The 254,120-nt window shown below is 32.8% G+C and overlaps 5 protein-coding genes and 1 long non-coding RNA gene across 6 annotated transcripts; 1 reads left to right on the top strand and 5 right to left on the bottom strand.

Annotated features, from left to right (window-relative positions):
* Nucleotides 1–72,301: 72,301 nt before the first annotated feature.
* Nucleotides 72,302–189,954, top strand: LOC123668508 (calcium/calmodulin-dependent 3',5'-cyclic nucleotide phosphodiesterase 1C-like). Its single transcript, XM_045602242.1, has 10 exons — nt 72,302–72,356; nt 72,645–72,826; nt 73,957–74,020; nt 103,974–104,170; nt 113,186–113,317; nt 123,301–123,468; nt 186,682–186,922; nt 187,802–188,770; nt 188,968–189,248; nt 189,913–189,954. The coding sequence occupies exons 1-10, from the start codon at nt 72,302–72,304 to the stop codon at nt 189,952–189,954; spliced, it is 2,331 nt and encodes a 776-aa protein (XP_045458198.1).
* Nucleotides 189,955–196,226: 6,272 nt separating this feature from the next.
* LOC123668459 (paraplegin) lies at nt 196,227–222,459 on the bottom strand. The gene is made up of 15 exons (XM_045602192.1): nt 222,180–222,459; nt 220,927–221,079; nt 219,590–219,724; nt 217,850–217,987; nt 212,749–212,842; nt 211,238–211,371; nt 210,206–210,370; nt 207,440–207,591; nt 207,052–207,274; nt 205,333–205,466; nt 203,859–203,995; nt 202,258–202,460; nt 200,759–200,878; nt 198,374–198,559; nt 196,227–196,492 (listed from the first exon to the last, which is right to left on the bottom strand). The coding sequence occupies exons 1-15, from the start codon at nt 222,342–222,344 to the stop codon at nt 196,286–196,288; spliced, it is 2,346 nt and encodes a 781-aa protein (XP_045458148.1). The 5' UTR covers nt 222,345–222,459; the 3' UTR covers nt 196,227–196,285.
* An 806-nt stretch (nt 222,460–223,265) lies between these two features.
* Nucleotides 223,266–223,935, bottom strand: LOC123668506. The gene is made up of 2 exons (XM_045602241.1): nt 223,636–223,935; nt 223,266–223,592 (listed from the first exon to the last, which is right to left on the bottom strand). Exons 1-2 carry the CDS (start codon nt 223,933–223,935, stop codon nt 223,266–223,268), a joined length of 627 nt encoding a protein of 208 aa, XP_045458197.1.
* A 4,973-nt stretch (nt 223,936–228,908) lies between these two features.
* LOC123668505 lies at nt 228,909–230,621 on the bottom strand. The gene has a single exon (XM_045602240.1). The coding sequence runs from the start codon at nt 230,619–230,621 to the stop codon at nt 228,909–228,911; it is 1,713 nt and encodes a 570-aa protein (XP_045458196.1).
* Nucleotides 230,622–241,839: 11,218 nt separating this feature from the next.
* Nucleotides 241,840–242,179, bottom strand: LOC123668949. Its single transcript, XM_045602640.1, has one exon. The coding sequence runs from the start codon at nt 242,074–242,076 to the stop codon at nt 241,903–241,905; it is 174 nt and encodes a 57-aa protein (XP_045458596.1). The 5' UTR covers nt 242,077–242,179; the 3' UTR covers nt 241,840–241,902.
* Nucleotides 242,180–246,602: 4,423 nt separating this feature from the next.
* Nucleotides 246,603–252,914, bottom strand: LOC123668624. The gene is made up of 2 exons (XR_006745607.1): nt 252,776–252,914; nt 246,603–247,052 (listed from the first exon to the last, which is right to left on the bottom strand). It is a non-coding gene; the product is annotated as an uncharacterized LOC123668624 (long non-coding RNA).
* Between the last annotated feature and the right edge of the window lie 1,206 nt (nt 252,915–254,120).

Below are 254,120 nucleotides of genomic sequence, written 5' to 3'. Positions count from 1 at the left end.
AAATATTATAAAATATCTAGATTTATTTAAAAATAAAATATATATAAACAATAATTTTAGGTATAATAATATTTCCCAGGGCTAAAGGATCAAAATTAGTAAATGAAACTAAACTAACTGCTCCAATTTCTCCAAATTTCTTTTTCATTTTGTGGGATCTCTGATTCGTTTTCTAGATTTGTTATTATCGACAACTATTGGCGAGTTATCCATAATTAACAATTGAATAGTCTACCAACAAAATACAATTATTTACTATTTCTAAAAGTTGTTTTATTGGGTACAAAAGTCACACCGTATTACTCTCTGCGTTTGCACCCGCCATACTGTTTAGGCATAACACGCCGGCCTCTCATTGGCCGAATGGACAATGCTGTTTTTGATTTAACCGCATTAGGACATTGCTGTTTTTGTTGCATTCTTCATTCTTTGACCTCTAATTTCTATTGGATAAAGCTGATGTTGCTTTGATTGGTAAGAACGAATTAGTAGGAAAAGATCTGAAGTTAGTATATGTATAAAAATGTGGCTATTCTAAAAAAATGGACTTTGCAGTTTTTGATACTATACCCCTCAATTCTTAACCTCTTTTGCGTTTTTCAATGGTGCCAAAAGATTATCTCAAGAAACCCAATAGTGTTTTATACACAGGTACAACAACAGTAGTGAGGCTATTTCGGCCTAATAGTTGCGCTTTTCTTTTCAATTTACGGCCACCAGAGGCATGGCGATCGATGGGTGTGCTGTGCAACGAAAACAGTTAACCAATTACAATGAAACGTTACTCAATATAAACAATTACAATGAAGCGTCACTCAACTGACGTGCGCAGTGCGCACTGCGCACTGCACCACGTGACCGCACACATCGATAGTAGTGACGTACAGCGGCGTTGACGCGAACAAAAAATTATGATGCTATAGTACTAATCTCGCAGCCACTTGTATAAGCTTCTTGCTCTTAGTATTGAAATTAGGCCTAGTTGCATGACCTATATATAAGACCGTGGTAACTCATTATAATGACATTGACATATTTAGTAATACATAGACAATATTGCAATTTGTATATTTTTAATTTTTTAATGTTACCTGTAATTTGACACACTAACGGACAATGTTTTTATTATAGTCATATTTACTAACAATACAAAATTAAACTAAAATCATTTGTCGAAGTAAGTAATGTAACTAAGTATATACATTTCTTTCATTTAGTTATAAATTAAATGCAAGGAGCAACACGGAGGGGAGTAGCCATAGCGTTTTTTACCGATACAAAATGGGGGGGAAATCACACACACGCACACTTTATCTAATAAAGTCGCTACGAAACTCACACATACTAAATTGAAAACACACTTACATTTTTCACACACATAAATACATTCTGTGTCATTACAGTATAATGATACTCCGCAACTACACTGACAAGTTGTTTACAGCCTTGGTTTTAACAACTGTCGATACGCATTATCGATAAATTCAAGTACTCGGTTAGGGAAATTAGGTTTTCAAAGTGATACAAAGGTAAGGCGTTATTATAAAGAAGGACTTTATTTATTATGTAGTACAATAATTATCATGTCAAAAATAAACTAAGTGTTTATATCATTTTAAAAACCAGTGACAGTTGCATCTATCACTGGTTTTTAAAATGGATTATAGTTTTCTATAAATATGACGAATACATTTTTGTGAGTTTTCTTTTTTCATTAAGAAAGAAATGCTTGTGCCGGTATATTTTTCCATTATTAATCTTGCCAGTCCCACACTTGAAAGTCAGAGGTATTAAAATTATTTGAGCAAATAACACTATTTCTTCTGCGGCTCAACTAGTTTTATTGTACGCGTATGACCATTTGGACTTATACCTTGACAGAGGGGAACGCCTGTGCATGGCTAATCCCCTCCGTGTTGCTCTATGATTAAATGTTATAAAGTATTTTTACTACGAACCTTTTTTAATACTCTAAAATAATTAATCTAAAATTCTCATATTAAATTAAAATTTAAAGTATCAAAAATTTTGTATGGTGACTTTAATTTAATGAAAAAAAATATGTAATCAAAAAAATTTAATATTTTAATTCAATTGGAATTTTACTTAAATTCATTTTTACAAATACACTTTTTTTATGTTCTTAAACTAATAAATTGATTGAAAATGAATAATTTGACAGAATAAACAATAAACGAAGTTAATACTTTTGAAGTCATAAAAAGTTTTTTTTTTTTTAGGATGTTGCAAAGATTATTTTTCTTTAAGCATCAAAATTAAGTATATGAATATATAACAGTAATTTATATAACTTTGCAACAAAATGTAACACTTCTATCTTAATTGTCTTAAGAAGTATTTAATAGGTGTTTGTTGAATTTAAATTTGAAGGTAAATGAGAAGAAAATTGTAATCTCTGTTATCTTAAACTTTTCAACTTATTTACAATTATATTGCACTGGCAACTTGGCAAGTAATTGCTACACAAAAACTAGTGTAAGTTAACTTTTATAAGAAATAGAATGGTCGATTATGGTCAGATTCAGGGTATAATACGTCTGACATTTTAAGCCTGCTGTAAAAAGTCCCTAAGTCAAAAAAAGAATATGGAATATAATATAAATAAAGTACATGATAATTATGTATATTTTTTTTTAATGTTTCAAAAGTTTAGAGAACTGAGAATTAACTAAACGTTAGATTTATTTCATAGTTGAACTTTCCCATACTCTTACCACATCCTTCACGTGAATACGTTAAAAAAAATTAATGAACTAAAATAATACGCTTAAAAATATTTTTAAATAATTCATATTAGTTTAATAAAATATTATAAAGTGGAAAACAGATACGTTGAATAGTTCATATAAATTGATGAACATTTAATTTTTTTAATTTTGATATAACATTAAACCCTTTACTGTTTTTTAGTTCACACTAATACACAGTAACTAAAAGAGAAAATATGTTATTTAACACTTATGCGAGTGTGTTTGTGCGCCGTCGCGTAGAGGAGCGCGCGCTTGTACTAGCAGTTGGCTTGCCGTGCCGTACGGCAGCTGGCTGTACACATTGGTGTAGTCGTCTGCCAGCAATCACTCCGATTGCCGCGTGCCACTACAATTATCACGATATATCTTAGCTAAACCACATATTTTTGTGAAACCATGACATACAACGGACACTGTTAATTCTTTTTCACGATGTAGTTCGGTTTTTTGTTCCAAAATGTAATGATTTTCGCAAATCCAGCACACTTTCTCGCAGTGAACGAAATAAATCTCGCTGTTGGTTTCCGCAGTTTATAACTTACTTGAATCGTTTATTTGCTTCGTACATAAAGTAGAACTATGCAACAATGTGGATTTTGTTCAATGTTTTCGGGGTTGTTGCGAAGAGCAATGTGTATAAGCAGCAGACGAGGCAGTAGCGAATCTTACTACCGAGAGCTCGGCGATCAAGACACTTTGGTATGATTTTATTTATGATATTAACATAATCGTTACCTTAGGTGGGTACATAACACATTTGTACGTGTTTCTCGTACTCGTAATGAGTTTATCGGACGGTCGCGTCGTGTAGTACACAAGCTAATCAATTTTTTTATATATATACAACTTCTAATCCTAGTACGCTACGTACGAATGACCGCACATGGTTAAAACTTAAAACACGATTCTGTCAAACGTGAACATTTCACCTTTAGCACCGCCGAGTTTTTATTTGTGTTGTCATTTTCGTATTTGTATTAATGAGACCTGTTATCATTAACTTGATATACTGGCTAAAAGTGTTGATTTTCGTGTATTGAGTGAAAGTTGGTTTTCACTTATATAATAAATAGAGATTATGTTAATGTTATATTAAATTATAGTACATATATTTTTTCTATGACTCCTAAAAATACTTCTTGATATGATAAAAATATATTAAAAGAGCCCACACGAATACAAAGAGCCAATATATAGTCCTGAACATAGATTTAATTTAGTTGAATTATTAGTAATATTTGTATAATTTTCATTGATTCAATATTAAAATGGTATTATTTATTTATCAAATATATATTGTTTTACCTAACATGTTCGTAACTGTCATATGATTTTGTATTTAAGTTTTATTGTACCTATTAACGTAGAAGGGATTACTTTTACATGTAAACATTTAATATATAGTTATACTTAATTTAAATTTGTTTAAAATATTATTTAATTCTATAAAATATAAATGTATCAAGAAGGCTATTTTATAATTAAAAAATGAAAAAAATGTTCCTTAAAAGATGTATAAATAAATGAATGCATATAAATGACAACTTACCCGTTACACTTCTACACAACCTTTATAATACAATACTTAAATAAAAACAAATGATTCAAAATTAGTAAATATATGTGTAATTATTATATAATGAAAAATAATAATTTTTGTATAAAGTATAAGTAGTTAATTAATATTTGTAAATGAGTTGAAATTCATAAGACACAAAACTACATGAAACTGGGTTTTTTTGTTAAACAGTAATCATAAAGTTATACTATATGTATATATACATACATATACTTAAAAGAAGAAAAGAAAGTTTTCAAAAATTTTGGTACTATAAGCCAAACAGAATACACATACATTTGGTAATGAAATACAATGTCAACGCTCTCTCCTCAAAGTTTTATAAAATAAATCATATTTTTCGTTATAAATCAAATTTTATCTATTGTTGAATCATTCTTTACTATTTTAGTAGGTTTTATTATTATTTTATTTTATTTATTATATTATAATTATTTTAAGCAATATTTGAAGTAAAAAATAATAATTTTACTTCAATTAAAAACATGTTTACAAATTATAATTTTTATGTTTACATGGTAAATGTATATTTATCTGATTAATGTTTATATTTTTTACATCAATTAATATTACACTATATATACTTCAAAATCCTCATATAACATTTATGCATTTTTTTCCTCTAGTTTTTGTATATATTTTTAGTATTGTTGATTGAAACTTAAGATCCATTACAACATTAATAACAAATATTGTATGTTGATTGTGGGGTATTAATTAAATAATAAATGCCTCACACTCAACGGTTCCCAGTAAGAATTTCCCCTATGTCTGTTCTCCGGAAACACTAACTTATACACAAGCACAAACGCCCAGACAATGGTAAACAAATAACATCCCACTAAATCAATAATATCCCACTGTTGGGCATAGGCCTCTTTCCCCGTATAGGAGAGGGATCAGAGATAATTCACCACGCTGCTGCAATGCGGGTTGGCGGATATATTCCCTACTATGAGTGACGGTCGCTATCAGAAATGTCTGTATAGCCGATACAAATTTCTGCAATGTGTGGGGGATCGAACCCGTGACCGCCAGCGCAACAGCTAACGAATATCATACGACCGCTGCGCCTCGACGCGTCATCAAACGTTGTTGTGTTATGGGATACAAATCAAACAAGAAATAATAATTTAAAAAAATGAACATATTTATATTTTATCTTATGCAAAGATTGAAAGATAATATTATATAAGAACTAGCGGATCCGGCAGACGTCCTACCCGGAAAACAGCTACAAAATTTGATTGCCTACATACCAATAGCAGCGCAACTTACCGGGTCCAATTGAGATAAAAACTACCCTATCTCCCAAGTTCGACCAAATTACAGATGCTTACAAGATTTGATAAAAATTGGCTCAGTAGTTTTGGAGTTTATTGCCCACATACCTACATCGTGACACAAATTTTTTTTATCATATAATTTTTTTTGTAGGTGAATTGATCTCGGAGTTAATAAACTTGTAATGTATAATTATTATATCACAAGTCTATATAGAAAGTTCCAGTTAATAACAATGATATACGCGAAATAAAAATAATTAAAAAAAAAACACACTTTTATAAATAAACCAAACTAAAATGTAGAAAATCTTATGAAATTAGTGTATTGTCATCGGTCCTCGATAAATCTACTAAGTTTAAATGAAATCTGAAGGTTTCTAGTGGGTCAAAATGAAGTCCAAAGAAGTCTGTTACAAACACAAACATAGAAACATACAGGTGAAGCTATAAAGTGGAACTGGCTATTTGATTTCTACCCGCAAAAAAAAAAAAAAAGAAGATAAAATACAATTTTGTTCATCAATTTCTTTGTTAAATAATAATTTGCTTACAAACGAAAAAAAAAAAACGATTTCTATTACATTGACCAGTAACAGTAACACAACGTAGGTAGACGGAAAAATAGTCGAGTAAATACGATATTAGAGATAATTCAAAAAGTACTTCTCTGATCTCGATTAATTAATGGACATGACGAGCAATAGTTCTCCTACATGGAGAAAGAGGCCTTACTAGTACTAGCCCACTAGTGAGATGTTATAGGCTGAATCGTGACTCGACAAGCACCACCTATCGATTAAAAAAAATCATCGAAGTCGGTCCACCTAGTAAGAGGTTATGAGGAAACACATAAAAAATACAGTCGAATTGATAAACTCCTCCTTATTTAAATTCGGTTAAAATGCTGCCTACTGGATTGACTACAAGTAAAATTTTCTTAGAGTTATAGTTTGGATATATCCTTTTTTTTTATTTACAATAAATGATCAAGTAACGCAAGGTGATGTCGAATGTCGATTTCTTTCACCTCGTCATACTTATTTAGAACGACAATTTATTCAAAATTGTATCCCCATTAATATATCCCTTTTTTTATGTATGTTAGTTACTTCAGAACTTGACTGGGTGGACCGATTTCGACAAAAAATTTTTTTAACCGAAACGCTGCGTGTTATTTGGTCCCATTTAAATTTATTTGAGAACGAACAACTACTTTTCGAGTTATATCTAATAATGCGTTGTTACTTAAATATTTTTTAGTCGACCTACTTTGTATTATACCACATAACTTTTCAGTGGGTGCACCGATTTGACACCGATCACCGGGTGATGATTTTTAATTTAATCGAAAGCTGATGTTTATCATGTGGTCACATTTAAATTTCATCGAGATCTGATTAGAAATTTTTAAGTAATCTTTGATAACGCGTATTTACTTGACTGTTTTTTCGTCTACCTACGTTGTATACTTGTCGATGTAATTGAAGTCGGTTTCTTGTCGTTTGCGAGCAAATACAATTATAAGAATCGAAGTTAAGATGTTCGAAAACGAGGCATAAAATAGACGTATTTTAGAGTCACTATTTCAGTATAACCTAGCTGAAATACAAATGATAATAATTAAAATTTTACGAGTATATAAAAAAAATTATTTAGTTGTCACGCCTTTTAAAAATATTAATACTATTTGCAAGAGAAACATCAAAGCTAAAAAAAAAACAATCATAATGACGAATTGAAATAAGCTCAAAAAAGTAAGATAAATTATTTGAAAAACTCGACTTTTTTAAATCAACTTCAATAAAATAAAGTAATACAAAAAAGAAGAGTACAATTTTTTGTTAATTAGCCTAAAAACGAACTCGATTGTCCTATCTGAAATATATTGACGCAGCGTACTGCAGTCATTCTCGATGATAACTAAATAGGTAATCTAATATTAAAATGCTAAATGCGTTTCGTGCGATTTTACTGTGTTCTAGTAAGACAACTGTTTATATTTTCATTATGCGCTGACCTACCTTAAGCGGGTATCGGATTGCTAGTATTAAATTACTTGTATACTCATTGAATACGTCTACAAATCATTGAAGATTGCGAAATTAAAGCTGATTAAGCAATGACTGACTGATATTTTATTGGTTTTATAAAATTTCGATGACAAAGCAAATGTGATTTAAATTCCTGTTATAGGCTGGACCGATTTTTATGAAAATTTGTGCTCATATCTTGTAGGTCCGAGAATCCGCCAACATTTATTTTCATACCCCTTAGTTACGATGGGAGGATTAGGGGGTGGGGTAATAATATTTATGGCAAAACAACGTTTGTTGGGTGCCAGCCAGCCAGTGATTATATAACAGTAAATAAATAATTTGAATGAAGTAGAACATTTTGATGATTTTCACGTACGTTTTCTATCTTATTTTTATCTTACGCCCCTTCTATTTTATAAATTATTAAAAATGTATAAATTTATTCGTTTAATTTTTATGTACCTACTAGCTGTGCCCGCGACTTCGAACGCGTGGAATTAAAAAAATATTGTTCAGTTCGTAGAGTTACAAAATCAATAGGTAAATTTCTAAAATAAAAGTAGCTTAAGATATATCTGCCAATGAAAGTCCCGTCATAATCGGTCCATCCGTTTCAGAAGTTAGCCAGAACAAACAAACAGACTAATAAAAATTGTAATATATGTCATTTTGGTATATGTACCGTGAATACATCATGCATATTTAGTAAAAAGCGGTTATTTTAATATTTTTTTTTTTTTTATAAATAAAGTTATGTCCACAGGCTTAAAGTGCCCATGCTTTTATTATTCCGATTTTGGTTATTTTAATATTACAAGCAGACACTCCAATTTTATTTATTTATATAGATGTACAGATTATATTCTTGAATACACACACAATACACAAAATACAATGTATTATTGTGGAAGTTACGTTAATATCAATAGCTGCGGAATCGAATTTCGCTAGGAATGGTAGGTGTATACTAATATTTGTTTCTTATGTGTCTCACAACTCTGCCTAAACACGTAAAGCCGTCGGTCCCGGTTGTTATTAAAACACCTCATCGAAATCGAAACTGCGATCCAGCATTTCTCTTTCATTATATAAGAGACACCAAATAATTTCTGTTTTCAAGCTGTTAAAGTACACTGTACTGTACGATGCTTGTTTTTCTTTTTTTTTATATTACTAGGTCGGCAAACAAGCGTACGGCTCACCTGATGGTAAAAGATTACCGTAGCTTATAGACGCCTGCAACACCAGAAGCATCGCTAGCGCGTTGCCGACCAAATCCCCAATCCCGCCAGGAGCTCTGGTCACCTTACTCACCAACAGGAACACAATACTGCTTGAAAACAGTATTATTTAGCTGTGATTTTCTGTAAGGTCGAGGTATTACCCCAGTCGGGCTGCTCCATATTTTGAGCAGGGAATTCCTGCTGTGCAATAATGCAATAATATGCAAATAATATTAGTTCTATTTACTTTTAATACTTAAATCTCGATACCTGTAATTACGCAGTAGCATCGTCGCAAATTATAAAAATGTACTTAGATACCTTTCCCTGCGAGCAACGGAGCGTTAACTTACAGTATTCTAATTAATATAATTTTTGACGTAACATCACACTGCTAGGCATAGGTCTCTTTCTCCATGTAGGAGAAATATTGAAGCTTGATCCACCACGCTGCTCTACTGCGGGTTAGCGGATATGTTCCCTAATACATACGAGTAACGATCGCTATTAGGTATTTATGATAACAACCGGGAGCAACGGTTTATCGTGCTCTCCGAGGCACGGTGGGGATAGACATCCAAACAGGAGAGAAATATTTATACAAATATACATTCCGAGCGAAAACCCGCAAACCCTTGGTGTTTTAGGCGACCCTCGCACAATCACATCAGTGATTGTTTTGACGTGTACTTGTACTTTTGTAGTGCTTATTTATTAACAGTAGAACTGTACTTCAATGAAATTTTTAGAGTGAATTGATGAGTGTAAATTGTTTCCATTCAGCTTGTGGAAGTGAACTTCATTGAAATATGATACCTATTGTGCACGGGAACTGGTGTTTATAAAGTTATACACATTATTACTTATTAGTGATCTCACTGTGGACTCAACTAAATTGTAGTTTTCGTTAATTTATTATTTTATTTCGTCGTCGAAATCTTTTAAACGTTACAATATTCGTACGTAATTCCTCGTTATGTTTCAATTAGAGATATAAAGACTAATTAGGCAAATTTCGTTAAGTAAACACCTTTCCGAAACGCAAATCTCACCATTATTGTGTTTATAAAATTGTAAGCTTAAAATCATTCAGTTCTATAAAAGATTTTAAATTATTACCTGCTCAAGCTTTGCACTGTCTTTTAGCGAAATCGCAAGAAAATGCATTTAGCTTTTATACGACGCGGCGGGGGACTTTATAACATAATGATGATCGGACTCATTTTCTGAGTAAACAAAACGTGATGACAACTAGATATATCTATTTTGTCCTTGCTCTTTAAAAAATTAGTTTAATGTTAAAGTTACCAAATATATGTGAATACTGTGACTGTTTAATGCTAACTAGACATCCTGACCGTAGTAAATGTAAATTTTAATTGTAAAACAAACCCTCAAAATTTTCTTATTTCCCTTTTCTCCTCAACTCCTAGTAACTGAGATGAATATCGTCAATATAGTTTGATAATAATAATCGATGTTACCTTATAATTGAAATTTAGGTTGCTTGTTTGAAATTCTCAGAAACTAGTCGCTTAGGGTTGTCTTTAAAATATAATATTTTAATATGGAACTGAAGAAACATGTTCAGGTGTCTTTATTGTGGATTTTTTTTTCTTATATATTGTTTAATTGACCTATGAAAGTTATGTGATTTTTTTTTTGTTCAATTTGTCAGATTCACTTATGAGTTCACGCCATTTTTGACGCGAACTTGTGGAGGCCTATGTCCAGCAGTGGACTGTATTAGGTTGAAGTGATGATGACGATGATGATGATGATGTCAGATTTAATTAAGAACATTTGTTCGTTGTCGTAATAATACATACTATTTTTGCGTACTTTAAGTAGGTATATTTTACGTTTGTGCTTATATTTTAAAAACGCAAAGTAGCGTATTATATGAATAGTACGCTTAACAATCCTTATTCTGTTAAACTGATATTCGATTCAGCTCTGCTATTTGAAGGATCTTGGTAACATACAACACAAACACACAGTGAAAGTAATTGCATATATGCTAATTTGGATAAATATGGAATAAAATATCGTTTCTTCAATGTTATTTTTCTATTGTGCGTTTGTTTTCAGTACATAGTTACCTTTCACACAGGTTAAGTAATCATTAATTAAAATACAAATGCATCTATTGAACTAATTTTACAAAGAACTAGCTGACCCAAATAACTTTGTACCGCCATTTTTTTTTTATATAAAAAATATGATGCTTCTGTATGGGGTATATGTGTTTTAGCATTTGTAGAAAATCTATCCTTAAAGGTGGAAAGTTTAAAATGTAAGTTTGTCATTTTTGTTGCTGGTAACATAAAATTTCCTGAAGTACTGATTTAAATTGAGTAAATGCATGTTTCACCAGGAAATTGTAATTTTAAGTTGGTAAAATATTGAATGAAATGTCTATTTAAATCCGTCATTTCACAAGCTTGAAATTTTTTTCCTTACAAATACATAAAAATATGTATATGAAGCGTTTTTGAAATTGAGATAAAACACCTACTACAAAATCGTTGACATTTTGTATAAAAGTGCTTCTTATTTTTGCATTAAAATTGATTTCTGAACTGAACTTGAAATTTTAAATATTAATTTACTTTAACCTTTGTTAATAGAACTGCTAGGTATTGTTTAAAATTAATTTATCTTATATATAAAATTCTCGGGTCACAATGTTAGTTATCATACTCCTCCGAAACAGCTGGACCGATTTTTATGAAATTTTGCGTACATATCGGGTAGATCTGAGAATCGGCCAACATCTATTTTTCATACTCCTAAGCCCTCCCTATAGGGAGGGGGGATTAAGAGGGTTAATAACATATATGGCAAAATAACGTTTGCGGGGTCAGCTAGTTTATTTTATAATTATTAGTCCAGTCTTAATGTAATTGTTAGGTACGCCTCAATATATCTTAAATGTTTTCCTTTTATATCGGAAGTAGAAATTTTAGAAGCGTGAAATTTCACTTTTAGCCTTTTGATTACATAGGTATAACATTTTTTCTTGCTTACGCTTCAGCCTGTAATATCCCACTGCAGGGCAAAGGCCTCTTTCCCCTTGAAGGAGAAGGATCAGAGCTTAATCCACCACGCTGCTCCAAATTACAGGCTGAATGCGAATGCTGTTCACAAAGCTTGATCGAGAGCGAGTTCTGCGAGCTAACTAGTTGTTCTAGCGCACGAAATGAAAACTGTAAATGAGGTATAATAAGAGGTCCTAAATTGTTGTAGTATAATGATCATGGACTTATTGTCCCTCTCTTTGTAAATATTATTAATTTTTACGCGAACGATACTGTGTGCATCCGCTGTGCTTATATAAAAATAATAATAGAGTACAAAGCAAGAATTGTACATTGAAAAGTTTATTTGGTAAAATATTAATTGATATATTTTGGAACAATAAAGGTGAGGAGTTTGTCTGTTTCTTTAAACGCTGTAATTTTCGGAATTAGAAAGGTTGGTTTCAAAATTTCTTAGATTTAGCTTGTTAAATGTTATTTATTTTGATGTCCCTTTGTCGCAGTTATCACAGTAACTGGCTGATGCGCAACAATCTATCATTCGTTCTCTGTACATGACATAAAAGCTGTTAATATAACCTGCAACACCAGGTACATCACAAACGCGCTGCCGAACTAACACCCACTCCCCAAAAGTTTGATTAACTCACTCACCACGGGATCGCGCTTCAGCCTGTAATATCCCACTACTGGGCATAGGCCTCTTTCCCCATGTAGGAGAAGAATCAGAGCTTAATGCACCACGCTGCTCCGATGCGGGTTGGCGAATATATTCCACGGGATCACAACACCTATTATATTTTCGTGTTCCGTATGGACGACTAATATATGATTCAACCAGCAATGAAGTGTGTGAGTGAGGAGTGTAAGTGTGTGAAGAATGTAAGGCATCAAGCTTAAAACTTTAACTCTTAACATACCTATGAGAAAAGTCTCTGATGACATTAAATGTCCTTTATAGACTGTTACAACGCAGAAAGAGTTATAAGAGAAAGTAAAATACATAAATAAATAGAATGTTGCAAAGTGTAAACTAATAAATAAAAAAAATATATTGTCGTTTTGAATATTTCGTTATCAGCGTAATAAAGTATATAAATATTGCATAATTTCATATAAATGTTTGCTTATCTAAATAAGACGATTATTAAGTACATAAACAAGTTCGCATTAAATAATTTCTTCTAAACACGAATAGAGACAACGTGTCAACAATAGCAAGATAATTATAAGTAACGGAGAGTAATAAACAGCGATAGATATTATGGATATAGTAGATGTAGATTCCATCTGTAACCAAAAATTGATATTAAATTTTAAAAGTGATAGAGTTTCTTCGAACGCGTAAATCTCAAGATATACTCTTGTGATACTTTAGAAAAACATTTTACATTATAAAACCATTCGTTTTATTCGCTTTTTATTTATCTATCTGACGGAATAAATTTTTTATTTATCTTTATCTATCTGATGGAATAAATGCAACTGAAATTGTAATGTGATTGCACGATATATAAATACATAAGAATATTTTGATTCATATCTTATAATGGCAAATGTCAGCATCAATTCCACTGGTGGAACTGCATACAAAATGGGGTTCTTAATCACAACTTCATATTATTAACATAGATTTTTATAGAAGAAATCTATCAGGTTTATTTCTGACAAGTGTTGAAACCCATCACGAGTGAGACCTAGCACTACGATATTAAAAATATCTTCTTTTTCCTTGTATTTAATATTTACTTAACCATTTAACATTTTTAAATCAAATAAATAAATGATATGAAACTCAAGGCACATCATAATAGGTATATTATAATAGGTACATAGGTAAGTACAGAGTACGGTAAAATTGTGGCAATAAGTATGACTCTCTTAGACAAAACAATTTGATACTTGATTAATGGTATCGGATGTCAGAAAATGACTTCGATAGTTATTAATCTTATACTATTAAACGAGCAATTCTTGTATATATATATATATATATATATATATATAGAATCTGAATCTCGGAAACGGCTCCAACGATTTTCATAAAATTTAGTATTTAGGGGGTTTCGGGGGAGATAAATCTATCTAGCTAGGATTCATTTTCAGGAAATGTCGTTTTATCCCTGTTTTTAGGAATTGAAAATAATATCGTTAGAATACGAAGGTAAATTTCGCATAAGTCAATGTAATTGCAATAGCTCGGTGGGAAATCTGCCGCTCGGGATCAACCGAGAAGATCATGGTTCAAATCCCAATGTCTTTGATCAATTATTTTTTCTTTTTCTTTTTCTAATTGCACTCGTTATTTTTTATTTAAATAGACTGTTCTTATTTTTTATTATTATGTCGGTAAAATCGAAAAATATTATTCATATTTTATCAATATGTAATTCGTATTTATACTTTATGATTTCCAAAAAACACGATTTACTAAAAATACCGAGCTTAGCTCGGTCACCCGGGTACTTTGGTTATAAAGAGTTGATTATTAAGGTATACTTTTAAAAATACACAAATAACATTGATTAATTAATAAGCTTTGTACTTACAGAGCGTTCTAATATTTGCTAAGTAATATAAAAACGTTTACACATACAAAATTACCTTAATTTTTTTTACGGTTGTGATGTAGTAGTACTGGGGTAGTACCTCGACCTTACAGAAGATCACAGCAAAATAATACTGTTTTCAAACAGTACTGTGTTCCTGTTGGTGAGTAAGGTGACCAGAGCTCCTGGGGGGATTGGGAATTGGGTCGGCAACGCGCTTGCGATGCTTCTGGTGTTGCAGGCGTCTATAAGCTACGGTAATCGCTTACCATCAGGTGAGCCGTACGCTTGTTTGCCGACCTAGTGATATAAAAAAAAAAGTAGAAACGACTCATTGGTTAAACCTAGTACAATTTAATATGTTGTGGGCTAAAATATGACATAAATAAATTTACTTTATTGCGGAAAAAACAGAAGTTGTTATATTGTAACATAGATTAACATGGCCAAGCAAAGCTTATAAGCGTATCGAAAGATCGGAAGTCCGGTTTTGATTAGGTGTATACACAAGTGCAGATATGAAGAGCGCATTTCAGGGAACACATGTTCAAACCATATAGCTATGACATTAGAAAGCTAAGTTACGATGATCAATAATGTCCTTATCGCTGACGTTACAATGGTATTAGTAAAAATATTCATGTAAAAATAGATAGCAATTTATGCTTTGCTATAATGTATGTCGAAAGTAGAAATTTTAAATAAAAAAAATTAAAAAAAAGACGCCTTCATCTAGGAATGAGAAAGTACGAGGAATGTTCTAGTACACAATAATCCTAAAGTGATACATATGTAGGATAGGTTTCTCTTTCTAATTGTGACTTCATATAGATCTCTTTTATTACTTTACACAGCTATGAAAATAAACTGGTCTAAATATTAAAATAATATTACATCTCTCGTGTTCGGTAAGTAGGTTCTTATTACCTCCAAATGAGCTCGTGGGTGACTAATTAGCGCTCTAGGGTAATAATGTAGCTAGAAAAGCCCTAGGGCGGTAAGTAATTAAAAAATAACTTCTTTCTTCCATAAAGTTCGCGTACATCTAACCATCATACTGGCAATAGACATCAAGCGAATGCTATTCAGCCTTGTCTTCGTGTGAGAATACAAAATAAAAGTAAAATTACCAACAAAATAACGAAAACTATTCAGCTTTTAAAAAATGAAACATCTTTTTCAAGAGATGATCCGCAACCATCAACTTTTGCTGAAGAAAGCTTCATCCCGTCAGATTTTGTCCATGACCAACAAATATCACAATCTCAAACTATTAACATACCCAAAAAACACCTGTCCTTAAAATTTGAAAATTGTTCTCATTTCACTATAAATTCCAACAAATAAAATGCTTTATTTTTATAATGCCGGTTTTTTTTCTACTTACCTTACAATCGAGATGTAAAGCAGAATAGTTAGCTCGGGTGTAAGTATCAATTGCACCCTCGCACTATAGGCGCTAATAAAAATACCTCGGGCTGCAATTAATGCCTTACAGCCCTTGGCTACTAATCTACTATTATTGTATAAAAATCTGTTATCTTCTTCGTTAGTAAAATAAGTGTCTTTTATGATCATTATTTTACAATCGCAATGTAAATCAGAAAAAAAACAGACACTGAAATTACAATAAAGTAACAAAGTATGTAGGTATGTATTTAAAAACACGATTTTACAAATTAACCAAGCTTAAAAGAAAAATCATTTAATCCTGACGATCCTAATTAGGATAGTGGAAAATTAGTGTATTGTCATCGGTCCTCGAGTCGGGTACAAACAAACAGGTAAAGCTATTAAAAAGCGTGTAAAATAGTAGCGTTGTATATAATTCCTAATATAGAAATGGTAAAGGAAAACGTCAAAATAACATTATTTCTATATTTCTGTTTTTGTTCCCTTAGGACTCGGTGTTGGGCGTTAATTTGATATTTGATGACATTCCTGATGGTTATCGCTGATAATTCAGTAAGAGTTGATTTGAAAATATCTGGAATACGGTTGTGCTAGTTGACTGTGGTTTATTTGGATTCAGCGTTCTTTTCTGCACTTAAAGTGATGAAGACGAAATAAACGAATACAGTGCATCATGGAGCCTGCGTTTAAAATCCCTTTATGAAAGACCTAACAATTCAATACCGTACTATTTTTAATCCTTATATTGTTATCGATTGCTTGAATATTAGTGAGAAATTTTAGCTGGTTCGCAGGATGGATGTAAATTTTTGTTGGAAATTTGTAGTATCGCCGTTGTCCAATTCCTTATTGAATCGTAAAAATTATCCAGTAAGTTTCTACATACACTTCTGCGCTCGAAGATTTTGCATCCGTTGAGGTGACTCGAACACACGTAGTGTTGAGTATTTCGCAAAATATGTATATTCGGGAAACAGGGTGGAATAATCTGAATTAGTATGTTTAATAGGAATAAAATGAATGTAAAGAAGTGAAAAATTTTCATTCTTTACTAAGTAAAATATTATTACATAAACTATTTTAGTCATATATTGTTAAATGCTAGTGATGTAGATTATACATTAAAGATATCGTGTACTAGCTTGTAACCCCGACTTTGTCTGCGCAGGATTCGAGTAGCTTATTATCTTTTCAATATCTATCTTTATACCAAAATTCATCAAAAGTGGTTCTTCAACATAAAAATCAATTTGTTACTACCAAATGTGCATTAGAAATATATTATCAATTTTTATTGTATTTATGGTTCACTGTTTTTGCGATAATGGCTTACTCAAAAACGATAGATATATACTTTCGCGGACTTTTTTGTAGGACTAATTAAGATAAACATTTCTCTTATACATTAGATACGTGTAAACTCTAGTTTTTGCAGCGCACGTCAGAATAACTCGCAAATGGCAATTTTTTTTTAGGCTTACTTTTATTATTATCGTTATATTTTGGACAATTCACACACTATCTTTAAAAATTATTGCCATTAATATATGTGTTATTCAAATGTATAAGCTATATTATTGTAAACTTTCATTAAAATCCATTCAGTAGTTTTTGCGTTCCATACATACAAACTTTCGCGTTTATAATATTAATAGGAAGTAGGATTTATTGGCTATGGGTACTAGGCGCAATGAGGTCGGTGTTGCTTTTAATCATCGAGGCTGTCCTCAGATTTTGCATTGTCTTAAAAACGATTAGGTAACTGTATAAAAAATATTTAAGGCGTAATTTGAAGAGAATTTAACACTTTAAAATTTAAAAATATGCCACAAATACGATAGTTTTTGCAGCAATATATTTATATATATATATATATATATATATAAATAATGTGTGTAATGAATGTTTGTTTGTATGTCATTTATAGAATCTTCAGCAAAGTGTTGCACATGAGCCCACAAAGCTTTCAGAGTTGGTACGACCGAAAAAAATAAAATAAAATAAGCATAGCAACGCGCGCAGTGTACAGAGCTATATCCCTTATAAAAAATATTATAGATTTAAAGAGTCAAAGATTGCATGGTGAAAGCCCAATGTGACTGGACTGTATGCTTTATTCTGTTGACATGTTTTACGGTCAATATAGGTAGTTTTAAAGTGAGGATGAGCGCTAGAAATAATAACGTCATTATTTAAAAAAAAATTATGGACTATTATATTTTTACGGTCACCAACCCGCCTGCCTAGCGTGATGACTATGGGCAACACACATGAGCTCACGCCATTTTGGCGCGAACTTGTGGAGGCCTATATCCAGCAGTGGACTGCAATAGGCTGAAACGATGATGATGATGATGATGGACTATTATAGTCTTTGTTTAAACTATTAAATTTACATGAAACCATTGCTTTAGATCGATTAGCAGAAATTTATTTATCAGGATTGTTATTCTGGTTATTAGATATCATTAATATAATGATGTTTGAATGTTTCATCGTAATTGCGAATTAAAAATGACCATATCTATCTATACAAATATAACTTTGTCATAATTTTGGTTACTACGCATATAGTCTGCTTTTTATTAAGATTAACTTGAATTTGAATTTAGGGTTAGCTAGTGCTATTACAGGGGAAGTAAAACTGTTTTTTAAGTTTTGAGTTCGAACTTCTATAGTGGAAACTACATCTGAGGTATTGAACCATATCTGAGTTGGCAGGCTTAACGAAATTAGAAGATTTAATAGATAATAGATTTAATAGATATATTTGTTTGGCACATATCATAATTAAAACTGTACATTAAAGGTTTTAGCAAGTTATTTGTTTTAGAACTGGTTTAAACGGTATTTGAGAGTTTAAGACTGCTTACCCTGTTCATGCGTTATCGATTATGACGAAATTGGCAATTTATGCGTAGCTTAGTCTTGGTATTGTCTTCGACAGATTGGTGACGCGTATTATATTATCACAATTAACAACTATCGTTTGTCCGCATTGGACTGGATTTAACAAGCTACGACTACGATTTGTCTGTATTTTAGATGAGGGAATTAGTGTAAATTTATTTATTATTCGCGCTGTAGGTTCTAGATCGAAATCGGTGTTTAGCACTCTGAGCAAAAGTATTGCCAAAGAGCTGCTTACCCTTTGGTTACGTCGAAGTTTAAGCCGTTAACATGATCTGGTGGAATGCTATTATTATACGATCTTTTCCGACGTTCAGAAATTATAGGTCCTATGTTTTTGCATTTTATGTGGAAATATTAGAACAAAGGTTAGACAATAACGGTGGATTATGCGTGATCATTTTTGTGGTTCTATATAACTCTTGCCTAGCCGTGTTCATTGCTCTGATTTTGTTTTCCTGCAACATTAATTTTACGCAAGACTCGTCACTGCTGTTACGTAATTTTTTACTTATCTTCTCCATGGATAACGGGCTAAAACACTTATCGGCGCTAATTATAAGTATAAATGAATAATAAGACTGTTAATCGGTTATTGGCAGCTTTATTGCTTACTATAAAATAGAAATCTAGTAGAGATACAAATAGTAGTCGAGAATATAAGTAAAAAGCTTCTACTCTCGCACTCCCATGCACGCTTTTGTCCAAACACACACGCACTCACGCACGCGCACGCGCACACACGCATGCGCACACACGCACGCGCACACACGCACACACACAACAATACTCGCAAATTTCATTGATCGATTATATTCAGAATAAATAATTAGCAATTTAAAACCAATAAAACAAGTTCGTATAGTATTCCATATGTGTGGGATAAAGAATCCATTGTTATAATCTCATGGTCGTAACTACAAATAGATTGACTGTAGTTATTTCTGGTAACCATTTTAAGATTATTTGCAGATCGCACCGTTCCCGTTAAGATGCAAAAGGTTAGGTACCTATTAATAAAGATAGTTTGCTTTTAATTAAATTTGCTTTTAATGCTTTTCTGGAGATATTGTTATTTATTGTTTTGACTTAACCCGCCTACCGACTCCGGCAATGTATGAAAAGATATTTATATAATTACACAAATAAGTTAACTTATGATGTATTGATTGAAAACATAATAATGTCGGTTGCTAATGTTATTTTTCATTTTACTAATGTAATTATTCAAATGCAAATAGTTCAAGTCATAATTCTATTTTAAAACGCAGCACATACCAATACTTATCATTGGCTACTGAGACAGTGTCACGTAACTCTAAAAGTAGTTAGTATTTATTTTTGACTTGAATAAAATTAGATTTATAGGCCATATTCTCATAAACATACTCGCTAGTATAATATATGACATATTCTATACTCCTACGTACTCACGCATATTTTATGAAATTATAAATACCGTTAGTCTCTGAAGGGATTTATCAGAATGAATTTTCGAAAATATTCTTAAAGCGTTATAATACTAAAAATAAAATAATTAAAAAACACAAATATGAAACAAATATTATGTACGAAATAAAATCAGACTAAATAGACTAAATAGCGTTATTTTTAAAGATATATTAGCTGACCCCGCAAACATTGTTTTAGCCCTATATTTTATTAACCCTCTAAACCCTTCCCCACGAAAAATAGATGTTAGCCAAAATTTCATAAAAATCGGTCCAGCCGTTTCGGAAAATTGTGACACGAGTATTTTATATATAAGATCGGGATAAAGAGGTATTGTAATTTCAATTCATTTCGGCGAGCGTTGCGTATGCATCAAATTTGTATAAACACAGATTTTTTTTGTGCTATAGATACACAGATAATGTTTTTGTATTTAAAAAAGACCGACACTCAAGTGACTTTTTTTTAATAATGCTCTGCATTAAAATGTAACGTTATATTTAAATTCATTGTTGAGTGTGAATTGTTTATTTATTTATTTATTGTATTGTTGTGTGCGTTGATCGGACGGTTATTATCGTTTCACTGGCACACAAATTAACTGCACATTGATAAGAAAATGCAGTACACGTTTTATTTATAGCAAAACTATGCACCCGTTTTCAAATATAAAAAAATATGTACATAGAAAATTTCAGTTATTACCTATTAATGTTTATTTTTTTTTTTTTACAGAAAATCGAGGATAGAGCCTCTATTCTCTCCGATGACTCAGAAGAAACAAGTAAGTATATATATAAAAATTTCTTACTGCTATGACACTTAACACACAAAATGTGCTTTAAAAGTAATTATTATTCATTGTAAAAAAAATCTCAGAAAACCATTACTTTAACACTTTTATAGTAAATAAAAAACATTTTGTATTAAGTAAAGAAGTGAAGCTGATTATGTTATACGCTGTATTCAAAGTAGCACGCTATAAAATTGTACGTAATATCTATATATTTTATCTTTAAATACAAAACATAATGTTGACGCTCATTTACTACTTTAAATACACACACATATAGAGTTACATTTTTATAACTTGCTATTTATATCTAAATTTCTTAAACTACTTAATAGGAAGCGTTTTCTTACGTTAAAGGGGCTTAATGGTGATCTACTTTATCAATGACTAGCTTCTGAGCGCGACTTCGTCCGCGTGGAACAGAGGCGCGCGCAATACTTGATAATTATTTTTCTGCGAAGTTATTTTAAAACTGCGATATCTCCTGAGAAACTCATTGAAATCGAATTATATAAAAGGCTTTTTTATTTAAATTAAATACTTGTGATGAATAACGTATTTATTAAGATAAAAATTAATAGCATGTTTATAAAAAACATCTTCGCAAATAATGCATTATTTTAGAACAAACTTGGTTCGCATAGAAAAGGTTATAGTGAGCCAACCTTAAAAGATAGATATTTGCTGTCGCGGACTTTTTTTAGAACTATTAAAGAGCATTAATTCTGTCATACATAATTTTTGCTTTAACTGTTTTCAAAGTGCACGCAGCGGAAGCTCTCAAAAGGAAAAAAGAACGCCCGATTTTGAAACAGTATTCATTGGGGCTCCGCTCCTTTTGGTCTTAGCGTGATGATATATAGCCTATAACCTTCCTCGATAAATGGGCTATCTAACACTAAAATAATTTTTCAAATCGGACCAATAGTTTCTGAGATTAGCGCGTTCAAACAAACAAACTCTTCAGCTTTATAATATTAGTATAGATTTAAAATGATACGTGCAATGCTTAATTATTAGGAGAAAAGTGTTTTTATATATATATTTTTTTAATATGAAATAGAGATAAATAAATGTATTATTTAGTGTCAATATGTTAAATTGCATTGCACTAAAATCGTATATTATCTTAGATATCCTATATTATATTGCCAGTATTCGTAGTTTCACCCGATATGTTTTGAAAGGCACTCGATAGATTGGTTGACATTTATAGCTAGTGTTCTGCAGCTGCATCGCAGCTTGAATATTGATGAACGTGAGCGTTGAACGTGAATATGAGATGATATATAACTATAACTTCAATAAACTCATAAACAAGCTTTCTATGCATGAAGTGGGTACTTTTTTACTGTAATATATTAAATATAAAATGATACTATAAATTTTTAGTCCATAATGTATACTTACTACTACCATTCATATACTATTTATATTTCTTTATAATTAATTTTTTTTTTATGAGAACGTATTCATTTTTTTTTAATTATATAAAGTATAGACTGACTGGGAAATTATTCTATATCGTTTTCGTAAAAAATAATTATTCGTTAGGTGTCAATCTTAAGTCTGTATACAAGCTTTTAATTTCACGATTTACGTGATATTATATTAACGTTGTCTTGTCAAAGTTTTGTTATTTATTTATTTTCTGATTTTGTGTATCAGGCTATATTTAATTCCGCATCAGGCTATAAATGATTCACAGCTGGTCGCATCTATTACAGAGTCTATTAAGAAACTCCATTATGTGGAATCACTCATGAGTATTTACCTGTACTTAATTATTTAATAACTTTTCGTTATTGTTGTCATTGTAAATAGAACGAAATTGCTCTTCCTTTTAATAAAACGATTTACAAATACAAATACAATTTCTCAGTGAAGTCGTTCGGAAAAATACATCTTGTATAAAGCACGTTCTGGCATTTTATTGTCTCAAAACAAATTCTTGTTTAGTGTCTTTATCCAAGATAATTGTTTGTTACATTTTTTGAGCTACTATAATATTTTACAAAGATTGTACGGAGTTTCGAGTAAGAGAACTTTGGATAATAACAAGGAGTAATCGGAACAACAGTTTTATGAAAATAATTAAAACAAATTGTTCAAAACAAAGGGCAAACGCATTGAACTCATATAAAAGTTGTTAAACTGAATATTTTCACTAAAAGTATAGTATTTTCTGAGAATTACATCAATAGAGACCTACCATTGTTGAGATACGTTATTATTAATTATTATAATACGTTATTATTATAATATTTTTACATACAATTAAGTAAGAAGTGTTTAAAAAAGTGATCAAAATACTTTTTTATATGCTTAAAGACAAGAACTAAGTTTGCGCACCGCTTCATTCAGTACTCTTGAAATAGTCAATCATTTATGACGTATTGTTTGAAGCGAAATAACAAACATACTTATTCAAATTTAATACGTTATTATTATTAGCTTACAAGCCTAGTTACAACGAAAGAAAATCTTGGCCTGAAAAGTATACAACGACATATTAAGTAAATCTAAACATTTTAGTTTGTTATGATTGTAAAGAGGTTTTTTACTACAAAAAGGGCCCATTTTTATCATTTTTTGAAGTTAAGTCAAACGGCTTTCTTTCTTGTTTATTTTGAAGGTAATTTTTATTTTTAAGTTTTAGGTAATTTTACTGCGTTATGGCGCTTCTAAAGTTATTAGCCTCCCTTAAATTTTTCACACTCAGCGGCACATTTAACCGGCCTCCTACACTTTGTGTGAGTTTCTTCAAATTTCTATGCTAAATTAATTTCTCAGTAATTAATTTAGTATTAATTAGTTAGTAGTAGGTCATAGTTAGTAGTTAATTCACTTATAACATTGGGTTATGAAATATTATGAAAATAAATTAAATTTGTGTAAGTTGTTAAATGTTTTGATTAGAATAAAAAAATAAAAAAGGAGAATATGCAGTTTTCAAAAAATAAATAAATAAATAAAATAAGTAATTAAAAAAAGTGTACTCTAAATTATCAAATTAATAATACCCATTGCGTCCTCTGGCCTTAATGTCTTTTCGTTTTGTGGAATGTTCTGTCACTACTCAACAGCAGCAATTTTCGGCTCACTGATGGTCTTAGGAGCTAGTGTATGACCCCCGATCCATATTTTCAGGTTGTCTCATACATGTTCTATCGGGTCAGGTCAGTTCTTCAAATTGCTTGGCTGAATGTTGACTTCATCCAAGTTATCGGTAACAAATCTCGCGGTGCGTCAACGAGTCTTCTTGCCAATTAAAACAACCTTATCACCGAAATATATAATAATAGAAATAGTCGAAATGACAGGTGGTTCTACGACTTCTGCCGCATACTTGTAAGTATTGACGCTGCCTGTATTGAAGATGACCAACGTACGGGCGTCGATTCACTATCGAGCCTCTCGTAGCCCACTGTTTCAACGGATCAATCAGAGAAGGGAACTACCTTCCATTGTTTCAAAGTTAATTTTGAATATTCTCGAGAAAACCTAAGTCTCGCTTCTCTGTGAGTTGCGGTCAATTCTGTGACTCCGACTGGTCGAAATTCTCTCAGGTCTCACTCTGCTATTCTCCTTCCTAAAATTTTTAGGCTCACACTTGCATTTCGTATCATAAATAAGCTTCGAGACGTTATAACAATCGTCTCTCTCTCTGATGTAAATGTTTGTGACGTTTTTTTTTTATTTTTTAACGCCCAATAGCATATCGTATAGTGATTCGCGAAAGTAAACAAAACCCATATAGCATTGTTTTATTTATTGCAGATACACACTCTAATGAAGTTACGCCTAGCACTCAAAGCTTAAGTTAAAATAACCTAACGATATTGCATTTTAAATGGGTGCCCGGTCAAATCGATACCTACAATTTATACTACGCCAACTCGACTTTTCTATAAGTTGCTTTTAATGCGAATTGGATAAAATGTGTTTTATATGTAATAAAAAAATTGTGAAATTGCAATGAATAAATTAACTATTAAAGATACCAAATTTCAAATAAGTTTCTTTATTAATATAAAAGGTATCACGTTTTTCCCTTTTATAAGCCTCTATTGTAAAGTTCACTTTTAAGAGTTAGCTTAGTATAAATTGCTGGGTTCGAAATGTGCCTCTGCGTGGATATATAATGTAAAATAATAATCAAACGTCACAGATTATTGTTAATATCTTACGTAGTAGATCTTTTTCACAACCTCTTAAAAGCATTGAAAAACGACGATTGATATCAATATCATTTTATAAGCAAATCTAACAACTTAGAAATATTAAACAATAAATCACTTTGCTAGATAGAGGTATAGAAGTTCTTAAATTTATTAAAAGTTTTTTTTTTAAGTTATTGAAATTTGATAAGTTCAAAAGAATCTCGTTTATTAAATCAAAATATTACTTTTATACTAAACTTTTCATTATAAAAATACAAATATCCCGCATTTCAAATATATCTCTGAAAATACTGAAAATTATATTCAGCGTCATTAAAAATTTATCTTTTATACGTTTATTGGTCTTCAGTAAAATCACATTGAATTCATTGTTAAATTAACTATGTGATTAATTAATTAAATTAATAATGTGACTCATACTCTTATTGACTGATCAATAAATTACATATTATTTAGGGGAGCAGGATGTGAAAAAAAATCTTATCTTGGCTATGAGATCTATTAGTTTGGTATTTATAATATGCAACAATACTTCTCCAATGAGCCTCTGTAATTCAACTATCGATTTCAAATAAAATTTTGGTTAAACCTGTGATAAATGTTTGTAGAAACGATATGGAAATATAATTGTGTCAATTACATCGACAAGTAAATACAACGTAGGTATATAGAAAAAATTGTCATGTAAATACGCGTTATCAGAGATTACTTAAAAGTAGTCGTCAGATCTCGATAAAATTTAAATGGGACCATATGATAAGCATTAGCTTTCGATTAAAACAAGAATCATAAAAATCGATACACCCAGTGAAAAGTTATACGGTATAATACAACGTAGGTCGACGAAAAAATAGTCAAGTAAAAACGCATTATTAGATATAACTCGAAAAGTACTAGTTAATTTAAATTTAAATGGAATACAGACCACATGACACGGACCACCTTTCGATTTAAAAAAAAAGCATCAAAATCGGTCCACCCAGCCAAAATCTTTGTTCGTTGAAAATAGTGCAGTAAAGTTTTAAATAATAACACATCTGAAGGATGAATCGAAATGAAATATACATTTTATTGCATAATAAAAGTAAAGTAGTCTTCAAAATATTTTCTGTTGCTGCTGTATAATACAACAGTATCGTATATCTTGCCTGTCATTATTTTGGCGAGAAGTCGAACTGCAGTGCGTCGTAGCGTCGTACTTACCCTAGTATATTATGTTTTGATAATGCAGTCGAAATACGTATGAGAAATGGGAATTATCATATATATATTGCCCGACTTCAGAAAAGGAGGAGGTTACTCAATACGACCGTATATATAATATACATATATTTTTTTAAGTATGTTCGGGGATAACTTCGTATTTTATGAACCGATTTTGATAATTATTTTTTTGTTGGAAAGGTGATATCTCAAGTGTGGTACTATGATAAGGAAACCAGGATCTGATGATAGAATCCTAGAGAAATCGAGGGGAATCCTCGAAAATCATAGTGACGACTACTGCGTTTGTTAGTTTTTTGCGTCTACCTACGCTGTATTACTTGTCGATGTAATTGAAATCGGATTTTTTTTTCTTTTGCGAGCAAATATAATTATTATACTATATGAACTTTTATGGCACCTGTGTAGTATTATTAGGACATAGTTTTATCTTTATCACTATAATTAAAGTTATTAAGTTGTTTATTTCAATTTCCATGTCTGAAGTATTATTTTATTAGATTCTACAAGGAATACATATGACGGAGGATAAGTTTTATGAACAAAAGTGTGCGAAATGAGAAAGAGTCGTTTCCATGCATTCCGGGCATCTTAATTAGAACTCACCGATTGTATTGTTATAATATAAGAAATTATAGTATCTTTCAGTTTCGCGTTATGTAAATCATGTGTATAACATCGTTGACACAATTATAGAGTTTTTTTTTACTTTAAAAATAAACTCAGATATATCAAATTTATTTGTGTTGGCGTGATAAAAGCATATTGTATTGTTTTATTATCTTTTTGAAATAGTAAGCACTAATGCTATGACTAGTTTTATTGATTTCATTACAATGTAGTTTTACGAAGGATTATTTTTATTAAGGATCTACTATAGTAGATTGATATCAAAGTAACCCTTCCTGAGTATATTTCCGTGCTTTTAAATTAAAGTCCTTTTTGTCAGTATTGAACGTATATTAAGGTATGATAGTGATCTTTCTTTTTTAACGCTAGGTTCTAGAATTGTTTCCTTTTTCAGTCTGTTTGGTATTGTCTACTTTGAATTTGTCTGTTGATTTATTTTAATTTTAACTCATTATTATTTATTTCAACTGTTTTTTTTACATTGTCGTAAATACAATTTCTTATTTAAAAAAAAAAAAAAAAAAAAAAAAAAAATATATATATATATATATATATATATATATATATATATATATATATATATATATATACGTTTATGCAAAATCACTTTCCGATTCTAATACAATTTGAAGCGAAATACCTCGCGACACCTAATAGATAACTTTTGACGTGGTCGTTTTTAAATCTGCTTAAAACTAAATTTGTATTGTATATTGCGAATAAAGCGGCGCAGTATTGTTTTTTCTTCCGACTTGTAAATTTAGACAAAAAAGGTAAATTTTTCCGATTAATCGCTTTTTATTACGAAAATAATCTATGATACTTAAGAATAGATTTCGATTGGTGAAAGCATTTTCAAAATCAAATCTACAAATAAACTAAGGAAATGTAGTTCTCTATAACATTAGAGTTGATTGATTTATTAATTCCATTTTAAAACATTATTATCATCTTTAAATACTAGTTTACATTTTTTAAAGTTAAATATTTTTTATCTGTTTTTAATTGGATTGAATCCTGCTCATATATTGTTCTGCGAAATGATATAACTGACACCATTGATAAGGCCCGCGTTTCTCTTGGCGCGTGCCGGAATGCTGCCTAAGAAACAGCGCGTTATTAAAAATATATACGAACTCCAAGTACTCAAATTGCAGGTGGATTGGTGACGTAAATCTGTTAATATGATAATAAGGAATTAATACCTGATTTTTTCTATTTAAACTTTACGAGTTTAACTGTTTGTAAAATAGCTAACTACATAAAACTTATTCTTGTTCTCTTGTTCTGCGCTAAAATATGCTTCTTCCATTTGGAATCCACAGTATGGTAAATATATTTTATTATTGAAAACATTCAGGCTAAATTTAAAAAGCATTTGTCAGATAAAAATCAATAACGAAGGATCTACTAAAACATCTTCTTATTGGATCGCCGATAACAAAGGGATATACACAATATCTCTTAAAATATATTTATTTAAGAGTAACTGGCAAGGCTGCCTTGGTACTGAAATATTTACTTTTCGTTACATTAGCAAATTTAGCGTTACTTACGTTAAGCTAAAACAAAATATTTATCCCATTTTGGTACACTCGTTAAGAAGTTATGTGCGTACGTACGTATATTATCACTCAATCACTCACTTCAGCCTAATGCAGTCCACTGCTGAACATAGGCCTCCACGAGTTCGCTCCGAAAATGGCGTGAACTCATGTGTCTTGCCCATAGTCACCACGCTGGGCAGGCGGGTTGGTGACCGCAGGGCTGGCTTTGTCGCACCGAAGACGCTGCTTCCCGTCTTCGGCCTGTGTATTTCAAAACCAGCAGTTGAATGGTTATCCCGCCACCGGTCGGGTTTTTAAGTTCGAAGGTGGTAGTGGAACTGTGTTATCCCTTAGTCGCCTCTTACGACACCCACGGGAAGAGAGGAGTGACATATTCTTTAATGCCGTAACCACACAACATACATACGTTACGACGATTCATATTCACGTTATTTAGTGTTGTTCACATTTTCCTAAATTGATAACTAATTATTCACGTTAATACCGTTTTCTACAGCAGTCCGAAATTGCATAATGGAATATTGAAAGACTGAGATTTTTTTTTTTTCAATTTTATTTAAATAAATAAAAGAGCTTAACTATACTCAGGAGTATAATCAGAATGTTTTGTTCTTAAATCTATTGTGATTATAATAGGCTAACGTGCAAGCTAGGAATAATACCTAACGTAACAAATTCTACTTTGCGAAGACTTAAATATTGTACATATATTAAGTGCTTAGATGTTTTGTATTATGAGTAACTAGTTACTGTTAACTTTTTAAATAAGTATTTTGCAATCTATATTAATATTATAAAAATAATAATAATAATGTTTCAAATCGGGGTTTTCTTTTTTCCTTTTGAGAGCTTCCGCTGCGTGCGCTGCATAACAGTTAAAGTTTCGCAAAAATCATGTATGACAGAATTGTTTCTATTCCATTCGGACGAAGTCGCGGGCAGAAGCTAGTTGTAAATATTTTATTAATACCATCTCTAAAAATGGTATTTTAAACACAATGAAATAATTTATGCTACTTACTGTATGAGTATTGTACAACAATAACTTGAACCTATTGTGCGATTTTTTCATGAAATTTTCTAAATGCGACACGTAGATGCTGTGAACTTGTCATATTGATAGCTTTAGGTGACAATTATAGGATGTTGCCTACATACCGTAGCAGAAAAATTACGGAAATATTTACGGTTTAAATTTTGCAAGAAATAATTACGTCTTAAAATTACTTTAAATCTCAAAAAAACTCTTAACAGAATATTATTAAAAAGATCATTGTATTTAGCGGCTGTAGCTTTGCTTTCGAAACGATTCCCTGAAAGGAAGTCTGAGTCCGTCATTTTACATTATTAAATCAAAGTAATGAAAATAGCACCAGAAAAAAAAACAGGTGGTGTTTACTTCAAAAATTATATAGCAAACTTTGACCAACTACTATTCTCATATAATTATTTCGAACTCTTCGAATAATTATTTCGTTGATGTTATAAGTTAATCATTCCCCCAGCTATTAGTGTTGTGTCGTTGTTTCGAGCTTAGCAATCAATATTTGTTACAGTGGATTATAATAATAACCTATTGTTAACGGTGACCTGCGAACTATGCATGTGTGAGGAATAGGTGAATTAGCGTAGGTGATATAATAATGGAAATACTGACAAAGGAAATTGGCAAATTGATATTGTATAATAATACAAAGTCTTAGGCTATGTTCAACGTCCCCTACTAGTTTAACATAAATAAAGCCACAAATGGCTTTACTCTTCTTTCTTTTATAAAGTTTTTATTTCATTAAAGACGCGACTCTTACTAAGTAACTTTAAAGTTATTCTATAGAAAAATTTAAAAAGAGGCACTTGTTTTTATTCCATAATTGTTTAATATTCGTGTAGTGTCAATAAAATAGAAGCGATATTCTACGGTAGTCAATATTTACAATTTTATACGATATGCCAGGAACATAATAAAAATAACATTTCAATAGTACCTTGTACTCTCGTTTCTATCACTTATCATTACGCCAACATAAGCGGATAAAATGCCGCGGGCAATATTCTCCTCTTTTACAAATATAAATTTTCTTGAAAATGCGATTTATTATTATTATTTTTTTTTTTTTTTGACGAAAAAATTTCTATTATTTAATATCTATTTTGTTCCGTCTTAATCTTGTCTTTACACATAGGTACACTTTAGTTTTGTTAAAAATCGACATACTGATAACATGGCTATCGACTACCGTTTACGATAATAATTACTTGTTCGTACGAATGTTTACAATTCTCTTAACTTATTAAGAGATTATTATCAGTTCCACTAATATCACCAAATCAGCCTTCTACGCCGTTTTTTATCATTGACTATATAAGGCCACACATACACCTATCATTATGTAGCATTTAATGTCGTTTAAACACATGGTAGGTTTATATTAAAGATATTTTTCTAAGTTCATTGCAATCTCGTTTCACGTATTAATGATTTGTAATATTAGTATGAACTACAACATATATTTAATTATCTTTTGTTGTTGTGTGGTCCTATTTTGTACGCTATATTTAATAATTCATTGAAATTTTGATTACCTTTCATTCAAAGTATATAGATTGACTAATAAATTTTTTTTCTGATCGATTTTCGTTTAATATATTAGTAAGTGTCCAAATAGTATATCAATGAAATTACACTTAGAACACGATAAAAATACAACATGCTAGTTTAGACTCGTCAGTAACACAAATCTGATAATGAGATTGTAGTAGCGTTATCTGATAATGCTCACGACGCTGACCTTGCTATGCCTTTCGTTCCAGTACTTATTCCCCTACTAATTGGGAATATGCGTCAAATTTAAATTTGTCTCAAATATTTTTATATCTTTTATTTATTTATTATTTAAACCCACAAAATATTAATATAAAAAGCGAAAAAAATTAAATTAAATTCAGACGTACACAACGCGTGTCACTATTGGTCGAAATGTAACGTGACGTCATGATGTCACGAAATTGGATTTATCGGCGTCAATATTAATATTGTGTTAGTAGTGCTCGTGAGAAAAAATGTTTATACCTGTATTTGTGTGCCGATGTGAAGTGAATATATCCTCTACTTCTCTAATATGAGTAACGATCCCTATCAGGTGTACGTGATAACAACCGGGACCGACGGCTTAACGTGCTCTCCGGGGCACGGTGGGGAGATCCACAAGTACTGCACAAACACCCAGACCCCGGCAAACTTCTGTATGGCCAATACAAATGTTTGTCATGTGTGGAGATCGAACCCGCAACCGCCAGCGCAACAGCCACAAACCAGTGCTGTGATCATTGCGCCAACGCGTCGTCAGTCCTTCTTTAAGTAATAGATTGCTATACTGTTCACAGATTTGCTCAGACGGAAATAACAATAATATTAGCCCGCCCTAAACATATAGAAGACGACATCCGTATAATAGTTATCATTATTAGCGTTGTATTTCGGTTGTGAGTAAGGTCCTGAGGACGACTGTTGATTGCTACGATAGGTCAGCAACAGCGGACCATAAGTGCGTTTGTCAAACTCGAAAATACTTGTTTCACAAAAAAAAAACTAATTCAATCGCTTCTGAAACTATAAACACGACGTAAAATGTAATTAAATTCCGATCGGAAGTATCCAATCTAGAGAATGAAGCTATTCAACGAACACCAGTAAATTGCATTCGACAGATGCATGTGTTGTAAATAGTTTGCATTTCAGCGTCGATTAAGGTTCAGTTGCAATTGTTTCAAACGTGTAAATATGTGTCTTTTAATAGTAATATTTCTTTAGAGCTTTCCCGACAATACTAACATACATAGTATAATATTTTAATTAAAAATGACACGATATCGTAAAAAATTACTCAAAGATATGTTAATAAAAATGCTTAATCAGCATTAGACAGGTGTTTTTATAGTGTTGTCCTGTACGTATTCACTAGGCGAAGGCTTCTTATATGTGAGAATCAGGTGAAAATTTTATCTATTACAGACATGGATGTACCGGATGAATCGATCGTGATAATAAAAAAAAATTGAAATAGCTAATATAATATTGTACAGAAAGTTAAAGATCAAATACTTAATTTTTAATTCGTTTCAGAATAAAGTTATCAATAAACTGGTGGATTTATTGCTTAAGTACTCATATTGTGAATATTGAAAAGGATTTTCCAGATTTGGCTGGATATAGATAAGCATCATTAATAATAATTTTTATAGATGTACAACGTTAGTGTATATTAAACAATTTCAGCGAATAATGCTCTTAGATAGTTACTAATAGGCCTAAAAAAACCTAAGAGTAAAAAAATGTAATGAAAAATTATTATAACTTCTAATATGCAGTACTGAAAAAGTTACTCAATACTGAAATATTTAAATTGTCTAGCTAATTTTCTATTAAGCCTACCCTCCACCTATGAAATGTAGTTTTTGGTGGACACAATATAGATCTGGTGAAGCTGCAAATTAAAAGTATAAATGAAAATGCTAAATAAAATTTAATTTACATTTACTTTCTCGCGATATCGTCGAAAAAATACCGACATAGCAGTTTTTACGGGCACACTAAATTGTGCTTGAGTACAGTCGCGAAACCGAAATAGGTTTTTATATTTGTATCCCGAGACGTGGGCTGCTACTATGTGAATATATATTCGAAATAACCACGACGTAAGTTTTATTTACACCTTATATAATGAAGACTAAATGAGATTTCATAGTAGAGAAAAAAGTCTCAACGCAATTTACCACACATTTTTATGTCCTTCTAGCTGACCCGGGCTTTTTTGCGCCTTTTAGCGCCCGCCTTATTGTTTTTTTCTTCATGAATTTTATATATTTTTATACAAAGTTTGTGCTGACATTTACGTACTCAGGACAAAAAGAATTTACCAATCCGATGCAATCGTTCGGATGTTATGCACGTACATACATTAATTACACATAATTTCTGATATTATAATTCATAAAATTCAAACTGTAATAATTGAATGTCGTCAGAATATATTAACTTCCGTAGTCGGTTTCATCAATTATGTTCGACATCTGCCCGACTAGAAAAAAGGTCAAGCTCAACCAGATCATGTATCTGGACCGTATCAGGATAGAATGAGGCATGTCTGATCCAGCAAGCTCTATCAGGACCAGGTCTGATCCAGACAAGGATAGCCTGATGTAAAACATAATCAAGTATGGCAAAGCATACTGGATCAGGACCCGGTCCGGTCCAGATAAGGACAGCCTTGTGTAAAATATAATCAAGTATGGTCAGGCATACTGGATCAGGACCCGGACCGGTCCAGATCAGGGTAGCCTGATGTAAAATATAATCAAGTATGCTAAGGCATACTGGATCAGGACCCGGTCCAGTCCAGAACTATATAGCCTGAAAGAAATTACGCGAACTGAGCCTGAATCGCGCTATCAATGTTTTTAGGTGCACTTAGTATATATACAGTTATCAGGATAGTCTAGCAGAGAGTCCATTTCTACACAGTCACACAGGAGCAGTCGTAAGTAGTAGGAAATAGTTAATTAGTAGTTAATTATTAGAAGTTATAATCAATCAATAATAATAAGTAATTAATAATATAAAAATAAATAAAAATAATTAATATTTAAAATAAAAACATAAATAAATAATAAATTGGAAAAAATAAACAGAAATAAATATCATAATAATTATGTTAAGTAACATATTTATAATATCAATTCGCTTTTTTTTTTATTTAACATTTTTTTCAAGAATATACATTCGTGTTTTTAAAAGGACCGGACCGAACCGGCTGATCAGGATGAGATGAGATTTCCTGATCGGGTCCCAGATAAATCATCTGCGTTACATGCCTTATCTAGTACTGATCAGGCATGCCTGGGCCGGTCCTTCTAAGGAAGACGAAAAAATTTCTACTCGGGTGCTGGGCATAGACCTATCCAATTTGATCCGGAGATTTTCTGCGACCCGTTTCGGTTTGGCTTCTGCGCTTTCCTCTGTAATGTTACTAATTCATAAACAAAATAATTGTATTTGCTCGCAAACGAAAAAAAAAACCGACTGTAATTACATCGACAAGTAATACAACGTACACAAAAAAATAGTCAAGTGAATACGCGTTATCAAAGATTACTCAAAAAGTTGTTATCGGGTCTCGATGAAATTTAAATCTGACCACATGATAAACATATATCAGCTTTCGATTAAATTAAAAATCATCAAAATCGGTACACCCAGTAAAAAGTTATGCGTTATAATACAACGTAAGTCGACGAAAAAAATAGTGAAGTAAAAACGCATTATTAGATATAATTCGAAAAGTAGATGTTAGATCTCAAAAAAAAAATTAAATTGGACCAAATGACACACACCACCTTTCGATAAAAAAATAATTGTTGAAATCGGTCCACCCAGTTAAAAGTTCTGAAGTAAAATACATATAAAAAAATGAGAACGAATTTAGAACCTCCTCCTTTTTTGGAAGTCGGTTAAAAATACAATCAACACAACCTCAAAAGAAATAAATTATTTTTCAATATTGGTAGGAAACACGGACTAGACTTTATCGGTGTTAGAATCTTAATTTCATAGTACGTATACATATACGCGCTAATGTTCCGTTATCGATCTCATCAATACATATAATAAAAATGTAATTATAATACTTTTTTACAAATATATTGTGGTAATCTTCACTTAACATTTAGTGTTTGTTTCATGTCAATTGGTTCACAAATAAAAAAGTTATACCTATTTAAAGAATCACGTTGAACATGTAAATACGAAAACACCGGTGGTATAATCCAATATAAACCAAAAGATATATCCAAAAAATGTTGTTCAAAGTCACTATTCCACGCGGACGAAGTCGAGTACCAAATATAGTCGAAATATGTAATCTCGAGTGTACTTTCATTTTTTACAATTACAGATTGTCTTTGTCATATCAATATGCGCCAAGCCTATTTTGAAATATCAATCAATCCAAAATCGTTCTACAATATCGAGACCTAAATCTGACGCAATACGTAAAAGGATTTAACGAGATAATTCCCTTTCTATTACGTAAAATCACAATTTTTGAATAATTCTAAATAAATACAAACTTATTTTGATAGGATAAAAGATAAAGATTTTATTAATCACCATTCAGTACCTACTAAACAAATATTTGAACTAGTGTTTCCACGCATTGACTGAAAAATAAATATTTACATCAAAATAAAAACAGTTTAATGAGAAGTATGCTTGAATAAAGATTCAGTGTTAAAAGAATAACCTAGATTTGATACTTAAAATCGAGGTAGTTGCATCATATAGTGGGCACAAGCTTATGTCTATAAATAACACCCCTTCTGTGATAAAAATTGTCATTCAAATTATTATTCTTTTTTATTTATTTATTAAAATTTGTACTATTCCGTCTGATTTGAAAATACATATTCGGGTGACGCATCGCTTACAAAATTTCAAACGAATACTTTGACGACTTCTTACAGCGAAATATTAATATACTGTCCAGTGTATAATTAGCCTGATATTTATTAGGCGTCATGGGCACGTCATGCTTCACATTTCGGTAAAGGCCATCTGCGTAGCCAATATTAATGTAACTGATAAATGATAACAATTATTGATAATTCCACGAGTTCTTGATTAGCGAGCGTAATGAGTGAAATAAGTGATAGCGTTTTGAAAATAATTTAAAAATCGTTCATTATCTTTACGAAGAGCACTTGACGTTAAGATACTCGGATATATTAGTTCTCAATGTTAAGCCGCGTGATCGATCAGTGCGTGGGCGTCATTTGGCCAGTTGCTCGTCCTATCACCATTATGTTTTAAATCAAGAGACGATTATACAGCCGCCGAGCAATACATCAATATGGTCGCGATAAACCGTTCATTTAATGTAATTTGCAGAGGCTATTTCAATTTAATTTTGGCTACTTATTTCATGAGTTCGTATTTCAAAGTGTCGCCTACGAGGACGAAGTACCTAACATTATCACGCTCCTTAGCAGGCGAAGTGTTAAGCTCGAGTACTTGACTACTTTCGGGAAAATAATTACCGCACTCTTGGAGTCTGTAGTAGTACCTAAAGAAAACAAAAAATTCTTCATTTTACCTTCTATAAAAGTTAATCATATTACCCTCATTTTTACTTATCTCTTACAACAATTTATGTATGAAGTAATACGAGTATTATGTATTATAGTTCGTGCTATTTTTGTTTAATGTAGGTAAAAAGTGAACATGGTCCATTATTTTCAATATGTCAGACGAAAACAACGCTTATAACATGAATTGTAATATCTATTATAGCAACAAAAAGCTGTCAGTACAGATCATCCTAGTACTCGTAATTTTTGACGGTTTTAGAACTGCTGGTCTAAAGTTAAACTAATATAGAAAAAAAACGCGTGCCGAATAGGTACAAATATTTCATGTTGTAAAAATGGCATGGCCAAGTAAGAGCCCGTGGATGTTGTCAATATAATTTAAAAAAAAAAAACAAATTGCAATATTTTAGTTCCAATTTATTTTGTGCTGATTAAAAATTAGCAACTTACTACAAAAATTGAGGATTGTCGCGAAGAAAACTTTATTCCGCATCTCGAGCTTTTTCTGACGTTCTCTGTCTTATACGATTCATCAAAACAGTTTAGTTACTTGACATAAATATTTGCTGTATTTTGCTGTAAAAATAATTATTAAGTCAATTAAATTGCCGACATGTTCGCAACAACTTATCGGGAATGTATAAGCTAAAATCAAATAACGTTGGAAAAAAACATCAATGTTTTTTTTTTTTCAATCATCTTATTAAAACATAATCTAGAAAATCATTTATATTATTATTCTTTACCCAGCTTATAAACAGTAATGCATCGCGCTTACCGTCACTCGCTTAGTAGAACTTGCCGCGTGAATGTGGATTTAAAATGTGTTAACTTTTCTATGCAATAATATGAGTAATAGTATATCTTGAATAAAATTATTTTCAGTGGAAATATACACACACACACTTCAACTTGTCGCATTCCACTACTGGACATAGGCCTATACGAGTTCGCGCCAAAAATCGCGTGAACTCATGTGTGTTGCCATGATCACCACGTTCGCGCTGGGCAGGCGGGCTGGTGACCGCAGGGCTGGATTGTCGCCCCGAAGACGCTGCTTGCCCGTCTTCGACCTGTGTAAAAACAAGATAACAGAACAGATAGTGTAATACAAAATGTAATAATATTGAAAGTCATTTCCTTTAGATAATTTACAATTATGTCATAACTATTTATTCCGGTATTAACAATCTTACTTGCGCCTGAAGCTTCTAAAAATATTGATCGTTGTCAGCTTTTTGTGACCGAGACTGCTAATTCATATCTAAACATAATTATAATTCAGTCAATTTGTACTCTAAAGGGTTGCTAGTGGTAAAGTTCTGAACGTAGAACCTCGGCCAGGACCTTCTAAAAGGCAACTTTTTTGCATTGCAAGAATTTTTGCATATTATAATTTGTAATCTAATACTATTAAACGAGCAATTCTTCTACACACACACACACATACATATATATGAAGGAGATATATATATATATATATATATATATATATATGAAGGAGCGCCGAGCGAATTCTCAGAATAGTCCGGACTCTCTTCATCATGGTTATTCTTAGCGGGTGCTCAGTATTAATCAAATCAAAATTTAATTATTTCCTTTAAAATATATCACGCGCCGTTATATATATATATAATCTGAATCTCGGAAACGGCTCCAACGATTTTCATCAAATTTAGTATGCAGGGGATTTCGGGGGCGATAACTCAATATAGCTAGAAATAATATCGTTAGAATACGAAGGCAAATTTCACAATTGTCAGTAAAGTTGTAACAGCTCAGGTGAGCCGGTCAGGAGCGAGCGAGAAGATCACGGTTCAAATCCCCATGTCGCCAAATCGAATTTTTTCCTTGTTTTCTAATTGCACGCATAATTTTTTAATTAAATAACCAATTCATATTTTTTAGTATTATATCGGTAAAATCGCAAAATATTATTCATATTTTACCAATATGTAATTCGTATTTAAATATGATTTCCAAAAAACACGATTTACTATAAATACTATACGGTACTATTATTAATATACGATCATAAGTAACGATATTTTAAGTTTAATTTTGTTAGAGTCCTTATTTGATTTAATTTCAATAATTTCGATCCTTTTTTTCTTTTTAATTACTTGTGCAGACAACTCGGAGAAATTTATCAAATAACAGCATTCTAATAAAAAATAAAGTTTTGGAATGTAAAAAGTGGGTTTTGCGGAGACCGCAGTAAATTGCCAATTTTCAACTCGCATTTGTGACCGAACGGTTGATTTGAAAGAGAAAAAAACATTTTTGCGATTTTTTCAATGTTGCGTCTCGAAATTTTGTCTACAAACCTCAGATTCGTATTCACACCCCAGTAGTAAAAACACAGTTTAACGCTTTTATTAGCTGCAATCGTTTCAAACAAAGCGCTAACACACTGGTTAGTTAGTTACAGTGATCATTGTTCATGTGTGTATAGCCAGAAAATAGACTCAAACAGAAAATATGACTAATATAATATTAAAAATTCAGTTGACAGGTTCGATGGACATGATAACTTCCGAAAAAATACTCGTGTCAAACGAATGACGCACATTTACTACTATTTTAACCCCCTTCATTAATTCGTTATTTAGGACTATACGTCGGTTCATTTGACATAACTACTTAATTTTCTATTATTGACCAAATAAACATATCGTTTTATGATTTTCGTGTTAGGTTAATATTGAAAATATGTTTCATTAATATATATATATGTATAAAATATAATGGATAATATGATGGAATGAATGAATGAATGGATATAATATATAATAATGGAAAATATATATGGGTGTATAATACACACCTTATTTATAGTAATAAATGTGCTTTTGATCTATTTTTCCTAAAATACTAAATGGACATCAAAACAATAAATGAGCAAATATTAAACAGCTATTTCCAGCGTCGTAGTTAATAGTGTTAAGCTCACTGTCAATTATTTGTCGAGCCGTTTGTCAAACTTTTTCTTTTGTTTTGTAATTTGTTCACTCATTCAGTTGGATTAATAACTTTCGTGATTTGTTTAACGTGTTTTTCGAGTAGTGTACGTGTTTGGCGTTTTCGTTTGAAAACTATTTTGACGGCTTATTTTACAGCGCAGCGTCTTTGAAGGTGTACTGTGATTTTACTAACAAGATCTCAATCGAAATACAATGGCGCTATATGAAGACTATAAAATAAATTATCAATTTCGTCAAATTTTTGTCGTAACTTTTTGATAACTTTGTGATAACTTTTTAACCGACTCCCAAAAAAGGAGGAGGTTCTCAATTCGACTGTATTCTTTTTTTTTGTGTGTGTTACATCAGAACTTTTGACCGGTTGGACCGATTTCGACAATTTTTTTTTAAATCGAAAGGTGGTGAGTGTCAATTGGTCCCATTTAAATTTATTTGAGATCTAACAACTACTTTTCGAGTTATATCTAATAATGCGTTTTTACTTGACGCTTTTTTCGTCGACCTACATCTGGGGGCACGGTAGTGCCCCCGCCAAGACGAGCCAAAAAAAAAAAACGAAAAGCACTACCTATCTTTTCTCGAAGCGCTTCGTCGTTTTTTTGAACCCTCATAACTTGGGTTTGGATTATACCAGATAAACAAAATTCTCAGGATATGATGTCAATAGAGGACTTATTAAACATATAAAGTTTCAATTGCATAGCTCTTATACTTTAGATTTTATTGATATCTAAAAAACCCCGATTTCGTCACTCACTGATGATCATCAAAATTCTTAGAGTACTTCCTGAAGTCCCAGAAAGCTAAAATTTGGTATGTAAGCTAGTATTAGTACACAAACAACAAAAAAATTCTAAAACTTGGAACTTTTACCCCCCAACCCCTTAAACTAGGGGGTGGAAGTTTGTATGAGACTTCCGCAAATTTTGATGCTAGAGGTCTGAAAATTGATATAGGAACTCCTTGTTACTCCTTGTTATAAATTATAATAATAAAATACATTAAAAAAAAATCGGTTATTAGTTTATGTCGAAAATTTACATTTTGTAATTTTGGTATTTAAGTTTTGGCGGAGGTCACCGTTTGCATATCAGTTCTACATAAAATCAAAAACAGCGTGCTTAAACCGAATATGGTGAAGATTGGATGATATTTATGGTATAAAATGTGTCGGAGTTTCCCTCGATTTCTCTGGGATCCCATCAATCCTGGTTTCGTTATCATGGTAAACTAGGGATATCTCCTTTCAGATAAAAAAAAAATAGCAAAATCGGTACATCCTGTAAAAAGTTATGTGGTATAATACAATCCCACCAAAAACATTTTCATGTAAAATGTTGCCAAGACGAGATCATATGGCTGCGAGCCATCAAAAAGTTATCAGATCTCATATAGAGCCAAGCTTCTAACTCTACACGCCCTAACTCTACAAGCCCTAACTTCACAAACTCTACTCACTTCAGCCTATCGCAGTCCACTGCTGGACATAGGCCTCCCCAAGTTCGCGCCACACATCCCGGTCTTCCGCAATCCTCATCCAGCCCACACCGGCAATCTTACGTAGATCGTCGGTCCAACGGGCCGGAGGACGTCCCACACTGCGTTTGCCAAGACGCGGTCTCCACTCTAGGACCCGTCTACTCCAACGGCCATCGGTCCTGCGACACAGATGACCAGCCCACTGCCACTTCAACTTGCTAATTCTGTGGGCTATGTCGGTTACTTTCGTTCTCCCGCGGATAGTCTCATTTCTAATCCTGTCTTTGAGAGAGACCCCAATCATAGCCCGTTCCATTGCACGTTGAGCGACTTTAAACTTGTGGACCAGTCCCTTGGTCAGTGTCCACGTCTCGGCTCCGTATGTTAACACAGGCAGGACGCATTGCTCGAAAACTTTTGTCTTCAAGCATTGCGGAATCTCCGAACGCCGCCCAGCCCAACCGAATCCTCCTATCGGCCTCCTTCTCGAAGTTGTTGCGGCCTAGTTGGATAGTATGGCCTAGGTAAATATAATCCTGAACAACTTCAAGAAGGGTACCATCGACCGATACCGGTATCGGTATGACTTGGTTGTTAAACATAACTTTCGTCTTATCCAAGTTCATACAGAGACCGACACGTCGGGAGGACTCGTTTAGGCCGGCCAGCATTTGGCCTAACTCATCCAGCGTCTCCGCAAAGATGACTATATCGTCGGCGAAACGAAGGTGAGAGATGAATTCACCGTTGACGTTGATGCCCACACACAAACTCTACACCTTAGTCAAAATGTGTGGCTTGGCCGTTTCTGTAATTCTTTCTGTAATGTCTTGGCAACATTTTACATGAAAATTTTTTTGGTGGGATTGTATTATACCACATAACTTTTTACAGGATGTACCGATTTTGCTAATTTTTTTTTTTATCGGAAAGGAGATATCCCTAGTTTACCATGATAACGAAACCAGGATTGATAGGATCCCAGAGAAATCGAGGGAAACTCTCGAAAATCCGCATAACTTTTTACTGGGTGTACCGATTTTGATAATTTTTAATTTAATCAAAAGCTGATATTTATCATGTGGTCACATTTAAATTTTATCGAGATCTACTGCTTTTTGAGTAATCTTTGATAACGCGTAGTTACTTGAATATTTTTTCGTCGATCTACGTTGTATTACTTGTCGATGTAATTGAAGTCGGTTTTTTTTTCGTTTGCCTGCAAACACAATTATTCGACTTTCAAGTTCAACTGAAGTATCTTATTTTGTAGAATAAAAACATTCTTTCAATATTTACTTTTGTTTCTTTGGTAAATACGTAATTTTGAATATAAGTTTATTAATAATAATAATATAAATTTATTGTAGGCTAAAGAGATAGAGAGAGAAAGAGAGAACAATCGTAAAATGTTTAAGTTGTAACTAATAAATTATACTTTAAAAAAACTAAAAAAACCCGCTTTTATAGAGTTTATATTACAGTAGTAGAAGATCGAACAATCAATCATAATTACTTCAAAATAAAATTATAATAAAATTTAAGTTATTAAGAGAATAATTCAATTTAGAGTAAAAAACGTGTGGGGTGCATTTTACTATATTTTCATAACTTTTTACTATGTTTTTATAACTAGATACTTGCAAATAGAATAATTGTTACATTTAATATATCAAGCACCAGCTAGAAGAGAACTACAGCAGCCAAAACTCCAAGGGTTGCGTTTATCATCAAGTGGGCTGTACGCTTAATTTCCGAACTAGTCGAATACAAAAAAAATATTTATTTTATTTTATTTAGTTTTAAATATCAATATAGTGAAATGTTGTGTGCTTTAGCTAATGTCAAACAACAAATTCATAGTCTAAAGTTAACAACGTCAACCTTGATATTAGTGATACGAGGTGATTCGAGGAATAACGTTAGTTTTGAAGCTTTAGAGGAATTCTCATTTGTCACCCCCAAGGGAATGACGCACTTCTGAAACATACGCAGTTAGGAAAGTCAAATATCTAATCAAAGTATATTTTGGATATATTTACAGTTTTTGAAGTAAAATTTCTTTACGCACGCTTGAGTTGGGGAGTAAGCTGGTGAATGCGTGACGAGAGCGTTACGAAAAATGTGATCGGACGAGGCGAACGGAAGATGAGAGGGAGGTATAAGTTAGTAAAGATAAAAAGAGAGAGAGTTGTGTTTTGTAAGTTTAACTTCAGTCGTATAGTCTAATAAAGTACACTCGTTATTTTCTTATGGATGGGTTATTTAGAACCAATAGCGTGAACGATATTATTGGTTGAACGGAATAAAAAGTATTCGTGCACTTTGTAACCTTGAAGCTCATTATTCCCTGAGGGATGTATTAGTATAACAAGTACGGCAACAATGGCATCATAATATAATATGCATAATTGCATATTAATAATATCCATATATTTATAGAAACATGTGTGTACATAGGATTTAGGACGAAGAGCGATTGGCAGGCCAAACAAGCGATGAATGGATTGTGTGATTGAGGACATGAGAAAGAAAGGAGTGAGCTTTGAAGTGACGAATAATGGAAGAGCAAAACATGTTGTGCCGACCCTACATAAGTGGAATAAGGACAGGGAGATGATGATGGTGTATGTATTATTTTACGACATAATACGACAATCATAGACTTAAAAAGAAAAGGAAAGATAATCTCCAATAGTAAAACTTTCGTCTTCGAAAATTGACCATTTACAATCAAACCACAGACATATATGTATATACAAATGCCTTTTATCAAATTTGGGACTGCATTTAGGAATCTTTGTTAAGTAAAGCATATAACTCTGTGTAGGATTGTTCTGATGAAAACGATGCGTGGGTTTTGGTATGCGTTGAATTTCGTAATCCGATATTTGACTTATGTACTTATAAATGTATATATTTTGTTATTACTTATATGTTGTGTCGGTTTTCTTTGATTATAATGTTTTATAAACTTACGACTTAAAAGTATTTTAGCGAGGCTTTCCTCCGTAAATCATATATTTTTGTTCCTACTTCTTCTTCTTCTTCATCAGGTTAAAATTGCTTTCAATAGTGCCAAATGAGCACAGATGATTTCGCCAATGTCACGTAGAAGAATATTTTTGTTCCGAAAAAGAACTCAAACGATCGTAGTTTTTGTATCAAATATATTTGCGTAAATAATAAATCTGAAATACATACATTACCTGTAGCTGAGCATTAATGCTATCTTCCTCTCGATTACCGCTTCACGTTGGCCGTAATATAAATAATCTCCTTTACTTAGCTCGTTTGTTAAAATACTTCAATTTGAAATATATAATACACAGAGTAGAAAAGCTTCTTTATTAAGTGTTTAGTTAGTTAATTATTTGTAGCTAATAATAAAATTCCTAAATTCTTCATTTTAACGCCTAGAGAAGATAGAAAAACTGATACTGGATAAATCCACAACGCTGTTAATAATTACGTTCATAAACGTAGTAATATGATATTATCACGCGCTATATATTAATACTAGCTGACCTGGCGAACTTCGTATCACTTTATTTTTTTCTGAAATATAATAATAAAATAATATATCAAAATAAAACATAGCCTATCTTTTAAGTTGGATCAAACTGCACACGGTGTGCAAATTTGACTAAAATCGGTTAAGTAGTTTAGGAGTCCATTGAGGACAAACATTGTGACACGAGATTTATATATATTAAGATTATAGGCCACATTAGTTGTTATTTATCTGTATTTTTAAATCGGCAGTGCTCAGTTAACAACCACATTTCCATTAACACCACCGTATAAACGCAGAAAACATGTTTCCGTTTTGTTCCAACATTCGGATGAAAATATGTCGTACTTTTCGTGACAATTCATCGCGTGAAGCGCTCGCTATATACGCGTTAGTGGACGTTAATGTATTATGAAGTATATACGTTTTATTTGTTTACCGCTCATCATCTTAATATCAATTATTATTAGAATTGATAAATCAAGTCAAACGGATAATAACGCTATAGTAACAAGAAGATCTTCTTATAATGATACTGACGTGTCCGTCTTTTCACCACTAAATTATTCGTTGCCCTGAAACGAGCGACGAATACATCAAAGTCACAACGTCACTTAAAATCGTCATTATATCCTCGGCTGTCTTAGGTTTTCGCGTTAATTCACGTCGCCTGTAACTTTATTCGCGTTGTATAGTGTAGCGTCGCTTCACATCTCATGATAGAGTTTTAAGTCAGGTTTCCATATTCAGACAACGTCTTGTTTTGTTTACGAAACTGTGTGAATTTTTATAATAGCGTTCTACAATATACCTGTATAATTTTTTTAGATTATAGCAACTTAAGGATAATTTAGAAAAATGACTATTTAACATCCATTTCAAAGTAATCTTTTTGTAATAATAACGATATTATTTCCAGCGAACCGGTACGACACGTGAATAGCTTTGCTATCTATCGTTAACGAATATTATCAGGTAAAAGCGATAACTAGGCCTTACTATGCTTAAAAATATCAATGTTTAATATCCAAAATGTCACTACGGCGACCACATGATGAGGATATATGCGTTGTTCTTTAGCAATATGGATTTTAGATATTTTATTTCGGTTGACAATTACAATTAAATTTATAAATACTTTAATATGTTAATGTGGTAAAAGTTATACCTACTTCTACTGTATATATCTCGCTAAATAATGTGTTTCAAAGCTCATGTACGTCTCTCATAACCTTTTGAAAAAAAGGAAAGATGTTAAAGAAATCGTTGCTATGAGTCGGAAGTTTCCTTACGTGTTGTACTTATAAAACCATTAATTTTGTTGTTCAATGTACTGCAATGGGCTGCAGTAAAATACTATAAAGAGATATAAACTAAAAAAAGACTCATTTTTTAAATAATTTTACTAAGTCTATACTTTTTCGTATTTCTTATTATGTTTAATTTCTTCGTTTACCACAAATATGACCAGTGTCAAATTATATTTTATAACTATTTTGCTAAAATGTATTCTCACTGCATATAAATCTCTGCTTGTAATTTAAGAAACGTCAATTATATCCGTGTACACAACTTTTTAACTGTCTAGATATTTGTCTATTTATCGTTCGTATCGTATCGTATCGTGATATATTTTGAGTAGCGTTGCGTTTACGAGTTGCTGGGATGGCCATTAAAACGTAAATAGTTCTCCGTTTTATGTTGTATTTATACACACAAACCATTATAGTCAATCAAGAATTATTCAAATAAATCTTTTTAGCTAAATTCTATATTGCTATACCTATGTCTATACTCAAATAAAAATATTAACAAATGAAGTAGTTATTATGAAGAGATAAGCTTTCACACCGTATAAATTGTGTAATGACGGTACATTGACTGTAAAACCTTTAAAAGAAAAGTTTATTATATCCGTTTTAGCGCGCTAAAAATAAAACCTTGTTTTTAAAAAGGTTTTTACTTTCGTTTACCAATAAAACATTGCGATCACGTAACGGCTTATAAAAGCATAAGAATTATCGTAAAGGTGAAGTGTTCCTTTAAAACCACGAGAGATTCCTATTTAACTAAATATAATGTGAAAAATCGTCCTGTGTGTGTACTGAGAATACACTCTCGATGGCTAATGTGTATTTAAGTTCATTTTATGTTCATTAAGTTCGTTCATGCGTGGTTCGGTATGATGTTATATCAAACTACCTACATTTACTGTGATAATTGTGTCACTTTCGTTTCATAAAAAATCTTCTTATTAATTTTATAAAAATATATTAAAATATTGTTCTCTTTCGAAATTTAATATTTCGTTACGTAATTAGTATTGACCTTTAACAGCAAAGGTATAGAAAAACTAATATAAGCTTAAGCGACAGTAACTCATTTTAAATATATAAAAAAGATGCATATGTCGTAGGTATTGTAAAACTGGTTAATTTTATATGAATATACTTAAGAAAATGATTACAAATCTGACTCTCACTTAACTGCGTTGGCAACCAGTATCTGATGTACATAGACACCGTACACGAGAAGAATATGATACTTAAACAAAAAAAAAAATGTTTAAAATACTGATAATTATCTGGTAATAACAATAAATTACCAATTCAAAAAAGACACGTTTTTGGTTTTTCTGAAAGAATTCGGTAACAAACTATTTATACCGCAGCCTTCTTTTGTGTTTCGTGAACTGAGATAAATAAGATTAAGAAGGTTCGGTGCACAAACGAAAACGTTGTGAGTAAGCTGAATTATCGCTACATAATAAAAAAATAACTAGAAGACAAGGCAACTCATACTCGACGGTCGTTCAGTTGCTGTGACCACTGCGCAATCAATTAATAAAAAAGTCTATATTAATAAGGCATTAAATGTTGTAGGTCAACTGTTATAACCTTAATGACTATCAATATGAAGAAATAATATTAGTCAGCAACTAAGATACCTTCGTCTTTTCGTGTTTATGTGTGAACTGTTTGCTCCAAGCAAACCAATTATTCGATAATGGATTACTTTAATTGCTTGATCTGTTGATACACGGCGTATCCATAGTCAAAAGTTGTATAGGTAAGTGCTATCTAATATCACATCAAAACGTGGTTCATTTTTTTCTCCTTCGAACGTTCGTCAGACGTTTTGAGCCAAGATGGCCTAAGATAAAGACACGTGGATTTTAAAAGAAAGGTCAAATTTCAAGTTCAAATCCGGGCTGAATTTTCAATTGGTAAATTTGTTTAAAAATTCGGCTCGTGTTCAGCGGTTGAGGAAAATGTCGTGAAGAAACGTGCGTGTCTCGAGAGAAATTCTGAGACATGTAAATAGCACTAATACGTGGTGAAGGAGTAGGCAGCTAATTAAGTTCAAATTCTCCGCCTGCGCGGTGTGGTTACGGTATTGAAGAATATAGCCACCCCCTCTCTTCCCGTGGGTGTCGTAAGAAGCGACTAAGGGATAACACAGTTTCACTACCACCTTGGAACTTAAAAAGCCGACCGATGGCGGGAAAGCTATCCAACTGCTGACTTTCAAATACACAGGCCGAAGACGGGCAGAAGCGTCTTCAGTGCGACAAAGCCAGCCCTACGGTCACCAACCCGCCTGCCCAGCGTAGTGACTGTGGGCAAAACACATGAGTTCACGCCATTTTTGGCATGAACTTTTAGAGGCCTATGTCCAGCAGTAGACTTTGATAGGCTGAAATGATGATTATGATGATGATCTCCGCCTTAATTGGATACGAGACTTTTGTCCACTAATGGGAAACTTGCCTAGTCTTTTAACTTATACAAAACGTAGAAACCACAAAGATATCATCATATATCAAATAAGTTGACCTGAACTAAAATGAACTGAAATAGCCTGTCTAGCAGGAATATTTGTGCTTCTGCTGGGTCTTCTATGCAGAGAAATATGCCATTTCACTATAAAAAAGAATAGTTGGAACTTGATCTACTACTCTGCTCTACTGAGGGTTATCGGATAACTTCCCTACTACGAGACCCCAACGGACACAAACGAAGACAGGAAACAAATACTTTTTCAAATACAAATCTGGCCCGATCGGGATTCGATACTGCGACAGCCTGCACTAAAATTATTCGCATCGCTACACGAAAGTGGTTGTCGTTTTATATTTAATATGTAGTTTAAATATAAAATTTAGTATATATTTATACTCTTTATAAGGGACTTAGTATTATATACGTAGTATTTATTATAGATCCAATCAATTATTTCTCGCACCTAATTAATTGTAATACATCAAAGGACCAATCATCAAAGGATCAATACCTAATATTATGTATTGGTGTAGATATCGTCTATAATTGATTAAAAGGTACTTCACTATCATTTAACTTCACTCAAGTATTTTGCACTTATAACGTTTCTTAGCACTCAACTACTTTAGTTATATAATCTTTATTGATTGATAATTAGCTGTACCCTGCGCGCGTTGCTACGCTTTTTTTTTTTTGCTTTTTTTTTGGTCGTACAAACTCAGAAACCTTTGTTAGCTCATGTATCACTTTGCTGAAGATCATGATATGATCAAATGTATAGTTGACAATTCTATAAAGGACACACGGATAAAAATTATATTATATATACATAGATCAAGTAAATTGAAAATAGCGAAAAAATGGAAACTACTACTGACTACTAATCACCTTCTACTACTACTACTAACCCTCAAACTATATATAGCCGTAATTTTAGTTTAGTAATGTTTCCGTTCACATTATGAGTATGGAATTAATGTAATATACTATACGAGAAATAATATTTCTGTAAAATATCCATAACGTGATATAATTTAATATTTTCCAACACCTGGTGGTCTTCACACAGAGGAAGATTAAGGCGAACTTCAATATTTCGAATATTAATATCAATATTAACCACACGCTGTTAATTATCAGTAATAATAGTAATTAACGCGCTAAGGTTTCGAGAGCGTTAAGCGAAAGTAATCTGAAATTAATTATTCTAACAATCTTATTTATTCACCCTGAACTATTAAACTAGATTATCTTATATATAAAATTCTCGTGTCACAATGTTAGTTACCATACTCCTCCGAAACGGCTGGACCGATTTTTATGAAACTTTGTATGCATATTGGGTAGATCTGAAAATAGGCCAACATCTATTTTTCGTACCCCTAAATTATAAGAGGGGGGGGGGGGGTTAATAACATATATGAAAAAATAGCGTTTGCGGGGTAAGCTAGTATTATATACCATGTCTATACATATTATAAAACAATATCCTCCACCTCGTCTGTCAGTTTGTTCGCGTTAATCTAAAAATATATATATTCTAACTTATATGAAAATAGGCATTTACAATGCAGTAGATAATTCGCAAGCTAGCTTTAGACGGACACAGTACCTTTACTGATTAAATACATTAGTTACCTTGAGCATTTCATGTACATTATAATACTCTTTTACGTACTTTTAAACAAATAAAATTCCCTACTGACTCCGTTGTATATGAAATGTAATTTGTTAAAGGTTAAAAAATTAATTACTACAATTGCAAAAAAATAACAAGCATGCATAAATAATGTAACGAACAATTAGAAAATATACTCACACTTATTTTTATATATACGAGTATATGTTACACTAGCCGATACATATTCCAAATCACGAGTATGTATTCCAAATCATGTCATAATCTTAAGCTAAGTATTATGCATGAGCCCACAAAGGTTTCTCAGCTTGTGACGGCATTTTTTAGATATATCTTTTGGTTTATTTTGGATATTAAACACCGTCGTTTGGGTATTTACATATTCAACGTGACTTTTTAAATTGGCATATATTTGTTTATTTATGAACACAAAATGCTAAGTAAAGCTTCCCACAATCTATTAGTGAAAAGCACATCTTAATCGAATAAGCCGTTTCTGAGATTAGCGTGCACGAACATATTACATTTACATTTTTATTATATGTGTAGATTGATTTTAACCCAAAAAGGCATCCACTTTGGTGCACGTTCATAAGTTATGCGCGTAACTATAATTCGGCGATCGTTTTTATTTTTATTGATAGTAAAATGACTATTTATCTCCTCCATAGTTATTGTAAACAAATTAATTAGTGTAGTAATCTCGTTTTTTAGTTATTATTTGCTTCACAAACACATAATTAATTGACATATACTTCTTTTTTTGGTTACACGTGTTTTTTCGCTTGTTTATATTATCGAATAAAAAGTACGTTTTTTATATCATACACTATAAAAAGTATTAAACAAATTAAACTTTTGACTAAATTTATTTTAAAAATACAGCTGATCTGTTTGATGGTTAATAAACTTTTAATTAATAACATTTTTAGTAAAGAAGTAAATCTTTTAGTCATGCTAGTATAACAAATAGTGCTTTGCCGAACATCATGTGAAAATTTACCATTTCATTTAAAATTACCGAATGACGTTTAATTGACCGGTTTATTTTTGTTACTTTTCAATTTGCGTGTTCAGCTTTTGACAAGGTACGTCAGTTTTGCAGGAAGCGCGAAATTATCAATTTACATTTTATTATATATGTATGCGGAAAGTTTCGGTCGTGATAGCTTTTGTTAATACACGTGTTTGTGGAATCCGGTTTTTCGTTTTTCGTTTTTAATTTTAATTTTTATATTACTAGTTCGACAAACAATTATACGGCTCACCTGATTGTAAGCGATTACCGTAGCTTATAGACGTCTGTAACACCACATGTATCGCGAGCGCGTTGCCGTTCCTATATCCATTTCGGAAGCTCTGTTCACTTTACTTTACCAACCGAAATACAATACTGCTTGAAAATAGTATTATTGAGCTATGATCTTCTGTAAGGTCGAGGTACTACCTCAGTAAAAAATAATGTATAAATATGTTGTATGGAAAAAAGTGAATAACTCTTTACTTTGACTTATAAGAATTGCAGAATATTATTTTTGAAAATTGTTCAGAACATCTAAAGCATCTGAACCTTCTCCTGATGGAGGTGTTAGCGCTAACTGTTCTATTCTGCAATGTATTTTCTTTATAACCTAAATCTACTAGTATTATCATATTTTTAGGTGTATCGTAAGTGTTTCTATATCCTCAAATAGCAAAAAATATAAGAAAGATTGCAGCGATCATTCTCCAGCGCGTATTCTCCATTCTACGTGACATTGGCGAAGTTATTATTTAGCACAATTGTACTAAAATGAATGAACAATTATACGCGGCCTGTCAAACTGATTACTGACTGACAGCGGCCATTAGACACGTATTTAGACAACTTTGCCGGAACGAAAACATTGAAATTTATCTTATTCCGCTGTGTTATCCAATTTATGCAAATTTACATTCATTAATCTTTTACATGAATTAGTTAACATCTTTTCAATTAATAACATTGTGGACCTTTTTCCAACCTGATAATTATCAGAAGATTTGAAGTATTTATTTTTTTAAATTTCATCGAATAACTTTCATAGTATTGTTTGAAATTTAAATCTACGTTAAAATTTCAAACAAGTTCAGCTTAACATTTCTACTTACACGTGCTTCCTTTGATAATGACGATAAATAACATTTCGTTCATTTTTTTGTCATGTATCGGTCAAAATTAGTTAGTGTTTGTTGTTTGAATCTAATAATACATAAAATAATATTGTGTGCGATTTTCTTACACCACGTTCCAATGAATCAATACAAGCCAAGTAATGTTTCGAACGACACTATGCACGTATAACTCTATTTTCTATTATGTAATTACCTTCAAGCATCAAAGACTGTGTCTGCTATTGAAATTTGCATACATAATTATATCATTAAAACGTCAACAAACTAAAAAGGATAGACTTGCATTCTAAGAGCACAAATATACTTGAACCTATTTAAACGTATTGTGTCTGAAAATATGGAAATAACGAAGAATAACATTTTACTTCATTTAGCTTTAAAATAGCTGTTAATTAATAATAAATAAAAATGAATAGCGAAATGTGTTTCTTAGCACAAAATTCGAGAACCGATGAACCAAAATCGCTTATTTTAGCTTAGTTCACAAGACAGTATAACGTTTGTTGGATCTTTATTTGTTTCAATGTTCTTTTACCGCACAGACGAATTAATGCAACTAACTTCCCTATGTATGTAATCTACTATAATTATGTATCTCTTGACAGGTAATACATACTTTAGCGTAACCCTGATTGAACACACGTCCTGGACGCTTCGAACCGAACACTATAATCAGAGCTCTCCATTAGGCAGTATCGATGCGAGCTGGCTACATGCATTTAAAGTTATTATAATTTAGTTCATTCAATTTGATTTAGCATCGGTTATATAGCGCGTAAACGTCCTGACGTACAAATATTTGCAATAACACCTATTCGATATATAACGCTGTGAATAAATAATTAATTTACCGAGCTACATTAAAAATTAAAAGTTTCAATATAAACTAATGAAATGCATGTCTGTTTTCTTAAACCACATCTTATCTGTTTAGCTAATTCTGTATTTTTAAACACTACTAAACCTAAATATATTTTTACCATAAATATTATATTTATATGTTGTGTGGCTACGGCAATAAAGAATATTGTCGCCCCCCGCCAACTTTCTTCCCGTGGGTGTCGTAAGAGGCGGCTAAGGGATAACACAGTTCCACTACCACCTTGGAACTTATAAAGCCGATCGATGGCGGGATAACCATCCAGCTGACTTTGAAACACAAGCCGAAGACGGGCAGAAGCGTTTTCGGTGTGACAAAGCCAGCCCTGCGGTGACCAACCCGCCGTCCAGCGTGGTGACTATGGGCAACACACATGAGTTCACGCCATTTTTCGGTGCGAACTTGTGGAGGCCTATGTCCAATAGTGGACTGCGATAGGCTGAAGTGATATTATATTTATCGATAAGATTAAAACAAAAATTACTTTTTTAAAGTAGTGATCAAAAGCTCTTTTGGATCGCCATTATAAAAATAAAACTCATATATAAATTATAGTACATAATTTTGTCAAAAGTGAAGTGACCGTTATTTCGAAACTAAGAAAAAACAGTTTTTCATTATAATACTGGTGAATTGCATGAAATACAGGTCACTAAATCCACCACAACAATACCTAGTGGTATTATATTTTTTATGTATGTAACCTCTAGTTTTTAATATGTTTACGCTTGTTTGGAGTTATTCCAAGAAGTGGAGTAGTATGAAACAAGGATGCAGAGGAAGTATTATTATTACACGAGGTGTGATGGATAATTCAATAATAATCCACTTTTACTCCACTACCACTAACCTCAAGCGTTTTAGATAATATTTTATTTTTCCTAATAAAGTTTCTGTATTTTATTTCAATGATTAAAACCGTAACATAAAATTACTCGGGTTATGAACAAGAAAATATGTGTGAATAAAATCAGTCTGCTAGTTTCCTGTATTCAATTTTAAAAAAGGATGCTTATGCAAATGTGCTTTGTTTGAAATTCTATAGAAACGGTTAGTCTGGGTTTCTTTTTATGGAGTAAATAAGAACCTCTTCGTGTTTTTTTTCTTTTAATAAAAACTGTCGTACTATCTAATTCTGTTGTCTATGGTTATGCATGTTCTCAAATTAAAATGACTCAGTAAAATGTATGTAAATGTAAAACTGAAGGGCTTAAAATCATAAACTAAAAGTGCGTAAAGGAGAGGATCGAGATTTATTTTTATTTTATTTTATTTTATTTGGATAGCTTACAGCTTATTATAACTATAGCTCATACAGAATATGAATAAAAAAAAAGCTAATAACAAGCTATCACATATAGAAACTAAAAAGATCTATATAATGCCAAATAAGGATAGTTAGTTACCAGTGTGCACAGATTCCATCATAGATTTAACAATCGCCATTTTTATGGTACTGATACTCCCATGGAATAAGTCGATATCAACATTAATATTATTACATGCCCGACAAGCTCTAATAAGTACACTATTCTGTCGGTAGTTTGTACCTGAGGATGGAATAATAAACGGCTTATAAGTATTGTTACGAGATGGACGTGACGGTATCCTGAACAACACTCTATGCAGCAGATCAGGGCAGTCGATTACAGCTCTTACTATTTTGAGAAGGAAAGTAATATCTAAAACACTGCGTCTTAAGAAGAGAGGCAACAGGTGAAATTTCGAACAACGCTCGTTATATGTCATATTGGGAATGCGGAACTTGAAATTTAAAAATCGCGTAAACCTTTTCTGAATTTGTTCAATTGAATTAATATATATGTCATATCTAGGATTCCAAATGACACTTGCGTACTCAAGATGACTCCGGACATAAGCACAATAAATAACTTTTACTGTTTTCATTCTCTTGAAGGACTTAGACATACGAATTACAAAGCCCAGAGCTCTAGATGCTTTGTTTACAATATTGGTTATATGTTTGTCGAAAACCAGTTTACTATCAATGACTACGCCTAAATCACTTGTATTATAATTCAAAGTTAGCTTTTGATTACCAATAAAATAATTAGATCTAAAAGGATGGATTTTACGAGTAAAGCTAATGTAAAAGCATTTAGATACATTAAGGTGAAGTTTATTAATAAAACAGTAACTATCTAAACTCAACAAATCATCTTGAAGTTTTTTAGCATCATTCTCATTATTAACTACTCGAAAAATTTTCATATCATCTGCGAAAAGCAGGGCGTGAGAATGAGAAAAGCATTGTTCAATATCGTTGATAAATATCGTGAATAATAGTGGGCCCAACAAAGATTTGTCTGATAGTAAAAGTGTCTGTCGTGTCTGTAACGATTCAGCCTATAACATCACACTTTTGGGCATCAGCCTCTTTCACCGGGTAGGAAACAATGAAAAGAAAATACACAATTGTCGCCTTAATTTTTGCACACCTCTAATCGCTACTACTGAATCGTGTCCAGTACCCAAAGGTTATCTGGAAGAAATCGCTATTTAGCGATAAGATCGCCTTTGTACCTCTTGTATTGAATCTTTATGTGTGTCTGTATTTCGGTGTACATTAAGAATAAATAAATTGTAAATTATTTTACAACAAAAAAAAAAAACTCCGAATTTTGCCAAGACGCTATAAAAAGGTATTAACAAAAGTTTTTCCTCATTTGAATAAGGAAATGTGTATGGAATTTTTACTATTATTCGAGAGATACAGCAATTAATATTATCCGAAACTCAATCAGAGTTGAACTGAGATCTCTTACACATATGCTAAAATACGTTATTGTTACACAAAGCGAACTTTCATTTAAATTCGGCACAACACTATTGTGTTACGCTGTAAAGAATACTACCATGATTTACGAATCTCTATATCTTTTTATCTCTATTCTTCTATAAATAAAAATGAATTGCCGAAGTTTATGTACTATTGTACTCGCATAATTTCCGAACGACTTAATCAAATCGCATAATTTTCTTCGTATTTTCATGTAAAAAAAATCGATAAACGTGGCGATACGAGGTTCATGGGGTCAGCTAGCATTGAATAAAATAACTTTTAATATACGACATGTAATATATATATATATATGTGTGTGTGTGTGTGTGTGTGTGTGTGTGTGTGTGTGTTTACATTTATACTCGTTGGACCGACGATCTACGTAAGATTGCCGGTGTGGGCTGGATGAGTATTGCGGAAAACCGGGATGTCTGGCGCGAACTTGGGGAGACCTATGTGCAGCTGTGGACTGTAATAGGCTGAACTGATGATGATGATACGACATGTAATGATGTGCGAATACTCTGTTCTTGAGATCTATTCCTAGCACCTTGCGTAACGTCGATCAAGAAGCCAAATTCACATCAAACGAACCATGCAAACGTTTGAATATTATAAAACATTATTGAAGTTTACTGCAACTTAATTCTCATTAGATTTGTAAAAAGAAGAGACCGCGCTTATAAAAGATTTCAATACGCATTACTCTCATACACAAACTCGCATACTACGACAAATATCTGTGTGAAATATACAAATATTTGCCACGAGCAGGGCACATACCCGTGGTTGGTAGGTATACATAAACGTAGCCACACTGACGCGTCTTCCTTTATTTTTAATATCAGACGTCTAGACAGCAAATTCAAATTTCATAAGCTTTATACCATTTAAATTAGTCTCAGGCTTTTGATTGGTTTACACTTGATAAACGTTTACCTTAAATACTAACTTGTTACCTTAATTGCAATCATTGATCATGTTGTTTTGCACTTATTATTGGAACAAGTTAAAAATATCTTTATAGCCTGTTGGAAAAACTCCAGATAAACGATATTTTTATCTAACTGTGAATAAATAATATGACGACCGCTCTGGTCTAATAGTTCGCGTGGTGTGTTAGCGCCTACTACGCGAATATTTGTATTTGTAGAAATATTTATTTCCGGTCTGTGTGTGTCCTTGTGAGTTTCCCCACCGTGCCTCGGAGAGCACGTTAAACTTGCGGTCCCGGTTGCTATCATAGACACCTGATAGGGATCATTACTCATAGTAGGGAATATATGCACCAACTAAACGTGGAGCAGCGTGGTGGATGAAGCACCGGCCCTTTCTTCTTCATGGAGAAAAAAGAATATGCCCAGCAGTGGGATATTATAGCCTGAATCAATCGTCAACTGTAAATAAATACATTAAAATAACAAAGCTAAAACAGTGTAAAACAATCCTACATGAAATCAATATAAATCGTAATGAAAAATATAGAGCACAAAACGAAACGAAACGTTTTTTCACTTATTAAAGTTTAAAATTATAGGATATCTAATATATAAAATTCTCGTGTCGCGGTGTTTGTAGTTAAACTCCTCCGAAACGGTTTGACCGATTCTCATGAAATTTTGTGTGCATATTGGGATAGGTCTGAGAATCGAATATCATCTATTTTTCATACCCCTAAGTTATAAAGGGGGGGGGGGGGGGTTAAGGGGGTTAATAATGGAATCCCAGAGAAATTGTGGGAAATCCTCGAAAATCGTAGTGACGACTAGTGCGTCAGTTAATTTTTTTCGTCTACTTACGTTGTATTTACTTGTCGATGTAATTGAAGTCAGTTTTTTTCGTTTGCGAGCAAACACAATACAGTGTATAAATACAGTCAATCGAGGTAACTTCGACAGATCATTACTATATTTTTTTAGCTAACTTTGACTATGTTAAATATTAGACACAAGAGTTTATTTGATATGTGCTCTCAGGTTGGTTTTCATACTCTCAAGTTATTTAACATCTATAAAAATCATTATATGTATCAAAAACTGCCAATTTTGTTGTGTGTCAAAGTTATAACCCCTTTAAGGGTAACTTTGACACAGATGAGATTTTAAGATAGACATATTAAAGGTTCTTCTTATTCTTCTTTAGGGTTAATGGCTTTCAATGCCAAATGAGCACAGATGATTTCGCCAATGTAACGTAGAATATATTAAAGGTTCTATTATGTTTTTACATACCTTAATAGTAGCAAAATGTTCGAGTTATCTAAACAGTTTACCACTGAAAAAATACAAATATTGCGCGCGGAACTTTTAGCAAAGTTTTTGACATCAACTTTGTTTGAGAGCTTCTTTTTTTTCAGAGAATTCATCTAAGAAGTTTGTTAAGTAAACAAATTTTATTAAATTTATTTTTACGCACTAAATGTACATAATAAAAAATAATTTTGCGACTTACCTTATCAATCTAAGTTACCCCGAGTGACCGTAATAGTAACGAATCAATAATTCATTATTTTTGAAATCAATAGTTGTACGTTTTACTTGTAAGTAAAATCACAAGTACAAATGTACTTGCGATAATACATTTATTTAAAATCAAATGTTGTATTTATTTATCAAAACGTTATAACCTTACTTGTGTTTTAAAATAGTACACAAATATCAAACGACACACTGCTAGCCGATATTGTAAATCGCCATATTTCACAGGTAAGAAAGTAGTGGAACGTCTATTTAGAGCTTGCTGAAACACCGTATATCTTCCTGTCACTAGTTCAAAGACTATAGTGTAGCAACAGCATGAAATTGTAAAGTGTATTGACATTTTCAATGAAAGTGATTGTACGTGTTTGGAATTAAAACGATTCCGTTTTCTGTTTAAACCCCGTCTTTTATGCTAGATAACAAATATTTTAAACTTTTCGCTTAAAATGAATACTTAACGAATCTATCGTCGATACATATATATATATGTGTGTATTAATAACACTTACTATTCATATGTGTTTAAAGAAATTTAAAAATGTAAATTGTCGTATTAAAATCACAATATAAATTATTTGCATTTCAATAAGAGCGCGTCATTGCGTTATCCGAAGGCATGGCGTTGAAAAGACGATCACATTCAGTGGAGTCGAGGTGTTTCGTTCGGACGTTCACATTTCACAAACTTGTAATACCTGTGAGTGTACTCGCAACGTGAACTAAAGGTTCAGTTTATCATGTCCTTTGCACAACACACGGATCCTTCAGAAAGTTAGTTTTATTTTTTAACTTATTTTCTAGATAATTATGTGTATCAAAAAAATATTTTTTTTAAATTATTATTTTAATTTATCATCTTGATATAATAATAAACAAGATTAAAAATAATTAATAGCTATAAATAATAATTAATAAGCAATGAAAATTCGAGTCGTCACCGAAATCTAAAAACTATAGTGTGCAGGATAATAAGAGGGGAAACAGTTTTGATTGTGACTTATTAATTTTTAAGCAAGAATATTTTATATTTATTAAAAAAAAATTCAAAAGAAAGGAAATATAGGCAAATTAAGACGATATCATGAATAAATAATAAATAATATTGGTCTGAAAACTTTAGATATCATACCTCAATTCATAGGTAAACGATATCTGATGGTGGGTGGCAACTGCACTGGGCGCATAGTAGGGTAGTTGATAAGTCGCTATACAATGCGATATTCGGCTGACAAAGCAATATACGCTGTTATCAAAGCCAATCCTTTAGACCTTAAAACCATTATCTCATACACACTCACTATAGTATTAAACTTGTTCTAATATTACATGCGTGTAATGTAACAGTGAGTAGTTGTAAATATTATTACTAAACACTAGCTGCCCGGACAGACTTCGTTCTGTCAAAAGTTAATAGTTATTTTTTTAAGTATTAAAAACCGTCCGTGGGCCTTAAAGAACGGACAAAAAGAAATTGCCGAACTGGTCGAGCCATTCTCGAGCTATGCGCTTAGCAACAATCATTTTTATTTATTAGGCTACGTGTTAATTATAAATAAATAAATGATTTGAATTAAGATCTGCCTTAATTTTTTATGACTACATAGCAATATTTGACAATAAAACAGATTAGAGCAGTAGCGACTATTTGTTTATTTATTTATTTATTGTAGGTAAAGAGAAAAAGAATTGTACAAGAGAATATCGGCGATAGAATGTAATGTCATGTAAAATATCAGTGCGGCAAAAACAACAAATAATTCAATCATTACAGCCTATACAGTCCACTGCTGGACATAGGCCTCCACAAGTTTACGCCAAAAATAACGTGAACTCATGTGTTTTGCCCATAGTCACCACGCTAGGCAGGCGGGTTGGTGACCGCAGGGCTGGCTTTGTCGCACCGAAGACGCTGCTGCCCGTCTTCGGCCTGTGTATTTCAAAGCCAGCAGTTGGATGGTTATCCCGCCATCGGTCGGCTTCTTAAGTTCCAAGGTGGTTGTGGAACCTTGTTATCCCTTAGTCGCCTCTTACGACACCCACGGGAAGAGAGGGGGTGGCTAAATTCTTTAGTGCCGTAGCCACACAGCACAATAATTCAATAGTGCACTTTATTTCTCGAACAGCATCAGAATATATATTTATTTTAAATATGTAACTTGGTTACAAACAAGCAGATATTTAATACGAGTATAAAATCTCATTCACGTAGTCACCAAACTCGCATCTCAATACTATTAAGTCAATTACACATTACATCAATTACAACAATCAACTAAATCCAATGAAAATTAAGTTGCAGTAAACTTCAATGATATTTTCCGATATTCAAAAGTTTGCATGGTTCGTTTAATGAGAATTGAGTTTCCTGGTCGTCTTTGTGGATTGTGTGTGTTTACCTACCTAAGACCCTTTGAATGGATCCCTAGCGCAGCGTATCCTCACATCACTACATATTCTATACCTAAACTTATCTTTATTACATACTATATGACCCGAAAAACTTTGTACTTGTACTTATAATCGTAATAGCAACTTATACCATTTGGGGTTTTTTTTCGCCAATACATCGAAATTTTTGAAAATATATACAATCTTTATCCGGAAAATAACGACAAAAAATTCATAACCCGATTTGGGGCATTCGTTCGGAAGTACATATCGTAACGTTACATACCTTTCTTTTTTAACCGATTTCAAAAAAGGAAGAGGTTACTCAATTCGAGCATATATTTATTATTCGGGGATAACTTCGTCGTTTATGAACCGATTTTGATAATTCTTTTTTGTTGGAAAGGAGATAACCCAAGTGTGGTACCATGATAAGAAAACCAGGATCTGATGATGGAATCCCAGAAATATCGAGGAAAAACCTCAAAAAGCGTACTGCGTTTGTTAATTTTGTTCGTCTACTTACGTTGTATTACTAGTCGATGTAATTGAAATCTGTTTTTTTTCGTTTGCGAGCAAACACAGTTATTAATTATAGGTACTATAGATTTATTTCCAATATCCTAAAGATTCGTACGGATTGTACTGGGTGCTTTCATAGTAATTTTTTGATAAATTAAGTGTATTCTATTAATTCAAATGATTGATTCGTTTTACAAAATAATTTGATATATTATCGTCATACGATATTTTACTCCGCAAAAACATTTAGTTCGGATCCTATTTCTAATATCTTAATAATAAAATTAATTTGCATATCGTTATCGTTGAAAATCGCAGCGTATAATTTATATTTTATACTGTCTAAAATAATATGAAATACACAGTTCTTGTGAACGGCGTCAGAAAGGCGCGTTGTTTACATTTCTGGAGAATCGTCGTTTCGTGATCAAACTTCATAATATCAGACGTAATATTATTTTCTCTTTTCGAATATCTCTATTTTCCAATTTTTATTATTATCTAAGTACGCAGTGGTTATTTATTGAACTCAAATATTTTACTCATTTCTACTTTTAGTACTACTTAGAAATCGTATATAACAGACGAGATTTTACTGATATAAAAAATAAAATAGCCATACCAAGAATGTATACGTAGAACCTACAAAACTTTAAAATACTTTTGTGCTCATTGTATTTTACTCGAACAGAAATATTGAGCTTTTCTAAGAATGAAACATTGAAATTTCTTCGGGTAGGAAGTGTACCTCAGTTCAGTAGTTTGCCCAAAATCTCTCAATACCGACTTTTTTGCATATATATATATATATATATATATATATATTAACACGCCGTAACAAGTTATTTCGTTACAAAATACTAAGAAATAAACTTAATTGTCCTGCCCCTCTTGAGTTCGTTTGAATTGCGTGTTCACGTCGTCTGCCTCGACGCGGGCTTATAGGTAAATTCGGGTTTGTTGCATCAGCCGCTTGCCAGAACTAAACTAACAAAATTCTCTGCCATATCCCGTGTATCCAAAATATATAATAGTATATGTGAGAAGGTGGATGTTTTTGATATTGATGAGTTGATTTTTTGATTGATAAAATAAATACCTGCCTTCAAAAAAGTTGTTTTGCGATTGTTGAGGGATTAATTACTTATAAATGATTTTTGTGTTTGCTGTTTATGTTTGTTTTTAACTTTACTACATCTATTTTTAATTATACTTATGTGTATTTCAATTTTTAGATATAATATTATAATAATACTAGTGTTACATCTCTTTTTTGTGCATGTCGTGACAACTTAAAATATTGCGCATTTAAGCTTAATTGTATTACCTATAGTTTTTATGTGAAAATTGTAATGTAGCAACTACTGTTTGTCCAAATGAAATAAATAAATTTACTATTTATGTCCTTTTTATACTTGGTCGGTTAGTTAATTATACTTAATCACATTAATTAGGTGGAAACCACTCTAGCTAAATTAACCTTACAGAAAACTACCCACAGAACTTTTATAATAGTCCACTTATTGTGCATTATTATTGTTGTTCTACCACTGAACAATTATTATTATTACAGCCCTACCACTGTTTCTAATTAATCTTTGATGATTGGCACTTCGTTCGCTTGTCTATTGTTAATGAAGTTATTAAATATTTTTGTATTATAGTTTGAAAGTTATATTGATCACTAAATTAGATTAGGTCTTTTATTGAACAAATTTATCATATCAAATGCCTAAATATCAATTACCCGCGTGGCTGAAACAATGTTAAACAGTAGAAATAGACAACGCTTAGCTGGTTACCAATTTAGAATTATACTCTCATTTTTGCATAAACTTATTACCGAACGATAATAATAAAATAATAACTAACAATTAATGCGAAGCTCCAACAAATTTGTATTGTATATTATGCAAAGAAGAACCTGCAAGCAAGTCAAAACTAACTGGTTTTTAAGTAAAACTTATAAATCAGTTAGTTTTTGATTATAAGTATTTATAATTGTTAATTTAAACCGATTTCCTGCAAGTGAATCAGGTATACTAAACCCTCTTATCTTTGTTATTTGTTTGTTTTGTCATTCCATGTACTATACGTGTACGATCCACCATAAACTTATTTTTTTTATACAACATGAAAGTATATCTATAAACGCGCACATTGATGAAGCAGAATATAAAGTGAAATATTTTTTCACATCGAACCCTACGTTGACCTCGTTTTTTCACTTATTATACCACCGCTATTGATGTTCTTATGTTTAGTTACAAAATATTTACTCTACAGGATCTCATAATGAGACTCGAATAATTTAATACAGAGAAATCACTTAGGGTTGTATTTTCAACTTAAATAGAAATACAACTGCATAATTAGTAATCGTATAACCACATCTGTGTTTACTATTAATTTCTCAAACCACAACTACTATTTTGTCTAACAATGGCGCTATGACAGGTGACCACAGCCGCACGATACGTGTTAGATATTACTATATTCTAATATTTATGAAATGAACCCTATATTTTTATATAATTTTAACTGAACGTCCCTTTGATGTTCGGTACCTTAACAGAATTGATATTTATAAATAATAAAACAGATTATTAATCTCTAAGACTAGCTTCGCCTATATTAACAGATTTTAAAAGTTGTAACAGTATAATAATAATAATAATAGTAAAGCTTTATTTAATTCCATACAAAATTCATCAATCGTTATCTCAATTTATCCAAATCAAAATTTCAATATATTAAAAAAAAATACAAAGTAATAAATAATACTTATTAGCTTTTATTAGATTCGTGATAATTATTAAAACATACTATTTCATATAAAATAAATTAAATAAATGAAACAACTTTAGCAAATTTAATAAATTATCTGAATTAAATTAAACAAACTAAATAATACTATTAATAGCTGTCAACGTTGACATTTTTATATTTAATTTGATTCAAAGTATCGTGTTATTAGTATTCGTAAAAAAAGATTTATAACTATAAGTAAATCAACAATAGTTTATTAAACATTATACATATTTACAATTCACAACTGACGAACTAAATATTTACAGATAGTTTTGGTATAATATTATTATTCATATCAATAAACATCATTCAATGTAAATAAAAATCCAACGACTCCCGACTGACAGTTGATATATACTCTTAGTAGGTAACTAAGTTGGTACCTATTGGAATCCTTGAGAAAGCAACCCTCGAATCGATCATAAGTCTCCAATGTTAACCTAAAAGCTCAACCTATTTCTGTGATGTAAACTCTCGCTTAAACATATTTTGTGCACGATTTATATTCAAAGTATTTTCAACGTTAAACGTAATGTACATTTTATAAAAGCCATTTTATAATATCGTACAGCTATAAAAGAACATTTTTATACGAAAATGCGTAACTATGCACTATTTAAGTAACAAGATTGTACACTATATATTGAACAAAATCGCATAATGAAATTAGAGCTTTCTAATCTAAGAGAGTGTAGTTCTTGTGGGTCTCCCCACCGTGCCTCGGAGAGCAGCCGTCGGCCCCGGTTGTTATCATCTACGCCTGATAGCGATCGTTACTCATAGTAAGGAATATATCCGCCAACCCACATTGGAGCAGCGTGGTGGATTAAGCTCTGATCCTTCCCCTACATGGGGAAAGAGGCCTATGCCCAGTTGTGGGATATTACAGGCTGAAACGAATCTAAGAGCAAAGTAAAAAAAGGCAAGGCAGTGTTTATTTGTTTATTTTAAAATGCTAAAATATTCTTTATTTGGTGCACGTTAAATTTTATACACTACTATTTTGATTTTCGTGCTTTGACATTTTCCCACACTCTCTATTGTTTTAAATTTAATGGTATCGATATACAAAGTTGTGTATTTTATGCCAATATGTTACCTTATCAATAGTCTTGAAATAGTTCGCATAAGATCTTGGACCTCCTTGACAAAAACTTGACTCGGGCATTATTTATATTTAAATAAATTTGATGTACTCGTAATAGACTTACGTTTATAAACCGCAACATACAAATTAATTTTAACGACGATGGCGGGATAATGGCGTTCCAATCGGCTTATACGCTGAACTCAAGCTATACGGCCGTTGTATTATTGATTTAAAAAACGAAAAAAAAACCGACTTCAATTACATCGACGAGTAATACAACGTAGATCGACGAAAAAATAGTCAAGTAACTACGCGTTATCAAAGATTACTCAAAAAGTAGTTACCAGATTTCGATAAAATTTATATGTGACCACATGATAAACATCAGCTTTCGATTAAAAATTATCAAAATCGGTACACCCAGTAAAAAGTTATTGTGAATTTTCGAGAGTTTCCCTCGATTTCTCTACGATCCCATCATCAGATCCTGGTTTCCTTATCATGGTACCAAACTAGGGATATCCCCTTTCCAACAAAAAAAGAATTATCAAAATCGGTACATCCAGTAGAAAGTTATGTGGTATACAACGTAGGTCGACTAAAAAAGCGTCAAATAATAACGCATTATTAGATATAACTTGAAAAGTAGTTGTTAGATCTCAAATAAATTTAAATGGGACCAAATGACACACACCACCTTTCGATCAAAAGAAAATTTGTCGAAATCGCTCCACCCAGTCAAAAGTTCTGAAGTAACATACATTAAAAAAAATACAGTCGAATTGAGAACCTCCTCCTTTTTTGGAAGTCGGTTAATGACATAATTACATTGAATCTTCGACGATGCGTTGGCGCAGCGGTCACAGCACTGGCTGTTGCGCTGGCGGTCGCGGGTTCGATCCCCGCTCACGACAGATATTTGTATTGGCCATATAGATGTTTTTCGTGGTCTGGGCGTTCTTGCTTGTATATTGTGTGTTTCCGGACCCCCGACACAGGAGCAAATCCTGCTGAGGGCCGTTGAGTGTGAAGCGTTTATTTATTATTATTTATTATCTATGAGAAGAGTAGAGCCTTCATCATTATCATCATCATTACAGCCTATACAGTCCACTGCTGGACATAGGCCTCCACAAGTTTACGCCAAAAATAACGTGAACTCATGTGTTTTGCCCATAGTCACCACGCTGGGCAGACGGGTTGGTGACCGCAGTACTGGCTTTATCGCACCGATGACGCTGCTGCCCGTCTTCGGCCTGTGTATTTCAAAGCCAGCAGTCGGATGGTTATCCCGCCATCGGTCGGCTTCTTAAGTTCCAAGGTGGTTGTGGAACCTTGCTATCCCTTAGTCGCCTCTTACGACACCCACGGGAAGAGAGGGGGTGGCTAAATTCTTTAGTGCCGTAGCCACACAGCACAGTAGAGCCTTATGACAGTAAAATTGATTCACGGTAACAAAGATAAACATTGAACTGTAACTATTGTAACAGTGTTTTGATTGCTGATTTTTTTTCCTCTTCGGCTTTGTGTTAGTTTTGCATTAGTTTTTAATACCTAAACTTAACTTTGTCGATCTAAATAGTATGATTTGAATAACGTAATATCCGAAATTGGCTATTGTTTAGTTGTATCTTAAAGTTTCAAAAACTGAAAATGTTGCCGTGTATTGTACAAAATATAAGAAAAAAAATTAAATTAATTGTGCCCAGGTAATCTAGAACATTTATATTTCAATATTTATATCATATACGGTATTTATGAGTTACATTGTGACGAGACTTAGCTATTTAGTCAAATTTTGTGGTAAAATAGAGTAACTTCAAATACTCTGTTTTACCAAAAGTGTATTTTATAACCTACCCAGTTTCTACGTAAATGAAAAATGTTATGTATTGTATTGTATTGTTGTGGGCTCGGTTTTCCGCATTTAGACACAAAGGTGGTCCATTATGCGTGAAAAGAGGGCTGACTAGTTCAGCCAGCCCAGCTCCTTCCAGAAGCTCGGAAGTCTCCTGGGGCGTTCACAGGCTTCTTGGAGCGTCCTTATTTCCTTAAGGATGGTAGCCCTGTGTGCGGCCACTCCCTCGCATTCCAGGATTACGTGGGCGGCTGTTTCTTCAGTAGCCAGACAGCCCCTGCAAAGAGGGCTGTCTGTTGCATTCATAATGAATAGGTGGTGATTAAGTGCCATGTGGCCGGTAATCGTGCCAAAAACTATTCTGATGTCCAGGCGGTTAAGACTGAGCAGTCGACACGCGAGGTGCGGTGATACTTCCGTGAGTATCAATTTGGACTGTCTACAGCCGGTTTGGTTTGCCCAAAGGGCATTGTGATTTGCACGTGTACGTTGCCTTACCCACGAGCGCAGTTGTCCAAATGGTAGCGGCAGTAAGATGGTTGGGCCAGCAACCTTTGTATTGGACCCCTGTCTTGCAAGCTCGTCGGCAGCATCGTTTCCGTGCGATCCACTATGTCTTTTTATCCACTGGAGGATTACCTCATTATGTGAGGCTAATACTTCCAGGGTTTGATGACATTCGTAATGAAAAATGGTTATTAGTAAGTGTAGACTAAAGATCTCAATAGTATAACAAACATATTTAGATTGCCACTGCAAATTTTTGGTAACGCTAATAATATTATCTACTTAATATTGACACTATTTAACTGAGGTTAGGGCACAGCAGGAATTTCCTGCTCAAAATATGGAGCAGCCCGACTGGGGTAGTACCTCGACCTTACAGAAGATTACAGCAAAATAATACTGTTTTCAAGCAGTATTGTGTTCCTGTTGGTGAGTAAGGTGACCAGAGCTCCTGGGGGATTGGGGATTGGGTCGGCAACGCGCTTGCGATGCTTCTGGTATTGCAGGCGTCTATAAGCTACGGTAATCTCTTACCATCAGGTGAGCCGTACGCTTGTATACCGACCTAGTGACATAAAAAAAAAATTATAATTGTATACTAAGTCTTGTGTTTGTGTATTGAGAACACCCCTAATGTTTTTTTAATTTCCTCTGCCTAAGGTTGTCTGGAAGAGATTTTTTTCTTTAGCAATAAGACCGACTCTTGTACATTTATTTTGTGAATTTTGTTACTCTGTACTTGTAATATTTTTGGTGTGTAATAGGAAACACTTGTATTGTGTGCATAAACATTGTACACGTTTTGAATGTAACAAAAATAACTAAAGTTTATAAATTAAATAATCGTTACATTTTATATCATTAATTTTAATAATATAATAAATGCTCTCTCAAAGATATTAAGACGTCGTTTCAAACACGAATGGTAAAATTAATAAGTTTAAAATTTATATTCTAAATCTTATTTAATTTAAAATTAAATTTCTTACTTTACTGTCGTTCCTTTAACTATCGGTATAATTATCATTCCTTAAAGTTTCTTATACGTTGTAGGGTCGACTTGTAAATAAGCCTGTAAGACTTTATAGTGTGCCTTTTGCGCAACGAATTCTGCATAGTTGTGTAACTGTACGACAAAAGGATGTATCCAAAACAATCGTATTAACCTTACTGCTTACTGTTGTGAAGATATCCATCTCGTAAAAGAAACACATGTAAACGAAATTATTGAACACAGCACAAATTTGCAAATCGATGTCAATACTTATTCAATTATCACAACTGAGTTCAAGTGACGGACAATCAAAGTGACCCACGTCGGCCGTCAGGCCTCTGGTTATTTAGTTACCAGCATTGTAATTCCATAAAGATTGATCGCGGTCTTTGACAGTTAGAAACAACAGGAAACGTGGTTTATTCATATCTAAGTTTTGCTTAAGAAACCATACGTTAAGATTTAAACTTTTGTAATGATAGTATCACGATTCTGTCTGTAACATCCCACTGCTGGGCATAGGTCTCTTTCTCCATGTAGGAAAAGAATTGTAGTTTAATCCACCACACTGCTCTACTGCGGATTGGCTGATATGTTACCTACTAAGATACTACTAGGTAATTATCGCTGTAAGGTATTTATGATAACAACTGGTACCAACGGCTTTACGTGCTCTCCGAGACACGGTGAGGAGACCCACAATACTAATGTGGCATTGAAATTGGATCACAAAACATTAAATTTGATGTAAGTTATTTTATGTTTACGCTTTTATTCTACGTCCTCTTTATAGTTAATCATTTAGCAATATTTTTCATTTCGACTAGACTCGACACTCGACATACTTATAACTATGACTTGAGTGTTTGCGTCTAAGACGAGTCGTCTTTTTGATTTAATTTGCCAACCATAGAGATTATATTGCCTTAAAATGCTGTTCTGAAGTTTAAAAATTCCAATCTTAAATACTAAATTTTGTAACGTTTCGCAGTAAATTTTATCGAACGAATGTAAATTTTGATCATATTTCGGTTAACGAAATGAAGTTGTGTTCCGAAGCGGCGCTTTTATGACCCCGTTGGCAAATATTTATGGGCCTCTTTCATTATTGGTAAGGATACTTCACTTATCGTTCCATTGTTAGTTTAGTCGAGTGAGCAATTGGAAATAAAGCGATTTAAATACCAGACACAACACAGGGAATATTAAAAGACCCAAAACCCTTTGCACGGGAATTAAGACATAAAAGCATAACGTGGTGGAATAATGTCTCAGATCATATTTACATACTTTTTAATAGATTACGTCCATGGTCTCAATTTACTCCTGTAATGTTATTATTGTATAATTATGTAAAAAATTACAGTTGAATCTAGATAGGTATGTGAATATTTCGAGAAAATATTAAAGTATGTCTTTTGGCCCTAATAGATGGTTGGAAAGTAATAATCTCTCAGGGCCTGGAGGTAGGGCACTTCAGGACCGAACCGTGCTTATTACGATGCAACGTCTTATATATAACGCTTTGATAACTTTGAAACTAAATTGTTATCATGGCTATGAAAAGTTTAATACTAAAATATTTTATTAAAATGAAGTTACTATAACAAGTAATTACATAATTATGTATTTATATCTTCACTTTATAAATATTACCCTCAATAGTAATTTCTAATATGACGTCAATAGATGACGTCTTTCGGTCTTTCATAATTAAACCGGAGTCAGTTTCAATACTTATTAAATTGTTGAAATCTATATTTAACCTCCTAGTAAAGTCAAAGGTAAAATATAGAAATATGAAAACTTGACCAAACAAGCGAAAGGCATTATATTAGTCCAAAATATACTGCGTACAATTTCTGTCTTAGAATTATCTAAAAAGTATCCAAGAAATCAGCCGAATAGGAGCAATATTTTAAGCACAAGCGTCTTGTGCTTACAACTGAATTAACTTTTCTATTCTTATAAGTTGATAAAATTACATTTGTCACCAGTCATAAAGCCTTCAATATAGTTGTAATCGAAAAAATGTACAATTTTTTAACTATATTTTTTAGGACTTAATCTTATTCTACGACGTTTTTATATGAAGAAAAATTTATAAAAAGAAAGAAGAAAATAATTCAGCTTTGTGTTGTTAACCGCACGATATCCTCGTTATCGCTCGCAGTGTTCTATTATGTTGTTTTAAATATATAATGTACGTTTGGTATCATGTTGCCTATTTAAAACACCTCCTCGTTAATTAAATTAGATTACATGAAATCAGTTACGATAGCAACGGTTGTCATAGTAACCGTAGCTCAGAGTGGACTGGTGGGGATAATATGTAACGTTAAATGAAAAATTAATTCTGGATATGATTTGCGTAAACTTCTTTCTCAGTACGCGTCTAAATCGCGAAAGAGTGACTGTGACATATTGAGTTTAGACAAACGAGTGTATAGTATTAGATATTAAGTGATGAATCAATCAGTGAGTGGTATTAAACTTTGTATGTATATTTTTCGTAGATAAATAAGTCATCTTAACTTGTTACACAGTGTCTGATAACCGACAGTACCTCGATATATATGAAATTCGTTTGTAACAATTATATGTACTTTGTACACGCTTTTACTGGCTTTTTTATCAACGATCAGTAAACAATGCGTGATAAACAGTTATTTCATAGTACTGTAGCTATATCAACCCGGGATTATTATTACAGTGATCGCGTAAACTGATATTGTATTGATGAATAAATTATAATAAAACCGTTCAAAATGTCTAACTCTTGTCGAAAATTGTTACAATTTACAATACATAATAATTACATACCAAATCATTGTATCGTTGTATCATCCTAGAAACATTTCACCCCTAGATAAGTACATATTCAAGGTAAATAAATGGAACATATTCCGCTGTTACTTGGGACAGGCTGGTGAGAAAAATATTGAAAGGAGAGTAGTATAATTTTAAATGCTTATCAAGTAGTTAGTATGACATACAAGAAGTGCAAATAAATGTTAGAAAAATATCAAAAATTATTTTTAGTTTGAATTTTTTTTTTTTTTTTTTCGAAAGCAGATGTTCGTCGCGAGTTACCATGTGCTACGTGTTTACACTAATTAAATTTCTTAATAATCGAGGTTACTGTTCACGATTTATTTATCAAAGTATTGCTTTATGTCCTACAAGTTTCCGCATATACGGCATATTAAACGCGAAGAGAATTCTTCAAATTCTCTCGTAACAAACAAACATACGCGTCAGCTAGTGTCAGTATTTCAATACTTGTATCTTAGAGCCGTATCTCATGAGCGAATGTCTTTTGTAATTAGGATCGAAATTGGCGTCTGCGCTGTGACATTTCACTTTGAAAGCTCACATAGTGACGCGTAATCTAAGCCGAAGTTTAAGTAATACTGGAGTGATTACGCAATTTAGTTATCGTGTATGAGTGGCGCGTTACATACGAAATCTGACGTGCTAGCATTTATAATCGATTTTCTGTGAATTTTACCATTTGTTCGCCTTCTTCTGTTCAAATATTAGTCTGTTACGAATTTCAAAGTAACCAGTATTATTAACGTTTATACTTTTATGTTTCGAATCGTGCTTAAACATATGCGAATGTTGGTTCAGATTGAGTCATTTAGAGCAATATCTCGTACTATCGATTGTAAGCACTGACTGATAAATTTATGTATCGTTATCACGCTGTTGTATCGTTGAATCACTCATTGTGCTCGTCAGTTCCCGTGTTAATGATTCGAATTAATTGACACGTACAAATGTAAAGTGGAACAATCAACGACAGCCCACGTTTAAAATATGACAACGACCTCAAACACATTTCAATACGCCGTTTCATTTTTAACTCTTCACTTACAAGTAAAACTAACCTAACTATGGTGAAAGTGTAGTTGGTATGTAATTATGTATTAATGTAATTTTTTATTGTTCGCAGATCAAGAAGTTCCAGTGTTGGTCACTCGAGTTGAAGTGAATGAGATAAAACTTAAGACAAAACGGAGCTCATGCACCGGCCGGTTTTTGACGATGCACAAACGACGGAAAAAGAGCCTCATCACCAGATCGCTACGCATTGAAGCCGCACTGCTCGACGACCTGCAATTCGGACAAGTGCAGGCAAGTGGACTACTGACTGACGCATAATGCCGCTCGTATATAATTGTTAACGTAAGTCGTAAAACATCCTTTAAAATAGCAAGCAAGCTGAAGTTTAGCAACGAAACATAGCATAGCGTCATCGACTGCTGTTGTGTTTAGCTTGCGAATTTTGTGATATTACTGTTTATATTACGAACATAAAATATTATCTTAAAGTTTGGGTATTGTTTTTCGTATTGTCGAAAAGGAAAACATCATTTTGTCGTCATGGTCACAGCGTCCTTCGCGACGTAGCGTCGCTTTGACACCCGTTACACATTTAAATGTCATTTGTTCGTATTCAAGACGCATCCGCACACTATCGTTTGTATTTGTGTGCATGTGATGTTGACGATCCCACGTTCCGACCAGTCCGCGCAAGGACGCCACGCTACGAGAGAATTTAACGGTTTACGATTATTTGCTCACGTCTAACGCGCATATATAAAAATACACGGCATCACAAATATCGTATTATTCCACTTCAACAATGGAATCAGAAGCTTTACTAAGAATCTTAATAATACAATAATGAGATAACTATTTTGACTTTGTTTTGTTACGTATTGTTTTGTGAAATACAAAAGGAAAACGTAAACCCGTATGACGGATGTGTTTTTTTTTCCACCTGAAGCCAAAACTTGTTAACGATATAAATGGTTTATCTATATCAAGCGTTAAATATGGCTTATTTTCATAACAATACAATGACTACAAACACTATTAATAATAGTTTTACTGACGTTGTGTCTATTACTTAGTGAACGTTGTGTTGAAGAAGGAAAAAATTTTAATTTGTTTTTTTTTGCGACGAATTTTGCACGTTTTATTATATACATTTTATTTTCTTCTTACATTTTTTCTTCAGTAACTTTATATATTTATTCTCCTACATGGAAAAAGAGGCCCACGCCCAGCAGTGGGTGTTACAGGCTGAATCGTATTTATTATATACTCGTAACAAAAATCTGTATATTTTGTTAACATTTGTTAAATGTTTGCGAAAGATATACGGCATTGCGAATTTCTCGGTCATGTTCTTATTAATTGATTATTATTTATTCATTAACAAAATAAAAAAATATTAATAACGTATTGCTTCTTTACAGTGTATCCTCAAACAATCGGTGACGTGGAAGTTCAATGCCTTTGTGTTAGAAAACGTCTCCGGCGGTAATAAACATTTTTTTTATTATTTTTAGCATTAACTGAAAGATTATTTCTGCCATCGGCACGTGTCCATGTTTGTTCTTTGTCAATGTTAACGTAACAGAAACAGATAGGACTTTTTTGACAGTTTTTTGACTATCTGATCAAGATCTAATCAGAACTGAAAAACTCGTGTTCGTCAAATGACAGCGTATTAGTATAGTGTAAATATTAGACTTGATAGTTAAACCAGGTGCATATATTAAAGAAATGATTAAGAAGATGCAATTTAGTGTCGCATAAAATGAATTTTAGCGTAAGCAACATGTATAAGTTTTAAATAAGTTTAAATATAGCGTTTTAATAATATTGTATCAATAATATGTTTCGAGTACAAACCGCTATTAATATTTAAAGACAGCATCTAGTAAATAAATACTAAAATGAGTGCTACTGAAAATGTATATAATAATATATGTCGTTACAATATAGATAATTACATAATATATGATTACAAACCCAAAAAAAGAAAAAAGTTGAATTCATTGGCGATTGTACCATCTTATCATAAAATTTTATACACAAAACACCGAATATACACATTAGATTAATTTGGTTAATTGTAATTGAAATTGGTTTAGAAATATGAATGCAACATTTAAGTATCGCTACAGTTTCCAATTTCGAAGTGAGAGAGACAGGATAAGGCGACGGAGTCTTAATAATAAATGCAAACCATTAAATAAAACTGAATATTTTTCGTACACAACTAAATTTCATTCAAATAATACAAATACACACCCGTCGTCTTTTGCTAAAGTAGATGACTGTGTACAAGATACGACCAACTGATTTATCTACATTTTTCACTAAATATACTTATAAATAATACGTATAATACACTCAGACTCAGGAGTAAAAAGCGAGGTCACTGCGAACTGCACCAACGGACTAGTTAAATAGTAATAGTCTTTAGAAAGAACTCATAACTAGGATATTTATTACCTAAGCAAGGCAAGGCCTAGGCGTATGCTGACTGTCCTACATGTTTTTAAATTATACGCACGAGTACGCCACTAAGAAATAAAATATTCTAACTGCAAAATAAGTAGACATTCATTTTTCATGCAATTTAAAGCGTTAGAACTCGTTCTTACGTAACACGCTATCTAACGTATATTTATTGCATGGAAACAATAGATACAATACCGGACAGCAATGCAACACAGTTTTAAAATATAGTGGTACTTTTAAAGAATAAAATTGAATCAGTTTGTGTATATGTACGTATATTATTTAGGTGTGTATGGGGCACGTGTTTGTGCATCTGTTAGATCACTTTGTATTTATTGTACTTAGAAATTTAAACTAGCTTAGCCTTTCCTTAACAATTCACACCGTTGCTATCTAGACATTCTTAGAACTGCTAATCTGAAATGACATTCTTAAACACAGGCGCTTCAGCCTGTAATGTCCCACTGCTGGGCATAGCTCTTTCCCCATGTCGGAGAAGGATCAGAGCATAATCCACCGCGCTGCTCCAATGCGGGTTGGCGAATATATTCCCTAATATGAGTAACGATCACTATCAGGTTTACGTAATAACAACCTGGACCGACGGCTTACTCTCCGAGGCACGATGGGGAGACCCACAAGGACTGCACAAACACCCAGACCACGGCAAACACCTGCAAGGCCAATACAAATGTTTTTCATGTGCGGTTGTCATGATGGATGGATGATGTGCTGTGTGGCTACGGCACTAAAGAATTTAGCCACCCCCTCTCTTCCCGTGGGTGTCGTAAGAGGCGGCTAAGGGATAACAAGGTTCCACAACCACCTTGGAACTTAAGAAGCCGACCGATGGCGGGATAACCATCCAACTGCTGGCTTTGAAATACACAGGCCGAAGACGGGCAGCAGCGTCTTCGGTGCGACAAAGCCAGCCCTGCGGTCACCAACCCGCCTGCCCAGCGTGGTGACTATGGGCAAAACACATGAGTTCACGTTATTTTTTGGCGCAAACTTGTGGAGGCCTATGTCCAGCAGTGGACTGTATAGGCTGTAATGATGATGATGATGATGTCATGATGGAACCCGTAACCGCAAACGCAACAGCCACAAACCATTGCTGTGACAGTTGCGCCACCGCGTCCCCAAAACACAGACGGATAAGAAAAATTGCAAGATGTACAAAAAAAGGTACTTGCAAGCTTGCAACTAAGAGCCTGTGGATCCGTTTACAAAGAATAAATACGTCAGTAAAAACATTTTTTTTTTTAATTCTAATCAGATATAATCAATTCAATAATAATCAGATAATGTCGAGATTCTTAGAATCAAACCATATATCTCGTTTTACCAATAACGAATTTAATATTTAGGTACAACCCCGTATAGTCGGAATTCTATCAATAAAACCTTTTACAGAAATATTTGAATTAATAGTTATCGTTAAAGGATAAACGATGAAGCGACAGATATATGGTGTATTTAGAGGGTTTTTTTTTTCACAGCATCGTTTTGTTTCGGACACCTCTTTGGATTTCAGTCTCAATGATTCCTTTCGACATAATATCTGAAAAATATTCGTATTTAAGGATGATATTTAAAATAAACATCAAAAAGCACCTATTTCGAGTAGCTCTGTACATTTATTTTCCTTCTTTCAAAAAGCTCCCTGATTAAATGCTGCTAATGTAATTGGTGCTCGCCCAGTTGTCCAAATTCGACCAAAATAATAATTTAAATTATAAGTTTGAACATTATAAAGGTTCTGTTGTCAAAGACTACACTTCTATAATAATAAACAAAAGAGTATATATGCGTGTGTGTGTCAAATACAAGGTAGTGTGTGTAATGTTTTTTTTTTATTGATTTAACTTGTATTTTATTTGCGTAATTTAAAAAAAAAAACAAACATTTGTATTGGCCATACAGATGTTTACAGTGGTCTGGGTGTTTGTTCAGTCCCTGTGTCTCCCCACCGTGCTTCGGAGAACCCGTTAAGCCGATAGTGATCCTGATAGTAATCGTTACTCATATTAGGGAATATATCCGCCAACCCGCATTGGAGCAGCGCGGTGTATTAATGAGCTTTGACCCTTCTCCTACATTGGGAAAGAGGCCTATGCCCAGCAGTGGGATATTACAGGCAGTAGTTAATACACAAAAAATAATAACAATAAACTAGTAGTAATAATAATAATATATTGTGACCACTTTCGAAATTTGAGTATTTAGCTTTGATAACTCAAATACCTTGCAAATATTCACTTAACATTATTTAAGAGCAGTTTAAACCTCAATCAGTTATTTAATAATTAGATATTTTACTAACAATTTAATGTCTTTGCTAAATATTTAAATTTTAACTTAATTTACTTCGTCATACCTAAATTTTATTCAATTATTTATATACATCTACAGAATAATCAAATGTTCGTTCTTAAAAAAAAATTGTGTATCTAAGAAAGTTAAAATTACGAGAGACGCATTTATGAGGCGATATGAACCTCTTTATTTAAAAAAAAAAGTAAATAAGGAACTTATGATGAAATTTATTCGTAGTTACTAATTCGAATGAAAGATGAGTACTTCACGAGGCAATATAACTTTTTAATAGTGTATCTTCTGATAGAAATTATTTTTTTAAATTAGATCCTGTCGTCATTCCGAAGTAATATTATTCAAATGCTGGCGGAGCCGACAGACGTTCTGCGAACTGTCATAGGTTTAAAGTTTTATTGGGATAAAAATTCTGGATGAGGATCCCTAATATCTTAACGGTATGAAATATACTTTACGACTTATTATCAAACATACGAAATATACACAAATATTTCGTAAATATCGATCGAGCCGTTTCGGAGAAGTGCTGCTACCACAAGCGCCATGACTCGGAATTTTGATATATCTGTTCTTTTAAATAAGAGAATAATCATCATGTGAACTGTATTTCATCGTTCAAAATATCTAACAAGAAGATATTGTAAAGTAGTTCTGGAGATATTTGTGAAGTTTAGACGTTTGGTTTACAAGCGACTGCATACTTCATTCTGGTGTGATCTTGTGAGTAGTTACAGTAATCAACACCGGCGGATTCCAATTCTGCTCAGCGCAGATATTTGTGTGTGTACACAATTTTACTTTTTGTCTGCAGTTATCATACAACTACTAGACAGAGAGTAAAACCCGCTTTTGCTGAGCAATGGGTCGTTGTCAGCCTGATACAGTTCACCTAAAGCGATTGCTTTAATTTGTTCCTAATTTAGAATACCATAATTGTCCTTATAAGTTTTGAATATTATATTCGAAGTGTATTTCTATTTTGAAAAAAGTCGAACGATAGCGTTAAAATAAAAAATACATTTTCACTATTTATTTATTTAGAAAACCTACAACAATACCGACGTCCACCGGATGTCCAGGCATACGGTAGGTAACCGCTCTATAAATCTTACTAGACGGTGTACTTTGACTGATATATGTGACTTCTCCAAGAAGACCAGACTGGCTTCTCACACCCTAACCTAACTAATATTCTGACGTGTAATTTTAAAGTTTTCAGTAAATCATTAAATAAATAATTAAATTAAGATTATTCTAGATTTAAGAAGCTATTTAGAGTCACTTTATTTATTGAGGAAAATCAACAGAAGATACGATAAAATATAATGTCTTAATACTTAACAGTTAGGTAAAAATTATAATTGTACTTCGTTTTAAAGGCAGTCATTATATGCCGCTGCTCAGTATAAATTAAAATTAATCAGTTAAACCCCAAAAAAAAATAGATGAATTAAAATAAAAAACAACAACAACAAAGCACAGCAGCTTAGCCACAACTATATAAAATGAAATAATTTTACATTCAAATTTTCATTTTATTTAATTTTCATATATACGTTTATTGAATATAATTTGATTCCATCCGGCACTGTTATTACTATTTGTTGCTTACTGCGAATTAATAACATCCAGTAATGTTTTGATAGGCAAATCGTATTTTGGATTGTTAACAATTGCAAGCATGTTTATTATTAAAACACTCGAACTCATCTGAATTTAAATTAAAATAAGTTTATCAGCCGCGGGGACGTGTTCTTCAATTTGTTTTTGTACTGACTCATATTATTCAATAATAGCTTCTTGTAGTATTTTTCAATAATTGTTATTTTTTGTAATTCGAACTCCTCCGACCCTCCTTCATGGAGAAAGAGCCCAGCAATGAGATAGCACAATTAATTAGTTTGCATTGTAATAGAGCTTTACCTTTTTTTCAATATGTACAACTCATAACTATAAAATAATATATTTATGATTTATTAACATTAATTGACTACTTACGTAACACAAACATAGCCTCGTGACAATAACAACAAACTCGAACGAAATCAGTCAGAAACCAATTTACTTAATTCGCCACATATCTCTAATTCTACGTCCTAACTTAACGTTCCTCATAAATTGATCAAATTAATCAATATGATCAGTCGCCATCCTAATTAAGACCACTTACAAATAATCGAAGCTAATTGGTAAGGCATTGGATAATAAAAGAGATATTCATGTACTTGTTATGAGTTACGATAGATTCACTTAGTGCGTATTACTCAAAATATTATGATTAAAGTTTTAACATAAGAGGTAAAGCATATATAGGATACTTATCATCACTCTATGCTCGTCTCATAGGTATAATGTCTAAGCTACTTATTTGAAATAATACTACCTCCATGTAGTATTGTGTCCCTGTGGTGAATAGGTGACCAGAGCTCCAGGGGTAGGGTCGGAAACGCGCTTGCGATGCTTTGCGCTTGGTAACTGTAGCTACTGTGACCGCTTACCATCACGTAGATCGTACGCTAGTTTTCCGACCTAATCGTATAAAAAATATCAATCGGTTTATTGTTGTATAGTATTAATATTCATTCAGAGAAAGAAAAAATAATTCAATGAATAGATACACCATAACATACATACAAAACAAATAATGTTAGAGACATACGCCCGGTTAGTATATAGTTTAAGTAAGTACAACTGTACCTAAACGAATCGAAGTGTCATATCATCATAGTCGCGATTAATAATTACAAAGGATATTTAAAATAATTCTATATTCGCTGACCTGGCGGACTTTGTGACGTTATTTTTTTTTTTTCGTTTGTATTTATTTTTAGTTTTCTCTAATACAAACCTAGCTCTGATAATAAAGAACAATTTAATTTTGTGCAGTCGTTCTCAAGCTATAAGAGTAAATACATTTCTAATAATATCAAGCGATTAATATAAGAAGAAAAATCTCATTATCTTCAAAAAAAGGTATGTTTAATTATTACAATTTTGGTAATGTTGAGATTACGTCCCCTTTTTTATAATATTTCATATTGAATATTTTTTTGATTATAAGTTTCAAAGTTAATTTTTATTTTAGGCAATGTTAATATTTGAAAGAAACAATTTCCGTGAACAATATAATTAGGTACGCAAGTATTCGAAATTGAAACTATTTCTATCGCGATGACATCTTCATCTCCAGTAATTTAAATGAAAACATGTGCTAGTGGTACCAATATCAGTGTATCGATATCAGTCACACTGGTTCTTTAAAAAAACAGGCAATCCAATACTGCCTTAGTAGCGGACCGTGTATGTAGTTCAAACATATTATTTACTAACTTCTGCCCGCGACTTCGTCCGCGTGGAACAGGTTTTTTGGGCTAACTTGGAAAACTCTCAAAAGAAAAAAAAACCTGATTTTGAAACACTCTTGGTGCTCCGCTCCTATTGGTATTAGCGTGATGATACATAGCCTATAGCCTTCCTCGATAAATGAGCTATCTATTACTGAAAGAATTTTTCAAATCAAAGAAGTAGTTCCTGATAGTAGCGCGTTCAAACTAACAAACAAACTCTTCAGCTTTATAATATTACTATAGATTTATCACAACTGAGTTTCTTAATTTTTTATTGCGTAATAACCTTCTTTATAGTATTAAAATTTTTTGAAATAAGAATTAATCGAATTGGTCTAACCAATGTTGGGTTCTTAAGCCGCTTAGCAGCACATTTAGCGATTAAGAACAATGAATTGTTTAGGAATTCTTTTTACTTGAGACCTGATACACTTTTGAAAATGAGATTGAACGAAATATCAGTTCCCAAGAGCTCAATGTGATCGCTAATCGGAACGAAATACACTTTGGAAAGTGAGAGCCTAGGTCTTGAAGAGGCCTTTAGCAGTGAATGAACACGCTTGCGTCCTGCATTGTACATATAAGTATCTTACAAAAAACACCTAAAATAAATCACGAATACACTCAACATATTGTTTGTATTATAAGTAACAGTAGTTTTAAACTACTAGACGAGTTTGTGATTTTTAGTGGATTTTATTTGTTTGTCGGTTGTATATACACAGGATATCATAACGTCATTATAACAGTTTCCAAACGTACGTAATAGGCAATATTATTGGTAAGCAAAAAGTTATTATTTAAATTTGTTCGTATTCTATTGTTTGTCCTGGTAGAGACGCCCTACAACATTGAGGACTAATACAAATCCGCGGAAACTCAAACAGATGACTTGATTTAGCAATCCTATTGAAAAATATTTATTTAATTCTTCAAATTTTAATGAAAATAAACACTTAATAAAAGTAGAAAACTTTCGATCTTTCTTGTAAAGTTGTAAGAAGATTTTGTTTCAGAATAAATAATAAAGATGAAACATAAAGTTTCAATACAAACAAACGTTAAGTAATAGATTTAAGCAAAAAAATCATTAAAGAACTCATCACTAATTCCAGTCTGTATTTCTATATCATACTTTGGTAAATTATTAAAAGTATATAAATAAATCGAGAAACGTCGAAATATATAATATAATAATAATAGCTAAATCGACAGACGCTGCCCTGTTCTATAAACTGTCAAACCTGTCAAGTTGTAAAATTCGTTAAATTTTCTGAAATATTCCAATTTTTTGCGCATTTTTCTTTAATTTACATTCTTAAAAAACATGAGATAACCTTAAAAAAACATAAGCTAGAATTTTCTAGCCTTTCTCGAATTTAGCGCTTGGCAAAACATTTAGTATTTTTATTTAAATATCGTCTTAAGAAAATTTACTTTCTTATTCGCCGACAGGATAAAATAAAAAAATTAAAAGAAAATGAAAAATAACAGGTCTTCAAAATCAGCCGTCTCGTTGATAATATCCTCAAGACTACTTTAAACATTATGTTTAGTTTTAGGCCCAATCTGCAATTATCTTTTGAATGTTTCTTCGCAAAGAAAAAATCTTTATAATTTTCACTATGATGTTCATCTGAATGACGATACATAAGAATTTCAGTTGTTGAGAATCTCGGCATTATAGAATTCAAGAACCTATATCACATGAATGAACAGGTGCCTGTAATACGTATCAGCCGTCATCCTTGTAGTTAAACCGATGTAGTCGGGATTTACAAAAGGAATTCGAGGAAGTTTATACATTTATACTAGCTGTGCCCGCGACTTTGTCTGCGTGGAATTTAACAATATAGTTATTGTTCAGTTTGCAGAGTAAAAAATAAAAATAAAAAATCTAAAATAAAAGTAGTCTAAGTCTAAGTTAACTCCTTATTACCTCAGCTATCTGCCAGTGAAAGTCTATTCAAATCGGTCCAACCGTTTCAGAGATTAGCCAGAACAAACAAACAGGCAGACAGACCAAAATTGTAAAAAATGTTATTTTGGTAAATATACCGTGTATACATCCATATGCATTTAGTAACAAGCGGTTTTTAAATATTACAAACAGACACTCTAATTTTATATATTTGTATACCTAGATTTTAAACGATCTTAAATTTTTTACCCCTAAAAATACATTACGAGTATATCACCTTAATGAATTATTTTGTAATGCAAATATAAAATTGTTAATAATCATTGTGTTTTCTCGCAAACGGAAAAAACCGACTTCAATTACATCTACAAGTAATACAACGTTAATAGACGAAAAAAAAAATTAACAAACGCACTAGTCGTCACTACGATTTTCGAAGGTTCCCCTCGATTTCTCTGGGATGCCATCATCAGATCCTTGTTTCCTTATCCTGGTACCACCCTTGGGAATATCTCCTTTTCAACAAAAAATAATTATCAAAATCGGTTCATAAATAATGAAGTTATCCACGCACCTACATAAATAAATATATATATAATAGGTACAGTCGAATTGAGAAACCTGCTCCTTTTTTGAAGTCGGTTAACATTGAATTTCGCTGTGTGGTTACGGCAGTAAGAATATAGCCTCACTTCCCGTGGGTGTTGTAAGAGGCGACAAAGGGATGGCACAGTTTCACTGCCACCTTGGAACTTAAAAAGCCGAGCTCTGGCGAGATAACCATCCAACTGCTGGCTTTGAAATACACAGGTTGAATACGGGCAGCAGCGTCTTCGGTGCGACAAAGCCAGCCATTTTTGGCGTGAACTTGTAGAGGCCTATGTCCAACAATTGACTGTATTAGGCTGCAGTGAACAATGAATTTCATGTCTAGACTATAACCATTGTCTACAAAATTAAACTTATAAGCAACATTTTAAACTAAAATTGGTCTCTTGCGATTGGAAATGATAATTCCAGACATCAAGATCACTAAGAAAAAATTATTAGTTTATAGAAAAACTAACTGGCTTACGCCGAGTTGCACGAAGCAAAATTAAAATTTAAGTAGAGTTTAAACTAATTTAATTACAAGAATTTCATACAATTCTTGCGATTAAATTAGTTTAATCACTACTTAAGTTTTAATTTCTTTTCTTGCAACTCAGCGTTAGTTTCACCGTGGACCTTTCCGTTAAGGGGAAAAATCATACGCACGTTACATCCTTCCGCTACTGTATTAAATTATATTTTTGTTATGATATATTTTATGTTTCATTTATTTTAGTAATGCTTATTTTTCAATAAAATCTAGTAATATGCCTTTGTACATATTTCGTCTTTTATTATATGCTATATCTTATATATGTATATAGTGCTGTCACCAACAGTATAAATGGATAGAGCGTTGTGTTCATACTAATTTCATAAATTAAGTTTTTAAGATATATCTAAAGTATTAATTCATAAAACATCTACGTGTCAGATTAGGAAATCTGTAATTATGACCAATTATGGTTACATTGACTTTCATTGCTAGGTCCAAATTGAACCTAAGTACACAAGCTTAGACTATTTTTTTGTTTTTTCGCTTTACCTTGGTAATGCAATGAAAAGGCGATAATTTAAAAAGTATTCTATGTACGATTCCATAGCTCCAGTTCATAAAGCTATATAAAAAAGTTTCTGTCGCATCTGCTTTTAATAAGTTTTATATGAATAGTAATACACTTCTATTCATCTCTACATCTACCTTACAAACTTCTGTAACGCTATAGCTATGTAGCAAATTTTCAACGTTAAGTTACTTGGTTAATATTCAAAATGAAAAACAGTGTATGATACAAATGATATCTAAAATGAACTTTTTATATATAGCACTATCTGATCCCGCAAACGTTGTTTTCCGATATATGTTATTAACCCCATTAATTCCCCCACTTACCCGTTGGCCGATCCTCAGATCTGACATGCACACAAAATTTCATAAACATCAGTCCAGCCGGTTCGGATTAGTATGGTTACTGACATTGTAACACGAGAATTTTGTATATAATAAGATTATAAAATTTGATATATCTAACTGCATCTTTTCATTATCTAAGTGAACTGACATTTTAACAAAAAGCAAGCATTTGTTTGATTGTAATCTAATTGCGAATGTAAGCATAACGTGACTGTGTGTACCATCTGTCCTTGGGTAAATGTTTGATGCAAAGACGGATATTTCGGAAGTTTTAACTTTTTTTTTTTCTTTTATCGACAACACAGTTACACGAACGGTAGTTCTCTTTATTTGGTCACACTGTGTCTCGTTATTATCGTTATATTAACATCCCAACACTGGCCATAGACCTCTGCCTCCATATGAAGATGAGATGGATGATGGAGAAGGGTCATAGGAGAAGGGTTTGAGCTTAATCCACCACGCTTTAAGTTGGCGGATATATTAAGATAATTAATAAAGATTGCTATCAGGTGTCTATGAACTGCCGGAACTGACAGCTTAACGTGCTTTCCGAGGCAGGTACCAGATACCCAGACTTTAAAGAATCATTTGTATCGTATATGGATATTTATCCATCCCGAGCGAGAATCGAACCCGGAATCGTCGATCTTTGAGCGCATACACGGCACACGCACCACTATACAAAAGCGATGTAATGATGCTTAATTACTTAGGAAATACTAAAATATTTTCAAATTTTATTCTAATCTAACAATAAGTACATTAATTTTTATTAAGCTCCTTGAAACAAAAGTTGATCTTGAAGTCGCAAGTCAATGCAATTCAATTTGTTCTCACGGAGACGACTGCGCTTAAGGTTAGCCCTTCGTTTACTTCAATTGTTTTGTGTTTCAATTTAACTTTTAAACTCTTGAGTATTCCTTGATTTAATATTATATTTTTTCTTTTAAATGTGTTGCATGCTTATTGCGTGGTCATGATGAATATAATTTACAAAGTGTAATATTATTCCTATATATAAGCAATATTAGCTTACTTGTGTCAAAAAAGCTGAAATGGTACTCATATATCCTAAAAATGTTTTTTTATTTTCTTCCACTGTTTGTTAATGAAAGTTTTTGCTTCAATAAAGTACAGGAATTATTGTTTTATTGAGCAATTATTTCGTTGTAATATGAATATTCACAATCACAGCCTTTTTTCAAATATATGGATGGATCTTATACATGTAGGAATACGCGACAATTTTTTATTTTCAGTATTTATTGCGTTGATATTACAGTCGATTTTGATAGCAAAAGAAATCATTTCATGGTCTTCATGTCTTTTCCCTTCTTGTATATTACTTATCTTATTTTTATTATTATTTATTAAATACGAAAATAATAATTTTAATAAATAATAATAATAAATTTTATAAATATAATCCACCATAAACTTTCATAATAATCGCATATTAAGCGATTACTAAGTTTCTTATAACACAAATAAAAAAATTATTTTGTATTATGTCAATACACTTGATACTTATTTCCAAAAGTAATAAAAACCGAATTAGTTAATCATACGTGATCCGAAGTTGGTTTTACTATTTTTAATCCGTATTAAATGTTATACAAGAATATACATTTCAAAAGCTCCGAAACATAAATTTAACTATAAATTAATTTGAACTGTTTACTTGATATTATTTGATGCAATAAGCTTCCTACTCTCATCGTAATACCTTTTGTATTGTATTCTATACCTAGATATCTGAAACACTTGATCCAAGTATTAAGTACTAATAACGTAATCTCGATTGTAAGACGTAACGCCTACCTAGCTCCCACGCAAGTTTTAAGTGGTGCTTGTCATGCATATTGTATTAAGTCGTTCGCGAAATTAATATTCTCATATGTATCACAAACAAACACAATCATTGAGATGATATCTTGTTGTCATCATAATTGTAATACTTAACCATTTCAGTATCATGTGGTATTTTCACACCGTACTAAATGATATTTATAATGTAAAACTTCTCAAATGAAAGGATGATAACTTATCCGTTAACTCGGAAGCACGAGGCCGCATTTCATTAAATTTTTACATTATATTATTTATACCTAATCTTAGTTTTTTACTTACTTCGAACGAGTGTACCGAATCGAATTACTTTGTTTTGCGGTTGAAAAATAAAATATATATATATATATAATATAAAAATGAGTCGCCGAATGTGTTGCTAAGCGCAAAACTCGAGAACGGTTGGACCGATTTCGCTAATTCTTTTTTTTTAAATATTCCTTGAAGTACGAGGATGGTTCTTACGGAGAGAAAAATTCAAAAAAAAAAAAATTTAAATTTTCTGAAAAGGTCTAAAAACAACACTTTTCTATACTCCCATACAAAAGATTTGTGATAATACTTAAAAGTCACTGTTAGGCGATACGAAGTTCGCCGGGTCAGCTAGTATATATATATATATATATATATATATATATCCACTAAAAGTAAATATACAATAGTAGGTACGAAGTTCGACGGGTTAGATAGTTAAGGTTTCTTACCGCAGCAAGGTTTTGACAGCCTAAGTAATATCAAATCTATTACTGTACCCGGCAATAAATGATGCACATCGACCTTTGGAAAGAGATAATCGGCTAATTTCAACTTCGTAGAGCGTTGTCTGTGACGCACATGGTCTATGTGACGTAACGGGCTGTCAGTATTTTGTATGATAGATCTAATAGTGTACGATGTCAGGAATGAAGTGACCTTTCTTATTTTTTGATGGACGAAATATATACAATAAAGTATTAGTGTATACAATAAACGTATTATATAAGCTGCTATATGTACGAAACTATGGTATTAACTAGCTAATCTACATTACTATTATAATAATAGAATATTGTAAAAAAATATGAAACTGACACTGCCATATACCTTTTGTCGACAGTGCTTATTACCAGACAATAATAAGATTGTATTTTAAAGTCCGTACAAAATTTTTGGCAACTCTTTATTGTATATATTCTGTCAATCAGAAAATTAAAACGGTCTGGAATCTACTACCATAATGCGCTACGAAGTCGAAATTAACCGATTATCTCTTTCCAATGGTCGATGTGCATTTGTGGTTACTTTTTAAAGTCGATTGTCTATAACGGAATCACTTGTGGTTAGTCCTAAGCTGGGTTAAAAGACGTAAACATCTAAATTCGTTAGCGCAGTTTTAGTGACCCTGCTTTCTGCTCCGCGGCGCAAGTTGCGAGTTTGATTACTTCCTGAGTCTGGATGTAATATTTGTATTTATTCATATACTCGTATATATCATTTCTTTGTATGTTTATCAAAAAAAAAAAAAGAATAGTTATAATTGTTGGCTGTTATGTATAACACAAGCATTGAGTTGCTTACTTTAGGAGCAGACATATAGCGCTGCGATAGGTTTGTATGGATTTCAATGACACTGTAATGCACCGTGATAGTTGCTCGAGCACGCACAGCTGGTAAGAGAAAATAATCCGCATATTTTCCACAAGACCACTAGAATTAAGTATGGATATATCTACAGTTTTACAATAACTTATTCTGATTGAATGGCTAATTGATTAACGCCGAGCTTAACTATTTAAACGGCAACATAAATAAATTTTGCCACACAGTTTTTTTAATACCTCACAACTCTTAGAAATGATTCTGGGCTTTTATATATATATATATATATTAAATTAATTGCTGTTCGTTTGTCTCAAACTCGATAATGGCTGGATCGATTTGTTCTATTTTAATCTTGAAATATTTGTTTGAAGTTCAGGGAAGGTTTAAATGGTGAGAAACAAAAGGTAACGGAAAATACTAAAAACGACAACTTAATTTTCCAATACAAAATGTTCCTAGCTGTGACACATCTAATGTCTTTCGTCGAAAAAATTGTCACTTGGTTTTCAAATATTTATAGGTGCGTTCAGGAAGTGTTTTGTCCATATTTTTCACAAATATCTGTGGGTTATACGAAGTTCACCGAGTCATCTAGTAAATAATAGTAAATTAGTTATCACTTATGTGAATTAATAAATACAAAATTGCGTGCGAAAATTTTGCAAATTTTGAAAATAAGGATAGATTTTTGCAATTTTGCTCCATTTTAAACTGCTTTGTAACCGTGTTAAAGTTTATTTTACAGCGACAGGTGTTAATAATTTGGAAACTAATTGGACATTTCGATTAATTAAACAAATGAAGTAATAATCAAGTGCATGCTTGCATAGTCGTATACATCCAATCAACTCTTTAATTATATCCGCTGACTGATTTTATCGTTTCAAATATTCAATATAAATATATTTAAAATAAGAAAATATTGTTAATATTTCTTATTTTTTGAGTTTATCATAATTATAAGAAGTTTCTGCAAGTCTTTAAAAACTTTTTTCCTAGCAGATATATGTATCTATTAAAAGGCTCCAATAAAACTCGCTTTTATCCATATTTATGTAAATTATAACATAGTTTGTTTTTTTAGTTTATTTGACCAATCAATGCAACCAAAGCGGAATAATTTCTTTAATTGATTACAACCCGCTATAATATACTCAAAACTGAAACTTATTTACACAGGACTCAATTCAGGATGTCCCTAAATGGCGTTGGAAATAAAATACTTTTAGAGAATTCTAAATGGTTAATTCGTTAGTCGGATTGTAGCCTGATACATTTTAGTATACTGCGGTTCAATCTCACCTATATCGTGCTTTCATATGAAATGCATTTCACCTACAACGGCATTTGCATTGATTTTGTGAATAATTAAAGTCTTATGTAAGGTCATGTAGTTGAATTAGAAGCACTTATTCAATCATGCGATGTCATAGTAAAATTATGACTAGTATATGCTTTAGTATGTAAAATTAATAAATAAAAAATTCCTCACATATTTCTGAGAATTTAAAAATTAGAGTCGAAATATCTATGCAATGGAACGGTTATCGAACTTAGAAATATTACACTAAATAAGCAAACGACCAATAAACTTAGATTGGAACACTAATATTGTAAGTAACATTACTAGTAAACAACTACTTCTGTTGTACTTCTATATAGTAATCACTAAAAATAATTTTAATTAAATTCCAAACAATTAATTGTTAATCGAAATATTTTCCCACGTTTTATTTATTATTTAACATACATATAAGTTATCCAGCAATCCGGGAGCTAATAATATTTTTTGCATCGCAAATATTGTTTTATCGCAAGAAGGACGGGTGGTTAGAATATTATTATCGATGAGAATTAATTGGCACCATTGGTGGACAACACGCAGGAAACGAATGAGCTTACCGGGAAATAAGAAGCTATGCAAGTGGGAAAACAGGAAAACGTAAAATGACTATTATCGCGTTACTTTTACAACACATGCTAACCTAGGTAACTAGATAAACCGACTTGTAATGACGTACGTTAACCCCTTTTAATACCAGTCATGATATGTAGAATTCGTTTCATTCCCAATACTCGAGAACATAATTATATGAACTGTTAATACTCGAGTCTCGAACACCCGCACAGACTGACTAATATATATCCTTATAATTTGCACAGTCTGTAACATACTGCTTCGTGTACTTTGTAACGTGTTTATAAAACATTTAAATGTTATATCCTTGAAATAGTTATATTGCATTTGTTTTATAAATATATTAAAATATTCGTTTGGAGAACGAAGTGATGTTGTACTATTTAAACTCAATGTTGCTATTGAAATATTGACTGTGGCAAAATTTCAATTTTTTAACGAGTCGTGAATCTCGACATCGTCTAATTAAAATTATTCACTAAATTAGTCCATGATCCGAATTAGAGGCGTCCTTCACCTTTCATCTGCTTTCCGGATGAAAAGTATTCCTTATCAAATATAATTAAATGTCATATTCCAAAACATTATTAATTACCTTAAAATTGTGTTCAATGTTATAAATCATACACATACAAAATAATACTATGTCGGTCTATATAAACTGACGAACATATTTTGTGTAAAAATCATGACTATGCTATGTGAGGCACAGGCAGGATTTATAACCAAATAAATTAATAATATAATTCGAGTTTTGGTTAGCTAAAATTAGACTTTAAATATCGTGCCATATATGCCATCGTAAATATGTATCGTTCTTGAACTTGGAAATTTAAAGATAAAAAAAAAAAATTGACGTATGATGTAGTGATGCGAGAGTTCCAATTAACGCGGACGATGTATGGATGTGTTTATACAAATATTTGTCTCCGGTCCGGGTGTTTGTTCTTGTAGGTCTCCCCCGCGTCTCAGAGAGTACGTAAAGCCAGTCTCTGTTGTTACCATAAACATTTGATAACGATCCGTTACTATTAATTGTTACTAAGCTTAATTTAATTTTGACATTTTAATTTTCACTGTCCAGATAAAGTTAAAGTAATTTACTATTAACTAGCTCATGTCTCACATCTGCGGTTGTTAGCTTCATGCTACCATTGGACAAATGTTCACAATTATGGCCATCAAGATATTTGTTATAAAAATTGGCGACTGGTGTCACTACGCATAAACACACGTGTAGCATACTAATTGATAAACAAGCTTAATCGTACTCTTGCAGAAAAATTCCACTCCTAATATTAATCGTATAAATGAGTTAGGTATAGACTTTCACAGCAAGCGGTAGATTAGGTAATTAGGACTTGTTTATCCTCAATTAATAAACTACAACTATTAAATTAATGTGGGCGACAAGAAATTTCTCAGAAATATAGTTGAATTCGATGGTAAAAAAATAATATACCAAATTCTTTTGTCTTTTGAATACCGTCATCCTTCAAATAGCGTTATCTATAACAGGTGAATCATGCTTTAAGTGTGTACAAAGTTATCAAATAAACTCACTGATCAAAGGGAAACTATAAAAACTGGCGCTATAAATCAAAGATTAAAAATGTATGTCTTTAGCATATTACGAAGTGTCTCGTTTAAGTTATGAAAAGTATTCCATTATAAGGCTGACCGCATAGTAACAGATATTTTTATTTAAAAACTCACAGTGACGTCACATCACAACACTGGGTCGACGTCAGAAATTTCCAAAGGAAATTTCAAGTCTCGTACAAAGTGTATGCACGAAGTTCCTTCCTATGCGTGTTAGAATTTTAAAACAGTCATACTATCTGAGCTTGTAATAAATCTCTTACAATTTTGTAACTTGAGACGGTCTTTATTATTCTTCTCGTTGTCAATGTTTAATGTGATTTTTGGCTAAGGTACTGTGTATCTGCCCTTGTTTCGTTTCGAGGTTTAAGTTAATTTTTCCGCGCTTGTCGGGGTCAACGGTGCTTTTCTTTTATGTCAATAACATAAAATGTACTCATTCATTGTTAAAATCTACAGAAGTAACGTTAACGTTATATATATATATATATATATATATGACGATAGAATAATTTAAAATCGTGATGCAATTACATGTCACTAAAACATCATCATTAAACCAAACTACTACACCATTTGAACTTTGCCATGACTTGTAAAGTTCGATTACGGCATTTATAGAGAAGATGTAAGTGTTAAGTACTTTACAACGGACTACTTGCAAAATGAAAATTGCAGATTGTAATACACCCTTACTCAACTCACAAGAAACTTAAATAATTATTCCATAGTAGTTAGATAATTATTCCATTTATACAAAAATAATCATGTAATATGAAGAGCCTGTAGCATATTATGTACAAATAACACGGAGTTACATAAGACTCTTATTATCAAATATTTATTTCAAATCATCGGCTAAGTGCTTTTTTTTTCTTTTTTACAATCGATGCAGCGTAATCAGCTCTTTTATATACTCCAAATTTATGGAAAGTTGGACAAGTAGTTATACTTTACATACATCTCTTTAGATTTTATTGTATATGTTATATTTTAGTGGGGTTACGTGAATAAATAAAATATTATTATTTTCAAAAGCGTTTTGAAAGCTTTTGTTGAACATGCATGATATAAACTGAGAAGTTATATAAAGAGATATAATTTCGCGAAGCAATTCAAAGACGTTAGACGCTAGTTTTCGTTTAAAGTTTACCATATCTAATACCTTTAAACGAGCAATTCTTGTATATTTATATATAAGCTGTATCACGGAAACGTACGCAAAACAAATAAGTCACGGCTTTATATTTAAATCATTTCTTTGTTCCAAACTTTAAAATAATTTAACTAACTTTGTTCGTCAATTTATTAAAATATTGCTTACAAACGATAAGTTTTCTCCGCAGCTTTTATAAATTGAATTTTCATAACTTACAAAAAATACTAAGACTTTATAATATTAATTATAATATTTACAACCTATAACAATTCCCGGGTCATATTCAGTAGACTTCAGTAGGATATTAATCCTGTGTAAGGGATCCGGAAACACATAACTCAGTCACAAACGCAGCCCGTGACAATTTTGCAGGGATCGAACCCACGACTAGCTAGCGCCTTTTTTTTACGTGAGGAAAATCCATCATGGAGTGCATCCGGCGCGGAGGTGCCAGAGAGTTATGTCAGATTCCTACTGACTAAAAACCACCACGTATGAGCAGTCGTCCGCTTGGGTGGGGCGAGATGGGGTCGTGCTAGCATTCGCCATCTCACCCCGGACGACTAGCTACCTACTTATCACCTAGGCTAGCGCACCTTTCTAATACCTAGTCTTTGTTAATCGAATCGGTCACAATACTTATATAAATTAGCAAAATATATATAATTAAATCATCGTTTTCCATTTAAGTATTAAACTAAACACACAAACATAACAATATCGAAATATATATATAATTTTGATTGACTATATTAATGAAAGTGGGCTTAGTCGTATGTAGTGTAGGTATATATATCTCTTATATCTCTCTCTCTATCTTTTTAATTAATTAAAACTTAAATTTATTGTTGCTGTCGGGCGATACTATTCGAACCTATTATATTTTAGTGATTTACATTACGCTTCAATCAACACTTTCTGTTTTACATTTAATTAGCTGCTACAATGCATTGTATGTCAATTTAGATCGTATTACATATGAAAACAAATATATTATTTGTCATCAACTATTCAAAAATACATAACCTAAAATACACCAGCAAAAATGAAATAAAGATTAAAAAATAGCTGGCATTCTCATGTACATTGTAAAAGTCAAAGTCAAAGTGTAGCAGAACTAAAATAAGCTTAAACCCAATTTCTTGTATTAAAAAAGTATTCGTTTTGCTTACGATGCTACGAAATAGAACTGTTCGTGAGCAGAACGAATCGGTTTTTGAATACAGGAACTGAGGTTTAACGGGGATTTATAAAAGAGCGTACCGCAGTATATTCTCGGTATAACCGCAAACGCACCGCGTGGTTACCCGTCGCGTGCCATGAACTGAGCGTATAGGTTAATGGTTAGGGAATACCTGCCAGACATCCGCATTGTGATTTCGTTGCAGTACTTTTCAACGGATGCTTAGTGCTGATCGGTTACAGAACAATAAATATTAGCATTCAAAATATTTCCGTTATTATCTTACACTTACATTTCTTACAGTGTCATTATATAGAACGGTAGTGACCGGTCCTTAGAAAGAGCGAAATAGTGAGATTTTTTTAGCTTAAACATCAGTTCGTACAGCACATAATTCATAATAAGATTTATATAATAAGATTTATTTATTTTCTCACCACAATATTGCTAACAGATCATTAGATAGGTACATAATAACATGAGCACTAATATTGTGGGAGACTGGTGCCTAAGATAGGCTCGAGGCCTGTGTTTCAGGACACCAGGTCTCCACCCCTTAAAAAAGTACATTTCAATTATCATCATACGGGCATTAACAATTTTGTTGTAAACAATATTATATGAGATAGTAACTTTATATCTAAGGTTTAGTATATTTAATTCAAATTTAAAAACGTAATTAATAATAATAAACAATATATATAAATGAGATGTATATGTTATATAATGTTTTTATTCGTAAATTTAAAAAACTTTTCTAACCTAAGTCATAACGTAAACCTATTTCACCTGCTAACTAATTTATACCATCGGTAAACTCAATCACTGGATTCAGTTTTACACCTAATCAAATAAAAGGTAAGCGGGTCGTTTAGCGTCGGAGCAATCGTATTAACTGGGAAACTGAGTATATTTATCTATGTAATCTAGTTTCTAGTTATCATTTAGACTTTTTAAAATGTTTATTTACACTTTCAGTCGTATAATATAATAACTATGTTGCATCAGTTGCAATATATGGCCTTCTATCGTTAACACAGCGATTTCTTCTAAACCAAACTTTAATAATAATAATAATAAATAAATAAATTTATTTGTGAAAACACACTGCATCAGGTTAAAATTATATAAAAAGAACACACATAGTACATAATTTACAACAAGGACTAAATACAAAGAGGATGCAAACGTAAAACAAAACAAAAAAGAGATACAACATAAACTTATCGATTAAAAGTATTTAACTAAGACATTATTTATATAAGTTCGCAGCATGCCTCACATAAAGGTGTGACCTCAGTTTAAGTTAGGACTAGTCCTAACACTGGTCTTCAGGACCACCCTAAGTTTTGTAATTCATTTTCATTTTGGCGGCATTCTGATAGAAATACATACTTTAGCCCGATTCTTGTTATAGGAAATGTAGGAACATAAAATAATAGAAATATAGTCACCTATTATAATACATACATGGTATTTATAAAAAAACACAATATTGCAACACAAAACACGTAATAAACAACTAGATAAATAAGAAGGAATACCAGTGTGACTCATAAATTTAAAATTGTCGTCAAACGTCTCTCCTAGGGCAGATTTCTCTCCATATTTTGTCATACCACCATGAATATTTGCTCCACATTGCTTCGATCTTTTTCTTCTATATATAATAACATTCTAATTAATAGCCTGTATTAGGTACTGTTTTAGAGTCACATGTGTATAATATTAAGTTCCCGCTATACACCTGTAAATTTCGTTCAAAAAGCGATAAGATTTCGCGGCAAATATAATGTATAATAAATCGATCGAACAGTTTCGGGTTCCAGAACGTTTATAAAATATTCAAATCATTTTCAATAAGAATAATAAACGAACGGAAACTATTTAATGCACTGATCGAATTGTAGCTGGACAGGACGTAACCTCATTTTGCAATCTAGCTGACAGATGAATGCCAGCCTTCATTTCGCTTGACTTATTTAAGCAATTTATAAATTTTGAGCGGAATTCATACAACACACGCACACTCACACGCACACATATCCACACACACACACACACACACACACACACACACACACACACACACACACACACACACACATATATTCAATCACAACTAAACACAGACTAATGATTTTTTTTTCCCATACTTTAATAATTGTCAACCTTTTTCGTTTTCAAATTCTGTGTTTATAATTTTAAATTTTAATTTTTGTTATATTATTGTGTTATTGTCATCCTTGTCTACAGTTTCAATTATGTTTTCGCTATCTAAACGCAAAGTCTGATTATGTAACAATAAACAAATATTTGGGGAAGACACTGTGGCCTGTAACACAGCTTCTCTTAAGCTAGCACAGGTCGCAAGGCTTCTAGATAATGTAAACCACATAATTTGAGCAAATAAAACTATTTTATTATTATTATTATTATTAATTTCTCTTGCAAATACTCCTAAAGATTAATTTATTTTTAAAGCACCTAAGTTTTCAATAAATGTTTATTAATTATTAAGTTGATATTTTATAATTATGTTTCAAATTTGTAATTACGAATATTATATACTTTATTTTAGTTTAAAAGATGTTTCACAGAATATGCATTAATTTTTCGAAATAATTCGTTACTATCAATGAAAAACCTTAACTGATTATCCTTTAATATTAATTGGTTTCATACGTCAAGCTTTTAAAGGTGTGGTAGGGGTGTGTACATTTCCCCATATAATAAAACTAACGTCCTTAATAGTCTATACCTATTTTACGTCTTAACAATAACACTCTACGATAGTGTTACACGAAGAACCTAAAGCGCACTAAAAACGACATCTACATATATATTAATACGTGAAGCAAGAACTTTTTACCCTTTTTACGAAAATTGCGCGGACGGAGGAGTATGAAATTTCGCACACTCATAGTTTATATTGAGAAACGGTGGAGAATGCTATTATTTTGCATAAAATACATTAAATCAATAAAATAAACATTATACATACTACCATGTATTTGACACAGACACGCATATATATTCTTTTGCTTATTATTATAGAAGTATAGTCTTTGACAGTAGAACCTTAATAGTGTTCAAACATATAGTTTAAATTAATTATGGTCGAATCTCGACCACTTTACCATGTTACGAAATAACCTTTCATGTCAATATTGAATGGAGTATACAGAGCTTATGACAAAAATTGACGTACTTTACGTTTGAAAAAAGTGTTTTTTATGAAAAAGTTTGTTAAAGTTGTTGTTTTAAACACAAAACCCTGTGTATTATATATTCAATTTCTAAACGTATTATGATGTTTTAGCCTAAAATACATTTTTTTTTCGAACGTTTATCTATTCAACCTATTAATTAGTGTTACAATTCAGATTTACTATAACAAGAAACAAAATAAAATACTATTTCAATTAAGGTAAATTTACTATTATTATCCCGGGGAAAGTGTATTTGACTTCCAACGCCTATGTGGTATTTATTCGACAGTAGTGATGAGACATAATGTTAGAATTTATAAGATATGGAATTTTCATAAACATAAATATTATATTAAATACCAAGTTATTGAATAAAAAAAAGAACATTATGTAATTGTTATTTAATAACGTTGTTTTTGCCCTGTGTAAATCTATATTTTGTAAGAAATTAGCGATTTAGTTATTTTGTGCGGACAACTATAAATGCTAATTTCCATTCCTAGACTGAGTCCTTTTCGCCAGCATAGCCAGAACATAGCCAGCGCCTGCGTCGGATAAATACGTCCGTTCGTAGTATGTTTAAAAACTGATTAACGTAAGTTTGAAGATTAATTTATGTGCAGTACTATACTTAATAAAGAAATTAAATCTTTGATTAAAATTCTGTAATTTTCATTTATTTCATTACTTTGTTTATCGATAACTATACTATACAACACTATGCAAAATTGTACCTAAAGGTTGCTGGCGCTACAGGCACTTCACGCGAATTATGACATGGCGGTTAAAGGGTTAAGTTCCCGCAAATGACGCTTATTCCGCGTGGAATTTAACAATATAGTTATTGTTCAGTTTGCAGAGTAAAAAATAAATTATTATTTGTAACGCAAATATAAAATTGTTAATAATAATTGTATTTGTTCGCAAACGAAAAAAGCCGACTTCAGTTAGATCAACAAGTAATACAACGTAGGTAGACGAAAAAATAGTCAAGAAAATATGCGTTATCAAACTCAAACTAAAAGTTGTAATCAGATCTCTATGAAATTTAATAACGACCACATGATAACATCAGCTTTCGATTAAATTAAAAATCATGAAAATCGGTACACCCAGTAAAAAGTTGTACGGTATAATACAACGTAGGTCGACGAAAAAATAGTCAAGTAAAAACGATATTAACGATTATTAGATATAACTCGAAACGTAGTTGTCGAATTTCAAATAAATTTAAATGGGACCAAATGACACACACCACCTTTCGATTAAATTTTTTTTTGCCGAAATCGGTCCACCCAGTCAAAAGTTCTGAATACATAATAGAATATATATAATAGAACCTCCTTCTTTTTTGAAAGTCGGTTGAAAATTATGATGCTAATGCAAAGTTATCAATATGATAGGGCTATGTTGTTCTTAAATGAGAAACCTTTAAAGCCGGTTATCATCTGAATATTCTAACGTAAGCCTCGTACCGCGCCTTTTCTCTTGAAATGGAAACTGATTTGTACTCCTGTATGGAACTTTCAAAACTTTTGAAAATACATTGTTTTTTTTTTCAAGTCGTATGATGTGTAAAATATACAAGCACATTTTTTTTTGTGTCACTAGGTCGGCAAACAAGCGTACGGCTCACCTGATGGTAAGTGATTACCGTAGCTTATAGAAACCTGCAACACCAGAAGCATCGCAAGCGCGTTGCCGACCCAATCTCCAATCCCCGAGGAGCTCTGGTCACCTTATTCACCAACAGGAATACAATACTGCTTGAAAACAGTATTATTTTGCTGTGATCTTCTTACATATGCGTTATGAATGTTAATTGGTCTACACATTATGCTCTTAGTCAGAAACATCAAAAGCAAACAAAACAAATGTTACGTGAATTTTATAATAAAACGTTAAATAGTGATAGCAAAGACGTATACACCTGTTGAATAACTTTTCAAATCAACAAATTATTTTTACATTAACTTTTTATATATAAATTACAGCACACTATATATATAAATTACAGCTATAAAGAATTATATAATAAGCATATAAATTATAGCATATAAATTACAGCTAATTACAGCTATATAAATTACAGCTGTTATATATAAATTACAGCTGTCCATAAATTTTTATGGACAGCTGTACTCGTCGAGCGCACGCAAGCCTGCGACTTGGGACACCGAAGATCCACGGGCACCATTGTTGCGCCATTATTCGGAGTGTATCCCGGACTTCGAAGAGGATGAGATTAGTGCAGCGCTCGGGCAGCTTAAAAACGGAAGGGCCCCGGGGGATGACGGAGTTACCACTGAACTCCTTAAAGCCGCAGGGCGACCTGTCCTGAAAGCCTTGGCAAGACTATTTAACGCCGTCATCCACCGAGGTACCACGCCGAAGGCGTGGTCCAGGAGTGTGGTGGTGCTGTTCTTTAAGAGAGGCGATAAGTCTCTGTTAAAGAATTACAGACCGATCTCACTTCTGAGCCACGTCTATAAGCTGTTTTCGAGGGTTGTTACGAATCGTCTCGCCAGAAGACTCGACGAATTCCAACCACCAGAGCAGGCTGGGTTTCGAAATGGCTACAGCACCGTGGACCACATCCATACTGTTCGGCAGATTATCCAAAAGACGGAAGAATATAATCAACCGCTGTGTATGGCATTTGTGGACTACGAGAAAGCCTTCGACTCCGTCGAGACCTGGGCTGTCCTGGACTCTCTGCAGAGATGTCATATCGACTGGCGATATATCGAGGTACTAAAATCTATGTACGACGCGGCGACGATGACCGTTCATGTCAATGACCAAAGAACAAGACCTATTTCCCTCCGGCGCGGGGTAAGACAGGGGGATGTAATATCACCGAAACTGTTTACCACTGCGCTAGAGGATGTTTTTAAGACCTTGGATTGGGGGGAACGGGGCATCAACGTCAACGGTGAATTCATCTCTCACCTTCGTTTCGCCGACGATATTGTCATCTTTGCGGAGACGCTGGATGAGCTAGGCCAAATGCTGGCCGGCCTAAACGAGTCCTCCCGACGTGTCGGTCTCTGTATGAACTTGGATAAGACGAAAGTTATGTTTAACAACCAAGTCATACCGATACCGGTATCGGTCGATGGCACCCTTCTCGAAATTATTTAAGATTATATTTACCTAGGCCATACTATCCAACTAGGCCGCAACAACTTCGAGAAGGACGCCGACAGGATGATTCGGTTGGGCTGGGCGGCGTTTGGCAGACTCCGTCGAGTCTTCACTTCGAAGATTCCGCAATGCTTGAAGACAAAAGTTTTCGAGCAATGCGTCCTGCCTGTGTTAACATACGGAGCCGAGACGTGGACACTGACCAAGGGACTGGTCCACAAGTTTAAAGTCGCTCAACGTGCAATGGAACGGGCTATGCTTGGGGTCCCTCTCAAAGACAGGATTAGAAATGAGACTATCCGCGAGAGAACGAAGGTAACCGACATAGCCCACAGAATTAGCAAGTTGAAGTGGCAATGGGCTGGTCATCTGTGTCGCAGGACCGATGGCCGTTGGAGTAGACGGGTCCTAGAGTGGAGACCGCGTCTTGGCAAACGCAGTGTGGGACGTCCTCCGGCCCGTTGGACCGACGATCTACGTAAGATTGCCGGTGTAGGCTGGATGAGGATTGCGGAAGACCGGGATGTGTGGCGCGAACTTGGGGAGGCCTATGTCCAGCAGTGGACTGCGATGGGCTGAAGTGAAGTGATATAAATTGATGGGTTTGTTATATATTATAGTCAACGTACAACAGATTTTTTGAGATAAATAAAGGCCTACAAACATTGTGTACGATTCAACAGTGTAACCGTATCAACAATAAATGAGGCCTGTAAAACCGCATCGATCAGTTAGTAAAAATTTTAAAAGTGTCAGAAGGTCACGTATAAAGAATTAAAAAATAGCAATCCTTTTATTTATTAAACATTTGTATCGACAAGAATATTTTCAGTGTATAAATAATTGTGTATTTTAAGTAAGTACACAATTTACATTAAACATTTGGTATGCTCTGCTATATTATTATGCTCGTATTTTCCTGAAGCTATGTGAGTATAAATTATTTGAAACATAAACAACTAGATCACTTCATGGAATTAAGTAACTAAGTGTTTTACGTGATCTTGCCTTCATAAATTTTAATATCTAACTGAAGCTTCCAATAAATAATAATTATAATACCTATATTCAAATTTATTCAGAACGTAATAACAACGGAAATAACGGGTAAACAGCTTTACTATATTATATTATATACCGACCGTTGTATGTACAACAAAATATTTATTTGTATCCTTATTTTATAATATAAAAAAGGAAATTTAAATAAAGTTATTTAAAATTTCGACCAATGGCGACCACTAGTAATTATAAATAGAAGTACTACGAAAAAGTAACCCAATATTCGTTTTAATAAACCATAAAAATGATTTACTGTCAACATGCTTAAAACCTTTTTTTGTACCAATGAAATTGACTTATCTTATTATCTTAGAATTAAAACCTTATTCGACTTCGTCTCAAGTTTCCGACTTGTTACGAGTACCTCATTAATTTTGACTACATTTCATGTGACACTCGACGCCGCACAAGGTCGGAGGAGATGAAAACGGTTCTAGGAACTATACAGATAAAAGGCAGTGTTTATACTTATTAATGATATAAATATTTTATTATTTACAATATACAACTCCAGGACTTTTACCGCTTTTTTATTTACCGCTAAATGAATTAAAAATATTTGTATAAGTATTTGTCACTAGTTGATCAGAAGAAGTACAATGAATAATGTGATACGCTTCGCTGAGGTAGGAAATATCCTGCTCTGGGGTCGCCGGCCGGCCGGGCGACTCAACCCTACATATCTGAGGGGTGGCCTTGTTGTCGGGCCTGGATGGGAACCCGGTCCTGCTAGACATGGCGTCGTCGGGATTGTTCAGAGGTGAGCCGGACAGTCCCATGGAGGAGAAGTCTGGTCTTTTCGCTGAGGCCAGCCTGTCGCTGGAGGGATCCTGTTGCCTGCAGATCCGGGACCCTCCAATTAAAGCGGCTGAAGGCTCCCGCAGGGGTTTTGGTCGGTAGTGCACCCCCAAGTGCTAAGCCGACATACGGTCTAGGAATGCCTACCCGGGCATCCTGGATATCACCCGTAAATGGGTTACCCTGCGATACCAAAAAAAAAGGGGTGGCCTTGTCGTGAGCCACCCCACCATTGTTCCGGGGCTAGGAGTTTTCGTCCGGGCCTACCGTCGAGACGAAGTGGCGAATGCTAGCGCGATCCCATCTCGTCCCACCCAGGCGGACGACTGGTGGTGGTTTTTTAGTCAGTGGGAGTCTGACATAACCCTTTGGCCACCCTGAGCCAGAGGGTATCCATGATGGATTTTCCCCACGTAAAAAAAAAAGGAAATATCCTGCTCAAAATCTGGAGCAGCCCGACTGGAGAAGTACCGCGACCTTGCAGAAGATTTACGTCTGCAGAAGAAAATAATACTGACCAGAGCTCCTGCGGAGATAAGGAGTAGGGTCGGCAAGACACTTGCGTTGCTTCTAGTGTTGCAGGTGTCTAAGATAAGCTACTTTAATCGCTTACCATTAAGTGAGTCGTACGCTTGTTTGCCGACCCAGTTGTATATCAAAAAATATAAAACGATATCATGTTGCCCGTGTACACTCTTAAGCCCTAGCAAATGCAAGTGTTGTTTCTTCCTCTATTCACATCGCCAATACACGCAGCGATAGTTTTCTTATCTACGTACATAATACTTTTGTAATTAATAAAATTAGTGCCTAGTTGACCGAGCTTAGCTTGGTTTCATTTTCGGAAAATCGTGTTGTTCGGAAATTACATAATGATGAAATATGAATAATATTTTTTTAACCTTACCGACATAATAATGAATGTACTGGTTATTTAAATAAAAAATCTCTAGTGCAATTTAAAATAAGGGGGGGGGGAATAATTGATTTGGAGACAAGTGGATTTGAACCGTGTTCTTCTGGTTTCGGGGCCGCCCGATTACCCACCTGAGCTTATACGAGGTTGCGATATTTACCTTCTTATTCTAATGATATTCGAACCATTGTTAAGCAAGTGAAAACACGCGTAAAACGACGTTTTCTAAAAATAAATCCTAGCTAGATCAATTTACATTTGTTTATAATACAAGAATTGCTCGTTTAAAGGTATTTAGATAAAGTTAACGCGTTGGCATATTATTGACGACTCAAAGCAACTGCCGCCTCATATTCAACAGACAATAACACACGCAAGTAAAGACGTCAGGTCACCACAAGCATCTGTATGGCTTATACAATATTTGCAGGACGCAACCACTGATCAACCTCAACAAATTACTGTGACCACAGTCCCGCGTTGTACGTTAGTTATGCTCATTAACACTGAAACAGGATAACATCCAATTTATATCTTTTAATTTCATATGTAAAAATCACATTAAATTTTAGATTCTAAATTCTACCAAACTTATGTTGACTAGTCTACAATAACACAATGTAAAAACAACTTTGCTTATACAGAAAATATTAATATAAACTTTTATAGGTTAGCGAGATTTAACAAATATTATCAAAGAAAATGAAAGGGAAATATTTTATTGATACAATAATATTTAGTTTATTCAAATTTTTATTTAGTTTGTATGTTATCTGTTGCTTATTATAAGTTAAAATAAAAGATAACGTACTGATTTATTTCAGTGGCCTGTTTTGCCACGCCATAATACTCTTTAAAAATTTGTTTTACACCTTTGTTCAACAATAAGCTATATGATATTTGCATAATTATTTCTCTGTTCAGGACGATGCTTATCAGTGCTATGCGTGCACTTGTTCCACATGTACGGTCTGATCTCGCACTTCAAACTGGATGCGGCGAAGGTTTGGAAGCTCTTCAGCTTGATCGAAGAGGGGTACCACAGCACCAACCCCTACCATAACTCGATACATGCCGCTGACGTCACGCAGGCTATGCATTGCTTCTTGCAGCAAAAACAGGTATGATTTTTTATGTGTATTAAATTTTATTAGCTAGAATGTAAGATGAATAGGTAGTCTTCAAATACACTTGTTGTCTGTACATTTTAGTACATATTGTTATCTATTTGTGCTTGTAGTAATGAAGTCATGTCGTATATTTAAAAACAACATTTATTTCTTAATTTATTTGCAACCAATAAGATGTTAAATTTATAAGTAAGCCTCGTACCTTTTCTACATTTTTTAAAAGTAACAGAATTTCCAATCTTCAGATCTGATTTCGTTTCTAATAATGTAGAATTGGTGGTGCGATAAACGTTAAAAAACATTTTTATCTAATTTGAAATTAAATTTTCACACTTTTCTCTTTGTAAACAACACTTACAAACAATCTTATAAGTTCAGCCTCCGTAATATCTCACTAGTAAAAAAAGAAACAATAATTATATTTTTTGTTACAAAAAAGTTCCCTAAAATTCATAATTCTATAATTAGAAAGGACAAAAAAAAAGTTCCTACACAACTCGGAAGGGCGTACTGTTTTGTACATTCATTAAGTCCAAGTTTACCAAATCTTTTCTAAGCTGTGGTTTAATAATTTTTTAAATTTATGTATCTACTATAAAGTAACTAACGGTAACATTAATAACATTCTATAAAGTCCTAATGTACGCGAAATTTATTTCACTTAAAAATTTCAAAACTGCTGCATTTTCTGTCTAGAAGTTAACGTATGTTATGCTGACGTATTTTCAAATACGTCAAACGAACAGTATGAACGCCGAACACGTCTTGATATACAAAACTGGTATTTTTTTGTAAATATATTTAAAACTGTTCACAAGTGTGATAAAATAAACGACAAAAAACCCAGTTAATATCGTAACGCTGTTTTTTTTTTTTTTTTTTTTTTTTATCGTAAATATATCGATTTTCTTTTTAATTTTCTTATTTCATATTTATGGTGCAAAGTAATAGTTCGACTGTAATGTACTAGTTGTGTAGCTTTTTTATAAAATAGAACGAAAATATTTCGATTTTCTATTTAACACATAATTTTATGTTTTTGACTCGGCAAACTTCGTATCTATTTTTTAATACTATAATTTCGTACAAAATCTTATTCTGATTATAATGTACACAAAAAAAAAATTCTCTAGTTTGATGCATTTATTCGGTAGTTACGTACTATGCGGCGTTTTATTCCATTTTTTTTTTTTATATAGATTAGCATGTAAGCTAATGTAACACGTTGAGCCAGTATTAATTATGTTCCAGAAATAGAACCTCAGAACTAGATGTCCCACGAGGTCCCGTTGCTTTGAACTTTGACACCCGTCAGACCGCTTGATATTTATGATAACTACCCTGATTCTATGTATTACATTATTATATGTTGTGTTTAAGTAGAAGCTCTACTATCTACAAAATATAATTAACTAAACGTAATGAACTACTCATAACAGTCGATTGCGATTGCCTACCCGCAACTGAGCATCTTGACGAGTAAAACTACAATCTTTCTCCTACGAGGAGATTTAAACTCAACCAGAATAAATTAATTCTACAGATTTTTTTTTTTTTTTATTTCATTTATACAGAAAAAAGTGTTGAAGCAAAAATATGTTTCGCGTGCAAATTTCTTCGTAAAACCTGTTGATAACTGAAAATATTGCAGTATTTTCTTTCTCTAGAAAGGGGCCGAGTGTGTAAAAAGAAAAACTTAAGGACTTTATTTGAGTTAATTGATATTTATGAATTTCCTCTGAACTCTCATTTTAATTTTGTACAGCATTGTATTACAGACGATCACATTTCCCTCTAACGGATATCTCATTTAATGAAAGTACGTAGAAATGTGAATTTAGAATACTAAAAATGTTCTCAAACCTTGAACTCTGTCTCCCGTAAAGATACGTTTTATACAGCTTTTACGACTATCAGAATATTAAATTTTTAACTTAAGTGCTTATTATATGATCCATGTGACTTCTAGCTTTTACTAAATATTTTCTAACGCGATTTTAAAAATGCGCATTAAGGTATGATATTCATATTATTATGATATTGTTTCTAGTATTTAATCAACTATATTTCTTCTTAAGTCGTACATAAATAGGCCCCTTCTACGCAACACATCTTCTTTATAGAAGAGTTTGAGGGTAATACGAAAAGTATATTAACTACTTGAAACCCCGTATATTTATTTATATTATTTTATATTATCTAACAGAATGTTTATATTTTTCGAAAAATATGTACGTTATGAACTAGAATATATAAAAAAGCTTTATAACGTTAATTAATGTTCATTTTTCACACTATAAATTGAGAACAAAGTTCACTAATTATTATTTAATTACACGCAAAGTTACTAACGCAAAGTTGCTACGAGCTACGCGCTCTTAATGTAGCTCTTGTCCAAGATGCTACGAAGCGCGCCGAAGCGTAGCAACACTTCGTAGGACGTACCACTGCATCCTAATATGGAAGTGTAGCTATGTTATATTGTGCATATGATTAAAAAACTTTATTAACGCTAAGATATTAACACGTAAATATTTTTAGATCAATTTGTCTTATATTGTGTGCTTTATAAGGATTACATATAATAATAAATTAATATATGGCAAATTTGTTACAAGCGAAAAGTTAAAATTAAATCCTATGAATTTAACATACGCTCCGGTGGCTAAAATAAAATTCAGTAAACTGAGTTTCCTACATGACAAAACAGTTCTTTGTACCAAAAACGAAGAATATCTTAAAGCTTATCGAAATCTCTAAGACAAAAAGAAAAGGTTACCAATGTATTAAAACGATTTTTTTACTGAAAGATATAAATTAAACGTAAAATCAAAGAATTTTATTCAGCCTTAAAGAAAAAAACGAAAGCGAGATTCACTTTCCATTCTTAATTATATTATTTAATATAACAAATTCATTAGATTTCCGTCTGCGGCTTTGCCTGCGTGGAATATTATACAATTCTGGCTGTTTCGTTTTCCCCCGTTAAAATGTTACCAATCACACTGTGTGTGTCTATGTGTTAAAGTAGCATTCTCCTAATGAAATAAATATTAAAATCACTTCAACACTTATATAGTTTACAAACAAATAAAACGCTCAATTTTTCCTTTTTATAATATTAGTGTATAGATTATTTTACTGAATATCGAACGAAACAGTCTTGTATATTTTAATATAGCTTTGTTTTACAATAAAAGTATAAAAATGTAATTTATGCGATGTTCGAGATTGTAACTTTTAATGAAAGCGTATGTCTTTAAATTTTAAGGATATTTTAATATCCTTGCTTGCTTTGACTTATATGATATGTCTTGTTACTTAGCTCATGTCGTTCTGACTAAAGTGCACCGACCTTACATTACAAAGCAGAGCCAAATAACTTGTGTATATAAAGTTTTACAACTTAAAAAAGAACATTATATTTCTATGTAAAATTTAAAATAGAACAATCAAAGCATATAAAAGTTAAATAATTGTGTTCGCTCGCAAATGAAAAAAACCGACTTCAATGATATCGACAAATTCGCATTTTTAGGAATAACTCAAAAAGTACTCATCAGATCTTTGATCACATTTCTATGGGACCGCATGATAAGCGGTAAACCAGTAAACAGCTATACAGTAACACACATAAAAACACTCAGTGGATTTGAGAACCTCCTTCTATTTTGATGTCGTTTAGTTAAGTATTGATAAATTTATAAATACAATAATGAATATTATGCGAATTGTTAGATTATTCGACAGTAAGCAATGACAAGAATTCATATACGAGTATATATCTATTAACGAAACAATACATAGCGTAGTGGTTGTTTGTATAGGTACTAGTCTAGTTAAACTATTGTCATTGAGAAGGGACCAATTGCATCAAGAATTCCAAATGTTTAATTTATGCTGATTTAAAGCTTGCTAAAGAAATTACGAATAAGCATGACGTTAAATATTTACAAGAAGATATCAATAGAGTGTTCGAGTGGTGTAAGTTAAATGGAATGGAGCTTAACCCTTCCAAATGTTCATATATTACCTTCACACGTAAACGATTTTTTGTTGAGCGAATATATTTTATTGGTATGCACCAATTACAGAAATTGGAGTACGTTCGCGATTTAGTTATCACTATTGATGCCAAGTTACGTTATAATGTACACATTGACAACATATGCAGGTCGGCACGCAAGATATTGGGGTTCATTTTTAGAAATTATAAACAATTTAAAAAACTTATAACCAAAAAAAAATATTTACTACATTTGGAAGGAGTAAGCTAGAATATGGAACGCCCATTTGGAACCCAAACTACCAGACCCATAAAGATAAATTGGAAAGTATACAGAGACGGTTTACGCAATTTTATTCTATTGGACAGGACAAAAGAATATACTGCTCGCGGCTTAATAAGTTTCGGTTAAAATCACTCTCAAACCGGCGCAAGCTACTTGATATGGTTTTCTTACACAAACTAGTGAATGGAACTGTGGATAGTTCAGAAGTCCTAAGCAAAATTTCATTAACGTTCCCTCTCGTATACCACGATATCCGATTTCACTATTTGCTTATAAAACCCAAAGAACAAACCTCGGTTAATATTCACTCATCCCTAGACTGAGTACTGACTCTACAGAGAATTTACAGTTAAAAACGAGTCATTAGACATGTTTGCAGATAACCTAGCTATATTTAAGAAGAAACTATTAAAGTCATTTGATTCCTCAATTCAAAAGCTATGTAGCACTAATATTAATATCTATTAATTTATGATAGTAACAGTTATTTAGTTCTTTATTTTGTATGTATTTTTTTGTTTAAATCCTGAATGTTCAACATCTTTTGAATAGGCAGAGAAATGCTGTAACTACCTATAAGAGGAATTCTATGTGTATATTTAATACCTTGGCATATAACTGATTGTAATTTTTTTTTATATATGTAATTCTATTTGTGGTACTTACTAAATAAATAAATAAAGGACTGTAGTCGGCTTAGAAGTCACAGAGAATCTTTGAGATGAGCTTGAGGATCTTAACTGTAAATAACTTATTGAATAAAAAAGCGAATAATAATAACGTCCATAAATTTAATTTCTAAAGACAAGCCGGCCAGTGTGTTTTTCCCGCTACGACTTGTTATCGCCTAACCCCGGCTTAGTGTTGATGATATGAGTGAAAGAAAAATCTTTATTTTTAAACATTTAAATATGGTATTTTGGGTATTAAAATTTATATTAAATCTTATATTATCAAATTATATAAATAAATAAAAATGACGAAGTAGACCGGAACGTATAACGTGTATGTGGCGTATAATTTTATATAAAAAATGATATTATAAAATAAAATTAAATTTTGCTTTAAAAAGTTTTTTTAGAAATATGAATGTGATTTTGTAATAAATTTTCAGTAAGTTTAACTTTCCGTAAAGTTTATATTTGAAAGAGAAATGAGAACCTAAAATAATAAAGTTAGTACAAAACTTTACGAATTGTTATTGTACTCAACTTTCTTTTTGCTGTACTCAAACCTTTTGACTAAGCCGTTCTTTAATATTTATTTATTTTACTAATGTACTCCAATGACTGATTCACCAATTATAAGATACATTGCAATACAAGCACTTACATAAAAGAACTTTGTTTTTTCGTTGCATATAATAAAAAATTTAATTATAGTAACGAATATATAATTAACTTAAAGAAAGGAGAAACAATAAAGGTATATCCCGTTAACGATAACATATAAAAATAAAAATTAAAAATACTATAAAAATAAATATAATATTATTTAATAACCGACTTCGGGATCATATTTCTTTGAATGTTTCGTAACTCGAAGTTTTCAATAGAGCGAATAAGTTACTGACTTTAATAGAACTTGTTAAAAAAAGAATTATTTTATACAAAACCTTTCATAATACTTATATTGAATAACTTTTACGTTTTTTATGTTGTGATAACTGTATTATTAATAATGAAATGTCTATTTAATATCGAATGGCATAAATCTTTCGACAATCTTTAAGAATTGGTAAGAATTACATTGATTGATATAACAATGTCAATTGTTGTATCAATCAGTGTGTACAGATGTGTGCAAAACATTTGTGCATTTTGTAAAGAAGTATCACGATACACCTAATTTATTGAACGTAACCCGCTGAGGTGAAACAGTTAAGGTTTTGTTGCGAAATAAATATCACAGAATTATATCTTTAATTTGAAAAATAAGCCAGACTTTGATCTCTACAATTATGAACCACGTTTTTTAATGATGAAAATCGTCCAGCTCCAACTTGTTGCATGCTCTATGTTGACAGTAGGAAAAGTGTTGGCAACGCGCATGCAATGCTTTGGTGTTACGATATATATTGGCTATGATAACGGCTTATCATAATGCGGTACCATATAATCATACGCTTGTTTGCCACACTTAATGTTACAAAAATAAAATATTTCAGTTAATCATCTGATTGAATTTTCGAAAAAGTGTTATTTCAATAAATATTACAACTATAACTATTTCCATTTAATAAATTGTAATTGTGGCGGCTTAATATAAGACAACGTAACAACAACCCCGCTGGCTGTATACGTGAATACGAAATATATTTTGTACAACACACAATTTAATATATTCAAAATGTTACAGTTACGGGATAATTGTTATTCCTCGAATTCATGAAATTTCAAATATTATAAAGATTAACTAGCTGACCCGGCAAACGTTGTCTTGCCGCTATTTAAAAATAGGGGTTGATGGTAGAGGGTTGAAAATTTAGGGTTGTATGTATTTTTTAATGTTGTATCATAAAAAAATAGAAATTAAAAATTTTGTCTAAAAAAAAAAAAAAATTTAGGGGTGGACTACCCCTAACATGAAAAATAGATGTTGGCCGATTCTCATAGATACCGGATAAGCACAAAAAATTTCATCAAAATCGGTCAAGCCGTTTCGGAGGAGTATGGCAACGAAAACTGTGACACGAGAATTTTATATATTAGATAAGATTTAATTAAGCAAACGCATTTGTTTTTACGAGGAAATAGAAATATTAAAAGGAATAATGGTTTTATAGAATGATGTGTAAAAAGAGCCAGAGCAATAGAACGCTGGCTTTCATTCGGGCTGAAACGGTACGTTCCGGAAACTACCTGTAACTTGATCGATTGCATTGATGAGCGATATTGTGAATTGTTTTTGTTTCAATTTATCAAGTATATTATTAGTAGATTGAATAGAAATTTCAAATTTATTCTGTCTTATATGTTAAATAAACCTAACATATAATTTATGAAGGAGCAGGATCGGGGCTTAATATTTCTCCTACATGGAGATATAGACTACACCCAGCAGTGGGATGTGAAAGGCTGAATCATATATATACTCGTAGATATATAACTGATGAATTTTATTTGCCGGCGTGTGTCGTAGCCGGCATGTAGGATCGTCGTGATATATTAGACCTGAATCTTTTACCTATACTTTCCCCTAGTAGAAATTATTGTACACCTGTATCATGTCATGTAATGTCATGTAACACTACACTGGTTGTTATCATGTACACCTGATAGCGATCGTTACTCGTAGTAGGGAATATATCCGCCAACCCGCATTGGAGCAGCGTGGTTGATTACGCTCTGATCCTTCTCCTACATGGGGAAAGAAGCCTATGCCCAGTAGTGGGATATTACAGGCTGAAGCGTAACACAGGTATTTCTACATACCACAATGAAGGTAACAATAAAAGTTATCATAAAAAAAGTTTTTATTTTATTTATAGAAAATATTTTTTTTTTTTTAAGAAACCTACTTTACAAAAACGATTTGTTTAAAGTCTAATCTGTCGCTTAAAAATTATTCTAACGCCCGCTGTAAGTACAAAGTGGATAAGATTTTTTTTTCTAATTCATTAAAATGAAGTACGTATGATACTTTGAATTACGCAGTAAAAAATTTGTAGTGAAACTTTTAATTTTGTCATTATTTGAGTGCAAAATAGATGACTCAAAAATAAATTCTATTTCATTGTCTGTTATATATGTATTAATACGTAAAACGAAAACTTTGACCCCCAGTTTTAACGAAAACTGTGCGGACAAAGGAGACAGAAATTTCGCACACTTATGGTTTATATGCAGAAGGAGTGCAGAAAAGAATAGAAAATTATGCATAAAAAAAAAAAAAAAAATTAAATCAGTGAAAAAATCATTATTTGCATATAATTATATCCTCTTTTGTTTATTATTATAGAAGTATAGTCTTAGACAACAGAACCTTAATAATATTCAAACTGATAATTTAAATTCATTATGGTCGAATTTCGACAACTGGGCAACAGCCTATGGACCTAAAAGACGGAATTACAGACAAAAAGCTCTGTATCATACACTTCTTACTCTACCATTTTTAACAACACATTGCATGATAAATTTATTACATGTGTCTCGTACCTCATCGCGGCGACGAAACATTGACTCGCCTTTACTACGTTCATAAATTACATACCAGGAACTACTTCGTTCCTTTGAAATTTATTGAAACTTCTCGTAAATATAACTTTTCAACAATCACCCTTTTGAACATTGTTACATTATTATTTTAAATGCATAATAATAGAAAATGTATCGATATTATAAAAATGATCGCTGGAAATGTAAAAAGTTAGAAAAGGGAAAACGGAAACCATTCACACAATAATATAACTTCTTAGAATTAAAAATGTATATAAGATATCCGAAATTAGGGCTTATTTTATTTTCTCTCAATGGTTCCGTATTGTATGCGCATAACTTCCACACGGTATCCGATATATCAAATCAGATAGTTTCTTTTCTTTTCTATTCGTTATAGCAAGGACATAGTTTTGTATTAAATAAAAAAAATATTACTGACCAATAAAATATGGAGGTACAAAGTTCACGCGTCAGAACATTTACTATAAAATACGTATAAAATAAATGTTTCAGATACTTTATACCATATCAATAGTAAATATCCATTCCAGATTCTTGATCACTTGGAACCGATCGAAATCATGGCTTCGCTGCTGGCTGCCATCGCCCACGACATGGACCATCCCGGGGTGAACCAGCCCTTCTTGATCGCGACCTCCAACCATCTCGCGGCTCTTTACGAGGTCAGTATACTATCGGCTTTTTTAATTTTAATATCATTTGTTACACAAATTACTTTGTTACAGTTTATTTTTATATTTTTATTACATTAGATGTTTCATGGTTAATGATGACAGACTATGCGTACTCTTTTTGCATCAAGAAAGTAGTTACTCAGTGTTGTCACTTACCTTAGCTGTTTAAATTAACCACGTAACGTAAGTAAGCCATTCAGACAGGCGTTCTTATTTACTTTGCTTCAACAAAGTAAATTAGAACTATTGATCAAGGGGCATGGTTAAGCTAAGTGACAGTGATAAGTTACTATTTTCTTAATATGATAGAGATGAGACTAGCGATGTTACTCTCGCCGCTCGCTTCCGTACATATATGTTTTGATTATCTTAATATTCACTAGTCATTTTTGGAATACTATCGTATATTCGAATTTTCAGTTTTTTTTTGTATTTTTTTGTGTAATAATTAAATACATATAAATCGTTATATAAATATTAATTTGACGCTTTCATAACATAATCATGCACACGCCAGTTTATCATTGAAATCCACAATAACATTTATAATAAACGCTTGACTGTCTCGTTTCCTGAAATCAATCAAAACACTTTACTGAACTAATACAACGTCTATTATATAAGCTAATATCGAATTACCATACTGAATTAAATAGCAAATTATTTTACAGATATTTTAATTAAATTCTCGAGTTAAATCCGCACGTCAGGTTCATTTCAACATCTGTTATCCAATACTAATGCAGCTTAAAACTTTGAAGGTAATATACAATTTGAACGCAACTAACTGAGAGCGCTTTGACAAAAAGCGTCAACTTTACTCAAACCTCGAGGTTTTTGTTTAAAGAGAATTGTGGACCAATCTAGTTAATGTATAACATGACCATATTTAATATAGCGCGATAGTTGCGTTAGTTGCGCGTAGTGTTGTGTTCTTGTAGTGAGTAAGGTAATGTAAAGCTCCTGTGGAGTGTCGAGGGTAGGATCGGGGAAGCGCTTGAGATTTTTCCGTGGTTTTGCAGGCGTCCATTTTCGACGGGAATTGCTTGCCATGATTTGATGGGACGTACCTTTGTTTACCACCCTAGTCACGTAAAATTTCCTTAAGAAGCGTATAAAATGAAGTAATGAGCGAATACTAAAAAGTCTAAGCTACTTACAGTACTGAAACCAGGTGTGTAAATATCTGACATAATCTTAAAGAAACGAGTGGTTTACTGTCAAAAATGCATTCCCGATACGAAGTAGCGAGATAAGAAGGACTTGGAAAGGGATCGGGAGACTTTAAGATTTAGATTCTACAAAATACTATACCTACGGACTTCCTTAACTCGAACCCCATATTCCTTTTCGTCGATCTCGTCGTTGTTGTGTACAGGCTTTAATCTGTTACTCATACATAGGTTCTGATTGATTAATTTAGTATGTAACCTTCCGCTGTTGGTAGCTCTTTCTCCACAAGGTGAAGGGTTGGAGCTTAGGGTCAAGAAAGTTACAATAAATATAATAATAATAATAATAATAGTCCCTGTATGTTACGGAATAGAGGAGTGTGTTGTTTTTACTCATATTCGATTGTTTTTAAATTTTCTTTTTTACAAACCTTGTCTTGACATTAACAAATATTTAAAAAATGGTCCAGCTTAGTACAGTCATTCGAAAGCCGTGCGCGTACACACATTTTGGCGAATTATTTTTATTTAAATAGATTAACTAGCGGACCTTCAAACAGCACACGTTGTCGTTCCCGGCATAACAGCTACAAAATTTGAACCAAATCCAAACGCCAAATGAAAACGCGTATAAAAGAATTACATATATTAGTTCTTCCAATGTACATGTTCCGTCTTTTAACACAGTCGTAGCGTTCGCGATGATATAATACAGAAATTTTCGCCGCTCACCACAAGCCACGCCAGCGACACGATAACAAGCGGTTTAAGCATTTCAACTTCGGACTTGATGGTGAGACCTGAAATATATAATAGAACTTCTTAAAATAAAACGATCATTTGTTTTGAAATTTGAAGACGTGTCTAAAATTATATAACTTACATTAGCTAACCATCAATAAATAATGCGTATTAAATGTTTGCCTATGTAGAAACTTCAAAGGGAAATTTTAAAAAAAATGGATTCATGTAGCTTCAATAAATTATATAAATATTACCTCAGTTTTGAAATTAGGATTACTTAGGTACACATCAGTAGTCTGTGTAGATACTTTTATTTACACACTGGATTACAGAGATTTTTATTACGCTTACACTTTATCCTGTTGATATAAATGGTGTTCTATTGCCAAACTTTTCCTTGTGTCACTAATAAAAATTTGTTTATTTTAGTAAATGGTTGACTTTCATAATATTAATGATTTTATAAGTGACTAGCTGCTGGCCGCAGCTTTACTCGCGTAAAAATGCATTTTATTTCCAAAGATGTACTAAAGTAGTACTGAATTCTTATAATAACAATAATTTAACACCTTTTTGTATAACACATTTATATTACTTTTGTGCGCTAGAACTACCAAACTGTTCACAGCGCAGAGCTATCGCGCGAACAACACAGATTAACAGTTGTGTAAAATACAGTATCTCGTTAGGTCTTCTAGTTAATTTCAGTAAAACGAACTAATATCCTATTTCACCATCCAGAATTCTCGCAAACGATGAAATATGTTTTTACTCATTTTTAGTTAATAGCCTTTAAACAAAATTTCGTCCCCTTGACATACAAACGGAAGAACATACAAAACCCTGTTTTATCACTCTAAGGGTAGAATTTCTACAAACGCTGAAATCGGTTTTCACTCATTTTTAATCAGTAGACTAATAATTGTATTTGCATGCAAACGAAGAAAAACCGACTTCAATTATATCGACAAGTAATACAACGTAGGTAGACGAAAAAAAAGTCAAGTAAATACGCATTATAAAGATTACTCCAAAAGTTGTAACCAGACCTTGATAAAATTTAAATGTGACCACACGATAAACATCGGCTTTCGATTTAATTAAAAATCATCAAAATTGGTACACCCAGTAAAAAAATATGCGGATTTTCTGGGATCCCATCATCAGATCCTGGTTACCTTATCATGGTACCAAACTAGGGATATCTCCTTTCCAACAAAAAAGAATTATCAAAATATTACTATATATATATATCCGCCAACCCGCATTGGAGCAGCGTGGTGGATTAAGCTCTGATCCTTCTCCTACATGGGGAAAGAGGCCTATGCCCAGTAGTGAGATATTACAGGCTGAAGATATATATATATGAGTAACCTCTTCCTTTTTTTGAAGTCGGTTAAAAATATATTTTAATATTTCTTACTTCGGAAACGACGGACTCTCTGTACAAACTGTCAACCCCCATTTCGCTTCATAAAACTACTAAAAGACTTTCGTGAAAACTTGCCAAAGCTCAGACTATTTTATGCAGCTCTTTCGCAATATTCATGGACAAAAACATTAGATGTTAACTACCTTCCTGCCAAATTTCAAGTTAGTAGCACAAGAAAATTAAGGACTTTTATAAAGTCTTTCGAAAGTGCTGAGACCACCTTAATGCGGTCGCTAAAATCCATTCTTAACGGACTTCTGCTGACTATAAACTACTTCCTTGCCAAATTTTATATTTACACGTTCAGCGGTTTTCGAAATTTCGTGATGAGTGAATGATCTTACGATTTTATATATAGATATAGATTGACCATTAAATAAATAAATGTTTCATATGATTCTAATACGTACTGAGCAGTGGTCATGATATCAGTGATAGTCTGATACTGCACGTTAATACGAAAATAAATATTATTATTATTATTTAACGTTCATATATAAGGTAAAAATAGCCGTCAATAAATCAGGTGTAACCCAAATTTCCTGTTATTGTAGCGGGTCGAGCGCGAGCGCGTCCTGTCTGGTCAGCGATAATTGATAGCAGCAAGGACGAAGAATCGTGCAGTACCGACATATCACCCAACTGATCACATTGACGCCAGAGTCATTTTATTGAGTACCTGACCTCCTCGTTAGGAATGGGATTTAGTTCTTTATCTATTTATATTTAATCAAAATATATATATATATATAGTTAATAAATATATATATCTATATCTATAATATATATAAAAGCGAAAGGTCATTCATCACGAAATTTCCGAAACTATAACAGCTACAAACTTGAAATTTGGCATATAGATTCCTTATAGTGCGTAGACATCCGTTAAGAATCGGATTTTACGAAACTCGACCCCTAAGGGAATAAAACGGGGGTTGGAAGTTTGTATGAAAGTCCTATGTTTTTAAAGTAAGAGACTTGAAATTTAAAATGTATGGTGAGGAGGTGTCCAAATAATGCATCGTAATCTATATATATAAAAGAAAAATCTAACCTTTACGTTACTAGAATACTTTTTATTTACCCCTGTCGTCACGGAGTCACGGAGGAGCGTGCGTTACGCTATTCCGTGGCATATATTTACGTAGAACCACATTAAAAACTAATTTGCATGCAGTATATTTTAAACATATTACTTGTAGTGTACTACAATACTATATTATTACTACATTACTTCATACCACAATTCTGACGCACTCAACGAACCATTTTGTTCGACACGACACGCGCGTCAAGCGGACGTAGTCGCGAGCAACAGTTAGTGTATTATAAAACAAAGACCCCAAAAGTGTATGTGATCGATTCCCTCAAAATCTACAGAACGGATTTTCATGCGGACACCACATCACCAAAGGAGAGAGGGCTTCAAGAGGAAGGTTTACGGAAAGGCTAAGTCGATTTTTGTGAGAGTTTCACTGGAAATTTGCCGGGAAAACTTTGTGTCACACTGATTTCAACGCGGACGAAGCCGCGGGTACAGCTAGTATATATTACTCGTAAATAGCTGAAGAGTTGGTTTGTTTGAACGTGCTAATTTTAGAATCTATTGAGTCGAACTTAAAAACTATTTAATTATTTTTTGTTAGATAGTCCATTTGCCGAGGAAGGTTACAGATTATATAATATTTTGGTACGTTTTGTCCTCAAATTAACGCTTTTTTTAGCGATGTGTAGTTTTCTGTTATTTGGCTCCGTAGTTTCGTCGTTGCTGCGCTACCAATGGTGAGTTTCAGGTCCTTTTTAAACATTATTACCAGTTCTTTGGGCCAACAAATAATGTACTTCGTGTGTTTTATAATTAATATCAATCTCATAAATTTAATGATCTCTACTTAATTTATTCAAAAACTGTTTTATACGATATTATTAGTAAGTACTTCGTGATAGCAAAAATCGTAAATAAATATCGTCAAACATATTTCTACTGCTACTGCATAGCACGAACTAAGCGACTAACTAGCAACTAACATCGTTCAAGTTTTTTAAGTTCCTGAAAAGCCTAAATATAATTGATTTTTAAACGACTACAAACTGTACTTATCGTAACATGAAGTTATTGTTTCGTATCATCAAGCTATAAATGTTTCGAACAATATTTAGGGAATAAAGTGTTTATTATTATTGAAGTATTATTACAAAAAAAAAATTAAAATATAGTGTATGAATTAATTAATTATCTTGACGACATTATGTACTAGCACTTAATGAGTTGAACTCTGAAACGGCTGTACTGATTTTGACGGGACTAACAAATAGCTGGTGTAATAAGGAGGAACTTATTATTTATTTTGTAATTCTGCAAACTGAACAATAGTTTTTTTTTTTAATTCCACGCGGACAAAGTCGCAAGAAGAATAAAGATTGTTGCTTCTTAACTTAGCAAAAAGGCAATCGATATTTTAAAATGGTACATAGTTAAAATAATGTATTCCAACTGCCTGCCTTATAATTCATCTACATACTTTCTATTTTTTTCTGTACGAATAGGAAATTAACACTCTAATATTGTATATTAATATAAGATAAAGATTAATAACAAAAGTGAATTTCACGCGCTTATATTAAATAAACAAATATCGTTCGGTTGCGAAGATGCCTTTTTTAATTAAGTTGTGAATATTTTAACACAAACGATACCTGTAACAGCTTTGTTAAAATACAATTTTTATTTAATCGAACGCGATCGTGTGAAGTATGTGGCTTTAAAAAATTAGCACCTTAACGATATTAATAATGAAATTTTACACCCGACGCGTGACAGCGGAATATTTCCTATAATCGACTCTGTAAGTAGTAGATTTAATTTTATTAGAAAATCGTTAACGTCGTACGCTTATCGTCGTCTTAGTATTATCTATTCTTCAGTATTTTTATAAATAGCTTGTTGAATAAGTAGTAGAGAAAATATAACAGGGATCTCAGTGCTATTCCTGCATTTAATGTATACGGCTTAGCTAATAAATGCAAAGCTTAATTGCGCTTACGTTCGACTGCGCTTTAGCTCTTCGAGCTTAGTAGTGTTTATATTTATTAATCATTTGTATTATTATATTTAATGCATGTATTTACATGCTTAGTGCACGCAGGTTGAATTAGCGTATTTGTTTAACATTGACCTAGAAGGTATCAGCTACTATCAATAATTGGAGGGCTTATCTAAGAAGAAAACCTAGAAAGCGTTCTTTGAAAGCTCGCGCACGCTACCGCAGACTCGAACACAACTCGTCATATTCGGATCATGAAATTGACATATGTTGTAACAAAGAATGAACCCAAGAAGAATACTTTTGAAAAACTTCAAAATTGAAACCTAATAATACTCTCGCTGTTTACAAGTTACAAGAATTGTGTGTACTTTTATTTGATACGTTTTTAAATCAGTAAATATTTGTTTTATATTTGTCTTTTTAGATATAAAAAAGTGGTTTTACAGCCTTTCTTAGTAATCAATCTATTTGTCTTTATGTGAGTGTATGTACATAATGGTATATGTTTATAGCGAATAAAGAGTGAATCCATATTATTATACTTTTCCATGGATTGCGTCCAAGAATCTTGGGAAGGTATTCGATCGATTCAATAACTGCATACACATTGCGAACGAACGGGAGATTAAAATACGTAGCATCGATTTATACTGTGCTTGCTACAATTATTAAAACTACATAGTTGTCGCTTAGAGCTCGAAAATTTCATACTTCTCCGTTCGCGTAATTTTCGTGAAATGGGGTAGTGTTTTCGTGACGTAAAGTTATTGCTTCACATAATTAATATATATAGATGTCTTCACACGCAAAATAGGCGCAAATTCGTCGAGTTGCGGAAACCATACCATATCATAGATGTCTTAACCAAAAATTTAATTTTATTGATACGGCTGAAAACGTCAACTTTCCACAACGCGAAGTGGTAATCACAATACTAGTCTGTCAAAAAGATTTTGCATGATAAATACGGGTTGAATTTCATGCCTACAGTTCGGTATTTCAAGTTATTGAGATATTGAGCACTCCTTGAGGTAACTTATTGAGACGGAAATTAAAGGCGGCACGCTGATAACTGAGTGTCCCGTCAAACTGTTTAAGGATCGATCAATATTGAACCCGTAATTTTTTCATCGCGTATCTACGAATTAATTCATTTTCAGAACAATAAAGATACTTCTTAATACTTATTTGAATGTTCTAATTTTACTATATATTAAAAGACTAGTAATTAGTTTTGTAAAATATGGTCAGCAGATACTCAATACAGTTGCGTCGGACATACGAACTACTTAACTTCGACCAGGGTGTTAAGTTAAGTAAGCTTTGAATAAATAAACTTTGTGTGGAACTTGTGAAGGTTTTCACTCGGAAAATTACAAAATAAAGTTGGCTTATATAAATCTTACTATTTTGGAGTATAAACAAGTATTATTTAATGTTGTTTGTTTCACAATATTTAAAAATAGAGAAAATAAATACAGACAGCTGCAAAATAAAATACTCTAAATAATACATGATTGTAATACGCATTCACGCACCTCGTTAAAAATTTAACAAGGCGCAGATATATTTATAAGCCCAATGCACAAGCGCATCCTAGAATACGTTTTCCCGTTATATCTACGTTTCTTGATAACGTTCGAATGAATCCAATTATTTTTAAAGTATCCGACTTAATATAAGTAGATAAGTTCCTCATGGAAATATGAAGTTAAACTCTCTTTTTAAAATTGTGCCGACGTAAAACTTTTTTATAATAAACGCTTGTTTTGATCGAAATCAGTGTTCGCTTAAAACTTTATTTTAGAATTTAAATAACATCTGTACACTGGAAATGTACATTTTTTAGCGCATGTTTTATTTTATACTTATTTTGTGAAATAAAAATAAATAAAATTTAAAAAAATATGAAGTATTTTACTAAGTTTTGTTACTAATACTCTATCTTTTTACCTCAAAGATAAGACAGAAAATCTCCCTAAATAAATATCTCGTATTTCTTGTTCTTTAGGATTTATGAGTATTTTATATTATCTGAAGTATAAGTTTTAAGTAATCTTGTCACGTATGCATGTTTGCTTTAAGGCCGTATAGCGTATTACATGAAATTATTTATTAGTATTTCATCGTTTGTGGACAAAGTTTATTTCAACCTATCGCAGTCCAGCTGGACATAGGCCTCCCCAAGATTTCAGCTTAAACAGCGGGAGGTAAAACAGGTCATTGGGATGTGTTACACCTCAAATAAGAAACTACAAATATTGTGGAATTCGATGGTAAAAAGAATAATATATCATAAACCTTTGTTCTTTGATACCGTCATTTATTAAATAGTGTTAATGACAACCGGTGGGACAGGCCCTAAAGTGTATGTATTACCTACTAAATGGCGCGTGTACACGTCAACAGGTCAAGTGCAGTTATGTAATTCACTACATAGTATAAAACAAAGTCGCTTCTCGCTGTCTGTATGCTAAGATCTTTAAAACTACACGACAGATTTTGATACGGTTTTCTTTAATAAATAGAGTGATTCCAGAGGAAGGTTTATTATGTATAATATAGTAGAGGAACACTGATAGTTTTAGAGGTGTCTAATGTGATGTCGTAAATATTTTTTTTGCGCATATATATTATATTCATCCGTAGCATTGTATCCGTGCAAATCCGGGGCGGGTTGCTAGTAGTGAATAAGTCCATAAAACACAAGTTAGGTATGTCATTTTATGTTTAAACTAATTGAAACTAGCGATATAAATTTTTATACTTTCATGGTCACAGACACTATAATTTATATGTAAAACGGTATATTTTCCATGTTTCTTGTTACTAATTTTGAGAGTATTGATTATTGTTTCCTTCGCCCACTTTGACAATTTCATAAACCTCTAACTTCGCAACCGAGAGTGAACCGTCAGGACTAATCAATGTCATAAACCTCTAACTTCGCAACCGAGAGCGAACCGTCAGGACTAATCAATGTCATAAACCTCTAACTTCGCAACCGAGAGCGAACCGCCAGGACTAATCAATGTCATAAACCTCTAACTCCGCAACCGAAAATACATTTTTTTTAATCAGTAAATAATGTATTACTAATTGTCTTATTCAAATCAAAATCCGTCATATCGTAGTTAAGTTTTATATTTTCTTGAACGTACTTAAACCACAGCTCTTGATATTCGGACAACTGTCACATACATTGTGACACAAATCAAAATTACACACTTGAATGTGTATGAAGACAAGTGCACAGCGTCTCACATCAAAACTATTTGAATGACTCATAAAATAGTTAAAGGCCAAATTGTCGAACGTTGCTAAGTCATTTTCACAGCTTAAACATGAATACAATTTGTATTTAACTAAAATTTTAACATTAGGTTTTAAATTACCACTTGTGTTATCCTATTCACATTATTATTACTAATTTCTCATACAATTGACTGTATATTTTACTGAGTAATAAATATTCTATACGAAAAACTTAAATAATCCTCTTGTCATCAATGTTAGGTTAGGTAAGTGAGATCTTCATGATTTGTTATGTACAACTTTTTTTAATAATTTTCGTAGAATACATCGGTACTGGAGAACCATCACTGGCGTGTCGCCATCAGCTGCATCATAGAGAGTGGCTTGATCGAAGCTGACGATATCCGGGTTAAAGTGGAACGCCAGATCAGCTCGCTCATCCTGGCCACCGACATCACTAGGCAGCAGGAGTTCCTGAATCAGTTCAAGGTAAGTCCTAGTGATTGTTAAAACATACCGTGCGATGTGATGAAATTCAGAGAAATCTTTTTTGATATCTGCCATATATCAAATTTATTTATTTACTTCTATTTAGCAAAATTCGTTAGTCCTTATATATTTTTTATATATTTTTAAAAACATCAGTTTTTATTTTAACCGACTTCCAAAAATGTAGGAAGTTCTCAATTCGATTGTATTTTTTTTTTAATTCATGTTACCTCAAAACTTTTGACTGTGGACCGATTTTTATACATATATTTTAATTGAAAGGTGGTTCGTGTCATGTGGCTCCATTTCAATTTAATTGAGATCTAACAGTTACTTTTTAACTTAAATCTAATAATGGGAATATACATGACTATTTTTTCAGTTCTGTAAATCGTATTGAACGTTGTATTATACCGCGAACAAACCAAAAATAAAATTAAATTGTAATGTATCATAAAATACAACGACCTCTCGCAAACCTTAATAATAATAAATAAATAAATAAATAAATAACTTTTCACGGGATATACCGATTTTGATGGTCGATAGATCTTGTTTTATTCGAAAACTGATACTTGTCTTGTAGTCCTATTATTTGATCGAGGTTTGATGACTCCTTTTTGAGCAATCTTTAATAACACGTGTTTATTTAACTATTTTTTCGTGTCCCCACCTTGTATTACTCGTCGATGTAATTGAAGTCAGCTTGTTTTTCGTTTGCGAGCAAACACAATTATTTGTGAAACATATTTGCATAAAATCAATTTTTCGACAATTTTTTACTTATATTAGCTACACGCTGTTCAAAAAAATCACTCTCTCTCGTATATCCTCTATCTCAAAAAAAATACAGACAATTCCTTCCCTACAGACAGTAGGGAATTACGGCTTCTAATAATAAGTCTACAATACATACCGTGCTATATTTTTGCGTTATTAATACTAACATTATAGACTTGTGTAAAGAGTTTGTTTGTTTGAATGCGCTCGAAACTTCTTCTTCGGTTGAATTGTTCATTTACCGAGGAAGTGCTATATAACTTTCAGTACGTTCTTCCTCAAATTAACGCAGGTCAAACCGCGAACCACAGCTAGTGAACTATAAATCGCATCGTTATGTTAAAATTAATTACAGCAAAATAATGTATCGAATAAACAGAACACTAAAACTTTTTATTAAAATCTTTTATTTTTATTTTATTTTGTCATACAGGAAGACAACAATGTTCAACGTTACAATTTTCAACATCTTTTGAATGTAGCGCTTTAGCTCGCTTATATATTATATCGCAACAGTACATGCACGCGCAAGACATTTATGAATTTAATCCGTACCTTATTTATTTTGCTATAAATAAATTTACACGTGTCTCTCAGATTACGGAAATATATTACAGACGAATTATTTCTGTGCTACGCGCCGACGTTGGATCTTTTTTTGTACTTAATTTAAAGCTTAGAAACGTATAAAGCTAAGTAACAAAGTAATTTTTAGATGATATAGAAATTCTTTCAGTTCCTAAACAAAGTCGAGGATCGAGTTTACTCATGAAACTTGTTGAAATGTTCTTTCGATTTATAACAAACTTATTTTTTTTTTTCAAGGCTTAAAGCAATACAAAGTTCTTAGTTTTCAGGGTCTATAACATCGTGTGTGTTTTACTTTTTAACCAACTTCTCAATTTGATTGTATTTTTTATGCTTGTTTACCAAATTTTTTTTCTGTATGTACCGATTTTAAAGATTCTATGTTTTATCAAAAAAAGCGCCACGCTTGTCATGTGGACTTATTTAAATTTGATCCAGTTATCGCCAACAACACGTATACGGTAAATACGCGTATATGTATGACATGATAACTTGTCGTATTAGTTACCTACTCGTTGATGTAAATTAGTCGGCTTTTTTTTGTTTGCGACCAAACACAGTTATTATACTACAATTACCTCGGCGATTATGATTCAGTCTGTACCATCCCAATGTTGGGTACCCCTGTACCCAACTTTTTCTCCATGTAGGATCGGAGCATAATAAACCATACTAATATAATAATAATAATAATAATAATAGTAACGATATGATAACAACCGGAACTACTCGGTGTGCTCTTGTGAGGGACGGTCACACATCCGAACCTGAAAAAAATATATATGTTGTTATTAAGTGCGCGTACATGGCCCACGTACCACTACACCCGAGCGGTTATTGTTAAATTACAAAAAAAAAAGTTATTAAACCCGGCATGTAATAATGTGATACCTAAAAATTACCTTTGACTCTCACCTCACTTACATAATATACATATATATTGTGACTAAACAAAAATTTGTATGAATTACACAAACATTTGTCGTGCAAGTGTAACAACTAGAAACTGATTTATGTGTACCGATTAAATAAATAAATTAAATAAAAAGAGATTTAAAACTATTGTTGTTTAGTGTACTATTTATTTTTAGTATATAGTGACTATTTAATGTGTAATTTTTCAGACTAGTAATTTACCAAAAATATTATAAAAGAAATTTCACCCTTAAATTGTTCATAATAAGTCATTTTTATTTTTGTGCCATCCTATGTGTGATACGCGACTAAAAAAGTTCGTATAAAAATTGAAGTCAATTTTTTAAAGCCAAAGCCCAAATTTAAATTAATGTTCAGACAAAGATCTAGTCTAACCGCGGATAAGAATGTTTCTTCCAATGGATTCCTCGAATTATTCTCACGTATAATTTTATTAGAAATTTAATCCGAAAAACGTTTTAAAAACATCACTATAGTATTCTGTCAACAATTTTCAGGTAGAACCTTATTCACCTACAGTGCTTATAGTAATTAAACATTTCGTTAACAGCTGGGATACGGTTAGACTGTAATGTAATCAAAAACTAAATTAACATTCCGTTCTGTAATATATTGTTCTTGTTTGTGACTTGCGTCAAGATTTTCACCTTTCGATACGGGCTATTCTATTTTGAAGGTAGAATAAAAACTTATCCTTTAATTTAAAGAAACTTCTATTATTAAAGAATAAAAATTAATTTATTTTATTACACGTTAAACTTTGATACCAATCTATTAAATTGGTAGATATGCAATAATAATCATGATTTATGGCCTACCTACCTATTCCGCCTTCTCATATTGTACTTGTTCGATTAAATACGTTCAAATAAACATACTTTCAGTTTCAAAGAACAAATCTAATCCTCTGACAATGACAGATAACCTAAACCAACGTGTCTAGAAGTGTCACATTAAGCAAAGTTCCTAACATTACATCGCTCAGCCTTTAGATAAACGTGTCCCTTGATACTTGATATTGGTAACACAAAAGCTGAACAATAAATAAATATTAAATATTTTGTGTAAAACAATACAATATTTTTGTTAAATATCGAAAGTTAAGCTGAGCTGTATAGAATCAGAACAATAGGGGAAAAAATATTTAACAATAAAATGTAAATCGGATTAAAACTATCATACGCCGGCGTATTCTAAAAGTGCAGGAAACGACTTAAATTCCAAACAATAGATCCATCCGGGACAATAGTGCACGTCAAACGGAAAATTGAATTTAAACGAAATAACTTTTATATTTTAAAGAGAATCTATTGTGTGTATTGTTTTTATTTTACAATCTTACTTATATTTTTGATACGATTATAAAATACAGACGCATAGCTTACAGACTTTAAATAGCATGAAATTTACTATAAATAATACGAAGTAATCCATTTGACCTGTACAGACACAACAACAAATTACAACAATCCGCAGTGACCAATGCGCTAACTCGTACTCCAAAACCATACAGCAAGTGTAATCATGCAGCTTAAATCAATTTAAAGCCTAAGCAACTGATCTTATGGCGGTTCATCCTTACCTAAAAAGTAACAACTTCTAGAAAACAGATTCGTAAAAACACATCTGCAGGATCAAAATAGACTAATTTCTCTGGTATGAGATTATATTTGTGTCATTGGTATAATAGCACTTATAATTGCCACTGACAAAATAGGACTAAATGCAGTGGTATTTTTTATCAAGATATTGATTTAATTACCTTAAATCTACACCCAACTTGCCTCGTAGATTACTAGTTTATGCGCGTAATTCATTCCGTTTAATATCGATACAGTCAACAAAAACATACTGCCACGAAATACCAACTCGAGCAGTCGAATAAATCGATCATTCTATGAAATTAAATAATGAAATCTGCAATGGAACGTTAAAAATTTTCTGTCAATGCGAAAAACCGGCTCAAGCATGTAAAAATGTCCTTACATAACTCGTAAGTACATAAACTCTTTGTCTTGTTGCGTAAGAAATATAGGTAATGCAAAACGATCATCCGTCACCTATTTCTGTGCCAGTTGCATGACACATGTTATCAAACGCAGTAATTTTACTTTATAATAGGCGATCTCGTATAAATTCAAAAAGAACTAGACCGATTTTAATAATTCTTTCACAAATGATACGTTATCACTGAGTGACAGCATATATGTATTTTAACTGACGAACTGAAAGTAGAACAGAAATCGTATAATGCACGCGGGTGGAAAATTTCTGATTTATATAACATTATTTTGAATCTTTTTACATAAACAGAAAATAGTGGTTTGAAAGTTGGTCACTTTATTCCAATTCAGACTGATTTTTTTTTTTTTCATCTCTTAATATGGGATTTCTTATGTCACTAATTTACATCTTTCCAGGGCATAACTTAACGTTTCACTTTGTGATATGCCTTTCATAATCATATTTTGTGTAATCTAATATATAAAATTCTCGTGTCGCGGTGTTTGTAGTTAAACTCCTCCGAAACGGCTTGACTGATTCATGAAATTTTGTGTGCATATTGGGTAGGTCTGAGAATCGAACAACATCTATTTTTCATCCCCCTGAATGTTAAGGGTTACATCCACCCCTAATTTTTTTTTTAAATTTTGGATAATTTATTTCTTCTTTATTTTATTATGATTTGGCGTTAAAAATACATACAACCCTAAATTTTCACCATTCTCCACCAACCCCTATTTTTAAATAACGTTTAGCGGCAAGACAACGTTTGCCGAGTCAGCTAGTACCTATATAAAAAATATATACTTAATGTCATCTGCACTAACTCTAACCTGATGTTATTATAATTTTACAATTATTTTTAATTACAAAGATGGGTAAATCAAAGTTAACAACTGCTTTGGTGTAGTTGTGTGAGTAGTCGCCTAAATACCGACGGTTTACGGGTTCGGTTCCTACTCGGGATGGATATTTTGTAAGTGTACTAATATTTCTTACCGGTTTGGATGCTTGACCTATTGAGTCTCCTCGGCGTGCCTCGGCGAGCACGTTAAGCCTTCGGTCTCGGTTGTTATCATAAATGCCTGATAGCCATCGTTACTCACTATATATATATATATATATATATATCATGCCTATATTTTAATATTTTAAATTAAAATCACAATGAGACTTATATTAAATATATTTATTTAAATAAACACTCCTATTAACCCTTAGCTTAAAATAAAATATTTATGGCTTAGGAAAATGTATTTTAAGTATTTTTATTTTTTTATTTTTTAATGATTTTTTTATTTTTTTATATTTTTCATAATTGTCGGAAAAAAATTATTCATATTTTATAAATATGTAATTCGTATTTAAATATGATTTCCAAAAACACGATTTACTAAAAAATACCGAGCTAAGCTCGGTCGGTCACCCAGATACTACTACTTATACGGCAAAGATATGGCTAAAATTTTCTATAAAAATCTCATACAATATATATATCTCAATACAATATATATATCATATCTCGTATCTCATATCTCATATAATCTGTATAAGTATTAGTATGTATATATTAGCGTGTAAGTTTATCATATAACTACACCACCTACCCTGTCTCGAGCTTATATTTAAATTTATACTTCCTTTAATTGGGTTGTCTTAAAGAAAAGGCTGAATAGCCATATGTCCACCCATTGTAAATCTTTAAATGTAATGTGGTGTACAATAAGTATTAATAGAAAATTATTCAATATTGATCTCGTATTATTAAGAATCTTGACTATTCAACGGTATTCCTTTAAAATTTAAAAATAGCTGTAATACCATCATAATTAGTAACTAAGTTAATAGCAACTTCGTTTCTGAATTCATCCGAACACTATTTAACAGAACAAAAAAAACTTTTTCATTCTGTAACATTCAATTTGCTCTTATTTTGTAGCCGAGCGGGCCAACCGACCTGTGACACATGCGGCTTATACCGTCGTTCAGATTATTTTAAACGGATCCTGTGCTTTGTATATATTCATTTCAAACGGTATACGCCTAGATAGATATAACAATAAACAAGAGACAACAACATTGTAATATAATTAGAACTCTGTCTGCGCACAAACCACGCGAAATTAATTAATTTTTTTAACCTAACCGTAATAAATTTAAATTTATGGTATAAAACTATAGTATAAGTCTCGCACGCGTAGATTTACCGGAGCATCTAGTAAATATCAGTTATTGCTATGACTCGTCTATTAGAGTGGAAAAGAGATATTTGTTCTTATATTTTACAGCTGACCCGACCGTCGTTGTCCTGTTTAGCTAACCATCAAAAAACGTGTATATCTTAAATAGTTCTGAGCAGTTTGTTTATTTTTTATTCTGAAAGAAATTGCTAAAAAGAATTGGAAATCTTAAAAAATAGCCCTATTACTCCAACCGTTTTCAAGTATTGTGTATAATAAGTAAAGAGGTTATTGTCTAACTCCACGGTTTTCACGGTTTTCACTTGCTATTGAACTGACCCGAATCTGCCTTTAGACGTTCCACTGCTTCAAAAAGGGCTCTTCTTCATATGGGTCTCCACATCATGACTAAAATGTGTCATTATAAAAGTACCCATCTATGTATGTCGACTTGTGTCGTGTGTGACGACTTATTTTATAACCAACAATTGCGTAATACTCCTAATACTAGGAAATAATCTAAAACTGTCTGTTTTATAATAAATTATTATCTACAAATAGCTTATTACTGAGCACGTGGATAGCGATCATTGCTCTTGATAAAAAAATGATTACATTGTGAAAAAATCAAAAATTTCGATCTAGCGGTTACCTCGTTTCATAGCTTAATTGGCTAAAGCACCGACACGGTCAGTCGGATATACAGGTTCGAACCTCGCTGGAACGGTCGATTTTTGATCTGATATTAAGAATTGTTCAGTTCATCTTTAATTTAGAAGACGGAACTCCCTATTTACGATTTTATTACTAATTAAGTTATTAATTACTTACAGATATAGTTTCTAAAAATATAGAGTAAAATAAAACAGAAAGCGCAATGAAAGGTAATTTAATTGTTTGTGCACACATATAGGTTCCATGATGGATACAAGTGAAAAGCATTATACCACGTAAACAACAAACCTTTTCTAAGCTAATACTCTAAAAAATCTATCAAATGAATGCAATTAATTAAGCACAAGATCGTTTACAACTGAACTGAAACGCTTATAGATTTTACCCGGAATAGTAGTATTCAATAAAAAAAGGTTAGTTGATAACGACGTTTAATTCGAATTATTTCACATGAACTATACTTTTTGCTATGTATGCTAAAAATAACATAGTGTAAGAAAAAATGCTTTAGACCACAATTCCCGGCTATTTTTTTTAATAGTTACGATTCGTGGCAACGCTTTTCTTGTATAAATCATTCTTCTCTCCTTATTAAATAAAATACAATATTGATATCGTATTAACATTTAAGTGATTATTATTGATTATTATTGTCATCGCTCCGCAAATATTATGACACGGGCAAATTATTGAGGTTATATTATTAACGTCATGGAAGACATGAACGTTACCAAGAAACGGCCCGAAATCAATAACTCATTTTCATACAGCCGGAAATGATGTTTTGTCCCCTCATCTGCTCCAAAACGTCAACTATTCAACAAATTCAAAACATTTGTAATAATTAGGGATGTCAGCATGGTTGGCCAAATTTAACTCTGTTCTAGGGGAGCACTACAACTTACCTAATTCGCTATATTAGATTGAGGCTAGAGTGTTACCATAACAATATAGAGAGTTATGCTGCGGGATAGGGATGCCCAAGAAAGTAATTTGTATCGATATGTAGTTTCGTAATATATCAAATACACGATATTTTCAAATCCTTTTGTATCAGTAATATACTATACATACGATATCTTCTTTATCATTACGAAATGATAAAGAAAATTAGCGTTTTGCTTAGTGATCATTTTTGTCATTAAGTTAAAAAAACCGGCCAAGTGCGAGTCGGACACGCGCACCGAGAGTTCGGGTAAAAAAATTATGATTATCGCAATTTTTCCTTTATCTGTGCTTTAAGACGTTGCTTCTTACCAAATTACAAGATTCTGAGTTCACGGTAAGTAGGTTTGATTCCTTTTAGAATGTTAAAATTTGCAGCACAAACGGCTGTATCTTTTGATTTCGTTGGCTTAAAAATTTGATTTTTTCACAACTCCAAGGGACAGTTAAGTTGAACATTCGATACAAATTTCAGTTTAATACCTCAACGCCTTCCTAAGAAAAAGGGTCTTGACAGACAACAAAGTGATCCTGATCCTGAAAATGGTTCCGTTTTTTCCCTTCTAGGTACGGAACCCTAAAAATAAACTAAGGAATTTGACTTTTAATTACCAAAAATAAAAAAGTGTAAATATTTACAAGACGAAACAAGAATTCAGTTTCACAATTATATTCTATTGAAAACATTTCTGAAATAAAATCACATCATCTATTTGAGAAGATAAAATTTTTTAAATGAATCTAAAATTGGCAGAAATGTGCAGCACAACATACTTAAAATATGGTTTTTATTTCACTAAACAGGTTATGGAATATTTCCTACAACATGAATGTTAGACTACCGAAGTGTGTATATTAAATATTCACGGGTCGTGAATTCCTTTTCTTTCTTTAATAAAAAATGTATACTTTAGATTAAGTAGCACACATTATTGATTATAAAAAAGCTTATGAAATTATCTCACGTTCCTGCCTTTATCGGAAGTTTAAAATACTATAAAAAAAAATTTACGAATACATTGCACAGTTTACACTTTCCAATGTCATCCGCTTTAATGAAATAACTCTAAATAGTTGACTCTACTGCTATTGTTATAATAAAACTCAAATCGGTATTACTCGAAAAGAACAAATAAAAGCAATGATCTTTTAATTTTAATCAAAGCTTTCGATACATATACAATCTTATAAAGATCTCAAATAAGTTAAACATACCGACAAATTGTAAATTAAAGTTGACTTGAAGAGTTCTCTACTTCATTTTAATTAAGTCACACAGTTAAGTGTGGCTATAATATCGTATTATATATATATCAATATGTATATGGTATAGTGCTGTATCGATATTTCGATATATCATATCGTATGGGGCATCTCTACTATGGGATGTTGTGCAGTTTGTGGAATGAAACGTTAATATAACTTTTCTCTTACATATATTTTTAACCCTAAAACAAAATATAACGTCGTACTTTTCTAAATATCTACGTTATTTCCTTGTTATGATTTTTGAAAGTATCATATTATTTAAAAGTATTTATGTTAACATTTCTTTTATCATCAGGTGAAATAGTGGTCAAAAGCAAGCCAATCATTGTATAAAAAAAAACAACTTAAAATTGTTCTAGTAACAGAAGTTACATAATTAGTAAACGTCTTTAATCTTCGAATAGTATTCGTCTAAAATCTTAAAAAGTTATATGAGCGCTTGGATCGCTTCTTATTTGAAGCGGTGTGAGCGTTATTGGCAATCATTTTTTGCTGACTAAGACATGCCAAGATGATCACTAACGTAAAGTTTAAAACAATTTTAGGTAACACTCAAATATGCATCGAAGATAACGCTTAAAATAGTTTAGAAAATATTCTATTTTCGGTTTCCCAATATTAATATAAAGAGCTTAATCACGGTACTAAAGTTATTCTGTCTTGTTCTACTGATTCCCTGTTATATTTAAATGTTACAAACAAAGTTTTTGTTCAAAATATTAGCTTTGTGTAGCTATTTAGTTTCATATTATTAAATATTTAGATTAACTAGCGGTCGCCCAGTGATCGAAATCCGACCTGATTAATTTAAATTATAAGTTTTTACATTATTAAGGTTCTGGTATCAAAGATGTTCTTTTTTTATTAATTTAATTTATTTTTATGCCTAATTTAAAAAAAAAATATCATTCTGCACTTTTTCTCTATATGAACTTAAAGTGTACGAAATTTCATACTGCTCTGTCCGTGCAATTTTCGTAAAAAGGGTTAAAAAGTTATTGCTTCACGTATTGATTTATAGATATATCTATATATATAATATATCTATATTAGTTACACTAATAATGCAACAGTATATTTATGTAATGAGTGTGCCTTCTAAACAGTTTCGTTGCGGTTTACCTATAATGTTAATTTCAACTGTTTAAATATGGAAGCATTTATATCAAGTACCCCATTTTTTCGTATAGTGGAGGTTAACAAAGATAGGTAAACTTATTGAACCTTTACTTTGTATATAACTAAAGCTAGGTACAAAAAATTTCCAACCCTTTCATTCCGCTTTGTCCCTCCCTAGTACAAAGGCAATCCTTGATTCAATAAAGCGGGTTAAAGTTGTTCAATCGATAATTAGGTAATGAAATAACACAACACGTTTTTTATACGCCTCTCACCTAAATTATAGTCTCTATAAAAATGAATTTAATCATATATAAAAAGATCAAATTGTTTCCACATCTTCGCTGCCAAGAATATTTTAAAATATTAAATCCCCGTCCGGGGAAGAGTACTTACGATATTAACATTTTATTTTTAAATACTGGATTAAGCGAATGCTTGTATTGAAACTTATCCAAACAGATTTTTGTTATTGACGTTTAAAATACAAATTAATGGATTTCGGTAAAACTTTATAAGTACTTTAGACATCTACTTTGGGGACATTTCACTAGAAAATTTTCTTTTTCGTTGTTTTGTTCTCTAATATGTGTAACGTACAAATAGGGTCAACGGTGTGTACAAAGTTTTATTACATTTCAATTATATGGCAACCTTTTTTATCACTAAGTTATTATCATATGACTGTATACTATCATACATTAAGTCCATCTGATGGTAAATGGTTCCTACAGCCTATGGTCCTCCCCAAGAGCTCCGATTACCTCACTTTACAACAAGAGTACAAGACAACTTGAGAGCAATATTGTTTGGCTGTGATGCTTTGTAAGGAGTACTTCCCCACTTAAATTTCTCCAGATTTTGAATAAGACATGTCTTGGTGAACCGTACCCCTAATATTACAATACTTATAATACATACGAAATGAACGGAATGGAATCATAAAAATGATTAAAACACGGCTTTAATAATCTCGCTGTTCTATATTTACACCAATGCTTCAGTAATGAACTTGATAATAACGTTAACACAAATGTGTACAACAAATTGCAGGCTTATGAAAGCTTATTGACAGCAAATGGAACACAATGATGATAATGAATAAGCAACATTAATTCAGCACGTGAGCGTAAAATTAAAAGTATAAAACCTTTCAGTTTACATTTACAATAATTTACAAATTTAAATATATTTTTTAATATATATAACTAATTTGAATGTGTATTATCATTTATTTATTTAATAAAATTATATTATATGTACAATATATGCATATTTTAAGGCACAAAGCAGTTAACAATAAAATAATAATTAAAAAAACACGCCTGCATGAAGAAAAACTAATAGAAAATCGATTAAAAGGCACAGGCACACATGATTCAATAAATACACAAAGCCAACGAAATGAATCTAAACAATATCAAACGTTATGTACTGTACACTTAAAAATATAAATAAGGTAGTCCTTCGAAATTTTATACAACATCGTACATAACATGCAGTCGGGATGCATGAAATTAAACGAAAAAAAAAGTTCTATATCAACAAAGCAATTTTATAAACTTTGTATTTTATTAGATATGGACGCATAATGTTAGAGATAATTAAAATGGAATGAAACGACGTGTCGCGTCGCGCGGTGCGCCTATTGGAGTCGCCCGAGTAGTACATTAATGGATCAAAACAGTTTAAGTATATTTTTTCATGAATTGAACGCGGATGAAATCGCGAGACAGAACTAGTATTATAATATTATAAAGCTTAAGCTAATTAATTTTATTCAACCATATAGTAACATCATTAGGTGGCTTGTATTACACTATCTTTTTTATCAAACACCCGACACTGATAATGTCCAATAAATTAAAATCGAAACTGTTTGAAAAAATATCCAGTATTTTGTCAAATATAATTTGTCTTAGGACTATTATGTTGTAAAACTAGTAATATCTTAATATTGAATATGTGTCTGTTTAGAACAATTTGAATCTACTTGTTCGATGGCACTAACACCATGGATACCTTTACATTGAAAACATGTAGTTTTACCCAAATCGAGTCAGAGAAAATTCAGTTTTTAAACGATAACCTCAGATAAAGATTTGAGATGGCAGTGCCTTCTAATATTACTAATACAAAAACCATTTTCATCTTCATTATTGATATGAGACAAAGCAGGAAATATCTTCGTCGAAATTTATAGCAATCCCACTGGAGCAATAACTCAACCTTATAGGAGGCTACGAACAAATGGTATTGCGCAGAAGTACTGTTATGTTCGTGTGGTGAGACATGTAGCTTGGGGATGTGCTGTGTACATACAGGGCATTCCACGCGAAGCGGACAGCTAAAAAATGTCGATGTTTCCGATTTTAATAATTTTCGAATATGTTAATACTCACATATACCCTCAACCCTCCATATGTGTAATATTACTGTAGTACATTGTTTAATTAACGAGTTATTAGTCAATATAGTCGTCACAAAATAAGAGGGACGTTTTGACATTTGACAAATACCTTAAAACGTAACTTGGTACGAAATTGTACGAAACAATAAAATAATTATTAATAACATAGTATTTTTAAAAAATACGTACATTTTTTTTTTTGGCGAGTTGAATAAAATGGTAGATATAGAGGTATATTGGGAGTAATCTTTTCGCGCTTCCTTCATAGTAGCATGCAATTTGTAATTTTTACGAAACGTCTCAAAAATAGTTTAAGGCTGCTAAGTCTTTTTTTTTTTAATTCTTGTGCTGTAACTAATTGATTACTGAATTTCACCAGCTACATTCGTCTCAATATAAATTTAAAGTTTTTATTTTTTAAAAAAATAGATAAAGCTTATTACTCGGTGCAGGATTACATAGTTGATAAAGATGTGTGGACTTAGTGACGCTGTATTTTATGCAACGTGTTACTAATTTTGTACTAAAACACAGTTTATATATTATTTTTCAAAAGAATAACTGCGGAATTTCTTGCTGATTCTTCTCTGCAGAATCTATATTCCGAATCGGTGATAGCTTTACTTCTACAAATATAATAATTTATTTTTGAAGTTTTAATTTATAAAATGACGTTTCGAAAGTGCTCTGGAGCTTATTTGAATAAAGCTGTTTTTGTTTTTGATTTTGATTTTATGGTTACTTTACTATTTACGTCTTGATGACAAATGTTCAAACGGGCCTATTATTTTATGACGACTATAAAGTGTTGAGTAACCAGCCCAGTAAGTATCAATATTAGGTTTTAAAAGTTATTTTAAAACAAACAAGATAAAAAACTGTTCACTTAATGAATTGAGTTTTGTAATGATAGTCCGGGGATGGAACCCGTGACCGCAGGCGCAACAGCTTATGATGCGAATGCTTCGCGGACGCGTCGTTTGATTGACATAACTAATTATATTTATGAAACTTACGTTTCGAGAACAACGCGAATAGTTTTCTGAATATACGAATTAGACATGAGACATTTTACGTGGCTAATAATCTGTTCAGATTGATTGACCAAATACAGTTTTTTTTTTTTGTCCACAATAATAAAAAGTCCTAATTTTAAAAATAATAGCCTTTACATAATTAGAGCAACACGTTAGGGGTTTTTTTAATGTATGTTCGTGGATAACTTCGTCGTTTATGAACTGATTTTGATATTTTTTGATATTGTTTTTTTTTTTGTTGGAAAGGAGATACCTCAAGTGTAGTACCATGATAAGGAGACCAGGATCTGATGGTGGGATCCCAGAGAAATCAAGGGAAACCCTCGAAAATCCGCATAACTTTTTACTGGGTGTACCGATTTTGATGATTTTTAATTTAATCGAAAGCCGATGTTTATCATGTGGTCACATTTATTTTTCATCATCCATCAAGATCTGATTACAACTTTTGAAGTAATCTTTGATACCGCGTAATTACTTGACTATTTTTTTGTCTACCTACGTTGCATTACTTATCGATGTAATTGAAGTCGGTTTTTTTCGTTTGCCAGCAAACATAATTATTTTAACTGTCCGCTTCGCGTAGAATGCCCCATACGAGAATTCTGTCCACAAAGAATTTGTGATGCTCCTGGTATTGTGTCTATTGATTACGGTAACCGGATTGTTTGTCTATTTGACACCTCAGTGGAATAAAAAATTATTTTACATATTAAAAGAATGATGAAGCTTTGATTAGCTTAATTATTAATTAAGTTTGTTAAATTTAACATCATCGCGTTTCGAGAAAAATGTGTATGGTAAATAGATATTTCATTTCTTGTTTCGAAAATGTATAGATACATTATCTCTTCCAATAGGGACGAAGCCGCGTTTAATAACTAGTATAAAACTTAATGGTAACATCAATATGTAATATACTAAGTTCTATACATTTCAATTTCAATTGATTTTTTTAACGTATACATAAAGTACCTATTAAATTGCGTTCTCGTTCAAATATAATTATAACTATTTCCACCGACGTTTATACCAAAAAAATTCCGTACTCTTATTAGTATTTACGTTCCCCGTAACAAACAACTCATTAAAATTACTGGAGTCGTGCACAAAGGTTCGTTTTCATGCGGCAGTTTTTATACACGTACAAAAGAAAAGTTTTTAAAAGTGCACAGGTGAATTGGATTAAGTCAGTATGTTATGTGTGCATAGTCCCCGACGGGCTCTCGCCCTGTCGCTGCGGACTACCGTCGAAAACTTCATGACTGAAATTAGACGGAATCTATTTATTTATTTTTTTTCTACTGAACCATACACGTATCCATCAATTTCACTAGCGTTTTTTTATTATGTTACGAAATAGAAAAATATATTTGGACACATAAAAGCGTATAACATCAACTACCGCTCTAAAATTAAAATTATAATCTTTTTTAATAAAAATAAATATCATGGTAAGTAAAATGATCAAATTGTTGCAGTCAATTTATAAAATATTTACTTTAAAATAGTACCTAGAAGGATTGTAATTATCGGAAAACTAAATCGTTTGTTCTATAAATTTCTCATTCCAGCTCGTTGCTGCAGTTGGCAGTTACTCTGATAAGTTGACTGTTACCTTAACCACATTATTTGTTTTAACATTAAGTTGCCTACTTTTGGAACAGACGACATTGTGTTTATATTGTGTGTATGAACATGTATATTTTGTACTGAATTATTATTTTGTTAACAATTGACTTACAAAGGAATCTTATCAAGTTACTGTGGATATTTTAAAGTGCGTTGTCTCTTTAATAAACTTGAACTATATTTTTAACTAATGATACCTTAAAAATAAACAGCTGAAACCAATACTAACTTGTAATTTTCTACATAAGCAAGCAGCAAGTCATATATCCCACGATTAAATTACAGTTATATTACACAGTAATTATTAACTTAGAAAATACGTCGCCTACTATTCTAAATTAAAAGTTTTATTCTTAACATAGACAATTAGTTAAGAATTTCTGTTAGTGAGAATTCTATTAATACCCATTTATATTTATGTAAGATATGAAATATATATATATATATATATATATATATATATATATATAATGTATAACATAAGTAATATAATATAAATATAGATAAAACAATTAATTTATTCATTGCAATTTGTCATAGTTTAAAAACTAAAGCTCTAGGTCTAGGCTCTGAATATAATTTTGTCCCATTCGGTGTCGAGACCCGTGGTCTGGATACCGAAGAGCTGGCAGCTACTTCGGACAAAGAATTAGTCTAGCTATTCAAAGGGGGAACGCTGCCAGTATCTTCGGAACCTTGCCTAAAGGGACTCCTTTTAATAATGTTTTTTAGTTATTATATTATATATATATAACTTAAGGTTTTTTTTTTTAGTTTAATGTAATTTTATTAAGAAATGATACATATGTAAGATATTATAAATTAAGTTAAAAGAGATTATTTTTCAATGTAAAAATAAAATATTACTGAAAACTAAAAATGTCAAATGTTATAAAGTCTGGCTAACATTACTGGTATCAATCGGACTAACACGGAGGAGCAGATGATAGAGATTGTCCAAACGTATGATCTTTAACTTCTCTTTTCTATAAGAGAGAATATGTCTGTATCACTTACATTCAATATTGTTAATACATAAATTCATTTTGACGACAAGTTGCCCTTGCCACGGATGCGATATCTGGTCAATTGACAAATGTTTGTAGTCTATACAGATGTTTGTCTTGATTTAGGTTTTTGTGCGTGCTTCACGTATTTCTGTGCTCCTGGTGATTCTCATCCTACTCAGGCTATTGACTGTGCATTTATTTATTTAATGAATAGCTAATATCGTTTCTTAAATAAAATATATTTCCTTGTATTCTACAATAAAAATTAAAGTTTCTAACTCTGCTATTGGACTATAATTGCATTTTTTTTTATAAATGTGTTCATATTGTCTGAGTCATTGCAATGCAAAGCTATGCCGTGCATACCGTGTAAACAAATCCAATGAAGTAAATAAACGACTCTTTTTAGAAGTATAATATATTTCTCAGAATCAAGGTAGATTTTCAAGTAACCTTTATAACTATAAGATAATTTAATGAGCTTTTTAAACAGAACAGGAATATGTTCTTGTGGTAAAATTTTATTTTATGCTTATTAAAAAATATTATCAAAAATGTTACTTTAAAATTAAGAGTGATTTTTTAAACCTGTCCTCTATCTGCATTACTGTTGTACGTCATAACTTCTTTTTGCTACTTATTACTACTACTATGGTTATAAACTCGTACCTATTATTATAGGCCAGAGAGGCCCAAGGACTTTGAAAAATAATTCTTATATAACTGCAATTTGTACTACACCTAGGAAACAATTCAAAAACGTTTTAATTTTAGAATATAATGTGAACTAGTGGTCGCCCAGTAGTCAAAATTCGACCGTAATAATAAATAAATATAAATGAACAAATATCTACAGCATACACATACGGTTGTCTGTTCCTAATCGAACCCATAACCCCTGGAACAGAGAGCAGTGTCACTACAAACTGCACCAACGGGCTAGTCAAATAATTATTTTTAATTATAAGTTTGAACGTTATTAAGGTTCTCTTGTCAAAGACTACTTTTATAATAATAAATAAAAGAGTAATATAAGATTTTTTTTTTAAATCATTTAATGTATTTTCATGCATAACTTTTAAAAAAATATTAGCATTCTGCACTGCTTCTCTATATAAACTGTAAGTGTGTGAAATCTCTTACGTCTGCGCAATTTTCGTGAGATGGGGGTACAAAGTTTTTGCTTCACGTATTATAAAATATATATAAAAAGGATATTCTATATAAATGTTAGTGCATGCTGTAAATTGTTAGTTTTAATAACGTTTGATTTTGTATTCACGTTTCAAAATAATCTACCGCTATTCAATAGCTATCGGGAGAGCTTAGTAATTGCTTTCATAGTTTAATTACAGAAAAGTTTTCTTCATGTTTATGGTAAAGTATGTACCTGGAAACTGATATCATAGCAAACATTTTAATATTTCATTTATATGTTTACCGTGGACTGGGATTGAAGAGCGAGGTTTGCGTAAATATGTACTTGTCCAATCCCACCATCCAAGTCATCAGAATGAATGGATACACTGGCGCGACATACCAAAACTTCAACGAGACACCTTATACTTGGGTTATATGCAAGAAGAGAAAAAAAATCGTGATAGACCAGGGAAACGGCGCCAGCGAGGGATTGCGCGTTATGACCATTCATGAAGTACATGGGCAAATCTTCGGCGAGTTCATTATCGTTCAAACAAAGACCGAGAGGCTATAAATCTACGACAGTGTGCCTCATGCGGCAGTGAAAATACACACTAACACCTGTGTCCACTACACTCACGACGGTGACGATGCAATCGGCAGGTTCATTAACCGAGCGGTGGGTGCCTCGACGAAGACCATCTTGGAGCACAACCTAAAAAGAACCATCTACAAGCGTGATATGTCGCTGGCAAGGGTACACAGTACCACCAGTGCTGTGTTTGATGTACAAAAAAAGTAAAACGACCTGTAGGTGGGGGCCAGATATATGTTTGAGTGTATGTATACGATTAAAAATAAATTAAAATGAAAAAATAAATAAAAAATATATACCTATATATGTGTAAAAAAAAAATAATAAAAAACCGTCAGCGTCGGACCACGTCCTAGCTTTACTAGGCAGTCACAGGACTGTCGCTTTGTAGTTCTAATGATAAATCGTCTATGGTATTATAATGCATGTTTAACAAAAGGCATGGGCATTTTGTTAAACATGCATTGTTTTTATTTTAACCGAAAAAATATATATATAAAAAATGTTATCAAAGAGTAAAACTATTCGACTTTATTGATTGACTATTAAAAAGTGAATAAGCCTTATATAATACGAGCATAACGCGTAGTTAAACAGTGACACTTTTGCGTTATAATTTTAAAAACCAAATTAAGTAAATTATACGTATATACAGACGGATATTACGAACAAAAGGCGATCCAAGAATAAACTCTTCTACTTTATGATATTAAAAAATAAATAAAGTATATACAAACATATGCTACGGTACACGATCAAAATCAAAGAAAACAAAAGAAATAATACCATTTATCAAACGTTGAAACATTGATAGCTCAAACGATCCAATACTAGCCGCACGGGTCTCACGTGGAATTTAATCAGGAGCTTGTAGCGGGTGTAAATATGGAAAGCGATTCGGACGGTACTAGCTTCTTTCCATAGAATCGATTTTATATTTAGTTGGATAATAATAACGCCAGCGCTAGTTTCTTTTCACAATTTTAATTTATTTGTAAATATGTCGTTTTTTACACCGGTCGTGTAATTTGTAGTTTATTTATTAAAAATATTTAAAAATTTATTTGGAAAAACCAAAGTGCATGCTTCCACGCACTCGTTTAAAACTATTGATTGCAGCTTATACTTATCAGCTGCATCGAGTAGCTTGATTAGGAACTAATGATCGACCGTATAGCGATTATAAGGTCGATTAGTTGATTAGGTTCTTGCATCGCCAAGTAAATACACATGACTCTGATACATTCACATCAAGTGATAATTTAATGTGTAAACTAAAAATATTCATTATAAATTAATATTGAAGGAGTTCTCGGCCTTCATATTCAAGAAGTTTTTAGTTTCCTGACGTAATAAAAAATAAACAGCCTATTTCGTCAAATGGTTCTCGCTTTATTTTGCTATCATCCATACATCCTAAATGTTAACGTCTAACATAATGTTTATTTAATCGATTCTATTTACTATAATAGTATTCAAATAGTTATGTTTGCTCGCAAACGAACAAAAAAAAACCTCAATCACATCGACATGCAATACAACGTAGGTAGACGAGAAATAGTCAAGTAAAAACGCGCCGTCAAAGATTATTCAAAAAGTATTCATTAGATCTGGATTAAATTTAAATGCGACCACGTGATAAAAATCAGCGTTACCATCCAGTAAAAAGTTATGAGGAATACGACGTATGTCGACGAAAAAATTGTCAAGTAAAAACGCATCATTAGATATAACTCGAAAAGGACTTGTCGAATCTCAATGAAACTTAAATGAGACCACATGTTCAATTAAAATATAATTAAAAATCGGTCCAAGTCGAAAGTTATGAGGTAACACACAAAAAATACAGTCGAATTAAGAACATCCTACTTTTTTTTTAAATCGGTTAAAAATAAATTGCCTCACAAGTCACTTAACGTTATTTTAACGTGTGAGGGATATAAATAAGTACTTGTAGGTGCTAATTAGTCGAGTTTTGAGTTTCGTTCGCGATAATTACGTTAGAAGAAAATGTCGTCAATTAATTATTAAACGTGTTTATTCAGTTAATATAAACGAAAATATTTGTTTGTATATCCAGAAAGTTCCATCAAAGAAGTAGCGAAAATTATTTTCTAAACGTACTATTGCCGCAAAACATATTTACTGATTAAGATTATTTACAAAGATTTTATCTTTAGGAAAACTTTGGCACATATTTTGGTTTCTTTATAAATGTATTTGCTTTGAATAAAGATATGATACACACTCGACAATAACAATATTTTTCTTGAATTTATTTCGGTACATAATATATTGTATAAAACAAAATTGTATATCATCATTAATGAACGTACTACTGCTTATTTAATATCTATAAATATATGTGAGATCACACGTAGTTATGAAAGCAAATATCTATATGACTCATAAAAATAAGTCGCCGTAGTATAATATAATTTCGAACAAATATAACAATAAAGACGATTAACTAGTGTTTAATGTCAGAACAAGGTACATACTCGTAATGCTATTGTATAAAATAATTTACTTTAATTATACAGCGCGGTTTTACAATATTTTATTATTATACCCATAAGATTCTTTAACGCTTATTGTAATTGCCTTGCTTCTCTTATCTATTATCCTATCTATATCTCTTATCTATTATCTATTATTTATCTTAGTAAAAAGTTTTATAGTCTAACAACAAAGTTGTATAGATGAGAGGATTCCTAAAACTGTATTACTTTGATTCCGAGTTAAACTTCTACTAACAAATAACGATTTAGTGTATAACATCCCACTGTTAGGCATAGGCCTCTTTCTCCATGTAGGGGAAGGATTGGAGCTAACTCCATCACGCTGCTCCACTGCGGGTTGGCGGATATGTTCCCGGCTATGAGTAACGATCGGTATCAGGTAGTTATGATAACAACCGGGACCGACGACTAATGTCCCCTCCGAGGCACGGTGAGGAGACCCTCAAGGACAGACATCCAAATCGGAAAGAAATATTTATACCAATACAAATATCCATCCCGAGCGGGAATCGATCCCGTGAACCGTCGCACCAGTCGGCTGTTAACAAATAAACTTTAATTACTTACTTACGCCAACATAGTGTTTGTCTTCTTACCCGCCGTGAACCCTGCGATTGGGCGCAGACTTTCAAAACGAACGTTAAAACTAGATATGAGTTTGATAAATTTACGTGTCATTTCATAAATGACAACCCTACTGATATTTTGGTGTGAATAATTAATTTCCTTAAACGGCGCGAACGCCGGGTTGATCCCGTTAGGCCTGATATTTGTTTCTGTTCTCGGTATGTATCCACGTTGGTCTCCCCACCGTGCCTCGGAGAGCACGTTAAGTTATCAATCCGTGTTTAATTTACATCTGGTTGCGATCGATATTCATAGTAAAGAATATATCCGCCAGCGCGCAGTGTAATAGCGTGGTCGATTAAGCTCCAACCTGTCTTCTACATGGACAAAAAAGCCAATGGACAGTAAGGGGAGTTGTTTCACACTATTTCACTGAAAATAATAATAAAAAATTATCTCGAATCTTTTATTTATTTATTTATTTATTTATTTAAGCATACTAACAATATACATATTTTTACATTGTTATAATAAGCACATTAGGTATACAGTAAGGTCCTTAATACATATATCAATAACTAGCATGCATAACATTCAATTTTTTTTTCAGCTTGCATAACACAAAATAAAACTATTAATTACTTAAAAAAAGGATTACAAGTAGAATATAAAAAAAGTTTACAAAAGAGAATATTAAAAAAGAAAAAAAAAAAACTATGTTATTTTATTATTTTATACGCTTTACTTGCAATGTGCGATATGTTTTCATTGCAACATCTACTATTTCGTACCGCAATCTATGATTCTTACCTTATAGTTTGTATGTTTAGTTTTAACGAAACATTATCTATCGCTCCAATAATATAGAAGTAAAAATTAAACGCTATTCATTAGTGAACTTAGAATAAGATATTGCTTTGTTACTAAGAAATTAATCTAGTTTTGGTTATTAACCTCAATACGGTTTTAATTAATCAAAACTGTTCCGAAGAACTTAAGTGTAGACGTTCCGGTCAACCAGTACCTATAATTGAAAGCATAAGATAATCCGCTATCGACTGTATTCGCTACTTCCCTCGATAAAAATCTTTGCGCTCAAGTGATTTTTCAAAGAAATTTACTCAATTATTTCTTCACTCCCAATAGCCCGCGGCTTTGATGCCTGGAGTAAGTAATTTCTCAACAGAAATGATAATATTAATACGTCAAATTCGAATATGCAAAATATTAAAAAAAATAACTTCCCTTCCCTTTCCCTTATTTAATATAAATTGAGTTAAAGAAATTTGCGGGGTTCTTTCCGGGGTGTGCCTGTGCCCATAACCGGCCACCTGGAGGTTCATGGCGTTACTTCTTATTAAAAAAAATTAAATGCGAGCGAAGCCGCGGGTAAAAGCTAGCAGCTCTATAAAATATTCGATAAACCACGATACGAGTTCAGTTGTCAGTCACAACTTTAAATCAGTCTACCGCACAATTTTAACATTAATTACATTGTATCAAAATATAATTCATAGGTAAACTTTTATATCTAACATTATAAACTGTTTGTAATACCTGAATACCCAGTTATAATTTTATTATTATTTCAATCTTAGCCAACAGTTAAGAGCAAGGGCTCAAGAGCTTAACTCGCAACGCCCACTTCGAACAGATTTCCCAGCTACCGTCTACCAAAATGTGCAAGTTTCTAACGATAATACCCCTCAGTTTTGAACAGAGATGGTTCTCAGATACATACCACAGCGTCTATAGAGTTTGTGTTCGCATTCAAAGAGATTACGGAAGTAAGAGCACGTTTCCTATCAATAATGAGGATTTAAAATTAGAGATATGAAATTTCGGATATAGATTACGAGTGTATCGGTTTCGTTTATCGTTACGGATATTAACCGCTCTGGTGTAGTGATGCGTGGAGTCGCCTAAAACGCTGGCGGTTTGTGGGTTCGATTTCCGCTAGGGATGTAATTTGTATTTGTACAAATATTTCTTTCCGGTTTAGTAGTCCGTCCTTGTGCGACACCGTGCCTCGGAGAGTACGTTAAGCCATTGGTTCCGGTTTTTATCATAAATACCTGATGGCGATCGTTACTCATAGGTAGTAGGGAACATATGCACCAACCCGTAGGGGAGCAGCGTGATGGATTAAGCTCCAATCTTCTCCCTACATGGTGAATGAGGTCTATGCCCAAAAGTGGGATGTTACAGGCTGAATCGTTTCGTTTCGTACGGATATTAAAATATTTTAGACTAGGTGTGGCTCGCGGATTTAACCGCGTTGATTTGGGGAAAAAAAAAACATGAAGTAAAGGGCCATGAAAGTCACACAAATATGAAATGAATATTTGAGTTCTTGAAAATAACACGATGCTAAGATTCGAGACCGAGACATGTGTCTAAGATTCTCGTAATCTCTGCTTTACTAACATGCTCCGAAGTGGTAATTATTGATGATTAATCACTTTTTACGTTTATTTTTTGATTTATATTTCATGTTTCTGTCTATGCAAACACTGTAAATGAAAAATTATAGTAAACATCTAAAATATAATTATCACGAAGCTGCATTTTTCAATTACATCAATTGTTGTACTCTACGAGTAGGATTACAATAACATTAATTTTTATAGTAACCAACCGGTCCCATTTATATTAGTTAAACTCAACGACTTGCAGACTTTAAGGTTAACATTTAAAAAACAATAGCAAATTTCTGTCTACTTAGCTAATTTTCGTTCGAACTAAAAGCTATTCTAATTGCGAGATTTCAATTTAGTTGTTAACTTTGAAGCAGATTATCGCCATTGCTTCTCGAACACATCGCTCGTTGCGCTGAGTTATTACTACCTATCGATTAGTTAAGTTAGTTTTTAACGATGTACATAAACCAGACACGTCATCGTCTTAATTAAAATCTTACTAAGGATTTATTTGTTTTTCATCTCGTTACTTTTCATCGCGTCGTCACCGACTTACTAAAAGTTTATGCTTAATTGTTAAAGTTTATTTGTTATTTGGTATGAACAATCTAAAGTTATTTTGTATTTAAAATATAAACAAAAAGGTTTTTAACCATTTGGTTTCATGATTTAACTATATTATTTAGATTATATAATTTTCACGTCCCACGTCACCATAACTATGAAGCACTAATCACTTAAAATACAAAGATAATTAAATGGATTAATGATATCGCGACTAAGTGACTATAAAATGAAAAATAAATATACACGTGGAATGAATAAAAATATCCTCGTGCTTTTATTATTAAACAAATATATGAATCACTTTTAATAAATCAAATACAATACACACAAAATATGCACGCGTGATGACGCTGCGGTATCCTCTCTTTGACCTTAATTAGTATAATTGAGTTAAATTAATATCAACTACGACGTTTTGACTTGTTTGCATAAATTAAATATATAAAAGTATTGTTTTCCATTTAAAAAACAATGTTAAAATATTGTGTGTTAGTAATTGATGTATGTGACAAAGGCCAAAAGGTAGATAGAGTACGAAAATAAGACATGAAACAGAGAACAGATTGAATTGTAAACACCGCGCGTGACCTCGTTTATTCGCTTTAACTATTAAACGCATAAAAATATTAACATACGAATGAATAAAAATGTTTACATTGTAAAGATTTCAATACAAGAAATTAACTATTACGATAAACGTTATAAAATCACGTAACATTTGTTCACTAAACAATATCTAATATTGGTATTGTATAAATGGAAATACCAAAAATTGGTGTATACAAAAAAAAAACATAGCAATAATGATCTACGAATGCGGTCACTGGTGAAGAATACATTAGATGGCAGATTTATAAATGAAAGTGCGATTACAATAGATCATCTGCTCTTAAGGTGTTTACATACATCGCGTTGAGAACTTTTATATATATATATATACTTTCAAGGCAACAAGCATACAGTGCTCCACTAAGCGGACACCGTAGTCAATGTAAAGGCGTAGGAACATTATAGCAAGCGTATTGCCGAACCCTTTCCCTCCCGCGCTGAGGCAAATATGAGTTTCTCATATATAAAGTCTGTGAATCAGGATAAAGAAATTTGTACGGGCATGTACAAGCGAGTATACACAAGGAAATAGAACAACAAACAAATATGAGAACAAAGGTAATCAAACTTTGAAGGGTAAAAGTTAAGATTTGAATTGAATATTCCTTGTTACGTACTTTATAAGTATAAGCTCCTTAATGTACGAACATGAATCGTATTATTTTAAATTAAATGCTTTCGTAGTAGTATATATATACCGCATCGTCACTTAACATCAGGTGAGATTGTGGTCAAATGCCTGCCTCCCTGACATAAAAAAAAAGTATTAAAATTATTTTTATTTTACGGGTTATCAAAGTGCGGCCAGTGTTATATCGCATTTAAATTAATATCGCATGATATGTGACGTCACTTATATGCTTATACAAATGTTTAGTTCGCAGTTAAATACTTATATCTTTATTAGTCCACAGTTTTATAATTTCATAACTAACTATAATACACAGTTTTACCTTTTTAAAGTTTCAGTCCTATTAGATATTAAAGATTATTTCAACTAAACACATCACGTTTCATCACAAACTATACATAACTTTTAAATGGAAATAATATTAAATAGCTATCTATTTGTCTAATTGTAAGTATTTTTGCTTTTATAATATTTGTATTGATTATATCCGTACTACTTAAGTATAACACTATTAGTGTGAAAAAACTCTCGGTTTTGACGTAGCGTTGCCCTAAAAAGAGTTGTTTGCTCCGCGCTGACCGTGTTTCAGCGTGTGATCCTGACTGGAATACAAACGATGATATGTACTATCACATACGTTCTTTATTATGTCTACTCTTCAAATTTTTTTCTGATTTATTTCTAAATATTTAAACGAAATCAAAATAACTTTATTTAAATTGGTCTCAAGAGGACTTTCGAATCGTCATTTTAAAAATTAAAATTTCAAAGTGATAATTTTTTTAAAAGTGAAGCTACCGCCGATTTGAAATGTAGATTATGCAGAATATAACCGGCAAGAAACCTCGCAGTTACTCTTTTGAAAATAATATATAAACTGTGTTTTAGTACAAAATTAGTCATATTTTGCATGAAATACAGCGTGACAAAATCCACATATCTTTATCAACTATGTAATCCAGCAAAGAATAACAAGCTTTATCTATTAATTTAAAAAAAAAATCTTTCAATTTATGTTGAGACACTTCCAAAATTGTTTGTCGGATTTTAATATAAAGCTCGACCAATTCGGCTGATTCATTTCTTTTTTTTTTTTTTGTTGGTTCTTAAGGCCCACAGAAGGTTTTAATACTAAAAAAAAATAAACAAAATTAAAAACAAAATATTTACTATCAACTTTTGACAGGACGAAGTCTGTCCGGGCAACTAGTTCTTAATATTTATGTATTTTAAAAATATATTAAGTCCATACTACTTTGACAGTACAATTGGTAAAACTAAATATTTACACATTGATAAATAAAAAAACCAATTTATTCTTTTAGTGTACTTTTAATTTATTTCTTAATGATTACAAAACATCAAATTTCACGTTGCGATTTATATGGTCGTTAACACGAGAAAAACTATTAAAATATAATCCTGTGAAATATGAAATTATTATACAGTATGTGTAGTTGTATATACTCGTAAATATATAATTTCAATTTTTTTCATACAACTATGTCGGCAAACAAGCTCGGCTTACGGCTCACTTGATGGTAAATAATTACCGTAGCTTTAAAAGACATTTGCAACACCAGAAGCATCGCAAGCGCCTTACCGACCCTACCACCATTTGCCCTAGGAGCTCTGGCCACCTTACACACAATAAAAACACAATACCGCTGAGACCAGTATTATTTAACTGTCATCTTCTGTAAGGTTGAGGTACTTCCACAGACAGGCAGCTCCAGAGTTTGAGCAGGATATTTCCTGCTGTGCCCTGAATAATTACAATAATTTATTATTTTTGTTGTGTATACAAAGTCTCTGTCTCTGTCTGTCTCGTACTGTGTGGCTACGGTACTAAAGAATATAGCCACCCCCTCTCTTCCCGTGGGTGTCGTAAGAGGTGACTAACGGATAACACAGTTCCGCTACCACCTTGGAACTTAAAAATCCGACCGGTGGCGGGATAACCATCCAACTGCTGGCTTTGAAGTACACAGCCCGAAGACGGGCAGCAGCGTCTTCGGTGCGACAAAGCCAGCCCTACGGTCACCAACCCGCCTGCCCATCGTGGTGACTTTTGGCAAAACACATGAGTTCACGTTGTTTTTGGCGTGGACTTGTGGAGGCCTATGTCCTATGTTACAGCCTTAGCAGTGGACTGTATAGGCTGTAATGATAATGATGATACACAGTCTTAATATATATTGTACGTATTACAGTGAAAATATTTTTTTATCCGTTCCCTACCTACCTCTACGGTCGCATGAAACAGAACGCTATTTTAACGGTAACATCGCCTATTGTATACTTCTTCTTTTTTGTGATTTACTATCGCTAAGTAAACCTATGATGGTGTACAATAAAAATTATATAGAAAGAAAATGCTCTATGAGGGAAATACCGCATTTATTAGCATATAAAACCTTTGACGATAAACGTTTGGTAGGTTAATTCTATTTATGATTTAATGATAAAATGCTTCCTTCATTATTTACGACGGATTTATATTATATTTTCTGCATTTTTTAATAATTTCACATTTCTGCAAAATTTCTTCGTATAAAGTTAAATAAACCTTATTGAATGCTGTACATACGAACAAAATTATATTCTGGTATCAAACGACTTTTAATAAGCAATATAAAATCAACACACGTCACTTATGAACATAATATTATACGTATACGATACTTACTCAAAAATATATATGCCAATAGTCTAAATGGAGGTCTATGTCCAGCAATAGACTTTTAAAGGCTGATGGATGGGTGGGTGGATGGACGTATCCAAGTAGATACGTAATGACTCAGAAAAGGCAATGGAAGCTAGTGACATTAAAGTTTGTTAATCAATGTCCAAAGCTTAAAATAGAGCTAAGATGAATTTGACGCCGCGTTGGCGCAACGGTTACAGCCATGGATTGTATCTGGTGCGCTGGCGGTTTCGGGTTCGATCCCCGCACATGACAAACATTTGTATTGGCCAGGCGTTTGCCGTGGTATTTGTGTTTGTGCAGTCCTTGTGGGTCTCCCCACCGTGCCTCGGAGAGCACGTTAAGCCGTTGGTCCCGGTTGTTATCATTTACACCTGATAGCGATCGTTACTCATAGCAGGGAATATATCCGCCAACCCGCAGTAGTGCAACAGTGTGGTGGATTAAGCTCTGATCCTTCTCCTACATGGGGAAAGAGGCCTATGCCCAGTAGTGGGATATTACATGCTCAAGCGAACTTTAATCATTTTTTTAGACACGTTCGTAGAATAGAGGAGCCATATCCTGCGCCGCATAAATACATACATCTATTATATTTTATATTTGTGATTATTTTTAATATAATTCAAATTGACAGCCGGATCATTGGGGCAAATATTTAAAGCTTAAATCACTCTGAAACGGTTTTTTCCTTTGTCTACGCAAAGAGAAAATAAGCGCAGTTATTTTCACGTATATAACCCAGTAGTTTTATGTTTATGTAATCTTTATAATTATCTCATACTAGACGTTCCTCTCGGGTTCATCCACATCATTCGGGTCGCAGTTCACTGCTGGACATAGGCCTCCACAAATTCGCGCCAAAAATACGTGAACTCATGTGTGTTGCCCATAGTCACCACGCTGGGCAGGCGGGTTGGCGGGTGGGCCTCTCAGGTTGGCCCGCGTCTATTTTCGATAGTGGCGTTATGGTTACTGATCATCATAATATTTTTTTCATCATAATGTTTCAGCCTAAATAACCAAATTTGTACTGGATCACACTGATTTCTTCTATGAATGTCAAGGGTTAGATCTTTTTCTAATGATTCGCATCAAGAAATGTGTCTCTAAATTTAAAACTGTGACTGTCTCCTAAAACACTTAAAAGGCTTAATTAAGCCTGATATGAACTTTTAAATTGGGCTGAGATTGTATTTTACCCTTATATAATTAGGATTTTTTTACCCCATTTTCAAATATCAGATAACATTATTACATAGTTTACTCATCTCTCAAACCATTTCTATTAAGATTTGCCATTTAGGTAAGATGTAGAAATGTATTGTGTAAATATTTATTTATTTATGTAGAAAATCTGCACTAAAAAATCTATACAAATAAATAAAATTGGAGTGTCTATTTGTAATATTAAATAACCGGTTTTTACCGGTTAATGCATATGGATATATACACGGTACATATACCAAATTAACATTTTTTACAATTTTTGTCTGTCTCTTTGTTCCGGCTAATCTCTGAAATGGCTGGACCGATTTTGACGGGACTTTCACTGGCAGATAGCTGATGTAGTAAGGAGTAACTTATGCTACTTTTATTTTAGAATTTTATTTATTTTATAACTCTGCGAACTGAACAAATTCCATGCGGATGAAGTCGCGGGCACAGCTAGTAATACTGATGAATTTGTAATAACACTTTAATTTAAAATAGACCCAAATAGAATTTACTATGTGTGTCCATTTTAAATGATTAAAATCTGTTTAAATACCTAATTATATTAATTTGTTTTGCCGACTGTTATAACTATATACCATCTATTGTTTTTTTATAAATATACATAGAAATAATACATGTATAAATATATAAATACAAATAATACACCCAGACTCAGGCGGGAATCGAACCCGCAATCCGCGGCAGAGACAGCAGAGAAATTATAAACTGCGCCAATGGGCTAGTCACAATTATGTATTAATTTTAAAATCACTAATCTGATATTTATTATTAACTTAGATTTTTTGTTTGCACTTTATATATTAAATATTAAATACAAATTTGTATTCTACATTGATATTAAATTTTGTTTTTGAAACTATGCCAATGCTATTTTTATTAAAGTTGACGTCGCCGCTCTTTATATTTTCGATCTTTGTCGCTTTTATTCATATCAATAATAAAAAAGTAAATTAAGCAACTCATACTTATCACACTCTTCCTTTTCAAGCGGGATTAGCGTTTCGCTCAGGGCAATTTTGTAATGATACGCCATGAGTGCGATAAAATCGTTATATTGTCGCAGCTCGTGTAGTCTTCGTTACGTGACCTCTTCAGTTTTGCATTAAACATTACTATAATCATGATATAACAGAAACTTTACGGCCTCTACAAAAGCAGTCAGTATCAAACTGTTCATTACTAGTCTGCGATTACACGGCTACGAGTGCCGCGTTAATTATTTTTCTGACGCAATAAAACAGTCACGTGTTTCTTTGAAACAGAAAATGAGAATATTAAAGTCCTGAAATTAAAGAAGCGGACGCCCCTTAACTTGCCATTAAATCGCCACATTGTTGTTTACTGACGACCAGTGTGTCTTGATTTTGGTGATCTAATGATGATTGGTTGTGGTTTTTTATATAAGAGATATTCTTTCTTTCTACTTTGCTGTACATTACACTAGTAGTTATGTAGTAGTAATATATTCCTTAAGGCCCACAGAAGATTTTAATACTAAAAAAATTAAAAAGAACTTAATTTTACAATTAACTTTTGACAGGAAGTCTGAAGTCTTTGGAAGTCTGTCCGGGCAACTAGTTAAAAATAAAACACACATTTATAATACTTGTATATACTAATATTATAAAGCTGAAAAGTTTGTTTGTTTGTTTGTTTGTTTGAACGCGCTAATCTCAGAAACTACTGGTCCGATTTGAAAAAATCTTTTTTGTTAGCCTCATAGCCCATTAATCGAGGAAGGTTATAAGCTATATATCATCACGCTAAGACTAAAAGGAGCGGAGCACCAATGAAGAATGTTTCGAAATCGGGGGTTCTTTTTTCCTTTTGAGAGCTTCCGCTGCGTGCGCTGTGAAAACAGTTAAAGGTTCGCAAAAATCATGTATGACAGAATTGATCCTCTTTAAAAGTTCTAAAAAAAAGTCCGCGACAACATATATCTATCTTTTAAGGTTGGCTCACTATAACCTTTTTTATGCTAACCAAGTTTGTTCTAAAATAATGCATTATTTGCGAAGATGTTTTTATAAACATAATATTAATCCTTATCTAAATAAATACGTTATTCATCACAAGTATTTAATAGCCTTTTACATAATTTGATTTCAATGAGTATCTCAGGAGATATCGCAGTTTTAAAATAACATCGCAGCAAAATAATGATCAAGTATTGTGCGCGCCTCTGTTCCACGCAAACGAAGTCCCGCGCAGAAGCTATACCTAATAAAAAAATTAGACAGGTGTTTGAAATTACTTAAAGAATACAAGTTTTTACTAGCTCCAGTATACGAACAAATTTCTTTGGGCAGGCGTGGTGCCTGTATTTCCTGGTCATTCGATGGTAAATTCAAACTTGAGGTTCTAGCTTTAGATGAAAAATTGTGTGCACCGTCAAACCCTTTAATTTGACAAGTCGCAGAGCTACGATATTATCTATTTCGAAATGTCGAGCTGTATTTAGGACCAAATCCTATATATTGCACATGTCTTGAAATGCACGTTTTGCATGCCACACTGCGACACATTCTCAGACGATCTGTTCTTTTCATTTTCGTAGTAACTATTATTATTATAATCATCATTTTACGTACCGTACCGTGGTCTCTAATTTTCGTCTGTGTGTCTATCTTTCTGCTGTCTTATCTTCGGACTTCTATCTGCACTGATTTTTATGGGATAGTCATTAGAAGACAAAAAAGGTTGGGAGGCAAAACATAGGCTCCTTTTTATACCGAAATTTCCACTAAATCGGGGTTTTACGCGGGAAAAATCATGTTTACCGTGTCCGAGTACCTAACACCCGGATAGATATAAAATACGCAAACATTTTTTATTAAATACGACAATTTTTTGCGATCAAATTCTTTTTGTTTAGATAATTGTGTTGAATTTTTATGGGACAATCATTAGAAGATATAGTGATGAAGGTTATAGACAACTACTTTCCTCAGATTAACGCGGGTGAAACCGCGCTGCACAGCTAGTACTTGGATAAAATTAAAGTGTCAACTTAAATTATATTTAAATGAAAGCAATATAAATCTCAATAAAATGTTTTACGAAATTGGACAAACAATTATTTATTTTTTATTTTATTGTTCGATGTAAATTAAACTTTAATTTTGGGCAGATATAATTATGAAATTTTGGTTATTACTTTATATCAACATCATAATTTATTTTTCTTGACAGTCAATCAAGGCATTTAATAATTGTAAACTATAATGATAAAAATTCATCATAATCGTCACATCACGTTACCTTTAGCCTTTTTTACTATTACAGCCTATACAGTCCACTGTTGGACATAGGCCTCCACAAGTTTACGCCAAAAATAACGTGAACTCATGTGTTTTGCCCATAGTCACCACGCTGGGCAGGCGGGTTGGTGACCGCAGTACTGGCTTTGTCGCACCGAAGACGCTGCTGCCCGTCTTCTGCCTCTGTATTTCAAAGCCAGCAGTTGGATGGTTATCCCGCCACCGGTCGGCTTTTTAAATTCCAAGGTGGTAGCGGAACTGTGTTATCCCTTAGTCGCCTCTTACGACACCCACGGGAAGAGAGGGGGTGGCTATATTATTTAGTAGTACCGTAGCCACACACTACAAACACTGCAAAATCTTCTAAGTGAACTCGGCGAAGCCAGCCAAATGTCGCCCAGTGCAACTGAATCCTTCTGTCGGTTCCGTAGTCGAAGCTGCTTCTACCTAGTTGTAAAATGTGGGCTTCATTTCGAAGTTTCAAAATAAGTAAAATTTAACTTAATCAAGAAATGAGCCAGGTTGCCAGAATTGATCAAAAGAAAAGGTATGGTCTTTCGCCGACCACATACGTCTTTAGCCATTCAATAAAAATTGAAAGAGTTTGACTGGGAAGTCTCAATGCATCTACTATATAATCCCGACCTTGCTCCCTCAGATTTCTATCTCTTTCGGTCTCTTCAGAATTCTTGAGGTAGTTTAAAGTTAAAATCAAAAGAGGACTGTCAAAACTAATTGTCGCGGTTTTTGATGAGAAGTCCAAAAATTTCTACAGCGCGAGTCCTTTTCCTACCTACAAGATGGCGGCAAGTCATCGAACACAATGTCGCATATATATTACACTTAGTGTAAGTAAACATTGTAAAATCCTACCTTGATTTCTATATAAAATACGAAGAAACTTTTTGCCCGATCTGATATTTATTTATTCTTGGTTTCAAACAATAAAAACCAAAAAGGAAAACAGTCTTTTTATGTTTCTAATAATTAAAATATTCTTAAGTACTTTATTTTAGTATATCTTTTCATCAAAATAAACATTCCAATTTCAGTTTAGATTTATGAATTATATTTTTCGAAAAATAAAGATTGAATTTATACTAATAAATAAAGTTGAAGTGTCTGCTTGTAATACACGGTACATATACCAAAATAACATTTTTTACAATTTTTGTCTGTCTGTCTTTGTTCCGGCTAATCTCTGAAACGGCTGGGCCGATTTTAACGGGACTTCCACTGACAGATAGCTGATGTAATAAGGAGTAACTTAGGCTTTTATTTTAAAAATTTATTTATTTTTAAACTCTGCAAACTGAAAAACAATTTTTTTGTTAAATTCCACGCAGGCGAAGTCGCGAGCACAGCTAGTACCTGTATGTATAAATTACGCCGTTACATTAATGTTTGTCCGCGATGGACTGCTAAACTACTTAACCGATTTTAATTAAATTTGCACACCGTGTGCAATTTGATCCAACTCGAAAGATATGCTATGTTTTAATAATAATAATATATTCTTTATTGTACACCAAAATATGAACAAACAGTAGTAATTAAAAAAAAAGATGTACAAAGGGGATCTTATCGCTGAAGAGCGATTTCTTCCAGATAACCTTTGAGCACAGGACATGATATAGTAGTGACGGATAGGAACTGTACAATATTCTTAAGGATGAATAAAAATAGTGTAAGATAGATTCATTAATTCATACACATACACATATAAGTACAAATATCCATACATAAATAATCAAAATAGTATTAATATACGTGTATAAATGTAAAATATATATTGATAATATAAAATATGCATGTTAAAATTCTGAATATTATTATATGTTAAGGGACATATCTTCTTTAGACGTTGCTTAAAACAGGCTGGAATAGAAGCACATCTTATTGAAACCGTAAGAGAATTACAAAGGCGGACAGCTTTAGCAGTGAAGGAATTAGAATAGAAGGAGGAATTATGGGAAGGAACTTTTAGAAGTAAATTGGAATCAGATCTAAGGGAACGTTCATGGGAATTGCAAAGATACGTGAACCGTTCTTTAAGATATTGAGAAGCCTCAGAATTGAAAAGTACACAGTAAAGTAGGGAAAGTACATGAGTATTCCTGCGAAAACGAATCGGGAGCCACTTGAGTTTCTTGCGGAAATCGGAGACGTGGTCGTATTTGCGAAGCCCAAATACGAACTTATACAAAGATTCTAGAGTCGCTCAAGCTTATTCGGTTGCTCCTCTGTAAGATCTAAGAAACATGCATCTGCATAGTCAAGAATCGGTAAAAGGAGTGATTGGGCTAGTGCAATTTTAGTAGGCAAAGGAAGAAAAAACTGAAGACGACGAAGTGACCCCACGGCTGCAAATATCTTTCTACTAAGTTCAGTTAATTGAGGTGACCAGGAGAGAAACTGATCTAGAGTTACTCCCAAATTCTTAACATTCTTGCTGTAGTTCAGAATTGTATTGTTAAATACTACAGGTGGTATAAGTGACGAGTCTATACAACTAATCAACTTTGGACTACCCACAATAATGACCTGGGACTTTGAAGGATTGACTTTTAACCCGAACGAGTTGCTCCATTTGTAAATGTTATTTAAGTCATTATTAAGTTGATTGATACCTGAGGGTAAGTCAGCCAGCTTAGAATGGGTATAAATTTGAAGATCGTCCGCATACAGGTGGTAGAGAGAAGAAATGTTTTTACTGATTGAATTAATAAATAAAAAAAATAAGAGAGGATACAACACGCCACCTTGCGGTACGCCGGCAATGACGTTAGCCCAGTCAGGGAAAGTATCTTGAACTCGCAAGCGTTGCCGGCGCCCATACAAGTAACTGTGAAACCAATCAATAACCGATGGAGATATATTAAAGGAACGCAAGACAGAAAGCAAAATATCGAAATCCACAGTGTTGAAGGCATTACTGAAGTCAAGTAATGCCAACACTGTAAGACTTCGGTTATCCATAGCATGTCTAATGTCGTCAGAAATTTTGACAGGAGCAGGAACCGTGCTATGACCCCTCCGAAAGCCGGATTCTATATATTCTATTCTATATACATATATATCCATATATGCAATTATTATATTTAAGAAAAAAATAAGGCAATACGAAGTTCGTCAGGTCAGCTAGTATGATAATAAAATACGTATTTCTATACTTCCAATAAAAATTGTTGCAAAGACAGCCAATCCAAATGAAATCATGGTTTCAATTTTTATATTTCTACTTATAGTTCTTTCTACTAGTTTCTACTAGAACTGTTCGAGTTGGAGATATCGTTTGACATTAAATGTAATATATTTTTAACTTAAAATAACGATGTCATATTGCGTTTAAAATGTTAAAATATTTTCTGAAATATATCTAAAGCGTAGGTATTACGGGGGTATTTATAACGGAGGGTAAGTTTAATATTGTGACATGAATATTAAATGTTTCTATTGCTTATGAGAAATTTCTTCGTACTAAAAGTGAACCGTAGGAAGTCTTCTCTCATTTTTCACTCATTTTGTTATATAAAGCTTGACTAAATAAATAACAAAAAAGACGATATAAAATCAAATTAAATATGCAATTTAAATAAACACTGTATATACTCGTATTTTTTAAACGAATAATTTACTGGAATATGTTTGATGTTTCACGGTTATGAAAGCAGGCTTCGTATCTTTCCTCTATTAAAGAGCTTATTAAGCCACGGTATTTGTAACTCACTACATATTGACTGATATTTACCAGAATATCGCCCAATATGTACGAGTTCCCCCAATATTTGCCTTCATTACCTGTATAAGATGAATTTTAAACACATTTTAGAATTTGAAAAGTGAAATTTATCAAGCTCAGATCACACGCATCTCAACACGCATTAATACGGAAATCCCTTAAGGTGGATTTATATTTGACTGTCGTGTCGTGTCGTGTTCTGACGCATCAGAACGATATTTTGAATCCATACAGCCGCAGCTCTAGAAAAGGTCAAACGTTTGAAATGTTCTTCTATGAGTCATCGGATTCTGATTCAGATTTTGAAGACGACAATCAATTTTTAATACTCGCAACTCCTTTAGAAAAAGAAAGAAAGAGAACGAGATTTTGGATTCATCCAATCAATAGACAAATATATTATATATTATATTGTTTATGTTTTATATTATAAATAACATTATATTGTCGTACAATTTCAATTAAGTCATCCATTTTTAAGAGCTAAATAAACTATTATTTTACAATTTAAGTAAATAAACAAGCGACGCTGATGCTTCATAACACAACACTGTTCACATTAATCTGACGTGTCGTGATGGCGCCGTTTCAGCACCCCCCGCAACCCGCTTATCTGACGCGAATCAGGATCGGATCGTTGATGCGACACATCACAATCCATCACGACACGACAAACACATAAATGCAAACGTTGTCATATAAAATATATGATATCGATTCTTTTCTGATGCGACACGACACGAGACGTCAGTCAAATATAAATCCGCCTATCGCTTCAGCCTGTAATATCCCACTACTGGGCATAGGCCTCTTTCCCCATGTCTAGTAGAAGGATCAGAGCTTAATCCACCACGCTGCTCCAATGCGGGTTGATCCGACTAGTGACATACAAATTTATTGAAACAATACACTAAATTTGAATTTTACTTTTTCAGTCCACACTCTTTGCTTACACTACATGTTGGTTCTGCGTTCAATTTATTAATCATCAATAAAATAATATTTTATTTATCCAATCGGAATCAAATATAAAATTTAATCTTGTTTATTTATTGCGTTGAATGTGTCGAAAGACGTACAATATTTTATTTTCAAACTTAACGAACTACTGGCACTGACCTTTAGTAAATATTATACAATAATAGCAGAGGCAAGTTTTAACATATAATAACGAGTAAAAGCCGTCGAACAAACAATATCCACAAGCCTCAGACTTTAAACTTGTAGAAATTAAAGAGGGTAACAAAATAGAAGCTAAACGACTAAGTTTACTGTATTGTCTGAGAGTTTCTGAGTTGATTGTGTTCATAAATATATTTGTTTGATTAAAATATAATATAATTTATTTTACTTGAAAGATAAAATAATTATACTCGTAAACCATTTCAATGTAGTCTCTTATTCTTCCCTTTACATTAAAAGCGATATGGTTTTACGTAACCGGTTGGTTTATTTTAAACTAAAAGTTCTGTGTGCAAGACAGGAGACAGATCTGACAATAACCATAGGCCAATTTTTGTGCTAAATGTTATCTTAAATATAATAGAGAAAAATATTAAATGCAAGACTTCTAAATTATTTCATCAAACCAAATGTGTTCGTGTTTTCAGACCTAAAAAAGCATTTGACACCGTATCTGCCCCAATCCTTGTACAGAGGCTAGAGAATATAGAAATACATGATGTCGCCTTGTCTCTTTTTAAAGTTATTCATCCGATAGGACTCAAATTGTTAAAATTAATAATGTTAAAAGTGATGAAGAAACCGGTATATTTGGGGTACCGCAGGAAAGTTTTCTTGGTCCGCCACTGTTCCTGGTATATTATAAATGACTTTTGTTACTTATGGAACGCCAGGGGAAAGATTATCTCCTATGCCAATGATACTTCTATCGACTTTACTGGCAAGTCGTTTAAGGAGGTTGAGGTCAGTAATAACGAATTTAATCAAGGTATATTCAAATGGCTGTGATGGTGTGATACGTGAAGCAAAAACTTTGGACCCCTTTTTACGTACAGTAGACACACACGCACGCACACGCGCGCGCGTTCTCTCACACAGACACACACACACACACACACACACGCACGCACACACCCACACACACGCACGCACACACCCACACACACGCATGCACACACGCACTCACACGCACAAAAGCGCGCGCGCGCGCTTTTGTGAATTGCTATATGTATATCACTTATATTAAGATTTTAACTATATCAATACTGTTTGTCTTCGTAATAAATCTAAGTAAATAATAAAACTGACTCAATGACCCTATTAAAAGATTTTATTATAACACTAAGAAAATTAACGCAGGCAAATAAGTAGAACATATTTTCAGCAGGATAATATTACAAATCGAAGAAATTTGATTTATTCGTATCAAATACCACTAAAGGTACGATCTGATCGAATAATTCAATATTCACGATTGAATTGAAATGAACATACGCTATAATAGTAATACGAAATTACTGTAACGTATTTCAACCATGCATTGTTTTGTAAATTTCAATGATTTGATCAACGTTGTTTAGCAAAACGTGATAGCGAATTATTGAAAACATTTGAGCTAATATCACAATTCACAATTCCTGCTGGTCTTCGGTTGGCTGGGTCTCGTTCTCCATGTAGGCGAAAGATTGGAGCTTAATCCACCACGCTGCTCCACTGCGGATTGACGGATATATTCATATGAGTAACGTAACCTTTTATAAACACAAATATCCACTCCGAGTGCAGATAGAATCAGCGACTGCCTGCATTTAGACGCCGCACGGACCATTATACGAGAGTGGCCTTTTTTTAAGAAGTTGGCAAATATTTATCAGCCATCTTACATTAGCGAAGACTTGGTGTGGTTTCAGTAAATGATTATGTGTAAAAATCTTACTAATTCAAAGCTCTATAAAAATTGATTGTCCACGTAATGCTTGAATGAGCTGCAGAACGCATGGATTTTTTTTAAACTTCATTTTTCATATACCTTAATTATTTATTTCATATCCAATGATGACTTTGTTTGTCTTGAATCTCTTGGAACTAAATCCTGCAGAAATCTTACCCTGTCCTACTAATAATATGAAAAAGTTTGTCATACTGGTTAAATGTGTGCTTGTTACACTTTCTCGCGAAAATTACGGAACTGTTTCAAATTCCTTTGTGATTCCCATGAGCACTCTTCGTTCTAACAATAACTTACTTCTTGATATTCCTTCTCACTTTTATTCCTTTTATGATAAATCTTTTACAGTTCAAGCCTCTCGCCTTTGGAAAACTGTTTATCACATAAATTGTATTCTTTTTTCTGTAAATAAATAAAATAAATAAATTATGATAGAACAATACCTGTAGACATTATACTTAACTAATAAACTACAACTTTTGGTTTCAATAGTTGCGAATAATGATATCTGACAGATAAAGTTGATTAGTAAGCTGAGGTTTGGTGATTGAAAATATGTCATTAATTAATTATCTGGAGGATATCGTTATACATCAGAAAGCTTTAACAGCAATAATTAAAATAGGCTCTATATAGTCTATATACGTAGTTTTTATCTGAGTATTTCAATTGTAAGTAAAAAATATTAACGCCAGAGAAACAAAAACCTGAAACGGGTTTCATAGAAAATAGATCTCATTGACCCACATACTTTCATAGAAAACGTGTTGTCTCCAATTAAATTCCGCTGAAATTTTTAATAACATACTTTGAAAACTATTTATTTTTCTACACTAAAAATAAATTTTATATAAGAAACATACAGTTTGCAAGTAAAATATGAAAATAGTACAAAGCTAGCAACTAACAAACAGTTAATAATAATTATGACTAGCCCAGCAGTTTCCAGAAGCCCTGATACCCCCTCACGGTCGGGTTCGACCTACGAGTAAGTTGTGTTCGACTCTCAATCCGAGTGTGGGTGCAATATTATATACATATTTATTTTATTTTATTTATTTGTGTATTTTTTTTTTTTTTTTATGTTATACAAAATATGCATCTATATTATCCGGCTGAAAACAGACGACAGTATGCTATGTATGTATGTATGTAATTTTTTTTATTATTATTACTCAAACAAAAATTAAATCGATACAATATGGCGAAGAATTTAAGATGCCCGCCTCGTAACGTCGTCTATTAATTGTAATAGTCTTCCAGAATTTAGACGAACAAGCTTGACATGCTACACCTGACAGCGTGGCAGGTTAATAATTTTCAGCGTTGATTGGCTCCTATCCCGATATTGTATATGTTATGCAGGAAATTAAATTCTTCATTACTAATATTTATCATTAATAATTTTCAAATTAGTTATATAATAATCTATATCTTATAAAGAAACATAAATTTTACTCTAAATATATGAGAATATTAAATAAAATCTGAATTAATTAAAAATAATAATTGCAATGTGTTAATGTGGCATTTAAAAAAAACAGACGAAATATAAAATAAAAAATCAGCCTCTTTATATGACATGTTGATACGTTTTATTAACACTTTTTGAGCACAATTTTCAAAGATGTGAATGGTATGTTCTCTGCATATTTTTTATGGCCCAAATTGCAATGAATTTTTACAAAGACACACTACAGGTTATGCAGATATTTGCAAACATGAGTGTAGACCTATTTTTTGCTGACCGCGACATAGTTCGTCATAATTTCTGTATATGTATGTATGTATTAATTTACCTTGTCAATAATTTTTTCGTAACATACTATCACGATGACACAGTTTTTACTTTCACGAATTAGACATAATAAAAACATGCGATCGCGACCGATTATTCTATGGGGTCCTAAAACTTGCTATTGAGTAGTTTTATCAATTTATGTTAATTTACCCGGTTTTATGTAAAACAAAAGCACGTCAACTAGATACTGACAATTTGGTATATTTATATAAGGCTCAGGCACTATCCTTTTTATAAGTAGCCGAAATATGTGAGGATGCCAGTATGTCTTCACCTTCTTGCTCTGAATTACTTTTAAGCCGACTATATTCGTTTTAATTTCGGAAATATTTTTCCCTACTATTTTATAAAAGTTTTTAAGATTTAATTTTTTCAATAAGAGGTAAATAAGACACCTTGTTAGTCTAAAACAATAAAACAAAGGTAGAATACTAATAGGTACAAAATAGTAATAGTCGCTATCGGGTAAAATAACCATGGGCGTCTAAGAGCATAAAAAAATTAAAATAGTTACTACATTCTGCACACCAAAAAGTTTGCATTGTTTTATGGTTATTTTTTATTTACATGATAAATTACAATACGTTTTTATATGTTTGTCTGTCTCATCTGTCGAAAGAACGCCTAAAATAATGAGATCACTTAGCAACATATATACTTTTTATCCCATAATTTCCACGGAATCAGGATCACGCCGTTAAAAATAATGAGTATCCAGATAGAATTTCGCTAAACGAAGTGCAGCTAACTTATACAATATAAGGTATCACTACTCTTGAATCTTTTATCTATACAAATAAATAAAATTAGAGTGGCTGTTTGTAATATTAAAATAACCGCTTGTTACTGAATGCATATGGATATATATACACGATATATATATCAAAATGACATTTTTTACAATTTTTGTCTGTCTGTTTTTTCCGACTAATCTCTGAAACGGTTGGACCGATTTTGACGTAACTGCGCAAACTAAACAATAACTTTTTTAAATTCCACGCGGTGGAAGTCACGGGCTCAGTTAGTTTCAACTGATTATGACTGTTGTTTTCTTATTTATCACATTAAGGAAACATGTTATTGGCTATATTATTAAGTGTACGTTTAAGCTGTTGGTTTTCTAAATTAATTAATTAATTAATGAAATTATTCTGTAACGAAAGAAAATGAAACATCGTATCAATAGTCTTAAAAATTAATTTGCAATCTATTGAAAATTAATTTTCCTTTTCATAGGTAATATATTATCTTTCATGGTATAAACGATTGAAATTATATTATAATTTGCATGTCAAGGTAAGCTAACTGTACTTTTACGTCATAGTAACGTAATTAGCCGATGTTAATTTCATGTAACGAAATTTTATAGCAATTTAAATCATTTACGATTCACGATTCAGCCTGCCATACCTCAGTGCTGTGCATATTATTCCTCTTTCTCCGTGTAGGAAAAGAATTAGAGCTTAAGCCACCATACTGCTTCATTGCGGGTTGGCGGATATGTTCCCTTCGTAAACGAGTAACGATCGCTATCAGGTATTTATGATAACAACCGGAACCGACGGCTTAACGTGCTCTCTGAGTCACGGTGGGGAGACCCACTCAAGGAAAAACATCCGAACCTAAAAGAAATATTTGTACAAATACAAATATCCATCCCGAGCGTGAATCGATCCCGCGAACCGTCGCGTCGGCAATTTAGACGACAACGAGTTGTTCGATTTAAACCATTATACTTTCGAAATTATTCGCTCATTTATTTTTTTCAAATGCCGTAATTCTGGATAAGAATTTAAAATTTCTTTTTACTTTTGATAATAATATAAGTGAAAATATATACATTTTCTATTAATTATATCTTGTCCTACGAGTATATTCACAAACACAAACAAAAGAATTACCTATTCAATTGGGTGCAGTCGTTCAAAAGTTATGCATGTACGTATAATTCGGTGATTTATTTAATTTATTTATATAGAATAAAGATTATATTTATTCAGTACGCTGTAGTTGCAGACTCTCAGATTCGCCGCCATCATTAAAGAGAGCAAAAAGCAAATGTTAGCGATTATCTTGTTACCGGTCCGGAAACGTACGTTAACGTTATTTCAATACATATGCAACAACTCAACCGCTTAGAATAGAATTTCCACTAATGAAAAATGGAACTGTTAATTAAGTGTGATTATAATTACTTTTACTTTGTATACAATTGCAAATTATCATCTAAATTACAATATTTAATGTTCTTTGCCCAAAGCTTATCTGGAAGAATTCGTTCTTCTAGCGATAAGATCGCTTTTATACGCTTCTTTCTTCCTCTTCTTCTTCTTTAAATGAAGAATAAATAAATAAACAAAACCACTTAAGTTTTAGAGAATGTTATATAGGTATTTTATAGGCAAGTACGCACTAACTTAGACATCGCCTTTATCATCATCCTTCGCCTTTTTTTTCCATCAGGTAGTATTGTAGTCAAGGGCTTGTCTATTTTGCATAAAATAAGAATTTACCGATTCAGTCGAAAATGTAGCCGGATAATTGCTTATTTAATTTAATCCGCCCAAATCGACTTGTTAGTTAGAGTTAGATTAGGTTTTTTGCGAATGTCCATTGCTTAACATTATTGTGTGTGATATAAAATAAAACAAAGCTGTTTTTATTTTAATTTATTATATCTTCATATTTTTTCAATAAAAATTTCATCGAGTGTTCTTCATCTGTCGAGTGTTTCGGTAGAATAAATTAAATAAATTGTTTTATGCCATTTCAGAGATTATATATCAGTAAAAAATGTACATAAAATCACTAACTAAAACACCAAATTTTCGACCTAAATATGTACTTCAAAAAGTTGTACAGGTAAGTAACTTAAAGTGTATTATAACGTATTTAAAATATATAGTTTTACAAAAATTATTCCCTCCTATGAACTCGAGATTCCTAATGTTTAACCTTAAAATATTTGCTTTTATTTTCTAATAATTATGATTGAGAAATTCCATGGCTCGTGTTATTAAAGATAAATATGAGAGACTAGATATAAGTTAATAACTACATACATGTTAAAATATATCTAGCTAAGGTTACCTATGTATCTTAAGCCATAATAGGATGCCCTAGTTGCGAACATAAAATATATTATAGCATACGACGTCTACATAATTATATATTATCGTTATTCGTACATTTGCAAGTTACTTTAAACGGCATATGACGAAGTGCATATAGAGCCTAGATTCTAGGCTTACTTTGATTTATTAATTAATATAATATTAAACTAATTCAATGCACGTGAGAACGACTCTAACGTATCGAACATATCAATATTAATTAACGACTACTCGTTAGCATGTCTACTGGAATCGCGTTAAAGATTCATTGCTTCAGTTCACATTTCAACGAGCTATTAAAATAATATGTATATTTCACTTATAGACACGGTCGTCTGTTACTAAGATAGGTAACTAATGCCCGTGTTATAGCCGGTACTATATATTGTAACCGGCTGATATGGGTACATATTTTTTAATAAATATACTTATAAATAATAATCACTTACGAATTATATATAACAGGCTCAAGCAAAAAGTAAGTAACGGCAAAGAGCGCGAACCGGCTAGTTAAAAGTATTAAAGTTTCATATAACTTTCCGATCTACATTTACCGGTGATTCGATATTTCTCGCAGTAATAATATTGTAACATGAACTTTTCAAGGCAATCTCGCAAATCATTTCTTCAATTCCTTTGAAGGATATTATTGACGTCGAAGCAACAAGTCTCGCCTCGCAGTTCTATGAAAATATTTTTATCGCATTTTAAAGGTACGCCTGCAAAAGAGATTACATCTTTATAAAATATGAGTTCGTTACTTACCGATGGCAACATTACTTCTTTTTTTTTCTGTTTGTTTAGCGATAGTGAAACTACTTTTTATTTTTATTTTCCTATATCGTTCAGACATTAAATATATATGTATGTGTTTACTATTAATGCAAAAATATATAGGTATATAGGAAGTCGAATTTCAAGACAACGTACTTGCGGAATAGCTGATTAATGGAAACAACGATACACAATAATTTTTAAGAAATCGAAAATATATAAAACTGAAATATAGTTTATGACGTCACTATTGTTAAAATTAACATTATTTTTTTTTTGTTGGAAACGTAAGTATAATTAAATAATGAAATATCTATATGTTGTGCTATGTCCATAAAAAATCGAAGCGTGTAAGATTCTCGCTTTGTTTCGCTCTCCATGACTTTTTGGGACAAAGTGTTTCGTCAAGGCGGAAATATAATTTAAGCTTTCGAGGCATACAAACGGAATCTTGATTAAAACGTCCCTTTGTCCTCCGTCATAAATTACTGTTAAAGTGTCAATAGTCATTTGCGCAGACGGGACAAAAATACCAATAACAAAAATGTAAGTTACATTTTGACCAATTATAATTTTAACAGTGTCGTATTGTGTTTTTTACGTTGTCTAATACATTACTTATACAGTATACAGGGACCCGTGAGATAAAAGGTAAACAAACCATAAAAGGGTATACTGTAAAGGTCACGAATGATCAACTGAATATATTTCATAATTTTACTTTCTGTTTTTTTTTTTATTTTTTTATTAAGTTGTCAAATATTAATATGCTTAGATCTTTAAAACTACGCTACGGATTTTGATGCGAATTTCTTATAATGCGAATTAGAGTGATTCCAGAGGAAGGTTTATATGTATAATACATGCATAATGTAGTAGAGGAACACTAATAGTTTTTGCAACCCTGCGAAGCCGGGGCGGGTCGCTAGCTTTATATATAATTGATTTATGTTATTGCTATATTTTTTTTTTTTTGAATGAGTAATAATTGTCTGTTGTCTGAATCAAAATTAAATAAAAAATAAATATAACTACGGAAGTACCTAATACGCTGATAACATAGTAATTGATATATTAGAACGATGTCTATAAAACTTTGTAATTCTTCCAAAATAATTTGAAGCCAAATGTCATAAATACCTTGAATCATATTCTTAATTTTTAATTAAATGTATAGTTTGTTTTATCACTCTTTCAGACATACAACATAAGAACGGTACAGCTGGCTACTAGATACACAAATGAGAAATCGTTCATTAAATTAATTAAAATTTGAAGAAAATTATATATGAATAGATTATAGAAGTAGTAAAAATTTAATTATACACTCCAGTGACATTTCGCTCAGCTCTGCGTTTTGTGAACCTTAATTTTCTATTAGTTTGTTTTGTTTCTTACTTATAAAACAAGAGACAATTTATTTATTCAAGAAAAGAAATTCTTCAAATGAAATAACAAATACTGATTTTAAGTTACTTCACTTTAATTCGAATGTATTCCTTCAATATTACTTTGTTTTGTCTCGAAAGCTTCATTAAAAATAATTGGATAAAGAATGCAAGTTAATTCTCTGTGCTTTGCTAAGAAAAGTATTTAATGAAATCCTTACCAATACTATAAATATATATTTATAGTATAGTTAAGGATTATATATTTATAGTATAGTTAAGGATAATATATATTTAAAAAATTCAAACTAAAAAAAAATTATAAAACAACAATAATTGTACATTATATAACACGATCGAAATTTGATTTTTAACCGACTTAAAAAAAGGAGGATGTTATCAATTTGACCAACATGTGAGTTACCTATGTTGTATTATACCTCACAACTTTTAAGTGTGCCAATTTTGTTGATTCTTTTTTTAAAAGAAATCAAGTGATTGTCGTTTTTTTTTTTAATTATTTAATTAGATCGGCAAACAAGCGTACGGCTCACCTGATGATAAGCGATTACCGTAGCTTATAGACGTCTGCAACACCAGAAGCATCGCAAGCGCGTTGCCGATCCTATACCCTATTCCCACTAAGGAGCTCTGGTCACCTTACTCACCAACAGGAACACAACTCTAGTTGAAAACAGTATTATTTAGCTGTGATCTTCTGTAACGTCGAGGTATCACCCTAGTTGGGCTGCTCCATATCTTGATCAAGACATTTCCTGCTGTGCCTTACCTCAGAACCTCTACCTGTCATTTAAATATGACCAAGATCTGATAAGTACTTTTGATACGACGAGTTATTTCTAATAATGCGTATTGACTATAAACTAGACTATTTTTTCATCTACCTGCGTTGTATTACTAATCAACTTAATTGAAGCAAACACAATTTTATTATAACAAAAGAAATCAATAATATTTCCGAGAAATTGTCACTTGTCAATATTGCTGACAACTGAGTAAAGAGCCTTAGATCAACTAATGCTATTATTATATTTTAACTGAGGTAGGGCACAGCAGGAAATTTCCTCTAAGAAGATTACAGTTAAATAATACTGTTTTCAAGCAGTATTGTGTTCCTGTTGGCGAGTAAGGTGACCAGAGCTTCTGGGGGTAATAGAGTATAGGATCAGCAACGCGCTTGCGATGCTTCTATTGTTGCACACCGAATTAAGAAATTGTCGTTTATATTTTGCTATATGTTTATAAATTGTATGTTTACGACGTTAAATTATCTTTAAATATATTTGGCGTACACACGGTCGTCTGCTCCTACGGTAGTAGTAGTTCGTAAGTATTTTTTTTTGTCGATACACTTATGCTTATTCCTATTTTTATTTAAATCTTACTTTTTGTCCTTGTGTGTGCGTGTTAAATGTATTTATGTATTATTATATAAATATATATATATATATATATATATATATATATATATATATATGCAATAAAAAGAGAAGAATAATGATGAAAAAGAAAAATATTAGATATAATCATATTTTTTTATTAGTTAAATACACTTATACTCGTACGATAGCCTTATAAATAACCGGTGAAATAGTATCTTACAATAAGTATGTGAATAATTGATCAATAAAAAATAATAGAAAGATGAATTTATTTGTCTAAAGCAATAATTTAAGATCTACCGATATCATATTAAATATTATTTTTCCGTTGAAAAGCTGCGATTCTTAACAGCGAACCAATATCCATCCATATGCGATTGAAACCACGTGTATTACATTTCACACCTCATATTTTTTGAATATCGGTAATATATTATATTTTTATTTTTAATATATAAAATTATACTGAAAATTCCAACGTACCAGTGTACTGTCACAAACACTTTAGACTTGTCACTTTGGATATCTGTTGAGTCATTTTAAAATAAAGCCAGGCTTTACTAAATATAGCTGAAAAATCCTTATCATCTATTACTCACTGTTAAAAATTTTCGTGATCAATTATCATCAAACGTAGCGCAATAGAATTAACGCAGGCGAATGGAATCAACGGCGCATTTTGTGATATTTTACAACGAACTCTCAATTCTATTTTAGTACTGTATCTGTCAGTTCGCTAATATTGTTTACGTGATTTAATGTTGAAAAAAAGAATTGACATATCACGCATACAACTAGAAATGTTAAATGACTTTATCTCTATATATAATTGAATGTTTGTCTGTATGTCTTTTATAAAATCGTAAACTATGCATTTGTTCATGTCATGATCTTCAGCAAAGTGTTGTGCATGAGCTCACAAAGGTTTCTGCGTTGGTACGATCAAAAAATTTTTAAAAAAAGCGTAGCAACGCGTGCAATGTACAGCTACTTAATAATAATTATTATTTGTTTGGCATCCGCGACACAAACTGTGTTTAGTGCAGAGACCAAGAGAGAGTAAAAGGTTTCGCTTTATTCATTATTTTCATTGCGCGAACCTGAAGGCACATTCCGCGAGAGAGAAAGCAAAACCTCTCTGCGCTCTTTTCGCGTCGAACTCAACTCTTGGCGATGAGGGGATGACACCACCGAGCATTTCTAGGTGCGAGCACACGATTCGTGATTGTACACTTTGAGCAATGTGCCGTTCGTCGTGTTATGCATTCCCTCGACGTCAAGAAGTCCAGTGGTCCTCTGGCCCTGGTACTTAAGACGTATTCTCCTGAATTGACTTCAGTTCTAACGCGTTTATTCTCACTTTCTTACACCACTAGTATAGTACCGTCTTCGTGGAAAGTAGCAATTGTGCACCCTATCCCCAAAAAGGGTGACCGCACAGATCCATCTAACTACCGGCCAATTGCGATAACCTCCTTGCTGTCTAAGGTGATGGAGCGGGTTATTAACATCAGCTCCTTGGTTACCTGGAAGATTTCTAGCTAATAAGCGACCGACAATACGGATTTCGTCGTGGTCACAGCGCTGGTGAACTTCGAGTGTACCTAACACACCGCTGGGCAACCGCCATTGAGAGCAATGGGGAAGCTATGGCAGTCAGCCTGGATATCGCGAAGGCCTTTGATCGGGTCTGGCATAAAGCTCTGTTAGCGAAGCTACCATCATACGGTCTCTCCGAGGGATTATGCAATAATTGGATAACCAGTATTCTTAATGGGCGTAGCATAATGGTCGTTGTTGACGGACTCTGCTAGGAAACCATGCCTATTAACGCTGAAGTTCCTCAAGGCTCAGTGCTCTCACCCACGCTGTTTACTCTGCATATTGACGATATGTTGCAAACCAGCAATACCCGTTGCTATGCAGATGACAGTACGTGTGATACATTCTACACTGGCTGAGCTAATATCCCTCGGGCGGAAGTGGAAGAGAGGAGATTACAACTTGTCTCTGAAATCGAGACTTCCTTGGAGCAAGTCTCCGAATGGGGTAGACGCGACTTCGTCCAATTTAACCCCTCGAAGACACAAGTTTGCGCGTTCACTGCTAAGAAGACCCCCTTTTCTGTAGCGCCATGTTTTCAGAACACAGCGCTAAATATTACTAAAAGTATTAGGATCCTGGCTGGGAAGGGCTGACCTTACGAACGAGGTCCAATTCCAGGATCATTTGGAGAGCAAAGCTAAACTGGCTGCAAAAAAGCTCGGGGTTCTGAACAAGAAGGGTCGGTACTTCACATCGGGACATCGACTACTGCTCTACAAGGCTCAGGTCCGTCCCCATGTGGAGTATTACTCGCACCTTTGGGCAGATGCCTCTCAATACCAACTCCACCCATTTGACTCCATCCAACGCCGGGCAATTCGCATTGTCGACGATCGCAACACGGACAGTTTAGAACCTTTAAGCATAAGGAGAGACGTTGGCTCTCTGTGTGTTTTTTACCGTCTGTACAACGGTGAGTGTTCTGACGAACTATTTGATATGGTACCGTCGTCAAGTTTTTAACCATCGTACCCTTCGCCGAAGGACTAAGTTCCAACCACATCATTTGGATGCATGGTTTGCGATCAATGCGCAAGCTTCACGCGCATTATTTCCACGTACATGCAGGCTGTGGAATGACCTTCTTCCTGATGTTTTCCCCGAGTGCTATAATTTGGGGGTTTTCAAGCGTCGAGTGTATAGGCGTCTTTTTCCTAAAAGCCAGCAACGCACCTACAACTCCTCTTGATTGCAGATATCCATGGGCGACGGTAGCCGTTTTTACCATCAGGTGGCTTCGCTTGCTCGTTTGCCTCCATTCTTATAAAATAATAATAATAATATCATAATAGTGTTAAAATTCTAACTACAGTAAACAAATGAAATTTTATGTAATAACAGAACAGAATTTGTTAAACGCGAATATTTAGTATAAATCTACTCCATAATATGTACACATTCAGTTTGCACGACCATTCGGTCAAAAACAACGGGTTCTGTCCACGTTAGTTATTTCAGGTCAATTAAAATAAAAATATATAATTACAATTATATAGTTCGCTGTATAAATAATACGCACAGATTTTATATTATGGTGAATATTAAATTGCACACTGTCCCGTGCGACACATGGCGTGAATCGTGAACAGTTCATTCACACGCTCTCGTTTAGGATGTTGTCTATAGATAAAGTGCGTTTCGCAAGGTGTTTCGCAACTCCGACGCATATGCCGTACTATCAACGTAAGGAACTTGTCTCACGTGGAAGCGTTAATATAGCTACTTACAGGTGAAATTATTTAGCGATGGATAATTCTTGATCTTATATTTAATATAAGAATATATATATATATATATATATATATATATATATATATATATAATTTAAATTTTCACGGCTCCTAAATAGCCTATATCTTTTATAGACATTATGTATTGTGTTTAGGCGATTTATGTAAGACTGCAGATCGAAATTAAGAATATACGTTGTCATAACGTTTATATATATATATATATATATATAAATATATATATATATATATATATATTTATATTTATATATACATCCTGCTAATAATTAGGCGTCCCACATGGGCCGAAATGCATCTAAACTGGCGTCCACCTCCTTTAGACGTCCGCATATCGGACGCCACTTTTTTAATCGATGTCCCATTAATCCTTTTGGCTCTAGCTACCTGTACAACAAAAATCGCCGGAAGCCAAAAAATCGTTGAGACATTTGCATTTGTATAACTAAAACTTCCGCGAAATTCCGTACCAACGGTGCAGCGCTAGTCTAGCGCGTATATCGACAGAGCGTATACTCTGCTAAAACTCTTCCGATACAACCGATTATTTGACGTCCTATTGCGACGTTGCCAAACTGACTGTATTTGAAGGTTTTGAAATATTCAATTAAGTCAAAACAAATCATTTAAAAACAGTTTGCCGAAGTTGCTACGCACGTGTCGCTGCTTATTTGACGCTCGGTTGCAATATACTGCAAAATAAAATAAAAGTACACTTAAAAGGAAAAAGTGAGGCTTTAACGAATTTACGAATTGAATTTACATATTAAACGGAAAAGTGACACTATTTTGTCATAAAAATAAAAATATTTCTATAAGTTAATATACATTATCTATACTTTTTTGCATGCACATGGAAGCCAGGCTGGGTAGCAATCTTTGAATTTGAAAAAATAAAGGTTCTGTTACATTTAATACATTTTTGCAATGATTTTTTATTTGGTTACTGAGCGCCCCTACTGAAAATTTGTGTTTTTTGTTTAGTGACGGTTTGGTCATGGACGTCGAATATGTAGTGGTTCGAATAGTAGGTATACAGGTTTACGACGTCCGTATATAAGGTAAGGGCTACGCAATACGTAACACATATACGGACGTAAGTTTGACGCATACTGTTATTAAGGATACGAAGTTTTTTTGCAGCTGTTCTGGCTTTTGACCCAATCCAGGCTACACGCAATGCCGTCAAAAAACTTTGGGACACTTTTAGACAATGAAAGTTTTAGAATTGCTCTCGGTCTCCGGTTGGGAGCTCCACTGTGCTTTGAACACAGATCTCCGTGCGGAAAAGAGGTCGATTCTTTCGGACTACACGGCCTTTCCTGTAACAAGAGTTCAGGTAGGTTTTCCCGCCACGGTTCTCTAAACGATACCATAAAAAAGCTCTTGCCACCATCGACGTTCCTGCTCTTATCGAGCCTACTGGAATTAGTCGCAATGATGGCAAGAGACCTGATGGATTGACGTTGGTTCCCTGGGAAAGGGGACGGGCGCTTTTGTGGGACGCAACCTGCGTTGACACACTTGCTCCTTCTCATGTCAGGGAAACAGCCTTAAAAGCGGGAGCCACAGCGGAAAAAGCTGAAACGACTAAACGGCACAAGTATTCGTCATTAATTTCAAATTACATCTTTGTGCCATTTGCAGTCGAAACACTTGGACCTTGGAGTAGCAGTGCTAATTTTTTTTTAAATGAGATAACTCCTCGCCTTATTGCCTCCACTGGTGACAAGAGGGCTGGTGCATTTTTTTGCCCAGAGAATCGGCATAGCGATTCAACGAGAAAATGCTGTCAGCATTCTTGACACGATTCCACGCGGACATGATTTATAACAAAACTATCTGTAAATATTTAGTTCTTAAGTTGTGAATTATAAATATGTATAATGTTTAATAAACTATTGTTATCCACTTAAAAAAAATTAGAAACCTACTTAAAAGATATACTTTATATTTTATAAGTAAATATTGTTTGACGACGTTTAAATTTGCCAGACGACGACTTAGGTAAATCATTCTAGTGAAATAGAGTTAAGTAGTTAGACTATTTAGTCTGTATAAAAAATATTTTAGCCATGAGACATTTTTATATTGAAAATGATAATAATATGTTGTTTGTAAAAGCAGGTGGCACAACTATTTGTGGCTATAAAACTTAATTAACCTATAAGATTCGTCAGCGAAGAAGAAAAAATAATATCCTCGTATTCTTGGATACCCAGTTACCCATGTTCTAAAATTACTTGAAATCCGTTTAGCTGTTTTGGCGTGATGAAGACACAACGACAAATACAAACATATAAAAAAAATGTTCGATTCAGTAACCTGTATTCATAGACCGTATCACTTTTTTTAAATATCTTCAATGTACACAAAGTATCCGTGGCAGGATAAGGGAACATTATTTATTATTATTCTTTGAGTCAAAGAATACTTATAACAAATGGACACAACGATAAATAATTATTTATTATATTATTATTCTGATGATGTGCTACGTCGTCAATAATTAAAATGTTAAAAGCCTAAATAAAATATATGTTGCAGCTTATTAAGAGAGCTATTATAAGATGAAAAATTGGAGGTGTTCCTATGACCGTTACATGTTAAAATTTCAACGAGCGTAATAGAATTATTTCTTAAGTTAACGATAGATGATCACACCTACTAGAAAACTGGCAACGTCGCATTTCAGCTTACTTCTCACTCATTTCATCATTACTTATATAGGACGCTAAATAATCGGTGCATTAAGTGAGGCTATATGGATATATGGAGGAAGCAATAACATAAGTATCATGAAAGGGGTTCATAAATGGTTGGGCACAACTGTAAGCAGAATATTCTCAAAAAAGAAATTTAAAGAAATTGATATAACCCACGGAATTTAAAATGAAAAAAATAAGCAACATTCGCAGAAAAAACATATAAAATGTAAGCATAACTGAGGGACGTCGTAATAACGCAGTTCGTGCTTGACGCCAAAAATGTATCTGGATGTATATATATATATATATATATATATATATATACATATATATTTGCGTCATCGGTGCAACAAAGCCAGCCCTGCGGTCACCAACCCGCTTGCCCAGCGTGGTGACACGCTGACCATAGTCATATGTCCAACACATATGAGTTAACGCCATTTTTAGCACGAACTTGTGGAGGCCTATGTCCAACTGTGGACTGCGACAGGCTGAAGCGATGTGATGTGATGTTATATATTTATTTAATTATGCATTAGAAAATTAAAATTAAAAATGTACTGTATCCGTCATAAAACTTTAAAATTAATTTTGTGCATGTGGAAATAACTCTCATTACTCATTTAATTCTTTCATAAAATTTGTCAAGACGCTAACGATAATCATGTTTAAATTATATTACGCTTTTTCTCTTTAACCCTATCAACAATTTGCGACTTTTTGGGACCTAAAGTGGTTGTAATCACATAAAATTTCGTTTATTTTAAAACAGATTTTTTAGTTTTTTGTCATTGTAGAGAGAATAATATAAACGATGATTATGGTTATGTAGATAATTTTTTTAAACTATTTAGTATGAATTGAATCGTTTATTTTATCTTTTTTTTTTCAATACTTCATACTTTCAAACGTATTTATTGAATACCATAGAATTTAACGTAGCATAGTAAGTATCCTTACCTAATGGAAGGTTGTCCTAACACTAACTTTCGCAGTATGTCCAACGTATAAATTGAATGATTGCCAATCGAATACAATGTAAGTATAATAAGTATTGCTGATTTCACTCAATAGTTCAACAATAGCTATCACTTACGAATGTAATTTAAATAGTCAGTACCTGGGTGACCGAGCTAAGCTCGGTATTTTTAGTAAATCGTAAGGATTTAGTAGTAGAAGAGAGAGTTAAAATGATTCGCTGCCGGTTTGGATGAAATTTTTTTTAACCGACTTCAAACAAGGAGGAGGTTACTCAATTCGGCTGAAAGAAACTCAATATTATATATATCGCACCTTCGGTGCAACAAAGTCACAATTCAGGACACTTTTTTCGTTATGTCTTTTATTAGGACTTTTTGATAATCTATACATATAATAAAATGGTAGGAAAGTCAAAACTGTACATTGAATATTTTTTTAAAAGAATACTTGGGGTGTGATCTACTATCGATACCGAAGCCAAAAATATAGTTTTTAGAATTTTTGTCTGTTTGTCTGTATGTATATACGGGATAAACTCAAAAAGTACTGCGTGGATTTACTTTAAATTTGCCACGAATATTATTAGGAAGTCTGGTCAACATATAGGCTACAAATTATCACGCCATCACCTACGGGGAACGAGCAGTGAACCTTTATTTCTTCAACGCATTCTGTAACAACGTGTAATCTAACGACGCATATTTGAATGTTATTATTATGTTAATAACCATGTCATAAGCTAGCTTCATACTATAAATAAAGACATTCTGTAGTATATTTAGTATCAGCATTGCACCCGTGCGAAGCCGGGGTGGGTCGCTAGTTTAATATAAGATTTTTAAACTATAGCAAAGAAAGTAAACTATTAATTTTATAAAGATTTCAAACCTACCATAAATAGTAATCCAGAAATGAGGAAGTAAAAGCGAAAAAAAAAATTAAAAGTCCTCTCCTGTAAAATTAAGAAATGAGCTGTTTTGACTTTGTTGCACCGAAGGTGCGATATATATATCACTACATGGTATAAAACAAAGTCGCTTTCTCTGTCCCTATGTCCCTATGTATGCTTAAATCTTTAAAACTACGCAACGGATTTTGATGTGGTTTTTTTTAATAGATAGAGTGATTCAAGAGGAACGTTTATATGTATAATAACATCCATTTAACAGTGGAAAAATACTGTTATTTTTGAGGTTTCTAATGTGATGTCGTAAATAATTACATTTTTTCCGCTTACATTGCAAACGCAGCCTGAACCCTACGAGATTTATCAAAATAATGTACTAAGTATTTAACACATTGAAAAGTTCTACAGAAAGCTCCGCAATGGTCTATCTCTTATGGATATCCCACAATAACATTTTTTTTTTTTGTCAAATACTTTTTACGACAAATAATGGCTAATTTTCAAAGCGATTTTAACCAATACAGCATTAATCCTTACCTAATTAAATACCTTAAATACATTGTTGATTTAATATAAATCTATATGGCATTTTACAGCATATGATTTAAATGAATATTTTTTAAGATATTATAGATTGAAAAATTGCGATACGTAACGTTTGCGGCAGTTCCGGCCGGCTTTTACTCTAAAGTTATCGCGTGCGAGCCACGGGCAGTAATGAATAAATCAAAACTACTGGATCGATTTTAATCATTTTTCAGTGAATGACATAGGCTATAATTATATTTTATACCCGTGCGAAGCCGGAGCGGGTCGCTAGTATATATATATTTTAATGTATGTTCGGGGATAACTTCGTCGTTTATGAAAAGATTTTGATAATTCTTTTTTTGGTGGAAAGGAGATATCCCTGGTGTGGTAGCATGATAAGGAAACCAGGATCTGATGATGGGATCCTAGAGAAATCAAGGGAAACTCTCGAAAATCCGCATAACTTTACATTAACTACATAATACTTAACATACTACTGGGTGTACTGATTTTGATGATTTTTAACTTAATCTAAAGCCGAAGTTTATCATGTGGTCATATTTCATCGAGATCTGATTACAACTTTTGGAGTAATCTTTGATAATGCGTATTTCTTGACTATTTTCTCGTGTACCTACATTGTATTACTTGTCGATGTAATTGAAGTCGATTTTTTTTTTTCGTTTGCCTGCAAACACAATTATTAATAATGAATTAATGCAAAATAAACATAAAAAAATAACGATAAATTAAAAATTGATACAAAATACACAATAACAACGCTTAAGCCTGTAATATCCCACTACTGGGCATATGCCTCTTTTCCCATGTAGGAGAAGAATTAGAGCTGAATCCACCACGCTGCTCCAATGTGGGTTGGCGGATATTAAGCGAGTAACGATCGCTATCAGGTGTACATGATAACAACCGGGGCCGACGGCTTAACGTGCTCTCCGAGGCACGGTGGGGAGACCCACAAGGACTGCACAAACACCCAGACCACGGCAAACACCTGTATGGCCAATACAAATGTTTGTCACGTGCGGGAATCGAACCCGCAACCGCCAACGCAACATGTACAATCCATGGCGTAACCGTTGCCCCAACGCGTGTCACACACAATTACACAATTACAAGATTGAGAGTAACTGCGTCTCAAAAACTGACAGGCGCTCCAACAAATCGTGTTTTTTTCTGAAAATCACATTTAAATACGAATTACATATTTATAAAATATGAATAATATTTTTTTTACCGACAATAATAAAAAATATAACCAAATATAAAAAATCAAAAATAAAAAATAATAATGATAAAATATGAATAATATTTTTCGATTTTACCGACATAATAATAAAAAATAAGAACAGCCTATTTAAATAAAAAAAAAACGAATGCAATTAGAAAAAGAAAAAATAATTGATCAGGGACATGGGGATTTAAACCATCATCTTCTCGGTTGATCCCGACCGACCGATTTCCCACCGAGCTATTGCAACTAAATTGACAAATGCGAAATTTACCTTCGCATTCTAACGATATTTTTTTCACTCCCTAAAAACAGGGATAAAACGACATTTTCTGAAAATGAATCCTAGCTAGATAGATTTATCTCCCCCGAAACCCCCTATATACTAAATTTTATGAAAATCGTTGGAGCCGTTTCCGAGATCCAGATTCTATATATATATACAAGAATTGCTCGTTTAATAGTATAATATAAGATATCTTCGAACATCGTTCTTAAGGGTTTCATCTTATTTTTTTATATATGCATAAAATAAATATATAAATAAATATTAACACGTCCCCACACTGTCTCCTGTTTCTAAGATAGGCAACTTAATGCCTTTTTTTGGTATCACAGGGCAACCCATTTACGGGTGATATTCAGGATGCCCGGGTAGGCATTCCTAGACCGTATGTCGGCTTCAGCATTTAGGGGTGCAATACCGACCAAAACCCCTGCGGGAGCTTTCAGCCGCTTTAATTGGAGGGTCCCGGATCTGCAGGCAACAGGATCCCTCCAGCTACAGGCTGGCCTCGGCGAAAAGGCCAGACTTCTCCTCCATGGGGACTGTCCGGCTCACTGAACAATCCCGACGACGCCGTGTCATTATCCCGGCCCGACACGGGCACAGGGGCGTTACTGGAGGCGCATTAAGTAGCGCCTCCTACGCACCCCCGCTCGTCGCCTGTGGACGGAGGCGTCGTCGGCAGCCTCCTCCCTCATCCGCTCGTCATTCTCCTTCTGGGACATTACTGTCTCGCAGAAGGAAACCATCGCCTTCCAGGACTCGTAGTCGCCGAGCATCGCGGTGATGACGCTCGGCAGTGGCGGCAACTTAATGTCTGGGTTATAGGCAACAGCCGTTTGATACAGCTACTCGTATTTAAATAAGAAAAACACAGACTCGGGGCTAGAATCGAATCCATAAACCCACGGATCAGTAAGTAAACTGTGTCAACGGACTAGTCAAAGATATAGATATTAGAGTTATATGATAAAACGCCATTTTGAAAAGACCAAGTTTTTAATCCATTTTTATTTGATAGTCTATTTGTGCCGCTACGGTCTAATTTGTAAATGAAAGTCTTAAACGAATTCTGCAGACGTATTGTAACTTTTTCTACCTATTTTTATTCTATGTAGTAATTATAATGTTTCCAGGGATTTTTCTATACATATGAGTTACGCCTTCTCATTGCTCCCATTGAATCAATGTAAATAAAAACGAATCTCTTAATGTATGCACACGCATAACTTCAGAACGGCTGTACTAATTTGGGTAAATACTTTTTGTTTGATTACTGCTGGGTCAGGGTTTGTATAAAAGAAAATTTAAAAGAAAACGATGTATTAAAAAATATATATATATTCGCCTGTTAAGCTATCAATTCGCTTCAGCCTGTAATGTCCCACTACTGAGCATAGGCCTTTCCCCACGTAGGAGAAGGATGAAGGAGTAAATTTAGCTAGTTATATATAATAATTTATGTACTCGTGTCACAAGTACATGCAAAATGTCTTATAAAAACTCTTTACATCGAATATGAGTAACAAAAAGAGAAAATTGAGCCGGTATTTTTGTGCCTTCTCTGCATCTTCTATCGATTCATCGTATCGCATTTATAATGCAGTGTACACAATGTTGTATTGCATAGTATAAAACAAAGTCGCTTCCCGCTATCTGTATGCTTAGTTCTGTAAAACTATGCAACGGATTTTGATGCGGTTTTCTTTAGTAAATAGAATGATTCCAGAGGAAGGTTTATATGTATAATAAATGCATAATATAGTAGTGGAACACTGATAGTTTTTGCAACAGTGCGAAGCCGGGGCGGGTCGCTAGTTCTACTTAAAGTATTGTTATTCAAAATAACATGGCAGTAACAGCTGCCTGAAATTTATTCTGATAAAAAGTTATAATAAATACATTTTGAACTTTAAGGCATATAAGAAAAAATTGTTTTTCTTTTGTAATCGTTTGTCTATATTTATATATTATTAGATACTAGCTTGTACACTGCGCGCGTTGCTACGATATTTTTTCTGTCGTACCAACTCAAAAACCTTTGTGGGCTCATGCACAACACTTTGCTGAAGATCATGACGTGATCAAATGCACAGTTTACGATTCTACTATAAGCTGTATAATAAATACATGAATATCTTGTATGTAACTTGTAATGTGAAATTAAATCAAGTCATTCTAAAAGAACTAACATTGGAAACTTTTTAACCCGAAATTCAGCGTTACCTGACAAGAGAGGTCGAAAGTGAAATTACTTCGTTGTAATTGTAGGTACTTATCGTTCACGTGTTGTTCGATTTTATTCATTATATCCTTGTTAGAAAAGAAACGTTACAAAAGGTACCCATAATTATTTCAATGATTTTAGTATTCTCTATAAGTCATCGACAATTTGATTAAACGAAAAAATTGAAAGCCGCTGAGTACTTACTAAACCACGATGAGATGGTGTGGGCATGTCCTTCGCATGGATGACCGCCGTCTACCCAAAGCGGTCTTTTACTCTGAGATGGCAGAGGGTAAACGAAGGCACGGCGGCCAACATCTACGGTATAAGGATGTGCTCAAAAGAAACTTGAATGCTTGTGCTATTGATCCCGAAAGCTGGGAGGAACTCGCATTAAATAGGCCATCTTGGCGATCTATATCAATCAAAATTAAATCATTTGAAGAAAATCGACTAGCGCTTGATTCAAAACGCCATGTTAATAAACAGAGACCTAAACCCTCCTATACTTACACATACAGCTTTTCGGGTCAGCTTTACTGCCGCACTTGCTCTAGGACATTTAAAACTAAATGTGGATTAGCGAGCCATATTAGGGCCCATCAGAGAAATTAGTCATGACTCCCTGGGTCGCCGTCATCGAAATCGATTAGGAGGACTACTACTACTACTAAACTTATTTTGCGCCCATATCCCCAATAACAATCAATTCTAGTCCTCTGCCCAAAGGTTGCCTGGAAGAAATCGCTGCTTTAGCGATAAGGCCGCCTGTTGCAACTAATGCAAATTTATTATTTATTTTTTTACCTAATTAAACTTATTTTACTTTTGTGTTGGTGTGCTAAAGTGTATATAAATAAATAAAATAAATAAAATAAACCATTGAAAGATAAGCTCATCATAAGCTGGAGTCATACTTTATCCTCTTACTTACTTAAAGAGATGGCAAACGCGAACGAAGCTGTAGGGGAACGACTAGTTCATTGTAAAAATCTCTTAGTAAGCAAATGAGATTCACTGACAATGGTAAAATATCATAAACGCGAAATGAAGAAACACTAACTTGGTACATATGAGTAAACATTGGTATACAAATACAAATTTTAACACTAAATATTAAATATTATAAAATTGCAAAAAGTCTATTAAATGCCTAGAATTCTGAAATTCGTCTTAATACATTTTCTCGTCACATAGACGTGTATAACTTTGTCCGCGATCTGGCACGTTCCGTCCTTACAATTGCTTGTCGCGATTAGGAGCAAACCCGATAATCTTTAAAATAGCTCGTTTCTCACGACGCCGACGTCTACGAGCTTCTATAATCTTTGTTTCGCGTTTTAAACTACGACCAAAATATTGTCCAGATTTGTCAATTAATTACATGTACATAAATTAATATCTTTATTCGAAAAGGTTTTGGCTGACACGTTAATTGTTCATTTTTCGTTTTTATGACAGGAACTTTTGGTTGGAGCATTTGAATTTTAACGGAAGACATTTAAGCTGAAGCAGCTTTGAGATTTCAAATGCTATATAACAATCGACGAAATCCCTTTAAACATCCATTCCTCTGTCCGAGAGGATCCGAGATTTAACCTGCATATTTCAATTATAAGAATAAAGATGTTAATAGTAGAAAGATTGTAATACAAAAATACATAAGTCCCAAAAATAAGATACTAGAAAATATTTATTTATTATCTAATGCAACAAAAACAAAAAATAAGTAATGAATTAATAAAATATAGACTATATTTTACTTCGATTAATGAACGTGATACTTTTATTGCAAAATTAAAAAGAATGTATTGCGGTACGAAGTTCGTTACGTCAGCTAGTTTAATATCTATACATATAATAAAATAGTAGGAAAGTCAAAACTGTATATTGAATATTTTTTTAAAAGAATACTTGGGATGTGATCAACTGTCGATGCCGAAGCCAAAAATATAGTTTTTAGAATTTTTGTCTGTTTGTCTGTATGTATATACGGGATAAACTCAAAAAGTACTGCGTGGATTTACTTTAAATTTGCCACGAATATTATTAGGAAGTCGGGTCAACATATAGGCTACAAATTATCACGCTATCACCTACGGGGAATGAGCAGTGAACCTTTGTTTCTTCAACGCATTCTGTAACAACGTGTAATCTAACGACGCATATTTGAATGTTGTTATTATGTTCATAACCATGCTATAAGCTAGCTTCATACTATAAATAAAGACATTCTGTAGTATATTTAGTATCAGCATTGCACCCGTGCGAAGCCGGGGTGGGTCGTTAGTATTTTCTATATGTATACAATTCATTATAAATTAAACAATCGAACTAATTTTATTATACTAGTTATAAATTATTATATAAAAAGAAATGATAAGTCCAATATAAAATACGTCATTCAATTGTATTTCGTTATTTAAAATATCGCACACAATCTCTTATTTGAATTAATAAAAACAAATCATTCAAATCATTTCAGTTAGCTTCCTATTATCGCATTAATCGCTTTAATTTTCGTACTAATACTTTATCTGATGATTCAAAACTGAACGAGATAACGGTATAGAGTAACCTAAAAAAAATTTAATAATGTTTATCAATCATTGCTCAAACTCGGAGTAATCCTAAATTGAGAAACTGGGTTATGCACATAAAATAAACACGGTCGCCCGCCTTCTAGTTTGTCTAGTTAGCTCTAATCTCCTAGGCTCAGTTCTTTACTTCGTTAATCACAATATATTATAATATGCTGTCAGGGTGGCCACAACATATATATATATATATATATATATATATATATATATATATATGTTGCATAATATTGAACTCGACATTTCGACGAAGTGACGTGGTCTCGGGTGTTTTAAAAATGACAATCACGATAAGTCCCGTATAAGTATTGATAGTGGCCGTGTAAGCTTAAAAAGTTTAACTTTTTTTGATAGAAATGTAAATAAAATAATAAGCTTAAATCAATTCTTTTATCAACAGACATACTTGGATAACAACACACTCGATATGAGAAACAAGGATCATCGTCACCTAGTGCTTCAAATTGCACTCAAATGCGCCGACATATCTAACCCGTGCCGACCCTGGGAGATCAGCCGGAAATGGAGCTTGAAGGTTTGCGAAGAGTTCTTCCGCCAGGGTGACTATGAACGGAAACTAAACCTACCAGTGACCTCCCTGTGCGACCGACAGTCTACATCGATACCAAAGATTCAAACAGGTGAATGATACAATATTAGTTTTACGATGATAACATACTGATACAACATACTTTTCAATCGCTTTCATCTAGCTACATTTTAATTTATTATTAATGATTTCGTTCTTATCGTAATAATCATAAATTGTATATATATGACGATCGACCCCTAATTATGTTAAAATAGTAGTTTCTGTAGGTGTAGATCACGTTCAATGTGAAAAAAATTGTAGCCCTTCTTAAAATATTACTTTACACTAGTTGCTGTGGCAAGAGATTTTTGCATAACTGTCTAAAAAGCGCGTAAGCACGACTATAATCACTACATAGTATAAAGCAAAGTCGCTTCCCGCTGTCTGTATGCTTAGGTCTTTAAAACTACGAAACGGATTTTGATGCGGTTTTCTTTAGTAAATAGAGTGATTCTAGAGGAAGATTTACTTGTATATGTAATACATGCATAATATACTAAAGAAACACTGATAGTTTTAGAGGTTTCTAATGTGATGTCGTAAATAAACACATTTTTTTGCTCTTACATTTAAACTATTTATTTTATATTTAATATAAGCATTGCATCCGTGCGAAGTCGGCGCGGGTCGCTAGTTTACAATAAGTAAAATTCTACGAGGAAAAGAATTATTTCCAATACACAGTTCTTTAGTTGCATTCGTCAGTAATAATTTTCCTCTTAAAGGCTTGTTTACGTGCTCACGAAAGGTGATACAGCTAAGTAGCAAGTTAATTTAAACAAAGTCAAATTTAATAATGGGCTAGGATTTTTTTACAAGAAAAGTCATGTATTACACCTACAGAACCCCCGAACATCTTCTACAGATATACTTAAGATGCTTTAAATTTCAGTTTGCTTACTAAAGCAATATAAATTGTAATTAACAGGTTTCTTCAAGTACGTGGTAACTCCTCTAATTACCGAATGGCATCGCTTTCTACAAAACGACCTCTCGTCGCAAATGCTGCAGAACCTTCTCTACAATCAAAACAAGTGGGAAGCACTGATGGATCAAGAAGTAGCCGAAGAGACTAAAACTGAAATATCTGACGCCGATATAGTCGAAGACGAAATAGAAACCAATACTAACATATCAGACAGTTCAGAACTTCTGTTACCGCTACGACGGTGCTCTTTCAATCCCGCTAAACCAACAAACCTAAAGGAACAACTGCGCCGCTTTTCGGTTCCACTCAACATATTCCAGGATGCTAAATACAAGATAAAGGAAAAGAGCCGCGAATCGTTGGCTGAATTGAAACTTGTAATGGGAAGTGGGCAATCGATCCACTCGCAGTTAAGTGTGGGCGCTCAATGCGAGCGCAGTGATGACGCAGAGAAAGTTTTGAGCACAGAGAAACTACTACCCGATTTATCAATTGCGTCAATTACAACGCCCGCGCAGGCCTCTCGACTGTGTGCCATTATCAAAGACGGCGGGACATGGAAACTCATTCGACAACAGACATTCCCGCCGTTGGTGAACGTCGCTCGTAGTCACACACTTCTGTCCCGCCCGATGTGCACGAGCAACGAGGAGGCTATCTACCCATCCCATCGCACAACTGACTTTACACTGACTTTGGAGGACAGATTGAACAATCTGCTTAAGGGGAAAGATGTCAAAAAAATTGATAACGATGACGCTTCTGAAACTAGTAACGTAAGTATAGTCGACGGTTCCGATACCCGTCTTAGAGATAATGTAAAGTCAGCATTGAAACAGTCTTCTGAATTCTGCGGCCAGGATACTTGGGGCAGCCAACTGCGGGACAATTTGTCATCGATACATCTCAGCTCGTCTGAACAACTGTTCCGTCGCAGAAAATCTATGCCGACTGATGTTATTGCTTTCTGTAAGTTTTCTTTATATTTTCTAAAAAAAAAATAAAAAAATAAAAAAAAAATAAAAAAATAAATAAAAAAAAAAATAAAAAAAAACCAAAGTAATCCTCCATTTTTATTAAAACAAGTTTTATATTGTGATTTTCGCCGCATTGGATATTTTATTTTAAACAAACAGCCAATTTAACATGATCTATATATTTCACAGCACCAAAAGAGAAAAAGATGCGCGAGATAATACCGCAATTGCTTCGCCGTACGCTCTCTAGCAAAGAGGGGTGGACTCGACGGAGGGGGTCTGCCCCGGCTCCCGTGGCCCCTTCTGAACTAAGGGGACTCGCTTCTTTGGGGGTCTTGTGTCACAGTGTCAATGGGGGCCGAAAGAAACCTAGTCCTATCGGCACATGCCAACAATGGCTGGCCAAGGCCAATTACAGCGTCCAGGAACGCGCTTTGCAGTTGCCACGCAGGGCTTCCTTGCCCGTTGAGGTGATTACAGGTGCTAAGTCGATGTTATACTGTTTTTTTTTTTTAGCTTTGCATGATATGCTAAAAGGTCGTTGATTCTACTTCAACTCATACGACAATTTTTGCCGCGAAGTACGTTCTCGCAATGAGACTCTTTTATGATAAATCACGTAGTTTCAGTGTCATCCGACCTGGTATATATCGAACGTAAAATAAAAAATAATTACTAATTAAATATCTGGCAGTACTTTAGCTTTTGTCGCAATAGCATGTATTTACAGTTACTTTTCATAGACTAAGGATTTTATGTGCAATGATTTTCATGCAATTTGTAATTAGTTGTATTACTTTAATTAGTTGAATCTGTCTTTTGGGCGCTATTTAACATCACAGTTTTGTGTCTGGAAAAAAATATTACGTTGGCCCAAAAAATATTATTGACAACCCAATAATTTTGTGTGCATATCGGGTAGGTCCGAGAAATGGTCAACATCTATTTTTCATACCCCTAAGCTATACGGGGGGGGGGGTTAAGGGGATTAATAACATATATAACAATACAACGTTTGCGGGGTCAGCTAGTAATAAAATAAAATTTTTGGTTCGTCCACTTGACAGATTCAAGTAATACGATTATGCAATTACCTATTTTTACAATTTCGCTAAAGCTTGCTTAATTTTTCAGGTATTTAATGAGTCTGAACCGCAAAAGAACAACAAGAAGTAAATCAAAGTTGCGCCAATGCGGCACTTAAATATTTTTGGAAGTGACGAACATGCATTTTTGCGATAACTAGAACCGGACATTACTATTCGAGACATGATAGACGGCCTTATAAATTCATGTTCGATCAACCGAAAGCAGACATCAAGTTACATTAAACTATCTATTGATTAAACTGTCTTGAGATATTCTCGTGCTGTTTCTTAATGCAACGCACTGGTACAGCACTCTATCGACAGCATAATATGAAACTAGTGCAGCGCTTTCGTATATCGTCACAATATGGTATATCGATACTAGTGCTGCCATCTCATCGTCAGTTTGTCGAGCTGGACTTCCAAACCTCGACGTATGACAAAACTACTGAAATGACAACTTTCCTAAGTTTCTTTCAACGATTTTTCTAGTACAAATTATTTCTATTCTTCAATTTTTTCTTTGTTTATTTTTTTTTTTTTTTTTCTTATTTAAGTAATCCGTAATTTAGTATCTCCCTTAAAACGTTTTATAGGTTTGTTGTCCTTGTTTGAGTTGGCTTTAGGCCACATCGAACGGATAATGACCAGACATTCGGTACGAATGCCAAATTTTTATGCAAGGAGTAGAGTCTCATATTGAATAACTTTTAGTATTTTGAAAGTTATATAGTCATAGTTTTAAGCATTTGTATTTAAGATCTTATTGTAACGCCCTTTTGGCGTTCGAGTATAAGGTATATTTATTTATTATTCCCGTTTATTACTAAATTCAGTATTAACAGTTTTTTAAATATTCGATCAGTTTACAAAAAAAATATACCTCCGTACATATAGATAAATAATTTACAAAGTGATGAAACTCGATTATTCAACTTTATCGGCTTCACATTATTGTATGCAGTACATATGATTGCCGTTCGCATTAGATATTTTCAGATCGTTTATTGTGAACTGGGGTCCTTTTCATGCTGATATTTAAACTGTGTTAAAGAATCGTTCAGTGTTAAATGTATTTGAGGATGTATTTGTGAAATGAGAAAACGTAATAAGTGTTACGCCAGTACATAAAGCTTACAACTATTCATCTACATTATTGAATTTCCTCTGAGTAGAGCATTTTGTTGTGGAGGATAAACGAGCTTGATTTAGGGTAGCTGATAATTTTTTCGGTTAGCGTCATTCGACATGACTGTTTTCGAAGTGAAAGTTAATTTCGAATGTTACGGGGAGAGAGAACGGACTGCTGCCTTGCTCAGTGGAAACTATATTTATATATTAAAGTAGTTATGATTGTCGTTATAAATTTTTTTTTCGAATAAAAAAAAATAAGAAAAACAATGTTATGTAGGTCAATCGTCGTCTATTCATTCATGGGTGTTTAATTATATGCGAGTAGTTAGAGATTCTTATGGTCTCGCGATGTATCGCAATAGGTGTATTACGAACTTAATCTTAGTACTATACTTAATATAATTCTTCTGTCTTCGGAAATTCGAAGTAATGATTTCAAAACAAACTATAAACATTTTTTGAATGTATAAATGTAATTGAAAAAGTACATATAGTAGGTATACCTGAAGTATGATGATTATTTATTTGATATAATTATGAACATAGTAGACATAAAAAAACATTAACGATCGTAGTTATATATATATATATTAAAAATACAACAGCATTTACGAAGTTACACATGACATGTTAGTATGTAAATATTTTAAGGTAATTTAAATATATAAAATATATCAAAACCGATCACCCTCACTCAGTTGCAGATCTTCGTCCTCCTGTTTTAAAATATATTTTAGCACAAATATATCAAAGTATATATGTTAGTCATAATTTAGATTTAAGTGTTAACGTGTACCGTTTTATTGTAACAATGATATATTGTTTTATTGTTAGCGTGTAAGGTGAATATTACTATTAGGCTATCGTTATCCTAATATGAAACTGACTTAAGCCCGGTTTCTATAAAGAAAAAAGTAACGGTTGGTTCTGCTTACGAACCGTTAACTTTAAAACACATTTTCGAAATCGGGCGTTAATATTCTTCAAGACTACTTTGATAAATAGATTAATCAGCGACCAATGAGTCTATACTTTGATTTTAACATCAGCTGAGTTTTATTTCGAACTTTAAGCTTTAAAATTTTTTGTACACATTTACCATTTAAATAGACTACAAAGAAGTTAATTTCAGTTGTTAACCACTGCCTGGTCGAGTTACAAAGATACTACGTAGATCTTTACTATTTTTGTATAAAATAAAAACACAAAACTAATACAAAATGCTCAATATTAATATCTATTTTCCTTTCTAACCATTCAAGCACTTGGGCTATTATTATTATCACAAATTACATATATTTTAATTTTTAAATTAACAACGAATTACAAAGGCCATTTTTAAGGTATAATGATAATTTTTATTTTTATGACACCGAATAGTTTTATTTATAGTTTTATAGGTTTAATTCGTGAATTAATTAATATGTTTTAACAAATTTTTCGTAATCTATATCACCTGCGACTTACTAAGGATCATAAGTCTTATATTCATACAATTTTCATGTTAGTATACGTTCAAAATATAATTATAATTATTAAAACTAAACCAATGAAAGTATATAATGATATTAGAATCAGGTACTAATTGGTGTTGCTTGTTCAATTACATACACTATATGTATTAACGGCAAATCATATGACCCCAGTATAAAAATAAATAAAAATCTATAGAAATGTGTTTATTGATGTTGTAGTAGTTAAATGTATCATTACGAATTGTTGTGTCTTATTTGTAAAAGTGACTCGGTTTTAGATTACAGTGGCGAGTCAGAAGCTACGAAATGTTAGTAACCTTAGACAATTGACAAGAGATTTTAAAAATATATATTTTTTTTGATTGGGTATTTACAGAAAAGTAAAGGAAGTAATTATCGCTCCGCTACTGATTCTTTTTCTCTATTACAAAGTCAAGTTGACTCTCAGAACTCACAGATTCAAAGAACGAATTTGTTTAATGGAAATACGATAGGTATCGGCAAATCGGATTTTATATTACTATATAAAGATAAAACTGGAAAACTGATTTAGCACAAACTAATTCAAGTAAGACTACATTATAATGAATCCGTAAAGTATACCAAAAGTATTAATAAAATTTGAAGCCGGTTTGAGCAAAAACGAAATATTCATGTTTATTATTTCATTTTGTGATTTTTACGTTTAGCAAATTCGTTCTTTGAAACGTCCCTCTTTAAAACGTTATCTCAAAACCAATCACAGTAAATCTAAAATCGAGTCCAAATTGAATGTTACTATTGTCAATATGTAGAAGCAGATTTCGAGGAATACGAAGCTAAATGTACTCTATTCCTAATGTTAGTATCAATGTTGAATGTAATTCCCTACTATATGCCTGTTTGTTTGAACGGAACCCTTTAAATACCAATGCATTTTCGATGTGTACTTGAAATTCTTGCAGAACTCGTAATTAAATTCGACCACTTTTTTTTTCAGGAAAAGTGTAATATTTTTAAATTTATTTGAAGGAATAATAAAATTTCGTATAAAACTATTATCTAAAGGAAAAGCACTTCTATAAATATTCGTGTTGCACCCTGCGACTATCTAAATTATTATAATTTTTTTTTGATAACTCATACGTATAGCCTTAGTGAGAGTACTTCTTGAATTTAAACGCTGTATATGAAATATCTTACTGTAAATATTAAGCCTCTTATTTGTAACTTTTCTTTTTGAATGTATACTAATCACATTTCATTTTTAAGTCTTTGAATTTTTTAATTATAATTTTAACAAGCATTTCAACTACTAACACTAGCATATCACTTAAATTTTTGTGTAAATTTTTATATGAGCACAAAGATGGTGGTATTTTTTTATATAATTTCATTTAAGGTGCACAAAGTTTTTGAGGCAATTCTAATATTATTTTTACTTAAGTTATTTTTAAGTTATTTTTTCTTCTCAAGTACAATATTCGCGCTGGTATATGTTAGTTGAATGTTGTACATCTATTTCAGAAAGTGTTTTAACAACAACTAAAACAAACGGTGTGCAGTATTACATAAGTTTATTGAGCTAGTGTAAGATATTTTAAATTCTTGGAGACGGGTTGGATAATTACATGTATAATCGCAAACACTGTTGTACAGGCAACGTGCTGTGACGATGGCGTACTTACGTTGTTTTTTTTTTTTAAATAAATGTTTATTTTCCATTATTATTTTTTTCGTTTTATTTTATTTATCGATTTTTTTTAAATGTAATCTTTTAATTTTGAAGTAACTGACTTTCCAGGACCATCTGAACGCAGGTGTACGTACTTTCATATTATATATACTCTTACGAATTTAAATTATACAGACAGCATTTTATCTATTTATAATGTTTGGAAAAAGTTATATTACGATTGACTTTAATGTTTTTACATTCGAAGACTGCTATTTGTTTGATATATACTATTCGAAGTAGCCCTGTGTCGAGGTATGTTTGATCTTTATCAATTGTACACGATTGTGTAGTCTTAGTAGTAATCTTAATGTGTACCTTCTTGATATACCCACTTATATGAAATTTTCGACAATCGGTGTTTACTCCGTGTCTTACCTTACTTGATTGTGAATAAAATTATTCCCCAATACATTGTTGTTTTATTTTAATTCGTCGAAACCTAACAAGCACATATATTATTTCATAAATTCAAATAGCAATTATGTGGTGTCAAGGGAAAAAGAAATAGGTAAGTCAATTATAGTAAGATCAATAAATTTCACTGAATAATTTAATCTTTATACACATTAATTCAAAATATAAATATGTCTCATGATAAAAAGGTGTCAAGTAATACATTGAACATTAAATAAATTAATTTCCTAACAAATCACATGAGTTGCTTTATTTATTTATTTATTTACACTTTTGCACACTAATAGAAGGTTTTAACAGCATAACAAATGATATATAAAAATAGAATTTGCATCATTTGCAACAGGCGGCCTTATCGCTAATACAGCGATCTCTTCCAGGCAACCTTTGGGCAGAGGACTAAATCGACACCAGCAATTTATACTAAGCTAACTTTTAAAAATGAACTTTACAATAGAGGCTTATAAAAGGGAAAAACGTGATACCTTTTATATTAATTAAGAAACTTATTTGAAATTAGGTATCCTTAATAGTTAATTTATTCATTGCAATTTCACATTTTTTTTATTACATATAAAAACACATTTTATCAAGTTCGCATTAAAAAAACAAACTTATCGAAAAGTCGAATTGGCGTAGTATAAATTGTTGGTGTCGAAATAAGAAGTGTGGGATGGGGCGCGAAAATGTTATGTAACATACACATGAACATATTATACTCACATACGTACATGTACACCAAATACATTTACATACATATACATACATTCAGATATACACATATACATACACATACATATACACACACAAATACATATAAATCAATAAAAATAAAATAAAAAAACTTGACAAATTTTAAATGAAAGACAAAACATCATAGCATAAATTATTCATGTAAATAAAATTGCTTGACCATACATAGACATATTAAGATGATAAATACATTTCTTTTGTGAGTTTTTTAAACGTCTCTAATGTTTGAGCATTCTTTATAGACAGTGGTAATATGTTCCAAAGACGACAAGCTTCCACAGTAAAAGATTTAGAATAAAAGGATGTAGAATGTGGAGGGATCTTCAATATCAGACTTTCTTTCGAACGGAGAGGCCGTTCGTGAGAATTACAGAGAAACCCAAATCGATTTTGCTTTCTTATTTAAATTAATTGGCCATTGTGAAATTATTTTGTTTTTTAAGTACAATTTTGTAATATAATATTGTTTATTAAGAAGTACTTAATAAAACCTTAGTCATCTTGATTTATCAATGGTTTAAGTAATCGTTTTAAAGCTAAACAGTTTATTACATATATATTTTTCGTAAGAAATTACTGTTATGTGTATTATATATATATATACGGTCGAATTGAGTAACCTCTGCCTTTTTTGAAGTCGGTTAATTAAAATACTTTGTATTGGGATCCCTAAGTCTTTTAAATTTATGAGTATTATACAGCACGTAACAACCGGGACCGACTACTTCTAAAGTTTTGTGTATTTTAATAACTAAATAAGTTCTGTTCGTAGCATTTTTTTACTAACTAATTAGGTTCTGTTCGTAGCATTTTTTAATCTATCTGTAGGTATCTAAATATGGTGAAATATTGAATAAAACGAAAGGCCAACGTGATAACTGATTGTATATTCAAAACAAGACTAGTTTTACGTCAATCTATACTATCTACAACCCCGGTTGCGGTTCAGGCTTGGCAGAGGGCGCTCCAGTCGTTCCACTGTCTTCAGATTTTGCCGCATTTTCCATACTTCGTAAGTTAGCCTCGAATTCCACTGGATCTATGAATTTCTTTTTAGGGAACGGAGGCGGCCCTAATATAGCTTCAACGTCTTTGAAGTTGAGCGTCTCCTTCTTTATTAGTTCTTCGGCAAGCTGTAAAAATTTTAGGACAATATTTATTAAGACAGAAATTTTATAAATTGAGAAAAAAAAAATAGCGACGTGAAATTTTAGTACTGAAAAATATCAAAAAAAAAAACCGCAATGTCGACGCTATAAAAGTATTGATTGATATTTAAAAGGTTTTTCTGTTGTTATAATGTCAGGTGAGAAATAGATTTTAAAACTAACTAACTACTTAGTCTGACAAACTGTTCCCGTAGAAACATAAATCAGAATCAGTTGTGGAGTTACTTAAAACTATATATATATATATATATATTTGTACTTTAAAATATAAACAAAAGTATAGTCAAATTAAGTATCCTAATTAGAATACACTTTTTAACCGACTTCCAAAAAAGGAGGAGGTTCTCAATTCGACTGTATTTTTTTTTTTTTAATGTATGTTACATCAGAACTTTTGACTGGGTGGAGCGATTTCGACAAATTTTCTTTTAATCGAAAGGTGTTGTGTGCCAATTGGTCCCATTTAAATTTATTTGAGATCTAACAACTACTTTTCGAGCTATATCTAATAATGCGTTTTTACTTGATGCTTTATTCGTCGACCTACGTTGTATTATACCGCATAACTTTCTACTGGATGTACCGATTTTAATAATTCTTTTTTTGTTAGAAAGGAGATATCCCAAGTTTAGTACCATGATAAGAAAACTAGGATCTGATGATGGGATCCTAGAGAAATCGAGGGAAACTCTTGAAAATCCGCAATAACTTTTTACTAGGTGTACCGATTTTAATAATTCTTTTTTTGAAGGAAAGAAGATATTCCTAGTTTAGTACCATGATAAGGAAACCAGGATCTGATGATGGGATCCCAGAGAAATCGAGGGAACTTCTTGAAAATCCGCAATAACTTTTTATTAGGTGTACCGATTTTAATGATTTTTAATTTAATCGAAAGCCGATGTTTATCATGTGGTCACATTTAAATTTCATCGAGATCTGATAACTACTTTTTGAGTAATCTTTGATAATGCGTTGTTACTTGACTATTTTTTCGTCGATCTACGTTGTATTACTCGTCGATGTAATTGAAGTCGGTTTTTTTTTCGTTTGCGAGCAAACACAATTATATTAAAACTATACTAGTCTCTTTGCTAAGACATTAATACTTTTGTGGTGTACTCACACATATATAAATTTTTTAAATTGTGTTTATATCAAACCTCATTCTATTTTCATACTTTTATTGAAAGATTTTTTACACATTTTAACTATTATAGTCATCACAATATTTGAGGTGAGAAATATATGCGAAGCCCTATTCTACTATAGATACATTATTAATACATGTAAATATGCATTAATAATAAAAAAATAGAAATATATATAGTTTCGTTTCGGATCTTAGACCATTTGTTTTTAGTTACCCATCAAAGACATACTTGTCAGCCCTTACTGCCGTGGTTAGGTAAAAGCCAGTCGTCATTATTACTGCTTTTGTAAAATGGCAACACTAATACACTTTATGATTGCAGTTGTAAATTATATTTCAAAAAAAAAACTTTATTTAACGTTGAACTCAATTTTCTCACATTACGATAAATAGATATATTGATAATTCGAACTTGATTGTGATCTGGACTACTCCACACAAAATTGAATACTAAAGTCAAACAATTTAGAAATATTTTATCTTTATCAATAAAAATGAATGTTGCTAACCGCATAACTCGAGAATAGCTCGAACAATTCGGTTAATTTATTTTTTGTATGTTCCTTAAGGCCCACGGAAGGTTTTAATACTAAAAAAAAATATTTAATATATTTTTTTTGATTAATTTTAATATTAACTTTTGACAGAACGAAGTCTGTCCGGGCAAGTAGTTTATAATAAATACGACTTACGCTCTTAAGTTTGCTATGATTCTCTCGCAGCAGTTCCTCTGTCCTATAATAAGCTTGCGCGATAAGTTTCTTCGACTCCATATCGATTAAATTCTTTAAAACTTTACTAAAGGGACTCTTTTCGCGGTCCTTCAAATCTGGGAACGACATCAGCCCAACAGTCGGAGACATGCCGAAGACACGAACCTGCGAAAATATAAAAAAAATATATATATTCGTTTTGTAAAACATCGCACTGTTTCATAGAGTCAGTAGTGTAACATATATAATGTTACTAATTGTTTTGGTGCGAAATTGCTCTTTTTTTTGCTAGGCGTCGTCGCTTATTAGCGCGGTCCTTGTGACGTGTGGGTTTGCGTATGGGGCCATTGATGGGGATCAGGTAAGTAGAGTTTAGCTCATGAGTATATAAGCGCTTGCGGCGAGTGGCCCCTTCTTTTCCTTCGTCTCCAGCCACGGCCAGGTTCAGGATGAGATTTCTTGGTGCCCTTGGCGAGGCGGTCACGAGCTGTGCCGAATGCTTCTGGTGTGACCACGTGGCGAGACGATTAGCCCAACGTTCCCGGTTCTAATGTTGTCGGCCCTGTGGCAGTCGGCGACGCTTGTTTACGTCGCCAGAAATCGTGGGGAGCTGCGTGAGCCTAACCACGTGGTACGAGGTGGTGGTGGTGGTGGTGGTGGTTCGGAGCATGATCGGCTAAGTGACTTTTATTAACCTCCAACCATGTGCCAGAAATAAGTCGAACCTTAAGATAGCTATTGCTACAGTTTCTTTTTTTATTTTATTAAGTGTGTTCATATTTTTTTTTAATATAAAAAATTTGTCATCTTTTATTAAACTTAGCAATAAATTAATTTCAATCTGTTATCTTTTTGATTCCATCACCCCTTTTATTGAATTATACTTAGTTATTTTATTTTATTTTTTTAGTTCGTCATGTTAAAAATTTGATTTTTCTCTAGATTAATTTTTTTTACCGCGCGAAAAAAAGTATTGGTAAATATTAAATAATATATATTAAAAATGTGACCCGTCTCCTGCGTGGTGAAAGAGCTAGCTAAGAGCTGATACTCAGTGGTGGGATCAATCCATTAATCACAGTATGATTATGTATTGATAGTATTTGATATGAATCACAGTGTGAGTTTTATTGTATAACCAAATATGCAGACTTTGAAATAATAAGAAGTTGCCTTTAGAATAAAGAAAAAAATGTGTGTGTCAGCCGCAACGCGCTTACTCTAAATTAATGAAATCATAATTAATTAAAACAACCCCTCTGATTTAGTGGTGCGTGTGCCTTGTCGCTGCCTACAAACCGGCGGTTTGCGAGTTCGATTTCCGCTCGAGATGGATATTTCTATTTACAAATATTTGTTTCCGGTATCGATGTCTGTCCTTGTGGATCTCCCCACCGTCCCTCGGAGAGCACGTCAAGCCGTGGGTCCCGGTTATTATAGTAAGAAATATATCCGCCAACACGCGTTGAAGCAGCGTGGTGGATCAAGCTCCGATCGTTCTCCTACATGGGGAGAGACAGCAGTGGGATGCTCCTGGCTGAATCGTGATCGCTTTTATCTATGTTACCTTTGTAGTGGGTGTACTGATTTTGTTGATTCTTTTTTTAATCGAAAGCTGATCAAAGCTTATCGTGTGGTCAAATTTAAATATGACCGAGACCTCATGAGTACTTTTGATACGACAAGTTATTTCTAATAATGTGTATTGACTATAAGCTAGACTATTTTTTCATCTACCTGCGTTGTATCACTAATCAACTTAATTGAAGCAAACACAATTTTATTATAACAAATGAAAAGCAATAGTATTTCCCAGAAATTGTCACTTGTCAATGTTGCTGACAACTGAGTAAACAGCCTTTGATCAACTATATTGTTATTGTATTCAATAACTCTAAAAGATACTACTTTACTAACTGAGGTAGGGCACAGCAGGAATTTCCTGCTCAAAATATGGAGCAGCCCGACTGGGGTAGTACCTCGACCTTACAGAAGATCACAGCTAAATAATACTGTTTTCAAGCAGTATTGTGTTCCTGTTGGTGAGTAAGGTGACCAGAGCTCCTGGGGGGATTGGGGATTGGGTCGGCAACGCGCTTGCGATGCTTCTGGTGTTGCAGGTGTCTATAAGCTACGGTAATCGCTTACCATCAGGTGAGCCGTACGCTTGATTGCCGACCTAGTGACATAAAAAAATAAAAAATAAAAAATACTATTTCTAAATGAGTACGTTTTGAGATATCCCTGAAAATGCATTTATTTTTTTCATTTCGTTTGCGAGTAAACACAATTATTTATTACATTACTGCATATTTTTGCATTGGTAGTCTCAATTTGTATACATTTGGATATAATATAAAATACCTGTGCGTATGCAATTTTTGTGACTTTCTCGAGATCGTTCTGAGCGCCGGTCGTTATAGAGTTAAAGGTGATCGCCTCCGCTGCGCGACCGCCTAACGCCATACACATCCGGTCGAACAACTGCAAATATTTGTTATTAAGTTAGGGGTCGTCCATTATCGTGTGAGGATCGAAAGGGGATGGAAGGGTGCATAACAACATCACGACATATCACAATGAAAAGGGATATATTGAGATCTAAACCATAAATAACTGACAAACACTCTGCCACCTTGATGCCTGTCTAGTAATTTGTGTCACGATACTTATTTTTTTTTTTTTTTATTTAATCAGATTGTATATGATAAATATCTTATAACATACACACACGGTCGTCTGTTGCTACGGTAAGCAACTTAACGCTTGGGTTATAGGTAACAGCCGGCTGCTATAGCTAAATACTTCTATTGATAAATATATATATATATATATATATATATATATATATATATATATATATATATATATATATATATATATATATATATATATATATATATATATATATATATATATATATATATATATATATATAATATTTCTTATTCAAAAGTTTTATATATAAAAAGACAAGTCCCGATTCACTCATCAACGTAGAGCCCAAACCCTTGGACATAAAAAGCTGAAATTTTGCACAGAGTTTCCCTTTATGGTGTATACAAGGAATAAGGAATAATATTTCGAAATTCAACCCCTAAAGAGGTAAAATGGTGGTTCAAAATTTGTATGGCGAAACAATATTAAATAAACATTTCGATTCGAAACTTCGTAGGAGTACTCCTAAAAATAATTAAACAAATATGTCTCTCGTGATTTCCGAAAATCAACCCCTTAGGGGGTGAAATGGGGTAAATAAACCTAATAATAGACATGGGTGTCGTTATTTATGTTTTTGGGGCGTTGATTTCGAAAATGGCAGTTATTTCGAAGTTTAAGACCGCGGACATGACATAAAATTAATTAAATTGTTGCCCAATACAAACTCTGAACTCCCATTTCACCACTATGGGGTGACTATTCAATTCGAACCTTCGTAGGTTTACTGCAATAAAAAAAATAAGTAATCATAAGTTTTCAAACTTCAAATACATCATTATAACATTAATTTGAATTAATGTTTTATTTGTGCTCGAGTATACTTACTACAATTTGTACCACTAGCTTTTGCTCGCGGCTTCGCTCGCGCAGGAAACCTACCTAAGGAAGTACCTAAGATGACCATCTATGTACCTAGACGTTAATAAAAAACGATTGTCCTTTAAACCACACGACTGAAGTAAAACTTACGAAACGTAACTCTCTCTCTTTCTATCTTCACTAACTTATATCTCCCTCTCAACTTCCGCTCGCCTCGCCTGATCACACTTTTCGTAACGCGCTCGTCACGCATTCACCAGCTAACTCCTCAAGTCAGGCGTGCGTAGAGAAGTTTTACTTCAAAAATATTTATAGGAACTCACCTCTTCCTTCGAATATAACTTCTGGTCAGACGTTGTGTACTGAGCGAAGCCGAGTGCTTTATTTGTTCTTGGTACTATAGTAACCTTGAGCAACGCGTCCGTATGTTCAAGCAACCATCCCACAAGAGCGTGACCGGACTCGTGATACGCTACTATCTTCTTTTCAGCGGGTGACATCGCGTGGCTACGTTTCTCTGTACCACCTAGAAATAAAAAAATGAAGAAATTTTAAGAACAGCTTATTACTATATACTAATTTAATATACTCTATTACTACTTATATAGGTTTTATAAATGACTTAAGTCAACACCTAAGTTCATTGTTTGAATTATCAAATATATAAAATTCTCTTGTCACAGTGTTCGGGGCTAAACTCTTCCGAAACGGCTTGACCAAATCTTATGAAAATATTTTTGCATATTTGCTAGGTCTGATAATCGGTCGTAACCCAAACGGTCAACCCAAAGGTTTTTTCTTTTTTTTAAATCATTATGGTTTGAAAGCATTAAAAATAAATACCACCCTAAATTTTCAACTTTCTACCACCAACCCCTATTTGTAATAGCGTTTAGTGGCAAAGCAACGTTTGCCGCGTCAGCTAGTTTAATATATATATGTAAGATTACTAAAAACCTAAGTTTTATGTTACTTAAGTCTACTAAGTGTTTTCCATTGCGAGCTTAACTTATGTTTGATACGTAGTTATTCATATATGTATCCCAAGTATTAAAACAATACATTCGCATAAAGAATTTAAAAAAAAAATTTAAAATGGTTTTTCAAGTTTTCATACTTTCAAATCTCATTTCAAACTTACAATACCGAAAAGATCATATTTAAAATGTTCAGTTCAGTTCAGCCTATTGCAGTCCACAGCTGGACATAGGTCTCCTCAAGTTCATGCCAAAAATCCCGGTTTTCCGCAATCCTCATCCAGTCACCACCGGCAGTCTCACGTAGATCGTAGACCAGCCCACTGCCACTTCAACTTGCTAATTCTGTGCGCTATGTCGGTTACTTTCGTTCTCTCGCGTATAGTCTCATTTCTAATGCTATCTTTGAGAGAAACCCCAAGCACAGCCCGTTCAATTGCACGTTGAGTGACTTTAAACTTGTGGACCAGTCCCTTCGTCAGTGTCCACGTCTCTGCTCCGTATGTATTATACAGAATGCATAGCTCGAAGACTTGTCTTGTTTTGTCTTTAAGCATTGCAGTAAAACTACTGTGGACTCTTATTTATAAGGCATAATTTAAGAATTTTAGATACAAATAAATGTCTGTGACTTCGTTGACTCATTTGCTTACAATTGTTTAGTCTGTAATTTATTAAACAACTAATTATAGTTTTTAGTTACATACTTAGTTGCTCCTAGGGATGTAACAGCCAGTAAATAGCAAAATAGTTCCCACCATAACTTACAACAATCAGTAATTTTTTTTTCCATTTTGCTTGTCCAGCTTTACCTTCAAATTACAATATAACAGCAATTGTTGCACAACATTGTTATCGCACGGTTAAACCAAGTTAGGAGCTTGTTTAAAAAATATTCAAATTTAGTCAGAATATTTTTTATGCTTGAAGAATACTATTTCGCTTACCAACGACTCTTTCGACGGCGTATTCGAGATCGGCCGCTTTGACAATGTTTTGTTTATGTCTTGCCGCGTGTAGAGCCGCCTCGTTGCATACATTCGCTATGTCCGCGCCACTGAAGCCGGGGGTCAAGTATGCTAGTCTGTGTACAAAAATATAAATAAATAAAAAATATTTTCTCAGTTAATGACAGATTTAAAAAAAAAAACCGTCAAAAATTATAAAGTTAACAAAGTTAAGAAGCATACAACGCGGGTAGAAGAAGAAATTATCGATTAAATACACATTACTAGCTCTACTTAACAGATCTCGATCACATTTAAATGGGAGCACACGACAAGCACCAGCTTTCGATTAAAAAAGGATCATCAAAATTTGTATAACCAGCAAAAATATATCTAGTCACAATAGTGTCAAGTAAGTAATTTTAAAGTTTATTTTTTAAATTAATTGGTGTAATACTTTCAATCAATTTTGATGGTAGGTCATTTATTAGTCTAGGCACTAAATAAGGTGTAGTTCGCTCACCATATTTGTTTTGTATGCGCCTAGTAGTCCTTAACCGGATTTTTGCGATAGCACGGGTGTATGTAGTGTTTAACGTATTGCCAGAATTTTTGATTAAAATATTTTTTTTAACATTATATACTTAAATTGAATGTAAATTGGTGAGATATTACAATGTTTAAAATTCATTATTGATTAATTTTAAATTCTAGGATTCATTTTTAGAAAATGTCAAAATAACACAGTCGAATTGAGAACCTTTTTTCTTTTCTCCTCTTTTGTCCTTTTTTTCAAAGACAATTCAATATAAAAAAAAAATAAAAAAAAAAAAACAATTTTAGACTAGCAGTACCACGCGGTTTCACCTGCGTAATCTCCAATCCCATGGGAATGCCGGGATGAAAATTAATCTATATGTTATTCTAGATCTCCAGCTATCTATGTACCAAGTTTAATCAAAATCGGTCCAGTTGTAGAGTAACAAATAAAAAAAAAAAAAAAAACATATACAAATATCCTCACAAACTGTCACTTTTATAGTATTAGTAATTAATGTTAGCAATTTTTATAATAGTAGTAGACAACACTTGAATATAAGTTAGCAGGTTTAAATTCAGCCTAGGATAACTGAGTTTTCAACTGGTCAATCGGCTTATGCAAAACCACTTGTATCAAAAATCAATACAGATGTTAATACACAGACGACGCTGTACGAAACCGAATGCATTCAAATATTCTTTATTTAAATTATATAATTGTTGTATACATATAAAAGGATTCACTAAATATTTTGCTGAACAGAGTACTCGAAAATGGCTGGGCCAATGTGACTTCTTTTACAAGTTTTCTAAAATTTTGCATAAAGTTCCAATAGAATAAAATTGCTAAGAAAATTAGAAATTTTTAAAAAACGTGAAACAACAAAGAGACATTCATACATCCTTGGAAAATTTCAAATAATTAACAAATTACCGTTTAACATAGTGTGATGGTAAATCTTCAAGTACAATACTTTTGAGGTGTCTCGCGAATATCTCCTCACGTTCTTGCAGGGTCGGTAGATCGATTAGTATGTGTCTGTCGAAACGACCGGGACGAAGCAAAGCCTGCAATATACGTATTACTTTAATTTATTTATGCTCTAAATATAAAATACTAGCTGTGCCCGCGGCTTCGCCCGCGTTGAAATCAGTTTGTCATTTTGGATGGATGGAGCATCCTGCGGTTTTTGAGTTCTCGTGATGAGTGAGTCAGTGGCCTTTCTCTTCTTTCTATATATATAAAGATTACGATGTATTATTTGGACACTTCTTCACCATCTATAGAACATACATTTTAAATTTCAAGTCTCTTCAAAAACATAGGACTTTCATACAAACTTCCGACCCCCGTTTTATCCCCTTAGGGATCGAGTTTCATAAAATCCGTTCTTAGCGGATATCTACGCCCTATAAAGAACCTATCTGCCAAATTTCAAGTTTGTATGTGTTATAGTTTCGGAGATTTCGTGATGAGTGAGTCAATCTACCATCCCCCGTTTTAACCCCAAAAAGGAGTTGATTTCTAAAGATACATTATTTGGACACTTTCTCACCATCTAAAGAGCGAACATTTTAAATTTCAAGTCTCTTACGTCAAAAACATGGGACTCTCATACAAACTTCCAACCCCCATTTTACCCCCTTAGTGGTTGAGTTTCGTAAAATCCGTTCTTAGCGGATGTCTACGTCCTATAAGGAGCCTACTTGCCAAATTTCAAGTTTGTAGGTGTTATAGTTTCGGAGATTTCGTGATGAATGACCTTTCGCGTTTATATATATTATAGATTATAGATATAGATAGATATAAATAAAATAAATATTTGCAATGTAAACGCAAAAAAATGTGTTTATTTACAACATCACATTAGTAACGTCATTTAAACTTTATAGTGTTCTTCTAATACATTATGCATGTTTTATACATATAAACCTTCCTCTGGAATCACTCTATTTACCAAAGAAAACCGCATCAAAATCCATTGGGTAGTTTTAAAGATCGAAGCATACAGACAGCGGAAGCGACTTTGTTTTATACTATGTAATGATTGTACACCTATATATGTATACACATAGTGATGTGTTTGCTCGAAAAGAAAAAAAAAACGACTTTTGTTTACATCGACGAGTAATACATATAACGTGTATAGTTGTAAAATAATCAATTTAATACGCATTATTAGGAATAACACAAAAATTTAACATCACATGTCAATCAAATATAAATGGGGTCTTACGACTAGCACCAGCTGTTAATTAAAATAAGAATCATCAAAAACGGTACACCAAGTAAAATGTTACAAGACTGATATACATAAAAACGATCACGACCACGATTCAGCCTGCAGTAGCCCACTGCTGGACACAGGTCACTTTCCCCATGTAGGAGAAGGATCGGAGCTACACTATGCTGCTCCATTGCAAGTTGGCTTCTGTACTATGAGTAGGATCGCTATCAGGTGTATATGACATCCCGGTTGACAACCGGGACCCACAGTTCCCCACGTGCTCTCCGAGGCACAGTGGAGAGACCCACAAGGACAGATATACAAGATTTTAAACATACAACTGCAGGCGTTTAGATGTTTAAACACCTCACGACACTAGAATGATTTTTGCTTCCAACAGTATAAGAATCACAAATAAAACTCACCTTATCGAGTACATCAGCTCGGTTGGTCGAGGCCAATACCACGACCCCCTCCCTGCTCTTCATACCATCCAACTCAACGAGCAGCTGGTTCAGGGTCTGTTCCCCCTCACCACCTCCAGGGCCCCATGATGAGGCTCCAGAGGATCTAGCTCGGCCCACTGCATCAATCTCATCTATGTAGATAATGCATGGGGCACGGTTTTTCGCTTCCTTGAATAAGTCCCTGAAAATAGATATTAAATAAGTCTAGTTGGATATATACATTTCTTTGAAATTTTACCAAACATGCAGGTAGATATTATGTTTTTTTCTCATAATGGTTAATAAATTAAAATAATAATAATAAATAAATAAATAAATAAATAAATGTTAATAATATTGCATTCACCTGACTCTTGCCGCACCAAGACCTCCTATCATCTCGATGAACTCTGAACCATTCATGGACAGGAACGGTACATTAACTTCAGTGGCAATCGCTTTCGCCAGTAGTGTCTTACCACACCCCGGTGGTCCGAGTAACAGCGCTCCTTTGGGTACCTAGTAAAAAACAATTTATGAGATACAAAAGAAAAAATCTCTGCACAAAAGGCCTGCTAAGATACAGATATATGAAACGTAATGAGCTATGAGAGAAAGAAAATGTGTGCTTGCACCTCTATCGTTTTCGTAACGCTCTCGTCACCTATTCACCAGTTTAATTCCTAAGTCAAAGCGTGCGTAAAGAACGTTTTACTTAAATAATATTTTTAGAGCAACTGCACGTGTCTGTTTGATTGAATATGCTAGTCTAAAAATTTAATATACCTACTAGCTGACCCCGTACACGTTGTTTTGCCATATATGTTATTAAGCCCCTTAATCCCCCAGCCCGTTATAACTTAGGGGTATGAAAAATAGATGTTGGATGACTCCCAGACCTACCCGATATGTACACAAAATTTCATAAAAATCGGTCTAGCCGTTTCGGAGGAGTATATTAACTAACATTGTGACACGAGAATTTTATATAAACCAATTGCAATTTTCCATATAAAATTGAGAAATAGTTTTTAGCTATTAACGAGCCTAACAAAAAAAATTAAGGGGGAAAAAGAGATTTATTATTATTGTGATATTGCCAAATGATTCGGAGTGTAGTTTCTGCTGTGAACTGGCTCTAAACTCAAAATATTATGATATGACACAAAAAACGCAAGAGTAAGCAGTCGATATGGATCTTAAAACTTGAAAATCAAGTGATAAAATGTATTATAAAACAGGCTAAAAAAGTTCAGCAGTGTTGCACTTATGGTTTCTGCTCGAGAATTCTCGAGAATTTTGTCTTTAGTCGAGACGGGAAAAAACCCTAAGAGAAATTAAATTATTTGAACAAAAATAAATTATATGAACTTCAGCTAAAAAAGGCCATTGAGACAGCTGAAATATGGGCATAAAAAACCAATAACACTCAAACAAGTCTAATAGAAATTTGATATAAAAAGAATTTTAGTTATTTGTCTACTGGTTAACAAGCGCCTACTCTTGAAAAATGAAAAAAGCTGTAATGACTATCAAATAAACAACACAATAGCACTATACTTTGCTCAAATTTTAAATTATATTGAAAGTTAATTTTGATTATTTGTGATTTTTTTAAACAAACGACTGAGACGATATTAACGTGTGTAGTATATACTAGCTGTTCCTGCGACTTCGTCCGCGTTTTGGGTATTTACATGTTCAACGTGATTCTATAAAGTGGCATAACTTTTTAACTTATGAACTGATTGACATGAAACAAAATGTTAAGCTTACCACAATATATTAGTGAAAACCGCATTTAAATCAGATAGGCCGTTTTTGAGATTAGCGTGCACAAACGCACAGACAAATAGACAAACAGACAAAAATTTTAACAGTCATTATTTTTTGTGCTATTTGCTTTGATAAAGGTCCCGATAGTATTTTTTCTTATATATCTTCCATGAACAGACAGCGATCTGTTACATTTTTATTATATGCATTGATATAGTTTGCGTCATGTAAAAAGAACGCTGAAAGAAACTGGAGGGGGTGCGTTTGCGCATGGGTATACTCGCGCACAAAAGTACTACTGTTTTATTTTTTAATTAGGCTTTCATTCGCGGCCTCGTATAATGGTTATTGGTAGGTACATTAAAAAATACTAGAAATACCAGTGCGAATAATTCGGACTAAATAAGTATAATAATTATCACTTTACAAAATAACAATTTTTTTTTAAACAAAAGCAAAAACAAATTTTTTAGTTATTGAAATGTCGTATACAAAAATATTAATTATCTATCCTCTCGATATTCGTATCTTAATAGTTTTTATGTGTTTAAAATGATAAATTGATATTTGTTTTTTAGTGAAATTAATAGTAAATGGAGTTTTACAAGTGTCCGTATGCTAATGTGTTGTAAAAGTGAGTGATAAATGCAGAAAAAACGTGAATTACGATTGACAGTGTTTTGTTTACCAAATAAGACTGTTCCAAAAAATGGACAGTACGAAAAAGTTTTTTCAAGAGTTGGCAACACTGTAAATCGCCTTTGCGCATTTTGACAGCCAGCGTTCTTTTTTACATGACGCGAATTACATATTAAAAATAATTTTTCTTACTTCTCTATGTACAACTATTTCGTAATTTAAAACTTTTGTGCGCGATAATATTTTGAGTCGACGTCGAACTGTCCGACCAATAGCACACAGGCAAGCATGCGACACGTGATAAACACTCCCGTCCCCTACCCCATACCACCGAATAGACCGATAAATCGCTTCTACGCAGATTCAAGGCCAGCGTTCTTTTTACATGACGCGAACTATATATAAGTTTAATTTGCAGCAGAGTGTTTGCTTGTTAAAGAAGTTTTAATAGTTATGTAAATATACAATCACTATTTAGTAACTTTGTCGATTCTATTTTACTAATTAATTTGTTTTCATTAAAAACTGTTGTAATTATATTAATTGTGGTCGGATATAGTTTGTTCAATTTATTATTTGTTGTTAATTTGTTAACTGAATTAATTAAAATTTCTTGAGACACCAGTCAAGAGTTGAGTGCCTCGAGAAATAAAAAAGGTCGAGACACCATAAGGCCCTAGTTGCACACATTGCATTTATATCAACAGTACAGTCTAACCTTTGCTCCAAGACTCTTGTAATGTTCAGGTCTTTTCAAGTAGTCTACAAACTCCATAACCTCAACTTTGGCCTCTTTTAGACCAGCTACATCTTCAAATTTAACTCCCTTGCCTTGTCCACTCATTGAATCCACGAGAGTGAACTTAGCGCGTCTTAATTGGCTCTGTAATATTAACAAAAAATATACATTTAGGCATATTACTACCTAGTGGGAACATTATTAATATACAAATAATATAAACTGTTAATATTACAAATATTTTAACATTTTTACATAATCAAGTGAAAGCGGTTGTTGATTAGACTTAGCATTCAAAATTATGGTTTGAAATAGTCTTATACTCTTTTTAAAGAACAAGATTACTTCGCGATATGTGTCGCAATTTTAATTTCGTATAAATAATCATTTCTTTAACCCATGGCATTGAAAAAATATATTGAAAAAAAATATTACGATACTTTTAAATGATTTAAAAAAAAAGTCTACGACATTTTACATTTTCATGAACTACTTTAATTACGTAAACAATGAATGTCATAACTGTATTTTATCATTATTATTTCACTCACTCAAGAGTAAATGTTACATTTTGTGAGACCAAATTAATATTATTATTAATAAAAAAAGTATATTCTACTCAGCTACTCTATAATTTTAGTCTAACATACCTAACTTAAAGACTTGTTTCAATGGTTACCATTAACGCTATTCGACAGATGCGGGTATCCAGTGGAATAAAGTTTATGGTATAGGGTATACTATTCTTTTTCACTATCAAACCACTATATCTATGCATATTCGTATTTGTAATTGTAAATGTGAAAGTTGTGGTTTCATAATTGAGGCAAAACAGATCCTAATAGACTCTTCTACCTCTTCTTGTTAAAATATATTCGTAATTTATGTATAGAATAAACTAAATCCACAACGGTGAAACCCTAACTAACCCTACCCTATGAAAACAGAATTAAAAAGTTACCTATACATACTAATGTAATAATTAATAATCTAACAAAAAAAAACACTTACAAATCCGCCCAAATTGATGTTCATCTTCATAGATTTCGTTGAATACAGGAACGACAATATAACAGCAGCTATCAGTAAGGTGGTAAAAATTTTAGCAGCCACGCTGCCATTTCTGTCGTATATAACTCTTACACCTGCGAAAATTCGTGAGATTCAGATTTTTGATCTGAAACTTATGATATTATTATTATTATCAACATCATCATCATCATCATCATTTCAGCCTATCCACAGCTGGATATAGGCCTCCCCAAGTTCGCGCCAAAAATGGTGTGAACTAATAAGACAAAAAAAATATTATTATCCTACCACGACTATTTCTTGGTAAAAATAAAAATAATTACTTTTTTTGTATGAAAGAAATTACATTTCTGTTAATTTTTCAAAATTCATAAGAGTTGTCGAGATGGCGATTACACATATTAGAAAACAAGTGATTCTTCATAAAAAAAAAGTATTTTTTTTTACCAAGAAATAGTCGTAGTAGGATAATAACATTTTTTTGTCTTATTAGTTATCCTAATGTTGACCATCAGTAAAAATCCCATGCCTCTAGCATCAATGTTCATATTTTATTAAATCGGGACCACTATGAGGCGGGTTGGTAACGGCAGAGCTGGCTTTGTCGCACCGAAGACGCTGCTGCCCGTCTTCGGCCTGTGTATTTCAAAGCCAGCAGTTGGATGGTTATCCCGACATCGGTCGGGTTTTAAGTTCCAAGGTAGTGATGGAACTGTGTTATCCCTTAGTCGCCTCTTACGACACCCACGGGAAGAGAAGGGGTGGCTATATTCTTTACTGCCGTAACCACACAGACGATATATTGTAGCTAAAACTTATAGGCATTGACAGAAAATGACTGCTCGTGCTGTGTGGCTACGGCACTAAAGAATTTAGCCACCCCCTCTCTTCCCGTGGGTGTCGTAAGAGGCGACTAAGGGATAACACAGTTCTGCTACCACCTTGGAACTTGAGAAGCCGACCGATGGCGGGATAACCATCCAACTGCTGGCTTTGAAATACACAGGCCGAAGACGGGCAGCAGCGTCTTCGGTGCGACAAAGCCAGTACTGCGGTCACCAACCCGCCTGCCCAGCGTGGTGACTATGGGCAAAACACATGAGTTCACGTTATTTTTGGCGTAAACTTGTGGAGGCCTATGTCCAGCAGTGGACTGTATAGGCTGTAATGATGATGATGATGACTGCTCCTGAATGAAGCGATAATATGTATTGCAGGGGACAGAGATCTAAACTATATATTTACTGGCTAACCCAACAAAATTTGTACTATCTTGCGACCTATTGTTTTGTATCCACAATAATTAATGTTCTAAACACTAATAAAAGCGTGTACTTTTTTTTTTTTGATAAATAATTTTGACATTGCTGTTATAGAGTAAAACTTACACAAAAATTGTACGACCATAAATGGCAGCAATTTTAGAACAATAGCATAAAAAAATTAAGGAAAAGGGATCCCTAATAGTTTAATTAGTAAATAACTAATACCTTCTTTGACACCAAGGTTTTGTTCAGTCTCTCGCAATTTCTCTTCGAATCGATGAATATTCCCTACGTTCATATGATACACGCGGTGAGTCGTCTAGAAACATAAATTATTTATGATAATAAATATTATAAAATTAGTAATAACATGTAACTTTTTTTTTTCATTTCGATACTTAAATACAAGCTGCCCTATAAAGGGCCCTGTACTGAAGTTTATTATTCAGGTGTCCAAAAACAATTAATACATATACCAATTACCGACTTTTTATATTACTAAGCCATCAACGATATGATTGTGTCCAATAAAGATTATTATTATTATCAACATTATTAAAATCTAATAATTTATTTCACAAAGGAATATAATGAATATTACAAAATAGTGAACCCTTCCCTTTAATATATATATTTATGACACATTTTATTTTAAACTTAATATAAAAACCTATAAGGTATACCGTATTGTATACATGGCTTATAAACACATTTTATATTATACTACGTGCATAGACGCCAAAATATCAGAAGTTTCAAGATAAAAATCGCGGTAAGTCCCGTAGATACCTGTATATTCAATGTACTCTGTGGAATATTGTTCAGTGCCTTTGAAGGTTTAAAATCACAATCTATTCTATTTATTTTTGAAGTCTTATTTAGTAAACAAATATGGCGTAGTTCCGACCACAGACAATAGAGTAATATTGTAAGTTTAGTAAAGTAACACAAAGAGCAAATTAATCTATAATTACAAAGAGCAATACGGAGGGGAGTAGCCATTTACAGGCGTTCCCCTCTGTCAAGGTATAAGGCCAAATGGCCTAAAAAAACTAAATCTAGTTGCGCGATTGAATCAATGTCCTTCAAAAAATGCCAAATTGTTCTGTTTTTTGCTGCAAAAAAAGATCTGCCACGTCAAATTTACTAAAACATGGCGTTACCTTTCATACGTAAGTATTTTTTAATCACATTATTACTTGTATACTTCTTTTAAACCTTTTTTAAAATTACAAATATTCTCGGTCGTGTTGACTCGATTTATTTACCAACACAGGCCGCTCGCCCTCATACAATATGCGGATCGGTCGAGCGACTAATCGGAGTCTATTTCCGAGAAGTCACAGTCGCCGTGCGATAGTGTTGTTACCGGTTTGTTTGTAGATAGTTATCGATAAAAACGGAAAAGGCAAAAGAGGAGACAAACATTTTTGAGATTTTGATTTATTAAAAATATTATATTGCTAGTTTTTTTTAATAAACATAGTTATATAATAAAATTGCATTAAATTAAAGACTACGACTTACGAGGTTAATATCGAAACTGTCTTTATTGATATTTTTTCATTCAATATAATATGAGTATATTATTAATATGAGTATTATTTAATATCATTCCCACAGTCTGCAACATAATACATAAAATGGAACGTGTTTACGTGCTTGACAATAGCCGGTTGACATAGTCTATGTTAACCGGCAATGTTAGGATATTGTTATTTTTTGGATTTCCGTTCGTTTCTTTGCTGCGCTTGCGTTCGTTGTACCTACTGTGTTTGTTTTTGCGATTATTCTGTAATATTTTTGACCCGTGCTTTGTTACCTATGTTTTATTTGACACTGAACATAATAGTGATTCTGTCCTAGAAGCTATTTTAGGTTATTATTGTAATTGCCTTGTAGGGAACAGGACTGTTGGCTGTTGTTGTCATGTAATGACTGTAATCTGGTATCTTGGTTGGGCAAGACACCAAAACAATATTCAAGCTCCAGCAGGATTTTTAGACAACATACTTATAACAATAATATATTCAAGAATATTAAAAATAAAATAAATATTAATTTTTACTCTTTAAATATTAAAAAAAAATATTAATTTTTAACTCTAAAAGGGATATGACCGATGAGAAGGTGACCTTTATCTTGTTTAAATACCTATTATTAACTATATTCTATTTTTTTGGAAGAGTCCTAAATAGTAAACAAATATGGCATACTTCCGACCACAGATAATAGAGTAATATTGTAAGTATAGTAAAGTGACACTAAGAGCAAATGAATGAACAATATTAATAAGCCATAGACGAAAGTAAAATTCATTTTATGTTCAAATATTTAACGCTAACATATTGCTAAAATTGTTTCAAAACTTAATGATATATTGAATATTTTTTCTAAGAATTAGTAGAGGTAAAGAATTACGAAAAAAAAAGATATATTAATCGAGCATCGAGCATAAAAGGCCACAAATTTATATTTCGTTTATGTAAAATGGTCGGTAAAAAAGATGTCAAAAATAAAATTTACAACAAAATAGGGCCTGTGTCTAGAAAAAAAAGTTGACCCTATTAGTATTATTGTCACATTATTTCACTATAAATATAGAGCCTTGCGCCGGCGGCACACTCTATAACATGTAAACAAAAGGATTGATAACACTGTTGCTCACGTAGCTCTCATTGGGTAACCCTAAGTCTCATACTAAAGTCCCACAAAATTTTACTGTGAACTACAATAAACTTTTATGCCAATGCTATGTGATTTTATATTATATGGGATAGCGTTAAAAAAGAGATGGATACGATTCCATACATTCTTGAGCCAAAATGTAATGAAATGAAAATGGTATCAATTAATGCATTTAGGCTTATTGATTCCTTGCTGAAAATTATCTATATTTTGGCTATCTGAGAGTGGAGTTATTAGACTTTTTGTAAAAGTGAGGTTATGTTACAATGTCTATACAAAATCCCGTTCACTAAGTTCTTGTAGCATTAATGTTTGTTAAATTTAGTGAAGACTGTTTGAAAACTCTATACCAATATTGATATACACTTGAAACCATAAATAAATATCAGGAATGGACTCAGAATGCATCGGAAAACAGTTAACATGAAACGAGTGACGGACACAGTATTTCTGTAAAAATATGATTTATTTTAAATCGATACGAAATCGATAATCATTTTGGTTTATCAGATATTAATTGATATTTTCGATATTAATGTAACTTTATTTAAATGTTCTTTATTGTTTACAGCTTTAATTGTGCATCTAAATATCTTGAGTTAATTAACTAGTGCAAACATTTTCTTTTTGAATTCTGTAATCGATTATAGTTGAATCGATACCCAAATAATTTGATGAAAACTATCTTTTCAATTTTCTCCGCTTCTAGATTCAGAATTGAGCTGATATTTTATATTTTAAAATAAAAAAATATGACCAATTTTTTAAACAATACCTCTACTCATTACATTTTGGCCCAAAAGTCCCCATCTCATTTTCAGAGTGAAATTGATATTCAGAAACATTCATAATATAAAACAAAACCCTTACAATAAACACTTTACTATAAAAGATTGACATTTATAATATTTTGTCAGCATTTTATACGCTCAACATAATTAAAAAAAAAAAACAATATCTAAAACATAATAACAAATCGCTTTACGGTAACATTGTTTTATAACTTACTATCAAATTATGATTCGCGAAAATTTAAAATATAAGTAAAAAACACGGCCCATTTTATCGCTCATGCCGTTCATTCTCTTTTACTCATTCACCTCTAAAAATATTATGACCACATCCCTATTTGCGTCACAAAAAAAGATATTAAAATGTCATTTTCGAAAATATTAAGTATCTGTACGCTCGAAATCCGTATTTTAATAATTTTTATGTGTTTAAAATCATAAATTGATATTTATTTTTAGTGAAATAAATAGTAAATGGAGTTTTACAAGTGTCCGTTAGCTAATATGTTGTGAAAGTGAGTGATAAATGCGGAAAAAACGTGAAATACGATTGACAGGGGTTTGTTTACCAAATAGGACTCTTCCAAAAAAACGGAATATATATCAGTTTACTGTAGTCTATAATAATTCGAAATTGTTCACTGTTTGAAAGCGCCCAGTTTTTTAAATGATAACCTTACATGTTAACGTTAATGATACTCTTACATGTTAACGTCTAATCTATTGTAATGACAAGTTCTGTGAGTTTGATAATTATAACAATTTAATGTGCCTATTATTACGAGTTTGTAACACCAAATCATCAGTGTACACTAAGTTCGAACACCCATACAAAAATTGGCCATGTCATTTATATTTCGTTTATGTAAAATGATCGGTAAAAAAGACGTCACAAATAAAATTTATCTGTCCATGTCTAGAAAAAAAAAGTCTACCCTATTAGTATTATTGTCACATTATTTGTATTTACTATGAATAAAAAACCTTGCGCCTGCGACACACTCTAACCTCTTAAAAAAAGGACTAATAACATTGTTCTTCACGAAGCTCTCATTGGGTAATCCTAAGTCTCATCCTAGTCTCACAAAATTTTCCTGTGAACTACAGTAAACTTTTATGTCACAGCCATTGATTAGTACCTGTTGCGCTGGCGGTTGTGGGTTCGATCCCTGCACATGAATAACATTTGTATTGGCCATACAGGTGTTTGCCGTGGTCTGGGTGTTTGTGCAGTCCTTGTGGGTCTCCCCACCGTGCCTCGGAGAGCACGTTAAGCCGTCACTCATAGTAGGGAATATATCCGCCAACCCGCATTGGAGCAGCGTGGTGGATTACGCCCTGATCCTTCTCCTACATGGGGAAAGAGGCCTATGCCCAGTAGTGGGATATTACAGGCTGAAGCGTATACTTTAATATTATATGGGATAGCGTTAAAAATGTTCAGGATGAAATTGATATTCAGAAATATTCATAATTTAAATAAAGCCTTTACAATGAACTCTTTACCATAAAAGATTGACATTTGCAATATTTTGTAAGCATTTTTTGCACTCAACATAAAATAGAAAAAAAAAACAATATATAAAGCTTAATAAGAAATCGCTTGGCGGTAACATTATTTTATAACTTACTAGCTTCTGCACGCGACTTCGTCCGCGTGGAACAGAGTCGCGCGCAATACTTGATCATTATTTTGCTGAATAATAGTAAATGGCGTTTTACAAATGTCTGTAAGCTAATGTGTAGTGAAAGTGAGTGATAAATGCGTGAAAAAACGTGAATTACGTATTGACAGCGATTTGTTTACTAAATAAGATCGTTCCAAAAAAACAGACTTTATGTTATACCTTCTTCCCTTTGATAACGGCGCCTTCATACAAGATGATTGTAACAATTTCCAAGTCTGGTCTGACTATTATCTCCTCAACTTCGCCCTTCGACAACATCGAATAAACGAATTCATTCCACGACACGTATCGTATGAGCTGGACAAAAATAAAAATATTATAATTAATAATAAAAACTTGAGAGGTATTCATATGTAAAGAAGCTGACAGAAAAAAAGGTAACTAAAATTTTGTTAATCTAATATTAATATAAACTGATAGTCTCTCGACCATTTCGGCAGTTACATCTTTCTTACTTGTAAAATAAAGAAAACTTTTCGAAAATATAATTTGACAAAAACAGGAAGTAAAATTAAAAGAATATATTATTCGCCAGCTGTTTAATACGGGTAATAAAAATGACATGAAAATAAAAATCTATATCAAAATAAACACAAAAATATATAAAACAATTAAAAATAGCAAACAATTCAAGTTTCCCAAACCAAAATAGGAAAAGAAATTTCAAATTCACAGCACAGTTATTTTGCAATCGCACTACAAATTTATTTTGCAACGTCACAAATAAATATGGATATGTACAAAACTTTTATGATTTTATTTGCGATATACAATCTAATTTGTAAAATTAGAAACAAGAGTATCAAGAAATAAATTCAGCGAGGACATAATTAAACTTAACGGAACAAAGGGATAATATTGGAAAGGAGGGATGATATGGGAAATGTAAACTAAAAGTTCAAAGTATCAAATTCATATCTGGTAGTAAAATATATCAAAGTAAATTTTTCAATTATATTTATAAATATTTTATTCAAGCAAAATCATCAAATGATATAATAATATCATAGTCGATTACTCAGTTAACAAATTTATAAGTAAATGTTAACTTTACTAAGCTGTAAACTATATTTTCCATGACCATTTATATCCACTTACGAGTAACTCGTATTACATACAAGAAGCTTCGCAAACATAACTAAACATTTCTCACACAGCAGTGTAATCAAAATATTAAAGCTATAGTCAGTATAAATTAAGGATCTATATTTCACTCTAATTATTCAATTAAACAAGCACCTGCAAAGCATATATGTATTTGTCAAAGTAGTGTTCTATAGTCTTAAGTTATGGCTTTACATAATCTAGTCATTTAGTCACTATTTTTACACTAAAGTATATAAAAATCAGTTCAGCATTCTTTGAAAAGACAAAAGATCAAAAAGAGAAAAAATATCAATCTTATAGTTACATAAATGCAATAGATATCAATTAACATTATTAAAAAGTAGTGATTTACAATTCGCCTCTCGTTGCAAGCTTTGTCTCGTATGTATTAAATGTAGTTCAGAAAAATAATGTTTGATTAGTTTATGATCAATTCATAATTTAATATATAGATTACTACGTAAATAAAATGGAATCGGCAAATTTCTGAATGTGCAAGTTCTGAATGACTTTACCAAATTGGATAATTCTTTTTTTGTATTTTTTGTCAGGACAAGCTTTCTTTATAAAATAAAATAAAATAAAAATATCGATATGTTCATGAAAAAATATATCAATACGAAATTCGCCAAGTCAAAATACACGACAGTAGTAAACACAGTACTTGGTGAGCATTTTAGGCGAGAGCTATTACTTACAAGTTATTCAGTATTATTTATTTATTTGTAACTGACCAAATTTAAATAAAAGGAAAAGATAATAATAAAGCAAGCCACAACCTATAAATATTACCTCATTCTGGGTGTTATCTCCTGGCACAAGGAACGAACTAAGAACTATTAGAGTGAATGTTGTAAGCATCCAAAACACTGCTTTCATTACAAGTGATGGTATATTAGCATTATCATTTTCTTTCCCTTTCTTTTCCTGTAACACGAATAGAGAAAAAATTAACACAACTCCTTGCTTATTTTTTTCATTTTACCCATATAAGAAATGAGCTGCATTTTAAATAAAGTTAATTTTTAGCATTAAATGTTGGCCATCCCTAATTAACTATTGTGTAAATAATATATAAAGACACTATATATCGACATTCGTTTTGGTATAGCAAAGCATGTTGTCATCTAAACACCGGCAGTTGCTTGATGAATTCCTGCTAGGTGCACCAGTCCTGGTGTTTCCAGTCTGGTTGTCAGTCCTGTGTGGTCCCACTGTACCTAGGAAAGTGAGTAAAGTTATTGATTCCCTTTGTTATCATAGACACCAGGTAGCAAAATTAATCACGGAAAGAAAATTATTTGTCATCCCCAGTAGAGCAGTGTGGTACATAGTACATTACAAACTAAACCAATCTATCACTCAATCAATGCTTCTTTGCTTTACCATATTAGTATATATATTAATAAAGAAATGCATTTTTTTTATATGAAACATGTTTGAATGTTGATGTTTGTTACTTCAGGAGTTTTCCTAATGTATGAACTCATCCATTATAAAAAGAGAAAATACATGGAAAAATACAGATAATATGTATTCTATGAGCTGCACCCTTTTGTTCCACCTGAATTAGTTTTAGGAAAAACGTAACTAAAATATTATAAGCTATTTTCTTCCTAAGTAAATTTTTCAATTGAAACCTGAGTTTAGGGCACTCAATCAAAAAAATAATCTGTTCAGCTTTATAATATTAGTATGTATGTATATGTGTATGTATATATATATATATGTCGGCGCAAAGAAACAAAGTTGTTTACAAACGTACACAAGTGCGTGTGGGGAGGGATCGTTATAAACGCGTGCACCGCATAGCGGGGATTAATTTGGACCGAGGCACTCGCTCCATCAGCAACTCAAGTTAAAGTGATTAGTGTCACACCTGAGTCACAGTTATCACTGTTATTGTCTATAATTATCGTGATTATGTAATATTTTGATTTTGAACCAAGATTACTGTAATTAGTCAACCTTAAATGAAACTGGTGTTTGTCATTACCGAAGTTTTCATTTAATCGTGTCCGACGGCTGACCTATTGTGGATAAGGATCCTAAGGATTGTTTTCCTTCACCAATTTTACAACATATTTCAGATCCATCCAAAATATATATATAGCACAAGCCATACATACCTTATCTTTATCATTTTCCTTGTTGCTATTAGAGGAAGTTGTGTGGAAATTTTTTATCTTAGTATTATTAAAGAAAGTATTTAATGGTGGTAAATTAGATCTCCTCAGCAATGATGATGCAGCTTTGAATTCAGCATTTAGTTGTCTAAACTTCTGCAATAGAAAAGCAATAACTTAAATGTTCCAACTGAGACAATATTTATGATATATCTAATCAAATCAAATCAAAATAACTTTATTCAAATAGGATACAAAGGCTCTTTCAAATCTTTAGTTAACAAATTAAAATTGTACTCTTTTGAAAAGTGAAGCTACCACCAATTGGAAAGAAGCAGATCACCGATTGCAGAGAATAATCGCCAAAAATTTTGCTGTTACTCTTTTAATAATAATATATAAACTGTGTTTTAGTACAAAATTAGTAATTTACAGCATCACAAGTCCCACACATCCTTATCATCTATGTAATGCTGTGTTTATGGGATTTTATCACACATGCGAATACCATAACCCAGTTTGAGACGTTTACTTTGCGCAATCAGATACTTGGAGTTACAATTTGGTTATTCCTTCTCGTGTTTACACTGAAATTATTACTATTTATATAAAAACAATCAATATTCTTGTGAGTATACATAATATTGTTGTAAATGTATTGTGAGTCAATTATTAATATGTGTACATGATAAAAAACATCTAGCAGGAAGACTCAAGCTCCAAGATCGTAAATGCTATAAATAGCCCATTTTTGCTGAATAAATAGTCTTAATATTTTTAGCATTACCCACAGTAGCCAACCGTAAGACATAACTGTATAGAAATAGCTAAAATCTATTAAATGTGCAGTAGCAGCGTCAGTCAGTTGTCAAATTTTTCTAATTGTGAATGCGGTATAGCGGTATGTATCCACTGAAGTATTATTTATTACATTATTTTATTATTTATATTAGTAGGCAACCAACATACAATACAGAGTGAGAGTATTTTTGTGTTAGAAATTCTCCTACTATCAGTAAACTGAAAGTATCTATGTGTGCATTTATGTAGGCATAGGTAAATAAGCCCCTTGCAATAATATTCATAAAGATATTTAATTAAGGGCCATTTCTATTTTCTAACCTACATATTATTTGTAACTAAAATATTGCGCAACTTACTTACAATTTTGTATGAAAAGATAATTTATTTAAATTATTTTTTCTGAGCTACTAAAACTAAGAGTAACTGTGAGTTGTAAAAAACGGCATACTTACTGGATGTCTTGATTTATTTGTTATGTTTTGTAACACACATAATGATCTACACAAATTAAAATTTGCCGGAAATTGCTTACTGATTTCTGGTTCGAAAACTCCATTTTTTAAGCGAAATCGTATTTTCGACGGCGACAGAGTCGAAAAGCGTTTGATTGATAACATTTAAAATATATTATACTTATTTGGAAGTGTTTAAATATTATTTTTATATCAAAAAAACGCATTTGTCGCACTTTATCCCCAAATCATATTTCTATTCTTCTGTCATCGATATTGCCAGAATAAAATTTTGTCAACACACCTGTATTGCCTGTATTTGTCATAACTTTTTTCTGTTGTTCTGGTTTAATTTAATACGTCCATGGGCTTAATAATGGCTTAATATCGAATATTCCGATATTATAATTTCACTAGTGATCACCCAGTGGCCGAACTTTGACCATAATTATTAATTAATTTAAGTTGTTAGGTTGAACCACTGTTTTATATACAGGTCACTGACCGGTCAGTAAACTAAGCCCAATTTCAATGGTGACAGATTAGTACGATCATGTCATGAATTTTTGTTCGCTTCATTATCAAGGTTCTGTTGTCAAAGACCATATTTCTATAATCCCAGATTTTGCCAAGGCTATACTGTTAATTTGCTTATTTTTTTCAAACAAATTACATTCGATTTAAATTTAAAAAAACAAAAACCAAAAATGGTTAAAACAAAGACTAGTATTTTTATTAAAAAATAAAATAATAAAAAGCTTTTATTGTCAAGCTACATAGGCTCATAGTTAGTCTGGAGGGATCCTGTTGCCTGCAGATCCGGGACCCTCCAATTAAAGCGGCTGAAGGCTCCCGCAGGGGTTTTGGTCGGTAGTGCACCCCCAAGTGCTAAGCCGACATACGGTCTAGGAATGCCTACCCGGGCATCCTGGATATCACCCGTAAATGGGTTACCCTGCGATATCAAAAAAAAAAAAAAAAACATAGGCTCATAGTTGGTTAGTACAATAATAATTACTTAAGAATTATGTTAGTAAAACAAAATACAAACAAAAAAAATAAAATTGAATAAATATAACTAAATAATTACCACAGGGAGATTGATCCAGTCACATTTTGTACATGTAACTTGATAAACCTCCCCATGGTCGGCCCATCTAGTCTTTCTGCAAATAACTTCAGGATGCTGTTGGTGCTTACCCTCACCCTTCGTATTATTGACGCCACTTTCTTACGCATTATCGCGAAATAATCGTCAGTGTGAGCATCTGCAAACATGCCTGACGCACTACAGTAATATGGTAGCCTCAACAGCGCCCTGAAGGCATTATTGTATTGTACTAGCAGGGCGTGTGCCGCTCTTCGGGTACAGCTAGCCCAAAGGCTGCTGGTGTAGAATGTTTGGCAGTAAGCCTTAAATAGTGTAATTTTAATAGGTACAGAACAACCAGCAAACCTTCGAGTCAGCATATTGGCCCGCCCTTACAGCCAACGCCCTACGTTCTCTTTCCATATCTTTGTCGTCTTTTAAATTTTCAGTAACAATGTGTCCCAGATATTTAAATTCAGTTACTCTCTGTAAAAGTGTACCACTAAGTTGAACAGGAGGGACACATGTTGGACTTTTATTTTTCCCTGTAAAGACTAACAACTCACTTTTCTTAGGATTATATTTTAGGCCATGTTGCTCAGCATATCCTTCACAGATTGCAAGTAACTTTCTAATTCCGCATATTGAGGGACTCAGCAGCACCATGTCATCTGCGTAATTTAAGTTATTTACACATACACCATCTATATGGCATCCGACATGTGTGTTGCTGAGTCCAACAAGTTTTTCATTGAAAAGCCTCGGGGAAGTGAGACCACCTTGCCTTACCCCACACTCAAGTTTGTATGGTTCAGACAATGCACTTGACCATTTTACAAAATTTCTCTGTTTGTCATACCAGATGGACAATATAGATATTAGTGACGCAGGAATGCTCCTCCCCCGAAGCTTCTCCCACTGGATATTTGTGAATCATGTAACTGTGTGTATCCACCGAGACGAGAGTCAAGCACGCTGTCAAATACTTTGGCTATCATAGTTGCCAGTGAAATAGGCCGATAATTACCCTTGTCCGCTATGTCCCCCGTCCTGTTTTTTATAATAGGTACAACTATTGTGTCCAACATCTCCTGTGGTAGGTAAGAGTGTCCTATACAGAGATTGAAGAACATTGTCAACACTCCTGGCAGATGTATACCAGCATTTTGAAGGTGCTCGATGCTGAGTCCATCGTGTCCTGAAGATTTACCTCTCTTCATATTTTTAATTGCATATTTTATTTCTTTACAAGTGAACCTAATGGGGGATTCTGATTGACAAAATTCAGCATCGTTCACCCTCGGTTGAGATTCAAGAGGTGAAATCACTTTAAAATATTCTTTGAACATATTCGCTACCTCAGCGTAGTCACTCCTACCCTCCAAGCTAACTGGAAGGCTTGGACTACTATTTAGTTTCCCAGTGCCTTTCCAAAATGATGAAAATTTCTTTTTTGTATACAAGGAAGCTAATATGTCCATTTCTATTTTGTCTTAGTTTTTAATGCACCATTTTAATTTTGAATTAAATATTTTACGACTTAATCTCATTTCTTCAAATATACGGCCACTAGTGGGTGCCCATACGACATCCATATTTGAAACTTAACCCTGGCTTGTGCATGAAATTCTTCTACATGCTTGTTCCACCCTTTTATACCCTTATAATTTCCTATAATACCCCTTAACGTTCTACTATTACACGCAGCATCACCTAACATACAAACAATATTTTTATATAATTTGTTCAACAAACTTTTATGTTGTAAGTTATTACAGAATTTGTCCGCACAGCGTTCAAATTGTTCAGGAAACTCTACATTTTTTAACTTATTATTACACAATTGTGAGTAACGAGCAATGTCCTCGGTATTTCTTTCCCCCCATCTAATACCATTACATTCAAGCTTAATCGCACAGGTTTTCAATCTAATAACATTGACATCACACTCCAATTTCAAAGGAAAATGATCCGACCAAAATGTATCAAGCATAACCTTAATATTTACAACTGTTCTTGCCGCCGAACGAGTTACAAGACAGTGGTCTAGCCAACGCTTACACCCATGTGAGTCACAGAATGTGTACGTTTGCGATGATATACCAAGGTAGTCAATATCTACCACCGAACCGCAAGGCAGCGCATGGATCTACACCGTTACGTGGTTGAGATCCCACGATCTCGCACTAAGCGCTTTGCTTCCTCGTTCCTAAAAAGCACCGCAAAAATTTGGAATTGAACTAACTTAGGTAACTTGGGTATCTTTAAATCAAGAGTGAATAGGCATCTTCTAGGCAAGCGCGCACCACCTTAGGCTGCATCTTCACTTACCATCAGGTGAGATCGCAGCATTTAAAAAAAAGTGTGTGTGTGTGTGTGTGTGTGTATGTACACATGTGTTATGTGATTGCGTGCGAGTTTATCTATGATTTTTAAGTAAAGCTTAAGTAGGGGATCATTGTAGGTCCGTATGAGTTGTGACCAATAGCAGCGGTAAGGAAACATCTATACTAATATTATAAAGAGGTAAAGTTTATAACTTTGTTTGTATGTAGGGGGTAATCTTCGCAAATACTGATCCGATCATGAAAATTCTTTCACTAACAGAAAGCTACACTATTTAGGAGTGACATGGGCTATATTTTATTGTAATTGAACAAAAAATTCAGTAAATAAGAAAAAGATTAAAATATAATATCAAAATGGTAAATAACCTAGCGCCATCTGTCGCTATTAGAAAACAATTTATTAGTCTTTCGACGTTATTAATTTAGTCTTATTTTAGTTTATTGACGACGTTTTCTCGATTTTTGATAGATGGCGTTGGAGTAACATATTATTTATTTAAGTGCTATAAAATTTGTTCTTTAAAGTATGTTATTTGGTTCTGTAATTTAAAATAATAAATACACGGGAGCAACATATTATTTATTTAAGTATTATAAAATTTGTTCTTTAAAGTATGTTATTTGGTTAATATAATAATAATTAACACCCAACGAAGTGGGCACGGGTCGGCTAGTATATTATAGTTTTTTAATTATTAACTATATTTAATAAGTACTAGACATTTTTTTGTATTTTCTTCCCTTTATATGCTTGATTTTTAATTCACTATTATTATAAATATTTAATAATTTATTAATAAAATACTAAATATTAAAAATATTGACATTTTTTATTTTTCCATTTCCCGCTTATTCATATATAAATCCCAACTTTAAAAATAATAATTATTATAAATTCATACGAAAAAGTGTTTGTACTAAGTACGCACGTAAGAAGCTATACCTACTTTATATTTGGCAGGCGGCAGCTAACTTTACGTTGCTATGTTCTTCTTCGTTGACAGTTGACTAACTTCAGGGTGTCGATGTTTTCGTGACGGTGTGCGCGCACATCGTAAAAATTTACCCTTTTAATTTTTCACTAACGCGCCAAAAGAAGTATAACTTAAAAAAAAAAATAGGTATCTATGACCCGCAAAGCTGTTTTTTTATTAAGTTAAACTGTTATATTATAAGTTAAGTTAAGGAATGGTCAATGGATGACAAATTCTCGAAAATAATAAATGTTGGAAAATATTACTTCAAAAGTTAAAACGAAAGCATATGCGAGTCAATATCAAATTGCATCGTCAATAAAGAATAAGAAAAAAAATGTGTGTGTATTTCAGAATTAATAAATAACAGGATGGGTAAAAGAAAAACAAAAGTTATTACACATATAATAAATTTATTTTAAAATACACTTATTATTTCTTAACAATTACATTTTTTTCTAATACATTTATAAACTGAAAATGTAAAAAAGAAAAAGTACATACGAAAATGTACCTCAATAAAAATTAAGGGACGACAAATATTTGTAGAATAACACTTGTAATAGTGACACTTATAACATCGAGTCATACAATAAATAGTAAGAATAACAACTATATTTAAACATTTTTGTAATAAGTTTTTAAACTTTCAGTTACTATGAAACTTTATTCTACAGCATTACCGCGACTGTTAACTTTAAACACCGATATTATATAAAAACTCGTGTAAGAATGTTAACTACAACACTCCTCCGAAACGGCTGGACCGATTTTTATGAAATTTTGTGTGCATATCGAGTAGGTCTGAGAATCGCATATTTTGCAAAACAACGTAAATGATCTACTACAACATTTATATTCAAAATCTAGAGCAATCCCTAGGCTCTAAGAGTGGCTTGAAATGACATTCAAGAACCAGTGAACAGTTGTCGCAAAAGATCTGCTGACACATCTTATGACACAATATTTTTAAGTGGAATAATGTATCTTTACATATATCTTAAATATATATATTTTTTTATTATATTAAAAACATCTACTGGCTCTTAGTTGCCCACGCCATTTGTACAAAATGCATAAAATATTTGTTTTATATCAGCGTGCATTTTTAATAGAATACTTTAACTTTAGCCCAGCAGAAATATAAATAAATAACATGTAATTTAAAATGTTTTGTACTTAGGTTTACAAACAGGTTAATTACATAACATTACTTTATACAGTAAATATTTATGTCATTCCTTTTAATTAATGTTTTAATTAACTTCGTCTTTTATGAACCGATGTTGATAATTCTTTTTTCGTTGGAAAGTAGATATCCCAAGGGTGGTACTATGATAAGGAAACCAGGATCTGTAGTGCTATTCTGTAAGAACATTTTCGTGTCTCGACAGCGGAATCCGCGGTGAGATATCAAATTCGTATTCATTAAAACTCGACAGTCCCGTAGCGCCACACTTGTGAGTGCGGCGACGAGTCGAACCCTGCGCGAGAACGTTGACATTTAATAGTATGAATTCGGTATTCTGTAAGGGGATTTACCGCTTCACACATCACAATTCAAGACATGATTCGACACTTGACTTCATGCACATATTCTAAAACAAAGTCATAAGAAAAGAATATCGATAAAATAAACACAGCTCTAAATTGCCGCTCTTCGATTCGACACTCACTTCACATCGCTTGGTGAGTACGGAATGTTTGCAGAATTCCAAACCAAGGTGAAGTGGGTTCGCTTTCGAAGTGAGCGCTGTCACTCAGGTGAAGCTCGATATCGAAATTATTATTTACAGAATAGCCCTGGTGATGACGGAAACGAGCGGAACCCTCGAAAATCGTAGTGAAGACTAGTCCGTTTGTTAATTTTTTTCGTCTACTTACGTTGTCGATGAAATTAAGTTAGTTTTTTTCGTAGCAACCAGATTCAATTTTTTTATATATCCACATCCTGAAATTATGGTAGTAGCACAACTTGAGTTACTTTTCATAATAAATCTAAAAAAATATAACATTCCATTCAACATATTATGCCGTGTGACATATCTTACAAGTTGAATAATAATTAAAATAAGTAAGTAACTGATCTGTTGCAGCATTTATAAGCGAAACCATGACCATTTTCCATCATCGCTGAAGGTGCTTTATAGTGCTGCATATCCCAACCCAAATCCGCTGGACAGGAGTATCTGTAAGATCTAATAGTGCTTCTTCTTCAAATATTTCGAATTTTACGAGCAATCTGAATTTCGAAATGAGGTGGTAATTCTTTATTCTCTATAAGAACTATAATGGATTAGTATATATAAACAGCTCTTTACATATAAAATACCCAATGACCAGGACCCACATAAGTGTGATAATGAACAAAATAGTATTTATCTACTAATTCTGCAACAAATATAAGGGCCTCATTTAGTATCTCTTCAAAAGGTTCTAAGTAAGAATTTCCATTACTTATGGCTGTAGACGAATAGTGAATTGACTTTTCTGCTGAATACCTAGCCATATGGTAAAGTTTACTGTTTGCTTGAATTCGTGCCAATTTCAACCAAGTTTTTGCTAATCCGATTATTGCGTTAAAATAGTCGGGGCTAATTTCCAAAACTTTCTCAAATGTTATAATTGCCTCCTCGAACTGTTTCAATTCAGCACGGATTAAACCAATATAAGTTAGATAACTAAATTCATATTTAGGATCCAAATCAATCAATTCAATATAATATTTAAGAGCTTTTTCGAAATCCCTTATATTGTAGTAAGCTTCAGCTAAAGCTTTAAGAACATGCCGACGTTTATAACCATACTTCAGTGCCTTTAGTAAATATTCAATGGAACGCTCACTCTGATGATGCAAGTGTAATTGAAGTCCAATAGAATAGTATATCCATGGCTCACGTACTAGATACTGAGAGGCACCTATTAACAGGTCCATTATTTTTTTACGATAATTGTATTTAATATAAAAGGTATATAAAGCATGTATGACCTGCATGTCAGCAGTATTTAAAGCATAGGCTCTCTCAAGGCAATGTTTGGCAAATTTGTGATGATAGAAAAGACAGTCTTCATAATAAAGAGCAAAATGGTAGAAAGTATCAGCACAACTACTATCAAGCACAATGGCTTTGATAAAGTATGTACGACTCAAATCCCATTTAAACATTTCCCTATATGCTATTGCAATGTATAAGCACTCTATGGGGTCCTCAGTATCTTTATCAAGCAATTTGATAAGTTCTTCATACCTATCTCGTTTTATTAGAATCAAAGCTTGAAGTTGTTGATAGTACTTTGACCCAACTAGATATTGCATGACATGGTCGGCATTTTTTCTTTTTTCTATATAGCACTTAGCCAGTACAGATTTATAATAGGGATCTAAAGACTGTAAAGGTATTTCAGTACTAACTTTGATTGCTAGTTTCCATTTCTTCTGTTCTGCATATGACAAAAATAAGAATGTTCGTAGTTTATTTGTGAGATATTCATCTTTGGTTGTCAATAGGAAGTTTTTTGTTAAATTTTCAATATATATCCACTTTCTATCGACATAAAAACATGAAACTACAATAACTGCTTCAATTCCTTCAATGTCGTTACGATTTAGCAGACTTTCATAATCATTATATTCATCAACACGATTTCCATGCTCATGCAAAATAATATTATTTAAAAGATTGGGATACTTTAAGTTTTCAATACCCTGTGTAAGAACTTTCTTATATTCCAGCATATCAAATTCAAATGTATAACATATAATAAAGTATTCGCATAAATATTTGCAGAGCCAATTTCGAAATACATCATTTGGTGAACAGAAAGGCCACTGTGTTATTTCTTCTAATGCTTTATTTAAATCAGAATATTTCCGTAATGTCATATATGCTAGTGCTATACAAAACGAATCGTACAATGGCCCTTCAACTTTTTCTTGCTCAAGATAATTTGCTATTAAAGAATCGTCAATGTTACCAAGTATATTTTCTTTTAAAACATTAAATAATTGTAGTTTACCAACGACATACATTTTATCTGAGGGTTCTTTAACGAGATAATCTAGAAGAATTTGTATGGATTTTACATTGTTAAAGTAAAATCCTATTATTGCAACTTTACCTAAAACATGCAAAGCTGTTCTGTTATTTAAATCCAATTTCAAAATTATTTTGTACGTTTTTAAAACTCTTTCGACAGAATGGTAATAATTTTGGTAGTAGGTTGCAAGATATAGCCAAGCTAGCGGCTCCTTTGGTTTACATGATATGGCCTTTTTGTAAGCCAAATGAGCTCCGTATGAACCTTCTCGTTTTCTTCCAAGTAAGACCAAGCCTATGTAATTATCTTTCTTTTCTATTAGTTGTTTTGTGAAGTTTGCTTTATCGTCATACAATTTGTATTTACAATAACTGGTTAACTCGCTTTCTTTAATATTTTGTATTAATTTCGAAGTCGCCATCTGAAATTAATTTTAATATAATTATCCACATAGTAGCGAATTTTATTTATTTCTTATACATATAAATATAGAACAAATAATTAAAAATATCTGAATTAACTAAACTAAAATACTACGAGATTTCTTTCTATGGACAACATTGCCTAAAACCTGAAAAACTTACTCAGATAACTAACTTTACTCGGGTAAACTAATTTATTTATTTATAAATTATATCAAATAAAAAATAAGCTATGATAAAAATAAGTTCTGAGTTTAAGTTTAAGAGTTAAAAAGTAAACAATTATTATTTCTATTTTTAACAAAAGTTAACTTCAAATCCAAAATTATATATATCTTTATTATTATTTATATTTAATATAAATGTATATTAGTTAAGTACTTTGGTAATAAAATTTAAATAATGGCATGTTAATAATAATAATTTTTTGATGCTCTTTCTCCATGTAGCCTGTTAAAGTGAAGTGTATAATGAAGTCCAGCTCCACTAAAAACTTTCACTGGGCACACTTGTGGGAAGAGTTAACAAATATTCTCTGGCTACAACTCCACATAAAACCTAAAATATTTTTACAATCTGATCTTTAAATTTTTGAATTTTTAACAAATTTCATTTTATACCTTAGATAAATAAGTTTCTATAGAAAATAAGCGGTCATTTTCTAAATGAGAAAATCTGTTATTCATTTCATATTTTAAAACCAAAATTGTAAATGCATTCATTACATCCATCAAACTCATCAAGCAGCTTTTCCAAGGTAAAAACATTGGCTGAATTTAATACTTTTGTCATTTCATCGAAGGTTTAAGCAATGTAACTAATTGTTCTAAAGTTGTCCATTCTAATGACGTTAATTGTGAAAGTTTGTTATTTGTAGATGCACAACGAAAATTTGTTTTTTTAAATGCACTCTTGGTTAATTTTGAGCTTTGGTTGATTAAGTTTTTCTTGTAGCTTAGTAAGTTCATCTTTCGCAACATTCTAATGATAAAAATGTTTTGCAATCTTTTTACATTTGTTAATGACTGCATTGATAAATTCTTGTTATTTTAACCCCTCCTCACAAGAACAATATAAATTTAGTGTGATAAACTCTCAATATTTTTAAGCTGACTATATTCAGACAATAGCATGACTTCAGCGGTAATTTATTGTGACTGGTACTTGTAAAGGACACTCTTTTTTTATGTCACTAGGTCGGCAAACAAGCGTACGGCTCACCTGATGGTAAGCGATTACCGCAGCTTATAGACGCCTGCAACACCAGAAGCTCCGCAAGCGCGTTGCCAACCCAATCCCTAATCCCCCCAGGAGCTCTGGTCACCTTACTCACCAACAGGAACACAATACTGCTTGAAAACAGTATTATTTTGCTGTGATGTTCTGTAAGGTTTAGGTACTACCCCAGTCGGTCTGCTCCATATTTCTCTCTCTCCATTATTCTCTCCACTCTAGGGGTATTCAGCGATTAAATTACGGAAACAGAACTACAATAGATTTGAAACTGTACTACTGAAGTCTGTAGTGCCATCTTATTGATATTTTTAACACTTAACTATGTTAATGCCACCATCCCTAATAATACATAATACTTTTTCATAGTCATATAATGACAAAAAAAGATAACATAGTCTCTCTCTCTCTCTCTCTATATATATATATATATATATATATATATATATATATATATATATATATATATATCAGGACTGGAACATGAAAGAAGAGATTTGACAGAAGTAGGAAATGGTACACGGATGGAGACCAGATGATTATATAAGGCAAAAACGTCATTCAAAGGGCAGGTAAAGAAAATATGATTAAGATCACCCACATCCCCACAAGCACAGAATGCTGAATCAATTATATTAAACCTAGCCAAATGTACAGGTGTATATACATGAATAATTGATGAAGTAACTTGTTTACCAAACCTCAGAGATAAAACCATGGCTTACTAGGAATATTAGGTTGTAAAGACTTAAAAAATTTCCCCTTGATCCTCCCGCTAGTTTCCCAAGCTTCATCCCAAGTTTCCTTGAGATAGAGCCTAGGCAGCATAGTCAAATCATGGCAGTAATTAATGTAAAGATGAATTTCACCGCACACCACAGCCTCATTAGCTAGACGATCAGATAGAACATTACCAACACCAACAATACCCACGTGTCCTGGAATCCAGGCAAACATCACGACATATGCTCTTAAAACACAATTATGTAAAGCAGTTCTAATATTAAATATTACGGGATACATGGGTTTAGATTGAAATGGATATCTTTGAATCGCCATTAAAGCGCTTTTGGAATCAGATAACATAAGGGTTTTTTTTCTGATTTCATTAACAAAATGTATTCTTATACTTTGAGGATACCAAAACATTCGAGATGAAACTTAATTTTTTGGACTATATTAAATTGTTTGTGATAAACACCAATTCCAACATGAGAAGTATGTTTCGAAGCATCAGTGTAAATGTGATGCCAATCGTGGAAATTATCGTCTATCACAGAATTAAATTCATAATTAGCACTAACGATATTTCTGTTGATGCCCAAGTTCAAACAAATATTAGGTGAGATAGTCAAACTTTCAAAACTACAGGAGAACAAAGGAAGTTAAGGACAACGATAAACAGGTGATTGAATGGACATAAATTTTCGAAAACTAATTATTAAACAGGGTAAGGACTTATGTCTCCAATAAGCGGAGGTGTTAACTATTTCTGACAATAATTTGAGTTTATTAAAAAGTGGATGATTAGAGTTTTGTACAAAGCGGAAGAAGAATTTGTCTGCTAGATATTGTCTGCGTAACTGTAAGGGTGGTTCACAACATTCAACTTGCAGGGCATTATAGGTGTAGTCTTCATAGCCCCAGTAATAATTCGAAGAACTTTAGCTTGTATGCTAATTATTTTGGAAAAACCAAAAGAACTACCGGGTTCAAGAAGAAATGTACCATAATGGAGTACACTTCTAATGATAGCATTATATATTAATTTTAAAGACAAAGGATGCGCTCCCCACCACACTCCCGAAAGACATCTTATAATATTTAACAACCGCTCGCACTTAGCCACCACATATTTCATATGGGGAACTCCAGTGAGTCTTGCATCGAGATAAACACCTAAAAATTTAACATTATTTTTCACTGGAATTATAATATTATTGTATTTAGGACGGGAGGAGGTAATCGGCACCTAGAAAATAATACTATTGTGCTTTTTGATGGTGTAAGTTCCAAATAATTTTGGAAAAGCCAATTCTTTATTTGACGAAGGAAAGAATCCAAAGCAAATTTAGCATTATCTATGGACTTATTTATATTTTTATTATATATGGACTTATTTATAACAAATCATCTGCATACTGTAACACCTTTACATCGTTGTCGAATGAATACTCTAAATCATAATGTATAAATATTATATAAAATCGGTTTTAGGACTGATCCCTGTGGGATACCTTTCCAAACTATTCTAGAAGGTTCATTAGAATCTCGCAGGGTAATTGAACCCTCTAATAAAATATTCAAGATAAAATTTATTAACAGAGATGGAACTTTTAATTGATTGAGTTTATGTTTTAGAATTGGGAGGGAAAGACAGAATTATTATTAGAAAAAGCCAGACGAATATCTGTAGTGAATATCGGCAGACTGTCCTATGGTGCTTCTGCCTCTACGAAGACCAAATTAATTTTCTGATAACAATTTATTACTTTCTATAAACCACTCTAGTGCACAAAAGTGCTATTGGTCTTTATGATGAAGGATTATCAGCAGGTTTATTGGGCTTTAATATAGGAACTATCTTCTACCCTTTCCATTGTGGTAGAATTTTTCCAGATTCCGATCTTCAGTCTGCGCTAGCCAACTGATATTTAATTCGGAAAGAAGTTTTAGTTTTATTGAAATTTTTAAAAGGTAAATTTATTAAAATGGGGAAGTGATCACTACCATAAGTGGAGTTTAAGGTTTGCCAAATCAATGATGAGGCTAAACTGGGTGAAGAAATGGGAAGGTCAGGAGCACTTTTACCTTCATTAATATTGGTTCTTCGTGTAGGAGTGCAATTATTTAAAATACAAAGATTAAGTGAATCTACAATGTCCAACACTTCATGTCCATAGTTATTATTATTTGAACTACCCCATGACTGGTGTTGAGCATTAAAGTCACCTAAAACAAGTATAGGTTTGGGAAGAGATACTAAAATATTTTTAACTTCTCTTAAAATTTGAGAAGAAGGATGAGGAATATATATAGAGACAAAGCAAATGTTATTTACAATGATAGCAATGATTGAGAAATTTTTATCATGAGAAGTAATATTTACAAGAGAAAAAGAAAGGGGATGTTTTACTAATATTGCAACACCACCATAGCCATCAGATCTATCTTCTCTAATACAAGAATATCCTTGAATTTTAAAAATGGATTTAGGTTTTAGCCAAGTTTCTTGAAGACATACTATGGTGGGATGATACTTATTAATAATATGGATAAGATCACTTTTCTTACTATTTATACTACGACAATTCCACTGAATTGCCTTGGCGTAACTGTCCATTATGACTAATATAATTATTTATAATTTCCATTATTGGTTGGGCTACGTTGGACGGTTGATTTTGATTTAAAATATTTAATAATGTAATTATAAGTTCGACAATAGATTGTTTAGATGAATCATTTGTTTCATTGTTAAATGCACAACCATTTTTAGGGGTAGGCAAATCAAATTCATTTATGATAGCATTATGAGCCTTGACATCATATCCTTTGTTTGATGTTAAATGTTGACGAAGTTTTAAAAATACAGTTTTCTTATAGGAAACATTTTGAAAATCTTTATTATTATTTATATGAGTTTTGTTGATGACAGAGGTTGAAGGAGTGTTTGGAGAAGTTGCTACAACATCAGAATATGATTTGGTTATTGTAGGGAAGATTTTGGATGCCTCTGCATAAGAAATACTATTTTTAGACATATGTTCTTTGATATTTTTTTGCCTTAAAAATTCTTTACATATTTTATTTGTTGTATAGTGGGAGCAATGACAAATACAGCAAAATGCCTCATCTTCTGATGTACAGCTGCTTCCAAAATGATCGTCCTTGCCACATTTAAAGCAGCGAGGAGTTGATCTACACATATCTTTGACATGTCCATATTGACAACATTTAAAACACGAAGGACAGGACAACTATTTCCGTATCAATAAAACTGGCTTAATTGTCAATAAATGTTTTCTTTTTTAGTCGCCTTGCTCTTAAAACACTAAAAACATTAAATGATGGAATAAAAGCTTTGAATCTGTTACTCGAAAGCTTAGTAACGCTGGTAAAGTTATTAGCATCTGAAAAATTTGTATATGTAAGAGAGAGCCTATTTCTGCCAATTCTCTTCAAACTTCCATTTAGAATATTTTTAAATGATTTATTTTTATCAAATCGACCAAAAGAGACAGGGTGAGGCAGCGCGTGTGAAATTTTCATCTGGAGACAATTGTTGTTTTTGTATATGGACAACATATGGTCCAATATCTGAGGCTTGGTAAAGGCGAGTTGTAGGAGTTGGGACTTTAGTATCAGACATATCACCTTGACCACTAGTGGTCATTGCGATAGGTATGGAAAGACCACAATTATTTTCATCATTTACACAAGAACAGTCGCTCTCTTTAATTATCTTGCCATGACGCTTTCTTTTTTTATTACAGTGTTTACAAATTCTTAGAGCATTTGTACGCTTTCTCGGTAGTGTCGCATTATTTACAGAACTAACATCCGTATCCATAGATGATTCGCAATGCTCAATAGTTACATAATGCGATACCTGTGGGACTGTGCCCCCAGGATCGGAAGGTTCGTCTCCCATGGAGAAAACAAAATAAATGAATTAAAAACCTACCCTACGAAAAAATATTTACACTAATTACGAAATATAAACTAAAAAGAACTAAAATAACAGATATTTACACTACTTTACACCTATATGAACCATAAAAGATAGTTTTAAATTTTAAATTGCAAAAAACACTGCTGCTCTTTTGTGGTTTCCCGCGCTTTTTTCAAAAAAAAAAAAATAGTTTAACTAATCTCAAATCAAAACAAGTCTTGTCGAACGAATTTAAATTGACAGCTTGAAATAAACGAAATTTGGTTTTTAAACTATCTCGATTCCCGGCTCTGATACGTATCAAAATCACAATACGTTCGAACACAAAGTCACTATCGCAAACGTGCGTTCAAATCAAGTTCGAATTAGTTGATTGATTCAATCAACCAATCAATTTGATTGGTTTAATGGCTTTCAGTTGTGCCAGAGACACAGTTCTCTGGCACAACCGAAAGCCTAATTCGCTCATTGTTCTTTAATGTTTGATCATAATTTTTTTTTTGTTCGCTTTTAGTTTTTTTTTTTTTAATTTACAAAAATTTATTCAAGATAGCACTAAATATTGATTTTTTTAAAATACTTTACGACTATTTATTCATTGTTCGGTTTTAAAAAAACATTAGTTGGTCTTTCGTTATCTTGTAATGTAATGAAACTTTTTTTTATTCTGTACTATTTAATTCTCACTGCGCAAACATGGCGCATGCGCAAAGTGACATGTTGTGTGCGATAGAAATCCTCAATAGTAACCTCTTCTTCTGTCTGTTTTCTGCGTTTTGTTACAGCGGGCGGGGGCTACCCTCCTTCCGCGCCTCCGGCTTCTAAAGAACACTCTAGGGGTAGGGCAAATACGCGGAGTCGGGGTAACATGATTCTGTAACCATTTTGCGGCATAAGTCAATGTCCGTTTTCGTAGATACCTCCCGTTACCCTCCGTTAGCGTTGTGAAAAAGACGAATTAGTTTATTAGAGACAATCTCGATTTTCCATTGTTTTTTTTTTTGAGCCAATAAAGAAATCTGTGGCAGTGTGGCTAGCTTTATTGGTCGTTCCACTAAAGGCCCACGCATGGATTGGAGTAAAACTTAATTCAATATGAATTTGCTTCGCTTAGTAATACGCACTGCTTATTTCCCAAAAAAAAAAAAAAAATAATAATTAATCATTAAGAATTTAATTGTTTACATAATCGATCATTCATCAATAGTGGTCGAACAACAATAATTAATAAAAATTAATTTATTTGAGCGACAAAAATAAAGATATTTAGTTAGGGAAGCCAACTTAAGTGTGGACATTTGTTTAATTAATAATAAACCAACCTACGCAAAGTGTTCAAATATGACCACTGGTGTTTAGTGTTCTTCTTGAGATTAATTTTTATCTTTTCTTGGTACGAATCATAACATTTTATTTGGATTTTCTTTTGTTGCCTTCGTAACATAGGAAACGCACCATAATCTCTGGGATTACCGTGCTGAATCTAACGCCTATGCTCTCGGAGCTTTCATTTATTACGCGTATTATGGGTCCTGACTACTATACTGGAAATTTATCCATGAATTTGCGTATTTTTTTTTTTTTTTTTGACACAAAATCATGTATAACTTTATTTATAATTAACTAAAATTTTAGAGTAAGGGTTCCGCAATAACAAAAAATCTATATAATGAAAAAATAAAATTAAAGTATATCGATTTTTGTAATGTTTTTTTGATTGATTTTAATTTAAAAAGTCTAACAAGTTTACGGTGTAATATCTATAGTAAATACAATTTTAGATATATACATTTTTTTCTTGATTGGTTGGTGTTTTCTTTTTATATTTTTCAACTGATATATAAAACGGACAAAACTACGAATATATAAAAATATTATATAACAAATATATAATAAAATATAAACTATAATTTCAATACTTACATTTAAAACGGAATTGTTTCTTCTTTTCTTGTCGCTCTTTATGTCGTCGTGAACAACAGGTGAAATATTAAATGCTGTATAACGGCTACTTGCCCTGCGCACACCAAATGTGATCAATAACTGCTTATATTATATATTATATTGATCGAAGAAAAGTAATACAGTGTGACCAGATTTCATTTAACGAATCTACTGCTTTTGGAGGTTATTAAATACTAAATTCTACCAAAAGAGAACGAGAAAATACTAAAATCTATTACGACATTTCTTCGCTGTTGTGTTACAACGAAGAAGCAAATATTGTTCTCTTTATTATAGCCAAAAACAATAAGATGAACAAAGAAAACACTATAAAATAGATAAATCAATGTTTCTTACTTGAAATTAAAATCTACAAAAATATAGATATTTTTAAATTGTGATCGACTTATGGTTCTTTTTCTTTATGTTGGGTAACATTGTCATAAAGTTGTTTGAGTCCATTAATTTCCTTCACCACCTACTTCTACTTATTATTGAAATTTTGTGTTTCACTCAGAATTAATAACTGTAGGAAGCCCCTACATTCCAAGGACTATAATATTCAACCCTTAGTACCAATGAAATACAGCTTAAATTGGTTTGTTTAATAAGAGGCTCATATAAAATGCTTCTGGGAAGTACCACTTAGGTACAGTTAAATTTAGGTACAAACAGTGTTACCAACCTCAAAACTCGTATAATTTAAGTTTTATGTGCTATAATTGTGTTTGCTCGCAAACGAAAAAAAAACCGACTTCAGTTACATCGACGAGTAATACAACGTAGATCGACGAAAAAATAGTCAAGTAACTACGCGTTATCAAAGATTACTCAAAAAGTAGTTGTCAGATCTCAATAAAATTTATATGTGACCACATGACAAACATCAGCTTTCAATTAAATTAAAAATTATTAAAATCGGTACACCTAGTAAAAAGTTATTGCGGATTTTCAAGAGTTTCCCTCGATTTCTCTGGGATCCCATCATTAGATCCTGGTTTCCTTATCATGGTACTAAACTAGGGATATCTTCTTTCCAAAAAAAAAATTATCAAAATCGGTACACCCAGTAAAAAGTTATTGCGGATTTTCAAGAGTTTCCCTCAATTTCTCTGGGATCCCATCATCAGATCCTGGTTTCCTTATCATGATACTAAACTAGGAATATCTCCTTTCCAACAAAAAAAGAATTATCAAAATCAGTACATCCAGTAGAAAGTTAAGCGGTATAATACAACGTAGGTCGACGAAAAAAGCGTCAAGTAAAAACGCATTATTAGATATAACTCGAAAAGTAGTTGTTAGATCTCAAATAAATTTAAATGGGAAAATTGTACTGGAGGACACCCGTTTGAAGAAAAAACAGTTATCTGCATTAGTTGGAGTATCAGATACTACCATTTTGCGAATCCTACATGACCACCTGGGTATGACAAAAGTCAGTGCAAGATGGGTACCGAGAATGCTTACGCCGCTTCAGAAACAGCAACGCGTCGATGCGTCAAAACAATTTTTGGAGTTGTGTGGAGACGAACCTGCTCAGATTTTCGAGCGGATTGTTACCGGAGATGAAACATGAGTTCATCACTTTGAGCCTGAGTCCAAACAAGAGTCCATGCAATGGCTTAAAAAGGGGACACCACCGCCAAAGAAATTCAAAGTGTCGGAGTCTGCTGGAAAGTTGATGGCTCTTGTGTTTTGGGATTGTGAGGGATATTACTGATTGATTACAAAGAAAAGGGAAGGACCATAACCGGAGAATACTACGCAACGATATTAGAAAAACTGAAGGAGGCCATCAAGGAAAAACGTCGAGGAAAATTGACTAAGGGTGTGTTGCTCTCGCAAGACAACGCGGCGGTTCACAAAAGCAAAGTTGCAATGGCTTCTCTGCACACGCATGGCTTCGAATCACTAGTCCACCCACCCTACAGTCCAGATCTGGCCCCAAGTGATTTTTATTTGTTTCCTAATTGAAAAAAAGACTTAAGGGGAAGGAAATTTTCCGACGACAATGGGGTAAAGGAGGCAATTTTGGCTCATTTTGACGCAAAAGATAAAAAATATTTTTACGATGACTTAAAAAGATTAATTCATAGATCTAATAAATGTATTCAGCTTAAGAGTGACTATATTGAAAAGGAAAAATAGATTTATTGGTTAACTTTATTTCAAACCCTTCCATTCCACGAACTTTTGGACCTCCCCTCGTATATAAATAATTATATTACATATATTTATATTACATCCAGGCTCGGGGTGGGAATCGAACCCACAACCCTCGGAGCAGAAAACAGAGCCACTACAAACTGCGCCAACGGACTAGTCAAAGGGTCAAAAAATAAATGAATATTTTCTTTTTTTAAGGCTTCTAATATTAATTTCTGTTTTTTGTCACATGAATGGATATTAGAAAAGAAATCATAATAATACTCTCTTCTTGAAAATATTGTCCTCAAAAATTTGCATGTATAAAAGTTTTAAGAGTGTATGCTACCTCAAATTGCTTATTTTCCACTCGGACGGATGTCCATATCTTCCAAACTACTGAATATTTAAGTTTGAAATTTATGTATGGTAAAATTCAGGACATAAACAATCTTTCATATGTTTCGAAAACAGGATTCCATAAAATTTTCTCGATACAAAAAAATCGCAAAGTTACCTCTATTTGTATTAAAACCTTAATATCTCAGTAAATATAGAAGTTATGGACTTGAGATTAAGCATGGTAATTGAAATAAGTATGAAGAACATTTTATATGTTGCGTTTTTAAAAAAATAACTATTGGTAATGTTTGTGGGGAGAAAATACATATAATTCGCGCGATGAACAACCAAGAGCTCTCAATTCTCTTGTTTTTAGTACGGGTGAAATCTGAATTCGAGCTGAGGTAGTGTAGCCCCTTAATAAGATATAAAATAAAAGAATTTTCTAATTAGAACTAAGTTTATTTATAACAATTTAGCTTTTGTTTATGAATGCATGAATTGCTCATTTATGGCCAAGATGGTGGATCACCTTCCTTTACTCTACCACCAAACAAGGCAGACTTATCCCTGAAGTTGGTCATTCTTAGTGTCTCCTGGTCATCTAGATATTTTCCAATGAAAAATCCCGACAGAGGAACAGCAAACCAAACAAAGCGTGGTGTTATTCCAAAAATGGCCATTTTACTTGATTTTCCTCGCTTTCCACTTTCTAGTATGGTTCCAGTCGAGATATATGAATGTTGCAGCCAATGTTGGAAAAGTTATACTCACCAAGTTCCTACGAAGGAACTGGCCAATCGCCATATAAACTGGAAAATAAATTAATATCTTATAACATATAATACTCATACATTATTTATATACTAGCTGACTCGGCAAATATTGTTTTGCCACTAAACGCTATTTAAAAATAGGGGTTGGTGGTAGAAGAGTCAAAATTTAGGGTTGTATGTATTTTTCAACGCCAAATCATAATAAAATAAAAAATAAATAATTTATCTAAAAATGTAAAAAAAAAATTGTGGTGGACTACCCTTAACATTTAGGAATGAAAAATAGATGTCATTCAATTCTCAGACCTACCTAATATGCACACAAAATTTCATGAGAATCAATCAAGAGGTCAAGCCATTTTGGAGGAGTTTAACTACAAACACCGTGACACGAGAATTTTATATGTTAGATATATTTATAAACTGAAAAACAAACAGTTTTTTTATTGCTAAAATTTCTATAAAATTTATATTTTCCTTTTTATGCAAAAAAAAATATAGAGTAAGTTTATTTTTCTATTACTACATTCAATGGGATGATTTTTTGTCAATATTTATAAAATACCAAATTATATACAATGTGACGCCGCGTTGGCGCAATGGTTACGGCCATGGATTGTATCTGTTGCGCTGGGGGTTGCGGGTTCGATCCCCGCACATAACAAACATTTGTATTGGCCATACAGGTGTTTGCCCTGGTCTGGGTGTTTGTGCAGTCCTTGTGGGTCTCCCCACTGTGCCTCGGAAAGCACGTTAAGCCGTTGGTCCCGGTTGTTATGATGTACATCTGACAGGAATCGTTACTCATAGTAGGGGGTGTATATCCGCCAACCCGCATTGGAGCAGCGTGGTGGATTGAGCTCTGATCCTTCTCCTACATGGGGAAAGAGGCCTATGCCCAGTAGTGGGATATTACAGACTGAAACGTATATACAATCACTCATGTCACATTAGTAATCTAATAAATAAACAGAAAAGAGAGAATGAGAATAAGTCATTAAATGCAAACAAAAAAAATGTTTATATTACTAATCCTATGGTTTTATCACAAATAGTTTCATACATTGATGTTATATAATATGTGGTTTTGCAAATGAAGCTAGAGCTTATTTAAGGTAATTAACTATTTTTTCATTGTTATATAACAGCTACTAGTAATATTACATTACGAGGAAAACTTACATGTAATAAATAAATATGGAAATTGTCTTTTTTTTTAGCAGATCTAAATGTTCCAATATTTATTCTCCACTTTATTGCCATTAAACAATAAGAATTATAGTCATAATAATATAGTGATAAAATTGTATAGTCAAAAATTAAAAAATAAAATTGTGAAATAGAATACTAACCTATCAGAAGATATAGCCCAGAGCAGAATATATATCCAATTGCAATATAAATCCACTTCCACTATACACTAGAATCTGAATGACAAAGAGTATATATATGTAATTATGTATAGAATCTAGTCTATAGATATTGACTTCAGACATTTTTTTTTTAATTTAATGGGAGCTGGATTCGAGCCTTTCGCTCTAAACTGTACATTACTGTTTTATTATGTATACAATTATATACAAAAACTTCTACACTTCAGATTTTTTTTTTAAAAATCTTGGGTTGGCTAATATTTCTTCTGGGCGGCGAGGAGTATTTATTTTATTTTCTGAGCAAATTTTATGTATATCCGAAGCCAGAATTAATCTATGCAACTTCAATGACTCGCATTTAAAAATAATGTGGTTTAAGTCGGCGTATGGCTCACTGCATTTAGTACACTTAGGATCTTTTTTTAATTTGAAAAGATGAGAGGGAATTAGACAATGTCCAAATCTCAATCTATTAATTATGGAGATAAATTTTCTTGATTCACAGCTGTGAATTTATGATGATGATGATGTTATACCAGGGCTTAGTATTGAAGTCTTTTTAAATTTTAGCGTACCATTGTCCTTTATTCTGCTTTGTTATGGTCCAATAATCTCTCCAAAATATATTAATTCCGTCTTTGATGATTGGAAAGTAATCTGAGGAAGGTGTTTTAACAACATCTCAATACTAAATATAATAATTTCTTTTAAAAGTTAATTTACAACTGTCTATAGCTAGAAAAGTGCTTTTGCTATCGCTAATAATAATAACATTTCTTATATTACTACTGGAATTTACATATGATAATGCCATATAAATTGCGTAACATTCCGCAGAAAAAATTGAACAATTGTTGTTTAGTAAAATACATTTTGTACAGCCTAAATTACTGTCGAAATAAGCTGCTTTAACTTCTTGGGTGCTTTTGGATCCATCCGTATAAATTTTATAAAAATCTTTTTTGTGATCTAATATTCTAAGCAATTCTGTTTTACTATTGATATTGAGAGTAATTGTAATTTTTTTTTCCCAAATGCTTTCAAATTTATATCCGTGGAGCATAGAGCTCTATGCTCCATGTTTATATCCATAAACAGGCCATAGGAAAAAAAAGCGCGGGAAACGTCGAAAGAGCGGGAGTGTTTTTTTGTATTTTAAAATATCTTTTATAGTTCAGATAGGTGTAAAGTAATGTAAATATTTGTTATTTTAGTTCTTTTTAGTTTATATTTTGTAATTAGTGTAAATATTTCTTCGTAGGGTAAGGTTTTAATTCCATTATTTTGTTTTTTCCATGGGAGACGAACCTCCCGATCCTGGGGGCACAGTCCCGCAGGTATCGCATTATGTAACTATTGAGCATTGCGAATCATCTATGGATACGGATGTTAGTTCTGTAAATAATGCGACACTACCGAGAAAGCGTACAAATGCTCTAAGAATTTGTAAACACTGTAATAAAAAAAGAAAGCGTCATGGCAAGATAATTAAAGAGAGCGACTGTTCTTGTGTAAATGATGAAAATAATTGTGGTCTTTCCATACCTATCGCAATGACCACTAGTGGTCAAGGTGATATGTCTGATACTAAAGTCCCAACTCCTACAACTCGCCTTTACCAAGCCTCAGATATTGGACCATATGTTGTCCATATACAAAAACAACAATTGTCTCCAGATGAAAATTTCACACGCGCTGCCTCACCCTGTCTCTTTTGGTCGATTTGATAAAAATAAATCATTTAAAAATATTCTAAATGGAAGTTTGAAGAGAATTGGCAGAAATAGGCTCTCTCTTACATATACAAATTTTTCAGATGCTAATAACTTTACCAGCGTTACTAAGCTTTCGAGTAACAGATTCAAAGCTTTTATTCCATCATTTAATGTTTTTAGTGTTTTAAGAGCAAGGCGACTAAAAAAGAAAACATTTATTGACAATTAAGCCAGTTTTATTGATACGGAAATAGTTGTCCTGTCCTTCGTGTTTTAAATGTTGTCAATATGGACATGTCAAAGATATGTGTAGATCAACTCCTCGCTGCTTTAAATGTGGCAAGGACGGTCATTTTGGAAGCAGCTGTACATCAGAAGATGAGGCATTTTGCTGTATTTGTCATTGCTCCCACTATACAACAAATAAAATATGTAAAGAATTTTTAAGGCAAAAAAATATCAAAGAACATATGGCTAAAAATAGTATTTCTTATGCAGAGGCATCCAAAATCTTCCCTACAATAACCAAATCATATTCTGATGTTGTAGCAACTTCTCCAAACACTCCTTCAACCTCTGTCATCAACAAAACTCATATAAATAATAATAAAGATTTTCAAAATGTTTCCTATAAGAAAACTGTATTTTTAAAACTTCGTCAACATTTAACATCAAACAAAGGATATGATGTCAAGGCTCATAATGCTATCATAAATGAATTTGATTTGCCTACCCCTAAAAATGGTTGTGCATTTAACAATGAAACAAATGATTCATCTAAACAATCTATTGTCGAACTTATAATTACTTTATTAAATATTTTAAATCAAAATCAACCGTCCAACGTAGCCCAACCAATAATGGAAATTATAAATAATTATATTAGTCATAATGGACAGTTACGCCAAGGCAATTCAGTGGAATTGTCGTAGTATAAATAGTAAGAAAAGTGATCTTATCCATATTATTAATAAGTATCATCCCACCATAGTATGTCTTCAAGAAACTTGGCTAAAACCTAAATCCATTTTTAAAATTCAAGGATATTCTTGTATTAGAGAAGATAGATCTGATGGCTATGGTGGTGTTGCAATATTAGTAAAACATCCCCTTTCTTTTTCTCTTGTAAATATTACTTCTCATGATAAAAATTTCTCAATCATTGCTATCATTGTAAATAACATTTGCTTTGTCTCTATATATATTCCTCATCCTTCTTCTCAAATTTTAAGAGAAGTTAAAAATATTTTAGTATCTCTTCCCAAACCTATACTTGTTTTAGGTGACTTTAATGCTCAACACCAGTCATGGGGTAGTTCAAATAATAATAACTATGGACATGAAGTGTTGGACATTGTAGATTCACTTAATCTTTGTATTTTAAATAATTGCACTCCTACACGAAGAACCAATATTAATGAAGGTAAAAGTGCTCCTGACCTTCCCATTTCTTCACCCAGTTTAGCCTCATCATTGATTTGGCAAACCTTAAACTCCACTTATGGTAGTGATCACTTCCCCATTTTAATAAATTTACCTTTTAAAAATTTCAATAAAACTAAAACCTCTTTCCGAATTAAATATCAGTTGGCTAGCGCAGACTGGGATTTATACAAAGCTACCCTAGATAATAAGATCTTAACTCTTTCTATCTTAAGCCAAGGTGATGTGTATCGGAGTTCTGAAGCTTTTGCACATGCTATTATTGAGACTGCTGACGAAGTTTTTCCATCAAAGAAGCCTTCCTCAAATAATATTCCATTGCCTCCCTGGTGGGATAGTGAGTGTTCCTGGGCTGTCAAAAAAAGGAAGGAAGCGGAATTAAATTATAATTTGTTTTTTTCGCGCCTTAGTGGTTTTGGCTAACACACGTATTAGAGAGATTTTGGTGTTTTATTTTCATTTCTTTCGTTAATTTACTGTAAAAATAGTCTGTTTTTTATAATCATTGTATTCTACTCTCATTACTGGTTGTTGTAAGTGTTTGTAGTTAGTTATTTATTATTTTTGTAAACTTAAATTTATTTTAGTTTAGAAATAAGTTTTTTAATTCAATATGGAGGTCGATCGACCTCCTGATCCCCCCGATCCTGGGATTTTTAACAATATCCCTGATCCCTCTTTATCTAATTCATCTTCCGAATCTCGTAAACGACCGAATGAACATATTTTAACTGATATAGCATCTAAGAAAATAATTGTCAACCCGGCCACTGCAAATCCGTCCATCCAATCCATTTACGTACACCCATCTTTCTCTGAAGGTCCTAAAAAATACTCAGGTGATGATAAAGGCCCCTTCATCGTTCAGGTGTCGCGGGAAGTAACTGAGCCCTCCTCAGGTACTACTCTCCGTGCGATACAGTTTGGGCAATTTTTACATAAACATAAAATCAGCTCCGTCGTAAAAGACGGAGTGAAAAATCTAGGCAGAAATAAAATCTCTGTTCAATTTGATTCCGCTGATGCAGCTAATTCATTTTTAAATAACCCCATTCTAAGCCTCTGCAAATATAATGCCTTTATCCCGACATATAATATATCTCGAATGGGCTTAGCTAAAGGAGTTCCCGTGAACTGGTCGATAGAGGAATTCGTCAACTCGTTGGAACTTCCGGCTGGATGCGGTGAAGTTGTGAAAGCGAGACGTATGAATCGCAAAGTTCTCAATGAGGGAGTCATCACCTGGGTTCCTACCCAATCCATAGTTTTGACCTTTAGGGGACAAATATTGCCCACTAAAATCTTCTCCTATCACACTGCCCTTCCTGTAGAAACCTACAACCTTCCTACTATCATGTGTCTCAGTTGCTGCCGCTACGGGCATGTTAAAAATCAATGCAGATCGAAACCGAGGTGCTACAAATGTTCACAGCAACATGGTGGAGATTCATGTGATGTCACTAAGGACAATGCTTCTTGTGTTCATTGCTCAGGAACGCATTTCGCTACAGACAAAGGTTGCCCTGAGTATTCGCGACAACACTCGATTAAATTAGAAATGGCCGCTAGTAATAGTTCATATTTCGAAGCATCCACTAAATTTCCTCCTGTTCGTAGATCCTACGCGGAGATAACTAAAGAAGTATCCTCCCCGTCCTTACATATTTCTCTAAACCCCCACAATGCCAGCCCTTCCTCAAACAATTCCATCTCCTCCTACCGCAAAACCGTAGTCCGTTCTGCTCGCCCCTCTTCCGCTCTTGGGAAAGGGTACGATAGACAAGCCCACCAAGCCATTATTGGCAGCTGTCCTTCCACCACTCCTAACGGTTGCGCTATTAATGAAAACAATAAAACTCCTTCCTTTAGAAACTCCTCAAACCTTTTAGAAATGCTTACTGAACTCATCCTTAGTATGGTTGTTTCATGCAGTGATGTTCCCCTACCGTCCAACGTTGCCCTAAACCTTTCCAAACTAGCTAATTTTGCTAATAATGTTTCCGACCAGCTTCCTTCAGTGGAACTGCCAGAGCATTCGTCCTAAAAAACATGAACTCATTTCCCTCATCAATCAGCATAGTCCGTCCATTATTGCCATCTCTGAAACGTGGTTAGTTCCTGGTTCTCGGTTTCGGGTCCCAGGTTTCTCCTGTTTGAGAGATGACAGAAGTGATGGATATGCAGGTTGTGCCCTTTTTATCCGCCATTTTATCCCATTTTCTCAAATCCCCCTCCCTCCCAGCCAGCACTTTAGTGCTGTTGCTGTGAGATCCTTAAACATTTCTATCCTTTCTATATATATACCTCATCCTTCTTCTTCCCTTTTTCCAGATCTTCACTCTGTCTTTTCTATACTACCTCCTCCTGTCCTTATAATGGGTGACTTTAACGCTCATCACACTGCATGGGGCTGTCATTCCTGCGATAGATATGCTCACTTATTGGTGGACATTGTTGATGATGCCAATCTTTGCATCCTTAATGATGGTTCCCCTACTCGTAGGGTTTTCCCTTCGCAAAACCCCGGGTCTGCAGTAGATTTGTCCTTATCGTCTCCCTCTCTTGCTTCACAACTTTCATGGAATATCCTTTCTTCCACTTTTGGCAGTGACCACTTTCCTATCGTCTTATCTCTTAATCAAAGTTCCACTTCTTCTATTATCTCAAATCCTAATCCCCTATTAAAATATTCCCTCAAAAATGTAAATTGGTCTGACTTTGCCAGTTCTGTTGATGACATATTGGACGCTATCCCAGGTTTTATAGGTGTTGAAAATGTCATTCTCTGTTACGAATCATTTGTCAATGCTCTTACAACTGCCGCCGATTTTCATTTTCCTAAAAAACATTTTCCCAAAAAACAGGTGCTTTCCACTCCCTGGTGGGATGAGGAATGCACTCGTGTATCTAAACAAAGAACAGAGGCAGAGTCTATGTATTCTGTGTCTATGTCCCCTTCTAATTTTTTACATTATAAACGGTTAGACGCTAAATTGAAAAGATTAGTGTCTAAAAAGAAAAAATGCTGCTGGGTTGATTTTTGTGAATCACTTTCTCCGCGATCTCCTTCTTCAGTAGTTTGGGCAAAACTTAAAAAATTTCGTCGTTCCCTCATTTCAAGTAATAATTCTTCTAATGATCCATCAGAATGGCTTAACAATTTTGCTGACAAACTTGCTCCTCCCTTTGTTCCTCACCAGAACAACTTTCTTCCTTCTCTTCCAAAACCTATCTCAGACGAAATGGATGCTCCATTTTCCTTCTCTGAGCTCCAGTGTGCTTTGTCTGGGCTTACAGACTCCTCACCTGGAGAAGATGGCATTCCCTACTCTTTTATAAAAAACTTAAATCATAAATCTCAGGTTATATTTTTAAACATAATTAATGGATTTTATACAACAGGCGTTCTTCCAGACTCTTGGAAAACACAAATAGTTTTACCAATTTTAAAACCAGGCAAAAATCCGTCAGATTCAAATTCCTACAGACCCATCGCCCTTTCATCTACTTTAGCGAAAATTACAGAGCATCTGTTGAAGAACCGTTTGGAATGGGTAATGGAAAGTAGAAATATTCTCTCTCCCTCTCAATTTGGCTTTCGAAAGGGACTGAGCACAATGGATAGTCTCAGCATTCTCACCACAGATATTCGAATAGCCTTTGCAAAAGGAGAGTACCTTGTGGGTGTATTCCTAGACATAAATTCTGCATATGACAATGTTCTTCTCGCGGTACTCAGGCAAAAACTGCATCAGCTGGGTATTCCACCGAGGATGATACATTTCATATGTAATTTACTTTTCTGCAGATCAATATCTGTAAGATTCCAAAACGTCTCTCTTCCCCCCAGACTTGTCTGGAAAGGTCTCCCTCAAGGCTCCGTCCTTAGCCCTTTACTTTATAGTATCTACACCTCTGATCTCGAATTATCTGTCAACAATTTTTGCAACATTTTACAATACGCTGATGACATTGCCATATATTATCGATCAAATTCAGTCGATGATATCACATTTAGGGTTAACTCTGCTTTGCATTATCTAGGCCAGTGGCTGTCTGACCATGGCTTATCTTTATCGATAACCAAAAGCCAGGCAGTTGCTTTCTCTAGAAAAAGAATCGTCCCTGTCTTCGATTTTCATTATGGAGGTCAGCGCATTGACCTCGTAGATAAGGCTAAATTTCTGGGAGTTATTCTCGATAACCGACTTAATGGACTTTCTCATACAGAGCATATTCTTAAAAAATGTGAAAAAGGTATCAATGCCCTTCGGGCAGTTTCAGGCGTTTGGTGGGGAGCTCACCCATATTCTCAAAAACTCTTCTACAATGCCATAGTTCGTAGCCATATGGACTATGGTTTATTCGTTTTAGACCCTATTATTAAATCAACTTCAGAAAAACTAAATAAAATACAATACAAATGCCTTAGAATCATTCTGGGTGCTATGAAATCTACACCTACGAATGCTCTGCAGGTTGAATGCGTTGACCCTCCGTTGCAAATAAGGAGACAATTCCTTTGTGATCGGTTTGTCAGCAAAATGTTACAGCTATCTTCACATCCTCTTTGGAGTCGTTTAAGCGAACTATCACAAATTCACAATCCCAACAAACCCGAATCATGTCTTTTGAATAGCTTCCTGTACTTTACTAAACTTCCAAATCCATATATTCAACTGCCTATAAATCCTCTTTTTTCTATTCCCTATAAAGCCCTTGTATATCGTCCTGTCATTGTTACGAACCTTGGTCTTATCAAAGGTTCCCCGAACACTAAGTCTCTCTTTAATTATGTAGTTCATCAAAATTGGTCCGATCATCTACTTATTTATACCGATGCGTCTAAACTGTCCGCAGATAGCTGCGTTGGCGCAGCCTGCTGGATCCCAAAATTCAAAATTATTTTACAGTTTAAGTGCCCGCCTGAATCATCGGTCTTCACCGGTGAAGCAGTCGCTATTTTGGAAGCTATTTTATATGCCCACTCCCATGATTTAAGACAAACCGTAATTTTGACTGACTCCTTAAGTTGCCTATTAGCAATTAAGGAAAACCCGTTTCGTAGCAGAAAAAGATTTGTCATTATTTTAAAGATCAGGGAAGTTTTGTTTTTATGTCATCAGAAAGGATTGCAGATCACTCTTGTTTGGATTCCCAGTCACTCTGATATTCCCGGCAACGAGACTGCGGATTCATGTGCCAAATCTGCCATCCAAATCGGCTCCCATGCTCACTATAAAAATTTCTGTTATGATCTTGGTGTTGCAGCGAATACTCGGTTGGCCAATTCGTGGACATCATCTTGGATATCATCCAAAATGGTAAAAGGTAAATACTATGCGAGCCTGCAACCAGAAATCCCTAGACGACCATGGTTTTTCCGTTTTAGACACGCCGATCGCTGGGTCACTTCGACCATTTGCAGGTTGCGTTTAGGTCACGCGTGCACACCCAGACATCTCGCAAAAATTAGAGTACGGGACCATTCACTCTGTGAATGCGGTTTAGATGAAGGATCCCCATCCCATATCCTGTTTAATTGCCCCAAACTCCTTCATCCGTTGTATGACGTACTCCCTCCTGAAGTTCCCCGCCCTATAAATGTTGAATCTTTATTAATGTTTGTGTTTAGTCCTCTGTGTTCGTTTTTATGTAAATATATTAAATATAATAAAATTAAATTGTAAATATTACAATGTATATATATATATATATTTAGTACAATGTTATATACTTATAAATATTTTTATATTTTTGTACATTTTGAGAGTATTGTGAATAAATACATACTATTTTCGTGTATTTTCAAAATTTTACTAAATTGTATTCTCAAATCCACCGAAATAATAACAATCTCCGTCGTGTGTTCTCCATCCCACGTGACATTGGCGAAATGATATGTGTCAAACTGACACAACTAAAAGCCATTAAGCAAAGAACTGAACTGAAATTATAATTTATTAAGTTCAGAAGAAAATTTTGAAATATTAAATAATGTTATTATTACCACTAAAAAATTATTCAAAAGAAAGAAATGGGAAGGATGGAAAAGTTTCTGTGAAACTATCTCACCTGAAGTTAAACCATCTTTTGTTTGGCAAAATATTAAACGTTTCAGATCAGCTTTCAAGAATTCATCCCCCAGTCTACCGTCTACTATGTCTGATCATTTTTTGGATAATTTGGCTCCTTCCTTTGTTCCTCAACCAGAACTAATTTATAGCCGATTTCAGCAAGTTATTTTACTCTTTGCCCGATTTCTTCTTTACTAGAGCTCATGATAACACATATGGGCAATTTTTTATTTCGTTGTCAGTATGATTTTTATGCATGTCCTACCCAGTTCATAAGGTATTTCTTAAACATTTAATGTGTTTAGTTTAAACGTTTGATTTTGTCTTTGTAGTAGACTTTATTGGCTTTCGGAATTTATACAAATTATTAGTGTTACTCAATTTTTTAAATAAAATTACTTTATTTATGATTACTAAATGGTTATTAAACCTATGTCCCACCACACACTGGCCATAATGTTTCACCTTAAAGAATGTTTGTAAAAAAGCGTGTGATGGAGTATTGTATCTCCAAAGAAAGGAATATTTATCTTAAAATGATTTTAATAACACACATTCGTTTATTTTAATATAAAACAAAATTAATTACAATTAATTTCTAGGGCACAAAATCTAACTTGGTGGAAATTCCTATTGAGTTACGTTATTTTCTTACCTCTCTTCAAAAACTACCAAATAATATCCTTTTCTTTTAAATGGAAATACTCTTAAACACTCTGATTTGTCCGCAATATTGAAAGCAAAGCGTTAGATTACAAAAACTAACGGCTGGGCGAGAAGACGTGTTGCAGTGTAAAAATTTTGTTCCATTTAAAAACGTAGTTTTCTCGGGTGAATTGCATGATTTTATGTACTTGCTTGAAAGCAACTGATTTCTTATTGTGTTTATTCCTAAATTATCGCTAAACAAGTTTAATTGCAAGTTTAACATTGAATATTTAAGTAATAGTTTTGTAGACTCACCCAAAACGTTACGTTCCATTGAGAAATTTTGTAACTCAGTGGAACGAATTGTAACTCAATGTAAGGGTAAAGGCGCGATACATGTACGTAAAATTATTATTTTTCACTAAGGTGTCATAGAGTATTATTACGACTTTTGTCCGCGTGTTTTATATAATATTACTATATTACTTAATAATTTTGTTTTAGACAATAAAGTTTTACTTAAATGGCTTTGACACCAGCAGAACGTATGAAGAGGTATCGAGAACGACTAAAACTAAATCCAGAAAAATTGGAAAGTATTAAAAAGAAACACGCTGAATATGTAAAATCTAAAAGCAAAACAGTTAAAGATCTGACGGAGAAGGAAAAGAAAAGCAACGAAAAATTTGGAGTAA

The sequence above is a fragment of the Melitaea cinxia genome, chromosome Z, assembly GCF_905220565.1.
Source record: "Melitaea cinxia chromosome Z, ilMelCinx1.1, whole genome shotgun sequence".
Classification (NCBI taxonomy): domain Eukaryota; kingdom Metazoa; phylum Arthropoda; class Insecta; order Lepidoptera; family Nymphalidae; genus Melitaea; species Melitaea cinxia.
This window is presented reverse-complemented; position numbering and strand designations above follow the sequence as displayed.

What these genes read in the sequence shown, in the direction of transcription:
- LOC123668508 (XM_045602242.1), top strand. Translation starts at nt 72,302, where the DNA reads ATGCGAATGTTGGTTCAGATTGAGTCATTTAGAGCAATATCTCGTACT. An exon ending in ATCTCGCGGCTCTTTACGAG is followed by an intron (nt 113,318 to 123,300) that starts GTCAGTATACTA and finishes TAATTTTCGTAG; the next exon opens with AATACATCGGTACTGGAGAA. An exon ending in GATACCAAAGATTCAAACAG is followed by an intron (nt 186,923 to 187,801) that starts GTGAATGATACA and finishes TGTAATTAACAG; the next exon opens with GTTTCTTCAAGTACGTGGTA.
- LOC123668459 (XM_045602192.1), bottom strand. Translation starts at nt 222,344, where the DNA reads ATGTTATCAATCAAACGCTTTTCGACTCTGTCGCCGTCGAAAATACGA. An exon ending in AAACCTTGGTGTCAAAGAAG is followed by an intron (nt 211,372 to 212,748) that starts GTATTAGTTATT and finishes GAATTTTCGCAG; the next exon opens with GTGTAAGAGTTATATACGAC. An exon ending in ATCATAGCAAACTTAAGAGC is followed by an intron (nt 196,493 to 198,373) that starts GTAAGTCGTATT and finishes AAATTTTTACAG; the next exon opens with CTTGCCGAAGAACTAATAAA.
- LOC123668506 (XM_045602241.1), bottom strand. Translation starts at nt 223,935, where the DNA reads ATGGTGCTGCTGAGTCCCTCAATATGCGGAATTAGAAAGTTACTTGCA. An exon ending in GCCAATATGCTGACTCGAAG is followed by an intron (nt 223,593 to 223,635) that starts GTTTGCTGGTTG and finishes ACACTATTTAAG; the next exon opens with GCTTACTGCCAAACATTCTA.
- LOC123668505 (XM_045602240.1), bottom strand. Translation starts at nt 230,621, where the DNA reads ATGTATGTCGTTGGTAAACTACAATTATTTAATGTTTTAAAAGAAAAT.
- LOC123668949 (XM_045602640.1), bottom strand. Translation starts at nt 242,076, where the DNA reads ATGGCCATTTTTGGAATAACACCACGCTTTGTTTGGTTTGCTGTTCCT.